The sequence below is a fragment of the Parasteatoda tepidariorum genome, chromosome 5 (genome assembly GCF_982258835.1).
Source record: "Parasteatoda tepidariorum strain Cologne lab strain chromosome 5, Ptep-v5.0, whole genome shotgun sequence".
Taxonomy (NCBI): Eukaryota; Metazoa; Arthropoda; class Arachnida; order Araneae; family Theridiidae; genus Parasteatoda; species Parasteatoda tepidariorum.
This window is the reverse complement of record NC_141759.1, coordinates 20,189,084-20,477,441: the sequence shown is the minus strand read 5'-3', so window position 1 is coordinate 20,477,441 and position 288,358 is coordinate 20,189,084. Positions and strand designations below refer to the sequence as shown.

The 288,358-nt window shown below is 29.9% G+C and overlaps 4 protein-coding genes across 18 annotated transcripts; all 4 read left to right on the top strand.

The window, feature by feature from the left end:
* Positions 1–1,889: 1,889 nt before the first annotated feature.
* LOC107452411 (uncharacterized) lies at positions 1,890–10,077 on the top strand. 4 transcript variants are annotated; one of them, XR_015433633.1, is made up of 4 exons: positions 1,890–2,153; positions 5,879–7,273; positions 7,466–7,759; positions 9,076–10,077. XR_015433633.1 is itself a non-coding variant. In XM_021144817.4 (2 exons), the coding sequence occupies exon 2, from the start codon at positions 5,932–5,934 to the stop codon at positions 7,051–7,053; it is 1,122 nt and encodes a 373-aa protein (XP_021000476.2). In that variant the 5' UTR covers positions 1,890–2,153; positions 5,879–5,931; the 3' UTR covers positions 7,054–10,077. The 4 variants fall into 4 exon arrangements, 1 of the variants encoding a protein (XP_021000476.2); XR_015433632.1 differs by having other exon boundaries at positions 7,466–10,077; XR_015433631.1 differs by having other exon boundaries at positions 5,879–7,759.
* A 14,590-nt stretch (positions 10,078–24,667) lies between these two features.
* Positions 24,668–49,739, top strand: LOC107453025 (uncharacterized). Its single transcript, XM_043057216.3, has 6 exons — positions 24,668–25,058; positions 29,738–29,790; positions 33,998–34,102; positions 37,736–37,783; positions 46,780–46,836; positions 49,194–49,739. Exons 1-6 carry the CDS (start codon positions 24,923–24,925, stop codon positions 49,242–49,244), a joined length of 450 nt encoding a protein of 149 aa, XP_042913150.2. The 5' UTR covers positions 24,668–24,922; the 3' UTR covers positions 49,245–49,739.
* Positions 49,740–75,471: 25,732 nt separating this feature from the next.
* Positions 75,472–79,942, top strand: LOC147808653 (uncharacterized). Its single transcript, XM_087162659.1, has 3 exons — positions 75,472–75,758; positions 77,762–77,814; positions 79,829–79,942. Exons 1-3 carry the CDS (start codon positions 75,623–75,625, stop codon positions 79,940–79,942), a joined length of 303 nt encoding a protein of 100 aa, XP_087018785.1. The 5' UTR covers positions 75,472–75,622.
* Positions 79,943–132,800: 52,858 nt separating this feature from the next.
* On the top strand, positions 132,801–283,807 carry LOC107453029 (epidermal growth factor receptor kinase substrate 8). 12 transcript variants are annotated; one of them, XM_087163500.1, is made up of 21 exons: positions 132,801–133,177; positions 229,212–229,281; positions 233,977–234,071; positions 238,357–238,437; positions 240,705–240,832; positions 243,769–243,939; positions 245,856–245,911; positions 250,020–250,159; positions 251,046–251,188; positions 252,600–252,726; positions 253,882–253,970; positions 256,296–256,531; positions 257,994–258,144; positions 260,015–260,205; positions 262,003–262,252; positions 263,730–263,891; positions 265,243–265,369; positions 278,861–278,923; positions 279,767–279,947; positions 280,955–281,090; positions 283,564–283,807. In XM_087163500.1, the coding sequence occupies exons 2-21, from the start codon at positions 229,229–229,231 to the stop codon at positions 283,702–283,704; spliced, it is 2,721 nt and encodes a 906-aa protein (XP_087019626.1). In that variant the 5' UTR covers positions 132,801–133,177; positions 229,212–229,228; the 3' UTR covers positions 283,705–283,807. The 12 variants fall into 12 exon arrangements, with proteins under 12 accessions (XP_087019626.1, XP_087019621.1, XP_087019627.1 ...); XM_087163495.1 differs by having other exon boundaries at positions 260,015–260,220; XM_087163499.1 differs by having other exon boundaries at positions 132,817–133,177; positions 238,357–238,443.
* The last annotated feature ends 4,551 nt before the right edge of the window (positions 283,808–288,358 follow it).

Sequence of the window (288,358 nt, the reverse complement as noted above, 5' to 3'; positions counted from 1 at the left end):
ACAGACAGTTTAACAGGATCAGAGCCGGATAAAGCGTACACGGGGCCCTAGACCATTCAAAATTTTGGGGCCCTTAGATTAAATTTTTTTTCTCGTATATTTTTTATTTATTCAAACATATAATGTATTTATATATCTTTTCATTTAAGAAAGAACATTTAAAATAAAAATAAATAATAATAAATTAAATTTTATTAAGTAATAAATAAATATGATTAACATTATATAAAAAATTATCGTATTTTATTAATATATACCTGAAATTGATTTTTTTAAAAAAAAAATCATTATTTTTCTTAATTTCTTAAAATTTATTTTCAATAAATCCATTTTCAGGGGGCCCCTACTAATTGGGGGCTCCAGACTATGACCTAGTCTGGCCTAATGGGTAATCCGGCACTGGACAAGATACACACATTTTACACTTTGACATAATTTTAAAATCACAGCACTTTCAGGTCACTACTTCCGATTTCACGCCTAAGCTTGAAAAAGCGTGCCATTCATTATTATTATTGTACTTTGTAGTGTTTAAAATATGACGCATCATTTAAATTTCAACGAAGCAAATTAATTCGGACTCCATAAGCATGCTAAGATGCTATCTAAAAGAATAACCTACGGTGCTATTTTACGCTAATTATAGCTAAACACGGGATAACACTCAAAACATGTTAAACCTTACAGTTTATTTATGCTGTAATTTTAAATTTCGCAAATTTGGTTTAGGCTCACGATCTGTTAGAATTTAAAAATTGCAGAAAACTCTTATGATTTAAGAATTTTGATGACGTTAATTTAAACACAAATCACAATAATAAGACTTCCTTGAATACCAAGCCTCTTCTAGAGCCCCTGAATTAGACTTCTCACATCGTCTAGTAGTCTCATATCGCATAACATAAGCGGAGGTACGTGGTTTCCAGTAGATCACTGAAGTCAAGTATTTCTGGCTGTGGTCAGTGTGCAAGTGGGTGACCACTTTGATAATTCTGTGAAGGGACAGAGGGTGTACAGCATTGATCCTCGTTAAACTGTTCTACCGTAAAGTGCTCGACTTCGCACACAAGCTGTCGGGGAACCGAAGCGGTGGTGCCATTCCCCCTGCACAGGATCAAAATTGTGAAGCCATGTCTTCGGATCATCCTTAGGGATGCTGCCCAGACTATCGCCTATAGCCCATTGTACTGTCATGATCCCAGACCGTCGTCAGTAGCCCATTTCTAGGGACACGTAAATAAATTACAACAACTATAAATTACTAACACAAATTTTCACTTTAAGCTCATCAGAATTACTCATTAATATTAATATGTTATGAAATGCCCCCAATTTTTCCCCTTCGTAAAATAAAAAATAAGTAAATAAATAAAATAGAATAAAAAAAGCTATAGCAAGCAGTAGCAGTTTTTGATGCACCTGATTCACTCACGCGAGCGCAACCGAATGCATTAGTAGTTTCACCTTATTTTTCCTTTCACACTGAATGACATTTTTTGTATGCAACCAAAATACTGATTGGCGAGTTTTTCGCTGATCAATGTTTTTGATCCCTCCTTTTCTTATTCACAAAAGGAAAATATCGCATCCATTGAAAATGATTCCTTACAAAACATTCTCAGGCTGAGATGATTTTATTTTATCTAAATAATAATATGATAAATAATTCTATTTAGTTGCTCAGGCACAATTATGTCATTAATTCCACTCAATAACGTTCAGTATCACCAAAAATCTTGGCGACCACATATTTACGAAGTTAATTAACGTTAAATGATCCCCGCACCTACGAAATGAGAAATCATTCGCAAGGCAGTGCAAATTAAAATTTTGTAATAATATTAAAATGAGTAGACTTACCGAAATAAGCAACCTTTGATTAAACAGAAATAGGCAACCTACAGCTTTTAATCTCATTGCGCTACTGTTTATACTTTTCTTTACTTGTGATATGATTATGATATAAATAACTTCGATTCGAACTAATAATTCTCACTTATGTAACTTTTTACTAACATTGTTTTTACCTATTACTTTTTACTGATTAATTTGCAACGATACTTACCCTTGTGTTAGTTCAAAAAAATCATCTGAAGTAAAGTTTTAATTTGTTTCCGTAATGTAGTTTCGGGTATGAAAGTATCATTACATAGGTAAGTGCAAGTTACGTAAGTTCTAGAAAGTACAAGTTCTGAAGTGGAATACGGTTAGATTGCAAGCTTATTCTAAAATATATAGATCAAACATTATTCATTACAATGCAATTAAATTGCATGATAAATTACAATTGCATTAGGCAATATTTAGGTACTTTGTTTATTTTAGTGTATAAGATAGTATATTTAGTACTGTATTCTTTACACGGGTATACAAATATTTGTTTTTATTTTGTGATTAACAGATCACCTTACTTCCAAAAATTGTATACCTGTAGTTGACGTAATTATTTTGAAACGCTGTTTAAAGGTAAATAATATTCCCTTTGTGTGACATTTATCTTAATTATTAATGTACTAAGGTCAAGAAAACTGAGATGAGCACAGTAGGCCTTGCCCCACTATGGGCTGTCACACCTCTGAATTTAGTTTAGTTTAAGTATTTTTTTTAATGTTATTAATTACATTGACACTCATCAGGATTCTTCAACTGGAAACTTCCGTAAAATTTGTAGCAATTTGTTTTCAGACTATCAAAGCATCGATCCCCGTAGAACATTTATTTTATTATTTTTCGATCACACCAATGAAATGAAACGGAGAAAAACAATATGGAAAAATAAAATAAATTTACAAAACATGCAAGAAATTGTAAATATCTTTACTTGAAACAAATTTTTCTGTGGACTTAAATGTTTTTTTTCTTCTTTTTAACACTTTAAAAACTTGGCATTTATTTTGGAGGAAGAGTTTTTGTTCGGTATCTTGCTAATGGATAAATACTGATTTTTCTTGCTTGTTATTATTTGATACTTGATTATCTTTTTTCTTTAATCTATATTTTGCAAGATTTATCTTCTGTTTCACAACTAATAAATACGTTCTAGAAAATTTTGACCATCCTGACTGCCATTTATGCAAAAAATCCAAATGCCAGATGACCATCCAAATGCCAGATATGCAAAAAATCCAAATACTTAATTGTAAAAAGTCTTGATTTTTTATATTTTATTTTCTAGCTATGTCTTGTTTAAGACCAAATAATCAGTACATATAGAGAATTCATAGTGCAAAAGGAGAAAAAACTAATAATAATTTTTCATAAAAATGATTAAACATAAGAGAAAAACTGGCAGGGAAAAATATAATCAAATACAAGCGAGGAGCATATTAATAAAATGTCATTTTGATATTTGCTCTTACTTAATTAAGGCCAAAAGTTTTAGCTTTCCATATTTGTCTATTTCATGGGAAAATGAAGTATCAGAATAACAACATCGATAGTTAAAAGTTTTTTAAAATGTTTGATTTTAGATAAAAAATTAAATGAATCATTATAGTTTCAAGGTTATTCCAAGGTTATTAGTGGAAGAATAAAATACTAAAAAATTAGTGTATTTTTTTACTCTAAATTTTATAAATGTTTTTCTGTTAAAATTTTTTTATAACTTTTCTTAAGCTATGAATAGGAAATTTCAACATTTTTCTGAGTTTCAATTCAATTTGTGCTGAGGATTATTGTGTTAAAGATGTTTTTCTGTAAAATATAATATGTGCTTTAAGTTTAAAATTTGATGACATTTTCTTCAACTTTTTTAAATGTTTAACAAATAACCTTGGGGAGTTTTGTTTGTTGATAAATACTTAGCTATATTAAAGAAGGATGTTCCTGTTTACTAGTGTTTTTATTGACATTTCTCAAGCTACAAATACCACAAAGCTTTTGAGGAGGATTTATTGAGTGTTTCATGGAACAAAAACATTCACAAGGATATAACATTTGTTTTTAGAATTTTTTTTTGTAGTAGGATTGAAAAATTTAAAAAATAAAGACTGGTTTTATGTGTCAACCATTGAAAGTGATACTGTTGAAGTACTGTTTTAATGGAAATCTAACTCGATTAATGTTGGTCTTTCTAGACAAGGAAGACAAAAACAAATTTTATTGTTCTCTCTAACTATTAATTTGTTCCCTGAAACTATTTTTGATCCATAAATATTCAAATTTTTATTTCCTAAATAAATTAGCTAAATTATGAATGAATACAAATATGATTTATAAACTTTGCCTTTTCATTTTATAGAAAGGATTCAAAGCTTCTGAGATTTGTTTACAAATTTTACTTCATAGCTCTGAATTAAATTAATATTAGAGCTTTTGTAACAAATATTTTTTCTATAGTTAAATAGTCTTATTGTTTTTTATAAAAAATATTCATACAGCATTCCGACTACATAAAAGCTGAATTTCCTTTTTAAAAATAGAGAATTTTTAAAAATTCTTAATTTTTTGTCCTCTCTGCAATAATATTTCTCTAATTTTTAAAGACGAATTTATAAGAAAATTCTCATTAACTAATTTTGCCACTTTTCTATTTCACTGGTGCAAGTAATTTAGGATATTTAATCTAATTAAAAAAAAAAAAAATTTCATTTAAAAACAAGCAAAAAACCGCTGCATTTATTTGCATTCAGTAACTTTGAATTGGCGACGTATCGTATGCACCAGTGAAATAGAAAAGTACCATAATTTTTACATTGATCTTACTTACTAAGGAAAACCTGAAAAATGTTTTAAGAATAATCTTAACTTTTTATTTAAAAACAAAATTAAACAGCAAATAAAATGTCCCTTTCACAATATTTCACTTACCATAAGTCCCCTCCGCAAAAAATTAAAAATTTTTTTAAAATTACTTACCAATTAAAATAATGTTTAGAGTTTTGTGATGAACTTTTTTTTTTATTAGTCAAATAGTCAATATAAAATGTGGCACTTCAAACAATACAAAGAACATTCAAATTTTATAAGAGCAGAAATCCCATTTGAGATATAGATTTTGAAAAATACTCAATTTTGCTGTTCTCTCCCCAACAATACTTTTCTATTTTTTAAAAAAATAAAATTTATGAAAGATTTCAAATTGACTGCTTTTATATATTGATCTTACTAAGAAGTTTGAAGAAAAATGTTTTGAAAAGTTAATTTTTCTTTTAAATTTTGCGTAAAATAGTAAAAAAATTCTCAAAATGCATGTGTGCAGCATCTTACTTATTGTAGAATTGCCTTACACACAAGAAATCAAAAGATAAGTAAAAGACTAACTGACGGCTTTGAAAAAAGCTGAAATAGCAAAGTTGAAAGAAAAAAAAAAGCAATTAAAATTTTTTTCTAAAACAAATCCTAGAAGCTGAAAATTTCCTTTTTTAATACAATTTTATAAGAAACTGACGATAAAGGAAAACATACTTATAATTTATTTATTGAAAATTTTATTATAAAATGTGGTGATAAAAATGTTAATGACTATAAAAAAAAAGGAACAATTGCTCTTAACTATGATAATCTGATTTTTTCATGTTACTGTGTTTTCAAAAATAAATAAATAAAGTGAAAAAAAAAGCTTTTCAGTAGTTTTCTTAAAGTATACTGCTCCTTAATAAAAATGCCGAAAATTTCTATATGAAAAAAGGCTGTTATCCATTTTCTGGCACAGGTAATAAAGTTTCAAATGAAAAACAGTAAATGAAATTTTTTTTTGTTCTATTTTTTTAAAAATTTGAATAAATAGAAAATATAATATCTGAAATACCGGTGTATAATATCTCAATTTCTTTTTAATTGCTCAAGATTGACACATTGCAGTTTGATTGCATATGTGAACATGTTATTGCGCTTTTACTTTTGTATATTCATTTATTTAAATTTTTTGTTTTCATAGGTAGAAATTAAGGTTCCTTTTTGCTGCAAAAGGTTGTATTCCAGTTTCATAATATGAATGTAAAGAAAGTATATGGCAGGACTTCATTCACAAATGATGGATCATTCAAGAATAGTGAGGAACATTTCGATGGAAGTCAATGTGATAAATTATCTGATGAACTTTTAAATGAAAATTCTGTCACTAAAACTAACCAAAATAATGTTTGTGATATTTGTTGTAAAACCTTCACGCAAAGATATAGTCTCAAAAAGCACCTACTTACACACATTAAAGAAAATTGCATTTGTGAAATTTGTAATAAAGTCTTTAAAAATAAAAGAATACTCCAAGGACATTTACTCCTCCATAAAAATGGATTTTTTAAATGTGAAATTTGTGATAAAAGTTTTCCATATCAGGGTAGCCTAAAATTGCATCTACGATGTCACTCAAACGAAAGGAACTATTTGTGTGAAATATGCAAAAAGTCTTTTAAACAAGAAGCTCATCTACAAAGACATTATTTAACCCATACAAAGGAGAGACCCATTACTTGTGAAATTTGTAACAAAGGGTTTACTCACAGAGGGTCCCTTAATCGCCATCTCTTTACTCACACACAGTTTCCCTCTTCGGATGTCGAAACTCACACTTGTGAACTTTGCCGTAGAAATTTTCCAAAAAGATACCTTCTCAATGCGCATATGATTCGTCATACTGATGATAGACCTCATGTCTGTGAATTGTGTAATAAGAGTTTTAAGGAAAAGTCTGCACTTGGAAAACACTTAAAAGCGCATAAAGGGGAGAGATACAAGAGAAGTGAGAAATCCGTCACTTGTGGAATTTGCCACAAGACACTTCTTTCTTCTTTAAAGATTCACATGAGGAGTCACTTCAATGAGAGATGTTATGTTTGCAATGTATGCAATAAATCATTTTTGCAGTTGGGACATCTGCAGACACATGTAGCTACTCATTCCGATGAAAGACCATTCTCTTGTGGAATATGTGAGAAGCGATTTACTCGAAAATCACACATGAAAAAGCACCTTCATTCGCATACAAATTCTAATGCTAAAACTGTAAAGACTGATGAAAATATTGTTTGCGTAGAAAGTAATCAGTGTGATAATCAGGACACTTCTATAGATTGTGCAATGCAGTATATGGACACTCTTTTTGCGAAGTAGAAGTCGACCATTCTCGGTGAAGAGAAAAAAAGCTACATAAGTGCGAAACCAGATTTAGAATATGCCTGTAGAAAAGCTTTTTAAGTGTAGAGCAGGATTCAAAATTTGCCTGTAAAAAGCTGCATCAGCGTATAACAAGGCGCGGAATGTGCCTGCAAAAGAGCTGCGCTAGAGTGCAGCAGGATCCAGAATGTGTCCGCAAAAAAGCTACATTAGATTGGTAGGTTAGTGGATACTACTAAGCTAGTGTAGAGCAAGTGTCTAGAATATGCCTGTAATAAAACTTTATAAGGGTAGAGCAGGATCCAAAATGCGCCCCTAAAGAGCTGTATCAGTGTATAACAGGGTGCTGAATGTGCCTGCACTAGAGTGAAGCAGAATCCAGAATGTGCCTGCAAAAGAGCTACATTAGGTGGCAAGGTTGGTGGATACTACAAAGCTAGTGTAGGACAAGTGTCCAGAATGTGCCTGTAAAAAATGCAGGTTGTCAAAAAGTGTTTAAGACAAAGATGGCAGATTTCTATGACAATGGAAAAAACTCTGAAAAAACACTAAAAAAAAAAAAAAAAGGTTTATTTTAACCCAGTTTGAAGAAATAGAAGAAACTCTTTTTCCAATCAAATATTTAAACAGTTTAAAATTGAAATCTAGTGTGAACAATCATAATTATTTTCAATCTATTTAATGGGTTTCTTTCAGAGGGATCGTAAATATCATGATATTTTCGAAAATATCAAAAATATCCGATATTTTGATATATATCCGATATTTTGATATATATCCGATATTTTGATATATATCCGATATTTTGATATATATTCAAATTTTTGTTTTATATTTAGTATCTTCAAAATAAATTAACTTTTTTGTTAGGAATTGTTTTGCAAACATTATATACACATATCATTTTATATAAATTCTAAATTCCTAATGTTAATTGTAATTAATAAATCTATAATTTTTATAAAATAAAACATTAGAAATTTTTTTTAAATAAAAAAGGTTCTCTGAAACGAAATCTTTTGTAATCACCAAAATACAAAACATTTTTATTTTACTTTTACTAAGTTTTAAAACGCATTTTTTCTTTATTTCTTGTTAAAATATTTGAACATAAAAGTAAGTTTTTCTGCCTTTTCAGTCCCTAATCTATTCTGCAACTTGGACTGAATAAATCCAAAGCTAGAGAATGTTCTCTCTAACTCAGTTGTGGAAGGAGCGGCAGTTACTAGTTGTTAAAGAAGATTTGTTATTCTGACTTTTAATGGTTCCTCTAACTTGATAGTTTCCCACCAAACTGTGGGTTTCACATTGAGAAAGTCATCTTCGAACTTGAAGCCTGCAAAGGGGCGGCTCTTTTTGACCAAAAAATTCATAGCCATAGGTAAAATATTTTTGTCAACAGAACGAAGGAAATTAAAAGCTCTTTGTGTTTGCTTGTCATTTAGTTTTTTTCCACAATATCTATGGCATATTAGCAGCTAAATGAGCAGGGTTTAATACCATTACTTCTCTTTCTGTGAACTTTTTCATTGCGTCTTTTTTTTCACATGCTTCTAATTTCTCCTTTAGTTTGCACCAGATTTCAACACATTGTGCTATTGTGCATTTATTTGCTTGAACTGCATCTAAAGCATTTACAATTGGTTCTAAAATGCTTATATAATCAGAGTAATTTACCATTAAATCATATACTAAATTAGCTACCTTGGCCACTTACTCATCATAGGAGGGGTTTATTTCCTTCTAGAAAAGTGGGGGAATGAGAACAGGTTCAGTCTAAGAATGAATTTTTAGTAGGGGGTAAGTGGGAGCAGGTGCAATCTAAAACAGGATTTTTTATAGGAAGTAAAGATAGTTAGAATGGTAGCATGAGTTTGTGTAGTGATTAAAAGAAATCTAGAAATAACGTGGGGGATATTTTAGAAATTTTGCTGAAAATATCATGATATTTATTTCAAAATAAATATCGGATATATATCTTGATATATATCATGATATATATCCATTGATATATATCAGCGAACCCAAATTAAGGTTGATAAGAAGACCATCTGTGATATGCATACCAATGAGAATTTATTGAACAATGAATGTAAATATTTAGATGTTCTGCTTATTTATTATTGACTTAATCCCAAATCTAAAGAGTAAATTTTCAAAAAAAAAAGGATTGCCTTAATGTTTTAATATTTACAGATTTGTGACAAAATAATCTGAATACTTTTAATATGATTTTATGTAAACACTACAAATTTATTAACTATGAAAACACTACTAATTTTTAGCTACTCATGTTTTGGAAGATTTTACTTGGAAAAAACGTCGGCAAAATTTGAAACATTGTGTTTGAATGTTTTTAGAAATGGTGTCCTTTTTATCCATGCAAAATTTGTGTTGACCAAAATGAACATAGGGAGTTTAAATCTCCTTTCCCTTTCTAATTCCATAATAATTCTAAAAGCATTTTTTTTACATAAAAAGTCACAATCCTATAGAGTGATCTCTAAGTTGTTGGTATTAAAGCTAGAAAAAGTAATTTGTTTCCTCTGACCATTTTGGTAGATCAGAACTTTGCATGGGAATAAAAGACATCTATTCTAAAAGCTTCAAGAATGATCTTTCAATTTTTTTACCTTATAAGATCTTCCTAAACATATGCTGCTAAAAGAAAGATTGTTTGCATGGAGTTAGTATATAAGTGTTTTTATTATTTTTTCATCTATCTGTATATAAAACTCTATTGTTACCAACATAATTTAGATTTAAATTGGAATTTTCTATTAACTAATGTTTAACTTTTTAAAATATGTTAAAGGGCAAAAATATTCTATAGAAATGTTAATCTTTCGATTGCAATCTAATCTTGCACTATCAATTTGATTTGTAACGTAATAAATTTTCTAAAAGGTAATACTTTTCTTTTGAAAATGCGTAAAATCTGTATTTTAATTAATTTTTTCTGTAATTTTGTAGTGAACCTTCTGCATTTTAAAAAATAAAGATTGGCAGGTGTGTAACTTTTACTAAGCCATTTGTCCATAGTTGCTGAATGATGTAGTTTGATTTCTTCATAGATTTTACATGATATTAATTTCATAAGCAAGAAGAAGTACACACTTTGGGGGTTACATTACACCTGTAAGATCTCTACAAAATAATCTTTTTTTCTTCTTTATTGTCAGTAAAATTTAAAGGGAAAGTCTATGATACACTCTTCCTGAGTGAAGAGTAAGAGAAATGGCAAGAATTGGGCAAAATCAAGAAAATTTAAATCATAATTCTAGCTGACATAAGGTTTTTATCCACGAATTCTCAAATAAAAAATATGCACACTTTCTTATTGTGTTTCCAAAACAACATGCCTGATGCAATATTTTTATCCTGTTATGCAGCCTAAAATGTTTTGTGATTTTTACTTAAAAGCCTCTGAAACCTCAAAATAAGAATATATTCTAGTTCAATCTCACAAAATCTATGAATAAAAATTTTTGTCAGATATAAAAGTTTTCTGTTATACTAGGTGTCATTTCGTTGTTCCAAACAATTAAATCTTTTCATTTCTTTGTATATTATTTTCAGGGTATCTGCGCACCTGGAAAGTCATGAGAAATCATGGAAAGTCATGAATTTCGGTATCGAACAGAGTATCGAATTCGGTATTGAAGCATATACATCTAGGTTCAGTCATAGGGGTCCTGTCCCCCCCCCCCCCAAATTGAAAAAATATATAAATAATATTTTTTTAATAGTTTACGGAAGAAAATATTTTAAAAATTATTTAAGGGGCATATCAGGGTGTAAATGATTTTAATCAAATGATTAATATCATGATTTAAATCAAATGATTTTTTTAAAAAAATCACTGATTTTAATAAAAAAAAAACATTTTTGTGTATAGTCTTGAACATTTTTTGTATATTTTTCTAAGTTTCAAACATAAACAAGTAAGTAGACTGTTCTATATATTTCTCAGATCTCACTCATATAATTCAACATTTCTACTTTCAACGTGACTCATTTGCTTTTAAAAACAGTTTACATATTATATTTATAGTTCATTGAACAGTTTACATATGATTGCGCTGGTGCGCTGGAATTCTATGTGTGATTCATTAGAAAGCTACGTCAAGAATTGGTCAACTTTCATGCAAGTTTGTGAGGATAATAGGGATGATATCGACACCAATATCAGGTCAAAAGTCATGAATATGGCAATTAAAAGAAATGCAGAAGATATGCTTTTAATGTTAAAACCCATTTCTGTAGCATTAGATAAAATGCAAAAAGATAATTGTAGTTTATCAAATGTTGTCAACATCTGGAAAAATTTAAAGGAAACTCTGAAAGATTCTAATAATAATTGCTGCAAAAATTTTTTTACTAAACGATATGAACAAGCGTTAACACCAGCTCATTTCCTAGCTTACCTCTTGGATCCTAATTCTGAAGTACAATGTTTAACACTAAATGAAAAAGATCAAGCTGTAAACTTTGTTAAAGAAAAGTATGGAGAAACCTCCTTATTAAGTATTTTGCTAAAATTCATTGTACGCTCTCCTCTGTTTAATGGAACTTTGTTTGATAAAGAATCTCTAGAATCTTTAAACATCTTGGAATGGTGGAAATCAATTGCGCTTCTAAAGAACTGTGTAGATCAAAAAGAGTTTGATGCAATACAGTTGTTATGTACTGCAAAAGGAACAACTGCAGGGATAGAGAGGATGTTTTCCACTTTTGGACTTGTACATACTAAACTACGGAATCAATTGGGTGTAGAAAAGGCAGCTAAATTAGTCCTTATGTTTAAATCTTTAAATAAAACTAATTAAATGATTGTTTAAATAATTTGATATTGTTCTTGATTTGTAGTTTGAAATCACTTAGTTATTGTTTATTTCTTATTTCACCTTTTGCTTTTAAATTATTAAGAAATATTTTGTTGATAATGGTTAGTAATGTTTATTTCCAATGTATACCATAAGTAACAATAGTAATACAATACAACTTTAAATCTATGGTACACAAAATTGATTATATTCCATAGAATTGAAATTATAAAAAAATCATGATTAAAATCAAAAAAATCCGATTTTTTTGATTTTTTAAAAAAAATCATGATTTTTATACACCCTGGGGCATATACATCTAGGTAGGTTGGAAATATCGATTTTTTTCCATCTAATTATGTTCTTCACTGTTTCAAGAATCATAATCCAAAAGATTAAAACGAAATTCGCATTACATTTATTATTTTAAATACTTGAATTATTTATGTATTGTTCATTATGAAAAAATTTAATGAGAAGACTAGCATTAAAAACCCCAGATTTTTTATTTATTTATTTTTTTCAAAAAAAGTATAATTTTTTTTATTATAAAAAAATTAATTGTGGTGGGGGGATCTGAGTCTATGACCCCCTCCCCCAGGAAAAATGTCTGGATCCGCCCCTGGTTGCAGTCAGAGTGCATTGAAAGCTTGCGGAATTCTTATCGACCTGCCATCGCTGGGATTCAAACCCGGCTCACCTCATAGGAATTCAAACTCTCTATCCCCTGAGCATCCATGGCTTCTATTGAGGTAAGCAAATATGACGTTAAGAGTTAAAATTCGTCGGGTTAAATTTTACGCCTGAAAGCTTGAAAAAGCACGCCATCCAATTTTATTATGTTCGTATAATATAACGCTGCATATTAATTTAAATGTAAACAGAGATCAAGCAACTAATGAATTCGGAAGACTCGGCCAAGCATGTTATGATGCTACCCAAAAAATAACAAAAGGTGATATTTTACTGAAATATAGCCAAATAATAATGACCAAATTGAGAAAATAAGTGTAGCCAAAATTGAGATGTTAAATTTGTCTTAGACTCAGAACCTGTTACAATTTATGGATTACAGAAGACTCTTATGAATGGTAAAATCACGCGTAGATTTAAACCCAAATCACAATAATAATACTTCTTTAAATACTAAGCCTTTTGATACATTACCTCGTAAGCATAACATAAGCGGAAGGATACACTGGAAGTTTTTTAATTTTCTTCCGTTTTAGGAAGCTTGTTATTGTTTACATTCAGTCAACAATCCATTGGGCACAATTAGGTCAATATTTCGGGGTGGTATACTCTCGAGTTGAAGATCCCTTCGGCCCTCTTCGGGAGTATTCATGCATAAAATTGGTGCAAGGTGTTATCCGTTACATTTATCTGACAAGGGAAACTAGGGAAGTGTGACTCGCCAATTTTGAAATAAACTAGTGGGATGTATGCCTTATGAGGAATAATTTTAGGGGGAAACATTCGTTTCGGCCCATAGAAGGTCCTATGAGAGATAAAAAATAATTCAATATATAGAAAAATCGGTATTTTATTACTTGTTGTAGTTCATTTACGTCGTACTAGAGCTGCCCAATGGGCTATTGGCGACGGTCTGGGAAACATCCCTGAGGATGATCCGAAGACATGCCATCACAATTTTGATCCTCTGCAGAGGGGATGGCACCCCCGCTTCGGTAGCCCTACGGCCTGCACGCGAAGTCGAGCATTTTATTACTTCAATGCAGACTATTAGTTATAGTAATTGTCTAATACTCCAATTAATTTGTAACTATTTATTAATATCCAATTATTTGTAACTGGTTAATTAATTACTTTTCTAATTAATAAACTAATTAGCAAATTTATTAATTAATTTTTAATTAATTAATTTATTTATTTGAAATTACATACTCCAATTAATTTAGAATTTTTTTTTTTTTTTAAATTTTAAAAAGTTTGATGTCAATTTTTTTTTTTTAAAATGAACCTAACAGGTTTTTCTGAAAAACTACAGATATATAAAATTTTCGAAATCAATTTTGACAATAAATATGCATTATATAGTACGTGAAAGTACCACAAAATTAATTGGAGTATGAGATAATTACAATGACCAATAGTTTGCATTGAAGTAATAAAATACCAATTTTTCTATATATTGAATTATTTTTTATTTCTCACAGGACCTTCTATGGGCCGAAACGAATGCTACTCCCTAAAATTATTCCTCATAAGGCATACATCCCACTAGTTTATTTCAAAATTGGCGAGTCACACTTCCCTTGTGAGAGAATCGCGTCTGAGTGTGTAAAAATCGTAATTGGATTGTGACATTTAGCACTAAGAATGAGTTCTTGCCGAAGATTAGATGGGAGTCTGCAAGAGTGCTACTTATTATTAGAACGGTTGAAACAGATAGCACTCAGTTTGTACCTGAATACAATTAAGAAGAATTAGCAATGAAGAAGTTTCTGAAACCTAGCTTATTTGGAGACAGTCACAGATTATAATTTATAAATTTTATTTTATATATTAAAAGACTTTTATAATTTTACTGGTATATTTTTAAAGTCAAAGTATATTAATATTAAGATTTTTTTTTTCTTTGAATATTTTAATAGTTTTATTCCAAGAACGGGTGGTAAAGTGTTCCATACATAAATTTTTATGCTTTTTTAAAACGAATTTCGTATCGATGTTAGCATTGATATCCAATGTATACCGAGCTGTTTTTTTTGTTTTTGTTTTTAAAAACTAGGGATGTATCTTGAATACTACATAATGTATAACTAAATATATCATGAAAAGTAACGCCTACTTTCATCGCATAAGCTCATATATTCGAAAAGTTTATTTATCTAAGCACTAATACACTATTTCTTTTTTCTATTGTATGAATTTTTTGAACGGATCTTCGATAATTTCGCTTCGTTGATTTCTAATTTGCAATCGATTTCCCCTCTCGTACCAGCTATAGTGTTTACGCAAATCAATAATGCATTCTTAACTAGTATTTTTTTAAAAATTAACTCAAATACTGGATCCTAGTTTTTTTTGTTTGCTCCGTAGGGAATGGTAAAAAAGTGATAAATGATACATTCCAGTTTATGAAGTGATACAATAAGTTCGTATGTTTTTTCTAATATATTCTGGTTTCTTCCAAGATAATGATAACGGTAAGTTTTCACTTACCTTTTTCGACAGACCGCCGTGTTTTCTTTCTGTGTATAGATATGATGATGAGAATGATGTATTACCATATATGGCAACGTTACTTATAAAAAGTAACGAGTAAAAGTACAAGTATTTTTAAAAAAAGTAACGAGTAAAAAGTAAAAAGTTCTTTTTTTAAAAAGTAACGAGTAAAAAGTACAAGTAAAAGTACAAGTACTGAACAAAAAAAGTAACGATTTAAAAGTAAATTCTAGGAAACCGAAAATTCTAAGTAACCTAAAATTTTATTGAATAATATTCTTATGTTCTTTAATGTTTTTGCAAAATTGTTGTTATTTATTTAATTATTTTTAATTTTGAAAGTTATGAACATTAATTTATTTTTAAATTCGGAATATTATAATATAATTTTATAATATAATCGTATAATATAATTTTTAAATCAACGTATAATATATTTTTTTACGGATTTGCATGAAAAAGAAATTTTATCTATTGATTTTAATTTTTAGTTTATCATTTTTATTTATTTAAATTACCATTGATTTAAAATTGTTTGACTCTATAGAAACGCGTTTTAAAAGCACAAACATAAACAAAGCAAACACAGGGTTTCAGATAGCTTTGTGATCTTTGAGCTAGTAAAAAATAATTGAATGTGCAGTATAAGTTGAAACAGAACAGTCTACAGTTTTATTGCTAACAATGGCTAATGCTGAAGTCATCCGAGAAAATCATTTTCCGAACATTTCTGCCTAACGTAATAATTAAAATTTGTAAACTAATTTTAGTGTCAGCGGCTAAATTAATACCTTCGAGTTTTCAAGAGTTAAAATAGTAATTATAATAGTTTTCTATTGCACAAATAGTTCTGAAGTTCTTAGAGATTTGACTGGGCGTTGTTTGATAAGGTCGGGCATAAACATAATTTTAGTAATAAATGTACTAGGTAAAAATGTATTTAGTAAAAAATGGGATTAATGTATTATTAGGGAGTTCAAAAAGAAAATTAAAAAACTTAATAACAAAATACAACATTTTTTTATTTACAATGTATTAAATAAAAGCATAAAACTTGAAAATGAATGAAAATAACTTGCTAATTAATATTTTCCTTCATTTTGCAAAATAATTGCATTTCGAAAGTGGTGTCACTGAGACTGCTGCGAGAATTTCTCAGAACGTGCTTATCCACGCTGAATAAGTGCTCCACGGGAGGTCAAGATATTTAAACTCGAAGTTAGCTGTGAGTGCATATATATTGCACATTAATTTTATAAATTAAAAAAACATAATAATTTTCTTTAATTAAATTTTTTTTTTAGAAAGCTTACCGAGTTTTAGAAAAAAGTAACGATTTCATTCGACATTTCCGTTACAAATACTTGCACTTTTTCCCTAAAAAAGTAACGAAAGTACAAGTAAAAGTACTAAATTTAAAAAGTAACGAAGTACAAGTAAAAGTACGTACTTTTTACTTGTACCGGCGGTACAAGTAACGAAAGTAAAAGTACTGCCATATATGTGTATTACTGACATCTTATGAAACATTTATTATTTCTTATCTACAATGTACAATAGGTGATTAATATACGAATGAAACGAAACAAGAATTTCGTTAACTATAAAGGTAATGAGAGTTTAGAATAACAGTTTATGATAACAGTTTAATGCGGCAAGCCACATCTTAATCTTTATTCCGACTTCCAACAAACTTGAAAGTTCTTAGGGAAAAAAATAAATCTTTCTCCACGCTCAGTTTTTTAGAATCAGAGCTTCAAACCTTCTCCCACCTTAAGCTTCGGAAATGCATGACGAAATTCAACAAAGTCCCAGCCATACTTTTACCATCAATTTGATCAGTATATGATGCTCCTGATTCTTTAAGATAGTGTAAGAACATAGCTGATGTTAATGTTACCAGATCTTCTGAGATGTACGTAAGTAGTAGTGAATTTATGATGTATTCAACATCACAAATAAGTGTGTTGAGTTCTTCAAAGAGAAGATTTGCTTTTCCAAGGATTTTTCGTAAAATTGATTTTAGCATTCCAATCATTCTTTCAAAACTACCATTCCACCAGGGCACAGATTGAACTTCCGAAGTCTACTGATTTGAGATAGTCAGCAGCTCGTGTCAGATTTGTATCGTTGTCAGAGAAAGCTGTTGCTGGTCTTCCTCGTCCTGCTATGAACCTTTTAAAGGCCACGAGAAAACTATTTGTAGAAAGTGAAGTAACTAATTCGATATGAATGGTTCGGAAAACCACGCATGACCGCACAGAACCACTCCCACCCTCTTTGAATGAATTGAGCTGTCTTCAAAATTTTCTGAGATTCAGAAATAAAGTTGTGCAAAATAATATCTATCTGCAATACTCAGGTTAAGCAGTTATCAACATAAAATGATTCTTATAATTCAACTGCGGTTTCCAGAATGGATTTTGGGGCTTTCTTCAAATGGTACCACAAAGTGGTTCCCAACATTTACGGAATGCTAGTCAAGCCTAACACCACTCTTCCGTGTTATCAAATTTTGATTTTTGAAGTATCTCCGTTTTCACATCACATCATAGAAATCTTGCAGTAAAAAACATCATGAGACAAATCCATGCAAACAATAAATTGAAACAAATAGATAAAAAGAACAGAATCTGTTCAATTGTTCAAAATTTAAAAAAAAAAGTTTCAAGTAAAAAATTGTTATTAAATTTTACTTAAATTCAGACATAAATTTAACAAATAAATAATTATTTATTATCAATATTATTTTGAAAATCAGTTGAAACAATCTAATATATATAATTCTCTTACGTGACTTCCAAATTTTGGCTGTATTTCTTTTCTGCCGGTGGCAACGTTTGCTTTGTTTTAGAAAATCGACCAATGATTACCGCTAAAAATGTCACATGCCAAATCTAGCTGAGGTGGCTCAACATATAGTGCTTTTAAAAACGGAAACTGAAAAAACCAGAGAGCAACAGCTGCGGCAATCTCATACTATTAAGCTGGGCAGAAGTGAGTAGTCTTTGTCGATAGATCTCTATCGTAGTATTTTGTCGAAAGCGCTTTTTTTCACGAATTTATATATTACGAATTTATTTGACGATTTTTGATTTATATCACGAATTATACTATAGCACATTTCTAATAGGTTTAACGAATTACATGTCATTTATTTGAATTCAAATTTATTTTAATGACTTAGTATTTACTAAAAAGATGTAATATTTTTAAAAAAAAGTTTTTATGTGGATTTGAATGATTGTTTTGAATTCTTAGAATTTTATGTATTTGCAAAGTACCTAAGTTAGTAGCGGGCGAAGCGAGCTTGGTTTGCGAAGCAAACCATATAAGATTGCGCAGCAATTTTCGGGGGTTGGCGAGCGTCAGCGAGCAGGGGGAACAGCCCACTAGTTAGTATATAATACAATTTTCTATTCACAGATGTTATTAACTTGAGATACAATCAAACATTTACGTCGAATGAAGATATAATCAAAAATAAGAAGACAAATCAGGAGTATTAAGAAAGAAATTTAAGCTTTAAGTTTTTTTATTTCACTTTTGGAAATTCTTTTAAAAGGAATAAGATAACAAGATGATATCTCATAAATTATCAATACGTTACTTTATCAAAAAGAACACAGTAAGATAACGTTAGAAAGATTTTTTCCATTTTTTTTCTGCATGCAAAAAAAAGTATATCGAAAACTCATTTCTTTGCTATAAACTAGCTCCTAAAAAGAAGTTTTTTAACCTAATAAATTTTTTTTCTACATAGTAAAATGCTTTCGATCAAATAAATGTGTTAAATTTCATGCACATAGTATACTTGAAGTTGCGTTTTATATTTCCCCAATAATTGCACAAAATACAATTATCATAAAAATTTTATCAAAAGAGAGTGTACTGAAATTAATTCACTATATTTGCTAAACACATGAAGACTGTGTGCCTTCGTTTGAAAAAAATAAAAACACATAAAAAAGGATTTTTGAACAAACATTGAAGTAGTGTTGAACAAAATAGTAATGTAGTATCATATCAGACTTAAAATATATTAAACAGTGAACTTCATTGGAGCATTCACTCAATGAAGTATTCATTGGAGAACTTAATGAAGTATTCATTAGATTCTCTTTAACACATTTATCTTTATAATTTTCAGCAAATTTTTCGAGAAATGCTTCGACTTAGTTATCTAAATGTAATATATATTAGATATATACGCACTTTTTTTACGTCATACTAGAGCTTCAGTTTGAGCTATTGGTGCCAGTCTGGGAAACATCCCTGAGGATGATCCGAAGACATGCCATCGCAATTTTGATTCTCTGCAGAGGGCATGCGGGGACCGATCAAGACAAATTCAGGCCCAAGTCCCACCAAATTTTCCGGGTCCCTTACAAAATATTTTGAAATTAAATTTCTGAAGAATAGTTCTAATAATAAAAAAGAATCGATTGATCTGCATGATTCAGGAGAAACATTCTAAGAAATTTTGAAAACAGACAAATGTAGATTATTTTTGTAAGATAAAGTTTACGTATCTGTATATTAAAGCAAAATATAAAACAGCAAAACAATGTTGTGCCAAAATAAAAATAGTTTGGTGACCATAAACAATTGAAATCAGTGATCATTGCTAAAAGTCACTGATTAACTGGATTGTTTTTTTATTGTAAGCTGTAATTATTTTTTTATTTAGTACTTAAACCAACACAAAGCTAGCTGACTTTTCATTAGATTTAACGATAAGTTCAGCATGCATGCTAAGATATTTAGGTTATTAATTATAATTTTTATTAAAAAACACGCGCAAAAATATCCAAAAGTGCCAAAATTATATCTACTCATGGAAAATTAAAAACGACGCCCGGTGGCTGAGCGGTAGCGCTTCGCACTGTCATGCCACAGGTCCCTGGTTCGATTCTGAAGCAGGGCAAGGTTGACTCAGCCTTTCATCCCTTCAGTGGGTCGATAAATGAGTACCAAGCATGCTTGGGAACTAAACACTGGGGGTTCCGCGTTTGGCTGACCACCTGACCGTATCATCTGCTCCTGCACACCAGAGCCCAAGGTCAAGAAAACTGAGATGGGCACAGTAGGCCTTGGCCCTCTATGGGCTGTCGTGCCACTGAGTTTAGTTTAGAAAATTAAAAACACATTTAATTAACAATTTATTTAAATCTAACACTTTAAAAAAAATTAAAATTCATATTCAGCGCATTCACTTAAACCATTGACGTAATGAAGTGACCAATTCAAAAATAGTAAAATAAAAAAAATAGTAATATTGCGGACTTTTTAACTAATTTTTGAGGTACCCCAGAAAGTGTTTGCCCTAGGCCCGTGCCAATTGGGCCTAGGCGATGATCAGGCCCTGAGGGGATGGCTCCCCTGCTTTGGTAGCCCGACGACCTGCGTGCAAAGTCGAGCACTTTACTGTAGAACAGTTTAACGAGTATCGACACCGCGCACCCTCGATCACAGTGGTCACTTACCTGCTCACTGACCACAACCATTGATGTTTGATTTCGGCTTGGCATAAAAACCATTTTTTTGGTTTAATTTTCGTGTCAGTTTTGTAACTTTTTACTTCAGAATTACGATTCCGCAGATGAAAATACCTCGTGGATCACTCAATGTTAAGTCTACGGGAAAATGTTTGTATCGTTTTGTTTTTGGCATATTTGGCACAAATCGGTAAATTTAAATATGGAGTTAGATCTCAGGAACTGTAATACATACAAAATATACAAGAGCAATAATTTATAATATCATTTTATAATGTTATGTTTTTTATTTTTCAATAAGTGGAGTTGCATGAAATAAAACATAAGGAAAATATGCTCCTAAAAATAATTTCTAATGGAAAAATAATAATAATAATAAGATTTTTTTCTATTCAATTGTATTAAATCTTTTATAATAAAAACACGGAGCACTGTTTAAATAGCTGCTATCATTGTTAGGAACAGCGTGATATATCGAGACAATACTTGAGAATGGTTATTAATACTTTATAATCTATAACGAAGGAGTTATATTTTCTCTACATTTTTCAACTAGGAAATAATGATAGGAAAATATCTGCATATATTTATGAAGATTCTTTTCAAAAGATGGTTTTTAGCAAATAGACTTTAATCTTTATTTCGTAAAACATGCATTTTAATTTTTTTTAAATATAGTAAAAAAATTTATTTTGAAATAAAAATGAGTATTTTATGATGGTTTTTAAATTCTGATTTTTCTCGTCGAAGTACGCTTTTTTTCATAGTATAATGTTTTTTTTCCTATTAAAGCTAAAAAATTTTAACTTTCCATATATTTTTTCTGTGTATTTTCACTTTTAGTTTTCTTAACTAAACGGTTCTTTAAAATGTAAATTTACAAATTTATCAAAATTTCAAGTTGGTATCGCGAAAGTATATTAAATTACACTGATGAAACACGAGGACTATATCTTACAGAATGTTTAAAACTACGTGTAGATTTTGATTTTGAAAACTACACATCTGCGTGTTGATTTATATTTTAAAAATAATTTAAATCTTTTAGCGTTTTTAATTCAGAGTATACAAATAAAATCGTAAAAAAAATTCGTTTTTGAAGCAAGTATTACCTAAAAATACTTGCGGTACATTACTTGAAGGATCGAAATAAAACCATTAATTGTATTAGTTTTATACCTTTATTTAACCTTTAATTATATTATAAACCTTTAATTATATCAAAAACCTTTAATTATATTATATACCTTTAATTATATTAGTTATTAAATAAAACCTTTAATTATAAATTGTATAATAAAACCTTCTTAGAAACAACATTGCAGTCATTTTGGCAGTAATACAAAATCAACAAAAAAATAATAATTTTCATTTAATTAGGCTACGGAGTTAAACTTTGATAGTCGTAAACTCACAATTGGGTCGGCTCTGTTATAAAACAAAATCTTGCTTAAAAATCTTACTTTAGTTTAAAATATTAATTATTTATTTTTATATAAAAGTGAAAAATCTGTCCGCTTGTCAGAATGGTCCGGAAACACCAGAAAGAAAACACCACTTTTTATAATGCTTTTTTCTGCAGTTTGAAATTATTAATTGGTTGGTTTATTAGCAATTGGACGAGTAGTTCGCTGGTAATATTGAAAATACGAAAATCTATTGCTCTAATAATCCATTTCTACATTCCATTCGCACTTCGTTTTTTCTCGCTTGTTTGCTTTCGTATTCCTGTTTAGGCAGAGGGGTGCGATTGTTCTTGTTTTCACCTGTAGCGCCATCTATAGTCAAGAACTTGACTTCTGCCACACCGTACGTCGCACTCGTTTATGATGCGGACCCATTCATACAGTGATTCATTCATCCACAGATCGTAATTTTGACCTGAATCAGAGAACGATCAATCTCCAATCCAGTACCCCCAGAGGTTTTGATTCGTTATGGGAGCATGGAGGACTTTGCGACTCGATCATTTGCTACACGGGTCATCAGTCACCATTTACTACACGGAGAGTTTTCGGCGGCGAGGTTCGAACCGATGAACTCTCGTTTTTTTCTTACTGATAGCTAATAATTTTAGACCATTTTATATTATATTTCATTCCTCTGCGTTAAATTATTCACATGCAATATTGAAAAAAAAATGTATCTCTCATTATTTCGAGGTGTGTTGCCATCAAAACAGTTTCGTAACAAATTGTTCTTTTTTTAAATTTAACAGATAAAAGAGGCAGACAAAATTATGGGGGAAATCCAATACTAACTTAAAGCTTACTAAGCTTATAGTTTACGTACTGAAGTAAATATGTGAGATATAGAAACAAATAAGCAGACAAACATAAGTTATAAAAGCACTCTTATTAAAGTTTACAATCTTGGCATATGTTTTGCTTTAAACATATTATGATTTCTGGATAAAAAAAAAATACTCCTCGATAGTTACATCCATAAAATTTTAAACAATGCCCCAAAATACCAAAAACCTGAATATGCAAACATGTATAAGCTAAAAATTAAAACCAAGGTCACTTTTACAGCAAGAGTTTATACGTATATTTCTTCATTCTTGAATACATGCTTTTAAATCTCGAAATAGTTGAAATTGAACTAATTTTGAGGCTATTTATCACCGCTATCATGCCAATTGTTTATCAGCAATAAAACATCTAGAGAAAGGAAGATCTATCTAAGCTCTTCCTTTTTTTTTTTTAGAAAGGTTTAGTTATAAAACAATTAACTTATAATTGTGAAAAGAATGAAATGAATGCCTATGCTCGGATTGAATATTTTTGTGAGAAAAAATAAGTTGGAATTCGTTAGTTTGCTGAATAAATATCTATAAGCATCAATATCTACTTTTTAAATTGATATCACTAACTAAAAGTAAGACCTAAGGTATTTTTTTCTTTTCCCCCCCGCAGTTTTGAGTTCTCGAGCATGCGCGGTCTATCCATATAAGAAAAGAAAGGTATATTTTTACGTGACGTGCTGTCAAGTTGCAATTATAGTATTGGCAGAATTTATAAGGGATTTTTGGCTTGCAATCGAAACAATCTTACATTATCCCCTATACCCTATCCAGGGGTTTCTCTCCTGCTATTACGAGGGGGATCGCAACCACACGGGTATGGATGAATTTTGCGCACCATCTTAATTTCTATTCCCCATGGAAAATGCTTCTTTAATACTATGATGGTTGACCGCCAAGAGAAGTTAGATTCTCATGAACCAACAATCCATGATGATTCGTGAGAGTCCATGATGGTTCCAACTATACATTTCCATGGTGATTTAATGAGAATTCTTTCTGGTTCTCTGGAATTTGAACCATCATAAATCAGTTCAAAGTCCTACATTAGAATGACGGTTGTTCATGATCATTCAAGCATTTCATTACTACTATACTATGAAAATTCGTGATGATCCATAATGGTACAATAATGTATTTCCATGATGGCTTAATAGAAATTCTTGTTGATTTAGCAGGAATATACCATCAAAACCATTTGATTTTTTTTATGTTGGCTCATCGTAAATCAGACCGAATTCGTACATTGGGGTGATGGTTACCATTAAGATTATGTTGGTAAATCAATAGAAAACCATCTAAAAGTTTGACTTTGCTATATATATACTACAATATGTATTGTCGCTTCATCAACAATTTAAACTGCTGTTTTATCACAGTAAAATATTATAAAAACTAATAAGAAAAATTATTTAATTTTATAACTGGAGTGTGGCCAATTTTTTTCTTCTTGATCTTGCCACTTAAGTAAAGCCAACTAATTTTTTTCACAAATTAATAAAAACGAATGAAACACAAAAAATATATTCATATTTCATAACTTTATAATTTTCTTTTCCTTCCATCAGGATAAAAACCACAATAAAAAAAATATTTAGCAATGCATGTACAAGGAACAATATTGTTTCCATAAAAAAAAGCTTGAAAATGAATGCGTGTGTTGTATTGTAATGAATTGCAAAAAATGAAGTAAATTAAAAAAAAATTCCTTATCTGTAATAAAACTTTTAATATAAAAATAAACTATAATACATTTTGTTTCAGTTGTAATCAAAAAGATATCTCAATAGTACAATTGTTCTTTTTTTGAGATTTTTCTTTGAAATCCAAAGTTCGAAACAAAGAATAGGGAAATAGAGATCCGCATCCAACGAATTTTCAATTGTTTTTAACAAAACTTACCTATTCAACCCACAAAATGTATTCTGAGCACGTTTTATTGTTTAAACAGCTAATTTTTACATATTTAAAGCTACTTCAATTGAGTTGAGTACTAAAAACTGAGTATTGATATTAAAATAAGGCAGTAAATAATCATTGTTGTTAAGATGAAAACTACTTTAATATTAACTGTTGTTGTTTTGACTATTGTAAGTGGTTTTAACATATCTTCAGGTTCAGAAGACCCGGCTAAGGCAGAACACTTTCATTCCTGTCATAGATGGATTAAATGCAGTGCAGAGGGTGAGAATATTTTTATGTTTAAATCTGAAACGCAATTATTATTGCACCTTTAATTATAACTATATCTAATTAACAACTGTAATTATTGCAGCTTTTCAGTATAAGGCATTTTCAGAAAAAATGCTATTTTACTAAGTAACTATTCATTAAGAATTATGTAAAGGAGAGTCGGGTATCCCCGCCCACTTAAGGAGTATTGCTTATATTTCTGTATAATATTGAGTAATAATCAACATTTTTGTTTGTTTCAATTGTTTTATCTTCTAATCAAATAATGCAAAAAGAATAAACTAAAAGAAGAATAGTTAAACTTAAAAAATAGAAATTTAAAAAATTTGTCTACTGTATTCAACATATTTTCAAAACTATTGTTTACCATGTTACCAGCTGCATAAATACTTGAAACTGTGAAAATAATCTTTTTTTAATATAACAATTAATGTCCGATGGCCCATTGACTTGAAAAAATATTCTATACATATGATATTGACTGTGGGCGGGGGTACCCGACACTCCCCTACATATATGGATTTAATGAAATTTCCTTCCTTTATAACTTTCAGCTAGTTTAATGTTTCTCAATTTTTTCTGAAATTTCCTAACTTAATTATCAAAATGCAGTAGGATTATAATCGGTTACACATTTCTGTTCTTCTTTTGTCATGTCTTCTCAAGTTTGTGGACACAAATTGGATGTAAACACTAAAGTGCTCCCTTATTGGTTCGCCAACTGCTTTCATCATCTTTGTCTTCCTAGGAAACATTGATTGTTTTAGTAAGACACAGATTAGGCTCAGGTGATAAAGCGTTCGCCTTTCAATGAGGTGAATTAGGTTCAAATCCCAGCCATGGCTGGTCGATATTAATTCCGTTCCCGTCTCGCACCGGCCATAGAACCGTCGTAAAATATCCTCAGTGGTAAACAGATAATGGGCTAGTGTTCAGTTGCCGTTTGGCTAACCGTGGGAGATTTTCGTTGTTCTTCCTCTCCAGGTTCAGCAAAAGGGTTAGTTCCATCAAAAAGTTCGCCATGAAGACAAATTTCTCTCATTACTTGATCCAGGAGTTCCCCTGTTTTCTGGATTGGGTTCAGAATTACAAGGCTAAGGAGTTTAACATTAGTAGTCGTGAACCCAAAATGGGGCCGGTAGTTCAACGACAGTTATAAAACTACTAACAAAATAATAAAACTACTTAATTGTATAAACTTCTAAGAAAATATATATTTTTTATGTTTAACTCTTATGTTTGCTTAATTTGATCAGTTTAAAAATTATTAGATAATTAGTATTTCTCTTTTTAACAATAGCTTGTAATATTATGCTTAAAAAATATGCTTTGTTTGATTATACATATCAACACGTATGGGAATGCTGTTTTGAAAAGTAACAAGTAAAAATTTAAACAAGTTAACTAGTAAGCTACAAGTAATCTAGTACGAAAAAAAAACGATTTTTAAATGAATTTAAGGAGAAAACTTCACAATAATATAAACTTTAATTAAAAAACATTTTAAGCAACATTATTTAGTGATTAATGAAAAAAAATATCCATTATTAAATTTGCAAAAACATTTCGCATTTCATCTGAAGTGTCATTTAGTTTGTTTTAGGAACATGTTGTGCAATGTTCAGTTAATGTTAAATTAAAGCAACATAAGACAATATCATATTTGATATAAAACTATCTTTTTACAGCAATACAAACAATTTTATGTTTTCCGTGTCATTATTAGTGCTTATACTTGCTTTAAATACCTCATTATCTTATGAATGGGATGCTTTGAACTTTAAGTAGTTCATGGCTTTCATTTGTTTCCGGCATATTATTGTCAGGTATATCTTGATGCACTTTCGTTCCCGCATTTAAATGCCGTTTTTAAAAATAAAGTACTTTTGACTTTTTGAATGAGAAAGAAAACTAAGTATAACTCGTTTATTTTCAGTTCAGATTTCCTATATACATAAAACTTTTAGCAACAGTTATCACAAACTCTTGAGAGACAACCGGTACTTTCAAGAAAAATTGCTAGGGATATATATATATATATATATATATATATATATATATATATATATATATATATATATATATATATATATATATATATATATATATATATATATATATATATATATATATATATATATATATGAAGACAAGTTTTAGAGCGCTCAAAACATGTTGACTTTTACTATCTAAAATGAAATTTTTTCTTATCAAGTATCTTTCCACTTCACTTTCTGTTATAGTTCAAAATGAAGAATAAAGCAAAGAGAAATTAAAAACATATGAAAAAAGGGGGAAATAATAAGTAATAAGTAAAAAAAAAATACCAAACAACAGTTTAAAAAAAAAAATGCGAAAAATTTTTATTTATAAAACCTGAAGAAAAGATATAATCTTTTCATCAGCCCACACGATTATATCCGTAAAACAGAGTGCTTTCTGATATTGTATCAATCGTGTGGGCTGATGAAAAGATTATATCTTTTTTTCCGGTTTTTTAAATAAAATTTTATCCCTTTTTTTTTTACCTTCTTTTTTTTCTTAAACTGGTTTTTTTTTTACTTATTACTTATTATTTCTCACTTTTTTCATATGTCTTTAATTTCTCTTTGTTTTATTCTTCATTTTGAACTTATCTACTGGGTTCTGTTTACTTGCTGCTTAAGCGCAATAAATGAAAATTATTTTTTTCTTAACTTTCTTCGTGTTTTCTTGTATTTATATATATATATATATATATATATATATATATATATATATATATATATATATATATATATATATATATATATATATATATATATATACTTAATGAAGTTGATTAAGGTAAAGTTAGAGGAGGGATATGGCAGACTATAGTTTGTCTAAGCTAAGAACTCCTCCGGCCACAAAGGCCCGTAGGAGGAGTCTAGTGCTAGGGAGGAGTCTGGTGCTCTGAGGCCGTTTGGTGCTATGGAAACAAGAATGGCGCATTTTAGAGAGGGTAGCTTCACTCTAGGACTAACACAATAGACTGAAGAAAGAGATTCCCTTTCTCACACCGACCCGAGCCGAAACTACTCCAAAACAGTGACCCCGCACCCCAACTTGAAATAGTCATACCTCGTTACCATAGTCACCGCCACGGGTCCAGACAAATGTCTGGATGAGTTCCTATTTTTAAAGTTAAACCGGAGAACTTGATTGTTCAGAAATTAGTTACATTTTCTTGTGGCAAACTCTGAATTGCATTTCACTAGACAAGAAAAAGAGCTACTATATTGGCGTGACGTTATTCATACATTCGATGCAGATATTTATAGCTTTTTATTACACTACGAAAAATAATTTTTAGTTCAGATTAATATACATTTACTAAAAATTCATACCCGATTAAACTATCAGGATTTAGTCCACTAGTTATTCTGTTTCGCTTCGATAACTTCTGGCGTCAGCGTAAGACCGGACACTACCTTAGTCTTGCCCCCCCCCCCTGGTGTGTGTCTTCGTTTGACAGATTCAGGTCAGTGGAAGAAAATAACTACAGAACATTAAATTAAATCCATAATGTTTTTAAATTGTCGTAAAAAATAAAAATGTATGCTACATTTTCACTGAAATTCTAATATACGTAAATTTCTGAAAGATTTATCTCTAAAAGTTAACTCTCATGCACCTTATCTCTACCTCACTAGAAGAGTAAGAAAGGGCGATTCTGTTTTTTTTTGGAAGAAAAAGTCATTGATAAAAAAGTAATACATATATGACTTTCACAGATGATATATTGTACACAATTAAATATATATAATGTGACATTTTTTAGGTCGAGCTGTTTGACTCCAGCTGGACGTCGGATTTCATTTACCTAGTTTTACTATACTTTCTCCATCTTACATTATGTTTGCATGTGTATAAAAAGATCTTCGCGAAGGCAAATTGGGGCGCATCCACTAATTTCGTGGATGCGCACGTGTATGTAAGGGCATCACAAATTAAACTTTTGATGCGGTTAGATTTTTTTATTATATTCATAGGTAATGAAAAATTATTATATTATAGGAGACTAAATATTTTTGTTTGAACCTTTTCGAAAAAAAAAATTTGGGATTAAAAACTAAAGATTTTTTTTAACATTTACATTGATGTTATTTCTACTCTTTCCCCCCCCCCAAAAAAAAAACGAAAGTAATATTACTGAATTTAAAAATGTAACGAACTACAGTTACAGTGTACGGACTTTTTTAAATTTACTCGTGTCCATTTCTACCGAAAATAAAAGTGATATTCTATTAACTCACCAACCATCCACGAAGGAACTTTCTTTCTGATTTTAGTTAAATTCTGACCATTCTGATTCTACTTCAATTCTGATCGCTCTGATTCTTGTGAAATTTCTTCGGCTATAAATTAGAAAAATAAAAAGAGAATAAATAATTTAGCTAATGCAGTTCTGTAACTGCCAAAAGTTTAGCTAAGTCACCTGAACTTTAGCTAAACTTTTGTTATCCCCTGAATTTATTTCCAATAAGCCTAACGTAAGGAAGAAACTCTTATTTAAGTATAAATTTTAACAACGAATATCCTAATCTTTTGTAAGTATTTTTTTATTCTATTTAATATTGAACATTAGAAAGTGGTTTATTTTTAAAAATGACATTTATTTTTCTTAACTGAAAGCAATTTAATTGCAGATAAAGCCGCACTTGATGAGTTTAATGCCTGCTTAAATCAGATACCAGCAGAGGTAAGATTATTTTTTTAAAAGTTGTTTGAGTATAAAAACAAATTTAGAGAAATTTACAACTTTTTATGTCTTGAATCTTAATATTTTAAGGTTCCCTTGGTAAATTCGAACTTGTTGACGTATTTAAAAAATTGTAACTCATCTCAATGCAAACATTATATTTCACAACCAGAAAATTTAATTCATAGCTCATACTCAGGTAGCACCGTTACCAAATTGCAACAATCTCAGTGATTTGAGACGGGGAGATTTGAGTCATTTGAGACGGGGATATACCACAGTATCGTCTCGCGCAAGGATCCAGTTCAGACAAGAATCTGTCAAATGGTGATCCTGTTGAAACTTGAATGGGTCACAGTTTTCACATTGACATCCTGTTGAGACGTGAATGTGTCACAGTTTTCTCACTGACATCCTGTTGAGACGTGAATCGTCACAGTTTTCACACTGACATCCTGTTGAGACGTGAATCTGTCGCAGTTTTCACACTGACATCCTGTTGAGACGTGAATATGTCCTGTTTTCGTCGCAGGATGAAATACCTGCGACAATTAAAGGTCTCATTGTAGTCTCATGTTTAACATCTTGTCATAGATCTTTGGCATCGTTGAAACTATACGAAGAAAGAATAAAATCGAAAGTTTGTTGTACAAACAAACATTGAAATTGTTGGCAAATCAGTTATGAAGAACTTCTGATCTTGATGTAAAAAACAAAAAACAAAAACAGGTTATCTAAGCAGCCCTGCCCTGAATGTTAGAAGCCTGACTTCCGCTTAAGCAAGATTTACTTAAACGTTGCAATGCTTTCCTATTTTTCACCTTTTTCCTTATCTTTTACTTTTATGTCACGATGGGAATTGCAGTAAAGGGGTTTTATAAAATTCATTTTATTTAATTGTATTTTTTACTGCCCGCTTTTTTTTTAAATATCACATGTCCAGTTAGCCCAAACAAGGGGAGGCAACCCAGTAGGAACATTTGCTCGGGGGCCCTGCTACGGCAATAATATTTTTTAAAAAGAGACAGATTTTATCGAGATTGTTGTAATAAAATTAACGTAAAACTTATTGACAATTACATTCAAATTTTGTCTTCAAAATAACAATAATCTTAATAATGAAATAAATTTCTTTAAATTAAACAAGGGGTATATTCACATTTAATGGCTCTTTTTCTGAGACTTTGAATACTAGAAAATAGAGAAATTGTACGGATATAATTTTTTTCTTCGTAGTTATATAGAGAGGATATCGGAACTACGAAGGAAAAAAAATATTTCAGTACAATAGAGCCATTAAATGTGAATATACCCTTTCTTTAATTTAAATAAATTTATTTCATTATTCTTAAGATTATTGTTATTTGAAGAAAAATTTTGAATGTAATTTTCTTCTGTTTTTAAAATAGGTGACAATAGGCAAAAGTCACATTAAGTAGTCCATGAGACTTTCATGTGTTATCGCATGATAAGATGACATCAAAGTCTCATCATGACCTCTTTGGAGTAATTTAGAAAGGTAACATTTGTGATTATGATTGCTTTTACCGTTTCTAACTTTAATTTTATGTGACTGTGACAGTCTGTGCAATCTCGGTGTTGAAAATAATCATGCAGAAACAAAGTCTTAGATCGGAAAACTCTAGCTTATACAACGCGCGGGAAAAAGAAGAGAAAAAAAAACTCCACCCTGAATAACTTTTGTTCTAATGATCGGATCTTCACGAATTAGAAATAATTTAAAATGGTTCGAGGAAGAGACCTCAAATATGCTAACCAATTAGTTACGAAATCAGACACAAAAATATCCTTCTTCAAAATAAGCATTCCTGTTATTTCCATGGATCCGGGTTTCTGATCTCAAAAGTATAGGGGACAGCTGCAATCTGGGAAATGTGGCTAAATAGTTCTTTCAAGAGCGCAATCTTAAGTTTTGATCCCTTGTACAGAGAGCAACGTGGAAGCACAAATGAAAATACATAAACTGACATATAATAGTTTCAGTTGTATAAGCAAAAAACTTCCTCAGAGTCTAAATACAGAGAAAGATTTTACACAATGAGGAAGATCCTTGATTATGGAACTGAAACTATTCCGTTTCAATTTATGCACTTTCGTTTATGTTTTATTCACGTTTTTTTATTCTTATATTGAATTTATTTATTCTTAAACTTTCGCCTTATACTTTTAAATTAATTTATTCTTATACTTTCGCAATATCTCCTTGATTTCTTAAGGGACGCAAAAAATTGTTACAAACAATAATAAAATTCGTTTATTCAAAGATAATTCTGTGCAAAATAAAATTTCTCGTAAATATCTATTATTTTTTTAATTTTCTTTTAATAATGCTCAAAATTTTTTTGAAGTAATGCAACTTTTTAGTAGAAAAAAGTAGTTTTATGCTTCAAAACGGAAAATTTGAACGAAATCATTTGAATAGTTACTGAGAAAAGGAACTTTAAAATTGGACTTCTCAACAACTATTCGACCAATTCCTGTCAAATTTCGGTTTTTGACATAAAAAATTACATTCTTAAAAATGATTTAAAATTTTTTATGAATTCAAATTTGTTTCAACGATTATTATATAAAGTAATAAATATAAATAATCATTAAGAATATTTTTTTGAATGGAAGGAAACGAATTCCATAATTGTGTTCAAATTTCTTTTGATTCGCTTAAAACATTTTCGAGATATGTGGAAATACACAAATATTAAAATTAACATCGAGGGAATTTCCTGACTAAACGATATTCAAGCCATTTCCCAGTTTGTGCATACCCCCCCTATTTCGGGGATCAAGATTCCGTTTTTGTGTCTGATTTCGTAACTTACAATATCGTCTGTTCCAACTAATCAACATTTTTTTAAGCCTTCCCTTCGAACTATTCAGATTGATCTGTTGTACCTGAAGATCTGATAATTAGATCAAAAACTATTCAGGGTGATTCATTTATTTTTGTGCAATATACAGAATAAAAAAAAGGAAAGCAATTGAATTATTTTTGATGAAATGATTAAATTTTGTTTACAATTTATGTTTTGACGAGTTGCAATCTGAAAAATTAGGAAACCATATTTTAGTAAAGACAATGGTCATATTTTGTTATATCTCTAAAGCATTTAAACTAATAAATATTTTTGAGCGTTGTAATATGTCTTTTTTTCTATATAAAGATAAAATTTGTCAAAGAAAATCTGAATTGCAAGGCAGGTAGATTTTTCAAAATTTAGCAAATTTAAGAGACAAATTTTAAAATTAGAGCTAAATAGGTGATTTGTTCAGAAATGTAACTTTAAGAATACATTTTTTTAAAATTTATAACTCAAAACCTACGAGACCAGTTTCGTTGACCCAAACTGTGTAACCAAAATATTTGCTTTCTGATATCTAAAATTACGCAAATACATTTTATTTAATTGTAAAATTAAAAAGTAAAATTAAAATTTGTAAATCTGACTATTAAATTTTTTTCGCTATTTTAAAGGAAAATAATAAAACAATAAAAAATTAATAAAAATTGTTTTTGCGGGGAAAATTTCATTTGGAGAAGGATTCTTATTATTGTGAACAAATATGTTTTGATTCGTTTGAGTTCCCGAGGAGACAAAGAGAATTACGTAAAATCGTCGCTTTGAAACTAAACCGTTGTAACTCAAAAAAAAATCGAAAAATGAGATTTTTGGATCATTTTGCGTGAAAAAAGTCAACTTTTTAGAAAAACAACCTGTTATCTTTATAGTTCCATAAAGTTAATTTAGAGAGCAGATAAATCGTCATCGCATTGCCGCGATTAGCATTAGCGCGGAAAGTTTGAAATCGCTCTGCTGAAAAACTTGCTTTTTTGAGTTACCACGGTTTAGTTTCAAAGCGACGAAATGTGAAATTGACAAGTAGTAGTTATAACATTTATATGCACTTTACAAACCAAACTAATGGGGCCATTTTTTCCAAATCCTAATACAAGATAAAGAAAATAATGTTTATTAATAAAAAAATTCTCTTGCCTAACTTCGTAATTTAATTAACACTATTCGAATACCAATGAAAAAATCTTCATATAATCCATCTCAAAGTTACTATTGTTTTTTAGAATGTTAAAAACTACTAACATGTAAATTAGTAAGGGTGACTATCTTTTTTCTTCCGGTTTACTGTACTATTAACTGATAATTTAGAGTTTAACCATAATTTTTTATAGAAAATGAAGAAGTTTGTAAAGATTTTGGCAGATTTCGCCAAAGAAAAATGGTCAGACTTAGAGGCAGCATATAATAATTACTGTGCCTGGGATGAAGTACGACAGGTATGGTAAAAAAATGTCATATTTACTACAATTCATAGATTTTATTATAACCAAATCTCCTACACTGTAAAAAATACCTAATAAAATTACGGCAAAAAGAACTGGTAGTTTTAGAGCATCATCCGTAAAATCCATTTTACTGAAAAATCCATCTTTGCTGTAAAATATTATATTGTAATATGTATTTTAATTACAGTGATTTAATGATTTTATTTCATCCGTGGCTAAAATTATGTGCAAAACAGGCAATTCATTGTCGCAAAATATTTTATATCATTTTTGAAAAAATTTCCCGTTCATTTGAACTCGCTTCTCGCTTTTTTGATTTCATTTCATGTTTTTTTCTATTTTTTCTTTATATTTTATTTTCTGTTTTTACGTAATATTCAACAAATAAAATAGAACCAAATCAACAAATAAAAAATTACAACAAATAAAATAGAACCTATTGTGTTCTATTTTATTTGTTGTAATTTTTTTGTAAAATTTTTTGAGTGCTCCTCACGCTATTGTAATGATATATTTTGCTTTGGTTATATTGATACAATATTAGAAAGCACTCTTTTTTGCGGATATAATCGTGTGAGCCGATGAAGAGATTATATCCTATATTTTCCGGATTTTTTAAAATTTTTGTCCTTTTTTTTTATCTTCCGGTTTCTTGTTATTTTTATTTTATTATTATTTTTCTTTTTTTCCCTTCTTTCATCAAAATAAAGATAAAACAAAGGAAAATTACAGACATATCAAAAAAGGGGGAAAAAGAAAAATAGTAATAAGAATAAAAATTATAAGAAACTGGAAAATAATAATAATAATAATAAAAATCCGAAAAAAAGGATAATTTTTTTTTAAAAAATCCGGAAAATAAAAAATATAATCTTTTCATCAGCCCACACGATTATATCCGCAAAAAAGAGTGCTTTCTAATATTGTATCAATATATAGCCAAAGCAAAATATATCAATACAATAGTGTGAGGAGCACTCAAAAAATTTTTACAAAAATTACAACAAACAAATAAAATAGAACACAATAAGTGAAAAATAACGCGTAATAACAGAAAATAAAATATAAAGAAAAAACAGAATAAAACATAAAATATAATCTATAAAGCGAGCAATGAATTCAAATGAACTTACATGAACCGGAAACTTTTCAAGAATGATTTAAAATATTTTTGTAACAAGATTGCCTGATTGCAAAATATGAAAACAAAAGCGCAAATGGAGCGTAACAAGAGGAGTCTTGTTTAAAAGTGCGTTCTTACTGCATTACTGAAGTGCGTTTGATTTGTTAAATACCAAGGATTGGCCCCCGAAAATGGATGTGCGTGAAGCTTATTGTTTTTCTTAATTTTCTTCGTGTTTTTTTTTGTATTTATTCTGCTTTATATATACTATATATACATACTATATATAATTGAAACGAAAATAGAACATATTAAGTAAAAATTTTACGAAATAAAACATATTAAGCAAAAAATAGAAAATAAAGTATAAAAAAATGCTAAATGAAATATAAAATGTAATCTATTCAGCGAGTAGCGATTTCAGATGCACTTGCACATTCCATAATCTTTCAAGAATGATTTAAAATATTTTCGTAATAAGTTTGCCAGAAAACGTCCCAGACAAAAATTATCGTTGTAAAATTTTGTGAGAAATAGATATGATGAATCTCCCAAGTTCCGTATTTCTAACATATCAGAAAATGTTTTTATTTTTGTAAAACAATTTCTAACTTCTAAAGAAAATATTTTTACTTTTTGTTAAAAATTTGCTAGTTTTGTAAAACTTCTTAACAAATTTTTTAGTTTTTAGAAAATATTTTATTATTGACGGAAACTTTGTAATATTTCGGAAAATATTTTTATTTTTGTAAAAAATAATATCTACTTTCTAAGAAAAAAATTTTATTTTTGTAAAAATTTTCTAGTTTTTCAAATTTTTTTTTTTATATTTTTGTAATAATTTTCAAGTTTTTCAGAAAATTCGATATATTTTTCTGAATTTTTTTATATTAATTATTAAGGATGTATTTTTTATTGAATAGGTTAATTATGGGTAATATTGAGTAGGTTAATAATAATTTCAGTCATTTATATCAACTATATTTATATTAAAAAATAACTAAAATGAAGAATTATTAATAATATTTTCTTTCTAACATTTTAGGTATAGATGACACCATCAGAATATATATAAAATGATTACATTTATTTTATTAAAACCTTAAGTTTTCCTCTGATCTCTGTACATTCACAGGATACTGGTTATCGAAACTAACCCACTATTTGTCGTCGGACTAAGCGTAGGAGGTTTTCGCGGATTTCCTTTTCATATAACATGGGTACTCACAAAGTCCTCTTCGAAGACATGTATTGCTTCAAGATCTAGGAGTTCCCTTGTCTTCTGCGTTCAAAAATGACAAGACTACATTGATAGCCGTAAATCTGAACGACGGTGATAAAATAAAATTAACAATTGTATATTTAATTGATAAATATCTAATCTTATAAAATAATACACATTTAATTCTAATACTTTTAATATTCACAGTAGACATACTTGATAAATAAAATTTTTATTTTAATATTGAATCAATTAATTTAAAATGCATTAATTAATATTGATTAGGTTAATAATAAATACAGTCATTTATATCAACTATATTTATAAAAGATAACTAAAATGAAGAGTTATTAATATATTCTCTTTCTAACATTTAAGTATAGATGGCGCCATTAGAGTAAAAGCATGTGCATGATATCATTTATTTATTATGTAATAAAAGATGACGTGATTACTTCATAATATATGATTTCTTCCAAATAGCAAAGCTAATAAGTATTGCCATCCTAAACAAGTAGAATAATATTAATAAATGTTGCTACCCTCAAAAAAGTAATAAATGAAAATAATATAAAGAAACGAAACTGTATTAAAAACAGAAACCGAAAATAAAGCTACTGGTGGGCAGAAATAAGCACACGGGCGGAAATAAACACATGGGCAGAAATAAGCTCACGACAGAAATAAGCAACTTCCGGTTTGTTGGTGGACATAAGTTAGCACCTTCTGGTTTCCAGGCGGGCAGAAATAAACACCCCTTGATTTTCCATGATGACGCCACTTCCGCCCCTTAGATCTCGCGGTATTCTACTCACGATTACAAGTAATTGATTACTGTAATCGACTGTGTAATCTTGATTACAGCTGTAATCAAAATTGTAATCACGATTACTGGTATTTGATTACTGTAATTGTTTGTTGTAATCACGATTACAGCTGTAATCAAAATTATGTTGAATTGTAATCATGATTACAAGTAATTGATTACCGTAATCGAAAATGTAATCGATTACATTTTTGGCCAGCTCCGATAGATATATTCTAGAGTGCTCCAAACATGTTAACTTTTCCTATCTAAAATTAAGTTTTTTTCTTATCAAGTATCTTTTCACTTCACTTTCTTCATATATTCATTTAATATTGTGCGATTATTATAAAGCTCACATAACATATTTTAAATGTTTATCTTGAACGTATTGTGAATGCTAATCGTTGAATACATTTTTGAAAATAATATTATTCTTCAACAATTTACCTTAAGTGTTTTTCTCTTTTTAAGAATGAATATTTTGTGGAAGTTCAACGGCTCGTTTTAGAGGAGTACTCAGTGAGTATTTATAATATTTAATTTTGTATGTTTAAATACTATTCTGAGAAGGTCTATGTTAAGTGTGGAAAAAATGAAATGTTCATGTCATGACCATTAGATTTCAAGATATTCATCTTAAGCAACAGATTTTGTTAGATATGTAACCAGTGTAGCAAAAGGATCTACATCAATTGAAATATTTATTAAAAAAAGAGATGCAATTTATTTTCTTTCCCTGATTTATGTTGTTGTAAAAACGTTTATGGGTCTTTGAAATGCTGCAAAGGATATAAGCATGAAAATGAGGGAAGAATAAGCGGAATATATGATAGTGAGCACTGAAATACACGGAGTGTAAATCCATAAAATTGAAAATCGTATTTTTGAAGAATATGTAGTTTCTCTACCATTACAAAAATACAATTCCAATTCAATAGCATATAAGACATGTTAACTCGATTCTGTGTCCGGGTACCTTTTCATAATTAAAGGTTGACCGTGTTGATAGTTACTCTCCCCACAAGTTCACACAATTTAAGTAACTGGTGGTAGATGATAAAACAAAAAAAGAAATCAAGAGCACATTTTTGCTGCCAGTAGGACCAACTAATCAATTATTTAGGACTGATGAGACAACTATAGTTTAAATTCATCTAAAAGTGCTCAAGTAAATTTTTACAAAACTTTGATAAAAACAATTTAATATATGGTTGCGGGACAATCAAAGAATTTAAGAAAAACCTTATTTTTAAAAAAAAAGGTTCTTCGATCAATTACTGAAATCTTTAAAAAGATAACATTTGGAGAAGTATATACAACCATAAAATATACAAAATAAGTATGAACAACTTAACATGATAAGAGTTAAGACAAACAGGATCAGATGACTGATCCTGTTTGATGATGACTGATGATCAGATCACATTTGTCGACTTGAATATCTAGATACAAAAAATTGTCATTTTCAAAAATTGAGGATGCAAAAAATGAGGTAGATCACCTAAAAAGCAGCTGGACAGCGTGGAAAAGGATTTGAGAACGTCAGATGTTAACAGGGGGAGAAACTTGAAGTAAATCATACTACCTGAGGGAAGTAATATATATATATATATATATATATATATATATATATATATATATATATATATATATATATATATATATATATATATATATATATATATATATATATATATACATAACGTCGTTGCCGAGTGGAAGGATTAAAACAGGTCATAGGTCGGGAAGGAGGGTACAAAATCAAGGAGGGTTTATTAATTATTAGACAAGAGAGATTATTAATTATTAGTCATGAGAGTGAGTAAAAGTGTACATGAAAAGTTGCGCTCCTTGGTTATATGTTAGGGAAAATCCTGCAAAGTAAAATCCGTAAAATGTCTTAATTTAGGGAAAGAGGGAAATCTTAGTAGTTGCTATTGGTTTATGAAATAGATCGAACGTTTCCCACACAGAGCAAAGGGAAAATTGTCCTGCTCTTAATTCCATGCATAGTTGAGCCAAAAATAGATTTAAGAACAGGATGTGGCTTTTAAAAGTGTGAGAAAGTATTTCGTTTAGAATAATTAATTAGTAATAAAGTAGGAGTTGTTTTATAACAAAGAAACTAACATAAAAAGAATAATTGAAGCTTTTTATGTTACATCCCCCTTCGCCAAAATGTTTAGTTACAAACCAAAAATTTTAAAAAATTTTCCATTTTCAAAATCTTCCCTCTGATTGAAGCACTTTTAAGATAATCAAATTTGTAATTTTAACAATATATAATAGTAATTTGAATTATAAAACATTTTCATATGTTTTCATGGTAAAAATTTTAACACAATTAAAAATCTGTAGTAGCATCATCAGCAAATTTAAAATTTTCATTTTCAACAGTTTTTTTTTTCTGAATTAACAGCTTTTTCAATTTCAAAAGTATTTTGTTTAAAGATCACAACACAGCTTTTTCATTATAAGAATTCTTCATAATAACAAAATTTAAGTTAATTCTTCAATCATGATAAAAAAATTTATAAACATCTTTTAAAAATGTTGTCAGTAAAACACAAAATACAAAAAGCAGTTTTACAGGAAAAATTTCAATCTGAAATTAGACTTGAGTATTGTTTACCTTGTTTGAAAATAAAATAAAAAATGACGCAGCAGTTGTTATTGTCAAGTCCAAGATTTCGGTATTGTCTTCATTTCACTTTATTTATTATTTACCTTACATATTTATCACTTTAATAGCTAAATATCCGAAAAAAAAAATTCTTTTTATTTTATTTTTTCTATGCCCAAAATTTGCCTTCTGTAACATTTTTTCTTTTCTTTTCTTTTTCTTTCTTATTTTCCTTTCTACTTTCTTTTCTTTCTACTTTCTTTATATTTATTTATTTGTACTTTTATTTTCTTTCTTGGTATTTTTATTGCAATTATTAACCCGGATTTCAGGAAATATGTAAAGACAAATTGCTTTTATAATCAGAAAAGGTGATCAGTCTTCTCAGATTTTGCATTACAACCTGTTTAACACAATCGTTAATTGAAATCCAAAACAAACTTTCAAATTCAATATGGTATTAAGGTAAATCAGTTTTCAATTTTTGACTGATCTAGCTATTTTCGTTATTTTTAATCTGAAATGCAAGTTTGGTTAATTTGCAAATTACCTTTAATTTCTTTTTTAATTATTTATATCTTTCTTTCTTTTTTTTTTTTTTTGGACATAATTTTTTTTTCAAAAATTTTAATTCGGACATTTATTAAAGTAATTTTTTTACTGAGATCTCAATTGGTAATTTAATTTGTCACAATTGTTAGGGAATTCAAATATTTTCATTTCTATTTTAAACGTGTTTTTGAAGTGTATTTGGTTACTAAATTTTTCAATTTGTGTTTGATCATTTTCCTATCTGTATGCTGGAATTAAAGTTCAGAAATAAAGAAACGATTTGTTTATGGAAATTACTGAGCTAGAACAGAGCTTTGAACTAATTACCAACGTTGGACTAAAGCATTAATGTCTGATTGCACTTCAATTTAAATTCTAACAACAAGTATTTTATTCATTTTTCCAAACTATTTAAATTAGTTTTAACATTCCCTGATTTAATCTTTGCCACACCGTAATTGCATTCATATATTAAAACTTAATTTCAATAATTATTGCTGTTGCATTACGAAGAGAAAAATATTTAAATAGCATTTTCATCTTAAACCCTAATCACTGTAAAACAAAAATATAATTTCTACTAACCAAAAAATCATAGAAGCTGTAACACATAAAACAATATGAAAATAATTTCTCGAAACATTTCTTATGACAATCAATTCACTAAAAATAAAAATTTCAAGAAAAAAAAATTTCAACAGTAAATACGATTGATGTATAAAAAATAATTTTTCAATTGAAACATCAAGAATGAGAAAAAAAAATTAAAATAATAATAAAAATTCAAGAAATTGTTTTATGAGAATTGTAAAAAAAAAATAAACTCAAAGGATACGTGAAAAAGTTCGAATTAGTCCAAGATATTTTGAAAACCACAACATCAGAGATGAGACTGCGTTGAAATTCCGTGAACTAAATTCCAAAAACAAAGACGAGAGCTGCTAGGGAAAAAATTTGTTTCTTCGTTAAGATGAATAGTAAATTAACATTGAATGGAGAAATTGAAGCTTATTTTTCTTTGAGTTCTGAGTAGGTGGGAGAGGAATGTCAAACATCTAAGGAGACCATCGTAAACCATTCCGGGGTGTGAAAACAATTCATCGACGATAAAATCCAGCTCAGCACTTAAGAGTGGCAAAATCAACGCTTTCTCCAAGGGATAGGGTTTCAATAAAAACATTTTAATTATCAGGAGTTCGATGCAGTTTTTCTTTTTAATCCAAGGAAGGAAATTGAAGCTCAGCTTTCTAGTAGTCTCAGGAACGTAGACAAAACATGCAGCATAGACATCATGAGTTGTAGAAAAATTTGACTACATATTTACCAACTGTTCATTTGAATAAATGATTTGAAGTTATTCCATATTTTTGATGTACCCTCTTCCGAAATTGATTTATTTAATTTCAAATGAGATATTAAGTATCTTTAATGTAGCGTACGAACTGTACCCCTTCCCGACCGTTCAATCCTGTCGACTTATAACGTCGTTGCCGAGTGGAAGGATTAAAACAGGTCATAGGTCGGGAAGGAGGGTACAAAATTTATTTATTAATTATTAGACAAGAGCAGTCATGAGAGTGAGTAAAAGTGTACATGAAAAGTTGCGCTCCTTGGTTATATGTTAGGGAAAATCTTGCAAAGTAAAATCCGTAAAATGTCTTAATTTAGGGAAAGAGGGAAATCTTAGTAGTTGCTATTGGTTTATGAAATAGATCGAACGTTTCCCACACAGAGCAAAGGGAAAATTGTCCTGCTCTTAATTCCATGCATAGTTGAGCCAAAAATAGATTTAAGAACAGGATGTGGCTTTTAAAAGTGTGAGAAAGTATTTCGTTTAGAATAATTAATTAGTAATAAAGTAGGAGTTGTTTTATAACAAAGAAACTAACATAAAAAGAATAATTGAAGCTTTTTATGTTACATATATATATATATATATATATATATATATATATATATATATATATATATATATATATATATATATATATATATATATATATATATATATTTATATATATATACAGTGGTGGCCAAAAGTGTGGACACTTTTTGAAAGTTTCATGTTTTTCAACTTTGTGTGCTTGTAGAATATATTAATTTTCACTTAAATTATCGTTTATATATCAAATTGAAGGTAATTTAATGTAAAATTTAATAATAAATACAGTATTACAATATCTGTATTACAAAAAAAGTTATGCAATTAATAGTAAGATCTGTTTTAGATTTGCATTTTTTTAAAGTGATACACAATCAATACTTAGTAGGATAATCCTTAATTTTTAAGACAGCTTCACAGCGTCTGTTCATCGAGTGAACGAGTGTTTGGAGTTCATCTTTCGTAATCACGTGGTGCCAAGTATCAATTATAGCTTCACTTAGTTGTCTTTTATTGGATGGACGTTTTGTTCGTACAAGAATTTTCAAACGTCGCCACAAATTTTCAATTGGATTGAGATCAGGGCTGTTTCCTGGCCATGGTAATATATCTATGCCTTTATTTTGAAAGCATGCTTTGCATACTTCTGCTGTGTGGAATGGAGCTGAATCCTGCTGAAAAATGAATGGTTCGTTGTTGGGGATGAGATCCCTGATGGAAGGTATCAATTTTGGTTTCAGGACAGTTTCGATGTATTTTTTGGCATTCAGGATGCCAAATCAGGCCGAAAAAAGTGCACAAGTGCTACTACCGATAAAAAAATTAAATGGCTATGCCTTCAAGATAGAAAAATATCATCAGATGCCATTAGATGTGAAATGAATGCAGCTGGTATTGCAGTAAGTTCAAGAACAATAAGAAGAAACTTATCAGGATTTGGACTACAAGCTAGAATTCCAAGGAAAAAATCATATTTAAATCAAACGCAACGCGAAAAACGAGTTAAGTCGGCAAAAGAACACATTAAATGGTCAGAAAATCAACGAAAGCAAGTAATCTGGAGTGATGAGAGTAAAATATCGCTCTTTGGAAGTGATGGTAGAAAATACGTGAGACGTAGAGCAGGTGAAGCGCTTCATCCTGATTGCATTGAAGCAACTACTAAAAATCCAACAAATGTCATGATTTGGGCATGTATATCTGCAGATGGTGTGGGCCGAATTCAAGTGATTGATATAGCATCCTGAATGCCAAAAAATACATCGAAACCTGCCCTGAAACCAAAATTGATACCTTCCATCAGGGATCTCTTCTCCAACAACGCACCATTTATTTTTCAGCAGGATTCAGCTCCATGCCACACAGCAAAAGTATGCAAAGTATGCTTTCAAAATAAAAGCATAGATATATTACCATGGCCAGGAAACAGCCCTGATCTCAATCCAATTGAAAATTTGTGGCGACGTTTGAAAATTCTTGTACGAAAAAAACGTCCATCCAATAAAAGTGAAGCTATAACTGATTCTTGGCACCATGTGATTACGAAAGATGAACTCCCAACACTCGTTCACTCGATGAAAAGACGCTGTGAAGCTGTCTTAAAAATTAAGGGTTATCCTACTAAGTATTGATTGTGTAAGTATCACTTAAAATAATGCAAATCTAAGATAGATCTTACTATTAATTGCATAACTTTTTTTGTAATACAGATATTGTAATACTGTATTTATTATTAAATTCTACATTGAATTGCCTTCAATCTGATATATAAACGTTTGTATTTAAGCGAAAATTAATATATTCTACAAGCACGCAAAGTTGTAAAACATAAAACTTTCAAAAAGTGTCCACACTTTTGGCAACTACTGTATATATATATATATATATATATATATATATATATATATATATATATATATATATATATATATATATATATATATATATATATATATATATATATATATATATATATATATATATATATATATATATATATATATATATATATATATATATATATATATATATATATATATATTACAAACTGAACAAGAAACAAGAACAAATTAAGCAAGAAAAGAGAAGAAGAGAAAATATAAAAAATTTTTAGTAGAAAGATAAAGGTTTTCTTCAGGGCGCATTCCTTTACTATGGTAAATGAGATATTTCCAAAAAAGAATAATTATTACGCTTTATATTGCATCGATATAGCTAGAAAACTAAAATACTTTTGAAAATGAGTTTGAGGTGAAAAGAAAGAAGGCATAGAACTAACTTATCTACTCAAACTAAATGCTAACAAAAATTTGCAAAAAAGAGAACAATAATAAATAGTGTTATAGCTTAAATCGCACGAAATCATTTTAAAAATACATTTGGTAGAAAAAAATATGAAATAAATTACATTTCAGTGCCAAAATCTATGGGGAAAAAAAACACTTTAATAAAAGTTTTTTGGAAAACTTAAGTAACAAAGCCTTTAATAAGAAAAATAAATATTTAATTCAAAATAAAGAAATTTAAATTAATTAAAAATTTAAAACTAAATTGCAAAAAAACAACTTTAAGATGGGTAATTGTTGTAGCGTTTAAATAACAGACGTAGCTTAGAAATAAAACTATTTAACCTTTTAATCGGTATTTCATCTCTCATAGGGTGACTGTTTATAAATCAGAGCCTGCATACATGGATAGAAAGCAGTTTATAGAATTTATCCTTCATTCATACATTCTTTCATAGCAGTAAAGTCTACACGTATTACCTGCCTTCGGCTGGCTGTTCATAAATCAGAGTCCATTCCAAAATATTACATTGTTCAATGTATGTTATTTTAAACGTTTTTTAAAAGTTTTCAGAAAAAAAACTGGAATAGAAGAAGATATATATAATAGATATATATATATATTTATATATCCCGCTATATATATATTTATATACCGCAGTCAAACCCCGCTATAGTGAACCTTCAAGGGACCGAAATTTCGGTTCACTATAACCGGGAGTTCACTATAATCGTTACGCAGGCAATTTAACTAATATTTCCCATTCTCCTCCTTTTTATAACACATTATTCAAATAAATGATTGAAAAATATTATGTAGTTGCTAAAAATGTGTTATTTTTCATTACTGTTCGTCTTGCGTGCAAACAAAATTAGTAATTTTTAGCTGATGAGCAATCCTCAAAATGGAAACAGTTCCTGACTCTCCGATAATTTTTCTTGAATTTCTGTTATTCCGCTTTTTAAATCTGTCTAACCTGCCATTCGAGCACATAAAAGTAGTCTCATAAAATCGCTCAGCAAATTCATCCACATTTGTCCAGATACTGGAAGATTACGGCTTCTTCGAATGGTGAACAACTTCAGTAATGCTTCTTCAACATCCTTTTGATCTGCTTTTCTCAACTTTTTTCTGCCATCTAAATTGTTTTCATGAGCAGAAATTACTAATTGCCTGTTTTTCCATATATATTACAAACTGCAGATTTGGATAATTTATATTCCCTGCAAATATCAACTTGATTGCATACATTTTCAATTGTTCTGATTATGTCCATTTTATCATCAATGGAGAACGTTTTACGTTTACTGGTCGCCATAGTTAAATTTGAGACACTTGTTTGCATACTTTTTTTTTAACTGAACAGAGAGCAAAAAGGAGTTAAAATGAGGGCCTTATAAACACATATTAAAGTCCTACCCTTTGACAAAAAATGAATAATTACTCATTCCCTCTGACAGAAAAAGCATATTGATCCCACTGACACCTTACAGGTGCATCATCTGCCTGGGGCCCTACCATGAACTACTTGGAATGGAACGAAGATTCCCGCCTGAAACGAGAAGCCTGGGTTGGAAACATTTGCTTGGTTTGTTTAGGAATTGGAAAGTGAAATAAAAGAAGCAAACAAGAAAAAATGCTTATCGCTACATTCCCATCTATAGATGGTTTTAAACATTGGTATGTATATTTACCAATGTAGTATGTGTATTGAAGTAGAAATTTCAAAATTATTGCAAAAAAACGAAGAAAAAAATCAGTCCAAGACAGAAAAAAGTTCATTACATCCAACTTCCTCACTTTTTTGGTTCACTATATCCACAAAAATTAACATTATACGCGTATAGCAAGTCACGGGACCGAACATTTCGTTCACTATATCCGGGAGTCCACTATTAACCGTGTTCACTATAGCGAGGTTTGACTATATATGCAAACTGTTGGACAAAGTAAACAGGTTAGTTAATTAGTTAAACCGCATAGTGTTAACCTCGTCCGGTAAGTTTTTGGTTTTCCATAAAAATAAATATTTTTTTTAACTTAACTGATGATAAATATGTTTACATATTCAGAAAGTGATGTTTTCTGATATTTTTATCTTAATGAATTATTTGTATTTATGATATTTTAACGAAATATATTTTTTCTCTAAAGACAATTGTACATTTTTAGGAGACATGTGCTGATATTTTCCAAATTGCTTCATGCACAAAAATGACCCAGTCGACTGTAAGTATAACTTGGTGTTTTAACTAATTTAATATTTTTGCGCTGTATTTATTTATAGACTTATTATTTATAACCTTATAATTTTACGCAGTAATTTTTAAAATTATTAACAAATCTATTATTTGTTTAAGGAACAGCTATCTGAAAATTGCTAACTAAATTATGATTCTTAACATCTTTAGGAGAAAAAAGCTCTTCCTCTGATCTGTAAACTCAAGAGTTTATGCGTACTATAGAGTACGTACGTAAATATCTGATAAGAGATGTAATTCAAAAGTGCAATATTGAGATTCTATCCAAGTGTTCTAGTGTCGATAGAGTAAGAAAGGCTGATTTTATATATAACGTTGTACAGGTAACCTGTAAGAATGGTGTTATTACACAAGTGGGATTATGGTCAAACTTCAATTGCAATATGTTAGTCTATTTCATACGAATGTTAGAATTTTTTATGCGAATATTTCCCTATTTTATAAGTTCTTAAGAAAGTTTTTGGTTCTATTCCGTTTATAGAGGAGGTAAAAAAATTATCAAACAGCTATAGTCGCTCTATACACATTTTTTAAAACCTTATCTTAATCTGTTTTATATACACAAATATATATTTAATATCCAATCGGAAACACTTGGGTGTTGAGGGTAAAAGATAGTAGAAATTAAACTTACTATTGATAAGTAAGTTTATTTCTAAATGTTCGAAATAAACTTAAAAATAAAGAAATAAACAGTTCAGAAAAACCCCGTCTTTTTTTCTGAGCTTAAGACTTTTTTAAGATTTCCCTTCTGAAACATTTTCCTCTTTTTTCCTGATTCCAGAAGCCTTTCGAAGCTAAGATTTCTGACTCACAGTTCTTCTTACTCGAATTTTGTTCCTTCAAATTCGTAGTCTGGTAAAACCTATAGCATTCGAACCTTTAGACCGTTTTAGGCCAAGTTTAGAAATTTTATAAAATGTGGTATTATTTTCTTTTGAAATATGCTAGAATTACATACATTAAGAAGCAAAAAAAAAGTTTCATTTATAGAAAAAAAAATTATATTTGAAATATGAAATGATGACCATACACACCATGGACTAAATCATTGAAAAAATCATTTAGTTTAACATTACTTTTTTATGAAGTTTGTTTTAATTTTATTTTATTTGCAGAACTTGCAACTTTAATCCATCATAAAAATTTATCTTTTATCTCAAATGGATAAATTATGTTTAGACCTAAGAAACTAAAATAAAATAAAATATTTATTGAAATGTAGTGTTTATTCATTCATTTGACTAAAAATAGGTAGCTATTACATCTTAATACTTGGAATCCATATGAAACTTATCTATCTCTTCTGTGTTTTTAAATGCAAATTAAATCAAAAGTATTTATCTTTACCATTTAAACACGGATATTTAATTGGTTTTCTTTATACTAATATAAAGATTTACTACTTGAACTTGCCAAAATAAATGTCCTAAGAACGTGGTACAATAGGGTAAGTCGAGTAATATTATTTCAGAGATACCAACTTGCTCCGGACAGCAAGTATATATTTTAAAGTGGTAGTTTATCAATTGTGATTCCTGGTTTAATAAATTCAATTTAGTAGATTTTAATCCACCACTATTTCTAAATAATTCGTAGGTTTATATAATTCACCACTTTTTAGTACTTATGTCATACTATACCTTTTAAAAAGCAAGCAAAAATAGTCAAATATTTGCCAATATTTACTTGGTAGTTATTTACCGTTTTTTAAATTATTTTGGCATGTCCGGAGCAGTTGGCAACTCTGTTAATTTAAGTTTTATAAAGTGGGTAGGTTCTTCATTCACGTCGCACTAGAGCTGCACAATGCGCTATTGTCGACGGTCTGAGAAACATCCTTGAGGATGATTCGAAGACAAGTCATCGTAATTTTGATCCTCTGCAGCGGGGATGGTTCACCTGCATTGGGAGCCCGAAGACCAGCCTGCTAAGTTGACCACTTTACGGTAGAACAGTGTAACGAGGACCAATACGCGCATCCTCGCTCCCTACGCAGCCTGATAAAAATTGGTCAGTCATTCGCCTACTGACCATAGACAATGATGCTTGACTTTAGTGTTCTTTTGGGAACCGTGTCATTACGATCAGTTCATAGCTAATTATGTGTATAAAATAAAATTTCACAATAATAATTACTTTGACCCATTTACATAGTAATTCAAATATTAATATGCACTTTGTTATATTTCTTCTAAAAATAATTAAAAATACAAAAAACTATTAAAAGAAGATAAAATGATCGTTGTAAAAAAGTAGTAAACTTGACAGTAAAGTAGTAAATTTCCTTTATAATTTTCACACTTGTGCTATTTTTTGTTTTAGGGATGTTTTGTAGATCTATTCAACAAAGTTCACGCTGAAAGAAAATGCTGACGTCTCAAATACTAACATCGAACTAAGATGTTGCTGAGTTATGTAAACCTTGGCCTTCATCAGTTCTACTATTAAAATGCAACTATTTACTTTCGATCTGTATTTACTTACAACTATTTACTTTCGGGAAAAAAATACAATATCAATAAATTTAAGCAACAAATACTTCAGTTTTATGTAAATTTAAGATTCTCCTATAAAGTGCGTTTGCTTAAGAATAACGAACTAAGGCAAAGTAACGAAGAACACTGCAAAAAATGGAAATGATAATGTATTAACAATTTTACAAAGTCAATTTAATAACTTCATTAATTTTATACAATATTCAATGTATTCATTTTTTAAAGTATCGTTAGGTATATAATTTAATAATCCCACTTACCTACAGTGTTTAAAAGATTTTGTTTAATAAACCAAACAATAGAATTGATTCAGTTATAAAATTTATGCATTGTGATAAAAAGTAATTAGTCATTTACAACCACGATTATAATATAAACAAGATCACTCGAAATTATGATTTCCTAATGTAATAGAATATTATGATTACTTGCATTCATGATTACTTTCATTCTTGATTACTAATTAGACGAGGATAGAACTACTCGTCGATTATTACTTGATTAGAAACTTCCTTCGCTACAGAAATAAACAAATATGAAATAACATTTGACATAATTCAAGAGCTTCAAAAATAGGCTTCCACTTTCAAGACATGTCGACAGTTATTTCTTATTTGTTTTTTACCGACATTACTTTTTGTTTTTTATTTCAAATCATTTTTGTTTCTTTACTTTCACGTCTGGCAAGTCTTGAAAACGGGTGCCCATTTTATAAGCGCTTCAAACATGTCGACTGTGATTTCACATTTGTTTATTTCTGAAGCAAATGAAGTTTTCAAGAAGGTAATATTTTATTGTTTCAGACTCTAAGGACTCTTTATCTAATACTAATTTTTATTTATTCATTAATGTTTTATTATAATTATTTTATTAAACTTGTCAATTAGTTGACTTGTTAAATTATGATTAAATGTAATCATGATTACTTGTGCTCGTATGGTATGCTTACATGCAATAGTGGTTACACGATGATAATGAATGTAATCATGATAGTCACTATTAAAGGTAATCATAGATTTTTTATTTGCAGTTTTTTTTCTCCTGGTGATTACAAATAATCATAACCTCTCGTAAGGAGAATATTAAGATTTCTTTTTTTTCGCAATAAACTTGAACCATATAAAAAATGGTCAAATGAATGAAAAATTTTGTGATATCAATATAAATTTGTTAACACCAATATGATATCACATTGAAAATGCTGATATTTGTTGAAATCAATACTGATGTCAACACTACAATGATGACTCCACCATTGATATCAGCACTTGTCAATACAACAGTAATGACATCAGAGTTGAGATCAACACTTTTGTCAACTTGCTAACTTAGATGTCAATATGCTACTATTGAGATCAACAAATCATAATCACACCAACACTGTGTTCATATAAACTAAAATGAGAATAACATTGAAGTTTTGGCGGCTATGCAGATGCCCAATTGCTTATAATTTTTACTGTGATATACCCCTAAAAATTAAGATATACACAATTACAATAATAACTGTTAAAAAAAATTTAAATTTTCTAATTTTAAAAACTGACAATCTAAATTTCCCTAATGAAAAAATTAAAATTTTCGTTACTTTAATAAAAATATTTAAAACTGAAACACAAATTTATGTTATTTTATGCATTTTGGCAAAAATATACTTTAAATTATATATTTCATCAGAAAATTACTTTCACGTCAAAAAAAATATATTATATATATATATATATATATATATATATATATATATATATATATAGTATTGTAAAAAAAATACAAAAAGGACAAAAAGAAGAAAAACAACGAAAGAAGAAAATTAAGAAATAAGTTTTGCTTACTGCGCATAAGCTGAAGTAAATCGAACGCATGAACTAAGTTTAAAATGTAGAGAAAACATGAAAAAAAATACAGAACAATGAAAAAATGCGCAGCCCATTAGTTTATAATATTTTCGTAACAAGATTGCCAGATTATAATTGTTGAACTTTTAAATATGGAATTATGCAATAGTTAAAATTTTGAACTTAGTAATTTGAATAATAACATTGTCATAAAATTTTTTTTAGCTCTATATAAGATGTAAAAAATTAAAATTAGCAATATAGAATTTCCTTACTTAATTATCAGTCCTAATTTAATTTCATAAAATTCCTATAAAATTTAGAACAATCACATGTGGATCTAATACTTGCCTAACTAAACATGACACCATTTTCTCCAACTACTTAAATAAAATTATTAACAATATTATTAAATAAGGTTATCTTGTATTATCACTAATAATCAACCGTTTTTAGAATTCATTGAACACAATAAATTTAATTCCATTGCAATAAAAATTAAAAAACTTTTACAAAATTAAAAAACTTGGCGACTTTTGATTTCCAGGATCTTTTCAATAGCCTTCCTCTTTCTACACTCCTCAAAAGTGAAATTGCAACACCAAGAAATAATGCACGTAGCGTCATGCAAATTTCAGGAGCGATACTAGTGAGATGGATATGCAAATGATTAAAAAAACAGACTAATAAAATCATTATAAAGCAATTTTTTCATTATCTAATGTGGCCCCCTCGGGCAGCTATACAGACCTCAATCCGGCGAGGCATGCTATCAATGACTCCATTGATGGATGCCTGAGGTAACCTTTGCCAAGCCACATCCACTGCTGTGCGCAGATCATCGATGGTTTGCGCCATTGGTCCTCTGTTCATGCCACGTTCAATGAGATCCCATAGGTGTTCTATGGGATTCAGATCTGGAGAGGCTGCCGGCCAGGGAAGGATGTCAAATCCAGTCAGGCTGACAAGAGTTCGCCGTGCGACATGCGGCCTGGCATTGTCTTGCTGGAATACCGTGTTGGGTGCGCCCTGCAACAAGGGCAGAACAATGGGATACACAACTTGTGTGACGTAGCGGTCCGCTGTCAAACTGCCGTGAATGTGTACCAGGGGCGTTCTGCGATCAAACATTATGCCACCCCAAACCATGATGCCCGGTGTAGGACCGTTGTGACGCTCGGCGTAATGGGCTGGTTCGTAGCGTTCTCCGGGTCGCCGCCATACCCGTCGACGGCGGTCACTTCTCCACATACAGAAACGAGATTCATCCGTGAACAATACCCGATGCCATTGGATGGTCCAGGTACGGTGACGATGACACCACGCCAGGCGTCTAGCCCTGTGTAAAGCGGTCAACGGTACCCCTGTTGCTGGTACCCGTGCACGTAACTGTACCTCATGCAATCTGTTGCGTATGGTTTAGGTGGACACAGATCCACCTGCTCCTGAAGGCAACCGGCTTCGGATGGCACGTGCCGTGGAGAAAGGGTCTCGAACAGTCAACTGGCGAATACGCCGGTCTGTGCGCTCTGACGTGCACCTGTGCGCACCACTTCCTCTTCGGCGTGCACGTAGACCTTCCTGAATCCATCGTGTGACACAACGTTGGATGGTACTCACGTTGTGCCCAACACAAGTTGCTATTGCACGCAGCGACAAACAAAGTTCATGGAGTTCGATAATACGGTCACGTTCCCCGGTCGTAACTGATGGTATTGAGCTCGCCGACGTCTCAGAGGCATTTTCGACGCTTTTTCGAAACTCCCAAATGCTACGCAAAAGCTCAGATGCCGTTTATGAGAAGGGAAAGTTGTTGGCTTTTATAGCCCGAATATGCGTACCACATGATCAGATGCGTGCGCAAATTTAATCATTTGCATATCCATCTCACTACTATCGCTCCTGAAATTTGCATGACGCTGCTTGCATTATTTCTTGGTGTTGCAATTTCACTTTTGAGGAGTGTAAATTAAAGGAATTACTACTTAATTTTTGAATTATTACTATGATTTTAAAAATATCCTCAATTGAGATTTTGATTATTGGGAAATTCTAATAAATTTTTGCCTCTTTAATAATTATCATTACAATGGAAAAAATATTTTTCTTCAAATTGATGGAATACCACAAGGATCTAATTTTTCATCTCTCTTACCTAACTTACTTTTGTATTATTATGAACAAAAATTATACTCTAAATATTAGGCGAGTGCCAGACCGGATACCCAACGTGCAGGGGTTATCGATACGAAACAAGACTATTTTACTTATCGATTTAAAGCATTATTATTTAGTGGGGTATGAATATGTCAATATGGTAGATCCTTCTTTTCGACCAATAAAGTAGAATTAGACGTTCGCAGCTAAAAAATTAAAAATAAAGAAATAATATTTTAGCTAAAATTGACTTACCCGGGGTTACCCCACTACACTCTGTCGAATATATTTCCCTAGCAGGGATAAAGTAAGAAAATTTAACGTAAGGAAATATTTCATAAATCACGTTATCTTCGTACGCTTAAAAATTTTCGCTCAGAGCGTGATTTTTTGCACAAAACTAAATCGAAGAGCCATTACATTATGACCACCCTTCATCTATAACAATGGGCTCGACCAGGTCATCATGGGTTCTCGCCCAGAAACAATGTTTTCATGGGGGACCCATAATCCTCATAGAATAATCCCTGACGTCTGTAGGCTACTTGAACATAGTTGCAGACCAGGTTCACCCATTCATGGCAACAGTTTTTCTTGCGGGGGATGGTGTTTACCTACAGGATAATGCACCATGTCATAAGGGTCGAATCGTCATGGATTGGCTCGAGGAACATTTCAGTGACTTTCAAGTCATGTCTTGGCCCCCAAATTCACCTGACCTTAATCCAATAGAGCATTTGTGTTCCTACTTGGAAAACCAAATTCGTGCTGCCACGCAACCCCCTCGCAATGTGAGGGAATTGCAGGACCAGTTGGTGAGCGCTTGGTACCAGATACCTCATGCTACCTATCAGCACCTTGTGGAATCAATGCCACTGCGGATGCTAGCAGTTTTGAGGGCTAAAGGTGGTTCTACATGTTATAAGCAGGATGGTCATAATGTAATAGCTCTTCGGTGTATATTCTTTTTTTAATATTTGTTTTTAGAAATAGTTGTTACTAAAAGTTATAGTGATAAGGAGAGCTATAGCATCTATATTAGCATTAATAATTAATAGCATAACTGAAACCTTGTGCCTGCGATAAAGCTTCGGTTCAGCTTAATTTGTCTCATCCAATTATTTTAGTACAAAATGATAAAATTAATTCTTTTTCTTTTTCTGGAAAGTGAGCTCTTCAGTTTCATGGGAGGCTATCTTGGACTTTGGCTGAGAATCAGCATATTTTGTATTTGTGATTTCTTTGACTCAATAGTAATATTGTTTTGCTATTTTTTTAAACTTACGAAGCATTAGCTGCGAAATAAAACATAGCTATAGTAATATTCTATGTCTAATCATGACGTTGAATTTTATATGTTACTGTGAATGGCAGAAATTAGTGGTTGTTGACTTTTACCGGTGAATGTTGACAATCATATAGTCTCTTTGGTAAATGTCCGAAATATATACTAGATCTCATGAAGTGCCACTGCCCGGTATGCAGCAGAGTTGGCCAAAAATGTAATCGATTACATTTTTTGATTACAGTAATCAATTACTTGTAATCATGATTACAATTTTCAAAAATTTTGATTACAGCTGTAATCATGATTACAATATTGATTACAGTAATCAATTACTTGTAATCGTGATTACAAAGTTTGATTACAGCTGTAATCATGATTACATAGTCGATTACAGTAATCAATTACTTGTAATCATGATTACAATTTTCAAAAAATTTTGATTACAGCTGTAATCATGATTACAGTTTTGATTACAGTAATCAATTACTTGTAATCATGATTCCAAGTAATTGCGATTACAAGTAATCACAACAAAAATGATTACAAGTAATTATGATTACAAGTAATCAAAATATATGATTACATGTAATTTGATTACATGTAATCATGATTACATGTAATCTAATTACACGATTACAAGACTATTGTATTCTTATAAATGATTATATTTTACAGTAGATAGTAGAATGTATTTTATAAAGATACATTTTGCACGTATTAACATGTACTGCATTTTGTACGTATTTGTATACGTACAAGTGAATGTAACTGAAATGTATGACATATGATTTTATCTAGTGCATATGTTCAGACATTTTAGTATCACACACATGTACATACACTGTACATGTATACATGTACATTTATACACAATGAATATATGCATTTTATGCAAATATTTGTGTATGTAAAATGTATATCTATGTTCATGTACGCATGTATATACAAGTACTTGTGTTTGTACGAACATACATACATTGTCTGTACAATGCGTGTCCCATGCATGTATGTGCAATTTATTTATGAACAGTACAATATATGTATGCATGTACAATATAGGTATATCTGTAGGATGTACAATATATGTATGTATACAGGTACATGATATGCATGTCCAGTGTATTTATGTACATGTACATAATATGTTCATGCTCAATGTAAGTATCCAAATATGCATAATACATTTGTGAACTATTGTACGTACATTGGGCGTATTCATATTTCACATATATTCATACATGCATTCGACATGCATAACGTACGTACACACATTTGAGATGCATATATTGTACAGATGTATATACATATAGCGTACAGATGTACATACATATAGCGTACAGATGTATATTCATATAATGTACATATGATGAAATGAACATATAATGTTCATATAATGTACATATGTGTGTACATATACAGTACGTATGTGCATAAATATATTGGGCATAATTCTTTCGTACAAATTTTACATGTGTACATGCATGCTATCCCTATCTATGCATATGGTGCAATGTATATATGTACAATGAATGTATCCACACATGTACAATACACGTATGTTCCATGTATGCATATCCATATGTACTATATATGCACGTACAATACATGAATGTATGTACATACATTGTACATGCGTACATACATTACACGTATACATATGTGCATTACATTTATGTCTAAATATGTGTACAATGCAATAAATAAAATGCATGTAAGTTAACTTTTAATGACTCAAGCAAGTTAAATGACAAAATCAAACGATATTTAAATTTAGTTTTCAGCTTTAATTGTTCTATATCATTTTGAAATTCTCTGAATAAAAAATTATTTTCAGGTATTTTCATGAAATGTTTGACAATACAGATTTATTTTTTTTATAACATAATGCATGATTCATAGAAATTTTTTAAATGGTAAGAAAAACGGTAAATTTTATGTGTGGAATTAATATTTAGAAATTCCAAATAAAATTATCGTTTGCTTTCTAAAAAATATGAGGTCGAGTTTCATATACCTTAGAATAATTTAAAAAAAAATTTTAATAACTTTACTCATATAAATTTTTTCAATGTATGCACAATGTATGTGTATATTGTAATTACATATATTTAAATGTACGCACGTATTTGTACATAACTTGTAATTATGTACATGTATACGTTGTATGCACATGCATACATTGTGCATATAACTATTTTTTGTACATCCATGCATTACATGCGCATAAGTATTATCAAAGTATGTAGTTATACAAGTACATACGTAAGTTGTACATAAGTACATACTTTGCGTGCACATATATCGATGTACATATAAATATGCATGTATACATGTACGCATTTTATTTACGCAACTATGTGCATATATTGTACCTTTAAATAACATTTTTACATATTGTATGCAAATACGTACAATTTTATATACAAACGTACATTGTATATACGTGCTATTATTGTAAATTTATACAATATATGCACTTAAGTGCATAAAAGCATGCAAACGCATAAACATTATTTTCATATACGTTCATACATACATTGTCTATGTATACAAAGATACAAAACATTGCCTTTTTGTACAAACTAACATACATGCGTACATGTATCATAAATGCATAATTATATGTACTAAGCATATGCGCATTGCATTAAGTATATTACAATATAATTATGAATATTGTACGTACAAACAACGTTTGTGCATACATTGTATGTATAGGAATCGCAAATTGTACGTTCATGCGTGCGTACATTCTATGTACATAAAAATATGTAAACACATGAATACTTACATAAAAAATTTGACTATAGTATACAATCGTAATAACTTGTAATCGTATAATTTGATTACAAGTAATCACAATTACATGTAATCAAATTACATGTAATCATGATTACATGTAGTCATATATTTTGATTACTTGTAATCATAATTACTTGTAATCGTTTTTGTTGTGATTACTTGTAATCACAATTACTTGTAATCATGATTACAAGTAATTGATTACTGTAATCAAAATTGTAATCATGATTACAGCTGTAATCAAAATTTTTTGAAAGTTGTAATCACGATTACAAGTAATTGATTACTTGTAATCGTGATTACAAGTAATTGATTACTGTAATCAAAATTGTAATCATGATTACAGCTGTAATCAAAATTTTTTGAAAGTTGTAATCATGATTACAAGTAATTGATTACTTGTAATCGTGATTACAAGTAATTGATTACATAGCTGTAATTATCTGTAATCAATTACAGTTGTAATCGATTACTGTAATCAACGGCCAACTCTGGTATGCAGTACATCCATGATTCTTAAAGGCTAATTGCCACTGCCGGGTATATATTAATCTAGCATGCCCTACATCAATGTTTTTAAGGTCTAGTGCTACTGCCCAGTATGATGCATTTAACCAGTACTCTGAACACTGCTGTTTCTCCTAACCTATCGTCAGCAAATATTAAAATATCGAATAAATATAATAATATGAACGAATAAATTTATATCAAATCGGATATAACAAATAATTTCGACATTCACCAAAGCGACGATGTGATTGTTGACATTCACCGATGAAAGTCGACATTCTTTTGATTTTGGTCATTCATGATAACATATACACGGGTTATTACCAAACAATGACTATAATTAAAAAAGGCAACTTGGAAGGATTTACAAGTTTCATCAGAAGTTTTTTTCAAATTATTACACCACGCATTAGCTTCTTATTGAAAAAAAAAACTGATTTAATCTTTAAAATCGTCTTGAAATTGTTGCAAATTTCCAATAAAAATTGTCCGACCCTATATGGTATAAAAACGAGAGTGTGTCCGTATGGATGCTAATAACTCGAGAATGAGAGCAGCGACTTGGATCGAGTTTTGTTTTCGACAGTTTTATGGGATGGTGTATAATAATCACCACTTTCCAGCGTCATGTAGTCTGGAACCAAAATCAAAAATTTCAGTGGGGAAACTAATTGGAACAGATTAAAATTTCTAATTATCTTTGAAATCGCTTAACCGTATGATGCAATGCTTTTGTTACAGATTGCTAACACTTTTTAAATTATTTTGCAATATTTTCTATTTCTGTACGTTGAATTGTTTGCATGCAATATTTGAAAAACATTTTTTCACTATACAAACCTGCGGGCCATGAAAGCATCATTTTTTCAATTTTTTTTGAAAAATATTGAAGCTGACGAAATCGTGAAGAAATTAAAAAAAATAAAATAATAAAAAATAAAATTCGCGATCGCAACGCTCGAGTACGCCGTCTAGCGGGAGCCTGTAAATATCAGACATTAATTTATCACGTTTTCATTTAGTTCCATCAAAATCATTGATTGAATCAGACGCCATTTTTTAGCAGCAAATAAGAAACAAAATTTCCCTAAGGAAAAGGCCGACGATGAAAAAAATCTCCAGAATATTAGTAAATCTTTCAGGAACAGAACACGCCAAACATTTGAAGAAAAATTCCTCTATAATTTTTAATTTCTATTATCAACAAACTTGCAACTGATGACTTCCGATTTCGGATACTGTTACAGATGTGTGTATTAAGGTAAAATGCATTTCTTCTGTCATCAATTCATTACGAATTAAAGTGAAGTCAACATTGCTTTCGTCATTCCAGTGAATAAATATGAATTCAGAACATACAGAATTGTAATAGTTATAGCATATTCTTCTTCGTTATAGAATAGTATATATTTCTGTATCCATATAATTCGGAAAACAACAATAAAAAATTATCCAAGTTACTTGAAATAGTGCCATTTGTGCTGATTCTTAATTAATTTTAATCGTTTTCTTGATAAGTATTTTTTAGTTTTGAAAGAATAAGTTCAACTAGAATTCAGCTATTCTGTTTTTAGCTACATATTCAAATTCATATCAATTATAAAAGTTTGCTGTGTAGTATGTTATCTAAAAGTAATGAAGGGATAAACTATGTATCTTTTATTTGAGAATAAAGTTTTCAAACAAGGAACTTATCATTTTGGAATTCTCCGGGAATTATAAATCAGGTAAGTGCAATGATTTTTACAATAAAAAATTTGCTTGTAAATATTTTTTTTTTCATTTGATGATGGTTCTCTACAGAAAGGTTCTCTACAGAATGGTTCTTTACGTCTGATTAAGAACTATAAGAATAATAAAAAAAGAAACGATATGAAAGTTTTTATTTCAATGTAAAGAATTCCTAAAATCGTTTTTTTATCCTAAGAATTCTTTATTTTCCGTTTTTTAGTTTATAATTTTTTGATAAAAATTGTTCTCAAAATACTTTTTTTGAAAAATTAAATGGTATAATATTATGTGTTTATGTATACTTTGTATATTCCAATGTTTGAAGTAATATGATTCAGAAAAGTATGGAATAAAAATTCGGTATTTACGTATTAACGCCACCGCCGCTACAGATTTGACGGTTTTTAAGTGCCGCCAATCTACACTTAAAATTTTTGCGACAATTCATTAAATAAAACACTTTATTTAAAATCAAAATAGTCAATCGGATTTCGGTGGAAAATGAGCCGATATAGAGTTTAGCATAGATTCAAAACAATCATATCGCCATATGAACTCTGATAAATAAGATTCCAAATGAAATAACATTTCCAAAACGTACGTTTACCAAGATAAAGTTTTATGTTGTGAGAATTGGTACATTTTCGTTTTTTCGGTAAAATATTTCCCTCCTGAAAAAATAAAATTGCATCTTGTTTTGTTTTTGGCAAATCCCAAAGACGAATTATCGTAGCACTAAAAATGGCGACAAAAAAGAATTGTTTTTTTTTTTTGTTTTTGTTTCGTCAGCATTCTTTATTTTACGTTTCTTAGTTTCTAAATAATGATTTTTATTGAAACTTGAAATTTTTTGATAAAAATTGTTGTCAAAAAACTTTGTTTACAAAATTAAATTTCATAAAATTATGAGGCTTATGTATACTTTTTGTTCATTTTAATTTTTGAAGTAATATGATTCTTAAAACTATAGAATGTAAAGTTTAAATGGGCCTTTCATGTTATATCATTAAATTTAGTAATACTATTTCTCGGGCATTAGGTTTTAACTCTTATAAGAATATACATATTTTTTTCTGTTAATGTACAAATATTTTTCCGATGTGTTTTGGATATTCCTTCTCTAATAAAAAGAGATACCATTTTGTTTTCGTTTGCATAAGAAAGAATATCAAGCATTTTTCTTTTTTAAATTTAATTAGCCACAATAAAGAAATAACGTTGCAATGCTACGTGCTACATTAACGACGTCTCCAGAGTAACTGAATGACTGTTCATATAGAAATCGCAGGTATTAGTCTCATACAACAACGCCCCCTATAGTTCGTTGCGATCGCGAATAAGCTCATCGTTTAAATGCTGAAATTAAAACTAGCACTGGGAACAAATACACAGGTTAACACAAGTTATCACAAATTAAAGAAATACTATATTGAACCGTTGCCGGTAGTGTTTAACTTTTCAACTACCGTGACAAAATTTTTTATTTTATTTTATTCAATTAGGCTACGGAGTTGAACTTTAATAGTCGTAAACTCACAATTGGGTCGGCTAGGTTATAAAATAAAATCTTACTTAATAATCTTACTTTGGTTTAAAATATTAATGATTTTTTTTTTTTATGTAAAAGTGAAAAATCTGTCCGCTTGTCAGAATGCATTCCGGAAACTCCAGAAAAAACACCCCTATTTATAATGCTTTTTTCTGCAGTTTGAAATTATTAATTGGTTAGTTTATTAGCTATCGGATGAGTAGCTCGCTGGTATCATTGAAGATATGAATATATTACTCTAATAATCCATTTCTACGTTCCATTCTCACTTCGTTTTTTCTTGCTTGCTTGCTTTCGTATTCCCGTTTAGGCAGAGGGGTGTTAGTGTTCTTGTTTTTTCCAGTAGCGCCATCTATGGCCAAGAACTCGACTTCTGCCACAACATACGTCACACTCGTTTATGATGCGAACCCATTCATACAGCCATTCATTCATCCACAGATCGTAATTTTGACGTGAATCAGAGAACGATCAATCTCCAATCCAGTACCCCCAGAGGTATTGATTTGTTATGGGAACATGGAGGACTTTGCTACTCGACAGATTTAGCGGGCATCAGTCACCATTTACTACACGGAGAGTCTTCGGCGGCGAGGTTCGAACCCATGAACTGTCATTTTTTTCTTACTGATAGCTAATAATTTTGGACCATTTTCTCGTTTGTTTGCTTTCGTATTCCCGTTTAGTCAGAGGGGTGCGAGTGTTCTTGTTTTTTCCAGTAGCGCCATCTATGGCCAAGAACTCGACTTCTGCCACACCATACGACACACTCGTTAATGATGCGAACCCATTCATACAGCCATTCATTCTTCCACAGATCGTAATTTTGACGTGAATCAGAGAACGATCAATCTCCAATCCAGTACCCCCAGAGGTATTGATTTGTTATGGGAACATGGAGGACTTTGCTACTCGACAGATTTAGCGTGCATCCGTCACCATTTACTACACGGAGAGTCTTCGGCGGCGAGGTTCGAACCCATGAACTGTCATTTTTTTCTTACTGATAGCTAATAATTTTGGACCATTTTCTCGTTTGTTTGCTTTCGTATTCCCGTTTAGGCAGAGGGGTGCGAGTGTTCTTGTTTTTTCCAGTAGCGCCATCTATGGCCAAGAACTCGACTTCTGCCACACCATACGTCACACTCGTTTATGATGCGAACCCATTCATACAGCCATTCATTCATCCACAGATCGTAATTTTGACGTGAATCAGAGAACGATCAATCTCCAATCCAGTACCCCCAGAGGTATTGATTTGTTATGGGAACATGGAGGACTTTGCTACTCGACAGATTTAGCTTGCATCAGTCACCATTTACTACACGGAGATTCTTCGGCGGCGAGGTTCGAACCCATGAACTGTCGTTTTTTTCTTACTGATAGCTAATAATTTTGGACCATTTTCTCGTTTGTTTGCTTTCGTATTCCCGTTTAGGCATAGGGGTGCGAGTGTTCTTGTTTTTTAACATAGCGCCATCTATGGCCAAGAACTCGACTTCTGCCACACCATACGTCACACTCGTTTATGATGCGAACCCATTCATACAGCCATTCATTCATCCACAGATCGTAATTTTGACGTGAATCAGAGAACGATCAATCTCCAATCCAGTACCCCCAGAGGTATTGATTTGTTATGGGAACATGGAGGACTTTGCTACTCGACAGATTTAGCGTGCATCCGTCACCATTTACTACACGGAGAGTCTTCGGCGGCGAGGTTCGAACCCATGAACTGTCGTTTTTCTCTTACTGATAGCTAATAATTTTGGACCATTTTCTCGTTTGTTTGCTTTCGTATTCCTGTTTAGGGGCAGAGGGGTGCGATTGTTCTTAATTTCCAATGGCACCATCTATGACTAAGATACATATATCTTCTAAAACAGTATTTAAACATACCAGCCAAAAGGAAATCCAATACTAGCTTAAAGCTTACTAAGCTTATAGTTCATGTACTGAAGTAAATATGTGGGAAATAGAAACAAATACGCAGACAAGCATAAGTTATAAAAGCACTTTTACAATGCTAGTATATGTTACTCTAAACATAATATGATTTCTGGATTTAAAAAAATACCCCGCGATACTTATCTCTGTAAAATTTTAAACACTGTCCCCAAAATACCGTAAAACTGAATATGCAAACATGTATGAACTAAAAATTAAAACCAGTATCACTTTTACAACAAGAGTTTATACATATATTTCTTGATTTTTGAATACATGATTTTGAATCTCGGAAATACAGTCAAACCCCGCTATAGTGAACACGGTTTATAGTGAACTCTCGGATATAGTGAACGAAATGTTCGATCCCGTGCCTTGCTATGAACGTATAATGTTATTTTTAGTGGAAATAGTGAACCAAAAAAGTGAGGAAATTGTATATAATGAACTTTTTTCTGTCTTCAACTGATATCCCTCAGGGCTAAAGATAATAGAAGGGCTGGTTCACTCCTTTGAAGTAGCTCTCGCCGCGCCAAGCCTCCGATTTTCTCTAGTGACGTCACTTTGGCGCAAAGCTCGCACTTTTACTTCAAGAACGGAGCGTTCTGCCTTACTAGCTCTAACTAATATTGGAGCATTTCTTTTTGCGAGATATTCTAAGACATTTGTTATTTCCTATAATGATTTTCCTCAGTTTTTGCAGTGAATTTACAAGAATTTAAATCTATTATCGAAATGCCAGTTTGCGCGATTGCAACTTGAAAATAGTTTGATAGAAAAACAAAGGGAAAAAATATAATTTTCCACGTGTTCCCTAAAGTAAATGAACAACTATGTAAAGAATGGATTCCGAAATGACACAGTCAATATAAAACAGCAATACGTTTATTCTGTCATTAAGAACTTTAATAAAAATTCATTATCTAAATAGAAACCGCCTCGTTACTTCAAAAAGAAAGGCAGGTGAAAAAAATTAAAAAATGGATAAAGTCAAAGAAAATTAAAATGTAAATAAAAAGTATGAATAAAATATATAGTATATAGTTGGAATTCTCCTAATTTCATAACATATTTTTTAATGTAGTTATTCTAAATATTTATGATTTTTTTTAAAAATTATATTCTTTTAAATTTAAATATCTATAAATTGTATCATCGTAAATTTAAATATCTATAAACAATCGAAAAATTTCTAATGTCATTATGAACCTAAATTATTATTTTGTTTCAGTAATTTGCGTTTAAGGTTGATGTTTCCTAGTGATTAAGTATGAACAAATTGCTATTAACGGCATATTTTAAAATCAGGGATTCTAAATTTAACTCAACTTATTGTTATAAAAGAATATGTAGATAAAAAAAGTGTCGATATATGCTTTCATTTTTCTTAATAATTAAAGTTAAAACTGAACTTTTTCAAATAAATTATTTATAGTGTCATTTTCGCCAACTAGTAAAACATTTTTATAAGATTAAAATGGTATTTTGTTTAATATAATGGCCAAGAAAGTTTTTTTAAACTATGTTTATGAACGGAAATAATGTGTTAATTACGTAAAGTTTGAAAGCTAATAACCAGAAAAAGTCTCACTTATTTTTACAAAGAGAAAGATGCAAAGTTATCATAATATCTTTGCTTGCGATCTCCGAGATCTGTGGACACAGTGACGTCATGAGAAGGGAAATCGTAGCTTCAGCTCTAAGAGCGGAGTGAACTAGCCCTTCTATTCTCTTTAGCCCTGGATTTCCCCCCCCCCATTTTTTTGTAATAATTTTGAAATTTCTACTTCAAAATAAATATATATATGTATTTATTTTGATTAAAAATCGGTATATATACCGATTTTTAAAACCATCAATAGAGACTAATTTTATGTGGCTCGAATGGCAGGTTAGACAGGTTTTAAAAGCGGAATAACAGAAATTCACGAAAAATTATCTGAGAGTCGGGAACATACATGGCAGTACTTTTACTTTCGTTACTTGTACCGCCGGTACAAGTAAAAAGTACGTACTTTTACTTGTACTTCGTTACTTTTTAAATTTAGTACTTTTACTTGTACTTTCGTTACTTTTTTAGGGAAAAAGTAAAAGTATTTGTAACGGAAATATCGAATGAAATCGTTACTTTTTTCTAAAACTCGGTAAGCTTTCTTAAAAAAAAAAAAAAAAAAAAAAAAAAAAAAAAAAATGAATGCAATGCTGTGAATGCAATATATATGCATTCACAGCTAACTTCGTTTTTAAATACCTTCTGTTTCAACTTATACTGCACATTCAATTATTTTTTACTAGCTCAAAGATCACAAAGCTATCTGAAACCCCGTGTTTGCTTTGTTTATGTTTGTGTTTTTAAAACGCGTTTCTAAAGAGTAAAACAATTTTAAATCAATGGTAATTTAATTAAACAAAAATAATAAACTAAAAATTAAAGTCAATAGATAAAATTTCTTTTTCGTGCAAATCCATAAAAAGTTTGATATTAAAATTATATTTGATTTTAAAATTATATTATACGATTATATTATAAAACTATATTATAATATTCCTCCGAATTTAAAAATAAATTAATATCCATAACTTTCAAAATTAAAAATAATTAAATAAATAACAACAATTTTGCAAAAACATTAAAGAACATAAGAATATTATTCAGTAAAATTTTAAGTTACTTTGAATTTTCGATTTCCTAAAAATGTACTTTTAAATCGTTACTTTTTTTGTTTAGTACTTGTACTTTTACTTGTACTTTTTACTCGTTACTTTTTAAAATAAGAACTTTTTACTTTTTACTCGTTACTTTTTTTAAAAATACTTGTACTTTTACTCGTTACTTTTTAAAAGTAACGTTGCCTTATATGGTCGGGAAGCGTTTCCATATCTGATGTTGAGGATTGCTCATCAGCTAGAAAATTACTAATTTTTATTTGTATGCAGGACGAAGAGTAATGAAAAATAAGACATTTTTTGCTACTACCTAATATTTTTCAGTCATTTATTTAAATAATGTGTAATAAAAGGGAGGAGTTTAGGAACCATTAGTTAAATTGCCTGCGTAACGGATATAGTGAGCTCCCGGTTATAGTGAACCGAAATTTCGATCCCTTGAAGGTTCACTGTAGTGGGGTTTGACTGTAATTGAAATTCAACTGACTTTGAGGCTATTTATTACCGCTATCATGCCAATTGTTTATCAGCAATAAAACATCTAGAGAAAGGAAGATCTATCTAAGCTCTTCCTTTTTTTTGAGAAAGGTTTAGTTACACACTGTAAAAAATTTAGAGCTATGCTGCGCCAAACATTGGTATTCATTTGCTGGCAACATAAATTTGTGTTCAGTTTTACTATATATTGGTGCTTTCACTAGCTCCAAACAACAAGAGAACGCTGCCCCAAAAATAGGTATTTCCAAAGAACCTAAAAGCAGCGATAGGTTCCACCGAATATCAGTGTTTCGAAGGGAACTAAAAGCCGAGGAGGGTTGCACTATTATTTGGTATTTTTGAAGGAAACTAAAAGTGAGGAAGGTTACATAATTATTAAGTATTTTTAAAGTGTCAAAAAAACAAAGAGAAAGTTAGTGTCATTATTGAATATTTATAAAAAAACGAAAAGATAGTTTAAATCAAATTTATATAAATCAAATTATAATTTAATTATTTAAATCTGTAAAAAATAAAAAGAACTATTTTTAAACTATTTAAAACTATAATATATTTTTGATTTATATGAATTTGACTTAAATTATTTTCTTTTTTTTAAAATAAATATTTAATAATGGTGCTAACTTTTTCTGCTTTTTGGCACTTTAAAAATAATGTATATTCATATAAAATGTATTTATTTCTTCAAGTGGATATATGTAAAATTAAAATTCTTTTTTACATTACATTCATTAAAAAACCAACAGAAGCTTGAGAGTTAATACCACTAATGTTTTAAAGAGAATTTTAATTTTAGACTGATGCAAATTCTCATTACTAAGTATTTTGAAATTAGTACTAAATAAATGAAATTATTACTTTCACAAATAAAAATTTATAAAAAACAGTAGGTAAATATTGGATTGGTCAATCCCAATTAATTAAAATTAAGAAATGTAAAAATAATGACATAACTTGGAAATATTAACAAAAAATATACAGATTCAAATCGATATTCAAACATAATTTACTCATTTACAATCACTTTGATATTTGTATACATAGGCAGAATGTAATAATTTTTATGCAAAATCTTGAAACTTAAATAGATTATACTTTTTACGCATATCACAGCATTCATAAAAAAAATACAAAATATTGGCTCAAAAATATGATAGATAGTATGTTTTTGTTACAAAGAGAGTGCATTCAATTTAAACTTATTTTTAATTTACAGTAATTTAAAATAAAAATTATGTTAGCATATGCCAGGGGGGTGGGCAACCTGCTGCTCGGGAGCCACATGCGGCTTTTTGAAGGATTATTTGTGGCTCTCGATAAATGTACCCGAGTTACCTTTTCATTTTTGTGCTATTATATTTTAAAAAATTATTATCGTCATCAGTTTTCTAATCAGTATCCACCAAATTACAAATTAAGATCAGATAAACTTGCCTCTTTAAAATCAAATTTAAATGAACAACAGTCAATTTTGATGACCTTTAGCAATCAAGCTAATAATGGGGCTGAAGTCAGTTTTGTTATTGCCTGGAATATTGCTCACGCAAAACACCCGTATGGAGAGGGAGAGTTTATTAAAAAAAAACTTGAAAGATGTACTTAAAGTTTTAGATCCAAATAATGCAGCATTGTACCAAGTTGTTTCGCAAACTCCTATCTCGAGACACGCAACGACGCATAACTGCATTGCAGAACGACGCATAACTGCAATTAATACATCTCTTGAATATAATTTGTTTGTTTGTTTGTTTGTTTGTTTGTTTGTTTGTTCATTTACGTCGCACTAGAGCTGCACAATGGGCTATTGGCGACGGTCTGCGAAACATCCCTGAGGATGATCCGAAGACATGCCATCACAATTTTGATCCTCGGCAGAGGGGATGGCACCTCCGCTTCGGTAGCCCGACGACCTGCACGCGAAGTCGAGCACTTTACGGTAGAACAGTTTAACGAGGACCAATATCGCACACCCTCGATCCCTACGCAGGCTGATCCAAGTGGTCACCCACCCGCACACTGACCGTAGTCAGTGATGCTTGACTTCGGTGATCTGCTGGGAACCGTGTCTTAACGATCAGTCCACTGCGGGACTGAATATAATTTAAAAAATGATTTGGAGAACTGAATTGCATTCAGCTTAGCCCTTGACGAATCGGCAGATATCTCAGATCTTCCGCAATTGGCAGTTTTCATGCGTTTTATTTCACCAGACTTCCTTGTTGAAGAAGAACTATTAGATTTAGTAGCACTTCAAGATTCAACCCGCTGTGTCAATATGAAAAATGCATTCGAATCCATAATGAAAACTTTTGATGTGCTTCTTAATAAACTTCTGAGCATTGCAACTGATGGAGCTCCGGCAGTGCTGCGTAAAAAAATCGGTCTTATTGGGCATTCAAGGGATGATTCTCAAATTCCACAATTCATACCGATTCACTGCATAATTCACTGAGAATATCTCGTACAAAAATGCTTAAAATATCCTGATGTTATGAAAACAGTGTTGCACATTGTAAATTATATTCGCACCAATGCAAAAAATCATCGACAATTCAAAAATCTTCTTAAAGAATTAAAGGACGAAGAACTTCCAAATGACATTAATTTCTTTTGCATTGTTAGATGGTTATCTAGCTACAACATATTGAATCGCTTTGTAGATTTGTTTGATCCGATAACTGCATTTCTAAAAGAAAAGGAAATAACCCATTCAAAATTAGACGATGACGAGGGGTTACAAGATGTCATTGAACATTTGCAAACACTGAATTTACAATTGCAGGAGAAACATAAAATAATATCTGATCTCTCACAGTCTGTATTTAGTTTTCAAACTAAATTACAACTTTTTCAAAAGGACTTTAAGATAAAACATTTTGTCACTTTCCTCGAATTAAAGAAATTTGTTCCAATATTAAACAAGAAAAACTCAACTAGTATATATAAAAGCTAGAAGAAATATTGACGAAATTCCAAAATAGATTTCAAAACTTGAAATATTACGTAATTCGAAATTAAAATAATTCAAGGTGATTGAAAGGCCATTTGAAATTAACATAATTCAAAGTGAGTTTTCCATTTCCAATATAATTATGACCCAAAAAGCATCTAGGGAATTAGAATTAATAGAAATATCAGAAGATCAAGCCCTACAATTAAAATATAAGTGGACATTGATTACTGAATTTTGGAAATTTGTACCAGAATCGAATTACCAGATGTATCATGAATTAAAAAAGACTGCTTGTCGAATAATTTCAATATTCGGAACAACATACTTATGTGAATCATTTTATACCACTTCAAAATTCACGAAATCCAAACACTGATCAGTTTTAACTAACCAGCATCTCAAAGAATTACTGAGAAATACTTTCACCAATTTTAATTCACCAAATTTTAAAGAATTATCAAGAGAAGTAAAATAAATGTGCTTAATTTTTAATATTTAAATTCAATACACATATTTTGTACTTTTATTTATATGTTTTCAATAAATATAGTTTCAGTAAATAAAAAAAATTAATACCTTTTTTGCGTACCTTTTAAATACGTATGTAATTGCGGAAAAATTTCAAATTTTGAAAAATGACTCGACTATCAAGCGGCTTGGCCATCCCTGGCATATGCCTTAATGTTTACAGTTTTGAGATTTGGGATCATCTAAAAATAATTTTCAATATTTTAATAAGGTACTAAATTTCTTGATATACTTTGCCTTATCTGAATTAAAATTTAAAATATAACTCAATTACTTTTTTACAAACATAATTTACTACTTGATAAAAAGATTAAAATTTCTCTCAGTTTGGAAAAAAATTACAAATTAGTAAATGGTGGTGAGTATTTGAGAAAAAGCAATATTTTATTACGTATTCATTATTATATTCCTTATTATATAGTATTCATTATTATATATTCATTATTATATATTCATTATTACATATTCATTATTATATATTCATTATTATAGATTTTTTTTGGTGCTATTACTTTAACTACATCAAATTTTTCAGTTGATTGCAAAAAACACAACAAAATTTAAAAAGATTACACACAAATAAAACTTTAGAGCCTTTTCACAAAATAATAATTGATTTTTCCAAACATTCATTCACAAACTTCATTCTCAAAACTTGAAACTATACACATTACTTGTTCGTAAGCTGTTCTTGAAACAAGTACTTTTGAAGTTTGAAAAAATGTTTATAACCTTCTAGAATTCTGGTAATTTCGGTGGAATTAATATTTTTATTACAGGCTTTGCAATGGTTATAACAATATTTTTCCTAAGCCTCTTTCTTGATTAAAAGCATTGAAGTTGTAGGTGCCATTGTGCTAATGGAAGAAGAGTAAAATTAATGTAATTTATGCCAATAAAATGCATAAGAATTGAAATAATTTCACAGAAGAAACACAATTTGAGTCCTTACATATTTGAAACATAGAAAAATTAATCAAAGCAAGTCATATTTCAATTACTATTTTGAAAATACAATATTAAAAAAAATTGAGACATTGTCGTTCTTATGTAAAAAAATGTTTATGGGAATGTGTATTGTAAATGTATTTTTATCTTAAGACTCTTTTCACCCACAAAGATCCTAAAAAGGAAAGTTCTAATATTTTAAAATATCGTTTCTTTTGTTGTTAAAATGCGCCAAAGCACCCGAGTAGAAATTCTCCGCATGAGAATTTTTGAACTGAATTTCATGCAGGGCGACCTCGCAAAAAATTCGTAGAAGGAACTGTCAACTGTTAAAATATTAAATGAACAAAATGATCATCACTCGTTTAGTTCAAAGAGTTCCTGTTGAGTCTAAGAGGGTGGGATATGGCTGCTGATAAACATACAAGCAGTATTCATGTGGATGGTTCTCAAACTTCACATGTTTGAGAAGATTAACTTATCAACTAAATTTCTTTTGTTTCATAGGAGCAAATATATTTCAGGATGGAAAAAATTACTTTTATAATTAAAATAAAACTTGAAAAAAATTATTAAAAAAAAACAAAAACAACTGCAAATCTTTTACAGAACACATATGCTATTTTTCATGATTAATTATAACATTAGATTTGATGTTTATGTTGTCATTTCCCTTTCTCACAAAACGCAAATGTGGGCCAAATTAATAGACATAAATCTACAATAATAATAATAATTCATGGAAAAATAAGTATCGAAAGCAAAGTATCTATAAGCATCTAAGCATTTTTTTAAAATTTAGATTTAATAAAAAATATATTTATTAATCTTTCACATACGATATTTTGTTTCATTTAAAAATTTTTTTCACTCAGTTAAAAAATATTAATCAGAAAATCTATTTTTTAAAAAAAATATAATAAGAAATCAGCTTATTTCTAAATGCTTTAAAACAAATCTTGTTCTGGTCAGTATTTTGTTCAAAATTTCAGTAAGATTCCTGGTGAATTTAAAAAAAAAAAAATTGCGCTTTGTTCTCTTTAACGCCAATATTGGCCACTTTTTTTTCCTACCTCGAGCACCGAAGAGAAACCCAGTTTCCAAGACAACGGTAGCCTTTCTCTCAAGAGCTAACTTGAAATTTGAATGGAAGTATAATTCGCTTTGAAAATTTCACAACAAAGGCATTTAGGAATGCATAGACAAAAATTCGTGTAATTATGTGACATTACAAACTAAAATGAACCATATAGAACATGAAAATCAAAACGGGTATTGATAAAAAGTTTTAATCCTAACAGAAAGTACATGGGATTTTTTTTTCTGTTCCGTAGAATGCCATTAAAACACGAACCTAAAAAATTAAATTTGGAGGAAAGCTATGCTTCTTAAAATTGCCGTATTTACCGTTTATTTGTCACTTGTATTGCACTTTCTGTGCTCATAAAAATGATGTATCTCGTTATTTACTGAAAAAGAGCTAATATAGATTTTAAAATATTTAGTTATTCATACAATGATTATAGTTTACTAGTAGAAATTTGAAACTAACTTTTTCAGAACAGATAACAAAATTTTTAAAGATTATAAAAAGGAATGAACTGTAATTAATGCAAATAAATAAGAAAATTTTACTTACCTGCAAAAGAAATAGAAAATTTTAAAGACAACTTGCGTGAGATGATAGCGAGCTTCAACAACAAAATCGTCCATCAGTCAACAGTTACAAAATAAGTTATTGGTCGCAGTTAAAAACTTGTGCCTCTCATAGTACGAAAGTTGGGTGCAATCGATTGCACCAGTAACGTATTTTTCGATCATATTTACAAATTTATGGCCCAACCTAAATAAAATTTTTTTCATTCAACCAATTTATGGTGCAATTAGAAACTTTGCACCAAGTATTGGTTAAACATTTACCCAGATTTTTTACACTGTAGAACATTTAACTTATAACTCTGTAAAAGTTCTAGAAAAGAATGAAATGAATGTATATGATTGGAATGAATATTTTGTTGGACAAAATAGTTAGTTTGGAATTTGTTAGTTTGTTGAATAAATATCTATAAGCATCAATATCTGCTTTTTAAATTGATGTAACTAACTAAAAGAAAGATTTAATTTTTTTTTCTCCCGCAGTTGTGAGTTCTTGAGCATGCGCAGTCTATCCAAATAAAAAAAAGAAGGGTATATTTTTACTTGATGTGCTGTATTTATAGTATTGGCAGAATTTATAAGTGATTATTGGCTTGCAATCGAAACAATCTTACATTAGCCTTTATACCCTACCCAGGGGTTTCTCCCCGGCCATAACGAGGGGGGCGGGTCGCAACCGTTGGTGACACGATGAATTTTGCATGGAATCTTAACTTCTATCCACTTCTATTCTATCAAGCCTAATTCGAATCATTTTAATATTGTCAGCATAATATAAGGATAGTCAATAGAGGCAACTACTTTTCAAAAAAAAAAAAAAAAAAGGGATAATCGAACATTTGTAGAGTACCGAGAACTTTTCTTGTCGTTAATACGCTTTTCTGGTGTAAATAAATTGGTGTTTATATACAATGTTTAAATAATAGTTGCAATAAAATTTTGGTGTGAGTATACAATGAAATTTCTTGAAAGTGTAAGAGAGTAGTTAATATATATGTATCGCCGTTGCAAGAACAATTTAAACTGCTATTTAATCGCAGTAAAATATTGTGCAAAAATTGAGAAAATTTCAAAGTATATAAGCATTTATATCAAAACTAGTGGGCTGCACCCCTTGCTCGCTAACGCTCGCCAACCCCCGAAAATTGCTACGCAATCTTATATGGTGTGCTTCGCAAATTTGAATTCAAATAAATGTCATGTAATTCGTTAAACCTATTAGAAATGTGCTATAGTATAAAATCTTAAGATAAAATTTCAGAAACTGATATCTCTTTAAAAAGGTTAAAATTTTGGCAGTAATTAAGTCTATTAAAAATTGAAATACGTGAATTGCAATCGAAAAACCTGCATAAACAAATAAATTCTAGTAAAACAAATAAATTCGCGATATAAATAAAAAATCGTCAAATAAATTCGTAATATATAAATTCGTGAAAAAAAGCGCTTTCGACAAAATACTAAAATAGAGATCTATCGACAAAGACTACTCACTTCTGCCTAGCTTATGCTCTCTCTGGTTATTTCAGTTTCCGTTTTTAAAAGCGCTATATGTTGAACCATCTCAGCTAGATTTGGCATGTGACATTTTTAGCGACAATCATTGGTCGATTTTCTAGCCTTGCCATTCGGGGAGTTGTAATGAGACTTTTTTTTGTCGCCGTGTATGAGAAATATATATATAGATAATATCAAAATAAATTATAATAATATTCTGATAAAAAAACAGTTCAATTGTAACAGTAGATTTTAGTATGTATAGCTATAGTAGATTTATCACCAATGAAGCATATGGTGAAAGGGAAGAGTTATGTACGCTCTTCCTCTTACGGAAAAGTTCAGAATAAAAACATTTTCCTTCAATACTTTATTAACATACCTTAATCAGGTGTTTCTCTCCGACTATTACGAAGGGGATCGCAATCACACGAGTCAGGATGAATTTTGCATAGCATCTTAATTTCTATTCCCCGTGGAAAATGCTTCTTTAATACTATGATGGTTGACCACCAAGAGAAGTTTGATTCTCATGAACCAGCAATCCATGATAGTCCATGATGGTTCCAACTATAGATTTCCATGAAGTGTTTAATGAGAATTCTTGCTGGTTCTCAGGAATTTGAACCATCATAAATCAGTCCGAAGTTCTACATTGGAATGGTGGTTGTTCATGATCATTCCAGCATTTCATCACTACTATACTATGGAAATTCGCGATGATCCATAATGGTACAATAATGCACTTCCATGATGGCTTAATAGAAATTCTTGTTGATTTATCAGGAATATACCATCAAAACTATTTCTCTTTTTTATGCTGGACCATCATAAATCAGAACGAATTCCTACATTGGGGTGATGGTTACCATCAAGATTATGTTGGTCCATCAATAGAAAACCATCATAAAGTTTGTATGCGTACTACAATATGTATTGCCGCTTCATCAACAATTTAAACTACTGGTCCATCGTACTAAAATATTATGAAAATTTATTAATTTCATAAATGAAGTTTGACGAAATTTTTTCTACTTCATCCTGCCACTTAAGTGAACTCAACTAGTTCTTTTTTCCACAAAATAATAAAAACGAATGAAACCCAAAAAATATAGTCATGTTTCATAACATTATAATTTTCGTTTCCTTCCAGAATTATTCTTTTTTTCAATACGAAAAAAAATAAACATAACAAACTATTTCGTCCCTTAAACAGAAGAAAAAGGAAAACAGGATAAAAACCACAATAGAAAGAATATTTAGCAATGCATGTATTAAGAACAATGCTGTTTCCGTTTAAAAAAAGCTTGAAAAATAATGTGTGTATTGTATTTAAAAAGTATTTCTTTATCTGTAATAAAACTTTTAATAGCAAAATAAGTTATAATACATTTTGTTTCAGTTGTTATCAAAAAGATATCTCAATAGTAATATTGTTCCCTTTTTTCACATTTTTCTTTGTAATCCAAAGTTCAAAACAAAGAATAGGGAAATAGAGCTCTGCATCAAACGAATTTTCTATTGTTTTTAACAAAATTTACCTATTCAACCCACAAAATGTATTCTGATCACGTTTTACTGTTTAAACAGCTAATTTTTACATATTTAAAGCTACTTCAACTGAGTTGAGTATTGATAGCTGAGTATCGATATTAAAGCAAAGCAGTAAATAATCACTCTTGTTAAGATGAAAAGTAATTTAATATTAACTGTTGCTGTTTTGACTATTGTAAGTGGTTATAACATGTCTACAGGTTCAGAAGACCCGGCTATGGTAGAACACTTTCAACCTTGTCATAGATGGATTAAATGCAGTGCAGAGGGTGAGAATATTTTCATGTTTAAATCTTAAACGCAATTATTATTGCATCTTTAATTATAGCTGAATTTAATTAGCAAATGTAATTATTGCAGCTTTTCAGTATAAGGGATTTTCAGAAGAAAAAAATACTGTTTTCCTAAGTAACTATTCATTAAGAAGTACATATATCGATTTAATAAAATTTCCCTTCTTTATAACTTTCAGCAAGTTAAGTGCTTCTTAATTTTTTCTGAAATTTCCTAACTTAATTATCAAAATGCAATAGGATTATATTCGGGAACACATTTCTGTTCTTCTCTTGTCATGTCTTCTAAAGCTAGTGGACACAAATTGGATGTAAACACCAAAGTGCTCCCTTATTGGATCGCCAACTGCTTTCATCATCTTTGTCTTCCTAGGTGAAACGTCTTTTTTTTCCAAGAAAGACTAATTGTTTTAATAAGACACAGATCAGACTCAGGAGGAGTCTGGAGTCTGGTGCTCTGAGGCCATCTGGCGCTACGGAAGGAAGAATGGCGCATTTTAGGGAGGCTAGCTCCTCTTCACACTAGGACTAATACAATAGACTGAAGAAAGAGATTACCTTTCTCCCACCGACCCGAGCCGAAACCATTCCGAAGCAGTGACCCCGCACCCCTACTTGAAATACTCATACCTCGTTACCATGGTTAACGCCACGGGTCCAGACGAATGCCTGGATGAGTTCCTATTTTTAAAGTTAAACCGGATAACTTGATTGTTCAGAAAGTGGTTACATTTTCTAGTGGCAAACTCTAAATTGCACTTCACTTGGCAAGAAAAAGAACTATTATATTGGCGTGACGTTATTGATACATTCATGGCGTCGGTGTAGATATTTATTGTTTCTTATTATGTTTAGAAAAATTATTTTTAGTTCTGATTATTATACATTTACTAAAGATTCATACCCGATTAAACTATTAGGATTTAGTCCACCAGTTATTCTGTTTAGCTTCGATAACTCCTGCCGTCAGCGTAAGACCGGACACTACCTTAGTCTTGGCCCGCCCCCTTTGATGCGCGTCTTCGCTTGACACACGAAACATTCAGGTCAGCGGAAGAAAATAACTACATAACATTAAATTAAATCCATAATGTTTTTAAATTGTCGTAAAATATAAAAATGTATGCTACACTTTCACTGAAATTCTAGAATACCTAAATTTCTTCTAGGATTTATCTCTAGAAGCTAACTCTCATGCACCCTATCTCTTCCCCACTAGAAGAGTAAGAAAGGGTAATTCTGCTTTCTTTGTAGAAAAAAAAGTCATTGATCAAAAAGTAATACATATATGACATTTAAAGAATAATATATTGTGCACAACCTAATAGATATCTTAGTTAAATCTGACATTAGTTATATTTATTTAAAATTATGTTCATAGGAAATGAAACAATATTAAATTATAAAAGACCAATTATTTTTGTTTGATCATTATCGGAAAAAAAATTAGGATTAAAAACTAAAGACTTTTTTGACATTTACATTGTTATTTTTACTCTTTTTTCCCAAAAAGAAGGAAAGTAATATTATTGAATTTAAAAATGCAATGGACTGCAGTTACAGTATGCAGACTTTTTTAAATTTAATCGTATCCACTTCTAACGAAAATAAAAGTGATATTCTATTTACTCACCAACCATCCCCAAGAAAACCTTCTTTCTGATTCTACTTCAATTCTGATAGCTCTGATTCTTGTGTAATTTCTTCGGTTACAAATAAAAAAAGAATTAATATTTTAGCCAATGCAGTTCGGTAACTGCCAAAAGCTTAGCTAACTCACCTGAACTTTAGTTATGACCTGAATTTTTCTCTAATAAGCCTAACCTAAACAACAACTATTATTAAAATATCAGTTTTAGCAACGAATATCTTAATCTTAAGTAAGTCTTTTTTTATTCTATGTAATATTGAACATCAGAAAGTGGTTTATTTTTAAAAATAACATTTTTTTTCCTTAACGGAAAACAATTTAATTGCAGATAAAGCCGCACTTGATGAGTTTAATGCTTGCTTAAATCAGGTACCAGCAGAGGTAAGATTATTTTTTTATGTTGTTTGAGTATAAAAACAAATTTAAAGAAATTTACACCTTTTTATTTCTTGAATCTTAATATTTTGAAATTCCCTTAGTAAATTCGAACTTGTTGACGCATTTAAAAAATTGTAACTCATATCAATGCAAACATTATATTTCACAACTACAAAATTTTATTTCATAGCTCATACTCAGCTAGCACCGTCACTATATTGCAACAAAAATGCGTGACATATTTGAGACGGGGATATGCCACAGTTTCGTCTCGAGCAAGGATCCTGTTCAGACAAGAATCTGTCACATAGTGATCCTGTTGAAACTTGAATAGGTCACAGTTTTCACATTGACATCCTGTTGAGACGTGAATATGTCATAGTTTTCACATTGACATACTGTTGGGACGTGAATCTGTCACAGTTTTCACACTGGCATCCTGTTGAGACGTGAATATGTCACAGTTTTCCCACTGACGTCCTGTTGAGACGTGAATATGTCACAGTTTTCGTCCCAGGATGAAATACCTGCGACAATTAAAGGTCTCATTGTGGTCTCATGTTGACATCTAGGTGACGTTAAAGTGCGAAGTCAACAAAAAAGAACATTCTTAAAACGATTTGAATTTTTTTATAAATTCGCATTTGTTTCAAAGATTATTATATATAATAATAAATATAAGTAATTATTAAAAATTACTTTTCAAATGGAAAGAAGCTAACTCCTTAATTGTGTTTAAATTTTTTTGATTCGTTTAAAACATTTTCGAGATATGTGGAAATACACAAATATTAAAATTAAAATTGAAGGGTCAAAACTTTGGGCCATTTTCCTGATTAAACGATATTCAACCCATTTTCCAGTTTTGGATACCCTTATTTTAGAGATCAAGATTCCGTTTTTGTGTCTGATTTAGTAACTTACACTCTCGTTTGTTCGAAATAATCAAAATTTTTTACGCTCATCCCTTCGAATTATTCAGATTGATCTGTTGTACTTGAAGATCTGATAATTAGATCAAAAATTATTCAGGGTAATTAATTTATTTCTTGCGCAATATACAGAATAAAAAAAGGGAAGAAATTGAATTATTTTTGATGAAATGATTAAAGATTATTTACAATTTATGTTTTGACGAGTTGCAATCTGATAAATTAGGTCACTATATTTTAGTGAAGACAATGGTAAAAATTCTTTCCTATTTTGCTTTATCTCTAAAACATTTAACCTAATAAATATTCTTGAATAATGTAATATAATATAATAATAAAGATAAAATTTGTCAAAAAAAAAAATCTAAATTGCAAAGCAGGCAAATTTTTTCTAAAATTTAGCAATTTTAAGAAACAAATTTCAAAATTAGAGCTGAATCGGTGATATGTTCAGAAATGTAACACTAAAAATGCATTTTTAAAAAAAAAAAATTATAACTCAAAACCTATTTCGTTGATACTTTGACCAAAACTTTGCAAACCACTACTTTGCTTATTGTGATTTAGAATTTCGTATATTAAAGTAGAAGTAAAATTTGGAAATCTGCTTATTAAATTTTTTTCGCTCTTCTAATGGAAAATAATTAAACAATAAAATTTTTTATAAAAGTTGCATTTAAGAGAAAAAAAGTATAAGTTATTTCATTTGGAGAAGGATTCTTTTTATTGTGAACAAATGTAATTTGATTCGCTTAAATTATATGTTTCCAACATGTAGTGCTGACAACATTTATACGCGCTTTACAAACCAAACTAATGGGAACATATTTTGCAGATCTAAATACATTGAAAAAGAAAATGATGTTTATTAACAAAAAGAATTCTTTTGCCTAATTTCGTAATTTAATTAACACTATTCGAATACCAATGAAACAATCTTCATATAATCCATCTCAAAGTTACTACTAGTTTTTAGAATGAAAAAAACTACTAACATGTAAATTAGTAAGGATGATTATCTTTTTTCTTCCTGTTTACTGTACTATTAACTGATGATTTAGAGCTTAACCATATTTGTTTTTAAGAAAATGAAAAAGTTTATAAAGATGTTGGCAGCTTTCGCCAAAGAAGAATGGTCAGACTTAGATGAAGCATATAATGATTACTGCGACTGGGATGAAGTACGACAGGTATGGTAAAAAAGTGTCATATTTACAACAATTCATAAATTTTATTGTAACCAAAACACCTACACTGTAAAAAAATACCAAATAAAATTACGGTAAAAAGAACCAGTAGTTGTAGAGCATCATCCGTTAAATCCATTTTTGCTGTAAAATATTACATTGCAATTATGTATTTAATTAGAGAGATTTAATGATTTTATTGAAATTATCACAGTGAAAATTACAGTATACTAGATTTTTTGATCTGGAACATGTTCTGGTAATAATCGATTTTTACTTTTTACGGTGAAAAATACCGGCAGACTGAGTGCCGGTACTTTTTACCGTCATTTGATCAGGAATTTTTAACAGTGTCGGTAATACAACGATTACTATTGGCATTGCATTAATTACAGGAGTTTGCTTAAAGTTTTGATAACATCATAAACATAACATCTAGAGCTTTCATTCAGAGTTAAATTTCATACCACATTTCTGTTTCACTATCTTTAGCAATCATACTCATTCATCTAACATTTTTATTATATCGAGAACGTAACAATTTGAAAAGCGTTCAACTCCATGTCAATTTAAGAAACTTACTGAAAAAAGAAATTCGAATCAAGTTTAGGTAAAAATTATAATGACTCAGAGTGCCGATACTTTTCTAAGTTGAAATCCATTTATACCCAAAAATAATTCAGAACAAAATTCTGATGCACCGTACCGTTCATTATACTCAGGCTTTTATATACTTTCTTCAACAAAGATAACCGGCAAGCTGCTGCAGCACGGTGCCCAAAATGCTGTTTCGAAAGAAGATTAGTCAAAATGTATATAAGCATCATTTGATTTGAATTGATACATATGTATACAAAATCTTTCAACCCCGGAACAAGTCTAGAAATTACTTCCTCCATCAAATTAATTGAAGAAAACAAAGGAAATTATTGCAAGTTCCACATTGTCCTAAGAAATCCAAGTGGATAGTAATTTAAGAGTTGATTAGTTATTTCAATCTGAAATGAAATAACTTGTTTAGTTAGAAATTAATAATTATAACGGTTCTTTTCATTTTCATAAATGAGTTTTAAAAGAAAAATATTTGAAAAATGCAGAAAGACTTTAAAATTTTAATCCAGTTGTGGCGATTCTATATATATATATATACAGAGAGAGAGAGAAAGAGAGAGAAAGAGAGAGAGAGAGAGAGAGAGAGAGAGAGAGAGACGGAGAGAGAGAGAGAGAGAGAAAGAGAGAGAGAAAGAGAGAGAGAAAGAGAGAGAGAAAGAGAGAGAGAATATGTATATATAAATATTTAAAAGATGGAAACCAAAATAAAGAAAAGATATAATCTTGTCATCAGCTCAACCGATCTTCAAAAATGAGTACTTTCTAACATTGTTTTAACGTATGCAAAGCGAAATTCCTGCAAAGCAAAATATATCAATACAGTTGTGTACAGGGACACCATATAATTGAAACGGAAATAAAACATATAAAGTAAAAATATAAAAATTTGCGAAATAATACATATTAAGCAAAAAATAGAAAATAAAATATAGAAAAATATTGAATAAAATATAAAATATGATCTATAAATCGAGTAGCGATTTCAGATGAACTTACACATTCCATAATCTTTCAAGAATGATTTAAAATATTTTCGTTATAAGTTTGGAAGATTACAAAATATGAAATGAGAAGCGTAAATAGAAGTTAGAAGCATACATAGTGGATTCTTTTATGGTGTGTTATAACTGCCGTACTGAAGCGCGTTTGACTAGTTAGTTACTTTGGATTGAAATTAAAATGGATGTGCATGTGCAAGGTAATAATTTCATACAGGATAATTTAAAATTTATTATTATTAAGAATGATATTAAATAATACAATTTCAATAATTTTAGAAAATTATATATTTTTTTCAATTTTAAGGAAACTATTACTTGCCCAATTTGCGCAGATTCCAATAAAAAATAAATTTAGACAAAACAAAAATATAAATTAAGTTAACAAAGAAGCTTTTTGTAAATGTTTTAATAATAATTTAAAATTAACTCAATAATTCCATATAGAACTTAATTACATTAGTTGGGCATCGATTGATTTTTTTTATCAAATTTTGAAAGAATTTTCTATTTGTTTTTGGATAAATAAAAATTTCTATAGATTCTTTTAATTCTATACATTTGATTAAAAATGGTATTTAAATAAATCGTTTTAGAAACATTAGAGTTCCAAATAATTACTTTATTTATCTAAGAAATTAAAATCATTTCTGTTATCGTATAAATCAACAATGCAGATATTTTTTTTTAATATCAAAAAATTAAAATTAATATTATCATCATGATCACGTAACAAAATTATTTCCTCGAGGTAAATATTATTTAACAAAATTACTTGAAAATTAAAGATAATTAAAACGAGAAGTGAAAAATTAGATCCTTGATCTTTTCATAATTTTGGTTTCCGGCTATATATATATATATATATATATATATATATATATGAAGACAAGTTTTAGAGCGCTCAACACATGTTGACTTCTGCTATCTAAAATGAAGTTTTTTCTTAGCAAGTATCTTTCCACTTCACTTTCTTGATATATTCATTTAATGTTGTGCAATTATTGTAGAGCTCGCATTACATATTTGGAATGTTTATCTTGAACATATTGTGAATGCTGATCGTTGAATACATTTTTGAAAATGATATTATTCTTCAACAATTTACCTAAAGTATTTTTCTCTTTTTAAGAATGAATATTTTGTGGAAGTTATACGGCTCTTTGTAGAGGAGTACTCAGTGAGTATTTATAATATATAATTTTGCATGTTTAAATACTATTTTGAGAAGATGGTTAAGTGCGAAAAAAAAGAAATACGTAGAAATCAAAATTAGGGCATTTGATAATTGGTTTTTATAAGATCATAGACTAAACGTGACCATTAGATTTCAAGATATTCATCTTGAGCAACAGATTATATTGGATATGTAACCAATGCAGTAAAAGTATCTACATAAATTGAAATATTTATTAAAAAAAGAGATGCAATTTATTTTCTTTCCCTGATTTATGTTTGCTGAAGACATGAATTTTTTCTTCCAAAGAATTGTTGCAGTTCTTACATTTTAAGCTCTTTCACTCTATTTCTGAATTATCAATAGGTAAAAAAAATACTTGTTATATAGATTGTATTTTGCATAAAAAGTGCACTTAAATTTATAGGAATATAAAGACAAGGCAACTATTTAGAAAAGGTGAGAATGATAAATCCAAACAAGTTGGATAATTCATTGAAATACCTATTTCCAAACTCACTAGGAAAGTTTTCACAGTAAGATAAAGAGAGGTAGGAAAACAAACAGATGGTAGCTCTGTTTGAAAATGCAATAATGCGTAATGAAAGACCCCTAATTGAATCATACAGTTGATTCCTGAAAAAAATAAAGGATTATGGAGTTGATGTGAACCATTCTTTTTTGTAAATTTCAAAGGATTCTACAATTGTATTTCCAGGAATAGAATTATTGAGGCCAAGTTTGAACTTGATATTTCGTCCAAACTTGTGAATCTTATCAGAATGACAAAGTGTTAAGCGTAGGGTTAAACTCATATCCAATGAATCAGAGGCAATGAATCAGAGAGAGAGAGAGAGGTCTTTGACAGGAAGACTTCCTATCAAGTATTTTATTTAAAATAACTGGAAGAAATTCAGGAATTATCCTCAAAGGCCCCACTATATAAAAATCTGCACCATTATTAGCGAATGCAATTCTTATTAGCAATTCACCAGCATATAAGACATGCTAACTCGATTCTATGTCGGGATACTTTTTCATAAATGAAGATGGACCGTGTCGATAGCCACTCTCTCCACAAGTTCACACAATTTAAGTAACTGGTGATAGATGATAATAAAATTGAAATCAGGAGCAGATGTTTGATGGCAGTAGAACCAATTAACCGACTATTTAGGGCGGATGAAACAACTATAGTTCTAATTCATCTAAAACCAATTGAAGATTTTGTCTTCTCCCTTAAGAATTATGAAACATATAAGTTCCACGATCTTATTATTAACTTTTCTTTCATTAGTTTACATTTCAAAATTCTTTGTTTCGATCTTATAAAAGCCAAAATGAGCAAAATTTTGCCTAATAATAAGAAAAGTTTAGATAACTTATATTTCGTTATTAACTTTCAAAATCCTATTTTTGATAAGATCAAATTTCACAACATTTTTGAAAATTTTAAAGCTTTATTTCCATTAAAAGATTTTAACATAATTAAAAGTTTTAAATATAACAAATCTCTTGGTAGAACCATCTTTAACTAAGCAAAAATTTAGGGAGTAATAATATATCCGATTATGAATGTCACTGTGAGGAGGATAAATATTTTGATTTTGTTGATAAACATCATAAACATATTATCACTGGTAATTTAAATATTATAGAAAACTTGGAACTTAGGAATTTAATGATAAAAGGCACAAAATTTAGACCCATTTACCATATATCAATCAATAAGATTCTAAAATACTTTCTTAATGATCTCAATAGTTTTTGTTTAAAGATATCAAATAGATTCTCTTTACCTTTAGGTATGCTAACAGAATGGAAATGGGGAGTTTATTATTACATTAAAAACTTTATTTTCAATAATAAGGATGATTTAAATAAGAATAACAATTCAACAAATTTTTCTAATATTGTTCAATCAATTAAGCAACTTCAAAAAAATTTTGTAATTACTCCCATAGACAAAGCTAACAATAATTATGCTATATTCTGTAAAAAATTCTATGTTGAACTTTTAAATACGGAATTAAAAAATAGTAAAAATTTTGAACTTAGTAATTTCAATAATAATATTGCCATTAAAAAAATTTTAGCTTTTTGCAAGAGATTAAAATTTAAAATTAGCAATATACAATTTCCTTACTTAATTATCAGTCCTAAATTTCATAAAATTCCAGTTAAATTTAGAACTATTACATGTGGGTCTAATACTTATTTAACTAAACCTGGCACCATTTTCTCTAACTACTTAAATAAGATTATTAACTATATTACTAAAGAAGGTTTCTCTTGGATAATCACTAATAATCAACCGATTTTAGATTTCATTAAACATAATAAAATTAATTCTATTGCGACTTTTGATTTCCAGGATCTTTTCAATAGCATTCCCCTTTCTAAACTAAAAGATGTCCTTTTGAATTATTACCATGATTTTAAAAATATCCTTTGTTGCGATTTTGATTATTGGGAAATTCTGATTAATTTTTGTCTTTTTAGTAATTATCTTTACAATGGAAGGGATATCTTTCTTCAAATTAATGGAATACCACAGGGATCTAATTATTCATCTCTCTTAGCTAACTTATTTTTGCATTATTATGAAAAAAATTATACTCTGAGTATTAAATTTGTTTTCAGATATATTGATGACTTAATTATCTTTAATTTCCAAGATTTTACTGTTTTATTGAGTGATATATACCCTGAGGAATTAATCTTACTTCGTAATCATAATGATAATATTAATTTCAATGTTTTGGATTTGGGTATTATGAAAGTTGAAAATATCTGCTTTGATTTATACGATAAAAGAAATGATTTTAATTTTAATATTAATAAACTAGTTACTTGGAATTCTAATGTTTCTAGGAGCATCTATTTAAATACCACTTTTAATGAAATGAACAGAATTAAAAGAATATGTAGTAATATTTATTTATCCAAAAAACAAATCGATAAACTCTTTCAAAATCTGATAAAAAACAATGGATACCCAACTAATGTAATAAAATTTTATATAAAATCATTGAATTAATCGTATATTTTGGTGGATATATTTTTGTTAATTTTTATGATTTTCCCATGTGCAAATCCATTTCAGGCCAAAATTCATTGCCAAAATTATTTACTAAATAATTTCTTTGTTAATTTATATAATTTTTCCATGTGCAAATCCATTTCGGGCAAATCCGTGGTTAGAATTATTTACCAAAAATTCCTTTACTAAATAATTTCCTTTGTTAATCTATACAGTTTTTCCATGTGCAAATCCATTTCGGGCAAATCCGTGGATAAAATTGTTTGCTAAAAATTTCTTTATTAATTTATACAATTTTCCATGTGCAAATCCATTTCGGGCAAATCCGTGGCTAAAATTATGTACTAAAATTTTTTCTTTGTTAATCTTTCCATGTGCAAATCCATTTCGGGAAAATCCGTGGTTAGAATTATTTACTAAAAATTCCTTTGCTAAATAATTTCCCTTGTTAATCTATACAGTTTTTCCATGTGCAAATCCATTTCGGGCAAATCCGTGGATAAAATTGTTTGCTAAAAATTTCTTTATTAATTTATACAATTTCCATGTGCAAATCCATTTCGGGCAAATCCGTGGTTAAAATTATCTGCTAAAATTTTTTCTTTGTTAATTTTTCCATGTGCAAATCCATTTCGGGCAAATCCGTGTTAAAATTATCTATTAAAATTCTTTCTTTGATAATTTAAATAATTTTTCTATGTGCTAATCCATATCGTGCAAATCCGCGGCGAAAATTATTTGCAAAGCAGGCAATTTATGTTTCTCTTTTCTATTTTATATTTTTTCTTAAATAAACATCTATCTCCTAAAACTATTTATGATCAATTTTTAAAATTATCCAGTATAATACTACCTTGCGCACATCCATTTCGGGACCATCCTTGGTAACTAACAAATCAAAACTCAGAATAACAAATCACTTCAGCAGTGCAGTAAGAACGACACTTTAAAACCCTCTTGTTACACTCAATTTGCGCTTTTGCTTTCATCGTTTGTTTTCATATTTTGTAATCTGGCAATCTTTCTGAGAAAACATTTTTAAATCATTTTTGAAAAATATCCGTCCATGTAAGTTGTTATGATTTTGCTACTCGCTTTATAGTCCCCCCTTTTTAATGTTTTTTCTTTTTATTTTATTTTATTATCTGTTTTTACATGTTATTTTTACTTTTTATGTTCTATTTTTATGTAGTTATTTTATAAAAAGAATTTTTGAGTGCTCCTCACACTATTGTATTAATATATTTTGCTTTGGCTTTATTGATACAATATCAGAAAGCACTCTGTTTTGCGGATATAATCGTGTGGGCTGAAGAAAGATTATATCTTTTTTTTCCGGCTTTTTTTCCGGTTTTTTAATTAAAATTTCCTTTTTTTTTTTAAAATAATATGTTGTTTGTTATTTTTTTTACTTATTATTTCCCACCCCCTTTTTTTCATATGTCTATAATTTTTCTTTGTTTTATTCTTCATTTTGAACTTATCTAATGAGTGCTGTTTACTTGCAGCTTAAGCGCAATGATACTTATTGTTTTTCTTAACTTTCTTAGTGTTTTCTTGTATTTATTTATTATATATATATATATATATATATATATATATATATATATATATATATATATATATATATATATATATATATATATATATATATATATATATATATATATATATATATATATATATATATATACAGTCAAACCCCGCTATAGTGAGCACGGCTTATAGTGAACTCCCGGATATAGTGAACGAAATGTTCTGTCCCGTGCCTTTCTATACACGTATAATGTTATTTTTAGTGGATATAGTGAACCCAAAAAGTGAGGAAGTTGGATATAACGAACTTTTTTCTGTCTTCGAATGATTCCCCCCCCCCCCATTTTCTTTGTAATAATTTTGAAATTTCTACTTCAAAATAAGTACATATACCGATTTTTAAAACCATCTATAGAAACTACTTTTATGTGCTCGAATGGCAGGTTAGACAGGTTTAAAAAGCAGAATTACAGAAATTCAGGAAAAATTATCTGAGAGTCGGGAAGTGTTTCCATATCTAATGTTGAGGATTGCTCATCAGCTAAAGATTACTAATTTTTATTTGTACACAAGACGAAGAGTGATGAAAAATAACACATTTTTTGCTACTACATAGTATTTGTCAGTCATTTATATGAATATAATGTAATAAAAGGGAGGAGTTTGGGAACCATTAGTGAAATTGTCTGCGCAACGGATATAGAGAACTCCCGGTTATAGTGAACCGAAATTTCGGTCCCTTGAAGGTTCATTATAGCGGGGTTTGACTGTATATATATATATATATATATATATATATATATATATATATATATATATATATATATATATATATATATATATATATATATATATATATATATATATATATATATATATAATATATATAATAAATACCGAAAATTCCTTTACTAAATAATTTCCCTTGTTAATCTATACAGTTTTTCCATGTGCAAATCCATTTCGGGCAAATCCGTGGATAAAATTGTTTGCTTAAAATTTCTTTATTAATTTATACAATTTTCCATGTGCAAATCCATTTCGGGCAAATCCGTGTTAAAATTATCTATTAAAATTCTTTCCTTGATAATTTAAATAATTTTTCTATGTGCTAATCCATATCGTGCAAATCCGCGGCTAAAATTATTTGCAAAGCAGGCAATTTATGTTTCTCTTTTCTATTTTATATTTTTCTTAAATAAACATCTATCTTCTAAAACTATTTATGATCAATTTTTAAAATTATCCAGTATAATATTACCTTGCGCACATCCATTTCGGGACCATCCTTGGTAACTAACAAATCAAAACTCAGAATAACAAATCACTTCAGCAGTGCAGTAAGAACAACACTTTAAAACCCTCTTGTTACACTCAGTTTGCGCTTTTGCTTTCATCTTTTGTTTTCATATTTTGTAATCTGGCAATCTTTCTGCGAAAACATTTTTAAATCATTCTTGAAAAATATCTGTCCATGTAAGTTGTTATGATTTTGCTACTCGCTTTATAGTCCCCCCTTTTTAATGTTTTTTCTTTTTATTTTATTTTATTATCTGTTTTTACATGTTATATTTACTTTTTATGATCTATTTTTGTAGTTATTTTATAAAAAAAATTTTGAGTGCTCCTCACACTATTGTATTAATATATTTTGCTTTGGCTTTATTGATACAATATCAGAAAGCACTCTGTTTTGCGGATATAATCGTGGATTATATCTTTTTTTTTCCGGCTTTTTTTCAGGTTTTTTAACTAAAATTTCATATATATATATATATATATATATATTTTTTTTTAATAATATGTTTTTTGTTATTTTTTTACTTATTATTATTTCCCACCCCCTTTTTTTCATATGTCTATAATTTTTCTTTGTTTTATTCTTCATTTTGAACTTATATATATATATATATTATATATATATATATTATATATATATATATATATATATATATATATATATATATATATATATATATATATATATATATATATATACAAGCTCACCGGACAATTATCACCCTTAGAGAAAGCATGAAAAAGATCATTTAATAAAGTGCAACACCACCTTTAGATTTGATAACCGCTTGGATTCGGTTAGGAAGTGAGCCCACAAGGTTTTGCGAGTATGTCGAATCCAGTTTAAGCCCCTCGTTGAGGATTTGATCGAGCAAATTCACCAAATTGTGAGAATGCTGATTTTGGCGCTTTACCCGTTGTTCCAACATGTCGCACAAATTTTCAAAGGATTTCAAGTCAGGTGATTTTGGTGGCCAGCCGAGATGTAATTGAGTGTCTGAGTGTTCATAAAACCAGTCACATATACTTCCAGCCCCATGAACTGTGCTGTTGTCATATTGAAAAATAGGGGTATCAACAACACACTTTACATGAAGAGGGTGACTGAAAGGCAACTCCTAATTGTCCAGAACTTTCAAATAAACATATTGGATCATGTTAGTGGCCCCCTCAGTTAGGAGCCCAATCCATAATAAGAAAAACACTCCCAAGTCATGTCAGACCCACCTCGGGCTTGAACCTATGCTTGCACATAGTCAGGATGAAATGCTTCATCTGGTCTGCGTTGCACTTGCGGACGTGCTTCTTTTGAATAAATGCAAAAATGAGATTCTTCAGACCATATTACATTCCGCCAGTTAGCAACTGCCCATGTTCGGTGCTTTCTAGCCCACTGAAGTCGCGCAGCTTTATGTGCAAGTGCGAGCAATGGCCTCTTACGAGGTGTTCGACTTCATATGTTCATTGCATGCAGCTCCATTCGCAATTTTTTTCTCACTAAAAGACTGGTATGGAACTTCATTTAGTAACTGAAGTAATTCCTGTTCAGTTTGGAAGCGATTTTGATTGAAAAGTCGTGAAACGCGTCTCCGGTCACTTTCATGCAGGATTTTTTTCCAACCACAATTCTGACGGCGTCTTTCGTGATCACGTATATTACACCACTGCTTGTAGACACGTTGAACAGTCAGCTTTGAAACTCCAACAAATCCAGCTATTTTTATTCACCATATGACCATTGGCACGGCCAAACACAATTGCCCCTTTTTATCACTCAATCACATCTTTACTCTTACCCATATTTGTACACAATTTCCGCTTCAAACAAAAATATCTCACTGATAGCTACTTGTCTTTGATCAGGTTGAAGCAGTGTGCATGCAGTTGAGCACGTCACTTGACCACTGCGTCATCTAACTAAGCCTAAGGATTCATCGGTGTTTGCGCACTAGGGTGACTTATTTTTTGTCCGGTGAGCTTATATATATATAGCATGATAAAAAATACAAAAAGGACAAAAATAAGAAGAAAAAAACGAAGAAAAACAATAAGTTTTATTTACTGCGCATAAGCTGCAAGTAAATAGAACTCATAAAATAAGTTCAAAATGTAGAGAAAAAATGAAAAAAAATACAGAAAAATGAAAAAACAAAAAAAGAAAAATAATAAAAATAAAAATTAAAAAATCCGGAAAATAAAGGGAAAAAAAATAAAAATCCGGAAAATAAAACATAATCTCTTCATCAGCCCACACGATTATATTCGTAAAAAGGAGTGCTTTCTAATATTGTATCAATACAGCCAAAGCAAAATGTATCAATACAATAGTGTGAGGAGCACTCAAACAATTTACAACAGATAAAATCTAACACATTAAGTAAAAATATCACGCAAAAACAGAAAATAAAATGTAAAGAAAAAAACAGAATAAAACATAAAACGAAAAATAAAAAGCGATTAGCGAATTCAAATGAACTCAGTTTTAGTCAGTTTTCAAGAATGATTTAAAATATTTTCGAAACAAGATTGCCAGATTACAACTGTTAAACTTTAAATACGGAATTAAATAATAGTAAAAATTTAAAACTTAGTAATTTGAATTAATATTGTCATTAAAAAAAATAGTTTATATAAGAGGTTAAAAATTAAAATTAGCAATATAGAATTTCCCAACTTAATTATCTGTCCAAAATTAATTTCATAAAATTCCTATAAAATTTAGAACAATCACATGTGGGTTTAATACTTGCCTAACTAAACCTGACACTATTTTATCTAACTAATTAAATAAAATTATTAACAATTTTAGAAAGAAGGTTTCTCTTGGATTATCACTAATAATCAATCGATTTAAGAATTTATTAAACACAATAAAATTAATTCTATTGCAAAAAAAAAAATTTAAAAAACTTTTAGAAATTAAAAAACTTCGATTTTTGATTTCCGGGATCTTTTCAATAAAATTCCTAAAAGATGTCTTTTTGAATTATTAGTACTATGATTTTAAAAAATATCCTTAATTGAGATTTTGGTTATTGGGAAATTATAATTTATTTTTGTCTTTTTAATAATTATCTTTACAATGGAAGTGATATTTTTCTTCAAATTGATGGAATACCACAAGGATCTAATTTTTCATCTCATTTAGCTAACTTATTTTTGCTTTATAATGAAAAAATTATACTCTTAATATTAAATTTGTTTTTAGATTTATTGATGATTTAATTATCTTTCATTTTCAAGATTACGCTATTTTATTAAATAATATTTACCCTGAGGCATTAATATTGCTTCGTAATCATGATGATAATATTAATTTCAATTTTTGGGATTTGGGTATTATGAAAGAAGAAAAATATCTGCTTTGTTGATTTATACGATAACAGAAATGATTTTAATTTTAATATAAAGAAACTAATTATTTGAAATTCCAATGTTTCGAGGAACATCTGTTTAAATACTATTTTTATTCAAATGAATAGAATTAAAAGAATATGTAGTAATGCTTATTTATCCATATTAATATTAAGCCAATTTTTTTTCAAGCCAGTAACAATGATGATCCTTATAATAAACATAACCAAATTCAGGTAAATTAAAATAAGTCTAAACAAATGCAGGCATTAAAATAAGTCTAAGTAAATTCAGGTTCATGTTATTTTATTTCACTATCGGTGCAAAACAGACGACCCAATTCTCAGTTAACGACTACCAATGTTCCAATCAGTAACCTTGTAAATTTGACCCAACCCAGAAGACAAGGGGACTTTTGTAACAAGTATTAAAAATTAGTCCTCGTTAAGTACTTTTTTCGATGAAACCTACCCATATTTGAGTAACATGGAGAAGGAAACCACGAAAACTTCCTACGGTAAGCCGATGGCCAGGGGATTCTAACCCATGATCCATCTACCACGGAAGATATTTTATGCCGTAAGCTGGCATTTTAGAAACGTTAACGGCAAAAGGCAAATACAATGGGGTCCGTTTTCGTTGCTTTTGAGGCATTATCGGAAGCGGCGGTGTAACTCGTCACTTATATAGGCCCGAAAAATGAAAGAGTTATTTGGCCTTTTGCACCTAATTGGCTACAGGACCTTCATTGTATACCATTAATTAATTGTAAGGTTACAATAAATTGATTGATTAATAATGAATAAGTGGTAAAAAAAAAAAAATTCTTATTAACTCGACAATTTGGAAAAAGATAGGAGAAGAACAGAATCTATAAAATATTCAGCATATTATGATTAAAAAAATGCACTTTTATTATTCTTAAAAATTTTCAGATATTTTACATATAATATTAAGAAATTGGAATCGTATTAATTGGCTATAACTTAAATATGAATTCCGGAATTGCTTATTGAATATTTTTAGAAAATAATTCTATTGAAAATTCGATTAAAAATAAATATTTTAAAATTTATTAATATTTTAAAATAAATATTTATAAAAATTCTTTCAGTTTTTTTCTTCTGAAAATCATTTCTCGAAGTATAATATTTAACTCCGCATAAATTCTCCTCTTTGAAGAAAATATTTTTGATAAAATTGAATGCTAATTCCCTTAAAAAGAAAACGATAATAACACTTATAACTAGAACAATTCGTATATTCATTGAAAAAGTTTTATTGTTCACTATAAAATGTTGTTAATTTGTTGTATTAAATATGTATTTAAAAATAAAGACTTCTTTTCCTTATAAAATAAAAGATATATTTATATTTAATGTTGTTTCATGATTTCAAAAAAATTATTATTTTTATAAATGATGGTAAAAACATGTACTTATAGAAATTTCATATATTAGCAGGCAAAAAGCAAAAGATCCATTCTTGTTTGTATTACGGCATATATATATATATATATATATATATATATATATATATATATATATATATATATATATATATATATATATATATATATATATATATATATATATATATATATATATATATATTATATATATATATATATATATATATATATATATATATATATATATATATATATATATATATATATATATATATATATATATATATATATATATATATATATATATATATATATATATATGTACATATATCTTGAGTTTAAAGTAAGAAGTTTTTATGAAATATACTTTTTTATTTTATTAATTTGCAATTTAAGTATGCGTAATAGTGTATGTTAAAATAGAACATTTTTAATTTGTATAAATTGTTTTAATCTGTTTTAATTTTTAACATTGGTATTATTTTATTCCCTTACTTTTTAAAAACCGGATTCAAATATTTCAAAGGGTTTTAAGAATTTTGAATTAATTAAACGTGTTCAAATTTTTTCAATGGATACAACTATAGTCTAGTCTAATAAACTCAATAATTTTTTTAAATTTAATTTTAAAATATAAGTCAAATTTCAAAATATTTGTCAAATTACAATAAATCTGATGAAATGATTTTTTTATTTTAAATTTTAATATACTAGATTGTGAATTAAAAAAAAAATTATACTTTCAAAATGCTCAATTTATTTTTCATCTCAAAAAATTTCGTTTCAAAAATATTTTTTCATGTAGCATCACATTTATTTCTAAAATACTTTTTTTTTCCCCAAAAAAAGAAGAGGAAAAAAAAAACTGTTTTAAATGCCATATAGAGAGGGCGCTGTTTATTATTTTAGACATGTTTTCAAAACCTTCCGATAGATGGCAGGGAAATCGCTTTCTCGATAAGAACCACATAAGCAAAGATAAATTTCTTTTAAAATATTATGGCAAAACAACAATATGAAAGAAAATGAAAATCCCTTTCTATAAAATAGCATGGCTTAGTGGTGGTTAATAAAATTAAATTCGGCTAACTAGAGCACTTTTTATGTCTTTTTCTTCACTTATCGATGATTGAATACTATCAATAATACACTAAAAAACTACCTATTTTATATTTAATATGTTGCTTTCTTGAAATTTAATGTTATTTTTATAAGATAATATATGCAAAAAAAAAAAAATTCGTGTTATCAATTATTTAAGTATTAAGTATTTTTATTCTTTGCGAGAGGAAAGTTTTTATTTTTTTATCCATAAGGTGGAAAAATACTTATATAGCATGGCTTAGTGGTGGTTAATAAAATTAAATTCGGCTAACTAGAGCACTTTTTTATGTCTTTTTCTTCACTTATCGATGATTGAATGCTATCAATAATACACTAAAAAACTACCTATTTTATATTTAATATGTTGCTTTCTTGAAATTTAATGTTATTTTTATAAGATAATATATGCAAAAAAAAAAAAATTCGTGTTATCAATTATTTAAGTATTAAGTATTTTTATTCTTTGCGAGAGGAAAGTTTTTATTTTTTTATCCATAAGGTGGAAAAATACTTATATAGCATGGCTTAGTGGTGGTTAATAAAATTAAATTCGGCTAACTAGAGCACTTTTTATGTCTTTTTCTTCACTTATCGATGATTGAATACTATCAATAATACACTAAAAAACTACCTATTTTATATTTAATATGTTGCTTTCTTGAAATTTAATGTTATTTTTATAAGATAATATATGCAAAAAAAAAAATTCGTGTTATCAATTATTTAAGTATTAAGTATTTTTATTCTTTGCGAGAGGAAAGTTTTTATTTTTTTATCCATAAGGTGGAAAAATACTTATATAGCATGGCTTAGTGGTGGTAATAAAATTAAATTCGGCTAACTAGAGCACTTTTTATGTCTTTTTCTTCACTTATCGATGATTGAATACTATCAATAATACACTAAAAAACTACCTATTTTATATTTAATATGTTGCTTTCTTGAAATTTAATGTTATTTTTATAAGATAATATATGCAAAAAAAAAAATTCGTGTTATCAATTATTTAAGTATTAAGTATTTTTATTCTTTGCGAGAGGAAAGTTTTTATTTTTTTATCCATAAGGTGGAAAAATACTTATATAGCATGGCTTAGTGGTGGTTAATAAAATTAAATTCGGCTAACTAGAGCACTTTTTATGTCTTTTTCTTCACTTATCGATGATTGAATACTATCAATAATACACTAAAAAACTACCTATTTTATATTTAATATGTTGCTTTCTTGAAATTTAATGTTTTTTTTATAAGATAATATATGCAAAAAAAAAAATTCGTGTTATCAATTATTTAAGTATTAAGTATTTTTATTCTTTGCGAGAGGAAAGTTTTTATTTTTTTATCCATAAGGTGGAAAAATACTTATATAGCATGGCTTAGTGGTGGTTAATAAAATTAAATTCGGCTAACTAGAGCACTTTTTATGTCTTTTTCTTCACTTATCGATGATTGAATACTATCAATAATACACTAAAAAACTACCTATTTTATATTTAATATGTTGCTTTCTTGAAATTTAATGTTATTTTTATAAGATAATATATGCAAAAAAAAAATTCGTGTTACTCGAATTATTAAGTATTAAGTAGTTTTATTCTTTGCGAGAGGAAAGTTTTTATTTTTTTATCCATAAGGTGGAAAAATACTTATATAGCATGGCTTAGTGGTGGTTAATAAAATTAAATACGGCTAACTAGAGCACTTTTATGTCTTTTTCTTCACTTATCGATGATTGAATACTATCAATAATACACTAAAAAAACTACCTATTTTATATTTAATATGTTGCTTTTCTTGAAATTTAATGTTATTTTTATAAGATAAAATATGCAAAAAAAAAAATTCGTGCGTGTTATCAATTATTTAAGTATTAAGTATTTTTATTCTTTGCGAGAGGAAAGTTTTTATTTTTTTATCCATAAGGTGGAAAAATACTTATATAGCATGGCTTAGTGGTGGTTAATAAAATTAAATTCGGCTAACTAGAGCACTTTTTATGTCTTTTTCTTCACTTATCGATGATTGAATACTATCAATAATACACTAAAAAACTACCTATTTTATATTTAATATGTTGCTTTCTTGAAATTTAATGTTATTTTTATAAGATAATATATGCAAAAAAAAAATTCGTGTTATCAATTATTTAAGTATTAAGTATTTTTATTCTTTGCGAGAGGAAAGTTTTTATTTTTTTATCCATAAGGTGGAAAAATACTTATATAGCATGGCTTAGTGGTGGTTAATAAAATTAAATTCGGCTAACTAGAGCACTTTTTATGTCTTTTTCTTCACTTATCGATGATTGAATACTATCAATAATACACTAAAAAACTACCTATTTTATATTTAATATGTTGCTTTCTTGAAATTTAATGTTATTTTTATAAGATAATATATGCAAAAAAAAAAATTCGTGTTATCAATTATTTAAGTATTAAGTATTTTTATTCTTTGCGAGAGGAAAGTTTTTATTTTTTTATCCATAAGGTGGAAAAATACTTATATAGCATGGCTTAGTGGTGGTTAATAAAATTAAATTCGGCTAACTAGAGCACTTTTTATGTCTTTTTCTTCACTTATCGATGATTGAATACTATCAATAATACACTAAAAAACTACCTATTTTATATTTAATATGTTGCTTTCTTGAAATTTAATGTTATTTTTATAAGATAATATATGCAAAAAAAAAATTCGTGTTATCAATTATTTAAGTATTAAGTATTTTTATTCTTTGCGAGAGGAAAGTTTTATTTTTTTATCCATAAGGTGGAAAAATACTTATATAGCATGGCTTAGTGGTGGTTAATAAAATTAAATTCGGCTAACTAGAGCACTTTTTATGTCTTTTTCTTCACTTATCGATGATTGAATACTATCAATAATACACTAAAATACTACCTATTTTATATTTAATATGTTGCTTTCTTGAAATTTAATGTTATTTTTATAAGATAATATATGCAAAAAAAATTTCGTGTTATCAATTATTTAAGTATTAAGTATTTTTATTCTTTGCGAGAGGAAAGTTTTTATTTTTTTATCCATAAGGTGGAAAAATACTTATATAGCATGGCTTAGTGGTGGTTAATAAAATTAAATTCGGCTAACTAGAGCACTTTTTATGTCTTTTTCTTCACTTATCGATGATTGAATACTATCAATAATACACTAAAAAACTACCTATTTTATATTTAATATGTTGCTTTCTTGAAATTTAATGTTATTTTTATAAGATAATATATGCAAAAAAAAAATTCGTGTTATCAATTATTTAAGTATTAAGTATTTTTATTCTTTGCGAGAGGAAAGTTTTTATTTTTTTATCCATAAGGTGGAAAAATACTTATAGCATGGCTTAGTGGTGGTTAATAAAATTAAATTCGGCTAACTAGAGCACTTTTTATGTCTTTTTCTTCACTTATCGATGATTGAATACTATCAATAATACACTAAAAAACTACCTATTTTATATTTAATATGTTGCTTTCTTGAAATTTAATGTTATTTTTATAAGATAATATATGCAAAAAAAAAAAAATTCGTGTTATCAATTATTTAAGTATTAAGTATTTTTATTCTTTGCGAGAGGAAAGTTTTTATTTTTTTATCCATAAGGTGGAAAAATACTTATATAGCATGGCTTAGTGGTGGTTAATAAAATTAAATTCGGCTAACTAGAGCACTTTTTATGTCTTTTTCTTCACTTATCGATGATTGAATACTATCAATAATACACTAAAAAACTACCTATTTTATATTTAATATGTTGCTTTCTTGAAATTTAATGTTATTTTTATAAGATAATATATGCAAAAAAAAAATTCGTGTTATCAATTATTTAAGTATTAAGTATTTTTATTCTTTGCGAGAGGAAAGTTTTTATTTTTTTATCCATAAGGTGGAAAAATACTTATATAGCATGGCTTAGTGGTGGTTAATAAAATTAAATTCGGCTAACTAGAGCACTTTTATGTCTTTTTCTTCACTTATCGATGATTGAATACTATCAATAATACACTAAAAAACTACCTATTTTATATTTAATATGTTGCTTTCTTGAAATTTAATGTTATTTTTATAAGATAATATATGCAAAAAAAAAAAAATTCGTGTTATCAATTATTTAAGTATTAAGTATTTTTATTCTTTGCGAGAGGAAAGTTTTTATTTTTTTATCCATAAGGTGGAAAAATACTTATATAGCATGGCTTAGTGGTGGTTAATAAAATTAAATTCGGCTAACTAGAGCACTTTTTATGTCTTTTTCTTCACTTATCGATGATTGAATACTATCAATAATACACTAAAAAACTACCTATTTTATATTTAATATGTTGCTTTCTTGAAATTTAATGTTATTTTTATAAGATAATGTATGCAAAAAAAAAATTCGTGTTATCAATTATTTAAGTATTAAGTATTTTTATTCTTTGCGAGAGGAAAGTTTTTATTTTTTTATCCATAAGGTGGAAAAATACTTATATAGCATGGCTTAGTGGTGGTTAATAAAATTAAATTCGGCTAACTAGAGCACTTTTTATGTCTTTTTCTTCACTTATCGATGATTGAATACTATCAATAATACACTAAAAAACTACCTATTTTATATTTAATATGTTGCTTTCTTGAAATTTAATGTTATTTTTATAAGATAATATATGCAAAAAAAAAATTCGTGTTATCAATTATTTAAGTATTAAGTATTTTTATTCTTTGCGAGAGGAAAGTTTTTATTTTTTTATCCATAAGGTGGAAAAATACTTATATAGCATGGCTTAGTGGTGGTTAATAAAATTAAATTCGGCTAACTAGAGCACTTTTTATGTCTTTTTCTTCACTTATCGATGATTGAATACTATCAATAATACACTAAAAAACTACCTATTTTATATTTAATATGTTGCTTTCTTGAAATTTAATGTTATTTTTATAAGATAATATATGCAAAAAAAAAAATTCGTGTTATCAATTATTTAAGTATTAAGTATTTTTATTCTTTGCGAGAGGAAAGTTTTTATTTTTTTATCCATAAGGTGGAAAAATACTTATATAGCATGGCTTAGTGGTGGTTAATAAAATTAAATTCGGCTAACTAGAGCACTTTTTATGTCTTTTTCTTCACTTATCGATGATTGAATACTATCAATAATACACTAAAAAACTACCTATTTTATATTTAATATGTTGCTTTCTTGAAATTTAATGTTATTTTTATAAGATAATATATGCAAAAAAAAAATTCGTGTTATCAATTATTTAAGTATTAAGTATTTTTATTCTTTGCGAGAGGAAAGTTTTTATTTTTTTATCCATAAGGTGGAAAAATACTTATATAGCATGGCTTAGTGGTGGTTAATAAAATTAAATTCGGCTAACTAGAGCACTTTTTATGTCTTTTTCTTCACTTATCGATGATTGAATACTATCAATAATACACTAAAAAACTACCTATTTTATATTTAATATGTTGCTTTCTTGAAATTTAATGTTATTTTTATAAGATAATATATGCAAAAAAAAAAATTCGTGTAATCAATTATTTAAGTATTAAGTATTTTTATTCTTTGCGAGTGGAAAGTTTTTATTTTTTTATCCATAAGGTGGAAAAATACTTATTGAGCTCTAAAATCAAGAATTGCGAAAATTCGTACTTTTTTTCTTTTTTAACTATAGAGTTGTGTAAGGAAGAGGAAAGTTATGATTTATGGGGAGAACAAAGCCACTACGACACTATGTTATCCACTATGACAAATCTTGCATTAACAAATTAAAATGTTATAGAACAAATAAATAAAGTTTTATTTTAATCAAAAAAAATTTATTTAAAAAAATTAACAGTGGAAAATAATTTTTAAAGCTTTTAACTTTTATGAAGAAAGCTTTTTGTATGAGTTCTAATTCAAACAAAAATTACTTATAAATGAATGTTGTTTTTCTTATGGTATTTAATATTTATCTGGTGAAAGATTGAGTGTAACGTATGAAAGCATCAAAAAATGACCTGCGTGTTAACTAAATCTTTCGATTATATTGAGATAAATATAGTTATTTGAGTAAATCTATTTTCTTTTTTATAATATTCTATTTTTTATTGTACTATTCTTTTTAAAATGAATTTCTTAAAAAACTGAACTCAATAACTCGAAAAGAAATCGATGACAAAAATAATATAATTTCAAAATCAATTACTTAATTTATGGTGAGCTTCTCAAAAATTCCTGAGAAGAAATATAATAATTGTACCAATGATAATTATATTTTTTTAACAAACCTTAAGTTGTACTGAAAATACTGTTATGTTAAACTGTTATGTCTTACATGATAATTCTGTTTCCCCCATGATGTTTTGACGATTTTTTCGTCTGCGCTCCTCTTTTTTCTTTTTTTCATTTACAGTAAAATTTTCACTAACGTTTTCTTGACTTATCACTAATTTAAGTAAAATTCTGTTTTATGAAAAACTTAACTAAAATATATTGATACACTCTTAAAACTCAATAGCAGACCATTTATTACACCGCCGTAACCAAGGGGTAGAATATAGAGGGAACTTAAACACCTTCCGAAATGAAAATAATTAAAAATAATAATTTCCATTGTAAAATAAGAATATCTATAAAAATATATTTTTTTCATATAGATTAATAAATTTAAATGAAAGATATTTGTCAAAAATTTAAATAAATCTGTTTGCATTTCTTACTTAGGACTTAGGTCCGGAGAATTTGAAGTATATTTCAAATATGGGTGCAAAATGTAGCTATACTGCACAAACTTAAATTAAATAAACCCTCAGAAAACAGATTTTAAAATTGAAAGAGTTAATTATTCTCTGTCAGTATTTAAAAAAAAACAGTTCAATCATTACTATAAAAATAATCTTAAATACTTATGTGAGAACGTTGTTTTACAATATATTTTCCTTTTATTGATTAAAAAGATTTTTCATAACCTCTTCAGGCAGAAGTTAAGACACTGTTAATAAATTATAAAAGAAAGCAGGAAAATTAATGGTAATAAAATTGCTAAGTCTTCAAACGCAACTTCATAAATTAGTATAACTTAAATCTTTTCCATCTTGACATAAATGCATTAAAAGTTGAATCTTTTGGTATTCATGCATTTAAATTTTAATTTTTAGTATCTTTACTTTGATGAGTCAACTCAGATACTTCTAAACTGGATTTCCTATTTTAAATTAGCAAAAATATTCTTTCTATAATGCATTTTTATTTAATTTTTATATGGAAAATATAATATATGGAAAAATTCATAAACAGCGGGGGAAAAACTACTAAATTTTTGAGCCAAATCCTGAAAGAAATAATAATTACTACAATACGTTTCTCTCTAAATTAAAAAGCCCTAAGGAGACAAGCTATTTTTGGGTGTTTAACGTAATTTTACATTTTGCTTTGCTGTTCAAAAAGTCTAAGATTTCGAAGCTTCAAATTACGTAGGATCAACGGTGGTGGCTCAGGGGATAGAACGCTCGCCTCCCAGTGAGTTGACCCAGGTTCGAATCCTAATAATTGCTGGTTGATATGAATTCCGTAACGCTGCTGTCATAAAATATTCTAAATAGTTGACGTATCATGAATTAGAGTCCCTTCTTCGTCTCGCTAACCGTGAGAGGTTTTCGTGGTTTTGCTCACCATGCCATAAAAATGCGGGTTAGTTCCATGAAAAAGTTCTCCAGAAAGGAAATTTTCTCTCTATACCTTGTTTAGGAGTTCTCTCGTTTTTTGGATTAGATTCAAAATTACAAGGATACGAAGTTGAACTTTGATAGTCGAAAATTCAAATTTGGGTCGGTTGTTCAACGACAGTTATAAAATAAATTTGCGAAGGATTGTAGAAAAATTCGCAGGGAGTGGCGATATTGAAAAATGATTATTGGTTTGAGAATTATTAACTGCAAAATTTGGTGTAAAAAATACCATATGGGCCGCTCTGAATGCAAATACTAAGTTGAAATTTGAAGCGCTGAAAAGGCTAGTTTCATTTATGAACTTAACACTGGCATTCAAATATATTTGAAAATTAATTGTAATTTTATTATTGCGTTATATGCAGTTTTTTTTCTCTTTTTCTAAGTTAGATTTTGTTTTACAGCACAAAAATGATTTTTTATTTGAAATTATGACGAGTTGTAAAGAAAATACAGAGAAAATTTAGATTTCGATAGTTAGGTTGAAAATTATTAACTGTTAAAATGAAAGAAAATATTACGTTTGGTCGATTTGTTTGCTAGAAAAGAAAATTTGATCAAAACTATCAAAATATTGTATGACTTACCTTATTTCAGGCTCTATGGGAACACCAAAAAGCTCACTAATTTTTATCGAAGAGGTTAGTTAGGTAATGTTTTCAGTTAAAATAACAATAAAATTAGACTTTATAATATGAGTTGAAATTCTACAAATGTGGTAAATTTCGGTAATTTTACCATGATAGTTTAGAGCGTGGTATAAAAACCATTTATTCAGAACAATTTACTATTCAGTTTTGTATTTTTTACTAAATGTGACGTTATAAGAGCTATAATTTTGAAAACTAGAATATCCGGTAAACTGTTACCATTTAAACAGAAAAATTACCAAATAAATTGTTTAAATACAGTATATATTTTGGTGTTATTACCAGAGTTATAGTTTTGTTTAGGAGAAAAGTCACTATCATAGAAGGCGGTAATTTAAGCAAACTTTTTCTCCGTGTAGTCCGCTGAAAGGTAACTTTGTTAAAATTTGATTTGCTATATGGGCGGATTTATGTGTAATTTTAACAGGAACTTTGTTTTGAAATTTTGGTTTGCTTAACAGGAATTTTGTTTTGAAATTCCAATTTGCATGAAAGCTATTGCAAATTTAAATGCCCATTTGTAATATCTTTCATCAAGTTTTCTTTTGCTTTAAATATTGAATATTTATCAATTGTTATAGAATTTTTTTTTTCTTCAGGAGATCTTTAATTCACAAAAACGCGCTGAAGTTGTTGTCAATCAAAGGTAGCGAAAGAGAGAGAGAGAGAGATTTGTATGTTGCCTGATATCACACTTAAAATTTATAGAGACATTTTTAAAAACTATAAACTTAATAAATAACGATAAAAACTGTTCCCTGTTTAAACTTTAATACGTTTCGTTAACGAGTAAAACTACTTCTCATTATTTTTTCTTATTGAGTTACACAATCTGTATTCCTTACGTTAAATATTTTTTTCACGTATAGATAAGTATTTTTCAAATTTATTAAATCCTCAATTTCATTACGAATAAGTAAAGAAAAAATGGATGATGAATGATAAGCAATTACGGGGGTTTGTGAGCGGAGTAAAAAAAAGGGCAAAACATTGTAGTTTTTATTTTTTATTTTTGCATAAATGGAAGGATTTTTAAACAGAAAATGGAAAGGGGTAGTATTTAACTATGCATTGAATAAAATTTTTAAAGTTTCAAATGATGAAATAAAAAATAATAACTCTCCTACAAGTTATTGCAAAATTAAAACTGTTATTACTTTAAAACATTTCTATGCATATTTAAAAACCGTGTGCAAGCTAATAATGCATTTCTAAAATCAATGTTGATGCCTTAAACGTAAATAAAATAAAGTTTTTAAGTTAAAGTATTGTTAAAAAAAGTTTTATGTTAAGTAATTTAAAAATCGTGAATTTTAACGATATAGAAAAAATAAACCTGCATAGCTAAATAGAATTTTATCGTAATATCATCCGTATAAACATCATCCATAAGAAAAATAAAAGAACATCATTATCCTATTGAAGACAGTTAAAAGAAGTAAGAATTTAGTTGGAAAGTGGAGCAATCTCTAATTCTTGTATCCAAGACAATGAATTTATTGCAGTTGGTATTTAGGCTTTTATATTTTTGTGATGATTAGCTTTCAACCAAAAATATAATTATTATTCTATAGTGTAAATGAATGAAATAAAATAACCCAGTCTTCATTCATTCAAAAAAAGAAGACAAATGTAATAAGTTTTTCTAACATGGGAAGTAATTTATAAATACTTTTAGAAGGAAACATATATTTTTTTATAAACTTATAATGTGAAATGCTAATATTATATTTTACACAGTCAGTTTGCTAATGTGATTAAATTTACTCAATTAATTCAGTTTTCATCTGAGAAGTTTTGGCTATTTTGTCAGCAATCACAAAATTCACCTCCGAGTTTCTCGATTATGTTATTTTATCATACAGTAAATCCTCTACCACTGCCCTCATCTCGGCTATCCATAAATTCCCTCATAGCATCCTCCTCTTACAAAATAAGATCGTTTCAGCAAGTGCAACTGCGAAATCTCTAACGATCACCTGGATACCAGTACACGTTGGCCCCCCCCCCAACGAAACTGCGGATAGACTGGCCAAACAAGCCACCAATGCTCCTCGAGCCATTCCATTTATCTCTCCCAAAGATTTGTCATTATTCAGAATGTTTAGACTCAAACAACGATCTCAATAACTTCTGGATCAACTCGAAAAACCACAAACGCTTCCCCTTTGGCCACCCAGTTAACAAAACTTCTCTCAATCAATCCCTAAACCGAAAATACAAAACTTTAATCTCGCGTCTCCGAAGTAACACAATCCAATTAAATGCAATACATGCAAAGATAGGACTCGTGGACTCAGAATCTGCAAACCACCGATTGTCAGTCCCCAGAATCTGTAAACCACCTCCTCTTTGAGTGCTGTAGGTTCAAACCTCATGGACAAGCACTGCGCGCCTCAATCGGGGTATTCCCAATTTCCTCTCATCGTCTACTTAGTTATGACCAACACGAAAATCTATTAAGAACTTAATGTTCTTTTTGAGTTTAACCGGATGATTCTAGCTCCCAACCTACAAATCTCAAATTAATACAACAACAAATTTTAATTTCATTGGTGTTAGCCTCTCTGATCACTTAGGGAAAAGAGTGTTCCGGTTAAGAGTTTCCTTCTGCTGAATGCGTGTCTCTCCAAAAGTGTTGGAGCCATCAAATTTTGATTTCTCGGAAAAATGCACACTTTGCTTCGAATTAGTATATTCACTTATTCTTTATCCTCAATTCAACCTCTCCGAAAGCGTAGTGGAACTACAAAATTCTGTACTTTGATTTCCCGGAAGACTGCAAATTCTGCATTGAATTAGTTTAATTCTTCCATGAACATCATGTACTTTTACTTTTCAACATCATCAACTCAACTCACTATCTTTCAACTGAACTTCTCCTTCCAGCACAGAGGATAAAAGCGAAGAGCAAAGGTCCTCTTATTCTCCCAACTTTACCCCTTACACCACCGAGGATAAAAGCGATGAGCAAAGATCCTCTTATTCATCAAACCCCTTACACCACTGGGGATAAAAGCGAAGAGCAAAGATCCTCTTATCCACCAAACCTCTTACAGCACAGAGGATAAGAGTGATGATCAAAGATTGTCTTCCTCACTTACCCCAAGAAAAAAAAGAATCAAGCATGAATGCAAAAATTTTGCTACCATATTAAATGCAAAAATTAAATCGCCTGGAAAAGTTTTTCAGGTAGGGAATACGTTAAAACATGTACAGTTTTCGAAATATAGTTACCACATTAAAATAATTTCCAGGTTAAAATATAACATCTCTGAAAAAGTAAAATCTATTAACCCTTTGGGTGCATTTGACGAAAGACTCGTCATGCATTCATTGCCAATAAATAAAAAGTGGTGACTAAAATACTTTGCTGTCAGTCTATTTCAGAAAGAAATAATGCACCGATAACTACCACTCCTTATAAATGACAAAGCATTTAGTGAAGGTGTCAGGTTATATTTGGTAACTATTTAACAATAAAAAAAACTTTTTTAATCAAAAACTTACTATCAGTTTTTTAATTTGGTTATTTCCTCTTTTGTTCGGATTTTAAATAAATAGGAACCAAAGGGTTAAAGACTATATTGCGCTAATTTATACGTTTATTTTATTCAAGAGTTGGGGTGATAACATAAACTTAAATTTAAAAAACAAAGTTAATAGAAAGGACGCGTTTGGCAACCTCAGTAAATTGCATGTATCAAAACCGTGCGGAAAGTTTTTTGGTAGTATTGAAATTCCTTTACAAATTTATATTTTTATTTTGACACTACGATTATTGCTTAGCGAGATCAATATAAAACCGGTTATCTTTTTTTGAACATTAAAGTGAAAGTCAAAATAAAAGATTACTAAATATAGAGAACAAAAAAAAAGAAAAGGTTTCTCTTCAAAACCATTTTTCTGTCTAAAAGTATGCGATCACGACTCCGTAACCATCAGTGGTGCGCTGACCTAGATGACCAAACGATTTTAATGAAAAGCGAAGGGAAAAATGGCAACATAATTTTTGTTATTTTTGAAAGTGACTTCATTGTGCAAGTTCGAATCGGCAACAGTGAGTCATTGAAACATGTAGAGGGCTTCTTTTGTGATGGAATTAGTGAAATATAGAATTGTTTGAAAGGAGAAAAGAGAGTATTTCGACTGTGACCGCTATAAATACGTAGAAGAATGATTCTTTTAGAAACCTTGACCATGGAGAATATTATATTCAAACTACACTCCCTCCTTATCCTTCTGTCATCACAAGATCGATGTTCAGAACTGAGCGATAAATTTGGCAAACAGGAGTTGGACCAGGGGTGAAAGCGAGACGGAAAAGAGGAAAGGCTGGTAGGCCTTTTCAGTTATAGCTAGTTTTTGGGAGGAGTTTTCTGATTCTTTTAAAAAAAACTATTCAGCAATATCTACTTCATCTTGTAAAAGAAGTAGTTTTAGATATATGCTAAAATTATAAAAGAAATCTTGATAGTTACAGATATTTTATTTTTTCGAAAAAAATGCTGGAATGAAATGTCTTGCTATATAAGAGCTTTCAGCCATGAGTTGGGCGAAAAGATGAAAACACTTCCATACCTGCATACCTGCCAACTTTTACACATTTGGAGTAAAATATTATTTTTATATTTAAAGTGGTAGTAAATATATACTATTTTTTCGTTTATAAAATTAATTTTAAAGGGATTTGTATTACCACTATTCTTAAAAAAATCAAGCATATATATTAATATGTATTACTATTATGGTTGGTAGCTAAAGCTCCTTGATATACAACGTATTTTTTTGCATTCAATTGAATTTTTATTTCCATTTTATTACCACTGGCAAAAATTATAATGGAAGGGATTTAAAGTTGGCAGGTACGTACCTGCCAACTTTTAATCCTTTCCATCATGATTTTTCCCAGCGGTATTAAAAAGGAATTAAATTTTAACTTGCAAGCAAAAAAATATGTTTTATTTGAAAAATTTTCAGTTGACAACCATGAAAGTTATACATATTAATATATATGCTAAATTTTTTTAAGAATGCTGGTGATGGAAATCAGTTAAAATTCAAGTTTATAAAATAAGAAATAGTATATATTTACTACCACTTTAAATATAAAAATAACATTTTACGCCAAATGCGTAAAATTTGGCAGGTGTGCATTTCTACTAAAAAAAAAATACTTACATACATTATTACTTAAAATAACTTACAGACTAAAAGTATGTAAACAATCTTTCTTTCAGCAAAAAATAGACGTGAAAATAAGCACTTGCCACGAAGCAAGTCCATGGGTGAAAGCGAGACGGAAAAGGCGATAGTAAAACAATTTCAGTTTTAACGTGCTTTCGTAAATTGAAAATCTATTCACTGCTTTAAGCAATTTAACAACATCCACTTTTTCGTTGCCATGGAAGCAATTTTATATATATATATACTATAGTTGTAAAAAAATATCGGTAGTTGCAGAAATTTAATGCTTCTCGAAAAAAATGCAAGAATTAAATTCGTACCAGTTTTTGCTTTTTTTCATCTTGCTATGTCTAAGCTTTCCGTCCTAGACAAGTCGTCAATCATCGATATTTAAAATCAGTGTATCATCGTATCATATGTGAATCTTCATCAGAATATCAACCATAGTCTAGAACAGATTAAAAAAAACAGCTCCAACAAAACCAAAGATCTGAACTTTCATTTGAACACTAAAAAACTCTTAAAATTTATCTTAATAAATATAAAAACTGATGATAAAAAATTGATAAGAAATATTGTAATTTTGTAAACTTCAACCTCCAATTTTAAATTTATTATGCAATGTATTTTTTATTCTTACATAGCTACCACAAGGTCGCTAAACCCACTATGTTTTTAAACCAACATATTTTATATTTTCATGATGTATGGGATATGGGCAGCTGCGCTGCCCAGGAGCCCAGTTTTTGATAAATAAAGCAAAATAAGTCGTCAAATTTACTTCATTTGCATTCCACCACCTCATCGAAGCACCACAAAGATCAAGCTAAAGATGAATGGGAAAAGGGCTGCAAGTGGCTATTAAGTTAAATTTAAATTTCTAGGCCTAGCAGAAAATGCTTTGGAAGATTTTACATGACAAACCTGTTCGCACAGTTTGAAAGGTTTTGCATAAAGCTTTTAGAAATGGTGTCCCTTTCAACCATGCAAAATTTACATCTACCAAAGAAAGCATAGGAAGTAAACAGCTTCTTTCTTATTTCAATATCACTATAACTGAACGAAAAACATTCCAACATAAATGTTGCAACCTATGGAATGGTTAGATCTATAGAATGGCTGGTATTATAGTTAGGAACAAGTTTTTAAATTTTTTTTCCTTATTTTGGTCGATCCATATTTTGCGTCCTTAAAAATGACACTTTTAAAAGTTTTCAGCCTAACCTTTCTAGATGTGTCAATACAGACCTGCCAACTTTTAATCCCTTCCATTATCATTTTTCCCAGTGGCATTAAAATGGAATTAAAACTTCAATTTTAAGCAAACAAATGCGTTGTATTTGAAAAAAATTAAGTTGACAACCACGATAGTAACGCATATTAATATATAAGCTTAATTTTTGTAAGAATAGTGGTGATCAAAATCATTTAAAAATTAAATTTATAAAAGAAAAAGTAGTATATATTTACTACCACTTTAAATATAAAAATAAAATCTCCCGCAAAATCCGGGAGAATTGGCAGGTATGCAATAGTTTGGTTCTGTAAAATCTTCCAAAATGTGAAAAGAAAGAATGCTTACATATTAGAGAAGTGTTGCCATAACTTTGTTCCATAACCTTCTAAAGTGCGTAAAATAAAAAACAGACAATAAGCCTGAATAACTTTGATCTTTTCGGATCATGTTCTAGGACTCAATCTTAATAGTTCAAGGGAGACATCTCGAATATGCTAATTAATTAGCACAGACAATATTTTATGTTACGAAAACAAACACAAAAACGTACTTTCTCTGAATAAACATGGTGATTTCTTTTCTTTTCTTTCTTTCCTTTTATTTATTTTGTCGTTGTTGTTGACGTATTTGGATTTCTGATCCCCAAAAATACAGGGTGTGTCGCAATGTGGAAAATATGGTCCCCATAGTTTCCGTTTTTGCGTATTTCGTCGTATCTTCAGCACCCTTTAAGCGAATTTAAAAAAAATTTGCACATATATATAAAATTTGTTTGTTTAACGATAATCCCATGCTCCAAAAAGCTTTCAATATAGATTATTAATTTTTTATCATTTTATTTAATAATAGTCGAAAAAACTTTATAAAAATTAGGTACACTGGTTCTTACGTGATTTTAAATGATTTAAGTTTACATGACAAAATACAAAAATTGAGCTAAATCGATCGAATAGTTCCTGAGAAATTTAATTTTAAATATAAGACTTTTTTAAAATTGTTAATTTTGCCATGTAAAATTACATTCTTTAAAATGACATAAAAAATGTATACCTTACAATTCAAATTTATTTTGTTCTTTATTAATTTAAAATTTATTGTCAATGAGCAATAAAAAATAATAAATATTTGCTAACACTTATTTTTCGCATAGAATTATCTTAGGACACATCAAATTTATAATTGTGTGCAAACATTTTTCAATTTGATATTAAAATTTTTTCGAGATATGGCAAAATACGTAAAAAAGTAAAATTAGCATTAGGGGTTCAACCTTTAAATCGCTCTCCTGACTAAACGATGGGGACCAAATTTCCCAGATTGCGACAAACCCTCAGTCTCAGGGGATAGAGAGTTCGAATTCCATTGAGGCGAACCGGGTTCGAATTCCAGTCGATACGAATTCCGCATCCGACTTGCACCGACCACATCGCTGACGTAAAATATCCTTAATGGTAATCAGATGATGGGTTAGAGTCCCCTTGCCGTCAGCCTAACCGTGGGTGGTTCTCGTGGTCTTCCTCTCCATGTAACGTAAATGCGGGTTAGCTCCATCAAAAAGTTCTCCACAGAGGCAAATTTCTCCCAATGCTCGATCCAAGAGTTCCCTTGTCTTCTGGGTTGGATTCAAAATTACTTGGCTACAGAGTTGAACATTGGTAGTCGTAAACCTATAAAATTGGGTCGGCTGCTCAACGACGGTTTTAAAATAAAATATAAAACCCTCTATATTTTGAAGGTCAAAAATACGAATCAGTTCAAAGAATAGTAGGTTTACTCAGAAAAAGTACATTTTCTTGAAAATATCGATTCGTCAGCACTAATTAATTAGCATGAGGTCACCCTCTCGAACCATTAAGACTGAGTCCTAGAAAGTTAAAATCGGATCATTAGATCAAAAGTTATTCAGTGTGATCTGCTTATTTTATGCGCAGTGTGCATTTAAACATTGAAATGTTAATGGCTTTATCTAAAACACAGATAGAAAATGAATAATTGGATTTTAAATGCTTGAATTTTTTAAACTATAGACACACATTATAATAAGAGATACATGACACGAAGGCCGGCAGGAAGAACCCTAATCGGCACTATGAGGCGAAACCAATTTTTCTAATAGTCCGACATCTGTCCGAAAAAAGAGCTTTAAATTAATTTTATAATAATATAATTTACCAGAAAGCAAAAATACACAGTTGATTTTTTAAACAAATGATGATCAACTACATAAACCAATTTATGTCCATAAAAGCTGGTTTTGAAAGCTCCAAAATTCAAGGTTTTAGAATTTTAAGGAGGAAGCATTCGATTGAAATTGCAAAAATAAAAATTAACGTGAATGTCAGAAGTATTTATTTACATCACCTAAGAAATTGCAAAACAGAATTTACATGTTTTTATTTTTATTTTATAACCATCGTTGAACAGCCGACCCAATTTTATGGGTTTACAACTACCAATGTTCAACTCTGCAGCCTTGTCATTTTGAACCCAATCCAGAAGACAAGGGAACTCTTGGATCAAGTATTGGGAGAAATTAGCCTTCGTGGAGGACTTTCTAATGGAACTAACTTGCATTTGCGTTACATGGAGAGGAAGACCACGAGAACACCTCCCACTGTTAGCCCGACGGCAGGAGGACTCTAACCTATGATCCGTCTACCACTGAGGATATTTCACGTCAGCACTGTGGTCGGTGTAAGCCGGATGCGGGATTCGTATCGACTTGCATCGCCGGGATCAAACCCGGTTCACCTCATGGAAAGGCGAATGCTCTGTCCCCTGAGCCATCGCTGCTCGCTTAAAATTAGTTTGCATCTTGTTAGTTAATTCTATATGATTGAATAAAATAAATTTTGGAAATTAGGTTTGTCAATAACCATTTTCCCCGAAATTCCTCCTCAATCTCATCTTTTTCAATCAAATCCCCCAAAATTTCTCATCTTTTTCTATAAAATGGCGTCATCTATAGTTTTTTCCAACAGCGGAAGTGACAGATACAAGTCATTGCATCTTTGGAAATTTTTTACCGAAAGCATTTTTCTTAAATAAAATTTTTAAAAAAACTCTCTAATGCTTTTATTTTTAAATCACTTTCATTTTTTCCGGGTTATTTTTCTATAATTAATGCATTACCTGTCTGAGTTACACAGTGGTAGCAAAATATCTTGAAGGTATTAGCCTATTTAGTAGACGGGTACGTGAAAATTCTACTTTCTCGAAAAGTAGTCAAAAGTGAGAAAGTGGGGTCTTGAACGTGATGGAATTCGTATGACCGAATTTTTTTGTTCGAATCATCTTCAAGCCCTTCAGCGGTATTTTTCATTAAGATTTTGTTCCTTTCAGGAAGAAGAGCCTAAAAGCTTTTTTTTCTTCCTTTTAAAACAATAACAGAAGTTTACACACATTTTGTAAATCTGGACATCAATTACCTTTTTTCAAAAGAATGCGTTAAGATGAATAATAGCTTTTATACTGTTTCCTTCTAAAATAGGGTATTTTATAAGCTTTCTCAATCTGTAGATAAAAAGGCCAGGTATTTAACTAAAAAAGCTTTTGACTTCGCTGGAAGTCTTACAGCTGAGCCATTACCTTCGGTAACTGAAATCCTTTCGGGTTTTCTTATAGGTGCTCCGAACTAACCACTGTACAAGTAAATCAGTTTACTCAATAACTATTCAATAGAAGATATAGTTAAAACAAGAATGTGATAGCAGGTACATACTTGCCAACTTGTACGGTCGCCGAAAAAGATTTTACAAAGTGGTAGTAAAACATCAGTTAACCCTCCTACCAAACTGGTTTTCAACATTTTTAGTTGTATGGACAACCAATTTTGCGAAAAGAAATTTGAGACCCACTAACTACTAAACATATAAGTTAAACATTTAACCCCTTGGGGACGGGTGATTCAGAAAAGCATTCGTACAAAATCAGAATCAAGTTGTAATTAAATAAAAAGCGGTAACTTAAATGTACTCGTTGCTAATTTGACAGACTTACTTTGCTTTTTCTTTAATTATTGTTAGTTTAATCATATATATAATCAATGTTAGTTCAAAGTATAACTAAATAGTTTTATTTTGAACAAAGTAATGGTGAATTAAATAAATCAAACAATTATAACTCCGCCCACAAATAAACTGCTAAAGAATTACTTTGATTACCAGTTTTATCTTTTTATCCTGATTGATACAGTTTCATGTTGTCACGTATTTGTGACAGTCGGCGCGAAAGGGTTAATGGTAAATAGGGACCTATTCTGCTGTGCAGTAGAAAAATCATCGTAAGCGACAAGAAAATTAAAATTGAGATTTTTTACATGTTTGGTATTTTTGTTTGATAAGCTACAAATTCCTAAAAAGACTGCGCGCGTATTTTGTAAACTGAGAACTATCTTTGAAGGAATAATTTATAAGAAAATCAACGTAAGCACAAAAAAGGTGATATTTGCTATTTTTTCTTTTTGTTAGTACTAGCCAACCCATAACAGCTCTCTGATCGTAAAGAAAGAATTAATAAATAGAGGCCACAGTGTAATGCTAATTGTTAATGCTGATGTACCAGCAACAGCTTTTTGACATTAAAGAACAAATATATTTACGAGGGCGATATTGTTCTGGTAAATATTAATATTGATAAAACAGCAACTATTGTCCGACAATAAAGAACACATTTATGATGGCCATGTTGTCCAAGTAAATGTAATTAATTACTGATGAATCTGTAACAATAGTCCGACAGTAAATAAAATGTTTATGATGGTCGTATTGTCCATGCAAATGTAATTATTGATGAAACAGCAACAAATGAGAGACAGTAAGAAACATATTTTTGAAACTTGTGTTGTCTTGGTAAATAATATTATTGATCAACCAGCAAAAACTATCCAGAGGTAACGAACTATTAGATGGCCATATTGTCTACGTAAATGTAACTACTGATAAACCAGCAATAATTGTTAGACAGTAACGAACATATTTGCGATGGTCGTATTGTTCATACAAATGTAGAGATGCCACCTTGCTCTGCTTTGCAAAAAAATATTTTCTTTCGTTAACTAAATTTAAAATATTTTTAATTTAGTGTTTTTCAGTTACAGTAATTTTTCCAAATTATATATAAGAAATTCAAAGTATCAAATCAAATGCATCTTTAATGCAGTTACCACATGGTGACACTTTTAAAAAGTGGGCGTAATTATCCTTATTCCGCGAATTTTGCTGTTTAATTCGATACCAATTTATTAAAACTTTTACATTAAACGGAGCAGCTGTCGCAACTGTAATTATTAATGAACCAGCAGTAATTGCTAGACAGTACGAAACATGTTTAAGAAACCTGTGTTATCTATACTGGTATTATTAATACTGATCAACGAGCAAAAACTATCCAGAAGTAACGAGCTGTTAAATATTTATGGTGGCTGTATTGTCCATGTAAATGTAATTAATAATGATCCATCAATAATTGCTAAATGGTTAGAAACATATTTATGAAACTTGTATTATTCGGGTAAATATTAATACTGATCGACCAGCAAAAACTATCCAGAAGTAACGAACTGTTAAATATTTATTATAGCCGTATTGTCCATGTAAATGTAATTACTGATGAACTATTAATAATTGCTCGCTGGACAGAAAATATTTATGAAACTTGAATTGTCCTGTTAAATATTTAATATTGATCAACCAGCAAAAACTATCCAGCAGTAACGAACTGTTAAATATTTATTATGGCCGTACTGTCCATACAAATGTAACTACTGATGAACCATCAATAATTGCTCGCTGGACAGAAACATATTTATGAAACCTGAATTACCCTGGTAAATATTAATATTGATCAACCAGCAAAAACTATCCAGAAGTAATGAGCTGTTAAATATTTATTATGGCGCGGCTGGATGGCGCAGTTGGTTTGTCGTCGGCCTTCTGAGTCCAAGTCTGCGGCTTCAATCCCCGGCCCAGAGACCGAATTTTCGGGATGCAGAAAATCCTCATCGGCCATGTCGTATGATTATGCGGCATGTAAAAGATCCCTGGAGTGCTTTATTGGCTCTTGGCATTTCCGGCAAAATTAAATTCCTAGTGCACTTTAGCGTCAAAATAGAGTCTCGGTGCTGCCATCTAGTGTGGCAGAAACTAGACTTCCAAATTTACATGACCAACGGTATCTCACCCATTGTGGTGTCCTGAAAGAGTGGATACCACCTCTGGAGAACGCACTAGGTTTGCTCATCGGGAAGACCGATTGTGCAGCTCATTAGAAATAAAAAAAAATAAAAAAATATTTATTATGGCCGTACTGTCCATGTAAATGTAATTACTGATGAACCATCAATAATTTGCAGGACAGAAACAGATTTATGAAACCTGAATTGTCCTTGTAAATATTAATATTGATCAACCAGCAAGAACTATCCAGAAGTAATGAACTATTAAAGATATTTATGACGGTTGTATTGTCCACGCTATTGTGATTACTGATGAACCAGCAACAATTGCCCGACGCTAAAGAACATATTTATGGAGGTCATGTTGTCTCGGTAAATGTTGATACTAACAAACCAACAACAAATTAAAACTTTTTACGTAATCATGTTTTCTAACTTTTTTGTCATTTCTCAAGATGTTTATTCGATTATCAGCTAATGGTGAAAGATAAAGTTGCCAACAACAAATAATTTCGCAAAAAAAGAACATACTTGAACGACCTGACCGTTCTTCACCTTAGTCGGAATGATCAAACAACGAACGAACGAACATATATTTTCTTTTTCCGTCACGATCTTATATCGAACATCATGCATTTGAATGAGTTTTATTTGCATCGTGATGTCAACGAATCGTTTGGAAATTTGCTTAAGAAAAGAAATTAAGAACTTATGAAGTGAAATGAATAGAAGGCGTGTGTTGACTGTTGGGATTAATCAGTAGCTAAAGACATTCTTTAGTACCGCATTCCACATCACGTGTTCTCTTCATTTCACTTCAAGCATCAATGGAAAATATTTTCTTTTCGGCTATTTCTATTCAAAATAGTTAAGAGATCGTTTTGTTTATCATCTTTTGTTACTTTGTGTCTGAAAAAGAATCAAAAGATTGTTTGAAATAGCAAGGTTTATTAGTAACAATAACGTCCTTTTCAAAGAAAGTTTTAAAAAATTTTATTCTTTTTTATTTGCCTTTCGTGACCTCCACGCACGTAAAAGTCACAAAATAGTAGTTAAGTCTTTAATATAATAATAAAACGTTACAAAATAAAGTAATACATGAATTAATAACGCATTAATCGTCAAAATTCTCATTTTATATTGTGTGTTTCGTTTCAAAAAGAAAAGAAAAAAGTAACTTAATTATGTAAATTTTTTATGTTTATTTCGGTAAGAAATATACGTTCACGATTAAAAATATTTGTAGTTCATGCTTGTTAACTTCACTCTCTTTTCGCCGGATATATTTCTCAAGCATTTGAGGTGGCAGTAAATTTTATGCTTTACAATTTATTTTTAATTTTATAAATTTAATTTAGAATAATTTTGACTACCACTGGATATAAAAAATCAAAACAAATCATAAAACCAGATTTGCACGTGGGGTAGTTATAGTTCGATCTGAAATCGTTCATTTGTTACAATAGAAATTATTGCTTTAACGTAAATGTTAATTTTATAACGAAACTTCATTACAAAGTATCACGTAAATGAATTTTTCAACGAATTATTAATCACGTTGAATATAAAATAAAATATTTCGGAAAATACAGAAGAATTGACAACTATGAATAACGTATATATACCCTTTTACGTTTCTTGTTTTTGTGAAATCTTTCTTAATCAACTGAAACAGAGATTCCACAATAGAACTAGGACTTAAGTTGAAAACTTTAACTATTTATTTATCTAATTTTTTACCTGTTTAAATATAGTAGAGGAAATATTATTTGAGTTAAAATTGATGAAAAAATTATTGAATTATTAACTGCTATTCTTTAGATTTCCAGATTAAAAAATTTTTATAGTGGTTGCGAAAAAATGATTTTTCAATTGTAAGTAGGATTATTTAAATTTAAAAAATTAATATTATTAAAAAAAAATTTATTTTTAAAAAAATTAATATTTTTAAAAAAAAATTAATATTTTCAAAAAGAAATTAATATTTTTTAAAAAAATAATATTTTTAAAAAAAATATCTTCATTAACTGAACAAACGACCCTTTCTACTCCAATAAAATTTTTTTTATTTATCATTGTTACAGCCACTGACAAATAAAAGAACTTTTTTTTTCTCCAGAAATGTGGAATAAAAGGCAGCAAACAATAAATATTGGATGATGTTTTTTTTCCTTTCATAAATTCTAATGTAATAGTGCTTTATTGTAATGTGTTTATTGAGGGGTTTGCCTCGCTGCACTTACCATACATTGCAGTTCAAAAACAGAAAGTGACGAAAGAGTTAGATCGAATAGGGATATACGTAACAGTATAAAACGCAGGCCTGCCATCAACACCGTTTTTTCGAAAAAAATATTTTATAGGTTGGTAGACTTTTAAAAACCAAAGCTTTTAGAATTTTCGGTAATTTTGCCAACATTTTTAAAACCTCACCACGAAGAGAGCTGTAACAAAGCAGTGTTTCATATAAATTTTTGATTCCTTCACATGTAGTCGTGGTGTGGAAAACAATTTTAAATGAGAGTTTTAAAACAACGAAGAATACATTAAAACATGCACTTAGCTATTACTTTTCTTTCCTTTCCTCCAAGCCCTGATCATGTACCTAGGTTATGAAAACCCTTAACCATATAGCCCAGGACTTGGCCACTACTTAGCTAATACTAGAAGAAAATTTTCCATAAAGCTATAGGATCCTGCCAGGTATAGGATAGCTGGAAGAATTGCCTACTATTTACACTTTTTGTGAAATATTTTATAGGTTGGTACACATTTAAAAACCAAATATTTTAGGCTGGAACATAGTGGCGTTTCATATGAACTTTAAAATATTTCACATGTAGGATATTAATCAAAATAAATCACATAAATCAAAATTTCAAAGGAAATTTACAAAATATAAGAATCACACTTGAAAACATAAGAGCTGTAAATGATACAGCGGAAAATGAAAATAAAAGAATGTAGTTTATCAATATTTACAAAACTGGTGGTGGATTTACAATAGTGGTGGATTAAAATCTACTAAATTGAATTTAGTAAACCAAGAATCACAATTGATAAACTACCACTTTAAAATATTAATTTGCTGTCCGGAGCAAATTGGCATCTCTGTAATTCTTAAATTAATGTTAAATTTAAGCATTATTCAGTAGTCTTGAAAAATCACCACTAATTTATTTTTTCCAGGTCGTATATTGGCGGTTATTTGCATGCACTTGTCCATCCAAGTAGCCCCATAAGTTTTCTGTAAGATTAGAATCAGGACTACAGCTGGCCAGCTTCGGACTCCTTATGAAACCAATTTTTAGTTGATTGGAAAGCATGGCAAGGGGCATGTCTGCCGGAAATTTCCTGTCTGATCCTAGAAAGTAAGATGCGGACTGAAACGTTTAAGGTGTTGGTAAAGTAGTTGATGATAACAACTAGAGTCCAGTTTTTTCAAAATTCAGTGCACATCGTATTGACCATCATATGCAAAAGATCGTGAGGTCTTCCAAGACCCAAGACTCAACACACAAAATCCTTCTTAAATGCATTTGTTTTGATATTAAATTTCATTCTCTTTTTTGGGTACAGTTGAGAAACTTTGATTAGATTATAAATTTTAATGTTAATAATAAACAGCTAAAAAATTAATTATTTATGTCCTATACTTAAGCGAATGATAATAAACATCGTTATGGTTTTAACAAATGGTCTTTTTTTATTGACAATAAAAGGAGGTAAAAAAAAAAAATCAACTCGCTGCTCCGACCAGTGCTCGCTCCACTCAGGAACCCCCACGATTGCTTCTTACTCATCATTACCATTGTACAAATTTCCCTCAAAAGTAAATATCTAAAAAAATTGCAATAATTTTTGAACAAATTTGAAATATGAAAAAAAAAATATCTATATGCTCATAAATAAAAATAGCTTCAGTTCAGAATTGAATTGAATTGAATGTAGGGTTTAGTGGCGCAAGGTCCAGATGAGGACATGCTGCGCCAAACAATACGATAAAATCATTTAAAAACCTAAGTGCATACAGAATTTAATTGTAACACAATTATAATTGATAAAATAGTACTAGTAGGTGATTAAGACAAGATAATCTAATTAAAATCAGATAAAAGGTATGAATAAAATCAGATAAAAAGTATGAATACAGTGTAAAACGCACGAAGTGAGTAAAATGTTCAAAGGTGGTAAGATATTTACAAGAGTGTATAAAACAGTAGATCATACCAGCCAACTCTTCCGGATTTTCCGGAAGATTTTATTTTCATATTTAAAGTGGTAGTAAATATATACTATTTTTTCTTTTATAAACATAATTTTTAAATAATTTTGATCACCACTATTCTAGCAAAAATTAAGCACATATATAAATATGCGTTACTATCATGGTTGTCAACTTAAGTTTTTTCAAATGCTAAGTATTTGTTTGCTTAAAATTGAAGTTTTAATTTCATTTTAATACCACTGGGGAAAATGATAATGGAAGGGATTAAAAGTTGGCAGGTATGGTAGATGCGTTAAAACTTTTATATGCAGTTAAAAATGCCAACAACACGCAAAAATGCAAAAATGTTAAGATGGTGAATGGATGGCTTCAGTTCAGAAAGTCAAAGTTCAACTCGTGTTGAATTTCAGCAGGTTGTAGGTAGTCTCTCATGATATTTTTTACAACAAGTTCAATATATATATATATATATATATATATATATATATATATATATATATATATATATATATATATATATATATATATATATATATATATATATATATATATATATGTATATATATATATATAGTAAAGATAATTTTTTTTGAAACTATTAATCGAATCTTAATTTTTTTCCGTCGTGTAAATTTTTTATACACCCTCAAATTTCAACTTTTTAAGTTACATAGTTTTTGAACGGCAAATTAAAAGATAGTGTGGAATTAGACGCACTAATCGGCAGCTTTAGTGCCTGTTCTTTTTCTAATTTAGATATTGTTTAGTTTAAATAATTGATTTCTGTTCCTCGTAATCAATTATTGTTAACGTTCAAATAATTGCACGAAAAAAACCGATTCATTTTAAAATATGTCATACCTTCTCATCTATCAGTGTTAAAATAAAGGAAGAAAAACTAAGGGATGGGATATAAAAATAGAAAAACATCCGGTAAGCAGAATTTTCAAGATCACGTTCTTTTGCCTGCATTCACCCATCTTTGCCCACATCTTTATTTATTCCAATAATAGACAACATCGACAGCAAAGTATTTTTTAGCTATTAAATCAGATTTCAAAATTTTTATTTCTTGAGGTTATTTTATTGTTAAAACATTGAAGTTAATACTATTTCCATGAAATAGGAAAATTATAGATTTTCCGGAATCTTATTAATATTATTAATTAAAAATTTCTATAATTTTGTTAATATCAAGGAATAAAGTAAATATGGGTTTCAGTATTTAAATGATTTAATTGATGTTATTTCCAAGAAACGGGATGATAATAATTTTTTAAATAATTTTATCACTATTGTTAAATAAATAAAATTAGTTTTGTTACATTTCAATAATTTTTTTATGTTAAAAATAAAATACATATAGGTTTCATATTTGACATTAATTTGTTAATACTATTTTAAAAGAAACAAAATAATTTAAAGTATTTTTTAGTTTTCATCTTCTTATAAAAATTTTCTATAATTTTGTTAGTTTCAAGAAATAAAATAAATATAGGTTTCAGAATTTACATTATTTTGTTGATGTTTTTTCCACGAAATGGGATTATTATACATTTTCCGTTATTTCGTTACTATTGTTAATTGAATGAAATTAATTTTGTTACGCCAATTGCAATAATTTTGTTAATATAAAAAAATAAAATTCATGCATATTTCAAAAATTTAAATTATTTTGTTAGTATTTTTTCAAGGAAACAAATTAATTTAAAATATTCCTTAGTTTTCTTATTCTTATGAAAAAGTTAGATAATTTTGTTAATATCAAGCAATGAAATAAAAATAACATTTACATTTAGACGATATTATTTCCGACGGTAAGAATAATTATAATTTTTTTTATAATTTTAATACTATTGTTTATTTAATAAAATTAATTTTGTTGCGTAAATTTCAATGCATTTTTTAATATTAAAAAAATAAAATACGTATAATTTCACAATTTACATCTTTTTGTTTGTATTATTTCAGAGAAACAAAATAATTTAAAATAATCTATAGTTTTCTTTTTATAATTTAAAAATTTCTCTACGGATCTTAGAATACGGATACATTACCAAATTTATGTTATGTTCTAGCATATTTGTTTCCGGTTAATGATATTGACAAAATTATTTGTTATTATTATATACAAGGTTAATACAGATTCCAATCTGTAATTGCACAGGGCTGCCAACTTTTTCCACTTTTTGGGAGAAAAAAACAAATTTCTAGTAAAAGCTAAGTTTATATTTTAAAGTATAAATTTTAGTTTTATGAATTTAAAGTCATTTTTCGCATAATTATATAAAAATTACTTAAAAGATCATATTAAACGCTATTTCATTCCTGTTCTGCCGGGGCCCTATTGCCCGAGCAGTATCCCCAGCCAAACGTTGTGCAAAGCGTGGAGGTAGCGGGTTAGAATCCCGCTGTTACCCTGCACGCATCTTCGTGCTGTCCTTCTTTTCGACTAAGGTTTATAAGCCTAAGTTGAGCACACAAGCCTGCAAATATATGTGATTCCAGAAAAGCAATCAATCCAACTCGCTCGTAGTAAAGCTTTAAAAATGTTGGCAAAATTACCGAAGTTTCTGAAACCTTTATTTTTCAGTTGTTTATCACTCTATAAAATATTTTTCAAAATGCGTAATAGTTGGCAACCCGGCATACATAATGTCCATTATTATTGCTACGAAGAAATATGATAATTATAGATTTTAATTTTCAATAATTTTATTCATATTATTAAATAAAAAAAAGTTAATTTTTGATTTGAAATTTTTTGTAATATTCATTAAAATCATCATCAAAAAATGAAGAAATTAAAGATTTCTAGTTTCCTATTAGTTGGAAAAGAGATAAGACAGGTTTTTAATTATAAGTAATGCGTATAAAAAATTTTAAAAAAAACTATTTCAATTCGTTTAAAAAGCTCTGGAGATTTGGTGAAATACGCAAAAAGTAGAATTAACATTAAAGGTTCTAACTTTGGACCGCTATCTTGACCTAACTATGAGGACCTTATTTCCTTGATTGTGGCTATACCCCTTATATTGTGAGGGTCAGAAATCATAATCTGTCGAAAAAAAGGTATGTATATTCAGAGAAAATGTGTTTTTTTTATCTGATATTTTAATTTAAAATATCACCTGTGTTAATTAATTAGCATATTTGAGGTCACTCACTCGAACCATGATTGAATCCTTCTTAGAACATAAAGATCAGATCATTAGATTAAAAGTTTTTCAAGGTGATCCGTTTTTCCCCTTTTTTGCCCACTATACATTCATACAAAAAAAGTATTGAACTACAAATATCATTTTCAAAAAAAATTGTAGCTCTCGGATCAAAACTAATTTCGTATTTGAAATCCTCACTTGAAAATTAGGCAAGGACCAAAGCTAGTTAACCTTAACAGTTCGATGGCGGAGTTTCCTAGATAAATCCGGAGAAAAACACAATATTAGTTCTGAAAATTTAAAGATTAACTATATAACGGTGAGCAACTTAAACTTATACTGCATATTTTTCTATAGAATTTTTTTAAAACTTTAATGAAGAGTTTTCTACTGAATCCGTTATTGGGGGTGATATCCTGCTATAGTAAATTAATTGTAAGAATGTTACAATATCGTAATACAAGAAATCTAATTTTGTAGAATGTTTAGAAAATTTTAATGTAATTTGTACCATGATGAACGACATAAAAATACCTTATTATTCTAGGGAGTATTTTTATCTTAGAGTTTTTTGAAGAGATTGTTTTTGAGGATGATTTCATGATAAAATAATATTATTTTTGGAATATTACTAAATCAGAGCAAAAAGCTAAATTAGTCCAGAAAATTTCCAATAAAATGTATAATGGTGAACTACCTAAAATTAAATTTATGCTACACATTATTCAATAAAATTTATTTTTACTTTCATGAAGATATTTCTGCAGAGTTAGTTATTGGGGATGATATCATGATCTATTTAATTTTTCTCAGACTGTCACTAAATCGGAATACAATAAATTTTATTCTGTCAAATGTCTCGTAATTTATCAAGTTATATTATGATAAAATGTGTTATACTAATTATCAAAATATTAATAAACCGGAAATTTATAAATTTAAGTGTGTAAAATATACAATAATTTATCAACTTATATTATGAGGAACTATAATACATTAATTGTCAGAATACTACTAAGTCGGAATACAATAAATTTAACTTTGTAAAATACGTAGTAATTTATCAGGATATACACTCTATAACAAAAAAATCGACACACCAAGAAGGAGTTGTCCGATTGAAACGAAAATTGGTGGATAAGAAGACAATGTACTGAATAGTAAATGATTAAAATTTCAGAACAATTGAATAATTTATTGCAGCTGCAGCGTTACAGTAACAAGTTCAATAAGGTGTTGACCCGCCTCTAGCCTGGATACAAGCTGCCACACGGCGTGGCATAGACGGATAAAACTCACGGATGGTCTCCTGCGGTATTTCCTGCCTAATTTGATCCAATTGTCGAACGAGGTCATCAGCATTCCGTGCCAGATGCAATCGCTTTCCCATCATATCCTAGACATGCTCGATGGGAGAGAGATCTGGTGATCTGGCAGGCCAAGGAAGAGTTTGACAAGCTTGCAGACAGTTCATAGCAACACGTGCCGTATGTGGTCTGGCATTGTCCTGCCGAAAAACCAGCCCAGGGTGCTGCAAAAGGAACGGTAGCAAAACAGGTCTTAGGATGTCGTCGACGTACCGCTGTGCAGTAAGTGTACCTCTAATGACGACCAAAGGGGTCCGGCTGTCAAAGGAAATGGCACCCCAGACCATAATGCCTTGTTGAGGGCCGGTGTGGAGTGCAATAGGGAAGGCAGGATCCCCCCTCTGCCCTGTGCGTCTCCAAACACGTCTTCGATGATCGTCAGGACACAGTTGGAAGCGGGATTCGTCGCTAAAGACTATACGTCCCCAGTCGGCATCATTCCAGCCTGATCGAGCCAAAACATTCATGCATACGAAATTTCAAAGCAATCGGATGATTGCTTCTCGGTGCGTCGATTTTTTTGTTATAGAGTGTATTATAGTGAGATATAATATAGTTAGTGTCAAAATCTTACTTAAACCGGAATTTTATAAATCTAAATCTGTAATATATGTAATAATTTATGAAGTTATATATTATGAACTTTATTATAAGAAAATATAAAATATTAATTGTCTGAATACTCGATCAGAATCGGAATACAATAAATTTAATTCTGTGAAATGTGTAGTAATTTACCAAGGTATATTATGGTAAAATATAATATAGTTAGTGTCAGAATATTACTAAATCCGAATTTTATAAATTTAAGTCTGTAAAATATCGAACAATTTATGAAGTAATATTATGGTGAACGACCTAAAATAAGTTTTTTATTGCATATTATTCTATAGAATAAATTTTAATTTAGAGCTTCTTAAAGTGATAGTTAAGATGGATGATATCATGACAAAATAAACAGTTGAGATAATAAAATACCCATACAGTTTAAAAACATTTTAAGCTGAACACATAAAAAGTTTTGAAATGGGATGTAGATGTGCAACCGTAAATATACTAAATCTCTTCTTCCTAAAAAATGGCAGACGACAGATGCGTATGTAAAAACATTCTTTTTTCTGTCTGAAGTAATTTTTTGTGTTTTTGAACAAAGGAATGCGAAAGGAATAAGCTATGCTCGAAAAAGAAAGGCGATGTGAATTGAACAAACAAGCATGCCGTAAAAAATTATAAATTATCTATTATTATCTGAAGAGAGTAAATAAAAGTTACGCAAAAAAAGTAACAGCACATTTTCATTCTTGTATTTATTTGGCTGGAGGAGGGGGGGATAACGCCAAGTAACGCATGCGCACTGGAGTATACCTGCTGCTTCTTATGAGAGAGTCAATCAGCTGTAGCGAAGGGTTACCAAGATGAATTTTTATCTCGCCAATATCTCTCATAAAATGATTTGCTTTTTATCTTTTGCTTGTAATCTATTAACAAATTATTGTTATTAATAGGCTTTGGAAAGTCACATGATATGGGAATTCATAGAAACAAAAGAACAAAAATATTTTAGTATGTCTCTTTAAAAAACATAAAATAAACGTTTAAAATTGTCTGTATTTTTAATTTAATTAATTTCTAATTTCTGCATTAAGATCTATAAGTTAATAAAAAATGGAATTTAAATAAAATTAAGTTTTAAACAAATTCCGCTTTCGTTAGGAGACTAAAAAAAATAAAAAAAACAGTTTTATTTCTGTTTAACAAACAGAACAGCAAAAAAGGTGGAAAATTTTATTTGGTGGTATAAGTTTATTGCGAAAAAGTTTGGGTTTCAAGTTTCTTTGCTTTATGCGCGACAAAAATTAATTTTCTCCTATCTTTTAAGGTTAGTTCGAAATATAAATTTAATTTTTTTTTGTGCAATTGCAGTTTTTAAAATTTTGATGCCAAAAAGTGATCGAATAATCGAGATGCGATTAATTCTTTTTGTAATGGTAAGGAAGCAAATGAAACTGGTATTGTTATCCAACACAGAGCTCATTTGAAATTTGCATACTCTATCTAGTTGTAAAGTGGTCAAAATTTTTATTAAAGATAAATTCTTCATTCCATGTATAGAGATGAAAGCGAGTTCAATAAAAAATTGCAAGATAAATTTAAAATATTCCAAAACGCTAATTGAGGTAAAACGCATACAATCATTTAAATATTAACATAAATCCAATTTTTACGCATTTTGCGCAATTTGATATAGAAAGATAGTTTATGTTTTCTCTTAGGTCGTCTTGAAAGTTCGTGCCGATTTTCGATGGGCAGCTCTCCCAAAAGTGAGTCAAAGATATTAAAGTGGTAGCAAACTAGTCAATTTGAATTATTTTGTAACCACTTCAATTTAGATAATATTCATCTAGCGAATCGAGTTGGCTCAAGGGATTGAGCGTTCGCCTTCCAACGAGTTGAACCGAGTTCGAATCCCAGCCATGGTTGGTCGATACACTCGTATCGGTCATGGTGCTGACGTGAAATATCCTCAGTGGTAGATGGATCATTGGGTAAAGTCCCCTTGTCTCAAGGTTTTCGCAGTTTTGCTCTTCATATAACGCAAATGCGGGTAAGTTTCATCAAACTACGAAGACAAATTTCTCCCAATACTTGATCCAAGAGTTCCCTTGTCTTCTGGATTGGGTTCAAAATTACAAGGCTACGTAGTTGAACATTTTAAATCGAGAATATTCTTTTGGTTTGGTTTGGTCGGTGAAGTTGGGAGCCTGATATCAAAAATGGCCCTTTTCCCATTCGTCTTGTAGTAGACATCCGTGAAGTATTAAAAGAAACTGATTAGGATCTAGATCTGGCTGGAAACACAAATGGCACAATATAAAGTAGAATAGAGAAAATAACATGAAAATACAATTACATTTATATACAAAATTACACAGTAAAATAGAAGTTAGTTACAAAACATTAAGAAGTGAGAAAGCAAAAGGAACATGTATACAAGTTAAATAAGATCAAAATATTTACAAATAATAAATTACAATAAAGATTACCTTTGTTAACCCCTTAACGCACAGATGTTTTGAAGAAAAAAATGGCCATTAAAATATATTTTTTTATGTAAAAACACACACTTAAGAACATAGTCTTTTCTTTTGGTGGACAATTTTGATATATTGTACTTAAGTTCCATTTAAAAGGCTATATTTTGAATAAATAACAGTTACAGCTTACAATTCTATGTAAATGATAAATATCAATAAAGTGATTTTTTTCTTAGCTTTCACATTGTTATTTTCAATTCTCGATTATATTCGAGTGTGAAAAATTATAGCAGCATAAAATACAGCGCCCCTCTAATTATCTCGAGTGTGCACAGTTTGGACTGTTTAGCGAGCTCGAATTAACTCGAGCGCACAAGTAAGGACACTCTGTTAAAGTAGTGTTCTTCTGTTAAAGTAGTAAAGAATATTTATCTAGTTAGAATGTTAAAAATGATAAATGTCTCAGTGCGCTTAAAAAACAGTTCAACGTATATTATATAATCGTTAAAAATGTTGGTAGTGCGTTTTTCCGTAAAATTTATAATAGGACCATTTTCCTTTGCTTGATTAGTAAATTTAAAATAGGACAATTTGCCATTGCTTATCATTTACATTATTCGTACTTAGTTCGCGAAATTTATAATAGGAACACTTGCCGTCGCTTTCTTCGTAAAATTAATACGACATTTTGCCATTGCTTGGTTCGTAAAATTTGTACTAAGAACTTTTTGCCATTGATTGGTTCATGAAATGTAGAATAGAACGATGTGCAATAGCTTGGTTCGTAAAATTTATAGTCGGACTCTTTGCCATTGCTTTCGTCGTAAAATTAATACGACATTTTGCCATTGCTTGGTTCGTAAAATTTGTAGTAGGAACTCTTTGCCTTTGATTGGTTCATAAAATGTAGAATAGGACCATATGCAATAGCTTGGTTCGTAAAATTTATGATAGGACTCTTTGCCACTGCTTGCTTAGTAAATAATAGGACCATTTGCCATTGCTTAGTTTGTAAAATTTATATATAGGACCTTTTGTCTTTGCTTGATTCGTAAAATTTATAATAGGACTCCTCGCGATTGCTTGTTCCGCGTAAAATTTGTAAAAAAGACAATTTGCCTGCTTTCGACGTGTGTACACGTTCCCTGTAGATTATTCTACTCTCTATGAAAGAATTCGAAAATTGAGGTCCACACTTAACTGATAAAAGTTTTGGATAATGCTTTGTAGGAGATTGATTGCTTTTAAAAGCCGCTACAAATCGAAACCCGGCAAAATGTTTTTGAGAGCAGTTTTAAATAAAACAATGAAAAATCTATAATTATTAAAAATTATTGACTAAACGAACGAAAAAGACCTTTGATTTGTTTAAAAAATGACCAAAATATTGCAAAATAAGCAAAAGGTGAAACTAACATAAGTTCCCACTGCTACACTGTTCGTTTCACAGATTGCGTCAGTAACCCAAAGTTGTTGAAAAGATAAAATTATTAAAAAAAAGGTACGTTAATGCGTTTGATTCTGTATTTTAATAGTTTGTACCAATTAATTAGCATATTTGAAGTCATTCCTTTCAAACAAATGTGCTTAGCGTTGTTTTAACCCGTTTTGTCCCGTATTTATATATTGAAATGATACAAAAAGTGGTTTTATGGAAAAAGTGGTATAATGTATTATCGAGATTAATTGTTTTTTCTACTGTTAGGGCATTCAAAAAGTCTTTGATAGATCAAAAAGTACTTGCTCCTTATAATTCTAGATCTAATCAGAAATAACTAAATCATTGTGGTATCTGAGAATCTTTTAATTCACCCAGATAAATGAAAATGCAGAAAAAAGTTTCCCACCACAATGAATGTTTTTGAAAAAAGGAACTGTTCTAAATATATGAAGCTGGGCGTTAACCGGTTAAAGTGACAGTTCCTCTTCTAAAAATGAAAGAGGTTGCCAACATAGCGGTTAATTATGATTCATATCGAAGTAGGCCTGCCAACTTTCTACGCTCTTTGGAAAAATTTGTTTTAGTGGTAGCTAAATTTATGCTTTGATTATTATTCTTTCTTTTATAAATTTGATTTTAAATTATTTTTCACATCACTACTTGTAAATGATTCGAAAGCTTATACAAAAACTATTTTGTTTTTAACTCCGTTGTGGGGTGCCTTCTAAAATGTTAATAATATTACTAAAAGTTTGTATGTAGTGTTTAATTGTCTACCACACAATAAAATATTTTGCAAATAGCGTAGTAGTTGGCAGCCCTGTTGAAGAAACAAGTTAATCTTCTCTACCATGTAATTTAAAAAAAAACTTATATTAGATCTGATCGTAAAGCATATAGCTACTACGCTATATCAAAATATTCTATTGAGTGTATACAATCAAAATTAATTTTTTCTGAGTTTCGGCTAATTTTACGAACAATTTAAAAGTTTCGACAGCGAGAGAACTGGTCAAAAGTATTTTTCGGAATCTAATTTTGAATCATTCTCATGCAGTGGTATGGAGAATAATTTTAAATCAAATTGATTCAGATAAACTAACATTTCTGGACAGCGGGAAAACATTTTTCAGCCGTAGTCTTTTAAAGTATGATTCTTGGTATAGTAAATTCTATTTATAGGGTTTCCACTGACCACTACTTTTAAATAACTCAATGGCTTATGTTATATTCCACTTTGTCATATTTAAACAGGGGCCTCCTGGCCGAGCGCTGTCTCCCGCTCAACTCCTTGTTAAGCGTGGAGGTGGCGGATTCGAATCCTGCCGTAACCCTGAATGTATTCTTCATGATGTCTTTCTCTGAGTTGTGCTATCTGTCCTTCTACTTGACAAATGCTTATAAATCTTAATTCAGCACACAAGCCTGCAAATGTATGTTGTACCAATAAAACATACTTAAGCAAATTGAGCCTTGTATAAAGTCAACAAAATTAGCCGAAAATCTGCAAATTTTAGTTTGTGGTTCTTTACCGGTTTTATTAAAATATTTTGTCGAATTCGTAGCAGTTGGCATCTCTGTTGTCTGACCAAATAATCATGCTTAAAAACATTGACTATACCACTAGAAGAAGTTTTCCCACAAAACGCTGAAATCCATTACAGTGTTGTAGCAAGTAAGAATTATTAACATGGCATAAGTAAATATGTATAGTGCACAAAAACGTAAGTGAATACACTGAATAAATTTTAATCGAATTTTCACTGTATATGTACCACTGTAAACCGTTTCCTGGTATATGCTCCGAGCAAAAATTTTGTCAAAGTGACAAAATAACTATCATCACTTCTTCGAGGAAACGAATTTCATCAAAGTATTTCGCCATTAAATTTAAAAAAAAAAAAAAAAAAAAAAAAAAAAAAAAAAAAAAAAAAAAAAATTGTGCCTACATGGATCTAACTTCTTTAATAATTACTTTAACGTCTCCACTGTACGCATTTTTATTCAACCGAGGCAGTACTGAATGTTAAAAGCTTTACATCTAAATAATTAGTAATTACTGTATTTTTCTTAGATCTCTCAGACTCACTGTTCCGCTATAGCATGAATTTCCCTCATACATTGTGCTGCCTGTACTTCAATTTGACAAGGACTTATAAGCCGTTCTTTGTATTGAGCTCACAAACCTGTGCATTTATGTGTTTCAAGAAATAAATATATAATGAACACTTCATATACAATTTAAGAAGAAATTAATTGCAGAACCCAAAAAAGGGAACTGATGCTATTTTTCTTATCAGCATCTGTTAAAAAAATAAATTGATACCGAGAGCAATTAAACTTAAAATTTACATAACAATCCACCGTCCCGTGAGGACAAATAGCGGAGAGACTTGGACTTGGACACAAAAAGATATAAATTAGTTACCAAATTTTGATAGAAAAATTTCTGGCCCAGCATAGCCAATTAAAAGCTACTATAGAATAAGAACTAACGATGAGCTGGAAGCTCTTGTCAAGCATAGAAAAGCTGCAAAATTCATCAAAGAACAGAGGCTTTCATGGATTGATTACCTTGAGAGATCACCAGACAATCAAGTGGTAAAGATCTTGCATTGGAAGCTCATATGCTATAGGCCAGGAGGCAGACCAAAGAAAGTGTGGATGGATGAAAAACTTTAAAAATCTCCAAGTTGAAGATCAAAATCAAGGACAGAGCTGTCAGGAGAAAAATTGTGCGGTTGACTGAGGCCCACCCTGGGATGTAGTGCCATTAAAGAAGAAGAGAATACATAAATATATTTAGTTGACTCAGGTATTATTAACTATTGAGTTTAGTCTTGTAAATTTCAGTTGAGATTTTCATTTTTTTTAAGCGCTGAGAGAGACTCACGGGTGCAAAATGTTATGAATTACAGTAGAAAGAATTTCCTAAAATTTAAGCTAGTTCGATCAACAACTCTTACAAACATAATTACCAAAATAATACAAATTAGTTGTTCGAATTTTTTTTCCTCTATGGAAAACACTTCTTTTGGCGGAACACCCCGGCTTTATAAATTGCGTATACTATGAAAATTGTAAACGTTTTAACTGATAAGAAAAAGAAAAAACTTTCTTTTTAGAATATAAAGTTTTCGTTGAAATCAATGCTAAAAAAACTGTTATGAACGTTAAAAATGTTTTCCTTTTATTTTTTGGAAAAAAATTTATTTATGAACGAATTTAGTTAATTTATTTTGATTCAAAAAGCGCAATGGGAAATACAAATAATTTTTTTTTTTTCTAAATGCTTGCCCTTTCCGTAACTTATTCAGTACATTATAATCAGAAAGATTATAAATATATATATATTTTTTAAAAATATTACTATTAATTGTACATTTTTTTTTCTAAAAATTATTTGGAATTATTTAAAGTAAAATACCGGTAAAAAATTATGATAAACTGTAATTGTTTATTGCCATTTTACTTTAAATTATTTCATAAAGGCAACCTAAATATTTAAGAAATAATGGATTATTCATTGGATCTAAACATTATTACAGATTTTAAAAATATAAAAAAATAAAAAGATATTAATAAATAAATGAGATAAAAGTCTTTTCTCTCGGAAGCTTTTTAGCACTTTTACGGAACCCTAGGGTTCCGTAGAACACCATGTTTATTTTGCGACCCTAAGAAAAACATTCCATCCTGAGCTTCCAATGTAACAGATATGCTTTTGAATTTCAAATCACAAATATTTACAAATAATTTAAATTCTATGGTGAATAACTAAACAATAGTCTATTATTTAATTTTTACAATTAAACTAAAAAGAGCTTTTTCTTCTTTATTTTGTAGTTAAGCTTTTTCAATTGTTTTCCGAATGTTTAACCTAATTAAACAACAGACATTTTATCACTTAAGATATTTCTATCACAAAATAAACTGATTTCATTCATTTAGTTTTAGAAACTAATTAACAAGAACACTAGACATGGAAATACAGACATAATCACACGAGCGTGCGCTAATTCAATTATGTATTGCTCGGTAATACTTCCTTCACAAAATATTGGCGATAAAAAAAGTTTTTTCTTACCTGTCTGGCAACCCTATTCATTTCTTCGGCTTCTTTTACACTACCTGCGCCACCGCTTTTTTCATCTACCGTTAAGCATACCGACACAATCATTACAGCTTCTTCCGGAATACATTACACCCTATTTGTGTTGCTGTTTTTTTCTTTTAAAAAATTACTACAGTTTTGTGTTCGCAAAATTCAAACTAAAGAGTGACTTAGTATTGATGGTAATAAATATGTAAACTATATTGGATGTTAATGTGTGATTTGTTTTGATAGAAAAAAAAAAGGAATCCGTTCGTAATGTGCTGAAAAGTGCCGTGTAAACAGTTTCGGGACATTTTGTGTGTGCTTTTCACGATCAACATACGGATAGATACTTTCTCTTGTTATGGTGTTTTCAAATATTTTCTGTGCGGATCAGACCTCACAGCTATTTTATAAAGGTAAAGATTATTTTATATTCTTTTAAGCTTTATTTAAAATAATATTTAAAAAGAATTTATAGAAATTCTTGAATTCTTTGAGCAATAATATGATCAAAGAAAACTCAATCTCATTTATTTGTTGCAATTATATTTCCATGCGACAACTCTGCCCTTATTAAGAAATTTCTTGCAAATTAGGGGTGTTGTTTTTAAATTTAAAAAAAATTTATAGTATATATTTGAATAGATTTGTTTTGATTTTGTTCAAAAGCCGCTACTTTCCCTAAACCCATTAAAATCACTTGGTAAGGAAACTTGTCAGGAAAATATAAAAACTGTTGACGCAATTATTTCATTCTTAATTTTATCTTGGAGATATACATGTCTGCCAACTTTTTACGCTTTTTGGGAAGATTTCTTTTTGTGGTAACTAAGTTAATGTTTTAATGTATGATCATTTATTTTGTAAATTTGTTTTTAAAATTATTTTCCACATCACTACATTTAATGATTTAAAATGTATTGTAAAGCACGACTTTTTTGTTGCTCTCGCCAGGTGTTGATTTTAAAATGCCCTCAAAAATTCTCTTCCCCACCCTATGGATATTTTTCAGAAAGCGTAGTAGCTGGCAGCTCTAGATATCGAACTTGTCTATTGATCGTGATATTTTGGGAAAATAATGCTTCAAATTCAAACTATAATTATACTTTAGAAAATACATAAAAACTAACGTATACCTAATCAGGGCTGCGTACATTCTTTGCCTTTTATTAAAATTTCTTCTAGTGGTCACAAAGTTTGACTTCTTTTCCGCACCACTAAATTTATTCCATCACTTTGTATCAACTATCTTGTGGTGAAGATTTTAAAATGTTCTGAAAGCTTATATTTGTAATTCCAAAAGCTTATTATTATTTTATTTTTATATGTCCACGGCTCTGTAATATATTATGCTAAAAGCGTAGTAGTTGGTAGCTGGCATAATTGAAACATTAATGAGCTGTCACTCTTTTAATTATAGCTTATTTCATACTTTTGCAATATAAACTGGGCTGCAGAGTGACAACGACTATTGACAAATTGATTGCGAACTGACAATTGATTGAAATTGTACCTTGTTTTGTAGTTTATTCACAAGCCCATTTTTGTACCTTTTATTTGTGCTGCATCCACGCTGTTTTGCTTTGATCATAAGTTCATAAGCTTTTTCATTAGTTCATAAGCCTCTCATCATTTGGATGAACTCGAAATAATTTAGCGCATTTAAAGCGAGGTGAAAGCTAAAAAAGTATTTTAAAAGTCATGCTCGCGATTTTTGTGTACACCGCTTATTTTATCTGGATTTGTGACCTCTCTTATTTTATTACTAATAAACTACATATTTTTATGATCTTTTTGACCTAATATTACGCTTTTTTTGCGTCAAGATTTCTTCACGATTTTTCTTACTCCCCTTAAATTTTTCCATATTTTATTTAGCAATAGAATATATTATTCGTGATTTTTATATTTTAAAGAGATTGTAATTTACATTTTACAGAGATTGCGGTTTCATTTGTGATTTATATATTACAGAGATTGTGGTTTAACTTGTGATTTATACTTTACAGAAATGGTGGTATCATTTGTGAATTATATTTTACAGACTTTGTACATTGTTTCTGAAAATAATAGAACGATAGTAAACTTGCCCTAATTGTTTTAAGTCAGAGGCCACGGCCGAGAAAAATTAAACAAAAGTAACGATTGATGTTTCATAAGCCTGTTGGGAAATTTTAAGAAGTTGATTTTCCCCTTAGTTTTATGATATAGATAGAGGAAACTATACGAATTAATTGGGGTAATCTAGATATATTTTCTCAGAATTGAATATTGGTAGATTTGTTTCTTCAATATAGAACCTACATTGGCTAAATAATGGATACAACATATCGAGTGAATCAGAAAATTTTATATTGGACCGATATTGGTTGCAAAATGACCGTAAAATATCGAGTAAATCGGAAAATTCTATATAGGTCCAATATCGGAAGAATAAAGGACTTTTGAACACTTACTGAGCCAAAATTCATGAATCTTGACCTGATGAGGGACCAAGTTATTTTACTACTAAATATTTCACCTTTGCTAGAAACAATATTTCGCCCAAAACTGAAATTTTGTTGGATATGTTTGAGTTTACTTGCAATTTTTAAGTGTAACTTATATTTTCCCAACGTGGGCCCTACAACCCCCCCCCTGCAGGGGGGGTATACTTTCAAGGGGCGTGGGAGCTTGCATAAATGAAATCATATAATACTTATATTTTCTTTTACGATATAAGAGAAAATAATATTTTATAATTTAAGTATTTTATTTGAACTGCAAACCATAAGTTAGTGAAACAATAAATGTATTTTTATGCAAACGTTTAAAAAATTTTACATATGAGTCAGTTTCATTAATGTTTTTTTTCACTCTTTAACCAATGTCATTCTCATGAAAAAAATGTTATAAATACATTAAGGATTTAGTACATTTCGCATAATTTACAGGCATGGTTAGAGAAAATATAAATAAAACTTTACAAAATGAGTCATACCAAAAATAATAATAAAGTATAAAATGTGTAAAAACAATTATTATTGATTTAGTAATATTTTTTTGCCCGACAATGAGCAGGTTTGTATGCACCTAGGAAAATTAATAACTGGTGTCAATATAGTTGTATGAAAAACTTAAAATTTCTTAATGTCAGCTTCCACTATCCAAATTATCTTATATATGCCACTTTCTAATATATATACTTAGAGAAAATAAAATAGTCTGGTAACGACAAACATAATATGAAAAGTTATATTAGTTTTACTACCACTTTTTAATTTTTTTCCAAGTGCATAAGTTTTGGAAATATTTGTTTCGCTAAATGTAGGTTTCTTAAATGCTCTCTACTATTTTCAACTTCTTTTCTTTGTAACTACCTCTTTATCCTTTAATAAAAAACTTTTAAATAGATCCAGATATGTTAATTAAAATTATTGACTTACATTTTACTATGGTAGCATAGATGGCAACTTGATCCGGACAGCGAATAATTATTCTCGAGTGGTAGATTATTAATTGAGGTTCTTGGTTTAATAAATTAAATTTGTTAGGTTTTTGTCCACCATCATTTCTAAGTAATTCGATGGCTTATATCATTCGCCACTTTGTTATGGTTACACCCTTTAAAAAGTAAATAAAATTTGTAAAATATTTGCAAATTTAGTTTGTAACTTTTCTACCGTTTTTTAAATTATTTTGGTATGTCCATAGCAGTTGGCATCTCTGTAGTAGGTTAAATAGCCAAATTTCTACAAAACGAAGCATAAAAGCGAAATGCTGGTGCTACCAATTTTTTTAAAAAAAAGCAAACATTTCTTATTTTTCTTTAAATGAAATATTCAAATTAATTCTGTAAACAAGCTTCTTGCATAACAATGAATGTCATAGTAATAAAATATTGCGCATTTTTAGAATATCTCTATTTATTCAATTCTCTGCAAATAGAATGATTTATTTTAATGTAATACATTTGCTTATAGAAAATGAATTTTACATTTATAATTAATTCTCTCTGTAATTTCTCTAAAAATTTGTTTTTCAAAGATAGCAAGAATTTCAAATATATGATATATTCAATCTTATTTGAATTTAATCACTATACTTTAAAACCAATCTCCTCATAGAGATACGGCATTCTAGAATTTTGAATGCGCATAAATTGAGCCATGATGATGTCAGTGTCTCATCTTTGGGTGCAAAATTGAGCCATCGGTATGTCCATCTATATGACAGGCATTTATCTATCATTTTCTCTCTCAATCGGGAATGACGCTCAGTAAGTGCAACCATGCAATCATCTTTTTGAATTATGGTTCCATTGTTACGGAATGTCAGTGTGTGAGTAGAATTGCCATTCGTGAAATTCCAAACATTTGTCACATGTCCAAAATTTATCATTTGATTGCGTTTTCCCTATACTAATTCCCTTAGTATATAAATTTGTTTTTGTAAATATAAATTACATAAAAAAATACCGATTTACTTTAATTTAAATTGGTAGTATAATATATGTTTTTTTTTTAAAAATTATTTAATAGTTAGATTTTTAAATAAAAAAATTTTGCTGCCACGATGAAAATCTAAATAAAATAAATAATACGCTCAAATCCATCGGGTTAGAGTTTGAAAATGAGTTATCTACAAAGATGTCAACTGCTCCGGTTTCGACAAAAAAATTTCAAAAGCAGCAGAGAAATACGAAATAAAATTTGCAGTTCTCCGGATAATTTTGCTAACTTTTTCAAAGTTTCAACACAGCTGCAGTGTATGAAAGTGGCGTATTACACAAACTTTTGAATTATTTAGAAGTAGTGGTGAGTAAAAATCTTATAAATCGAATTTACTAATCTAAGAATTACTACCACTTGAAATATTTATTCTTGTCCGGAACAAGTTGGAATCTCTGTATCTCAGGTGTTAATGAAATTTCAAGACTTGAAATTGGAAGACTTACAATGAAATTTCAAGACTTGTTAGACGAAAGTAAATGTTAATATTTTTATCTTTGTTTAACACAGTTGATTTATAATGATTTTGACAACCTCCACTCGCAAATGATTTAAAATGATGCCTAAAAGTCCGAAAACGATGAATATAATATCTATCTAAAAATTGCCTTATATTTTGGGAATTTTTTTTTTATTGATAACTAAATTTATATTTAAATGTAATATTCTTCCTTTTTTTCAATGCCCACCCGTGTTGACATTCGTCAATTCAGGCGAATTAGGGCAGATTTGTTGGCCACTCTTTCAGGGTCCCCCTAATATGGTGCAGACAGTTAGTCTAGTTAGAAAATGAAAGAACAACCATGCCTTTTGTCCAAAATTTGAACCCAAACCCTTCCTGATGTAAGGTCAGTTCCCTGACTTCTACATAGTCAGATCGACAATGTAAATTTGATTTAAAGCTAACTGCCTTATCATTATAAAGATTGAAAAAATTCATATAGAAAGTCATTTTTTTCCAATTCTCTCGTTGTGAGGCTTTTAACATTTTGGCGAAATTATCAAAAGTTATGATAGCTTTAGTTTGTAGTAATCTACCACTCCAAAAAGTATATTTTGTAAAGTTCAAGGCGCAATTTTGCATCAAGGCGTAGGAGTTACCACAACGGCTGCTGCTAACCATAACGAATGCTGGCAAACAGTAAATATATCATGATGGAAGGTATAGGGGTCGCTTCGCTGTCCAGGTGCCCGCTTAAAATTGCAAGACTAGGAAGGCGTAGGCAACCTTGATAAAAATATTAAATCATTCCTCAGCTAAACGAATTCCTGCTTAATTAATTTCTAATGAAAAATGAAATGTAAAATAAACCTCCTGCCGTAAAATTAAATTCCCCAGAAAGTGTTTAAAAAAAAGCCCCTATGGTGCAGATAAGCTAAATTATTCCGTTTTGTGAGCAAATAAGAGTTATGAAAAATATGTAAATGAATTTTCCTATATTTCGATCTACTCATCTCGTAGTGCGAATTTAAAGCGTTATAAAAATCATCCGATTTCAGCAAAATTTAGTTTTCTATTGTTTACTACTTTATAATTATCGTATAAAGAGCGGAATAGTGAACACTCCTGCAAGTATGATAAGTAATCGAAAATCGATCAAATATTCTATTAAAAATTATAAAAAAAAGTATCAAAGGTATATTTTAGGTTACATTTCATAATTCTCATATCTAGACAAATATATGACCGGCAAAACTATGCACTCCTTTCATAATTCTATTATCAGCTCAGGAAAATCTGCGCACTTATTTCTTAATTTTTATACATTAACCCTTTCGCGCCGACTGTCACAAATACGTGACAGCAAAAAACCGTATCAATCAGATTAAGAAGATAAAACTGGTAATCAAAGTATTTCTTTAGCAGTTTATTTGTAGGCGGAGTTATAATTTTTTGATTTATTTAATTCACCATTACTTTGTTCAAAATAAAACTATTTAGTTATACTTTGAATTAACATTGATTATATATATGATTAAACTAACAATAATTAAAATAAAAGCAAAGTAAGTCTGTCAAATTAGTAACGACTACATTTAAGTTACCGTTTTTTATTTAATTGCAACTTGATTCTGATTTTGTACGAATGCTTTTCTGAATCACCCGTCCCCAAGGGGTTAATAGCTGTGCGTAGCTACTGTTTTCTTACAAAAGATTTTCTTTTTCTTTTTAAATTGATAACGGTACATACACCTGTTTTTAACTTTGTCAAAAAAAGTTGGTTCATAATTATTTCTATCGCCAATGCACATATATATATTGTATAAAAATATAAGTCCTTAAAATTACTAAATTAAGACGATTCCTACGAGCAGAAGCAAAATGAATTGTTGTATCGCTACCACTACAAAGAATCCTAACTAAAGAGTATAAAAAACAGCAGTTATATTTGTAAGATAATTTACTGTGTATGTACACAGTAAATTATCTTACAAATATAACTGCTGTTTTTTATTTCCGCTGTTTTTTTCCGCTGTTCCCCTGCCTGTGTTATATCTTATCATTAAAACAATATTTTTATAATTAAGATTTCGGATAAGTTCAATGGAAGAATTTCTGACATTGACCTTCACTCTCTCTCAACTAATACTGTATGACATCTTTACCATCACCACCCGTAGATATAACACGATGCAAAAATTTCTATCTGCAGCTGTTGCCAACCCAAGAAACATAATTAGCGGAAAAAAATTCTTAGGCGTTGTTGTTATTCCCGCATTTCTTTCATTTTCGAAATCCTGTTTCTACATTTAATTAGGGACGACCTGCAGAGTACTCCACACCCACGCATGCGCAGAATGTCACCTAAAATTTGTAAAAAGAAAATTAAAGACATTTTCACCTTATGTCAAAGAGGTTAATTGTTGAAAGGAGTGAAAAAATGAGTTGAATGTTCGAAGAAGGTAATGGAATTAATGAGAGGGTGTCAAAAAAATTCTTTCCTGAGTTGTGCTCGTGGAATTAGGGTTCATGCTCAACCGATTCCCGTTTGCAAACATTCGAAATTCTAAAACAAACTGAGTCATTGGAATGTTGAGTTTCAGGGTTGTTAAAACTGCATTGTAAAAGGAAATGCTTAGTCGTAAATTCAATCAAAATAATCTTCGATGGCGAGAAATAACATGATTAGATCATCGACTACTACGAACATTTATTTATATATTTGACACCTAGTATTAAAAATTTGTTTAAAGTATTTAAAAAATTCAAAAATAATTCTTTTAAAAAAACTTGTCGTATATTTGATTTGTTATGCGTATTTGTCTAATATAAATAATCATGTTTTTTATTTCACGAAAAAGATAGTAAATTTCTTAATTTTCGGTGCACGAAAAGATTAAAAATGTTATGGCAAAATATTTCAGCAGTAATTAGTTAATGTAAAATAATTGTACTGAAAGAAATATTTACATAGAATGGATAAATACGATATTATTAAAAAACAGCTGTTATAAACTGTTTTGATAAAAATATTTAATGTTATTATTATAAATGTAAGTTGTCGTGAGTCATTTGGTTGAGATAATAAATTAATGCCAAAAGTCTAATGTTTCTAGCAACAGTTTAGAAAAATAAAGGCTGTAACAGTGTTATTTCCGTATTATCATGCTATAAAAACATTAATATAACTCAATTTGCGTACTTTATTTTAAAGATGTATTTTTAAATCTTCGAAATCGAATTAGAAGTATTTAAATGTTTTAGACTAGCGCAATAAATATTTAATTTAAAGAGGAAATTTATATAGGTGTAAAAAATAATCCGAGAATAATTTCGGAATTTGCAAATGAAAGATATAATTAAGCATTTTTCAGTAATTTTAAAAAATCTCACATTACCGCTCACGTTCAGGTTGTGGGATTAAATTAACAATTTACAGTGGATCAGGGGGCTAAATTAAGGTATCAGCTATGAACAAAAAATATAAAATTCCTTTGATTGCCAATGCATGGGACCACTATTCTTCATTCGGTCACCTTAAGTGTTAGTCTATTTTTTTTGTTTTTGTCTCAATTGCTCAACTTATATGGAAAAATATTTGTGGTAAAAAGATTTCACATTTTCCTTTTGCTCAGCTGTATAAAACTATTCGAAAATAATAAACTGTTTTGAATATAGACTATAGATAATCTACAATCCAACAAAAATATTTTCTTTTTTTTAACTACATATCAATCACTTTTTTACGAAGTCAAGCAAACCATAGAAACTTTTCGTTGTTTACTTTTCAAAGCAATTCAAAAGTGTGAGTGCTCCAGAAGATTGGATCTAAGCAATATGTTGCGAAGTAGGCTGGGTTCAAAATTAAGAATCTATGAAACTAATTCTAGTTAGTAGCAATCTGATATATATCTGCTGAAGAAATATTATTTTTTACATTTCTCTGATTGGTTTTGATTATAGACTGCAGATAATCTGCAATCAAACAAAAATATTTTCTTTTTATAACTGCATATCAGTCACTTTTTTACGTAGTCAAGCTAACCATACAAATCTTTCGTTGTTTACTCTTCAAAGCAATTCAAAAGTGTGAGTGCTCCAGAAGATGGAATCTAAGCAATATCTTGCGAAGTAGGCTGGGTTCAAAATTAAGAAGCAATGAAACTAATTCCAGCTAGTATCAATCCGATATAAATCTGCTTTTCAACGCTGAAGAAATATTATTTTTTACATTTTTCTTATTGGTTTTGATTATAGACTATAGATAATCTGCAATCAAACAAAAATATTTTCTTTTTATAACTACATATCAATCATTTTGATTCCGCGTATGATACGCATGCATTGCCATCGATTTCGCGTATCATTCGACTGCCGGTCTTATCTACAAGAAGGTGTATAAAGATTAAGTACAGTTGTGTAATGAATAACCTCGCACAACATTTTTAGGCTGATGAACAGTTCCTTCACGCACTTATGAGCATTCGAAGAGAATTTCACCCTTTAGGCGTAAAAGCCCAATATTTCCGCATTGTTGTCTACAACAGCGAAACCGGCCGACGGGCGAGAATCTGCTGAGAGAGAGAAAAAAAAAAACTTTTTCTTTTAAAGAAAATCGAAATTGTAAGAGTGAAAATAAAATATAAAAAAAGTTAAATAATTTCATACGCGATGAGGGCTCGCTTTTGAAGTCAGAAGAATTTGGCCGAAACGAGTTCGAATCGTGAATATTTGTAAGCAGGTTACTCAATAACTTTCTGAAAGTGTTTAATAATGGCATGCTGTTCAAAAGGAAGAAGAATTTTCACTCTTTTTTTTCGTGTGTGTGACCATTTTGATCAAAATAACTTAAACATTTTTAGAGATACCAACTTGAAACGCTTCTAAAGAAACCTTTTCCAAGTGGTAACCAAATTTATGGTTCCGGGTATGATTTTCAGTTTATTTACTTAACGTAATTTTATCAACCACGACGTAAAAATGATTCAAACAAATACATGCCATGAGACTCGGCGTTGGTTGCAGGGATGATACGGGAGACTAAAAATGTAGAAGTGCTAGAAACTCGATTCATATTTGTTTTTTTTTTAATTATTATTTTTATTTTTTATTATTATTTTTATTTTTTATTACCTCTTTAATTACTGTATCGTTAGCCGCGATGGCTCAGGGGATAGAGCGTTCAACTTCCAATGAGGTGAATCGGGTTCGAATCCCTGTCGATTCAAATTCCGCGTCCGGCTTGCACCGTTCACAGTGCTGATGTAAAATATCCTCAGTGGTAGACGGATCATGGGTTGGAGTCCCCTTGCTGCCAGGCTTACCGTGGGAGGTTCTCGTGGTCTTCCTCTCCGTGTAACGCAAATGCGGGTAAACTCTCTCAAAAAGTCCACCACAAAGGAAAATTTCTCTCAATACTCGATCCAGGAGTTCCCGTGTCCTCTGGATTGGGTTCAAAATTACAAGACTCTAGTCGTAAACCCATAAAATTGGGTCGGCTGTTCAACGACGGTTATAATATGAAATGAAATTCCTCTATCGTATCTACAACTAAGACTAACATTTCAAATTTTTAATATTTAATACAAAAACATGCTTTGCAGTCACTTTCAAAAGTGAATTGAAAAACAAATATGCTAGAAAAAGTTGCCAATTTCATTATCTTTTAATAAAATGTTGAATTTTATTAGACACCACTTTTTGCATTCACCTGAGTCAACCCTGCAGTTATTTTGTGATAAAGCTTTGCGTAAGCGAAAACAAACAATATTCTACATAATTTAGATTTCAATCAGTACCACTATATATAATATTTAGTGGAAAGAGGAGCTTTTGACATCCTTGATTTTTTGTCAACAACCAAAGCAAAATAATATTTTTTCTCTCTACTACTATATTTGAAATGGTATATGCGTAAATAGTTTAGTTATTATTATCAGATAAAGGTGTGATGGCAGTAACTTATCACAGTGATTTAATTTCGTCATGTAATTTTATAGTTTGAAACATTGGTTATCATATGTTTTAATTATATTGATCTTATAAAGGAGCCTTTTCGTTGAACAGCTCTTTTGATTAGGTACAGCTCAAAATGTGCGTAACAGAAAAATGGAAAAACTTGAAGTGGCGTTCCATAAATTTGATATAACTTATAAAGCGCCTTTCAAAAAGTTGATACTGCTCAGAAAACGCGTTTCAAAAATTTATATAGCTTAAAAAGCGCGTTTCAAAGATTTTATTCGCTTGTATAGCATAGTAACTCTTATATATAGTGGGTGTTGTTATCTTTATTCTACAAGTTTATTATTTTACTCGCTACCAATTTATTAAAATTTTTCCAAAAAACTGAGAAATCGGCATCCCTGCAGTCATCTCATGGTGAGATTTTTTAACGAATTGGCGAAATTATCCCTTACTCTACAAGTTACATTTTTTAATTCGCTATTTATTAAAACTTTCGCAGAAAGCGGAACAGTAGCATCCTTGTAAGCAGTGTAGACACGAATTTTCTATGCATCCAAAATAATTATTAAGAATTAAATATCCAAGTTACCGTCTTTACTGTTTTTAAAAGTAGACATCGTCCCAAAATAGAAAACATGGCGTTTAATGAGTTGAATATTAATGCTAACCAAACATTTTAGTTTCTTTTTGTCAAGCGCGTGTTCTCACCAAACATCACTGAGATATGCCTGATAAATTTCGTTCTTTATGATTAACGCATTCTACCGGTTCAGAACAGAAGGTTCACACTGAACAACTCTATTGTTGCTTTTATTTGTTTTGACAACTTAATAGTTAACTTCGAAGATTATTTGAACTCAGCCTCAATGACTTGCCATAATCAGATCAGCTAAGTTAACTTTAAGAACTGGAAATGGTGAGAAAGTTAGGATATTAGTAGAAGATTCGACAAATTTTGTTTTCATTAAAAATATGCTCATGGTATTTCTATTCATCTATATTACCGTAACAAAACAATTGCAATATTTTTTCAATGCATTATTGATTGCATTTTTCATTAACATATAATTTTGAATCTTTAGTTTTAATGTTTTGGTTTGATTTTTGGATTCCTTTGGTTAGTTTTATAGTTGTGTTATTTATCCGGGAAAGCTGAAAGTCTGATTGCAATAACATTTCATTTTTTGTGTTTCTTTCTGTAGAAGTAATCTATTAGCGACAGAGTTGCCACGATGCAAAATATACTAACAATGTTTAAAATTTTACTTAGAAAAAATGAACAGTTGTTTTTATATGAATGATTTGAAATATAAATTAAAGTGGTACGAATGATTGAATAATTAATGTGATTATAGATAAATAACAATGAATTGTGTTTTTATCATTTTATCTTTATACTCAACCACGACATCTCTGCATGACTATTGAAACATGTTAACAACTAACGCGTGTAGTAAATATTTATTTTCACTGTTGATAAGTAGTGGTAGTCATGGTTAATTTTATTTCTTTCGAGGAATAGGTAAACATAAAATATTCTTGCTACTAGTTTTTGTTAAGCTTTACGGATAAGAAACAACAATGTTTATTATTTATTAAAAAAATAAAAATACGTGAAATTCTAAAGTAATAACACCTAACTTATGCAAAGAAAAAAAGAATGAGCAAAGGTTTCAAAAATATATTATTTGTTTTGTTGTAAAAGAATAATTCATCGGTACTTGATAAATTGTTTTCAAAATATTTATTTTTATTTAACAAATAAAAGCATTTCTGAAAACATTTTGCACATACTATGAAAAAAAGCATATAATTAAAAATAACATTATCTAGTCTTTTGAAATTATTTTATCATGACAATAGGTAATCTGTAAACAAATATTCATGAAAAAAGAAATAAATACTTCATCACTCTTTCACGCGTGGTACATTTTTTTATTTTATTTATTTATTTCTGGTTTATCGCTGTATATAAGCCTTTTTATACCCGACCACAAAGAGTGGTCTCTGTATGAAGAAAATCTATATAAAAAATTTGTGGTACATACTTATTTATTCCAATTTGACAATTCTGTTTTTTTCTTGAAAAAAAAAGAAGCGCGTTTTGACACTGATACAATTATTCATATTATTAATACATTGCGGTGGACAAAACTAACTTGTCTTTACAAAATAAATCCCAATTACAGAAATGCCAAGAGAGACAAAAAATGCAAAAAGGGGTAGAAACTCGATTAATTTTTATTTATCTTTTATCGCTTTCATTAATCAATTGTAACTATCACTGAGCCTTACATTTTAAATCATTCTCATTTTAAAGAAGAACATTCCTTGTTTGCAATCTCAATAGTAAACTGAAAAAAATTGACTAATTTTAGTTTCTTTGAGTTTTAGCTGTCACTCCATTTTGCATTTTTAGCCGCCCGTGGCAACCCAGCAATTATGAAACACCTGCACTACCAACTTTTACTCTTTCTAGAGAACTTTATATCCTTTTAAAAAGGACGCTAGATACAAATGGGCTAAAAGACCTAACTTATGCTAGATAGATGCAAGTGACGTAGTGTGGGTATCTCAATTCTGATTGGTTGTTAAAACATGGCACTTCCTTACATTAGCAACTGTTCTTTCCGTTCCATTTCGAGTAAGTTAAGCCTGTCAGGTATCAATTCTCTTAAGTAACATTTTTTTCTATGTTCATACATAAAGATTTCAATAGCATAAACAAACTAATTATACATGGAAGTTGCCATCGGGTATACAAAACAAAAATGTATTACGATTACGATAAAAAACGTAAACAAATAATAAATCTAAGTTAATTAAAATACGCAGACGAGAATGAATTATATTTCAACAAATTCGATGAGCGACACGAGGCTGTATTTAATTAACTTCACATTAACTAACATTCTAACTTATGTGGAGAAACTTAGCTCAACTTCAACACGCCATTTTGTTTAGAAACGATCAGCTGGCACTGACGTCATAGGTCACACATGTGGGTAGCCGTTATCTTCTTCTTCTTCTAGGAGTGCAAGTACCCAATTATTGTTTGAAGTCTTTAAATATTTTAATACAGGGCTGTCAACTTTTTCCACTTTTCTAAAAATTTATTCTAGTCTTTATGTTTTAATGTATTATTTTTATTCATTTAAACTTATTTACCACACACATATATATACAGAGATGCCAACTTGCTCCGTTTTGCAAAATATCCGTTTTGCATGTTCTAGCTGTAACGAAATTTAAGTTATTTTTAGTTTAGTTTTTTTAACTTCAATTATTTTTTTCCACCAAAAATCAATTTTTATAAAAAATTGTAAGAATTATATAACATGCAACCTAAAGGCATTATTTATTTGGTTACTGTTTTTTAAAGTAGGCGTAACTATGCTTATTTTAGAAGTTATACTATTTAATTCGCTACCACTTTATTAAACTTTTTCTAGAGAGCGGAGCTGTTGGCATCCCTGTATCATACCTGCCAACTCTTCCGGATTTTCCGGAAGATTTTATTTTCAAATTTAAAGTGTTAGCAATATTCAGGTTATTCCAATTAACTTTTTGAATTATAATGATAACTATTAACCCTTTCGCGCCGACTGTCACAAATACGTGACAGCAAAAAACCGTATCAATCAGGGTAAGAAGATAAAACTGGTAATCAAAGTATTTCTTTAGCAGTTTATTTGTGGGCGGAGTTATAATTTTTTGATTTATTTAATTCACCATTATTTTGTTCAAAATAAAACTATTTAGTTATACTTTTAATTAACATTGATTATATATATGATTAAACTAACAATAATTAAAATAAAAGCAAAGTAAGTCTGTCAAATTAGTAACGACTACATTTAAGTTACCGTTTTTTATTTAATTGCAACTTGATTCTGATTTTGTACGAATGCTTTTCTGAATCACCCGTCCCCAAGGGGTTAATGAGTTTGACCACCACTACATATATATAATTATAATAAATATATGAAAGCATAATAGGGATCAAATTATAAATATATTTTTGAGTCAGATTGCATACCTACCAACTCTTCCGGATTTTCCGCAAGATTTTATTTTCATATTTAAAGTGGTAGTAATTATATACTATTTTTTCTTTTATAAACTAAATTTTTGAATGATTTTGATCACCACTATTCTTACAAAAATTAAGCACATATATTAATATGCGTTACTACCATGGTTGTCAACTTAAGTTTTCTCAAATACAACGTATTTGTTTGCTTAAAATTGAAGTTTTATTTCCATTTTAATACGACTGGGAAAAATGATAATGGAAGGGATTAAAAGTTGGCAGGTATGAGATTGTTTTTCGTTTATTGTTTTACAACCACTCTGAAAATCCATTCTCGGAAAGAGTGAAAGTTGGCAGGTATGCTGTATATAAATTACCCTTTCGGGACTGGCGAGTTATAAATGTTTTCGTAAAGTATCAGAATGGTAAAAAAAAAAAAAGCAGTATCTTAAGTTTGATCATAGCTACTTAGTATGATTTTTTATTTATTTTTTAATCTAACACATTCACTCCATGGGTGTTAAAAGTGTAACTATACAATTTTTTATTCAAACTAAGTAGTGGTGAATTAAATAAAGCGAACTATCATTAACCCGCCAACAAATAAACTGCTATAAAAATAGTTTTTCTACCAGTTTTAACTTTTCTTACCCTAATTATCGCCACTCTGAGAATGCTTATAAGACTCGCCCGTCTCGCAGAGGTTAAAAGTTCATATGCAACGTCACTTTATTCGAGATCCTGTGGAGAAAATGTTGGCGAAATTACCAAAAAATTTGCGACTTTTAGTTGTGAAAGATCTACCACTCTAAAAATATTTTTCAAAAATAGTTGTAATTGTCTAACTTGTAAATGCAACTAGCATATTTTGATTATAGTACCACTTTAAATATTAAGTGAAATATATTTTATTTTTGAAATACTTAAATTGCAGTGTCTTGTTTTCTATTGCTTGAACTATTCAATTAAGTGCAAAATATGAAATGCACGGGAGTAAAAAAAGATGTAATTAGGTTTGGGGATATTTTAGCTTCTTTAAGTGTCGTTTCTTAGTCTTTTCTATCGGCAACTAATTTGTAGCTAATATGCTTCAATTTGAAAGGTATATGTTAAGTGACAGTAACAAAGTATTTTAATTATCTATCGGTGCATAATTTTCGCTGGATGCTGATCAACTTAAGCATTTAAGGATGGTTGCTGTTTCCTTTGCAGTGCATATGTTACCTTTAAAGCGTATATAATTCAGTAATTTCATAGAATAACTAGGTATTTCCAGAAATAAACTAGACAAATCGGTTAAAGTATGTAATAGATAAAAATTTATAACTTCACTTAGTTATTCTATTAAATAACTAGTTATTCTACGAAATAGCTAAGGATAGACCGCTAAAAAGAATAAATAAACAATTTCAAAGTTATTTTATAAATTAATTGATCATAATTAGCTACAAATCTCCCGAAAAATACATTTTATCCCTGTTGCGGATGATTAATTGGTAAATAATAAGGAAAAGCTGATGATATAATTTATTATTGCTCTTATTAATGACTATGTCACCTTCAAAGCAGCTATAAGCGGTTCAAAACTGACAAAAAGCAGCTGGAACCAGTTCAAAGAACTTTTGAGTGCCGTTCTTCATTCTTTAACGACCAAGTAATCGTTATTTTACAGAATCCTATTTAAATCGTAGAATTCAATAATTTTATATATTTTAATTGACTTGTCCAGTAATTTCATGAAATACCTGGTTATTCTAGGAAATAACTGATTTCACATTTTAACGGAAACACATACTTTAAAATACAATGTTTCTGAGTATATATCGATCGTCAAAACCACCATTATCTCCAGATCTCAACTCCAACGACTTATTTCTGTGAAGCTACCTTAAAGACAAAGTCTATGCAAATAATCTCAAAGCCGTAGATGAACTTGAAATTGTTTTTCATAAGCTTATCGAAATGGATCTATAGGTATTATAGATCTACAAAAGATATATAGATCTGTAGATGTTTGTAGATAGATCTTCTACCTGAGAGTTTTTTACTTCTTTAAAAAATAGTTTTAATAAATTGTTGCGAAATGTAAATTGAAAAATTAATTGCACAAATCCGAGTTTGATTCTTATGCATTTGTATATGCGTAATTTTTTCAATTGCAATGGTGGTTTAAATGATTATTAATTGAATTTATGATTCCAAAAAGGAACGAGAAAAGCTAAAGTTTGGCTATCAATTAAATTCTTCCTGAAACAGTTAAACATCGTTAAAATAATATCAGTCAGGCATGTGCAACCGTACATACTAAGTAAAGAGACGTACTTTATTTTTTTGTTGTTAAAAGCATAGTTGCATACCTGCCAACACTTCTGGATTTTCCTAAAGATTTTATTTTTATATTTAAAGTGGTGGTAAATATATACTATTTTTTTCTTTTATAAACTTAATTTTTAAATGATTTTGATCACCACTATTCTTACAAAAATTAAGCACATATATTAATATGCGTCACTATCATTGTTGTCAACTTAAGGTTTCTCAAATACAACGTATTTTTTTGCTTAAAATTGAAGTTTTAATTCCATTTTAATACCACTGGGAAAAATTATAATGGAAAGGATTAAAAGTTGGCAGGTATGTAGTAGTTGCTAAACAAAATTGGTTTTACATGACTCGGTGGCTCAGGGGATAGAGAGCTCTTTCTCCAAATGAAATGACCCCGGTTCGAATACAAGCGGTGGGGCGATTTCTAGAACCGGTTCGCATTGCCGACATTGCAAACCTAAACAATCCTCTGTGGTAGACGGATCACGGGTTAAAATTCCCTTGCCGTCGGGCTAACCGTGGGGGTTAAAATGGTTTTCCTCTATATACAATACAAATGCGGGTTAGTTTCATTAAAAAGCCCTCCACGACGATAAATTTCTCCCACTATTTGATCTATGAGTTTCCTTGTCTTCCAGATTGGGTTCAAAATTTTAAGGCAACGGAGTAAAGCATTGGTAGTCGTAAACTCAGAATTGGGTCGTTGAGTTGGTTGTTTAACGATGGTTATAAAATAAAAGCATAAAAAAACGTTAGTTTTATATATGTAACGTTAGCTCAGGAGATAGAGCGTTCGTCTCACAATGAAGTGACCACAGTTCGAATCTCAGCAGTGGCTGGTTGATACGAATTCTGCTTAAGGCTCGCATTACCACAATGCAGACGAAAAATATCTTCAGTGGTCTATGAATCATGGGTTAGAATCCCCTTACCGTCAGACTAACCGTGGTTTTTCTGTGGTTTTCATCGCTATGTAATGCAAATGTGGGTTAGTTCCATTTAAATGTCCTCCAGAAGGCTAGTCAATTCCAATGTTTGATACAGGAGTTCTCTTGTCTTTTGGGTTGAGTTCAAAATTGCCAGATAAGAGCACAGGAAAGAGTTGTGTAACGCAAATGTGGGTTAGTTCCATTAAAATGTCCTCCACGAAGGCTAGTTAGTTCCAAGGTTTGATAAAGGAGTTCTCTTGTCTCTCGGGTTGGGTTCAAAATTGCCAGATAGGAGCACAGGAAAGGGCTAATTATAGCAATCCGGGAGAAGTGGTAGTTATCAGATTTGTAAGTATATGCGTATAGATTCAACAGTTGTATGGGCGAAACATCAGTTAGTTTTGCAGAACTTTGCTATTCCTCAACGCCATATCAGATGACAAGCATATAGCGTACATAACATGTCATAAACTAAGTCCGAACAATTGCAGTTATTAAAATTTGTATAAAATATTTTAACATTACCTTTTTTAAAACTTCTCTTTTTTATTTTACACAGCTCAATTGTTGCTCCTATGTACAAACTCTATGAAATAAAATAATTTTTTTAATTAAAAAATACATTTCACAGTGGTTGAAACTTTATTGAGGCTTATTGGAATAGCTCTAAGTTCAACACCTCAAAGTTAAATTTTTTTAATCTGTTATCAAGCTGTGCTATAACTCCGCTATACGGAAATATTCGCTATTTTTTTTTGCGCAATCCTTATTAAAACAGGTATCTGAAGAATGGTTATTTAAACATAGACCCGTAGACGTAACGGTTGAGATGGGCGCTATTTTCTCATGTGTGACTAAACTCTTGCCGGAAGAAAGGAAAAGACTGCTTTCTTTCATTGTTTCTTTCAAACCAGATTGCTTTGGTCGAAGAAAGTTAGTCGTACTACGAGGCTTTAACTTATTGCTTCACAGCTAGTTTGATAAATCTCTCCTTTGGATAGTGGAATAACACTTTTAGTGGAATTAAAGAACAGATCCTTCTTTGAAAGCTATAATTAGAGAGAGTGATTGTAGCACCCCGAGTGTTTCGCTTAAAATTTAAAATTGTCTGAGAAATTACGAAGGAAACAAATGGAAGTTTTCACGAATCAGCGCAGTAATAACAGTTATATTATAATTGTCATTGAAGAGTAGACACAATTTTTAATTTACGACTAACATTGTTCAATTCCAAAGCCTAGTAGTTTAGAACCCGATCCAGAAAACAAGAGAACTCCTGGATCAAGTATCGGGAGATATTTGCCTTCATGGAGAACTTCTTGAATTAACCCGCATTTGCGGTACACAAGCGACAAAAAGCACCTTCCTGGTTAGCTTGACGGCAAGGGGACACTCAAACCCACGATCTGTCTATCACGGAGGGTATTCTACGTCAGAACTGTGGTTGGTGCGGTATTCGTTTCGATCAGTCGTCGATGAAATTCGAACCCTGTTACCTCATTGGGAGATGAGCGCTATATTTCTAAGAGTCACCACTACTCCTATGGCATACATTTTATTTTATAACCGTCATTGAACGGAACAAAATGTTTAGAAAAAATGGTAGAGATCCTCCAACTAAAATTTGCAGATTTTCGTTTAATTTTGCCATATTTTTAAAAGGCTCAACACTGCTTAATTTTTGGGGGGGTTTCGATGAGGAAGAGGATCTTTGCTCTGCGATTTTATCCATTGAGTTCGATCGAAAGTGAGGCTTAATTTATAACAAAGTGACATGTCGCATCCTCTAGTCGATCTATAAGCCGCCAATTATCCAATCACCTCCTTATGCCTAAAGCCAAAAGTTTTATTCGCTCTAGTGCAAATTAGACAGATGAAGTCAGATGCCCGCTTCACGGGCAGGCACTTCGCAAAACAACATATCAAGTTTATTAATGAATGATGCTAGCTCAAATATCTTTAAATTTAACTTTCAAATCAAAAACGTAAAAATAAATAAATAAAAATGTCATTATCTATTCTAATATAAATATTGGATTGTGAGGTGAACCGGGATTCGATCCAATGAGGTGAACCGGGGTTCGATCTAATGAGGTGAACCGGGGTTCGATCAAATGAGGTGAACCGGGGTTCGATCCAATGAGGTGAACCGGGGTTCGATCCAATGAGGTGAACCGGGGCTCGATCCAATGAGGTGAACCGGGATTCGATCCAATGAGGTGAACCGGGGTTCGATCTAATGAGGTGAACCGGGGTTCGATCAAATGAGGTGAACCGGGGTTCGATCCAATGAGGTGAACCGGGGTTCGATCCAATGAGGTGAACCGGGATTCGATCCAATGCGGTGAACCGGGGCTCGATCCAATGAGGTGAACCGGGATTCGATCCAATGAGGTGAACCGGGATTCGATCCAATGAGGTGAACCGGGATTCGATCCAATGAGGTGAACCGGGGTTCGATCATGGCGATGGCTGGTCTATACGAACTCCGCATCCGGCTTGCACCGACCACAGTGCTGACCTGAAATATCCTCAGTGATAGACGGATTATAGGTTAATGTCCCCTTGCCATCAGGCTAACCGTGAAAGGTTCTGGTGGTATTCCTCTCCATGTAACGCAAATGCTGTTTAGTTCCATCAAAAAAATCCTCCCCGAAGGCAAATTTCTCCCAATACTTGATCCAGGAGTTCCCTTGTCTTCTGGATTGGGTTCAAAATTACAAGGCTACGGAGTTGAACACTAGTAGTCGTAAACCCAAAAATTGGGTCGGCTGTTCAACGACGGTTATAAAATAAAAAACAAACTATATCGGATAATTAAGTTATTATAAATAATACATAATGATTACTAAAAATTTACATCTTTCTTATTAAAGAAAACTATATAAAATATGGACTTACACATTAAACCAAGAACTTTTAATTCTAATTAATCCATATCATTTATTTCTAATTAATCCATATCATACTGATTAATCTTAATTATACAGCTGTATTTCTTGCATGGCAGGTTTATAATTTGGCCCTATGTACAATGTCTATAGGGTAACGAGAGAAATGTTTAAATTAAAATTAAATACGCATTGTATACAATTCCATATTTCCAACTTTACCAGTTTTCCAACAGGTTAAATGACTTTTACATATCTAATTGAAACATTCTAAAGTTTGAAAAAATTTAAAAAAAAACTCTTATCTGAAATAAATTGATTGTTTCCTTATCTATTGCTATTTTCTACTTAAAATGTCATCTAGAAAACACCACCCCCATTCTCAGGTTGTAGATATCAAACATGTGATTGATAGTGGGATAAACTAGATCTCGTTTTCGTTTAAAAAGAACTTTTCGTTTAAATGAAAATGTAAAGAGGAAGACATTGAGCATCTCATAAATTGACTGATCGCCGTTGGCAACACTAGTTATAAATATCACAGTATATCTTTCGCTTGCTTCGTTTCCTCTAGAAGTCAATCCTCTTCTTAAAGAAACCTTTAGGGGACAGATTTAGTTTTGTTTATTTTTTTTTGTTTTGCTGTAAAGCTTAATTTAGATACCATTTGGACGTTGTTTATTCTTTGTTTTAACTGTCGGAAAATTGACATTTATGAGGAAGTCAATTTTTAAAAACACGCAGTTTGTTTGAATATAATGAAATAGGGTCATTTGGCATACACATTTACGAGGTTAATGTTTGTAATTGCAATGTTTGGTAAGAAAGATATATGTATTTAAATGAGGAATTTATGCAGTTTATTTAAAATTCAGTTCGAAAATTGCTACCAATTTAAAATTTAAATCTTGTAAATTATGTATTTTTATTCCTGCGTTACTTATTTAATAATTGGATTTCCTGTGTTTCCTTAGCATTTAATATTAGATATGTTAATGTGTTTTTAGAACTAAATCACTAATCTGTATTAGATTACAAACGAACTCCTATTTATCGAATCTCGCGATTTATAGAATTTTAAGATGTAGATTTATAGGAAACAATGAATAGTGGCTCTAACGCAGAAGACGATGATAATGTATCTCCAGTGAAAACTGTTGCTTTTTCTGATGCTTTTTACTGTCTGGAAAAATTAAAAGTTACCAAGATGTAAATGAAGGAGTAGTTTCTTTTCTTCATGACGTCGAAAAAGATTTTTTTAAAGTAAGAAATCAAGGAAATAAGCAAATTCATCCGTTCTTAATAAGCAAAAAAAATAAGCAAATTCATTCAAATTCATCCGTGCGTAATCATTCGCTGTATATTAAGTCCCTGAGGGTAAAATTTTCTATTTATTTTGTATATTTGCTTATTAGAGATGTTCGATTATTTCATAAGGTTAGTCAATTTTTTCTTCTCATTTTACCCCCGACATTACGAATTATTCCCGATTTAGCAAATAATATTTACGGTCTCTATGAATTCGCTAAATCAGAGTCCGACTGTATATTCAATGCAATTCAAACATTGCTTGAATATTAAATTAAAGTTTATATATAGATATATTTATAATTTTAAATGTTTGACGTAATTTTAAATATTTCATATTAGATATAGATTTAAATGTAGGACTTATGAGGCGATTAGCAGTTATTTTATGAACGTTTTAATGCTATGTTTGCTGATGTTCCTTCATTAAAAATATTTGTGGCTAAATTTTTAAAATAAAAAAAACTACCTTATCAACATTATCTTTGATCGCTACAAGAAAACAGACAATTTAACGAATTTAGCTAGTCACAAATGTCTCAAATATTGCTTATATATTTTGTTACATTTTGAAGAATTATATTTTATAATCGTCGTTGAACAGCCGACTCAACTTAGGGTTTACGGCCACTAATGTTCAACTCCGTAGCCTTGCATTTTTAAACCCAATCCAGAGGACAATGGAACTCCTGGATCACCTTCCTGGATGACTTTTTGTGTGTAGTCGTACCAACCAGCCATCGCTGGGATTCGAGCCCGGTTCACCTCATTAGAAGGTGAGTGCTCTATCCCCTGACTCACCATGCCTTTTATTAACGAAATCTGGTAAGAATGTTTTTCAAATTTCTTTCGCCAAGAAAAATAAAAAAAAGCCTCAGTTTGAATGTAAAATCAAATCTTAAATAATCAAATCTTTAACCCCTTGGGGACGGGTGATTCAGAAAAGCATTCGTACAAAATCAGAATCAAGTTGTAATTAAATAAAAAACGGTAACTTAAATGTAGTCTTTTCTAATTTGACAGACTTACTTTGCTTTTACTTTAATTATTGTTAGTTTAATCATATATATAATCAATGTTAATTCAAAGTATAATTAAATAGTTTTATTTTGAACAAAGTAATGGTGAATTAAATAAATCAAACAATTATATCTCCGCCCACAAATAAACTGCTAAACAATTACTTTGATCACCAGTTTAATCTTTTTACCCTGATTGATACGGTTTTGTGCTGTCACGTATTTGTGACAGTCGACGCGAAAGGGTTAAATCTAATAACTAATCAAATTTTAAACTATAAATGCTATCTAGCTGAGAAGGATCAACTGGACTTTAACACGTTCACGCCGGGGTGACCCACCGGTGGGTCACGCTAGATCGTCTCATCTTGGCAGCGCACCGGAGTAAAAACTGGTAACAATAAATTTCATTTTTTAGTTTTTTTCCGGGAATAATAAAAATCCATAGCTACCAATTGTTTTTAACGGATGCAATTTTTATATTGAATTGCTTCTTCGCCGTGATAAATTTCTTTACAGTGAATTGTTATTGTTGAGAATAGATTAACTCCTCCCGAATATTATCTAATATTGAAATAGTTCTTCTACCAGTATTACACTTTTCCCGGCGTAAACGTGTTAAAACAGGATTATCTCATCTTGATAAAAATCCTTAAAAATAAAAGGAGCTTTCCGGTTTCCTTTGGAAATTTTTATAGCCAAAATAATGCCATGTGAAGTAGTTCTCTTCTAGGTTAAAAAATGAGTTGCAATACGAAAAATTGGTTACTAGTTAGTTACAGAAAAAAAAATTACTTTTAGAATTCTAAGATTTTGAAGCTTTATTTTCATATTTATCTAAAACGCAGTTTAGAAATGGGATTTAACCTAACAGTTATAAACTCACTGTGCTGTTATAAACTCATGGCAATTAAAGAAACTGTATATTAATTGCCACCACTATATTATTTATATTATTATAGAAAACATCTCATTTCATGTGATAACTGTACTTAGGAAAAACAACCAAATAGTTAGAAGTTTGATTTAAGAAATTTTTTTGGGTCAACTTGAGTTTTGAGCTATTATGTTGTAGAGAAAATTTCAAAAAACGAAAAAAAATATTTTCCTTAGGAATTTCAAAAAATATGTCAATGTGTGGTGGTGAAAGGGATACAGCGTTCGCCTCCCAATGAAATGTCCCTGGTTCGAATCCCAGTGGTGGCTGTTTGATACGAATTCCACTCCCGGCTCGCACTAACACCAGTGCCGGCGCAAAATAACCATAGAGGTAGACGGAGGATCCTTATCATCGGACTGACCATGAGAAGGTTTCGTTTTTTCTCTCTTCGTGTAACGCAAATGCTGACCAGTTCCATCAAAAAGTGTTCCACAAAGGCTGGTCTGTCCCAATGCTTGATCCATGAGCTCCATTGTCTTCTCGGTAGGGTTCAAAATTACAAGGCTGGGCATTTGATCATTGGTAAACGTAAACTCAAAATTGAGTCAGCTGTTTAACGCTGGTATAAAATAAAATAAAAATATTTTTTATTGAGTTTTTTATGTCTTGTGTATATTAATTTTTATTGTTACAATTAACTTCAATAAATAATTTCTAATGGTGTTAAAAATGTATAGAATTATCGAGGTTTGTCTCCTTTTCCTTCCTATTATTATTAAATTTTTCTAAGAATTTACCGAAGTTCTTACCTAATTTTTCTAAAGCGTTTTAAATTTATAAGTTGGGGAATTTTAGGAAACATGTATGTAAAAATGTATCAAAGAATTAAAAAAATGTTGATAATGAACTTTTAAATAAGAATTGAAAGTTGGATAAAAAAACTAGTAGCACACCAGAAATTCCAATGCTAAATGAGTAGCTAGCATCACTTTTTTCGCATTATTCAACTCTTAGCTAATGTTGTGCACCTCAAGAAACTTTCGCTACAGGAAACCCTTGCTTATATCATACTTCTTATGTTCTCGTAAACTATCTATTTTTGAAATTTGTGTCAATGAGAACTTTTGCTGAGAATGTTTTAATCAAGAACACTGAATTTTTCCACTGATTTGACAGAAAAGTAATTTTCATAAGATTTGTGTTGGGTTCTTTCTTTGATTGTTGTGCTGTTGTTATATTATACACTTTTCAAAAACCCCAGTTTACATGATTCAAATAAAAAATAAATTTAAATTATTAAAAAAAATATTATTATTTATTCAAATACCAAGGATATAGCCACTGAGCCATGAACCGTAGTCTAACTTCCTAATACTTTAAAACAGTTGAAGTAAAAGAGTTTTATAAAATGAGTTCGTCAGTACCTCATATTTAACAGTAAAATATTAGAATTGTGTATGAAACGAATTCATTGATACATATGAGCTGTGAATACTTTTTGCAGAAAAATTTTAAAAGCAGGAAAATTTTTAACTTCTGAGTTAATAATGTCATTGTGTTCGTACAGTTTTAATTGTTAAAGTTGGGCCGTGATAGCTCAGGGGATAGAGCGTTCGCCTTACAATGAGGTGAACCGAGTTCAAATCACAGCGATCGACGGTCGATACCAATGACGCATCCGGCTTGCACCAACCACAGTACTGACTTAAAATATCCCCAGTGGTAGAAGGATCATGGGTTAGAGTCCCCTTGCCGTCATGGTAACTGGGAGAGGTTTTCCCGGTTTTCCTCTACGTGTAACGCAAATACTAATTAATTTCATTTAAAAGTTCTCCACAAAGGCAAATTTCTCCCAATATTTGATCCGGAAGATCCCTTGTCTTCTTGATTGGGTTCAAAATTACAAGGCTGCGAAGTTGAACATTAGTAGTCATAAACCCAATAAATTGCGTCGGCTGTTCAACGACGGTTATAAAATAAAGTCGCTGAAGTTAAATAAAATATATGTTAAGTTAAGAAGCTAAATACGTTTCAGTTAAAATGAAAAATTAAATTCCTTATAAGTTTTCATTATATCTCAATTTATTGAAATATTTGCAGCAATCACTGTTTTGTGAAAGTAATAATTGCATTTATTTAATATATGAATGTTCCCCCGTAATATTTTCAGCGGAAGTGTCCACGAACAATGGACACAATCACTGTCCCATTTTCCTTGTCTCCATGATTGGACCCTTTTGTTGCATCGATTCTGCGAGGGAGTTTTCACTGATACACAATCGGAAGTGTATTCGTCTGTTATATTGTCTCTCTGGGTCAGGAAAAGTGTCTGTTTAGCAGAAAAAGTGGAAGGACTTCTTTTTATTCTTCTTAATTTAATTTTGTTTCTTTTGGTTCCATGATCACATTGAGTGAGAAAATCGTCACAATTCAACGGGAAGATACTCGAGTCGAACTTGTTAACAGTGGATAAGTTCCCTGACTTCGAGTTTTCGGAGCTAATTCTGAGATATCTTGTCACTGCCGTTCGAAAACAGAAAAAAGTTTACTTGGCTTCAATATTAAAAGAAGAATAAAGCTCTGCCATCCTTCTCTTTTTGTTACAAACAAAACATGGGAGAAATTCTTTTTATTCTTCATAATTTAATTTTGTTTTAGACTTCATGCTCACGCATATTAAGAAAATCGTCACAATTCAACGGGAAGATACTCGAGTCGAACTTGTTAACAGTGGATAAGTTCCGTGACTTCGAGTTTTCGGAGCTAATTCTGAGATATCTTGTCACTGTCGTTCGAAAACAGAAAAAAGTTTACTTAAGTTCAATATTAAAAGAAGAATAAAGCTCTGCCATCCTTCTCTTTTTGTTGTAAACAAAACATGGGAGAAATTCTTTTTATTCTTCATAATTTAATTTTGTTTTAGACTTCATGCTCACGCATATTAAGAAAATCGTCACAATTCAACGGGAAGATACTCGAGTCGAACTTGTTAGCAGTGGATGAGTTCTCTGACTTCGAGTTTTCGGAGCTAATTCTGAGATATCTTGTCACTGCCGTTTGAAAACAGAAAAAAAAAGTTTACTTGGTTTTAATATTAAAAGAAGAATAAAGCTCTGCCATCCTTCACTTTTTGTTACAAACAAAACATGGGAGAAATTCTTTTTATTCTTCATAATTTAATTTTGTTTCAGACTTCATGCTCACGCATATTAAGAAAATCGTCGCAATTCAACGGGAAAATACTCGATTTAGCTTGTTAACAGTGGTTAACTTCTCTGACTTAACAGTTTTCGGAGCTAATTCTCAAATATCTTGTCACTGCCGTTCGAAAACAGAAAAAAAAAAGTTTACTTGGTTTTAATATTAAAAGAAGAATAAAGCTCTGCCATCCTTCACTTTTTGTTACAAACAAAGAATGGTAGAAATTCTTTTTATTCTTCTTAATTTAATTTTGTTTTTGACTCCAAGCTCACACAGATTAAGAAAATCGTCAGTTCAGCGGGAAAATACTCGAGTGAACTTGTTAACACTGGATAAGTTCTCTGACATAACAGTTTTCGGAGCTAATTCTAAGATATCTTGTCACTGCCGTTCGAAAACAGAAAAAAAAGTTTATTTTGTTTTAATATTAAAAGAATTATTAAAGCTCTGCCATCATTCTCTTTTTTGTTGCGAACAAAAAATGGTAGAAATTCGTTTTATTTTTCATAATTTAATTTTGTTTTTGACTTCATGCTCACACATATTAAGAAAATCGTCACAATTCAACGGAAAATACTCGAGTGAACTTGTTAACAGTGAATAAGTTCTCTGACATAACAGTTTTCGGAGCTAATTCTGAGATATCTTGTCCCTGCTGTTCAAATACAGAAAAAAAGTTTACTTGATTTTAATATTAAAGGAATGGAATCTTTCATTCTCTTTTTGTTACAAACAAAAAAATTGAATTAAAATATTTTGAAAACAAAATTTTAATGCGAAATATTTCCCAACGCTAAACCGGCAGTATTTTTTACTGTAATTTTTTCATTAAAATAAAAATTCCTGTATTATACATTTACAAAATGAAAATTTGATTGGTATCTTCGAAAGCAAAACAATCAAACCATATTCAATAAAAATGCTTCGAAATTTTTTAAAAATTGGGAATTGTATTTTATTTTTTAAGATTTTGGCCTTTTTCATTGTAGTTTGTGTTCCTGATAGAATTAATTAAAATATTTATAAAAGAATAATTATTAAGTAAAGAATCATAATGTCACGTGAGAACTATAAACTGGGTCATTCGGACAGTCGACCGTCAAAGGATTGTTTACTTTTCATAAATTGAAGAAATTTGAAAGAGCTTCTAAAATTCCTTATCGTTTTTTTGAAGCTCTTTAGCCAAGAAAAAATAAGTTTTTATGTAAGTGCTTTGACTTGATGCAAAGTTTTAAACTATGTATACAATATTAAACTAATATGTAATCATAAACTATTTATACATATATATATATTATTAAACTTATGTATATTATTAAACTAATGTATAAACATCAAGAATTATGTGGACTTCAGTTTGGGCAAAAATAAATATTTTAAAAACTTTTATAATAATCGCCAATTCGGTAAAAATTTCCTCCTAGGTGAAAATTGACAAAACCAAGTAATAATTCTTAATTTTTACAAATTTTTATGAGCCTGAAAAATGCAGCTCCGTAGTGACAATTCAAATATTAAAAAATTACACCGCAAGCACTTTTTCTTTTTCACAAAACTCTGTTTTTTTCTTCCATGTTGACGTTTTGCATCATTTTCTGAATTAGTATAGAAAGCACTGACTGAAAATAGTTCTAAATTTCACCTTAAAGTTATAAATAACTGTTGTTAACTCGCAGCAGTTATGAAAATAGGATTTGTGATGTAGGAGAATTTGAAAAACAGCTTTAACATAAAGGATTTGAACAGAAATAATAATGATTCTTTAGAAATTGCGATATTTAAGCATAGAAACATAATTTATTCAGTAAATATTTTTGAAATTGGTTGTATTAATAATTTTAATCTACATAGCAATGGCAATCATGAAGCATAAATTGGCTGCATTAATAATTTTAATCTACATAGTAATGACTATCATGAAACGTAAATTGGTAGCATAATTTATGTTTAACGTAGCAATTCATTTTTATGTAGGGCAAATAAAATAAAAATTAAATCATATTTTAACCGACTCAGTATTAATAGTGAAGGGAACAGAATTGGCGAAATTTTAATTAATGATATTTACTTTAGAACCATGTTAGGCTTAATGACATCACGCGTTCAAGTTTTTTTTCAACTACTTCTAGAATAGTTATTAAATATAAGATAAAAATTCGTTTATCAGAATAAAACATCACATAGAACGAGGGAACAGTACTGATGAATAACAAAAATATTTTTATTTTTAAGGGTGCATAAATATTTGACTATAATTCAGGATAAAATATAGAATATTGACTATATATATAATTGAAAACTTATTTTATTTCAGAATTAAAAAAAGTTAGATTTGTTCGTCAGAAATTGTGATTTTATTCAATATGTGGCCATCTAGTGGTCAATTTAAAAATATTTATAGTAAGCTACAATAATTACAAATAAACTTAAATATAGTATTTACTGATGATTTGTGAAAATAGTAAATAAGCCTCACGGAAAATATAGGATATTTTTCTAGTAACCTCAATGTTTAGCTTCAAAAATATGTACAACATATATATAATATGCTTTGTTAATACACTGGAAATTGACAGTGACAGGAATAAAGGAAAGAAGTGACCTTTTACGAGATTGAAAGTGACCAAAGTGAGTAGTGACCTCACTATTAAAAAATGAATGCCCAAATATCATTATTCTTTCTATGTTTATGATGAAATCATTTCCTGGTATATGCTCCAAGCAAAAATTTATTCAATGTGACGTCATTCTACTTTTTTCATTCTATTATTGTTCATTCACGTCATTCTATTTTTTTTCCTTAAAAAGAAAAGAAAGAAAAGGAAACTCGTTGTACCTAAAATACTAAAGTTTATAATTATCAGTTCATGGTGGGTTCTCTATCTATGTCCCCCCAACTACACCCCATAAGAACAGAGAGATAAAATTACAACCATGTCAGAAGAGAGATTCGAACCCGGGACCTTCCCGGTGTGAAGCTAACTCCTTAACCACCATATATCTCGCCAGCTTATTTAGTCACGTTATTTTCGATCACGTAGTTTTCTTTCTAGTTAACAATTAGTTACTAACTAGAATAATTTCATGCCCGTGAGATTTCAAATTTTGAAAGTTTGCATTTCACCTCAGAGCGAGTGATTTTGTGACGAAATGATTCTCGATATTAACGAAATACAGTCTAATGATTGTTGAATCGTCAAATCTGAGTGTTTTATTTCTGAAAATGCAATTGAGCTTGCTGTAATATTATTTAAGGTATCATAAATTTAACGCTTTTAAAAAGTTTAAAGTATTTTAACTGTTTTTTTAAAAAAAAAATATTTGTAAGAAAAACCAATTGAATGAAAGCGAAGGACACAAACTTCACACTTTTTGGAGAATAGACCATAAAACTTCATGTCTCCATTTCTTTTTTCTTTTTTTTTATTATTTTTTTTTCAGGAAATATTTTTACTTTAATTTTGAAGTCTTGCATTTAGAAATACAAAAACATTAAAAAAAATGTTTTATAAATAATTTAATGAAAAGTCTCTCTCAGGTAGATTGCATGTATTTTTTAAATTGTGTTTGTCTATGTTTTATTGTGTGGTTCTATTTACAGTCTTTAACCTTTATGACAATCATGAAAATGGTGCAAACTTTCATTATGTAGGAACACTACAGCTTTTTTTGTAACTACTTTTATGGTGTAGTTTTTTAATATTAGGAAGTTTCTGCAACGATGCATTGTACGGGCTCAGAAACAAAAGAAAAATATGAAAAAAATTATTTTAAATAATTTCCATTCCTGTCAATAAAATGTATAAATTAAAGACAATTTTGTAAAAAAATTTTTTTATTTTTTTCTATGTTTCGAAACTTTGTCCTTTTCTTTGTTTAGTCAGTTTAGTCTTTTCTTTTTAGACAAAATTAATAAATCAACATATATATATATATATATATATATATATATATATATATATATATATATATATATATATATATATATATATATATATATATATATATATATATATATATATATATATATATATATATATATATATATATATATATATATATATATATATATATATATATATATATATATATATATATATATATATTATATATATATATATATATTAAAAATAAACAATGAATCCTTTTAATCATTAATTCTATAATTAATAAAGTTTTTGACCTAATACCGTCGTTTAACTATTATGTCAAAGTTTGACCTCAAAAGAATTATATGAAAATTTGGATTAAAAATATTAAAAAACTTATTCTCTTTTAAGAACTTTTATAATTTGTTCTATTTTTTTTTTCAAACATTAAATTATCTTCTCATTATCTCAAAATGAATTCTTTTTAAAGTCAATGTACGGAATCAGCAACATTCTACAAAAATAAGAAGAAAGAAAAAAAAATGAAGGAAATAATACTCTTAACTCAAAACTAAAACATTAATTCATTCTAAAATATTTTAATATAATCAATGCAAAGGTCAAATGTCTTATTAATATTTGATAACAACCAGAGTCTAAAAAAAAAAAAACAATGAGGTCATTTTAAAGAAATGAATTTATTTGAATAATTAACATGAACCGGTTTATTCATTTTCCAGACCAAGAACCATAACATATTTTCTAAAGCAAATGACTCTTTCATAAAAAAGACGTTTTGGATTTTATTTTAAACGATGTATTTAAAATATCTCAAATATTTAAATAGTTTCAAAAAGGGTTATACACAAGTAAAGAGCTTAGTTTAAATTTGGCTCAAAAATTTGGTAATTTAAAAATTTCCATTACCAGAAACCGTACGGAGTGAAATTTAGCTAGTTTCGAGTATTAATATATTTGCCATCCAAATAACACTTCAGCTGCACTAAATAAAATCAGGGAATCTCAATCCCTGTGTTAACGATAAATATCCTCAGTGGTATACGTATCATGGGTAAGAGTCCCCTAGCCGTCAGACTAACTATGAAAAGTTTTATTGGTTTTCCACTCTATGTAACACAAATGCGGGTTAGTTACATCAAAAAGTCCTCCATGAGGACAAGTTTATCCCAATGCTTGTTCCAGAAGTTCCTTTGTCTTCTGAGTTGGATTTAAAATGACAAGGCTATGGAGTTTAACACTGACTGTCTTAAATCTACGAAAATGAAGGTGTACACCAGTTGGTGTACACCCACTCGCTTTCCAACGAGGCGACTCGTATTTGAATTCGGATGATAGCTTGTCGATTTCGAAGCATTTCTTTGTCAAACGAGTGCTCTAGCCCTTGAACCATTCAGGTGTCACCCAGGTGAACCATCCACCCAACTGCTCCTGGTTCGCAGTGCTCACAGTATAGATGTAAAAATATTCCCAATGTTAAACAAATCATTTGTCAGAATCCTTTTACCGTCGGGCTAACCATAAAATGTTTTCCTCTGTATATGCCGGCTATTTTTTATCAAAAGTCTTTAAAGCAAGTAAGTAAGCTCCGATTCTGTATGCAAGAGTTCTTTACTTTTTTGGGGGAAAATCTAAATTACATGGTTGAGCATTAATATCCGTTAAAGATCAAAAAATATTTTAAGTTTTTTTTTTAATTTCGAAAGAATACTGTATGCAACCTTCTGCTCAAAGCATGCAAATTTACAAAAACGATAAAAAATCTTGCGAAAAGACTTTTGGTGTTACCCATCTCTATTTTAGAATAACTACTGATTTAATATTTTGATAAAAATATTCATTGTTCTTCACTCTGATCCGGTTACGAGGTAAAAGTAAATTACAAATTCTTTCCTTCATTTTGAAGGTCTAAGTTTTAATTTTTTCCGCAATATACGTTATGTTAGATACTCATGAGAAATATTTTAAAGTAATAGATATATTGCGCTGTTGACCTTTATAGAAACAAAAAAAATAGTTTTTCCAATAACAATGGTAAAGAATTTTAAAAGATGGTTGTTAGAAGTTTTTCTCGTTTCAAATGAGAGCCAATCGTCCTTGGTTAATGCGTTGTCATTGTGTACGTGTATTGATTTTTCTGATGAGCAATTTTAGTTTTTTATATTTAATGATTATGTTTAATGATTTAAAAAGTTCATATACTTTAGTAATAATACAACAAAAACTTTAAAAAAAATCTTGATTATGAATTAAGTATTTCGGAACCATGAGAAAAACTTATTCTAAAAACTTTAAATTTTCATTAATTTTTATTATATGTAATTCAATTAATTTTAGTTTTGTGTTTCTTCCAAAAAACTTGACTTACATTGTAATTAATTCGGCGGACCCAATTTTGAGATTCCGACTACCAATGTTCAACTCCGTAGCCTTGTAATTTTGAACGCAATCCAGAAGACAAGGGAACTCCTGGATATAGTATTGGAGAAATTCGTCTTCGTGGAGGACTGTTTTGATGGAACTAACCCGCATTTCCGTTACATGGAGAGGAAAACCAAGAAATCCTCTTTCGGTTATCCTGATGCCAAGGGCACTCTAACCCATGATCTGTCTACCACTGAAGATATTTTTCGACAGTGCTGTGGTCGATGCGAGCCAGGTGCGAAATTCATATCGACCACTTATCACTGAGAATCGTACACAGGTGGCCTCATTGGGAGGCAAGCGCTATATCCCTTGAGCCTCAACGGTTCTGACTAACAATGTACAGTCAGTGATAATTTTTTTATTTAAATTTTCCTGCAAATTAAATAGGAAATAATAATTCGAAAACCGTAAATAAATCATACGCTCTCCAGTTCGGTTTTGTGAATAAAGCGCTTGCCTTCTAATCACACGGCCCTGCTTCGAATATATATCGGCAAATATATTTTCAGATACGAATACTTCTTTTAGCTGGAACTACTGATTTAAAAAATTAAGAATCATGGGTTAGAGTCCCCTGGACTTCATGAGAGGTTTTCATATCAGTGTAATTTTCCCTCGGTTAAAAAGTCCTCCACGTTCGGTACAAATATTTGATCGAGGTGTTCCTTTGCCTTCTGGGAATGGAGGCTACGGAGTTGAACTATAATAGGTAAAGATTAAGATCGGCTGTTTAATATCAAGATTTTAAAAAAACTATACATTGATCTATAGTACTATCAATAGATTTAATTGGGTAGAAAAATTATGCTTATATTATTAAATGAAAAGTGGTTTTGACAGGTAGTTTTGCGAAAATCTGAAACAATTAATAAAGAAAATATTTTAAATTTAAGTGTTTGACAAATAGAATTTATTTATAGAACTTTATTTTCTTTTTTTACTGTCACTTAATCCTTTGCACTCCGATGTCACCCCCTGAGGCACCATAAGGAGTCACCACTCTAAAATTAAAAATATTATACCTTTGTAATTAGTAGCTACAATATTTTAAAATTTATATAAAAATACTGAATTGTGTTTAATAATCTCATATTAACTATACAAGCTTAGCTCAAGTTATATCTCATATTTTTACATTATATCACCCTACTGCATATAACTACACAGTCAGAACTCAATGATCCATGTGAATATTTTTTCACTCGAAACACCACTAAGTTCAAGCTAAAGATTAAGTGGAAAATGACAAGAGGTATCAGGCAGCGCCCAGCGCTTCCTTCAACTAAAAGCATCCACACGATTTCTTACAGGTAGTCGGATCAGACCACTATGAAAACAAACTAGTGTACGAAAGAGCCATTTAATACAAAATCTAGTAAAAATAAGAAAGTGGTAGCAAATGTATGTCTAACAATTTGCCTAATTTAAGAATATGGTTGGTCTGTCTTATTCACCTATCAAGCACTACAGATTCAATTCTCAAATATATATGATAAATTTCTCTCAATTACTTTTAATATAGTATTTGGGTTCATGCGCATAACTGTTTCACTTTTTAAATAGACTGCGCAGACTACTTATAAAATACAGTGTGGAGGCTTTCTAATGTAGGAAGTAATGCCGCTGGTGCCCAGTTATTTAATACAATTAAATAAATACTATTTGAACACGCTCACCACGGGGTGACCCACCAGTGGGTCACGCTAGATTCTCTCATCTTGGTGGAGCATCGGAGTAAAAACTGGTAACAAATAAATTTCATTTTTTAGTTTTTTTCCGGGAATAATAAAAATCCATAGCTACCAATTGTTTTCAACGGATGCAATTTTTATATTGAATTGCTTCTTCGCCGTGATAAATTTCCTTACAGTGAATTGTTACTGTTGAGAATAGATTAACTCCTACCGAATATTGTCTAATATTGAAATAGTTCTTCTACCAGTATTTTCACTTTTCCAGTAGCAGTATTTTTACTTTTCCCGGCGTGAACGTGTTAAATGATTTACTGCTTATATTAGTTCAAACGGAATTTTAAAGTACTCGAAGTGCAAAGAATTTAATCGTTTTCGAGTAAAACAGTGAAGGCTGAAAAATAAAATTGCAGACTTTGTAACGAAACAACAATAAACTACAAAAAAGAAAAATCGAAAAAAATTCTTTTAAAAGAAGTATCAAACTTTTTTGTTATATGAATACAAGGGATTGATCTTCATGGTACCGAACATCATTCTTCATGCATGGTAAACAAACCCAATTCGTATAATTTTATAAACAACAACATGATATTTTTTTTATCATGTTTACGCTCCTTTAGAAATATTTAAACAGTAAAAAAAATCAGATAAGTATGATCTTATTTGGCATTATTTACTCGTTCATTAGCGAAGGAAGAAAAAAATTAATTCACGTCGTGTAGTCCAGATTTCATTGCCTGAAGATATTTACTAATTGCGCCGTTTCTGAAGCGGAGAATGTCTTAAAATAATTTTCCTTTCCAAGAAAAGGAGGATTTAAATTGGCAGCTAACACCCAATTCTATTTAATCAACATTTGAGATTAGTCGTGTTTCAATGAAATAGTGGTTTTTAATGTCATTCAGAAAATAAAAGTTTATCATTTTGGAAATTGAATCCTGAAAAGAAAAATGCCGAAATTAAATTAATTTTTCTGCTCTGATAAATTTCAGGTTTTAATCTTCGAAATGTCTCCAGGTGCATATTATCATCCGAATAATGAGCAACTCAACTTTCTTAATTTGAATATTTATATTGGAAGATGTTGCAATGTCTTTTTTTAGGGAAAAAGAAGATTGTTTTTTCTTCGATGGTCTGATTTTTTTGATGTCGTTAACACGTTGAATGCTATGGGGGTCACCGGCACTGAGTTTGTCCGTAGCGCCACTGGGGTCACCGGTGAACGACGAAGTCAAGATTATTAGAAACAAATAATTCGAGTAAATTTTTAATTTTTTTAAATTATTACCGTTACTAAAATGGTTTGAAGAAATGAATGCAATATAGAACACACAAAAATAGTTCTATTTATATACACAGAGATCCCAACTTGCTCCGGACAGCGAATAAATATTTTCAAGTGATAGTTTATTAATTGTGATTCTTGGTATAATAAACTCAATTTAGTAGATTTGTATCCACCACTATTTCTAAACAATTCGTAGGCTTATATAATTCACCACTTTCATACCTGCCAACTCACAGCAATGATCCGCCCAATACTTACCTATGCCTCACCTGCCTGGACAACGATACCTCAACATCTACTGAAGAAGTTAAACCAATGCCAAAACAAGATCCTTAGAAAAATAACCTGTGCAAGATTGTTCATCCGGAATACCAATATACATGCAGACCTAAAAATACCAACTCTATCACAGCATATATACAAGCTAAACGCAGATTTTTTCGATAAAGCCATAGAATGTAAAACAGCAAATTTTAATGAAATCTTAAAATTTGAAAATTATATCAAAGATAAAAACTACAGACCAATAGCTGCACATTTCACCTCCGACGCCTCATATCATAACTATCAAAACAAATAATTTCATCAACCTTTCTGAAAATAACGTTTACTCATGCTGATACAATTCTGAACAACTCCAAAATCAAACAAACACAGTTTAGAGCAAGCTGCTCAATTTATTTTTGATTCCTTTTTAGTTATTCAAGCAAAGAGCTTGAAACATTCATAAAAGCAACTCCATTGCCTGCTTACCTCATTGCTCAACCAAAACTGTTCAAAAATTCCAGATGAATGGGATAGGGGCCGCTTCGCGGCCCAGGTGCCCAGTAAAATCTAAACACTAGGACTAGGACTACCTGCCAACTCTTCCGGATTTTCCGAAAGATTTTATTTCCATATTTAAAGTGGTAGTATTACTCAGGTTATTCCAATTAACTTTTTGAATTATAATGATAATTATAAATGAGTATGTCCACCACTACATATAAATAATTACAATAAATATATGGAAGCATAATAATCCTTGCGCAAGCGAATGTCGTCGGGATCAAAATATAAATATATTTATGAGGCAGATTGATTTTCGTTTATTGTTTTACAACCACTCTGAAAATCCATTTTCGGAAAGAGTGAAAGTTGGCAGGTATGCACTATATTTAGATTTGTCTTGCCGATATTCAGATTTGTCATGGCAAATACCTTTTAAAAAATTAGCAAAATCTGTTGATATTTTCAAATTTAGTTAGGAGTTATTTACCGTTTGGTCAGACGGGCAAGAAATGTAAAATGAGTGTGGCATTCAACGTGTTAAGTGCTCGAGAATTAACTCATTTACTCTTTCGATAAATAATCTTTTTAAAAGTTTAAATTTGAATGTAATTAAAATCTTTAATACAGTGCTCAAAATAATAAACAGACTACTCTGAATAACTTATGATCTGATCATCGTGTTCGATCTTAATGGTTCCAATTGATGACCTCAAATATACTAAATAATTAATGCAGCTGTTATTTTAAGTTACAAAATACCACACAAAAATTAACTTTCTCTGAATAAACATACCTTTTTTATCGACGGTTTCTGATTTATAAAACAGAGGGTTTAGCCGAAATCTGAAAAAAAAAATGGTCCTGATAGTTTGGTCAGTAGTGCATTCCAAAGTGTAAACCCCTTAATGATATTATAATTTATTTATTTTTTTCCCGCCTTTTTCGTCATATCTCCTGAACATTAACATTAAATTTTGCACACCCATCGTAAAATTCGTTAATCCGCGAAGAATACTTAGTAAATTTTTATTATTTTATTTAATAATAGTCAAATAAATTTTGAATTGTAAGGTCTGCAATTTTTTATAACATTGTAAAGAATATAAATTTGTATGGCATAATACAAAATTTGAGTGAAATCGGTCGAATAGTTTTTGAAAAATCGAATTTAAACAAAAAGTCGTATTAATTAAGTGCACAAATTTAAAACATAAGAAATAATTTAGAATCAACGCGGAATGATTCACACTTGGTAACTATAATTTTTCTTAATATTAATCACTTTATGTAAACAAATATTCTCAAATTCTTAGAGAAAATGATTCACACATAATTATTTGATTTCTATTACATTTAAAATAACAGACCTGCCAACTCTGCTGCTTTTAGCAGGAGTCTCCTGCTTTTGCCTCAAATCTTTCCCCTCAGGCCTTCAGGGTGTTTTCTCCTGCTTTTTTCTATTTAGTGCACGATAAAGGGGAAAAAAACAACAATTTGTGCAATTTCCTTCCCAACTTGTGCTTCACATCATGCTGGGCATTTATTTAGAAAAATTTTCCCCTATAGCAACATCACTTAAAATTACAGTGAGTGTGAACCAAAACAGCAGCCATAATCGATGAAATGGCAAAATTGGAGATATCTTGGACACCATTAGGCAGATTGTTTTTTCACTTTCTATAGACGGCAGTTTTTTTTTAAATAATGCTAAATCAGCAACATCTGCAGTTTTAAAACAGTAGCAGTTAAATATATATATATATATATATATATATAAATATATATATATATATATATATATATATATATATATATATATATATATATATATATATATATATATATATATATATATATATATATATATATATATATATATATATATATATATATATATATATATATATATATATATATATATATATGCATTTATAAAGTACTGTATTCCTCCTCATTGACATATTTTGTTAATTTTGAACCTCTTCCTAAATTTTAAAAAATCAACAGATGTGTTTTAATGTAATTCTATAGAACCTTATATTTTATAGTAAGAACACATATCTTTATTAGTCAGTGTCAGAATCTTGTTGTGGTCTATTTTATGTAATGTAAATAATGTATTTTGAAATAAACTTCTTGTAGGAAGTGTGAATCAGGTTTAATTTTCAATATTGCGCTATGTCGTGATACAGAAAGGGTCTCCTGCTTTTTTATTTTCTAAGGTTGGCATGTCTGAAATAAATATTTACAAATATCTTGAAAAAAGATTCACACATATTGTTATCTATATAATTTCTTTAAAATTAAAATATTGACCAGTTAATTTAAACATTTATCAAATTTCTTTTTGAAGTTAAATTATAGGAATTTATAAGTTATAGGAAACTGGTTTAAACCTATCCCGTGCAGTGTAGCCAAGCTGGCAACTCTACTATGTTACAAACCACTAGAAATGCAATACTAATAACCTTTAAACGTTTAGCAACCACTATTCTTTAAGCAACAAGCATGTCGCTTCACTTAGAATTTATTGTCAGAAATCGGAGTAGCTAATAAGTTGCCGGTGACTAAAATTTTCTATTGAAATTTGTTGTTTCACAAAGAGTTAAAACAGAAACTGCATCGAACATTAACTGAATATTTTGACTAATTTATAGCAAAATTGAATTTTGAAAGTTTTTATTTCGTGACCAATATACAGTTAAACTTATTTGTTAAGTTTTCAAAATTTGATGAAATTTTTATAAAAAAAGTCTTTTTTATATCATACTCTCATTTAAATTCGATAACTCACCTATTTTATGTTAGGCAATCGAAAAATTTAAATATTATGATCTGAATATAAAGATAATTGATACAAGTTTGGCAATCAAGGAACTATAGTAATACGGTTTGAACGTCAATATTATCGAAAAAAACGCAGTCGAAGTTAAAATATTATGGTTTGAATGCTAAGATTATTATAACAAGCGCAGCAGTCAAAGATTTAAAATATTATGATCTGAATATTAAATCACTAGAACAAGCGTGGCAGTCAAAGATTTAAAATATTATAGTCTGAATGCTAAGATCACTATAACAAACGCGACACTCAAATATATAAAATATTATGGTATGAATGCTAAGATCACTATAACAAATGCGACACTCAAATATTTAAAATATTATGGTATGAATGCTAAGATCACTATAACAAACGCGACACTCAAATATTTAAAATATTATGGTCTCAATGTTAAGATCACTAAAACAAGCGTGGCAGTCAAAGATTTAAAATATTATGATCAGAATGCAAAAGACCTCTAAAACAAACGCGACACCGAGAGATTTAAAATATTGTGATCTGATTGTAAAGAGCATTGAAGCAGTCAAATAGTTAAACTAATAATAATGGTATAAACTAAAATAATTGTATTACTTCTGAATAAGTGACATGTAGAATAGGTGTTTGAGAATGAGCAAGGAAACTTCTTGGTATTACGAAATCAATTAATTTAATCTTATCAACAGAACGTGCTGTTTTTTAAACGCGACACATACCCATATTAGGATATGGCAACAATTAAAGCCGCATCACATGCGCAACGTTTACAAAAGCGTTGCGAATTTGAAATTTATAACCACGGAACTAAAACTGTTCAGTAAAAAGAATTCCTGATATTTGTTTAATTTCTCCAACACGTCCCGCGATTTCTGAGCACGTTTCAACGTCTGTAACAGAGAAGGCAACAGCAAAAAACTAGAACAATGATCTAGCACGTGCAAAGCGTTGCGGTTGCTAATTGCATCGGATTGTTTCACTAATCGAGGAGACAATAGATTCGCAATCTTTTGTCTTGGGTGTGTACCGTTAACAAGATGTATGCCGTTATCCTTGAATGTAGAATGTTTGGTGGCTATCGAAGGTTCGTAAATGATTCATCATAATGGTGTCAATATCCCTTGTTTTTAACGCAGTGTTACTTAGAATCACGGATTCTTATCGATATTATTGTCCGATTCAATCTTCTGATTTAAAAAAAAAACATTCTCCATGTTTATTGATTTAATGAAGAAATGGGATTTCTTTTCTTTCGGCATTGAATCAACAAACATCGATAAATCAATAAACATGGACTACGCTGAAGAACAATTTTTTTTTCTTCTGTTGCATGAGAATTTTGAGCGGATCTCAGATATTTTTGTCTCGCTGATTTCAAATATGCAATTGACTTTCGTTAACAAGCTATTATGCCATTGAATAATATACTCCTATTCTGGAATTTTTCCAGAAATTCAATCATCTCATTTAAAAAAGAAGAAAAATTCTCTGTTTATTGCTTAAAAGTAGGAAAAGGAATTGTTCCATTTAATTACACTTGAAATTTTTTTTAAAAAATTTTTTTGTCTTATGAGATTTTTTAATGAATCATAGATATATTCACCTCGCTGTCTTCAAATCTGCAATTTATTTTTCTCTACATCCTACAGTTATTATATATTCCTGCCCAGAATTTATTAAAACTCACTCGACTTAATACTAATTCATGAAACGTTCAGACAAAAAACGGAATAAATTAAAAACATCATTAAAAAAAACTGTAGCTTTCGGAACAAAACTTTCAGATTTCAAAACTCCACACCTGAATTAAGTTAGTGCTTGTTTGAATGCAGCAAGAAATTTTGTTTCCCAGTGCTATTTATTTCTTGATTTACAATACATATCAACCTGGCATCAGAATTAATACGGCACTTTTTTTTGCCTCGTAGACAAGGATTAGTAACCACAAATATCTAATCATAGGATCTAAAGGATAGGATCTCATATTAATATGAGAGAAATGAGGCAGCCTTTTTATTGACCTAGTGAAGCAAAAAAAATCAAGTGATGTTTGTTGCTGTGAAATCTCGGTTTTCTTATTAATTAAAGCTGGAAAAACTTAGTTGTCAACTTCCTCCTCTTTCTGAAAAAATTTATTCTAGTAGTTTAATACTTTATTTTTAATTTAAGGAATTTTAAGAAAACAAACTTTGATCACCACTAGAAACATATAAAAAATATTATACTACTCTTTTTCCGAAACTTCTTTCAGATTTAATTAATTAAATTTTAGTGTATAGTACTCTGCCAGTTTAGTTCGAGATTAATAATTAAATATTTATTTTATATTATATAAAATAAAATAAATTTTAAATCTTATAATTATTAATTGTTCATAAGATTATTAATTATAATTATTAATTGATAAATAATAATTATAATTAATATTTTTTGTTTATAAAATAAATTATTAGTTATAATTATTATTTATTTTATATAAATTAAAAAATTTATTTATTTGTTTAATTTTTGCAGCTAATTAAACTCAAAATCGACAATAGTAATAATTTGATATTGAGTTTAAAATTAATAAGTTTCGAAATCCTTTATGGAAACTAATCAAAATATTTTTAAATTCTATTGCTATGAAATTACTGTAATGTAATTCCATGATTATGCATATTAAGATTCAATAGCAGTTAAATAAAAATAATTTTAAAACTTGATTTTGACGTTGTAACAGGTAATTAGCAATGTGTGAAGAAAGCATTTAAATTATTGTTATGAATTTATTTAAAGTATTTTTTTTATTGCATGTAAATACCTACATGAAATTAATAATATTTTTTTCTTTTATTGCAGGTGAGTTATGATGCTTAACATTGATGCTCAAGTTTATAAAAATGGTATTCAATACAATTTATACTTTAGTATTTAATTAAGTGATCTTCACTTTTTTTGCAAATACCCATATTTGTAAATAAAGATTTTTTGAAAAAAAAATATATAGATTATGAGCTGCTATGGTTCAGGGTATAAAGCTCTCGTCTTCGACAGAGAATAGCCAGTCGAAACCTGACGATGGCTGATCGATACGACTCCACGCTGATCACAGCAACCTAAAATATCCTCAGTGGTAGGCAGATCATGTGGCATGCGAATCCTCATGCAGTTATGTTAACCGTGGGAGGTTTTTGAGGCTTTCCTTTCCGTAAGATAAATAGATATTAGTATCCATCAGAAAGTCAGCAACGAAAGCTAGTTTGGTTTAATGCTTGATCCAGGAGTTCCCTAGTCATCTGGATTAGGTCCAAAATTGCTAGGTAACGGAGTTAAACACTGATTGTAGTAAACCCGAAATCGTATCGGCTGCTTGTTGTCGGTTATGAAATAAAGTATAGACTACGACCTAAAAAATGAATAGGTGGAAGGTAAACTTTCTCTTTGCTAATTAAAAATGATGAAATCAAGCTTCCACTCGAGCATTACCTTCCTTAGAATTTAATTTCTTTTTAAATATTTCGTTTAAATTTAAAATTATTTTTGCTATAATTTCGTTGGAATGAATTATGACAACTTTATTTACTCATATTTTTGCAACCGCATTAAGAAATTTTCCAGATCGGAGCAATCCTAGTTACCGGATCTAGTCCATTCGTGACTATTTTCCTTAGTGAACACGCGACTATATTTAGGGATTAAGCTTAGGAAAAATTTAGAAATTAAATTTTTTTTCCCTTTCTCCGAGTTAAATATGCTGTTTGTAAATTTCATTATCCATAATAAAATAATAAATACAGATTCAGATTACTTCTTTTATGGTGATCTTAAATAGTTAACCCTTTCGCGCCGACTGTCACAAATACGTGACAGCAAAAAACCGTATCAATCAGGGTAAGAAGATAAAACTGGTAATCAAAGTATTTCTTTAGCAGTTTATTTGTGGGCGGAGTTATAAATTTTCGATTTATTTAATTCACCATTACTTTGTTCGAAATAAAACTATTTAGTTATACTTTGAATAAACATTGATTATATATATGATCAAACTAACAATAATTAAAATAAAAGCAAAGTAAGTCTGTAAAATTAGTAACGACTACATTTAAGTTACCGTTTTTTATTTAATTGCAACTTGATTCTGATTTTGTACGAATGCTTTTCTGAATCACCCGTCCCCAAGGGGTTAAACTTGCAGAATAAGGATAATTACGCCCATTTTTTAACATCGTCACCACAAGTTTCTTCATATCTTTGATATGTAGTGGCTATTGATATGTAGCGTATTACTTAAAAGGATCAATTTTTATCTTTTTCCTCATGCGTAAGAACCCTGAAGTAGATATTGACCTATTGATTTTTAACAAATAAAATACATTGAAACATTCTAGGAATGTAGCTATAACAATTTTAAGAATATCTTAATTTTCTCTGTATATTGACCATCGCGGTATATTGTTAAAAATTGTAAGGGTTTGTGACGAAGAACAGAAAAATGAGACTCCAAGTTCAAAACAATTATAGAAAACGAATCCAACGGTCGAATATACAAATTTGATGTGTATTTATATCTTTAATCAGAGATGTACTTGTTCTGTTTGTGGTCACGGTCATTTGTTTTGTTGGTCAAAAGAATTTTGTTTACAAATTTTCTCTGTAACCTTAAACCGGTATGGCATGAGAAATATATGTATGATTCAAATTTAACCAAATCTTTCCACAATTTTGAAAACGTAAGATTTTTTACTGTTGTAAACTTACGTTGAGGAAAAAGTGTTGAGGCGTATATTTAGACTTAATTGATATTTTGTGCTAGCTTCCACAACTTTTAAAAATATCACAATCAAATTACTCTTGATAAAAACATAAATTTTTATATTATGAATATAAAGGGCACCAACTACTGCACATTTCGCAAAATATCTTACAGCATACCTGCCAATTTTTAATCCTTTCCATTATAATTTTTCCCAGTGGTATTAAAATGGAATTAAAACTTCAATTTTAAGCAAATGTATTACGTTGTATTTGAGAAAACTTAAGTTGACTACCACGATAGTAACGCATATTTATATATGTGCTTAATTTTTGTAAGAATAGTGGTGATCAAAATCATTTAAAAATTAAAATTATAAAAGAAAAAATAGTATATATTTTCTACCACTTTAAATATAAAAATAAAATCTTCCGGAAAATCCGGAAGAGTTGGCAGGTATGTTACAGAGTGGTAGGATATTAAAAAAATTAAATCATTCTGAATTTTCGAAAGTTTTAATAACATTTTAGAAATCTTACCATAAGAAAGTTAAAACAAAGTGGAGTTTCATTTAAACTTTAGAATCATTTGCATGTAGTAGTGTGGAAAATACATTTGAGCAAATTTAGTAAACAAAGAATAGTGCATTTACCCCTTGGGGACGGGCGATTCAGAAAAGCATTCGCACAAAATCAGGATGCAATTAAATTAAAAACGGTAACTTAAATGTAGTCGTTGCTAATTTGACAGACCTACTTTGCTTTTACTTTAATTATTGTTAGTTTAATCATATATATAATCAATGTTAATTCAAAGTATAACTAAATAATTTTATTTTGAACAAAGTAATGGTGAATTAAATAAATCAAACAATTATAACCCCACCCACAAATAAACTGCTAAAGAACTCTACTTTGGTTACCAGTTTCATCTTTTTCCCTGATTGATACGGTTTTATGCTGGCACGTATTTATGACAGTCGGAGCGAAAGGGTTAAAGCATAAACTCAGCAACCACTACATGAATTTTTTTCAAAAATCGCATAAAGTTGATAGACTTCAATACATCATCAGAGATGCCAACTGCTCCGGACACGCCAAAATAATTAAAAAAAACGGTAAATAACTAAAAAGTAAATTTTGCAAATATTTGCTATTTTTGCTTTTTTTTTAAAAGGTATTACATGACATAACTACCATGAAGTGGTGAATTATATAAGCCTACGAATTATTCAGAAATAGTGGTGGATAAAGATCTACTAAATTGAATTTAATTAACCAAGAATCATAATTGATAAACTACCACTTTAAAATGTATATTAGCTGTCCGGAGCAAGTTGGCATCTCTGCATCATGGAGATTACTAATGTCTTCTTTCTCCAATATAAAGTTTAAGAAGAAAATAATTTAGTTATCGCGGAAGGAGTCACATCGACCATGTCAACCTTCATCTATGACAAGAAGCCACAACATAGAATTGAGTTAACGTTACTTATAGTGAATTAGAATTGCATTTTTGTAGTGGTAGACACACTACAGTACTCCCACACCAGATCTATATATGCGTTAGAATTCGATGAACGGATAACACTAGTTGATTCTTTGCTGTTTTGTAAGAAGCCGGGAGAGCTGTATCAAGATCATCGTACTTTTAAATGCTGATCGGGAGAGCTGTATTAGGTTCACGGTCGTGGTCGCTCCTGTGCTGCCATTAGCAGTTGAGTGTACGTTGTATGTGATCGAAACTGAGTAGCAACAGAGAGAAGAGGCATCACCTCCTGCGTCAGAAAGCTTCCACACGGTTTCTTATAAGTAGTCTGAGCTATTAAAAAAGTGAACGAGTTGTGCGCATGAAACCAAATTATATTTTAAAAGTAATTGAGAGAAAGTTCTTATGTATATTTGAGAATGGAATCTTTCGTGGTTGAGAAGTAAATATTCAAAACCAATTTATATTCATAAAATGAATAAAAAATTTGACGTATATTTGATATCACTTTCTTATTTTTACTAGATTTTCTATTAAATGGCTCTTTTTTGAAGTGGTTTACCTTTATAAGGGGTCTGATCGGACTACCTATAAGAAACCGCGTGGAGGCATTCAGTTATAGGAGACGTTGACTCAATTCTTTATCTATACTATGTATTTAACATGTTTTGTAATAACATTTAATGTCTGGGTATCGTTCGAATGTTACGCAAGCAGCGATACCAACTTACTCCGGACAGCAGATAAATATTTTCGATTGGTAATCTTTTAATGTATGATTTTTGGTTTGGTAAATTAGATTTATGAGGTGTTTACTCACCGCTACTTCTAAATAATTAAAATGCAATACGCAATTTTGCTGCGTATAAACTTCGCTGAGCGTTTTAAAAAGTCAGTAAAATTAACATGTTGAATGCCACGCTAATTTTACATGGCTTGCCCGTCTGGCCAAACGGTAACTAACTACAAATTAAATTTGCAAATATTAGACCGAATTTGCTAGTTTTTTAAAAGGTTTCGCATGACATGTAAGAAAATAGTGATGAATTATATAAACCTACTAATTGTTTAGAATTACTGGTGGATAAAAATCTATTAAATTGAATTTAGTAGACCAAGAATCACAATTAATAAACAACCACTTGAAAATATTTATTCGCTGTCCGGAGAGAGTTGGCATCGCTGTGTATAAAAATAAAATTATTTTTGCGTGTTCCATATTGCATTAATTTCTTCAAACCATATCATCAACGATAATCATATAAAAAAAATTAAAAGCATTAAAAATTTACTCGAATTATCTGTTTCTAATAACCTTGGCTTCGCCGGTCACCGGTGACCCCCGTTGCGCTACGAACAAACTCAGCGCCGGTCACCGGTGACCCCCATGGCATTCAACGTGTTAACCAGCTACTCCGCTTTCTGCAAAACTTTTAATAAATTGATAGCAAATTAAGTAGTTATAATCGTAGGATAACGATAAATACGCTTGCTCCTTAAAAAAATCCCCACGAGACAACTACAAAAAAGTTTCAATTTATAGTTCATATGATACTTTGTTATATAGTGGTGGAAATATGACTCAAAATAAACTGATATTTCGTTACCGTTCGAAAATATCTTTTTAAAAAACGGATCAAGTTGGCGCATCTGTAATAGTATGATTTTCTATCCTCTGCTTAAAGGAAGGGATGCGTCCCAGCCAATGATAAGAAGCAAAAAAAATGAAAATTGGTGGACGCGAGTAATTAATTAGTTATTTTTAGAATAGTGTTTTGACAGGTAGGGGTCGGAGAGTAAAAAGGCTACTAGGCTGAATCGGATGTTTTTATTTTTCAAGTAACATCAGATTGTCATTCATGCCGAAACAGCGGAATCTAATAAAAATATGAGATTGAGTACCTGGGCAATGAGGCCACCTCCGTACAAATATCGTGTAATATTTATTGAATCAATGCCTGTGAGATTAAAATAAGTTGGTAAGTTAAATTCGAAGTTAGTAGTTAATTGAAAAAGGTAAAGAAGGAGGAAAGGACAGCACGAAACAGATAACGAATAAAACATAAAAAATAGGTAATTAGTAGGTTAAAGGCGTCACAAATAATTTTCATTTTTTATTTTAAATTAGTTAATTAATAAAAAAGTTAGTAAGTTATTAAATTGGGAGAAGATGAGATCACGCAGTAGTCCGGTAGGGAGGATGACACCCCAAGCAGGTGGAAAAGGTAGCCATGGTGTACATTGGATTGAGCAGGTGATAGTCGGGCTTTTTAAAACATTCCGTCCTGTTCCTGTTGTTTTAATTTTACTGGGCACCCCGGTCGCGAAGCGCCCCCTATCCCATTCATCGTGGAACTTAAGCATTATTTTGGTTGAAAATTGAGATAAGCAGGCAGTGGGGTTGCTTTCGTGAATGCTTTAGGTGCTTTGATTGAATAACTAAAGAGGAATCAAAAATAAATTGAGCAGCTTACTCTAAACTATGTTTGTTTAAAGTTGTTCCGAGTTGTATCAGCATGAGGAAACGTTATTTTCAGAAGGGTTGATGCAGTTATTTGTTTTGATTGTTATAATATCAGAGATGCAAACTTGCTCCGGACAGCAAATATGTATTTTAAAGTGGTAGTTTATCAATTGTGATTCTTGGTTTAATAAATTCAATTTAGTAGATTTTTATCCACCACCATTTCAAAATAATTAATAGGCTTATATAATTCACCACTTTACCGTGCTTTGTCATGCTATGCCTTTTAAAAAACAAGCAAAAATTGTCAAATATTTGCACAATTTACTTTGTAGTAATTTACCGTTTGTCCGGAGCAGTTGGCATCTCTGTAATATGAGGCGTCGGAGGTGCAGCTATTGGTCTGTAGTTTATATCTTTGCTATAATTTTCAAATTTAAAGATTTCATTAAAATTTGCTATTTTATAAAACATCAAATTTCATGAATTTATGCACATATTTATTCATTTGAAGTGGTGGCTATAATCAAATAAATTCTTATATTTAAATCTAAGTTTCCAAAAATAAAATAAAATAAAATATTTACAATCACTTCCTGAAAATCCAAAAGAATTGACAGCTACGATCTCATTGAAATTAGCAAATTATAATAAAATAACAAACATACTGCAAGAACTTTCATTTTTTTTTCTTCATTCAAGTATCATTATTGAACTATTCATCTTAAAATCGAATATATCATTTCTACCATTATCTACATTCTGACCCGTTTTTTGACACATGCTAAAACTCTCTCCGAATTTCGCACCTGTAGATCTCGAACCCCTGGGGGTGCGTAGTTCGAGAAAAGAAAAAAAAGAAGCGAAATTGGCGCGAAAGGAAAACAGGAACTTCCCACGATCCATTGCGAGCAGCCATCATTCAATGACCGCAATTATGAAAGAGAATGTTATTCGCTGGAAGGTAGTAGTGGCGGAATTTATGAGTCTGTCAGTTCTTTTTGTTGTTTGTAGTTGGCGGTAGATCCATTGACCGACTGGTCAGAAGGGCAAAACACATCAAAATGATAATAACACATCCACACGCACAGACACCATCCTTCTAAAAGAAATCCTCCCACTATATGAACCATTTCAATTCATGGAAGGAAAAAGCTCAGTAAAAAAGTATCATGTTCTCTGTTTGAGGTTACACATTCATTATCTCATTTCAATATTGTTTAACATGCGGTTAAAAATAAATGGGTTCGTAATGTAATATATTCAGTGTAAGACTTATGCATCATCTGATCTGAATATATGAATGTTATTTCATTTATCTTGTTAGAAATCGTATTTAATCATTTTAAGTTTAAATTGTTGCAATGATTCTACTCTCTCGTCTTGGCTTTTTAAGATCATGGCTGTTTGCGTGTGAGTCGAAAAAATTATTATAGAATAATATTGATAAAATAAATATTAATAATAATGTTGCTAATTTATAAATAACAATACAAATTTAAAAAAAATAATAATAGAATTCATAAATTAATTATTAGAATTTATGAATTAATTATAAGAATTTATAAAATAATTATAAGAATTTATAAATTAATTATAAGAATTAACAAATAAATTATATTAGGATAATAGACAATTAATAATAATAGTGGAATTGATAAACTGAATTATAATATTATACTACTATTATTTTTGATTAATAATAATAATGATGCTGATAAAATTATATTCATAATAATGTTGTTAATTAATAATAAATAAAATAAAAATAATAATTGAATTTCTAAATTAATTAATAATATTAGGATTGATAAATTCAGTAATTAACTAATTAAAATAGTAGAATTGATCAGTCAAATAATAATAAGCATAAAAAGACTAACAAAATTTTTAACTTTTCGCTTTTACTTTAAATTTAATGAGAAATTGATTGAAACTCTTTAATAAAAAATTTATAGATTTAGCTTTTATTATCAAAAATGTATCTGGGACTAACTTCAAAAAGATACGGTGATGGCCGTAAAATTAATGTAATGGACCATAAAGTTGCACTTGAGCAGTGGCACATTATCCATGGCAGAGTAGCCTACAAGTGAGCCGCCGACATCTTGATCATGGGCTTTGGGTACTTGAAGCCAAAACTGTTAAGTTTCATTTCAAATATTGACTCTAGGACAAAGAGTGTCAAAAATCCTAATAAAATTTATTTTTTTAAGTTTTAACTATTATTTATTTTTGTTTAATTTTCTTATAATTTTGAAAGCTATATAGTGATTTTCTTTGTAAGAAAAAATAGTTTTAAAATTATTTTTTACTGCATCTCATATTGGTTACTTTTTTCATTTGTATATTTAGTAGTCAGTAAGCCTTAATTTTACTGTCTGCTCAGCTAAAAAGATTGGGAAAAACTATTCTAGAATCTGAAAAATATTTCATCTTCCATTGTCGGAGCAAATTCCATTGTCTTTCAGTGATACAAATTACTTTCTTACGTCACCATGTCGTAACTTTAAAAATATTGACTTATAATTTAATTGGTCGTTAACTAAGCCTAGTTTTGTTTACACTTTATCTCTAAACAATAACTTTATATGCATCTCCAATAAGGAAATCAATTAGTTTCAAAACCTTGTACATAATGAATAAAAAAGCTATCGCGATCGAATGATATGCTGAATGTTAATGGTGCACTAACCCAATTTAAAGTTTTTAATGATTTCCTGAGCAAGTGTTATTTAACATAATCTTTGAAATATTACTTTTCGTTCTCTGAGCATTTTCATGTACGTGATCTGCTAGTAAACACATGAAATCGCTGTTTGTAATGGAAACCTGTTATTAATTAGCGTTTTCTACCAAACGTTTGACTTCATTTTCCTCATTTTGGGTTCTTAAACTCTAAATGTCTAAATCTATTTCCCATTATTATTCGTATTATTCCAATTCTAAATTGTTATCCAATTCATGCATTAATCGGACGGGTAATAAATATGGAATTCGTTAATAAATCGTTTCATTTGACAAACTAAAAAAAAAAAAATTTAGTTTCTTTTTTCCTTTAGTTATAATAATAATCATTATAGAAAGCAATAATAGAGTTTTACTAAATTACCTTTGTAGATCAAAATTATTGTTTGCACAGATGTCATAAAAAATGCTTGACTTAAATATGTGATTAACCCATCTATGCCTTGAGTCCTTTTAAATAAACAGTTATTTTTTTCAAAAAGTAAAGAGAGGTTGCCCGATTGGCTCATTATTAGTTTTTATTTCGCAGAAACAAAACAGTTTCATGTACTGTAAAAAAATTAATAATATAAAATTTTATTCTTGGATTTAAAACCGAAGCACCTTTATAAAGCAAAATTAATCGAGAACAAAAGAAATATCCAGTTTATATAAAATATGTATATTTCTTTTAATTGTCTTTTTCTTTTAGTTGAATAGAAGATTATATATATATATATATATATATATATATATATATATATATATATATATATATATATATATATATATATATATATTCAATTATACCAATAAAATATTGAAATATGATTGATGTTACGATGTTATCGTACTGCTGTTATCGTATATTGAATGTACCGTCACCAAGTTTATTAATTTCGATTTTCAATTATACCAATAAAAATATTGAAATATAATGATGCAATATTACTTCTGCCGTAATCGTACATTGAGGATACCATCACCAGATTTATCTAGGTAGATTTTCAATTATTAAATTAAAAGTATTGAAATATGATTGATGTTACGATGTTATCGTACTGCTGTTATCGTATATTGAATGTACCATCACCAAGTTTATTAATATAGATTTTCAATTATACAAATATATACTATATATATATATATAATAAAATACAATTGATGTTGCGATATAAACTTCCCGCAATTGTATCTTCAGCATCCCACCAAATTTAATATTTAGAAACAGTAATGATAGAAGTATAATAAAAAAAAACCCCGAAGATTCCGAGATTTGATTATAAGATGAGAGAAGTGAGGTTCTATTCAATAAACCAGTGTTATTTGTGCCAGAAACGTCACGATTCTTTGTACTCCCACGCCTCAATTTAGTTGAATTCCTTGGATCATCACGCAAACAAGTTTGTTTTTGGTGTAGTTCATCTTCCATTCAAATATTCATGCAATATTCACAAACACGTCTATTCAAATCGCGTAAACCACTTTGGAATTAATGTTTTAGTAGAGGTGATTTTCTGTGTCACATTCAAATCGCCAAATTTGGCGCGAAAATTAGCATATAGATGAATTATTTTGGAAAATGTTCATATCCAAATAAATTTTTTTGCTGTTTGTTTGTTTATTTTTAGTTTTTCCCTTAAGCGTATCCATCATTTTATTCTGCTTTGTATTCCTTTGACCTACATTAGACTTGCAAATCTAACCGTTATGATATTTCACGTAATATTTCACAATGCTAATTAGTTAAATTTAGAATTTTAAATACAGTGTTTTCTTTTATTGTGTTATTTTTTAATAACCGACATTTGACTTCCAAATCATATTCCATACTATATATCACAATTCGCATTCAAAACATTTTTTAATATAGCATTGTATTTTGATTTTATATTTTTATTTATTGCTATTCATTAACTGGTTGACCTTAATTTAAAAAAATAAAATGGTTTATCAAGTTGTTAAAAATTTAAAGGTATCAATGTCACTTAAATTGTAGAAATTAATTTGGGCATTTTTAACATTTACATACATTTTATTTAGTTACAAATATATTTTGACAGTTAGAAATTAATGTGAAAATAGTTCATTCAACAAACGCTCTTGACCACTTTTATATATATATATATATATATATATATATATATATATATATATATATAAGCTAACAAATTGAGAAAATATGGGAAAAAATACAAAATAATGACAAGAGAAAAAAATTATTAGCAATAATATTTTAAAAGAATTTAAAAGATCATAATTTTTAATACCTTTAAAAAAAAAAAAAAAAAAAAAAAAAACAGGATTTACTCATTTTGAATTGGTTTTTAGCAGGAGTCAAATTATTATTGCTGCTGAAGTCCGAAAATATATATATATATATATATATATATATATATATATATATATATATATATATATATATATATATATATATATATATATATATATATATATATATATATATATATGATTGCGTCACTGCTGAATTTATCTGATTTAGGTTTCAAAATCTAATTATTTTAATATTTCAAGGAATATTTCATAGCATTATTACAAAATTTAGATTTTTAAATACATCTTTTTGCTCATTTTAATTGTTATTTTTTCTTCATCACATGCTGGTCTTTTAATTTTTTATGACACTTATTAAGGCTGCCAACTTTCCAAGCTTTTTGGAAACAATTTTTCCAGTTTTATTTAAGTTCATGTTTTATTACCACCACTTTGTTCCAGCTCTCTAGTGGCGAGGCTTTTACAACTTTGGCAAAATTATCCACAATTCTGAAAGCTTTAGTTTTCAACTGTCAACCACTCAATAAAAATTAGCTACAATAGGACCGGGACATCCTGGTTGGCAGGACGTTGAGTTCGTGAGAATGTGGGCTTGAATCGCACTTGTCGAAGAATTCCCGTATTAAATAGTGACTGGTGCACGTTAAATTTGTGTGTGTCACAAAACCCTCCTAGTTCCTATAGCAAATCAATACCTCTGGGGGGGTACTGAATTAGAGATAGATTGTTCTCTGGCTCTGGTCAAAAATACGATCTATGGATAAATCAATGGAGTATGTTTGGGTTCACCTGGACTAAACGGACTATGACGTGTGTGTGGCTGAAGTCGTATTCTTGGCCATCGATGGTGCCTTTGAGAAAACAAGAAACACTACCTTGAAAATTCTCTTAATTTCAAGCAGGCTTACTGGTATTTTTAAGTGAAATGAGTAATAACAACAACAGATTTTATATATAACATTTTATTTATATTTAATTTATCAATATACCTTTTTTCATTTATCTAGTATTAGGCTTCCAAATCTTATTTTAATAATTTTGATGTTTATATAAAATTTTCTAATACCAATACACAATTTCAGATTTTTATTTATATGATTTTGATATTTAGTTTGTTTTGCATTTATTCATATGTTACTATGGTTTTTAATCAAATAATTAGGAATTTTTATGCAAAATTAACGATTGAGTCATATTTAAAAAAATGAAATATCAATGGACCTGATGTTGAGTGGCAGAGAAAGAATTGTTATATTTAATTTATTTATGTATTGCCTGCATATAAATTAATTTCATGTCCATGCATTGTCATGAAAATTCTTGTATTATTTCAATTAATAGAAAAGCTTAATCAATTAAATATAATCTAATTTGAAAATAATCTGATAGGACTAGTTAATTTTATTCTGTATTTATTTATATATAACCGCGTTACATGTTACAAATCAATCTCATGTCTATGCAGTGCAGATGTTAAATTCCTATATTTTCTTCTCATGAAATTGTAAACAAAGAGTGGAAGCCTATTTCATTGAAATTCGGTGCTTTTTAATTAACTGCAAAAATTAAAAAGGGTGAAAACAAACACCTTTTAGAAAACGTGTGTAACGAAGGCAACTGCAGATATGGGTGGCGATTATAAAAAGACCTTGCGTAGATGTGTATCAGTATAATAAAGTGTCGGTTTCCGATTTATAAACAAGGTAACAATTACACCTGAAATTATTCGAATTAGAATAAACACTGAGCGAAGGTCATCCAGAATTTTTGCGGAATACCTATCCTCCATCCTGAAAGAGAAATTGCGCAATTAACTGATTGGTCATTCATAACACGCTTGCCCAAGTAATGAGTTGCGCATGTTACCTCTGCAAGTCAGTTTTTTTTTATTTATTGTGTTTATTATACAGCATACAGCAAAAATGCATTAAGTAGTTGAAGGCTGACGTCGAAGGAATTCTATCTATGATTGGAAAATATTTTTCGAGTTAATGGCATGCCAGCTTCTGGATCACTTTTTCATTCAGTCTTCGATGACAGCTTGCGTTATGCAGTGCAAGGACTTCAATTTTTTTTTTCTCTATTCAGTTTCTAACGCTATTTATTTTCGCAAGTCAAATACAATTCTGATTTATGTGTTTTTAAAATTTGATTGGAACAAAATGGTTTAACCTAATAGATGCCTGGTAACTTTTATTCTTCTCGAGGAAGATTTTTCACATTTTTCTAGACTGGCAATTAAAATAAAACTGTAATAAGCTGAATTTTTTTTTTTTTAATTTTTCCTGAGCTTAACACACCATAGTAAGAGTGTATATATATATATATATATATATATATATATATATATATATATATATATATATATATATATATATATATATATACTAAACTCAGCGGCACGACAGCCCACAGAGGGCCAAGGCCTACTGTGCCCATCTCAGTTTTCGTGACCTTTGGGCTCTGGGGTGCAGGAGCAGACGTTCCAGTTAGGTGGTCAGCCGAACGCGAATCCCCCAGTGTTTAGCTCCCAAGCATGCTTGGTACTCATTTATCGACCCACTGAAGGGATGAAAGGCTGAGTCAGCCTTGCCCGGCCGAGGATCGAACCAGGGACCTGTGGCACGACAGCGCGAAGCACTACCGCTCAGCCACCGGGCGTCATATATATATATATATATATATATATATATATATATATATATATATATATATATATATATATATATATATATATATATATATATATATATATATATATATATATATATATATATATATATATATATATATATATATATATATATATATATATATATATATATATATATATATATATATATATATATATATATATATATATATATATATATATATATATTACTGTACGTTGACTAGCGTACGAGAAAATTAAAAAAGCAATCTTTCTAAAAAAACATTCGACAGCTCATCGTTTTACATTTCCAATATATTTATTATTATTCTTTAAATTATTTCTGTTAGAGAATGTCTGATAAGAATAAAATCACAGAATATATATAACGGAAGAAGGTGAAGAAGTGAGTTTTCAAATAACCTTTTAGAAACTTTGCAACTAGCTTTCCAGTTTTCCGTTCGATCTAGTCTGCTTAATTTTATTTATTTAAATGCTATTAATATTTATGACATTACTACAGTTGAAAAGCTGAGAAGATCTAGACACGAAACAGTTAATTAAGTAGTTAAACATATTTTTTTTTTCTCCAGAAAATGATGACCTAATTAAACTATTTTTTATTATAATATATATTTCAATTTAATCTTTTGTAAATATGAATTTTTTATTATGTTTCGACGGGAGAGTAATATTTAGAGTAGTAGCAAAGTTTATATATTACCATTTTGTTTTTAGATTAATAAATCTGGTTTTGAATGATTTTTTTTTTGTACATATACGTTTAAACAAATTATTTTTTAATGATTTGTTTACGTTTTTTTTTAATGATGATCGAAATAATTTTGAATTGTAAGACGTAAAAATTTTTTTGCAAAGATAATTTCATCCAAAAAATTACTCTTAGTAGATTTATTTATTTTTTAATAATGATCGATTTTATATATTTTTTAATAATGATCGATATTTATTCATTTTTTAGTAATGATCGAAGACATTTTAATTGTTAGACATGTAATTTTTGCATCATTTTAAACAATATAATTTTACATGGTGAAATACAAAATTTGAGCAAAATCTGTTGATAAGTTCCAGAGGAAATGAATTTAAAAAAATTCGATTATTTAAAATTTGGTTTCGCAGGAACTATTCGATCAAATTGTGAATTTCGTCATGTAAAATTATATTATTTGAAATGATGCAAAAATTACATGTCTGACAATTAAAATTTTATCGATCATTACTAAAAAATAAATAAATATCGATCATTATTAAAAAATAAATAAATAAAAATTAAAAATTTAAAAATAAATAAATCTACTAATAGTAATTTTTTGAATGAAATTATCTTTGAATAAGCGAATTTTACAATTGGGAGCAAAAATTTTTCAATTCGCTTAAAAAGTTTTTGAGGTATAGAGAAACACGCAAAATTAACATTAGGGGATCAAAACTTTGGAGAGCTCTCCTGACCAAACTCTTAGGACCATATTTCACAGATTTTGACTACCTCCAATACCTTGGAGGTCAAAAATCCAAATCCGTCGAAAAAAATTATGTTTATGCAGAGAAAGTACCTTTTGTACCTGATTTTGTAGCTTAAAGTATCATCTGCACTTATTAACAATATATTTGAAGTCAACCTCTCGAGCCATTAAAGGCCTGGTTTCTTAGGACAGGACGCCGTCAGCTGGAAATCAGCGCTAACCTCTGATTGGTCAATTTGTGAGTTTGATTGTATACGTCATCGAACGCTCATCTTGAACTACAATTGCAGTCCAACTCAACAGCAGTTGGATTACAACGTGACGTTAAACATAGAAGCAATGGCGGACAACATCCAACAGCACATTGAAATCAGCCAAGATTTTGATTTTGACATTAAACATAGCTTCTTCATTAAACATAGCACTCTTCATTTAGCTAAGCTATAATATGTTTTTTCTTGGACAAAGTCATTATTTGTTCTCTAAAACACTGGTCGACAATAACAAAATCAATACAAATTCAACATAAATATTTGTTTACGTTATTAACGCATGCGCAATGAGAGATAATGTCTGCGTTGGACCGACTGCTCACGCTGAGTTAACAAAAAAGTATTTTTTTGGCGTCAGCTCTACGTCAACTTTCCGCTGATGCCCAGATAAGGCGCTTGTCCTAAGAAACCAGACCTTTAGATTGAGTTCCAGAAAGTGAAGATCAGATCATTAGATCAATCTGGCTGGTCCATTTTTTATTTTGCGCACTGTACCTTTGATAACATTTTGAAGTCAATGGCGGTAAACCCTAAAAACGACCAGCCTTCATTAACGACTGTGGAACAAAAAGTGATCGCTTTGGATTGGTTTTACAGTAATATTCAGACACGCAGAAACTTAATTTTGAATTGAAAGTCTCAAATTCTTCTGTCTATGTAAGACCTGTTAGTTGGGTCACTTTGATTAGCCACCTTGACCCTCTTATGACTCTCGGAGGACACTCCACAAAATCATAATTTCTCTCGGAAAGAATGTAGCCCAACAAACAACTGGTTCCTAAACTAGCACACACATCACTCACTAAATATTTTCCTCAGAGAGAAAAAAATAACGAATTGACCATTTACGTAATTAGAGAATATATGTTTTTAAATGAAGGCAGTTATTTCTCGAACGGAATCAATTTCAATGATTGAGAAGTAAAATAAATAATAACTGTTTCAGTGAATGATAGATGATGGAGATCTGAGATAATTTTGTGAGTGAGGTTTTGTTTTTATAACTATTTTATTATTTATTTAACTTTACAGAAACGAAATAATTTTATTTTTTGGCATATATTAGTAATCAGCGATTCCCAAATGGTAGAATTCTCAAGTTCCGTAAAAAAGATAAACAGGTTCCGAGCGATAAAACTTTTTTTGAAGCTTTTTTTTATCAATTTGTAACCTGTTATATTTAGATTACAGGTTTTATATTACATTACCAATTAATAGTTCATTATTTACTTATTATTTTGGTTACATTTATAATATTATTTAAAATAAATCACCAATGAAAAAGAAAATTTTTGTTTTTGGAAAAAAACAGAAAAACAAATATATAATTTTTCGAACAACATTAAATAAACTATGAAAATCACATGCATTTATAAAATACTTTCCTTATCGCTTTTCAAACCAAAATAAAATAGATTGTTATTAAAGAAATATGTTTTCCTACTAGCATTTTTCAACTTTTTTAGCAGTTCTTTCTAGTTTTCATTTCAAGAAAATCATGTTTCGATTTATTTATTTCATTTTCTGCATATGTTCATGCACGAAAAACAAATTATTAACAAGTCTAGATTCAGTACCAAGACTGTGATTATAACTATTCAGATTCAAAACCTAATTTAAGATTGTTAATGATAAAAGGCCATAAAAGTGCCGTTTTTCTTATTAAATATTTTCAAAATAACGAATTATTTAATTACTTTAGTTATAAAGTAGAGGTTCCGTGGAGAAAAAAATTGAGAAACTCTGATATATATAGAGATGATATATACCAAAATAATTTAAAAAACGGTAAATATCTATAAATTAAAATTTGAAGATATTTGGATAAGTTTATTTACATTTTAAAAGGTTTAACGTAACTTTAATTTAACAAAGTAGCAAATTGTTTAAGCCTTCTAATTATTTAGAAATACTGGTGGATAAAATCAGAATAAATCGAATTTTTTAAACCAAGATTCATAATTGATAAGCTACCACTTGAAAATATTTATCCGCTGTCCGGAGCAAGTTGGCATCTCTATGTATATATACTTGTATCGGGATCTAAGTCAACTATTAATATTTCTTTTCTTTAAAGTTAAAGTGGTAGGTAACAAAAAGAAATATCCACTAGATCTGAAAAAATATCGACTACCACTTTTACTTCGCTGCTATTATTTAGATAATATTTTTCAGGGTAAATGGTGATGGGTTAACCAGTAGTGGATGCATGTCTGAAGCGTAAAAAGGTGTAAAAAACGAGAGAAGTAATTAAAAAAGGTCAAAATTAGCTGAAATTTCTTACTTCGGTTTATCATTAACACATTGCATGCGGGAAACTTATCCAAAAAATTTATTAGATTCGTTAGAGATTAAAATTTCTTTTAACAATTACTCATTCAATTACCTGCGAAATTTTCTCTGATAATTGTATACATGTATACTGTCGTGCAGTTGAAAAAACAACGTAAGAGCTTAAATAGAATATCAAAAAACTGATAAAAAAAAATGAATTTTTTTTTTCAATATGTAGCTTACCATATAAAAATGCTAAATATATAAAAATCTCAATTTTGAATTTCTGGTCGCTAATATGGAAATTACGGCAGTATACAGCTATGATATTCTCGAAAAAGGTAAAAATGTATTTATATAAACAGAAACTGAGTAACAAAAATAAATTTTTATTTTAGAATATTTAAGCTTCACTTGGATTTTATTCTCACTAAAACAACAGTCTACTTATCTTACATTGAAAATCAAAACACACAACTGTTTAAAGATCATTGTTTTTATGTTTTATCGCTTATTGTTCATTTCAACCATTGTGTTGTCAAAATTAACGCTAATTGTTTTTCTTTCTTTTATTTTGCTGATTGAAATCAATTCTGTAGACGTATAGTTATTTATATGTCTTCTGAGAAACACATGTTTAACTATGAGATTTTGTAATATTATTTCGTTTAAATACGTAAGAGGTATTTAAGTTAAAGGACTAAGGCTTCTAATTTATAAAATATCACATTTTATTCTACATAATGAAAACGCAATGTATAACTCATAAAAATAAAGCATTTAACTGTTATAATGCTACATTTAGTTCATTTAAATGCTGTGTAGTTACTATGCAGTTACTACAAATGCTATATTTGGCATTTAAAAACACGTAACCAAGTTTATAAAAATGTTGTGTTTAATGAGTGCTAATATAATATTAAGTTGATAAAAAATGCTGAATCTAGTTACGAGTTTAGTATTTATCTAATACAAATAGAAGAGTATTTTTTAATTTTATATATTATAATCTGCGTTTAAGAGCTGACCCAATTCTGAGTTAGAGACCATCAATGTTCAACACTGTAACTTTGTAATTTTAAACGTAACCCATAAGACAAAACTCCTGGGAGCCGTGATGGCTCAGGGGAAAGAGCACTTGCCTTCAATGAAGTGACCCGGGTTTGAATCCCAGCGATGGCTGGTCGATACGATTTCCTCACCCGGCTCGCACTGACCACTGTGCTGACATTAAATATTCTCAGTGGTAGGCGGATCATGTGTTAAACTCCCCTTGCGGCCAGGCTAACCATGAGTGGTTTACGCGGTCATCCTCTTCATGTAATGCAAATACTGTTTAATTCCATTAAAAACCCACCGAGAAGGCAAATTTCTCCCAATACTTAATCCCGAAATTCTCTTGTCGTCTGGGTTGGGTTCAAAATTAGAAGGCTACGGAAAAAAACAGTGGTAGTCTTAAACTCAAAATTGGATTGGCTGTTCAACTTCGGTTAAAAAATAAAATAAAATAAAGTCCTAGATTAAGCATTGGGGCAAACTGGTCTTCGCAAAGGACTTTAGAATGGAACTAATCCGCATTTACGTTACATGGACAGAAACCACGAAATCCTCCTTTGGTTAGCCTGATTCGCCAGCATTGTTAGCTCGATGTGAGCCGGGAGCAGAATTCGTATCAACTAAGGCTCCTATACTATCAGAGCTGACCTATCAAGCAATATTGGAGCAAACAAGTTCCCAAGTTAACGTTATGTCAGTATTAGTTATGTTATTACAGAAATGCCAAGTGTGCCGGACAACCCAAAATAATTTTTAAAAAACGGTAAATAACTACAAAGTAAATTTTGAAAAGAGTAGACAATATTTGCTTGCTTTTAAAAATGTAAAGCATGTTATAAATACTATAAAGTGGTGAATTATATAAGCCTACGCATTGTTGAGAAATAGTGGTGGATTAAAATCTACTAAATCGAACTTATTAAACCAAGATTTACAATTAATAAACTACCTCTTGAAAATATTTATTCGCTGTGCTTATGATAGCTCTTTGCTCCAACAATAATTGATGAGTCGGCCTGTCAAATTCAGGGGCTCTAGTATCAACCAGTCACTTTGAGATTTCAACATGGCTCACATCATTGGAAGGTTAACGCTCTGTCCTTTGAGCCACAACATTTCTAAACTAACTCTGTGTTAACAATTCTTCTTTTAGAAGCAAATGTTTTAGAAGATTTTGCCCGGCAGAACTTAAACAATCTGAATAAGTTGCTTGAAGCTTTTAGAAATGACTGTATTATATCCATGCAAAATTCGGATCAACCAAAATGAATGTAGGAAGTTAAAAGTTTTATTCCATTAATAATACCATTATAATTTTAATGGCACTTTTTATAAATTTAACAGCTCTATGGATTAAAAAAATTTGCACACCAACTACTACGTTTTCTGCTGAGTGCTTGTATCATTGTTGCTTACTCTGTGAACAAGCCACTTTCAGTGGATCCGGTCCCACGTCGATATCCACGGAAACGAGTTGGCTGACACTCTTGCAAAGAAGGGACTAGACCATCCAGTCCCCTCCACCTCAGAGCATACATACCTTGAACTTTTCGCAAGGCAAAAGGCCCAGAACAAACAGAAATGGCTTCTTCCTCCTATTCACTACTGGTATAAAGCAAAAAGACCAGGACTCTCTCTATCTCTTCCTGGTGACAGGCAGACCAACAACAACAAGCTTTTAAAAACCTAAGATTGCAGAAGTTTTGACATTTTGAGCGCTATCACCACGTTAAACATGTTCTAAGTGGCATTGCATTTGAACTTTTAAGTCATTTATTTGTAGTGGTGTTGAACATAAGTTTAAATGAATAAAGTATAGTACACAAAAACATAAACTTAGCTACCACCAGAATAAATTTTTACAAAAAGTGAATTGCATTGGCATTGCTGATTATTTAACTTAAGCCTTTATTATTTCTAATTATTGTTTTTTTGTTTCCTTCGTAAGATTATATATAGATTTAAAAAACTTTCAATGTAATTTTCATCTAATTTTCTTCTTCTTTTTATTGCAGGTGAGTAATGCTGATATTCAATTTGATTCTTCATCGCTCAAATTTATAAAAGAAGAAAAGGTATTCCGCATATTTTATGAATTTTCATAAATTTGTCACATCAATTTGACTGTTTTTCTCTGAGCGGTTGATTAAGTCTTTAATAGCAATTTTTCCACTTTTTCTGGAAAATTTTGGGTTACATTAAATATTTAGATCGCACTCCATAAAATAATGTGTTTAAATTGTTTACATGTCGATGTGTTTACCGGGGTTTTAATAACGCAGTACTTATTGTCGGGGCTAAAATTTTAATCTTATTTCTTAAACTAAGAATTCGAGCGTAACTGTTTTTATAAGCGTCGTTGAACAGTCGACCCAATTTAGGTTTAAGACCATCTATTTTTAGCTTCAAAAAATAAAAGGATTCTGTAAATTCAAAGAATTCAGTCCATAACTATTTATCACTTATTTAGAACTTAAACAGATTTTATTTACATAGAGTTAAATGTTTCCATTATTTTGATATACCTCTGTATGTCCTCCGTTACACAAAAGTTTAAATCAAAACATTGTGTCGATATTTTTTTAATTGATTTTTCTTAAAAGAATTCAACATTTGATCAGAAATTATTTTTAAAGGATGTTAATTGTGGTATCTGATTTGTTGAAAAAATATTTTTGTATAATATAAACTTCCTGAAATAACTAAAATAGAGTTTTAAAATAAATCAAGATTATTGGAGTGAATCTATTTTAGATTTTTCATGAAAAGAAATGAATAAAAAGTTTTTTTAACAAATTGTATCCCAGTTAATTCATGCAACTGTTTCATCTATGAAATTAATCTGTTTGTAATTATTTTCTGTTTTTAAACTACTTTCGAGGCAACATTCTTCGCATTTCTTAACTGCGACTGTTCAGCAACATATAAAAATATAACTCTAGATATAAACACCATTTTCTTGTTATCAGTTTCTATCGGTTTATAAAGCATTTAAAATAAGATCAGAGTGATTAAATAACGATTTGTTTTGAAAAAACATATGCGATTCACAAGCCTGCGAAATTGTTTTGTAAAATACAGGAGAAGTTATTGTTGATTTATATGTTGTTTGATGTGACCTTCATTTTCTACCATCTCGTCAGGATTTTTTGTAAAATAGATATCTATGTTTTTAGTAAAATCCTATTTGGAAAGGAATTCACTCAAACAATTGTGCATGTACTACCTGACAACTGTTCTTCTTTATTCATTTTGATCCATTTGAATTGAATCTCGTAAAGGTAAACTAATTTTGGAGCAACCGGCTAATTTTTTTTGGTAGAAATGAATGAAAAATACTGTTGCCAGATCGTACAAGTCACTTCTGGTCGAGAGAAAAAACAATAAGTTCCATAAATTTACTTTTCGTATTTATTGTTTATTATTTCGCATTATTTCTATTGTTATTAGCATACCATAATATCATACAATGTTGTAACTTGAAAGTTCTAGCTTTTCACAACATAAAAACAGTGTAAAAAGTAAAAATTTAGAAGCAATTATATTTTAAATTTTGTTATCATTTGTGAACTATACCAAAAAAAAAGTTGATACTTAGCCATCTTAAAAAGGAGCGGAAAATTTTTAAAGTTATACCAAAATTGAAAAAAAAAGCATACTATTTGTTCTTACCAGGGTTCGAAAATTATATTGCCCATTATTTCCGTGAAATTCAGTTAAAATAATTAACATTATATCATTCAGTTATAACATTATGTAAAAAAATTATACTACACAAACTAAATCTTGACTATACTTGAATATATATACAAACTATATTTGAACTAAATCTTGTTTCTATTTCTTTTAGTACATACATAACTTATTTTATAGTTGAAAGAAATATTTAAGTCATTCCCGTTTTAATAGCTCTTAATCCTTTGGCGCAGAAAGCAAAAATATATTTTAATGTTTTTTTAATTAAAAAAATTATTTAATAGTTATTGGAAAAAATTTGTTAGATTATCGGAATTAAATTTGTACTGAAATATGAAATTCAAAAAAGTTGAAATTTTTTTTATTCATATTCAAAAATTTATAAATAATTTATTTTGTAAATTGAAGAAATTCTATTGATAAATAACTGTTTCTCTTAAATCTAAATCAATGCAAATAAGTGAAATTTTGAAAAATATGCATTTGGAAATGAGCTGTATTTGGAAGATTTTACCTTTAACACAGAAAGCGACATCAGTATTTCATGCTGTATTTCTAAACCATCAATTATTTAAATGATAAATGTAATATTTCTTTTACTTATTAATCAATACAAAATACCTAAATTAAAAGAAAATAATGAAAAATATGAAAATATGTTCCATGAAAATCCTGCATCAAAGAGTTAATATACCATGGTAAACTTACTTATTAAAAGTGGTAAAACTCGATTCTTTTTTATCTAGTAAAATTATTGAATTTTTTTCTTAAATCACTCTCAAACCTGAAAATATTTAAATACACCTTTTTCAAGAAGTCGATGGCCTGTTAAAGATTAAAAATATTATCATCAGCCAAAGTATCGAAATAACGAAATACGTAAAAATTTTTATCTAAGCATTTATGTAGTAAATAAATGTGTTTTTATAAATCTTTCGAACAATATGCATTATGACGAAAAATGGATGTATTTTTTGTCTCAATTAAGTCAAATATTTGAATCTACTAACAGATAGTTTTTTTAAAAATTATTATTGCACGGGTGACTTAAGAAACGGAAATTACCTTGAAATGATGTTACATTTTCAAAGTAATTGTCTTTAACATATTTTAACTACCTTAACTAATGACATCTCCACGCTTCTTTGTCTTCAAAACTTCTTTTTTAACAATCATTCCACTATTTTTAGCTTTGGTTCAAGTTTTTGTCTAGGCAACAATCCTTATTTAATTACTTTGAAAAAGGAGAAGCTAAAAATATTTTCCAATTATAGGCGTATTCCTAAAATTAAATTACATGGTCTGAATGATTTAAACGTAATACCATCAGTGTATTCATGTCCAAAGATTGAGAAACGAATACGTTTTCACTCATAAAAAAAAAAGCAATAAAGAAAAAGCAATAAAGAAAGTGAAATTTTGTATGAAAAATTCTTCAGCTTATGTCAAAAAATGATGATAATAAAATGATGAATTCCAGACCACGAAGTAATGATTTTTCAAAAATTATGTTGATACTTTGCACTTGTTGAGAGTTTTATGTGGAACATTTCCCTCACCTGAAAACGAACGAACTCTCACTCTGTTTACGAGATTGACAAACGTTTTAGGACAATAAATCCAGGTTCTTCGCAATTTTTAATCTTTAAAAGATTTTGAAATTTCCGTGGGGAACTACAATTTCACAACCCAATGCGGTTCATCCCAGACGAGCCCGATGCGGTTCAGGTCAGGAAATCCATTGGACATTTTTTTCCTTTGAGCACCTTCAATTTCAAGTTATTCCTTGACCAGCACATCTTTAAATTTACATTGAGAACTTCCTCAGCAGCCGTTTTGGTGCTATGTAAATGACAGTCATCTTAACACGTTCACGCCGGGAAAAGTGAAAATACTGGTACGGGAAAAGAGAGAATACTGGTAGAAGAACTATTTCAATATTAGATAATATTCGGGAGGAGTTAATCTATTCTCAACAATAACAATTCACTGTGAGGAAATTGATCACGGCTGGATGCTGGATATTGGGGTTATCTCGGCGTTTGGCGCGAAGCGCCACTTACCGATTCATCGATTCTGTTTTGTCGTATTCCAGGAGGTCCTAAATATCTTTGAAGTTGTAACAACAAATCAAGTCCTTAAAGAAGCAAATCTTTAGTTTTGAAGTGAAAATCACCTTTGGAATGGGGAGATCCCCTTGAGTAGAGTTGTATGATAAAGCTAATAGTATTTTGATAGTATGCAGTCTGAGCATACTTCATCACGGCGATGAAGCAATTCAATATAAAAATTGCATCCGTTAAAAACAATTGGTAGTTATAGATTTTTGTTATTCCCGGAAAAAAACTAAAAATTGAAATTTATTGCTACCAGTTTTTACTCCGGTGCGCTGCCAAGGTGAGACAATCTAGCGTGACCTACCGGTGGGTCAACCCGGCGTGAACGTGTTAAGTTACCTTTCCCGAAAGAAACACTATAGCAGTGAAAGTAATTTTTATCTACTTTTAACTTTTGAGAAATAAAGCATTCGTGACTACTACTAAAACTAGCAGTTATTTATGCTAACTTACAAAATTTATTAGTATATAAGAATACTTTTGGTTATAATGGAGTAAAAACAGTGGTAGTAAAGAAATAGTCACTTCACCAAAAAAATAATAAAAATAAAATATTCTTATTACCAGTTTTATTTTTTTCTGAACTAGGAAAGTTCTGTTGTCTTAACAAGGTAGACTAGTCAATTTAGTATAAACAGGGATGCCACAGACGACTAAATATGTAAAAAGTGGTAGAAGCTGAATTCACTTTTATTTATTTAGTAACTCTTTAATTATTCAATCGCAACTACCAATATAATTTATGCTTCAAATTATTCATATTTTAAAAAAAAAAAAAAAAAAAAAAAAATAGCGTACTTTACATTCAATTTTAACCCATTTTGTCCCGAAGTTATATACTGAAATGATACAAAAAAAGGTTTCATGGAAAAAGTGGTATATGTTATCGAAATTAACTGGTTTTTCTACTATTAGAGCATTCAAAAAGTCTTTGATAGATCTAAAAGTACTTGCTCCTTATAATTCTAGATCTAATCGGAAATAACTAAATCATTATCGTATCTGAGAATCTTTCAATTCACCCAGATAAATGAAAATACTGAAAAAAGTTTCCGATCACAATGAATGTCTTTGAAAAAAGGAACTGTCCTAAATATATGACGCAGGGCGTTAACCGGTTAAACTGAAAAAAATTTGAATAAAAGTTGCTGAGTTTAATCTCTTTTAATAAAATATAGAATTTTATTAGTTACCACTTTTTGCATTTTTAATCTCCCTTGGCAAACCTGTTAAAAAAAACAGCTGACTTTAATTCAGGGATGTGCAACTTGAATGTATATTTCTCTAACGCAGATAAACTTTTCGGATTTCTTTTTTATACAAATATTAACATTCAGCAAACATTGAATAATTTATAAGGTAAAGTGAGAATTCATGTTTTGCAGCTGCGTTAACACATTTTATAGGGTTTTGCTGAGCCAATACGAAGAATAACGCAGCTGGAATAATTTTTTTTTTTTTGTATTGCAGCTGATCAATAAGTATAAAACAATAAATATTTTTTAATTTTATATTCTAGTAAATTGCAATTTAAAAGATTCGTAGTATTTCGAATCTTTTAGGGGCTATGTGTAAAATTTGTCTGCGATCACCATTAAAACTTTCAAGGGCAGAATAATGTTCCAAATTAGGCCAAGAGTTTTGCTATGTAAAGCCTTTGAAATCGTTTGCAGCTGTAAGAATTATTGTTTTAATACAGTTAGCATTTTTTATTTTATTTTATAACCGTCATTGAATAGTCGACCCAATTTTGGGTTTACAACTACTAATGTTCAACTCCGCATCCTTGCAATTTTGAACCCAATCCAGAAGACAATGGAACTCCTGCATCAAGTGTTGGGAGAAATTTGCCTTCATGGAGAACTTTTTGATGGAACTAATCCACATTTGCGTTAAATGGAGAGAAAAACCACGAAAAACTTTCATGGCTAACGTCAGAACTGTGGTCGATGCGAGCTGAGTGTGGATTTCAACTCGACCAGCTATCGCTAGGACCGAACCCGGGTCACCTCTTTGGGAGGCGAGTTCTCTATCCCTTGAGTCACCACGGTTCATATAATTATTATAGAAATGCTTCCAATCCTTGAATGTTAGTTGTCTAATAACAAGCATTTTGAGCTACTAAAATTTTTTTTCAAGCGCGCATTTGAAGTTATGTTCATTTTCTTTTAGAATGCGTTCATTTTCTTTGTAGCAAACGCGCATTTCGAGAAGTGTTTATGGCGTAACTACCGCTACAAATATTAAGTACCAAATCACTAGTATACAACATATTTATCGGATTCTATTATTGCCACCACAATGTTGCATAACATAAAATGTTTTCAAACAATGTAAATTATTTCATGATGAATGGGTTTGGGGCAGGCACCCAGCTTGATTTAAATAAAGAAGAAGAAAAAGGATTCCATTAAAAGGTACCATTAGATGATATCAATTTAATATGTCTTATATGCTACTCATTTGGTATTTAATATTTGTAGTGGTAGATACTCCACATGTCCATGTAAGAGAAATTTGAACTTCTTTTAATAATAACAAGTTCTCCAACCTTAAACTCCTACAGCTTGTTTAAATTATTTAAATTATATTCCTCTTACATACTACAATCTGTAATTTCAAAAACCATTAGTTCCAAATATTTATTCACAATTTGAATGTATTTACGACACGATTAAAATAAACTGCAGAAAATTTTCGTGAAGGTAACAATTTTAAAACTTTGTCAGCATAATTGTTTATTATTGAAAAATATTTTGTTAATATTATGTGGGTCAACGCATAAATGAATACAAATTACTGAGATTTTAAATATGAAGAAAAAGAATATTCAAATACAAACTGTAAACATACATTTTGATGAAGATCTTGAATTAATTTAAAACTAATAACGATGTGTTTGCGTAAATCATATGCACATAGTGATTAAATATCAATTATGTTTGTTGGAGTAATTAACATATTCAAAATTAAATGCACTTCAAATGTACATTGAAATAAATAAATTTAAGATTGGTTTATATAAAAATAATTAAGGTTTGGTCAGACTTGATGCTACTAAGCCTTGTTTATATTATTTTCAGTGCGTGGACATATTTTCTATTCCTAATATTCATTAAAGATTTTTATTTTTAAAATTATTATATAGAACTTCCTTCAGAATTAAAGGTTAATTACAGCTAATTGTATATTTCTCGAATTTAATTAAAGTTAATGAAGTTCATGCGACATAATTATTGAATTTTGTATCTATCATTTGTTGCCTTTTCTAATCCATACTCTAAAATATGTAAATTTGTTCAAAAGTAAAACACTCATGGGAATTTTAATTATAGCTAGTAAATAATAATCATTGAATTCGAGGTCTGCAGAAATCAAAGTTTTCCTTTCACAGTTCCTTTAATTGAAAAACCTTCAATGATGCTCGTTTTGTGCATATAATTTTTCAAAATTCTCCAACGTTTAAACAGCATTTGTATAAAATTTCATCTCGTTTAAATAAATCTCTTCTTTCCTTCATTTATACACCGGTGTAAAAAGTGATTTTTTTTCCCCTTCTTATGCTGAATGTTATTAAAAAATAATGGTTATTTTTAAAACGTTACAAAACAGAAATTTCAAGCTAATTATTATTATTTTTTTTAAGAATTGTACTTTTTAGTGTTATTACTTTTGAATGGTGATATCCATCAAGGGTTATTTTTCCAAAAACACATGCATAACTTCCGAGTTCCAAACTTCCGAAAATTTAGAAACTCGAAAATATTTCTTCTATGAGAAATCGTAAGAACTGATTGAAGAAACTGAAACAGATGAACTTTAGATTGTTGATTATGTCGTTTTGAATCGAATGGGAAAAATTAAAAGAAATTTTAAGAGAAATTGTAAGAACTGATTGAGGAAATTGAAACAGATTGTTTTCAGGTTGTTGATTATGTCATTTTGAATCGAATGGAAAAAATTAAAAGAAATTTTACGAGAAATTATAAGAAATGATTGAAGAAATTGAAGCAGATGAACTTCGGGTTGTTAATTATGACGTTTTGAATCGAATAGGAAAAATTAAAGGAAATTTTACGAGAAATTGTAAGAACTGATTGATGAAATTGAAACAGATTGTTTTCAGGTTGTTGATTATGTCATTTTGAATCGAATGGGAAAAATTAAAAGAAATTTTACGAGAAATTATAAGAACTGATTGAAGAAATTGAAACAGATGAACTTCGGGTTGTTGATTATGACGTTTTGAATCGAATAGGAAAAATTAAAGGATATTTAGATACCCAAAATTATTTCGTCTGGGGAAAAAATTAATACTGGTTGAAAAAACTGAAGCTTTTAAACTACAGATTATAATTACGTCTTTATAAATCGAAAAAAAAATATTGAATTAAATTTAAATTCTCGGAAATATTTTGTGTAGGAGAAATTTATTGAAAAAGTTGAAACTGTAGAAAAACAGATTGTTAATTTCTTCCTTTTTAATCAAATTAAAAAAAAGATTGAAGAAAATTTAGAAGAGTGGTGGCATTTCTTTTAGGAGAAACTGTAGAAACTGATTGCAGAAATTAATACTTCAGTCATACAGATTATTGATTACGCCCTTCTAAATAAAATAAGAGAAAAAATTAATAACTTTTTGATGCTCAGAAATATTATATGTATTTGAAACTGCACGAGTCGAACGAGAAAAAAAATGGGGAGTAATTAAATAAAATTCCAATGCCTGGAAATCATGTTTTATAACCGTCGTTGAACAGCCGATCCAATTTTTGGGCTAATGTTCAACTCCGTAGCCTTGTAATTTTGAACCCAATCCAGAAGACAAGGGAACTCCTGGGTCTAATATTGGGAGAAATTTGCCTTCATGGAGGACTTTTTGAAGGAACTAACCCGCATTTGCCTTCCATGGAGAGGAAAACTAGGAGAACCTCCCACGGTTAGCCTGACGACAGAGGGGCTCTAACCCATGATCCGTCTACCTCTGAGGATATTTCACGTCAGCACAGTGGTCGGTGCATGGAAATAATGTTTGAAAAATTGCAGAAATTGATTGAAGAAATTGTAGATCATGATTATGTCATTCTGAATCAAATGTTCTGTTTGAGAAACATTCAATGCCCTGAAGCATTTTATGTATGAAAAACAGAGAAAATTGATTGAAGAAATTGGAAAGGCTGATTGCTGATTATGTCCTTCTGAATTGAATGGTTTGAAAAATAAAGTGCCTGAAACATTTTATCTATAAATATCGAGAAGTTGCAGAAATTGATAGAGAAAATTGAAACTGCAAGTTTACAGATTGCTAGTTATGAATTGCGTTGAGAAAACTTGCAAAAAAGTTTATTCTTGGAAAATTTTTAGTCTGAGAAAGTGAAAATAAGTAATAGATGATTTTGCACAGGTCACTTAAGACTTATTGATAGTTACAATTGACATTTAAACTGCTTTTCTGAATAATTTGTGTCAAAAGTGCATTATGTTTCGATGGTCCATTGTGTTGCTGCAAGACATCGTTCGTATAGTCAATGCTTTCTTAAAGATAACAAAACGGTACCATTTCACACCTCATTTATTTTGTCGATGGAGTGAACTAGAAAAAATGATTTTATGTAGTAATTGTAAGACAAGATTCTTTAATGATAATCGATTCACGCTCACGATTTGTGAAGAAAGCAAAAATAGAGTATTTATTACGTTACGATGAGTGTCGATTGTTAAAAAAGACGTCGAATTGAATTTTAGACTAAATGGATTCAAAATGATCCATAGTTTTGAAAAATCTAAGCTCCGATTGTAAGAAAATTTTATCATGACATTTTAGGGAATTCGTGAAAATATTTTGAACTGTGTAATTGAGTTTATTTTCTGTATTAAAAAATAAAAGAAAAAGATGGAAAATGGTTGTATGATGTATTTGTTAGACGAAGTTCCATAATGATTCAAGAATTTACGAGATGTGGAGAAAGCAAGGAAAAAGTAATCATTACGTTACAATGTGTGTGCTGATTATTGAAAAAGACGTCGAATTGAATTTAAAGCTAAATGGATTCAAAATTATCCATGGATTTGGAAAATCTAAGTGCAATTTATCAGAAAGTCTTGTGACATTTTAGTGAATTTGTGAAATTATTTTAACTTGTGTACTTGAGTGTATTTTTTGCATAATTAAAAGAAAAAGATGAAAAATGATTTTATGTTGTATTTGTAAGACGAAGTTCCATAATGATTCAAGAATTGATAAGATGTGGAGAAAGCAAAGAAAAAGTAATCATTACGTAACGATGTGTGTGCTGATTATTGAAAAGGACGTCGAATTAAATTTAAAGCTAAATGTATTCAAAATGAGCCACGAGTTTGAAAAATCTAAGTGCAATTTTTAAGAAAGCCTTGTGACATTTCAGTGAATTTGTGAAATTATTTTAAAACTTTGTATTTGAGTGTATTTTCTGTATTAAAAACCTCTAGTCCATTAAAATTGTCCATGTGGCTACATATTTACAAAATAATATGTTTATTCAAATTGGTCTGACCGAAATTAGACTTATTAAATTAGTAATTAGATTTTCCGTTGGCATTTTATTTAATTAATTTTGTATAAATAACTGAAACTTGAAATAAATTATTTTCCAGACATAAACGTAATTACAGGTTAATAAAAAAATTTTACTCCCAGAACTATTGATGACCCTAGGGTTCCACAGAACAATTTTTGGGAACCACTGGAATAAATATTCTTCGTGCAAAATTTTGTTATACTAAATTAGTGTACAGCTAAAACTCGAGAAAATTATTAGTTTTTATAGAAAATTTAATCCCTAGTTAATAGTATTGAGATGCTCTTAAAAAATTTTAAAAAAAGTTCCATAAGTAAATTTAAGAAATCAAAATAGCGTGCAATAAGGTAAATAAAGATTATCAATTACTTCATTTGATAAGTTCGAAACTAAAGTAACTAATTCCACGATAATCTAATGATGACTTCAAAGAAAAATAAAACGTAAATAAGCATGATGGTACGTGCCTATTCCTGACTCGTGCATTCGAATGTAAGAATGATTAATTTTTATGTCAGTATAACACTCCACACCAGCAAACGATTTAGTAATGATCTAATAAGGGGTTTGAAAGTTCAACGATCTTTTAGGCATGTAATAAATTACAGTATGCAGATGATTATTCACGTTTTGTAATCAGATTTATAACGCTACCTGTCAGAATGTTTAACCTTTTATGCTTTGAAAATATTATCAGGTCTTGTATTTTCATTATAAGCGTCGTTATTCGTACGACTACTGAAACGTGACAAGCGAAGCGACTGATTTTACTGCTGAGACAGTTAATTATAGCTTAAGGAAGAATGAATTATGAAAAAAAAAGTTAAAACCTTTCAAACATATACCTTAAAAAAAGGCTTTCTCTTGGGGAAAATAAGATAAAAAAATATTTATTTTGAATGCCTTAATCTTTATTTTTTTGCGCATATAATAATCTATTTTTAACACTGTTGAAACAACCACTTCATCAAATGAAGTATTTATTATAAAAGTTTCAAAACTCTCGAGAGTTTGTGCATATATTTGATATTATGTCTTAATTACAAACTTTTTGAATATTATGAAGGTAAAAGTGACAGTCAGAAAGTAGACAAGATTAATTAAACGCTGGTAAATCTGGTATAAAGAGTATTTTAATTTATACATACAGCGCAATAAATAAATACGAAAAGGATAAAAAGAAATATGAGAAAAATTAAGAAAATTAATCAGTTTTAATTACTGCGCATAAGCTGAAAGTATATAGAACTCAAAAAATAAGTTCAAAATATAGAGAAAACATGAAAAAAATTACGGAATAATGAAAAGAAAAGAAGAAAAATTAATAGAATAAAATAACATTAAAAAAATATAAATAAAAATCCGGGGGGGGGGAATATATATAATCTTTTCATTAGTTCACACGATTATATCGACAAAAAAGAGTGCTTTCTAATAATGTATCAATATAACCAAAGAAAAACATATCAATACTATAGTGTGAGGAGCACTGTTAAATTAGTATTTCACTTTTAAACCTAATCCACATTTTGCTTCACGCTGGTTGATTTTTTTAGCGATGTCGACACATTTAAAGAATAATTTTTATCTTAAGATTATTGTTCTTCATTCAGAAATATCGCATTCAATTATACCAAAAGATGTGTCTTGAGAAAGACTTTTGGTTTTTCCCATTAATAGTTTTCTACTTTATATTATTTTATTTTTAGATTATTTTATTATAAATATTTTGCTATAAATATTAATTTTGTATAAAAAGGCTTTTTGTATTAAAAAGGCTTACAGTGAGCTGAGATAAAGCAACATTAAAAATGTGCCTAGCATTATAACAAGTATGATTTTTTTTAACAAACTATCAGCTTGATTCTAGTTCAAACTCCTATGTCCTCTGCTTGCTTTCCATAAAGTGGATAACATTAATTTTCTACTTGAACTCTTTAAACAAAAAAAAAATTATAAATTATTTAATAAAATAAAATAATTATCCTTCTTTTTTTGAACTCAATAAAACAAAGAAACACCTCAAGGCGAAAAATTTTGCATTAACCCAAAATTTCGAGAAAGTTCATTCTTTAAAATCATTTGAACTGAATTGTACGAACAATAAATCATTTTAACTGTTTGCATTTTTTTCTTCCTGGCGATGTAACTGTATCTATTTCGTAATTCGTTTTGGCAACACTGAAACGACACGAGCTCTTAAGCCTTGACACAACGTAATGTCATCAGATGACTTTGGAGAAATTGTTGTGGCCAGAAGGTCCATGCAAAGGAAATGTTTAGTCGTGACAACTACTGAATTGGAAGGTGGATTGTATTGTCTAGATTTTAATGGAACTCTTTAATTATTACGAAATGTTACTAAAAGGCTTTTTGCCTCTGAAATAAATGAAACTTTATTTCAAGGTGAAAATTTAGAGGTTGTTGGCGTTAATTGTTGAGTTTTTTATGAATAATATTTTTTGAGTAATGTTTAAATACTCTTAACGGTGAGTTGCAATAACTTTTATTTAAAATGCGTTACTAATTACAAGGATAGGATCTTTATAAATGACTGTAAAAAATTTTTTGGATTTGGCAATTTTTTAAAATTTAAATTGGAAATGGTTAGATTAAATACGCGATAACAGAGTGGAATGATTTAAGACTAAGATGATTTATTAAAGATGATGTACCTAACATAGTAAACATTTGAACATTTATTTTAAATATACTGCTCAGAGCCACGATGGCTCAAGGGGTAGAGCGCACGCCTTCCAATGAGGTGAATACGAATTCCGCATCCGGTTTGCACCGACCACAGTGCTGACGTAAAATATCCTCAGTGATCGACGGATCATGGATTAGAGTCCTAACAGTGGGAGGTTCTCATGGTCTTCCTCTCCATGTAACGCAAATGTGGGTTAGTTCCATCAAAAATTCCTCCACGAAGGCAAATTTCTCCCAATACTTGATCCAGGCTACTAACAAAACATCGTTTTAATTTTTAAAAAATATCAAAAACTCGATTGCAAAATAATCTTTGATAAATTAAATAGAAGCCAAGTATGAGTTTCTTTATACATGTCATTTTAACATCCATTAACTGCAGCATGCATATAGTATTTTATTCTAAATACCCCAGTGATGACTATAGACAGCGTATTTTACTTTACGTAGTTGCTCTATTATCATGCTACTGACAAAGCGTGGTTTTGTGTTTAAAAATATAAAAATCAATAGTAAAATAATCCTTGTTAAGTTAAATTGAAGCCAAGTACAATCTACTTTAAATATGTTATTTTGAGCAAAATCCTTCAAAAATCTATTATTCGGTTTTTGAGATATTAAAAAAATTAGTTTTATTAAATAATAGGCAAAAAAAAAACGTGTTTAAATCAGAGTTTTTCTTCACGAGTTTCAAGATAATGAGTTCGTATAGGTTTATACATCAATATGTAGTTCTCGTTGACAAAGTTGCTTTTTTCTCGCAGTGGAATGTTTCAATGTTTTCAAAACTTCAAAAAGTTCTTTGCTCACCAGTTTTTGTTTTATTGTTATTACAAATTTTTAGATACTTTTCAACGTGTCTTGTTTAATACTAAATCCATTTTATCAACTCAATATCTTAATTTAACTTTTTAATAATTGAACAAGCATAATTGAAGCAGGATTTTTTGAAGAAATTTTCGCTGACAAAATAAAAATTTAATGCCTAGTTACGTTAGATTTTTATGCTGTTATCATAACCACTTAAATTTATTAAAATCCTTATAAATAACTCATTTGGGAGAAAAATTAATTGAAAAAATTAAAATTCGTTCTCCGGGATCTTTTTAATTACCAACAATTAAAAGACCATACTTTTAGCTATAGCTTTACAACGAATTAAACTAGTGAAATTTTAAACTAATAATATTTTAAACTAATGAAACTAAGACTTCGTTCACAGACTTCTATTAATGCTGTCAATATTCTGTTGAAATTTGAAAATGGTGGAATAAAAATTGCTTTTTTTTTTTCTCCTGTGTCCACTCAACTGTTAACACTCTCAAATTATTTTATACTAAACGTCGCATTGTTAACAAGATAGCGTATCTAACTTTGCGTAGTCGTTTTATTATCGTGCTACTGACAAAACATGGTTTTAAGTAGTAAAAATAACAAACTTGATAGCAAAATAATCCCAGTTAAATTGCACCGAAATCAAGTATGATCTATTTTGTACACGAATTTTCCCTTGAATGTCTAAAGAAACCTTTAATGCTCCTAATCGCCCAACGACCCCGTTCAAATCAACACAAAAGCAGATCTGAAATGTGAATTAGATGAATAACTCAATTCAAAATCACCGTTAACCCTTTCGCGCCGACTGTCACAAATACGTGACAGCATAAATCCGTATCAATCAGGGTAAAAAGATAAAACTGGTAACCAAAGTAGTTCTTTAACAGTTTATTTGTAGGCGGAGTTATAATTTCTTGATTTATTTAATGCACCATTAATTTGTTCAAAATAAAACTATTTAGTTATATTTTGAATTAACATTGATTATATATATGATTAAACTAACAATAATTAAAGTAAAAGCAAAGTAAGTATGTAAAATTAGAAACGACTACATTTGAGTTACCGTTTTTTATTTAAATACAACTTGATTCTGATTTTGTGCGAATGCTTTTATGAATCACCCGTCCCCAAGGGGTTAAGGCTCTTTTTTGCCCGAAGCTAAGTGGAAAACTCTCACAATCGGGCCATCAAAAGCGAAGATTAAAATGGCGCTGCTTTTATTCGCTGTTTCCCAACCCTTTCTCCCTACTTTTCCTTTTAGAGAGAAGAAAAAAAAAAGATACTGTGTCATTTATTACCTTTATTATCGAACACGAGAACTGTCTGTACCACTTTTTTGAAGAACATATCTCATTATCTTCAATGTATCTTTAAATTCTAGACGTGAATATACAGATATATATATAAAAAAAAGAACGTTCTCTATTTCAAATTCGAAAGCGTTAACTGATGTCGGCCTCCTTATACCATTTCCACGGTATCTCGGGTGCTAATTGGCCCACATTTTGGAATGTGTTTTTAATTTCCTCTGCATACAGTATCTATTCTGTTTTCTCTTTGTTAAAAAAACGTGTAATGAACTTTCTTATCAGCTTTTGCCATTTTTGCCCGCTCATAATCTCTAACGAACACTGTATGGAAGATATGGATTGAGATATAAAAACATATATGAGCGAGTTATCTTTGATGCGTTGTCTCTTTTGTCGCTCCGAAAATGATAAATGTTTATTTTGTATTAATTATTTACATCATGAATATTGCGTGAATTAAGTTTGAAACACCATGTGTATTGTCCGATATCTGATAATCTTGATTAAAATCGATTCTTAGGCTTCTCTTTCCAATGATGATTCACGCCGATTCATTCCCGATGGTCAACCGATTCTTGCAACATACATGATTAGCGCCGTATTTTTTTCTTTTCCTTTTTTTAATAATGCGCTCCGATTTTACCAATGATCAACTGATTCACGCAATATTCACATGATTTACATTATGAATATTGCGCGAATTAAGTCTGAAACATCATGTGCACTGCGTTATTTGACCGATATCATATTCATGAACTTGATTAGAAATATATATATATAGATATATTTTTTTTGATGATAATTCACACCAACTCAACTGAGAATTCAATCACGATAATCAGCCGATTCACGCCATATTCATGATTTGTGAAATATTTATTTTTCAAATGATGATGCTCGTCGATTCAATCGATGACAAACTAATTTTCACAATATTCAATGATTTACATAATTGATTTCACGAAAATCGGTTGTAATTTAACGTTTTCACGCCGGGAAACGTGAAAATACTGGTACGGGAAAAGAGAAAATACTGGTAGAAGAACTATTTCAATATTAGATAATATTCGGGAGGAGTTAATCTATTTTCAACAATAACAATTCACTGTAAAGAAAATTATCACGACGAAGCAATTCAATATAAGAATTGCATCCGTTAAAAACAATTGGTAGTTATAAATTTTTATTATTCCCGGAAAAAAACTAAAAAATGAAATTTATTTGTTACCAGTTTTTACTCCGGTGCTCCACCAAGATGAGAAAATCCAGCGTGACCCACCGGTGGGTCACCCCGGCGTGAACATGTTAAATATGAATCATAATTTGTACAATTCACTCGATAAAGTACATAAACTTGGTTGAAATCGAATCTTGAATTACTGCATTTGTTTTTACAATAACATATTCATTAAAGTGGCTAAATTTTCCTATTTTTACAAACAAAACAAGTTGTGAAATTTAAGAAAATTTTGAAACTATTCTTTGGCATATAGTTTTTTGCACTTAAGTTTAGTGTTTCGTTAAAAATTTCGTAAAATCTACTAATATATTATGAAATTAATGTTACAAAATCACGAAATTACATTATTTTTCTTTCTTTAAGAATAAATAATAACATTATGGAGATACCTAGGGAGTAGTTATGACAGCTGACAGAGAAAATGAGAAGCTTTGAGTCTATGAATCACCAAAATAAAGTTTCTAAAATTCACTTCAGCCTTCTTTTTTTTTTTATTCATAAATTTTCAAAGGTTTCGTAGTAAGGGGAGTCAACTGTCACTTAAACTAGTGACGCACACCCTTAAGAAGGTAACAAAAAACGAAAGTGTTTTTATTCCGCCATCAACAAAACCCACACTCGCATTATGCCTTTTTACAACGCTTTTATAAATGATCTGTGGGTGTTCATTATACTATTTTCAAGATGCGTCTTTAAATTTTTTCTTCTTTTTCGAATCTATTGTGAAAGACGTTGGCGAACAAGGTCTTAAACGAACATACGCATAATTGCAGAAAAATTTTTTGAGAGTAAGCTTTTGCAAATCCTCAGTTGAGAATCGTATTGGGAAAAAAAGTGTTTCTGGGAAGTTGAAGTTTTTGGGTGAGTGCGTGATTCATTACTTTTTAGAAGGTAAGATCTTCTGTTTATTTGGGTTTTCTTACCAAATATTTTTGTAATAATTTTACGTTTTATTTCTTTTTAGCATACAAAATGCTCCCCAAATACTGCAATAAGTATATATTTTTAGAATCCTTTACAAAAATGTCATAATAGGTATAAAAATCATGAATTAAACCATTTAGGGAGCTGCACTGTGGGCCAGAAGACCATGATCTTAGGCCAAAAATCAAAAATTAAATTTTCAACTAAAATATGTGTAGGCAGTTTTAATATAGCCCAAATTAAGTATTCATAATCATTCCAAACATTATAATTTACTTTTTGGACCGACGAGAGTACAATGTAGTGAAAAATATGTTTAAAAAAAATTTTTTTTTAATGTAACTTTTAAATTTTTATTTCAGAAATATATATAGGAATTTCACCTTACTGTTACATTTTTATCAGAGTAATTAGTCTGAAAGTATAGTACAATTTTTCAATTTGTTGGATTAGTTAATACTATTGACAAACGTATAGTTTATATCTTATCATTTGACATTTTACAATGTTTGAATGACTTTCGAAACTTAGTTCCAAAAAGTTCCAGGAGGTAATTAGCTAAACTTTTTTTTGTTGTCTTCTTTGATGTTTCTTCTTTCGAAAAAACCTGCCCCATTTTACCCGTATTGCAAAGGTGGGCTAAATATACCGAAACACGAAAATTATGTTTTTTTTTCTTGTTTCCGCGTTTTTTTGTAATATTACTTTGGAAATATAATTTGCTTTTCATTTTTAATATAAAATTACGGAAATTATTATATTTTCATAGCTAAGCTATATTTAATTACTCACCCGCACTATAGAATTTTTTTTTTTTTTTTTTTTTTTTTTTTTTTTTGCTCGCCATATTTCAGCTCCCATTTTGCGTTTTTGGGTATTTTTAGTGTATTTCAAAATTTCAACTATGAATTCAATTTATCTGCACATAAAAAACCCTAAATGAAAACCCCCCAAATTTTGAAACAAATTTTAACGAAATACGAATTTGGCCACGAAATCTTGGAGGATGGCCCACTGTGGGCTCTTTGTTTACAGAAAAATATTTTAAATGGGTAGTAAAATCACTTACTCTCCTGTTTATTTTCGCAAGGAGCAAATATCCGTGAGTACCAAGGCTTATTATCAGTTGTTTTCCAACGCAAGGATCAGTCTTGTATACACGGTATAACTTTCAATATGTTTAGGTAGCAAATCATTCTTTATTTTAATGGAAAACAAGCTTAGTATGAAATGGTTTTACTATTAGGTTTTTTAAATAAATGTTTCCAGGAAACTGGAGCTGTAAGACATTACTTGATTACAAACTTCATTCACTTCATGAATGTATAAATTGGAAATAACAGTCGGCATGTTTCAAGCGCTCAAAAACAAGCGCCCGTTTTTAAAACTTGCCAGACGTGAATGAGAAGAAACGAAAGTGATTTGGAATAAAAACGGAAAGTTGCAAACGAAAGAAGGAAAAATAAAAGGGAGAAACAAGACTAGAACTGAAAAAAACATTAACCGATAGTGAAAAATGAAAACAGAGCATGAAAAACTACAGTGGCCGAAAGAGGCAAATCAGGGCAAGAATGCATTTCCACACCTTATATATGGAGAGACGGAAAGGAACTAACGTCATTTACAAGGGAACGACCCTTCATATGAATAAAACAAGATTTCAGAACATCAAAATGACTTAATTAAAGTAAAAATTAATTTTACATTGTCAAAAGTGAATTTATGGCCAAGATTCCAACAATGTGCATCAATTAATTTGATTTTTATACATTTATTTATTTATTTATTTATTTTTTGTAATTTTTTGATTTTTTTATTTTTGAACATTTTTATAATTTTGATCCCTTATGTTTTTATCATTTTATAATATTGAACTGATGTTTTCACGATATGATATACTTTTCGGTACAGTTGCAGAACTTTTTGCCTTTTCAAGCAACTTAAACCAAAATATTAGAATTTTTTCTGAGTTTCAAGTAGCTTAAAACTAAGCTCCGGAACTTTCTACTTTTTTAAGCAATTTAAAACAAAGTTTTGGCATTTACTGCAGTTTCAAGTAGCTTAAAATAAAGTTCCGGAACTTTCGACTAACACAAGCATTTTAAAACAAACTTTCGGAGCTCTCTGCTGTTTCAAGCATCGTAAAACAAAGTTTTTTGAAATTTTTGTCGTTTTAAGTAACTTAAAAGAAAGTTTCGGAACTTTCTGCTGTCTCAGGCCACTTGGAACAAAGTTTTGGAATTTTCTGCTGTCTCAGGCCACTTGGAACAAAGTTTTGAAATTTTCTGCTGTCTCAGGCAATTTGGAACAAAGTTTTGGAATTTTCTGCTATCTCACCTAATTTAGAATAAAGATGAGGAACTTTTTTTCTGATCCAAACAACTTTTAAAAAAATGTGTCGGACCTTTCGGCTATTTCAGGCAATTTAATGCGAAGTTTTGGATCTTCTCGCTATTTAAAGCAACTTAAAACTAAGTTTCAGGTTTAATCCCCAACGGACGTCCGATCTCGAAAAAAAAATGTTTTTAAAATGAGACCGGCGATGTTACGATATCAAAATGGTCTTTCCAAACAAGAGCACGTGAAAATTGCACTGGTCGTTTCTTTTTTACTTTACTCTCGACCTTCGACAGGTCAGCTGGAACGACCAGCTGTCCCTCTCTCCGATTCTATGAGGGTAGTTGCGGGATTTAATTCTCCTCACTCGTGATGTTTTTCTCTCTTGGAAGATGGCGCAATCGTTTTTACATAATAGGAAATTGCTTTATGAGAATACAACTTACAGAATACATATTCAACTCCATTCGTTTTGACTATATTTCAGATAAAAATGTCCTTGTTCATGGTTGTTTTATTTGGAATAAAGTTTGTCAGACATTTATGCAAAAAATATTGTTACAATGCTTAGCTAGTATATATAAAACTAACTCTGTTTTAAATGTATGTAAGTGGAGTTTAAATAACTTTCTTTCTCTCAATTATTTAAACTTGATTATGTGAAATTTGCATTTTCATTACAAAACACGAATAATCAGACGTTTTTAAATTGTAGCAGATTATAAATTTGATTTTGAATTAATTTGAGTCGTTTCAGAAAAAAACAAGACATCTTTTCATATTTATTACTTTATATCAGGTAAAAAAATTTGTGTTATTTATACAATATTGAATATACAGGCGGTGAACAAAATTATGGCAACAGTTCTGTATTAACACAACGTTAACAATTTTTGCAACTGTTGGAAGATTTTAGATTGGAACATTATTGGCAAAATTTGAAAAGGGGTTGTATTGTTAGGTTAGGGTACGATTTATTGGGATTTTATTCACAATTTCTTCGAAATAATTTTCAGGCGTATGTGATACCCAACTTTGTTACAGTTAAGGAGTGTAGAGCCTTCAAAAAAGTTGGCAGAATTTCTGATAAATATGCAAATTTTCGCCTGTAGTTCACAAGCGTTTTTAAAATATTTTGTCAAATACGGAGCAGTTAGCATCTCTGTACTAACTCTAAGGAAACAATCTCTCTTTTCGCAGTAAATTTTCTGCAATATTTTACATGACAAAACTGTTTGCACAACTTGAGAGATAATGCAAGAAGCGTTTAGAAATGATGTCATTTTCACCCATGTGAAATTCGGACCAGCCGAAATGAGGAAAATTAAGTTAATAACATTTTTCCGAGTATAAAACCAACAAAATTGAAATTATTTTATCGGATTGCAATTTCTGTTTCAGAATGCTTTTTTGTTTATAATAGTATTGAAAAAAAAACAGAAAGAAACTTTTAGCGCTCATTTTTGGTCGATGCAAATTTAAATTATTCTATCGGATTGCAATTTCTGTTTCAGAATGATTTTTCGTTTATAATAGTATTGAAAAAAAGAAAGAAACTTTTAGCGCTCATTTTTGGTCGATGCAAATTTAAATTATTCTACCGGATTGCAATTTCTGTTTCAGAATGCTTTTTTGTTTATAATAGTATTGAAAAAAAGAAAGAAACTTTTAGCGCTCATTTTTGGTCGATGTAAATTTAAATTATTCTATCGGATTGCAATTTCTGTTTCAGAATGCTTTTTTGTTTATAATGGTATTGAAAAAAAGAAACTTTTAACGCTCATTTTTGGTCGATGCAAATTTTGCACGAAAAAAAGGACACTATTTCTAAAAGCATCAAGCATGAACTTTAAATTGTGCTAACAGCTTTGCCATGAGGAATCTTCCAAAACACATGCTGCTAAACGAAAAATTGTTTACACAGAGTTAGTAGAAGTGTTACGTACTTTTAGAGTTAGTATAGAAGTTTTGTAGAAGTATTTATAATTGTGTCCAACCCCTGTATATTAATACGAAATTTCATGTTCTACCTTTTCTGTAAGTTCTCTTTCACCATAAATTTACCAATCTGAATCTGAATTTTTTTTTTTACACTTAGATGTTTCGCAATCACTTTATTTAACGATATATACTAATTGTGCATATTAATAATATATTTAACGTTATATGCTAATTGTGCAAACAGTAGGGTTTTTTTTTTTCTTCTTCTTGTAAACTCTTGATCGTTGCGTCCATTTTACTTTTAACTAAAAAAAGAACCTCTTGTTCAGAAGGTTACATATGCATTTATCTGGAATAAAAATATTTAGTGGGACATTGTACTAGAAACATAAATTTTCATTTTAAAATATTAGAAACATTTGTCCAATAAAAATTAAAATAAAAGTTTATGACGTTGAAATATTCAAAAAACTTTTTCCTCAATGGTGCATAGAAATAATGACTGTGTTAACAGAAATGATAAAAATGAAATTTATTTTTTTAAATTATTATATTTTGAGTTTTAACAAACTCCACCAGAACCATTACTAGGGAATACTAGCATACAGAATATAGGGAATACTTGAATACAATACAGGTACGTACTAGAATAATAAGAAATACTAGCTGGACTTGAACTCCTACTTTACACTAGCTATGGAAAATTACTGCTAGATTATATTATAATTTTTACTTATTAATTTATTATTTTCATTTAAAAAATTTTTTAATGAAATATTAGTTTTGTTAAATAAATTTAAATAAAACTGCATGTGGTCGACGCATAGTTTACTATCTTAATAATGTAACAAAGTTTTTCGCATTAAAAAGAAAGTTACAAATCACATCTATGAAGAAAGCAGGTAACCTCGAAATTTGAATTCCTGCAGTGATAGAATTAATAAGCAAGCAAATGAATACGTTTGAATGTATAAGGTAATAAATGAACAAGCGTAGAGTAAGTCTTCATGTTTAATTAACAAGACCAAAAAATAAGTAAGTAAAAATAAATAAATAAATAAAAAGACGGCGGTTGGTTGTTGGATAGTTTTTCTGCTTTAACTTTTTGACGCAGATGGTACACTGGGGTCTTTTCTATATGTAATTTTTTTCTGATGATCTAATTGCAAGCAAAAATATATTTTGGTATTTTTTAATAATAAAATTTAGTCTAATATTTACTTTAAAAAAATGTTAGATTTTCGGAATTATACTTGTACTAAAATATATATTGTTTAAAAAAATATTCATTCATGTTCAAAAATTTATTAATAATTGATTTTGTTAATTAAAGAAATTCCAATGATGAATAACTGTTATGCATTAAAGTATTTTTTCTTATTTGCATGTTATAATAGTTAACGCTGTTTGTAAAATATTTCTCTCAATGGCAACGAAAGCTTCCAAAACATTTTCTGCTAAAGGAAAAATTATTTACCCAGAACTTGTATAGAAGTGTTTCCCAAATTTGTACAACCCCTGTAAGTATTTACAAATCGAATAAAATTACATGTTTCGATGAATTTTCGATGGTGAATTCCGATATTCATGAATATTTTATAATATTTGAAAAGTACTTTATTTCACTCATGTTTCTTATAATTTTTCTTCATTTTTAAAATGATGTTTCTCATATTTTGAGAAATACTTCGAAAGTATTGCCTATCACATTGCATGCAAGCAACGTTTCCAAAAAAATGTATTGCAACTGTTTTTATAGGCGTAGCGTCGAGGGGGCACAGGGAGAGCACTTGCCTCCTCAATAAATTTTTAAGATTGCGGAATTTTTTCAGGTTGTTACTTTTAAAAAATACCAAAAATTCCATTTCTAATTTAATAAAAAAATAAAAACTTTTACCTAGTTAATTAATAATTTAACGAAATAATTCTACGTTAATCACTTTTGCCGTATGTGGTTTTTTAAAAACCATGTAATGAATTTTTTTTAATATTACTAAACGAATTTTATGAAGAAATTTATAATTATTTGTATAGCTCATAATTGTACTTACTAGTTAATTAGTTTAATTTATGCACAATATATTTTGCTTTAATTACAATTATTTTCCATTATTATCTAATAATTTTTAAAGACACCGTTTACTCTTTGTAACTGTCAAAAGATTTTAGCTTCGTTTTAAGTTATTTTTGTTATAAAGCATTAAAAAACTTTCAGCTTCTTTGAAACTTATTTTTCTTATTTAATTATGAATTATAAACCCAAAAAATCTTTGGTTTAGATTACAAATTTTTTGGCAAATCCTAATAAAATACTTTGGTTTATTATTTGTATAATTTTTAACCAATAAGTTCCATTTCATACGAAATTTCCTGTTTTTCATTATAATGTAACGTTTTAAATGTAACGTACCAATTTTCGGTATATTTCAGTAGATTTTGTTTTAAACTATTTTATCCTAATACCACATAACTTTAAAATGTGGCCTTATGCAACTCGTTCTGCAACTAAAAGCCAATGCACGGTTTAATATTGGTAGTTCGATCAGACCAACATGAAGGTAAACCAGTTTACAAAAGAGCTATTTAATACAAAATCTAGTAAAAAACTATAAATTAAATGATTGTCATCTTTAGTTAGAATCGTAAATGACTATGCATTAGTCTTTTGTTGCTGTCAATTGTCTTGAAATGTTCATTACCCTAATTTTTTCACGGACGTCAAGCAGACAGCTCAGACTGTCGTTGACTTTGCATGCCCCAGATAAAAACTAATTATCTGTCTTTTTTGAAAAATGACATTAAAAAGAAAAGTTAATAAAAGTATCAAATCTTTTTTTCCTCTTTATTTTATGACTAAATAAAATATTTAATCCAAATCTATAATTTCTTAAAAGAAAGTGTTCCTTATCTTTTCCTTATTGAAAGTAGTTACTAATCGTGTAATAATGTAGATATTGATCGTAATAATGTATCTAGATTAAAAACTTCCTTTGAAAAGTAAAAGGAAGACCTTCAAAGTTAGATTTTATGGCGTGAATTAATTTCACTTGCACCTTTACACCTTTTGATTTTTTTCTCAGTTGGATTTATTGATATTCAAGCATCGCACTTTCTCCTTAGATATTTATTTTGAAAGATTTAAAAGATACGCAGTTTTGGGTTTATTCTGTGATTCTAATATTTTTTTAACTTATCACAATTTATTCTTTTAAATTTTAAAATATTCTCAGTTTATTAGTTTAAATTCAACATCTGAAAATTGTAATGTAAGTATAAAATATTCTTTGAAATTTAAGATGTCTTTTATTTTAACGTATATTGTTTTTTAAAAAATTTAATTTAGTATACAGGACATCCAATTTTCTATGCACTGTGTAAAATTTTATTCTAGTAATGGTTTTTATTATGCTTTAATGTATTATTTTTTATTCATTTAAACTTATTTTGAGCGCCACTACATATAAATGATTTAAAAGTTCATATGCATCCATTTTGTTCCAGCTCCTTCGTGAAGGGGGGGACACGGGACCTTGAAATCATAAAATTTTCAAAAAAAATTTTTTTTGTTAAAAATATAAAGATAGTCAGCCTGAATCACGTGTTGTTCAAATTTTTTCGATACGATGATTTTTTATGATTTTATAGCTATTTTTCTGAAAAGTGGGCGTGGCACTTTTGACGTTCCATAAGCTGTCTGTTTGTTTACATTGTAGTTATCAAGCTTATTTTGATTTTTTTTTTTATGTTCAAATCAATATTTCTATAAAATATTTTTTAATTAGTATAGCATATAAATTAATTAATTAATATAGCATTAATAAATTAATTAATTAATATAGCATTAGTATATAAATTTTCTAGCATGTTATCGAAATTCTGCAATATGCTTTTCCTATGTCAATGTCAATAATTTTTTTATTTATCTGGTATCAAATATATTATTTGTTTTATTAAAATTATAGAGAATAATGTTTTTAGTGTAATTTTTATGCACACAAAAATAATCTTTTTCCTTTGTTTCAAGGTTACATATGACATATTGATATGATGCATAACGAACAATATTTTTATGTAAAAATCGTTTGTATTGGTAAAAATTTAGCACTTATTATATTAAGAATACATCGGAAGTTCTTTTTATATTTTAAGCATGATATTATAGCTATTACAGTGAGTTTTAGATAATTTACACAAAAAAAGTAGTTTTTCTCCGTTAACTTTTTTTGCATAATTTACATCTATAATTTGTCCCTTGTGTCTGAATAATTGAAAATTTTGCCTGAAAATTTTTCATATGCTTCATATGACTGTTATAAAGACAATGTAGCATTGTTTTCACGAAATATTAATTATAAAAATTTTTATACAACTTTAACTGTAGGAGGAAATGAAAATTTTCGAAAAAAACGCGTCGGAACTAAAAAAATTTTTTTTCTCAAAACCTGTTGAAGTGAAACAATAACTGATGCTAGAGAGTCTTTATATCATCATTATCTATCTATAGAAAAAATTTTAAATTATTTGGATGAAATTTCAGACACAAGGGACAATTTTTGTATTTTTTAAAATTTACATATTTTATTAAATTTTTAAAAAAATTTTGACCAAAATTTTTTTTACTTGGCCTATTTCCTAAAATATGCTAAAAAATAAATAAATTATGTTCATAATAGTAAAATTAAATTAAAAAACAAGTTTTCATAAATTTTCATTTGAAAGGTCCCGTGTCCCCTTTTAAAATATTGACAAAATTATCAAAAACTCTGAAAGTTTTGGTTTTTAAATGTCTACGACTCCATAAAATATTTTTTCAAAAACTATAGTAGTTGGCTGAGATGTTTATAGCACACCTTCTCATATTTGAGATTTGTGCAAAATACCTTTTTCCAGTGAAAGTAAACATATCCAGGATTTTTTAATATAAATATTTTTTTATGTCGCTGATTTTTTATATTTCATTTAAATTATTTGTATGTTGTGATAAAAAAATTTTTTTTAACTTTAATTTATTAAAACAATTACTTTGCTACCACTAGAAAAAAGTATTTTCAGTAGCTCCGGAAATTCTGGAGATGATTAGAGGTTAAATGAAGAGTATGATATTTTTGTACCTCATAAAAAATATGTACAAATGCTCTTAAACTTTCAAATATTTTTTGTAATTTATACTTGTGAAATTTAGTTTTTTTTTTTCCGAAGAAAAAAGAAAACTTGCATTTGTAAATTTATCTATAACTGAATAGAACTAATAAAACTGAAAATATTAGGCTTTAATATTAAAAGTTTTTGGTCTATTTTGAACAAAAAATCAATGCATTAGTTTGTAGCATAGTTTATTATAAATATTTAAAAAAATTACATTTGGTAAAATAATAAAATTAAAAAAATACATCAAGTAACTAATATACACATATTCAAAATTTCAAGGAATAGAAATAAGTTTATATAATAAGTTTATAACTGCTCTAATTGATTTTGAAATATATCTGTTTTAATGTTTGAAAAAACACAAAAAATGTTATTATTTTGAATTTATAGTTATTTTCAGTTCAGTAAATTTGATTTTAAATCTTATTTACACGCAATATATCAAACGAACATACAAAACCTGCTGTAAAAGGCACTTTTAATGTTGTCATCTCGGTCTATGAGATTTGACTAAAATGTACTTTATTCGAAAAGTTTTATTTTTAAATTCGTTACCAATTGATAAAAATTTTGTAGGAAGTGCTGCAGTGGACATCTCAGCTTCTACTCTATGATAAAATAACTTCGTCTGAGATTTTTTGTCTACCCTGAATAAATAAAATTCGTCCAATTTTATGGAAAATAAATTCCTTTTACATTACAGAATTATACCTAAGTATTTCATGAGGATTTGGTCTTTCTATCTGTATAGAAGCATCAGGTATTAAGACTACAAAATGAAAAATATTAATAAAAATAATTAAGTTTAATATAATAATTAATTAGGGTAATATAAAAATATGACCAGGGCAATATAATAAAATAAATCATGTTTGTATGTAATATAAGTACTGGCGTAAAAATTTTATTACATGTATTATTTTTAACGAAATGAGTTCAATTTTTGAAACAGACATTTTGTTTAAATTATAGAATCGTAGCTAAATTTTCACATGCACAGTCAACCATTCTTCCTGCACAAAAGTCAAAGTTACTCAATAAACACATTATATATTATTTCGCAAAAACATTCGAAAGCTTTTGTTTAGAACAGAAACACATTTAGTTGATGTAAAAGATGACCTTACTGACTCTTGTACAGAATGCCTAGTATCTATAACTGGACCGGAAAATAACAGGTAGAAACAAAAACAATAACAGGTATTTAATAGATCTTCTTTGGTGGTAGCAAGTAGAATGCTTGTCACCCAGAAATTTTTAGTTTTTTTTAGTCTTGTTGATAGGTTGATCACAAGGTCGTCCTGATCTTTCAACCTTGAAATCTACCTTTGGGAGAGTCATAGTGGTTGGGGGGAAATCACCATCTTCCTTGTCTAACAGGAATTCCTTCTTCTACCTTGTCCCCACTACACTGCTTACATGCGATGTTGTAAATAAACTTTATTTTTTTTTCAAATCACGTGGGCTTTTCACGGATGATATTGAAATATGATGGGGATGTTTACTTTGCGAGCATGATAGTTTGAATGAAGGTTAGTCGAAACTTCTTTGCCAAGGAAAACATTAAAAAGCAGCCGCAGTTAATGTTCCGAAAATTTTTGGCGAAATTTTTCCACCAGAATGAATAGCCTCAAAATTTCCAATTCAGATTCTGATTTTTTGTATTATTTATGAACTCAGACAATTGCAACATTTTTTTTTTTTTGAGCATTTAAAGATTATGTCACAAGCAGTTTTATTTTCATATTGGCTTACCCTCTAACATTCGATACCTTTTCCAAAATATTGTTGCTTGGTGACAGTGAAATGAGACAGAAACTCTTAAACGAAGGCAAAAATTTACAAAGCTTTTTCTTTCTAAAAGAACTTAACCATCTGTCTTTTTAACCATTTATATATCTAGTTCAATCATTTATATGTAGTGATAGAGAAAATTCTTTTCTTTAAAAAGAAATAATATAATATAATATAATATAATATAATATAATATAATATAATATAATATAATATAAAAGATAAACAAGCATGATAAGGGAACAAATATTTATAAGCCTGTTAAAAATGTTTAAAAACTGCCTGGTTGCTCATATTTTTTTAAAGAATTTATGAGAACGTAGAATTATCAATTCCTCTAAAGTAATTACTAAATCCATGAATTACTAATTCCTCTAAGAATGAATTAAAATCATAACTCCATAAATTCTCAATTCTCGCCTTCACATTCGAGTAGTGGTGAAAGATATCAAATATTAATTCCATTGCAATTCTGAGCACCAAATAATAGCACTTAACTTATCTTAAAACAAGAAAGTGCTTTGATATAAAAACATTGTTAATCTCAGCATAGGAATTGATAGTTTTAAAATTAATTATAAATAAAGTTTATTTTTTCCCTAAAAGGTAGTTATAAAATATTAGTTTAGAAGTACAATTAGATAAATGGTTCAGGTTAAAATTACGAACTGTTAATGTATGAAAGGGACCACCCTGTAAAAAAGAACAGTGACGTGTGTGTGTGGCTGAAGTCATATTTTTGGCCATAGATTGAGCAAATGAAAAAAGAGAATAGCACCCTCTGCCTTAAATTCGCTTGGTTTAATCAAGTATGCTTGCTGGTATTCGGTGTGCGGCACTAGAAACAACAACAACACAGTTTGTTTTTGTGCTTTTGGAAAGAGTTCTTCCTGAATTTTGAAACTTAAATAAAATATTATTTATGAAGCTTTTAATATTATATAAGTAACTGAATTTGTTTATTACTGAAGTATTAAAAAAAATATTCTGATAACTACTCAATTAATTTAATTGTTATTATTATTTTACTAAAATACGTTTAGTTTCAGTTAAATCATATGGTAAATTTTACAGAAACGAAGAAATTAGGGGTTTTTTTTAGCGAAAGTATAGTATTTTAAACCCATATAGTCTGTTTACGAAAATTGTCCGCAAAATATGACAAATATTATTTTAGTTCGCGGGCCACAAAAAAAAGCTTCGGGGCCGCCAGTTGGAAACCACTGCTCTATCACAATATTAATATTCCAATAGTACAAGTCATTCCTAAGAAATATAATTTAACATTGAAACAGCTGAATACTGTGTTTGGAGGTCTAAATCCTGCTGACCCAAAGTCGAAGGTATATCGACACTGGCTCTGCCCATTGTTTGGGACGACAGACAATAGACCACCACCCCATTGGAATGTGTATTGTTATTACTTTTTAGCTGCGTCATGACCTTGAATGCCATCGCGTCATACTCTCTGTGGGATAAAAAAAGGGTGTTCCCAACTCTTCAAACCACAGTTAACAAAAGGAATTGCACCTTCCTCATTTACAACTAAGCAACTTTTTTTATTTTATTTATAAAGATTGTATTAATACAATAAATCATTTCTGATACAAATCACTTAACTAAAATAGAAATTTGAATGATGAGGAATTTCATTATAATAGTATACGACATTAATTTAAAAGAAACAGTTTTCTTTATATTTAACAATAGTGTCCATTAAAAATAACAATCGTTCTAAGAAACAGGTGTTAATCAATCAATTTATACAATCGTTTTTCAATATAGCTTTATCTAATTATAAATTTATACAATCATTAATATTAATGTAGTTCATTTTATAAATTCAAAACAAATGATTAATGTGTCAATAATATTGATTTGTAGTTACATATGGCTTTATTGGAAAAATTAATCCATATACAATGTTCAGCTTTAAGTGGACATAAACAAGGAGTAAAAAGGATCAAAATTACATTAACAAACAAAGAAAACACATGACAAACGCATATTAACACAAAAAGAACAAAAAGATAAAATTAAGGTAAGAAAAAATATATATACAGGGTGTTTATAAAGTCCCGGAGCCATTTTGATGTTTAATAACTCATAAAATAATAAAGACAGATTAAAATTAATAACATAAATGGTTAGATAGACTCAAAAAGTTTCATGACCCTTGTCAATGAACTTCCACGTGTGCCCCCTTTGTCACAGGGAGAATATCAATTCGATAGTCAATTTCACACCAGGCAGCGGCAAGCACATCGGCATCCACAGAGGCTATTGCGGTTTTCTACAGTGCATAATGTTCTCCGACGAAGCATCCTTTCATGTTTCTGGCATTAATCGCCATAATGTGCGCATATGGGGATCTGAAAAACCCCATGAATACCGTGAGACACAAAGGGATTCCCCAAAGGTTAATGTGTGGTGTGGACTAATGCACGACCGAGTCATTGGACCTTTCTTTTTTACAGAAAGACAGTTGTATACTTAGACATGCTGGAAAACTTCGTATATAATATTAATATAATCGCTATTATAATTAAAAAAAAGTTGTATTAAGTATTCAATACGAATTAATTGCAATAAGTAATAGTAATAATCTTCAAAAGCAATATCATAATATTTTAAGAATTGTTTAAAAAATATAATTGCAACAATTGATCATAATATTTTAAAAATTTTGTTTAAAATTATCTTCACAAAATATGCTTAGTAGAAATGTTAAATATTACAGTTTACATCATTAATATCTAATTGTTTTTAATTAAATTTCCTAAAGAGTTTATTTTTAGTTCTTATGTATTAATGGTATTATGTATTTATGGTAGTTCTTATGTGTTAATTTTTTATTAAACAATTCGAAATATTGACCACCATTTAAGATAAATATGAATATAATTGTTGTATACAATGCCATTTAATATGGTAGTAATTTTGAAGCAAATAGCTTTATATTTTAAGAAGTATGTAATATTTATGAATTGGGTAGTCAGGCTAGAAACATGGTAACAGAGAATGGTTTATAATGCCAATATAAAGATTAAACGCTTGTTTCAATTTTGTACATTTAATAATAAGGAAGAAATAAATATGATAATCGTAAAATAATCCATATATTTTTTTCTTTTTTTGTAGAAGCATAGTTAAATTGTATTCAGTAAGGAAAAAGAAATATTTTGCTGAAGTGAAAAAAGAAAATAATTTTTTTCTGTATTGAAAAAAAAAAAAAAAAAAAAAAACGTGTCTATACAAAAAAAATGACAGCATTTAACAATGTCAATTTTATTCATAAAAGTCTCATTTAGAGATAAAGATATTCAACAAAAAATATGAAATAATAATAAAAAAATGGTAGCAAATTTGCTGTTTATATTATTAAGTAGTTCATCGTTTTATTAACCCCCCGTTTTATTCACCACCAGTTTTATTTTGAAAACAAAATCAGAGATTTACTTTTTTCCTTATTTAGCGCGAAACTGAATAATTTTGCCCTCGGCACCACTTTTTAAGAATTTTAAAAAGCTATTAATATTAGAATTTTTAAATTTACATTATGTTCTGCATTTTATTTATACAGGAGACAAGGTTCGTAAATCTCGACTTGATTACTGTTTTAAGCATTTATTCTATTAACGTTGATCACCTTTAACATACCTGCCAACTCTCCCGGATTTTGCGGGAGATTTTATTTTCATATTTAAAGTGGTAGTAAATATATACTATTTTTTCTTTTATAAATTTAATTTTAAATGATTTTGATCACCACTATTCTTACAAAAATTAAGCTTATATATTAATATGCGTTACTATTATGGTATCCAATTTAATTTTTTTCAAATACAACGTATTTGTTTGCTTAAAATTGAAGTTTTAATTCCATTTTAATACCACTGGGAAAAATGATAATGGAAGGGATTAAAAGTTGGCAGGTCTGCCTTTATTGTTTTGTATAGAATTTTAATACGTAATTTCTTCATATAATAATTAGTTTGGTGTTTTTTTTCCTCCAGGTTAATAAAGAAACGTCATGCCAGGAGTGACGAATGGTCCGAAATGGATAAATAAGGACAATCACTTGAGGTAGGTTTATGTAATTTTTTCAAATTTATTAGATTTATTTCCTAGAAAAAACACTTGTTTGATGATGTTTTTGTTACAATATTCATTTCATTTAGTAATAAATGATGTAGTTCATGGTCTTTTATAGATAAACAGCGGTAAGCAATAGTTAGTAGTGACAAAGAAGTGAAAGGTAGGGCTAAATTTCTAATTTAATGCATGATTGCTCTTTTCGGGAAAATATATACTAGTGGTAGCTAAATTTATGATTCTTTATTTTGTAGATTTGATTGGAAGTTATAATATACACCACGACATATTGCTGATTCAAAATTTGATATTAAATACTGCTCTGTGCAATGCAGCCTTAAAAATGTTGGAAAATAGCAAAAATTCCGAACGTTTTAGTTTTTAATTGCTTACTACTCTATATAATTTTTTTCAAAATAGCATAGTACTTGGTAGCTCTGTAAATGTTATAAGGATTATTATTTTCGCCAAGGCTGTCAAAGTTCTATGCTTTTTTCCTGTAGTGTTAACTAAGTAAATGTCTTAGTGTGCGATGTGTTATTTTCCGATTCACACTGCATGAGAATGTTTCAAAAGTTCTTATAAAAAGTCACTTTCTTCTAGCTCTTGAGACTTTTAAAATGTTGTAAAAATTATGAAAGCTTTAGTCTTTGATTAACAATCGTTCTATGATATATTCTGCAATAAGCGTAGTAGTTGGTCCTGTCCTGATTTCAGCCTTCTGTAATATCCAGAGAATTTCAGTTGATATCAAGAGAGTGGAAAAAAATGATTCCCTTCTACCAGTAAAAAGTTATAAACGTTAAAGAAATATTTAATCCGTTACCAATATTTTAAGGAAGGAATAGTATTTGCGTAATATAGTATTTTAAGAACTTAGTTTAACATTATGTGGTGGTATTGTCCTTCCATTTCCTATTATTTTTGACGTATCATTTTGTTTGCTACGTCTTGTGTGCATACGTGTGCGGGCAATAACAAAGATTGTCCGCAAAAAGAGATATAAAAGCAAACGGCCTTAAGGGTTTAGGAAATAAATTGCTTTTATCAATTTCGATCGATCAAAATATATCTATAAATTTTTCGACGTCGTAACTAAAGAAATAACTTGCCCAGTTTTCAGAAAAAAATTTATGAAATGGTAGCAAAACCTCTGAATTTAATGAATGAATTTAAGCTTCGTAAAATGATTTTAAGCTATTTTCCTCACCATAATGTATAAATAATTCAAAAGTTCATATGAAATGCTGTTCTGGTTGATATGTCTTCTCTTGATGAGCCTTTTAAGATAATTGATAATAGACCAAAAGGTAAATAAATTCAATAATTGTATGCTTTGTAGTAGTAGTTTTAACAGCGTTACACTGGAGCTCCATAATGGGCTATTGGCGACGGTCTGGAAACATCCCTGTGGATGATCCAAAGACACACCATCGCAACTTTGCTCCTTTTCAGAGAGGATGGCTCCTCCGTTTCGGTAGCTCGACGAGGTGCGCACTATGTTGACATTTTCAGGCAGAACAGTTTCACGAGGTTCAATACTGCACACCCTTGGTCCCTTCGCATTATGATCAAAGTAGTCACCCACCAGCGGACTGACCACAGCCAGTGATGCCTCACTTCCGGTGATCTGCTCGGAACCGTGTCTTAATGATCAGTTCACTGCGGGACTATTGTATGTTTTTGTCTTTAATTCTTTACCCCTTTAAAAATCTTTTGCTGAAATGAGAACGAAGCAAGTGATATTTTCAGGGATATTTATTCATCAGAGAAAATAACATTAAGTGGTCGCATAAATATGGACATAAATAATGTAACAGAATTGTTTTTGCTTTGACATGACTAATCATCATTAGTTTTGAGTATGTTTGCAAGATAATTTTTATTTCTAGTTAGGTGTAGGTAAGTAAAAAGAGGCAAAGAATTATTTTTTTTCTACGACTTTTTTATTTCAATTTAGTAACCATTCAAAAAACTGGTACTTTTACACTCTTCATCAACTAAGACAAACAATTATAACGTGAAATTATAATTAACAAAACAAATATTGTGTTGCATTTATACTGGTAATTTGTAAAATCTGAAATCAGATTTACTTGGAAAGCACGATTCACAAATCAAGATGAAAAGGAAAAAGGACCATCGGGGCCCTAAAAGCCCTGAGAAATAATATGACTATGACTATGGACATGCATAAGTCGACCGCTAAATTTTCTGTCCTGTAAAGATTTAAGGACGAATGGACTCTTTATTTTTTTATTGTTTCTTATTTTTCCTATTTTTTCAGTACATCTCTATGAGAATTTTTTCTAACGAGATTATTTCATTTTAAAGTAGTGCATTTTAAAGTACTAAATTATTAAATTCAAATTTTATTAAATTTTATAATTTACTACCACGATTAAATATTTTATGGATGTACCATTTTGTGTAGGGCAACATAATGATATTCATTAAGCTGTAATTTGAAGAAAAAGAGGAAATTTTAAGAGCCGCAATTACTTTCTCATAAGAGGAGAAAGGTTAGCATCATATATTGAACCACTGTATATATCTTATCAAAGGTAGATGAATTAAGATTTCTTCACTTCATCTTCGAAACAATGGTTTATTTGAAGTTATCATTTACTTTTTATGATAAGAAAATGGAAATGTTTAAAACTTTGACTGCTGAAAGTACTTTTATCTTCAAATCAAATATTATCACTCCCCACACAGATTGAGCCGAACTGATTTTTCAACTGAAGTGAATCACATAGGGTTGGCGAAAAATAAATACAAACGTTACGCTGGATTTTACATATAGCGTGGAAGTCAGTAAAGCATTATTTTATCTCACTGTTTTTTGAAAAAGAAAAAAAAAAAACATTTTTATCTAAAGTTCTTTTTTTTTTTTTTTAAGTTCAAATATTGTGCAAATGAAATACATCGCAACTGAGTATAGGCGTTTTTATTTATTTATTTATTTATTTGCTATAGCTATAGAAATTAATGATTGCTGACACCCAAAACAATGTAATACGGGAAGAAAATATTCAATCACCGTATTTTTTGCAGAAATAAATTAGATATTTCAACAAAACTTATCTGAAAATAAAAAATATGAAATGCGCATTTAAAATAATTCATTTCTACGTCTTACGCAGAGAGAAGACTCGTGATATCAATAAATAATACTGGAAAAAATTTCTTTTTTGTTTACCGTTACATAAGATATTTTTTTAACGGATTTCGGTTATATTAACGTCACTGATTTCAAATCTGTAATTGTTTTCTTAATATTAGCCTCCACTATCGAATTAAAATATCATACCCGCCTCCTTCGGATCGATATATATTTACTATTATAAAATAAACTATTCTGGTAACTACAAACATAGTAATATAAAAAAAGATTATATTAATATTACTACTACCACGTTTTAGTTTTTCCTGATGCAATGAAACCTGGGATCGCCCCAAAAAATTAAATTGTAGCAAATTTTGGCTTAATTGATTTTGACCATCGCGATCTTTAACTAATTAGCAGATGTACATAAAATACCTGATAAATGATGATGTTGTGATGTTTTATGTAATAATATAGGCTTAAATACGGATCTTTATATATATATATATAACCGTCGTTAAACAGCAGGTCCAATTTTTCAATTTTTGGGCTTACGACTGCTAATGTTCAACTCCGTACCCTTGTAATTTTGAACCCTATCCAGTAGACAAGGAAACTCCTGGATTAGTACCCCCAGAGGTATAGATTTGTAATGGGGACATGGAGGACTTTGTGACCCGACAGATTTAACTTGCATAAGTCACCATTTACTACACGGGAAGTCTTCGGCCGGCGGGGATCGAATCCACGACCTCTTGGACATTGGCCCAGTGCCCTAACAACCAGGCTGTTCCGGTCCAAATACAGATGTTGTCTACCCTTTTATTAGGAATTTAAATTTGCTGACAATTTGCCTTGCAGAGAAACCGACTGTTCCACATAAGATCACCAAAATTAAAGACTTACATGAGCTGTAATAGAACTGCTATTACGGGTACAAATATTACCTCATTAAAAACTTCGTTAACTTCAGAAATATATAAATAGGAAATAACAGTCGACATGTTTCAAGCTCTCAAATTAGGAGCCAATTTTCAAGACTAGCCAGACGTGATTGCGAAAGAAACAAAAGTGATTTAAAATAACAGAAATAAAGTTGCCAAAGATGGAAAAAAATGATTTATAGGAATAAAGAAAGATTCTATGGTATCAAGATGAGCTTATGTGACTGGGGTGGAAATAATTTAGTCACTGTCGAAATTGAATTTATACGCAAGATCCCAACAATGTGCAAAAAATAATGTAATATTCTTATTTGGCTTGAGTTAAAACGCACCATCGATATATTACCGTACATTTATAGATATCTTATGTATAAGTAGTGGTGGTCAAATTAATTTTAGATTCAATTTATAAATAAAAGAAATAAATAGAAAGCATAAATTTCACATCTCTTTTAGCAAAAAAATAAAATTTTAAGCAAAATGCGTAAAAGTTGGCGGACATGCAAATGTATTCAGACGTAATTATTCATGATAATTTGATAATTACTTTAAAGCAGAGGTACTCTGAAATTACATTTGTATACAGATCTCTAATCATACAAATTTTCTGATACTTATTGTATTTATTTGCAGTGATTCTGATTCTTTTTCTCACGGAATGGCACCACAAAGGCATCACGAAGTCAAAAGTAATTCTGGTTCTCAATATTCAAATGGATACAACACAGGTAATCATGGTTTTGTTTACTAGATAAAATATTTAAATTCAAATACTAGAATACTTAATTTATATTTTAAAAGTAATATAATTGTAAACTGATGAAGAAATTATATCTGTTCTGGTGTTATCAAAAAATAATTATTGCTTACTCCTGTATTCAAACTTTTGTATTTAAAGAAAAGTATTACAAACTAGTGGTCTGCGCCCCCTTCTCGCTAACACTCGCCAACCCCAGAAAATTGTTACGCAATCTTATATGGTTTGCTTCGCAAACCATGCTCGCTTCGCTCGCTGCTAACTTAGGTACATTGCAAATTCACAAAATTCTAAGAATTCAAAACAATCAATCAAATCCATATAAAAACATTTTTTTAAAAAAAAATTACATCTTTTTAGTAAATACTAAGTCATTAAAATAAATTTGAATTCAAATAAATGATATGTAATTCGTTAAACCTATTAGAAATGTGCTATAGTGTAATTCGTGATAAAAATCAAAAATCATCAAATAAATTCGTAATATATAAATTCGTGAAAAAAAGCGCTTTCGACAAAATACTAAAATAGAGATCTATCGACAAAGACTACTCACTTCTGCCTAGTTTAATAGTATGAGATTGCCGCAGCTGATGCTCTCTGGTTATTTCAGTTTCCGTTTTTAAAAGCGCTATTTGTTGAGCATGTAACATTTTTAGCGGCAATCATTGGTCGATCCGCCGTGTAAGAGAAATAGTAACGTAAACAAAACAAAGCAAACGTTGCCACCGGCGGAAAAGAAATGCAGCCAAAATTTGGGAGCCACGTAAGATAATTATATATATTAGATTTTTAAGGAAACTAAATCAAATTAATTATTTTTATCTATCATAAGTCACTTAATGGACCTAGGAACGTTTAGAAAAACGTGACATTTGAAAAGAATGCTTTTACCCTAGCATAAATACGGAAGGAAATCAAAATATTTTGATAATTTTTATGGTTATAACCACTAAATTTTGAAAAAATATTCTGGTTTTCTGCATAAATTACCCCTCCTAACCCTGTCTCAGGGCTGCCAAAGGTTTCCCAAAGTATTTAAAGCGATAGAAAATACATAAAATGTGTTTTCTGCTTTTTTAACATTTACCATATAATGTTCATAATCTCCATTAATAACTCGGTAATCAAATGCGTGTATAGAAATTGGACATCTATAGAGTTAGGGCCGTGTTGGATCAGGGGATAGAGTGTTTTCCATCAAATGAGGTAACCCAGATTCGAATCCTAATGGTGAAATCGAATTCTGTTCTCTGTCCACAGTGCTGACGTAAAATATTCTCACTGGTAGACGAATCATTGATTAAAATTCACTTGCCGCCTGATAAACCATGGGAGGTTTTCGTGGTTTTCCTCTAAATGTAACGCAAATGCGGGTTACTTCCATCAAAAAATCCTCCACGAAGGCTAGTTTGTCTTATTGCTTAATCCAGGAGTTCCCTTGTCTCCTGGTTGGGCTTAAAATTACAAGGCTACGGAGCTGAACATTGATAGTCGTTGACTTTGTTTTCTAAAGGCAGGCACTGAACTTGTCGTTCTTCGCCATCGAAGGTGCCAGAAGTGTTGCTTATTTTGGCTTGCCTTGTGAGCACCTTGTGACCAAAATCACGAAGGAGAGCAACATTACCCACGCTACACTGTCACAGATGCAAGTTCATTGGATGGGCCAAATTCACAACAGAGGACAACACGCACAGAGAAACATTCATGCCCTGTGCAGGATTCGAACCTGCAGCCATTGGCTTCGCAGTCAGACACGCTAACCGCTCGTCCACCAGGCCTTGCTGATAGTTGCAAACTGCGAATTAGGTCTGCAGTCCAACACTAGTTATAAATTTTAAAAAAAATTTATTCGGTAAAATTTAATTAAGCTGAAATTGCTGCTACTTTAAGGGAAGCCCCACTTCCTTAAATATGTAGTTTCTTACTAGATGGTATCAAATATTAAATGTTTAGTTTTCTTACTAGTTAGTGTTTTTTGTATTAAAGATTTGAGCCGGCATTATTTCGAATCTATACATAAGTTGTAGTTCTTACACAGATCTGAAGAGGTAGCTGAAACGTTAGAAATGTAGCAGCTGAAATGAAACAATATACTACCCTTTTAAAAGTTTAAAAGACAGTAGATTTGCTTTTATGAATAGATTATGAAGTTAAAAGCAATATCATAAATACATAACTAAAATGTTTAATATTTTATGAAAATATGTGTCAAAATATATATTCAGTAGCAGTCAGTAATAGTCAAAATATATATTCAGTAAATATTTTGAAGTTAAGAGAGCGCTAAATCGTGGGAGAAACTTTTCATGGTCAATTTGTTTTTTTTTTAAATTCTTTTTTAGAAAATTTAGTTTTGTGAAAATTGAGTTTACGTAAGCCTAGAGTAAAACATGAAGTTATATACGCATAAAAAATGTATTCAAATATCAAACTGCAAGCAAATTACTTCAGCATAAAATTACCTCTGAGTAATTCTGTTCGCTTTTCGATATTTTGAAAGCATTTATTCAACATTTGGAGCTTCATAACATTAAATTACTTACGTAGATGAAAGAGAGTTTTACATGAATAGTTCTCCCCTCGTATAGAGTCCTTTTAAATCCCACAGCGTAATCCTAAGTAATCCTGCCATAATTCGTTTGCAGTTTGACTTTTTTAAAACGTTTTCCTGTATTTGAATATTCATGATTTACTCTACCTTATGCAAACCCACTGACCCGGAATCCCGCATTCCCTTTTTCTGAGTTCAATTTCAACACATTGAATTTGAAATGTCTCACGTTGATAAAATAGAATTGGATATAAAGTGTTATTCCTTGATAAAACGTCCTCTTAAGGGTGTTTTTCAAAGGCTCCGTCGTTATATGAAATGATGTTTTTTTGCGAATAATATGCAATTTTTATGACTGCTGTGAGTTGGCCAACTGTTACTCATGACTGTGAGGTCAATTTAGCCAATCTAAAGCCAGCGCTGTCTACTCTTATTTTGAAAGCGGCACGAAACGTGAATGTGGAGAAAAGACATAGTTTTGTGAAAAGCGTTTGTGACCTAACTTTTTAAGATTTGAAAACTTACTTCAATGCTGAATTACCTGGGCTCATAAAAATTTGCGATAACTGAGAATAAGGCAGAAATTTTGATGATTTTCATTGTAGGTGGGAATATGTCACCAAATTGGCGATTTTTAACACGTTGAATGCCGCGCTAATTTTACATGGCTTGCCCGTCTAGCCAAACGGCAAATAAGCAGAGATACCAACTGCTCCGGACACGCCAAAATAATTAAAATAACGGTAAATAGCTACAAACTAAATTTTGCAAATATTTGACTATTTTTGCTTGCTTTTTAAAAGGTTATACATGATATATCTACTATAAAGTGATGAATTATGTAAGCCTGTGAATTATTTAGAAATAGTAGTGGATAAAAATCTAATAAATTGAATTTATTAAACCAAGAATCACAATTGATAAACTACCACTTGAAAATATTTATTCGCTGTCCGGAGCAAGTTGGCATCTCTGTGTATATAAATAAAACTATTTTTGTGTGTTCTATATTGAATTAATTTCTTCAAACCATTTTAGTAACGATAATATTAAAAAAAAGAAAAAATTACTCGATTTATGTGTTTCTCATAATCTTGGCTTCGCCGGTCACCGGTGACCCCTATGGCATTCAACGTGTTAAAAAAAGTTTAATAACTCTTAAAGTATAGTAGTTATTTGTCTGTTTTGAAGCCCAGATAACTCTTCACAGCAAGATTAGATAGATAGGAACTTAAACTATGGCTTTTTTTATTTTCCTTGGCTATAGAGCTACGTTTTACTCATAAAAACTTGATTGCTTTTAAATGTTGTTTTGAACCGAACAGTCTATAAATTTTTTCTAGATATATCTACTAAAATTGTTTAATCGGCAAGTGAATTCCGACAAAAGCTATGCAGAACCAAATAACCTTTAATGACCTTGATTACAATGTGTGCATCCATATAAATCGCATCCATGTTTGTAGGAAAACGCACCAATGAATTCATTTTCGAATCGCAGGAAGTCACCCTTTCGGTGCCCTTTGCAATGGTATAGGTGTGGCACCATAGCTTTTTAATCAGATGCCAAGTATTGCACAAGAGAAGTGCGTGAACCGTGCATCCTAAACATCGCTGCATTGAAATTAATTTTCATAAAATAAGTTTACTATGTTTCAGAGAGTGGTTTAGTAACGTGCCTGACTTACTTTCACAATTTCAGATCCAAGCAGTGATCCGGGTGAAAATTATCCAACCTATCTTTTGGAGCATTTGGCGACATTCTCTGTTGGTTCTCAATATGGTGAGCGTATGTTTGTTTTCATGGATTTTTTCTTAAATTTATTGTAATCATGCTTTACCTTTGCACCTCTGAAACCCAGTCATTTTAATATTTTCTGTTTTAAATTATTTTAGAGTGTAACATTTAGTAACAACTACTTTCGTAGCAGTTAACTACACTTGGAAAAAAAAGTGTGCAGTATTACTAGAAAATCTCAAGGAAACTAGGAATTTATAAGCTTTCCTAGCATTGTTACTGAATTAAATTTAGTAAACATATGTATGATAGTAAGTTCAATGCAATAACATTGCTAGAGAAGATTGCGAAATCCCAATAAACATACTTTGTTGACTAAGTTCAAAGTAGTGACGTTTATAGAAAGTTTATGAAATCCTAGTTTCCTAGAAATTTTTTAGTAATATTCCACTCACATTTTTTCAGTGTAGTTACTAGTGTAATTGTTTAGAAAAATTTCTTAGTAGCAACAATATTTATAGTTTAATATTATGATTAATGGCTTACTCTGGTTACTTGGCTCACAAACATTATCTCATGTTTACTTAGTGAAATATTATGCTTAAAGGTTTATTCTGGTTATTTGACGTACAAACATTATCTCGTATTTACTTAGTAAAATGTTATGCTTAATGGTTTATTCTGGTTATTTGGTTTAAGAACATTATCACGTATTTAGTTAGTGAAAGATGATATTTTGCTTCAATTAGCAGTTTGCAAAATTTTGTTTGACAGAATTCGCGTTTACCTTTGAAATATTGAAGAAAAAAATTATCATTGAAATTTAAGATTTTAGTCATGCATACTTTTCGCTACTGTACCACACAGTGATACATTCGAAATGAAAAATTATACTTTATCATTTACTTGAGAAATATATATACTGTCAAACCCCGCTATGGTGAACTCCTGGATATAGTTAACAAAACGTTCACTCCCGTGCCTTGTTATATACATATAATGTTATTTTTTGTGGATATAGTGAACCAAAAAAAAAGAGAGAGAGAGGAAGTTGGATATTATGAACTGCCTTCGACTGATTTTTTTCTTAATTTTCTGATAATTTTGAAATTTCTACCCAAAATACATACATCGATTTTTAAAATCATCTATAAAGTGGAGTGTAGCCGTAAACATTTTTTCTTGTTTGCTTGTTTTATGTCAATTTCCCCTCCCTAAATAAAGGCCGTCCCTAAATTTTTTGTACACAAGACGAAGAATAATAAAAAATCAAATTTAACTCGTCTTTCTTTTTACTACATATTGTTTTTTAGTCATTTTTGTATTTCATTTTATTGGTTATTTAGTTAAATAATGTGTAATAAAAGGGAGAGGGGTTCAGAACTATTAGTTAAAATTGTTTGCTGTATTAAGAAAGTGAACTCCCGGTTATAGTGTACCAAAATTTCGGTCCCTTGAAGGCTCACTATAGCGGGGTTTAACTATGTACACATATATAAAAGAAAAAGTGAATGTAGCATTCAATAGTGTTTAGTAATGTAACGTTCATTTCTAGTACTTTGCATAAAGTTTTAAAAAAAGTGAACCCATACCAAGAAAAATGGCGTTGAAAAAGAAGTTTAAACCTATTTTTGTTTTGTTTCGGTTCAGTATTTGTAATGACAGAAAAGTTGTGATTTTCTTCCAAAAATCGTTAATGGTAAGGGTTAGATTAATTTTGCGATTATTTCACAAGGCTCACATCGTCATAATAGCAGCCAATGAAATATTCTGATTGCTTAAAAAGATTCCTCAAAACATATCTGACTATTTTTGATCTTTTCTAGGAATGATTTTAAAAAAAAATACTAAGACTACAAAAGGAAAATTTTATTTCTCGTTATCTAGTTAATGTTCTGATACTCTAATGAAGGATACTGCTTACCTATATACATTTAATATATTTATAGGTAATGGTAATTGAAATAATTTTAATATAAATTTATGAAACCAAAAATGAATCCTTATCACTCCAAGCTTACCTCTCACAGTTACTTTTAAATTACCTACGAATTTAAATGCTACATTTTTTTTAAGTCTTAATGCTTAGTGTCCTCTATAATTAGTGGTTTTTAGGTACTATATGACTTGAGTGCAGACAATAATGTTTCGAATTGTAAGCTTCGAAAAACAATTTTAATTAAAGTATTAAATTATCCGATCCAATACACAATTAAAGTATTAATTATCTTTGAAATTGAGTGCAACCTCATCTCTACGTTTTTATACATTTATCTCTCAAAATAAGAAGTATTTTTATGGCTCACTTTCAGGCATATCCACGCCAAAGGATGGACTTCGTAGATTGTTGCAGATGGAGAAATCCAGTGGCATATGGACTCAGAAAATGCAGATGAGATTGGAAAAGAAATGGGTAGTCATTATTGACAATGAAAATGGCGTAAGTAACTGTGCTGAGGAACTGTTTTTTCTTCTTTCACCTAAATTCATGATAGATAACCAGTCCAGTAAAAAGTTGACTGATTTTAAAATCTAGGAAGCAAATGATAGAGAAAAGAAACAAGCAGCACATATTTGCGAAAGCTGTAAAAAATTTATTATTAAATTTTGGAATTTAGTCACAAAAATTATCAATTGAGGACCCTATCCGCAGTATAATGTTTTTCAAAAAAATATAGATGCCATGGAACAGTGATATAAATTGTGTTGTTTCAGCAACCAGAATCATAAGGTGTTCAACTTAATAATTCGCTATGACCGCCTCCTTTCTTTTTTCAACGTTAAAACTGATCCCCCTGGTAATCGATGGCTTGCGGCGCCATTCGTTGGGAACTTTTGCAACTGAATGCCAAAATTTCGGTGTAAAATATTTGCAACTTTTACAATAGACATACCGTTTGTTTCATTCGTCTATCACCCTTTGTTTCCGAATTGTTTAATTTTGAGATCAGGCAGTCATCTGCTGGACACTCAATACATAATAATTGAGACAAATTAAGTGGTTAAACTTGAACTGACCATCTTTATAGGCTACTAACTCCGATTCTACTGAACCAGCTCAAATAAAACATCAAATAAATTACCTAAAATGGACCTAAATTATATAATAAATTACCATTTCAGTTGCAAAACATCCAAATATAATCTTCTTTTAAGTGTGCTTTATTTGAATTTGTGATGAACATTGACGATTTAGATCTCTATTTTTCACTTTAAAGAAAGCATTTGATTTTTTATACCAGTCTTGTGCCAATCCAAATGAATTTCTTATGTTGCCTTTGTTATGTTATTTTGTTATTTTTTTATATGATTTCATGCATTTTTTTTTGTTTTCTATTATTACAGTGTTTAACAATATATGACGTCTTATGATGAGCAAAATAATTTATGATTTTAATACCCCCCCCCCTTTTTTTTTAAATTTCTATTTTAAATTTATTGTATTACTTTTCTTTGTCGCCTGGACAGGATTTTCCTCTTGACGACGAATATATATTCTTTGTATTTATGTGTTTTTAATAAAGTTGTATTTGTTTGTTTGAAAAAAAAATATGCGTTAATTTGATAATGGGACCTAGATTTCCATAGAAAACACTGTTACGAGTTTAGCCTTCAGATGGCGCTATAAAGCAGTAATAAGAACGATAATAGCTCAAAACTTAGAGCGGAACTACTGCGTGGTTTCAGTGCATACTTTGTTAGTCATCAATATGCATATGCTAATATATGTGATTATAAACAATATTAGACATTTCAGAAAGAAAAAAATTTCAAAGACTATTTTCAGTGATAACTCGTTTTATTTCTCTTTTTCATTTTTTTAAAAAAAATTAGAAATTTTTAAGTTACAATATCAAAGTTAGAAAAATATTTAACTTGAATATTTCGGAATTAAAAAGAAAAAGGAATTCTTATTGAGGGGCAATCATATTGGTTGTTAAAATTTCCTTCTACCTGTTATATTTAACAACGATATGATTAACAAAACGCATTTTTTTCGTGCTCATGTCATTGCTAGCATTAATTTATTTATATATTTTATTTATTTATATATTTTTATTTTATTTATATATTTTTTTCATTTTATTCATTTCCTTACTTTATGACATTTCTTCACAATTTAATTTAAATTTCGTGTGGCATCTTTTTCGTATGCATGTTTATTATTCAATAAATATATGTAATGCAACTTTAATATGTTAAACACAAATAAACTAAGATGAAATAAAATTAAAAAATATACTAATTCTAATGATACTATATAGTTAAGTAAAATAAATGCAAACGCTATAATGTGTCCTAATTAAAAATAAATAAATCGACAGTTTTTTAAAATATATTGCAGGAAAATTAACATGGTTTTAAGAAAGAAAGAAGTTTAAGAAATTTTTTCTACTGAAAATATTTAAAGCTCATAGTCTTATTTAGGATATTCAGTAATAATACTAAAGAGTGTAGCATTAATGTGTGTCTTTGGCTTCCAATGATATTACAATTAAAAAATTTTGGAAATCTGAATAATTCTGCATTAATCACCGTCATTGAGTTTCGATGATTTTGAGTATATTTCTGAGTATATTCAGGATATTTCTGTTATCAATTTTTGAAGTGCGTAATATAATTGGGACACCTAGTACTAATACAAATGAGTGTAGTATTAAAATAGGTCATTGAGTTCCAATGATATCTCTTATAAAATTTTTGAAAGCCTGAATGAACCTGCATTAATCACTGTCATTCGGTTCCAATGATATTTTTGATATAAATTTATTTTAAATTATAAATTTTTGAAGGAGCCCATAATAAAATTTAGGATACCTAGTACGAATAAAAATGAATATAGAATTATTAAGCGTCATTGAGTTCCAATGATATTCCTGTTAAAAATGTTTGGAAACTTGAATGACCCGGCTTTTATCATTGTCATTTAGTTCCAATGATATTTCTGTTATAAATTTTTAAAGAAGCCCATAATAAAATTTAGGATATCTAATACTAATACAAATGAGTGTGGTATTAATAAGAGTCATTGAATTCCAATGTTATTCCTGTTGAAGATGTTTGGAAACCTAAATGACCCTTCATTAATCACTGTCATTCAGTTCCAAAGGTTTTTAAGCTCCAATGAGATATTTCTGTTATAATCTCCTGAAGTCCATGATATAATTTAAGATACCGATTACTAATACAAATGAGTGTAGTATCAATAAGAGTCATTGAGTTCCAATGATATCCCTGTTAAAAAAAATTCGAATACCCATAGTTTAATTTAGGGGTCATAGTGCTTATATTAATGAATGTAACATTAATGTGTGCCATTGTATTGCAAATGATATTGCTAAATTTTCCAGGATGTAAAAAGCTTTTTAATTTTAGGATGTGGTGGAGAGATTCCCTATGAGCTTGATTAGTGAGCCGACTTCTTACACGAGTAACGATCCCAGAGAACTTTACAACAACATTGTTGTGTTTATCGTAAAAGACGATCCTAAAAACAAAAATCAAAACCCTCCAGAAATGCACATATTTCAATGTGCGAGGGTGTCTGTAAGTATTTTACATCAATGTTTATTATAGTATGAATCTATTGGAGTATTTGATTTCTAGATTGCATGTGAAAGAATTATCGTAAATTCCGTTCTTAAATAACAACAAGGGTAACAACAAAATAATCTTCATACATTTTTTTCATGCTTATCGGGTTGAAATTCTCCAAGAAAATGAATAAGCTCACTTTGCTATGTTTGTTATTCTATTTACTTATTATCATTTATTTTAAGTTTGTTATTCGTACTGTATATGAAATTAATAAATTCATCAACAATATTTTGTTCCGAGTAAAAAATGCGCTGCACGGACAAGATACCTTTTCATTTATAATTTATTTTTCCGATTTAGGTAAAATATATTGTCATTCTCAAATTATCGTTATTACTAATGACAAAATATCTTGCCATCTATGAATTGTCTTCGACATTGAGGACAAGATATTTCGATATTTAAAACCTTTTTTTTTTATCCTGGAGGACAAAATATTTCGTCCTTCTTGAATTTCCTTAGCTGCAGACAAGATAAATCTATCGACATTCATTAACTTACTTTGTTGTGAACAAGATAAATTGTCATTCATGAATTTTTTTCTGAGGACAAGATAGTTCGTGCCTTTCATGGATTTTCTTTATCCAAAACATTTTTTTTTCATACTTTGTTGCTTAAATTAAGATCCTTCGATATTTATGAATTTTCTTTGTTTCTGAAGATCTCGTAATTTATAAATTTTACTGATCGACGAGGATAAGACGTCTGACCCTTCATTAATTTTCTACGTTTGTGACTACGAAGATATTGCATCATACGCAAATTTCTTCTGCCGCTTAGGGCAAGGCATCTCACCCTTCAGGATTTTTTTTCCTTTGTTTCTAAAGAAGAGATATCTTGTAATTCATAAATTTTACCGATCGACGAAGAAAAGATGTCTGAAACTTCATTAATTTTCCACGTTTCTGAGGACGAAGATATTGCATCATACGCAAATTTCTTCTGTCACTTAGTGCAAGACATCTCACCCTTCAGGATATTTCTACTTTTCTGAGGACAAAGATATTGCATCATACGCAAATTTCTTCTTCCGCTTAGGGCAAGATATCTTACCGTTCAGGAATTTTCTGCGTTTCTGAGGACGAAGACACTGCATTACACGCAAATTTCTCTTGTCGCTTAGGGCAAGACATCTCACCCTTCAGGAATTTTCTGCGTTCTTGAGGACAAGATACGTAAATTTCTTCTGTCGTAATTTCTAAACGTAATACGTAGACGTCATACGTAAATTTCTTCTGCCTCTGAAAGCAAGATGCGTTATTATTAATTTCTTATAGCTATGGTGAGTTAGATAGTGTAATCTTTCATAAATGCTGGCTCAATACTGAACACAAGTTAATTGATTTCGTATAATATTTTTTTGAGACAAAGTCCTTAAACAATTCCAAAAATGAGGATTCCTTTTAAAAAATAATGTTAGTTATTGCCTCAACACAAAAACAAATAACTTTAGTAGAGTGGGATACTTTTATATTTTCGTAGCGTGCGTAGAAAACTCCAATGTAAATATCTTTCAGCCATAAAAAAGTTATTCGAAAATAAAGTGTTTTATCCGAAGATCAAACACACTGTACAAATTGAAATTACGACGATAACTATAAAAATTTCGTAACTCGGCTCGTAGCTGTAGTAACTCGGAAAACAATTTATTTTTAACCAATCCATTTGTGTTTATGCTCTTGCAACTGACTATCATCCAATTTATTTCTGACATCGATATGTATCTTTTATGTTAATTCCTATTATATCAGTGCGTCCATATGCATCGTAATATATTTTTAAAATAGTGATTGCATGGCTGTAACTTCTTAAATAAATGTTTGCGAAAAAAGATGCAAAATAATTCATATTGTTTTTCTACACAGGCCCAAGAAGTAGTAAACGAAATGAAGATGTTTATTAGTGGTAAATGGAAACCAAGGTAAGCTGTTTTTTTATATTGCTCTGAAGTTCGACTTACTTGAAGAAGTTTTAATGCTCTTTCGGCATAAATATATACTCATATCTGCCAACTTTTAATCGCTTCCATTATGATTTTTCCCAGTGGTATCAAAATGGAATTTAAATTTCAATTTTACGCAAAAGAAAACGTTGTATTTGGAAAAGCTTAAACTGACAACTACGGCAGCAACGCGTATAAATATACATGCTTAATTTTTTTAAGAATAGTGGTGATCAAAATGCTTTAAATATTAAGTTTATAAAGGAAAAAATAATATATATTTACTACCACTTTAAATATAAAAATAAAATTTTATGCCAAATGCGTAAAAGTTGGCAGGTATGTATACTGCATACCTGCCAACTTTTAATCCTTTCCATTATCATTTTTCCCAGTGGTATTAAAATGGAATTAAAACTTCAATTTTAAGCAAACAAATACGTTGTATTTGGAAAAGCTTAAACTGACAACTACGGCAGTAACGCATATTAATATATGTGCTTAATTTTTGTAAGAATAGTGGTGAACAAAAGCATTTAAAAATTAAGTTTATAAAAGGAAAAATAGTATATATTTACTACCACTTTAAATATAAAAATAAAATCTTCTGCAAAATCCGGAAGAGATAGCAGGTATGATACTGGGTTTCAGCAGTCCTTGAAAATTTGTAAGTAGTGGTAGTAAATATAAGTTAAAGCTAGGAATTTAATTTATTTTGATATTCATACTTGCCAACTCTTCCGGATTTTCCGGAAGATTTTATTTTCATATTTAAAGTGGTAGCAATACTCAGGTTATTCCAATTAACTTTTTGAATTATAGTTATAAATGAGTTTGACCAGCACTACATATAAATAATTACAATAAATATATGAAACCATAATAATCCTTGCGTAAGCGAATTTCAACGAGATCAAAATATAAATATATTTTTGAGTCAGATTGTTTTTCGTTTATTGTTTTACAACCACTCTGAAAATCCATTCTCGGAAAGAGTGAAAGTTGGCAGGTATGATATATTACTTTAACATAAAGTCGTTTAGCAAACCGGAATTCGCATGCATATATACTTTCTTTGGAAAACATTTTTTAGTGGTAGTTACACGGAAATTAAAACATCGACATTAGTTTTATTTTCGTCACCACTTTTTAAAAATTTTGAGGCTCGCTGGAACCCTGTATATAACAAATAACATTTTTCAGTGAACAATAAACCATTTTTATACTGGTGTGACTTTGGGATAACGATATTTTTTTTTGTGAATTATAAGCTATTTTCATAATTGTGACTTTAAAATAACACTTTTTAGCAAATGATAAGCTACTATTGTGACTTTGAAACAAGATTTTTTCATACAAAACATACCATTTTTAAAAATGTTATGAATTTTAAATAACGCTTTTTAGAGAATAACATACAATTTTTAAAACTGTGGTGATCATGAAATAACGAGATTTGTTGAATAATATGCTATTTTTTATAAATAATGCAATTTTAAAACGCTTTTTAGATGTTAATATATTAGTTTTATATTTGTTATGACTTTAAAATAATGCTTTTTCGGGAATTACGTACTATTTTTATAATTGTTATGGCTTTTAAATTACGCTTTTTAGAGAATTACTATACTAGTACTATCACTACTATACTATATACACATACTATTTTTATAGCTGTGGTGATTTTGAAAAACTCTTATCAATGTATAATACGCTATTTTTTGCTATTTTTATATACTATGCTATTGAATAACTGCTGCTATTTAAAAACGTTTTTTAGTGATTTATATATTATTTTTATAATTACACAGTGATTTCGAAATAACATTTCTTGCTGATTTTATAACTTGTGTAATGTGCTGATTTTACAACTTGTATTTGAAAATAACGATTTTTAGTAAAAACTATACTATTTTTATTGCTACAGGGATATTGACAACATTAAGTGTATGCATTTAAGCACTTTTCATTATTAAATGAAAAAAGGCTTAACTAGTCAACATGAAAAATAACCTGAATTTTGAAGAAAAAAAATTAAAATCTTGTGATTTTTTTGAATAAAATCGTCTTTGAAACTCATTTAATCAATGTAAGTAAGAGTTATTTTAATTAAATCAAATTTATCTAAGAACAGAAAGACAGTTTAAATGCAATATTATAATTTAATTAATAAATCACTCTATTGCTCCAATGAAAAAAAATATCGAAATAACACTTTTCAAATAAAATATTAAAAAAAAATATATATATATATATATATATATATATATATATATATATATATATATATATATATATATATATATATATATAAAATCTTATGAACAAATTAATGACACTGCAAACAATTAACATGGAGACTAAAACTTATTTTTCATCATACAAAGATAATATAAAAACTGTTTAATGGAGTAATTCCTTAACCCTTTCGCGCCGACTGTCACAAATACGTGACAGCAAAAAACCGTATCAATCAGGGTAAGAAGATAAAACTGGTAATCAAAGTATTTCTTTAGCAGTTTATTTGTGGGCGGAGTTATAATTTTTTGATTTATTTAATTCACCATTACTTTGTTCAAAATAAAACTATTTAGTTATACTTTGAATTAACATTGATTATATATATGATTAAACTAACAATAATTAAAATAAAAGCAAAGTAAGTCTGTCAAATTAGTAACGACTACATTTAAGTTACCGTTTTTTATTTAATTGCAACTTGATTCTGATTTTGTACGAATGCTTTTCTGAATCACCCGTCCCCAAGGGGTTAAAGAATTTCATTTTGAAAGAAAAACTGTGAGGCACTTTAAAAAAAAAGTTTTTATCTATTTTTTTCCTGATTTGTGATTGATTTTTGAAAAAAAAAATTTTGCATTTATAACTAAAAAAATGCAAAGAAAATTTAGATTTTTAGGTTTGATTAACTGTGCATAAACTGCAAGTACATAGAATCCATAATCTGAGAAGAAAAGAAAACGAGAAACAAACACAAAAAAAAAAAAAGTAAAGAGAAAAAAAGATTTAAATTAGAAACGAATAAAAGATATTAAAAAAATTGATGAAATTATTCCAAAAAACTAAAAATTAGGAAACTTAAAAACGGAAAGATATTGAATCATCATTAACTGACACGATCTTATTGGCAAAATAGTGTTTTTCTGTTATTGTATTAATATAACCAAAACAAAATGTATCAATGAAATAGTGTGAGAATGATTCTTTAACAACATTTAATCATGTAAAATTATCATAAAAATTCAAGAAAAACTCAAAACAAAATATAAAAAAGAACGCATAAAAGAAAGGGAAAAATAAGGAAAAACCTCAAACTAACTTTCTGCAAACAATTTTCCTTTGAGCAGCAAATGTTTTGGAGAGATTTTACATAGCAAAACTGGGAGTTTAATTTGAATGATTATGCTTGAAACATGTAGAAATGGTGTCCTTTTCCCTCATACCAAATTTATATTGACCAAAATCAGCGTAAGAAGTAGAAATTTCTTTTTAATAATACTATAATTCTAAAACCATTCTAATATAAATATCGCAATCCTATAGCATGATTTCAGAAGTGATGTATTAAAGCTAAAAATGAATTATTAACTTCCCTTCCTCATATTGGCTGATCTGAATTTCGCATAGTTAAAAATGATTTCATTTATAAAAGCTTCAAGAATGACTCCTCAACTAGTGTGAAGAGTTTTGCCATGAAAAATCTTCCAAAACAATTGGTACTAAAAGAAAGATTGTTATATTGAGTTAGAATTAAAGTGTTCCCATATATATATATATATATATATATATATATATATATATATATATATATATATATATATATATATATATATTTAGCCTCATTCAAAAAAATAATAGAGCCCGAAAATTAATCAGTGCTGCCCTCTGTTGACAGCTGAAAGAAACTGAATGTGCACCAACAAAAAAATAAGATAGAAATGAGTTATTCTAGCGTGAAAATGAGGCCAACTTAATTTTTCAACTAATGATTAACTATTAAAATATGGTTTTTATTTTGCTTGAACGATGTTTTTTTCCTTTTTGTTATAATATGTTTTTTAATTTTCAGTCCTAAAGAAAACGGACGCCATTTACCTCCTCCTCCATTGAGTCCACCTCCTGAACCCCCAGTGAATGGAGTAAGTGTTAGAGAACAAGTCAATTTGTTCAATGCTGTAGCTGCGGCTGCAGCTTCACCACCTAAAGGAGGTATGTTGTTTGTTGTTAATTTTTAGAAATTGTTGCTTTTTAATGTTAAAAATTCCTTGCTCTTCAACTTCCTTGCTCTTTACCAGCCATCATTTCCCCTTTATGAACTAAATAATTCTACTCTTTATAACAATTACAAATTAGTAGTGGAGTTCGCCGACAGATGACACTACTAACTGAGGAACACTAAAAAATTATGCTTTTAGAGAGACTCGCGTGCAGTATCAATGTCATGCAGTATGAAGCAAACTCACGTTCTTGAAAATAGCTCAGTCAGCAGTCCATCTGCAAACAACGGATTTTATAGTTTCTCGAATCAGCAGCGTTATCTGTTGATTTGCTTTGTAATTAATTTTTAAATTTAGAGAGGAAAAAATTCTATTTTTCTTCGCAATATGCAGCAATAGTACATTACCAACTGATTCCATTTTTCTTTAATTGATATTTAAAATTTGACGGATGGTTTCAATATTTATTGGTCATTTCTTAAAATACTTTGTTGTAGAGAAAAAATTATTTTTCTTCATACTAAAAGGATAATTCGCGTTTATTTATGTTTTTTCTTGAACTCTTATAAAGCAGCTTAGTTTTATACTTCGATGAGAGATGGTATAAATTTTGAACTCTTATAAGGTAAGCTTAGTTTTATATTTTTAATGAGTGTGGTGATAAATTTTGAACTCTTATAAAGTAGCTCAGTTTTATATTTTAATGAGTGAGGAGATCAATTTTGAACTCTTATTAGGTAGAGGAAGGAGATAAACTTTGAACTCAAGGTATTAATTATTCGACCATTGGAAAAAGCATACACTTTTATAGCTTCATACGTTTGAGCCAGCACACAGTACGATTTATGTACTCAATAATATGTTTAATTTTTTTTCAGATGGTATGATACAGCGCGTTTCATCGTCTGGATATTCAAAACCTGAAAATATGCATTCCAGAGTTGATCGGGACAATAGTTTTGGGCGAGATTCCAACGACGAGACAAGTTCCACGAGTAGCGAGAAATACGAACGAGATGTTGTAAGTAGTATATTATGTCTCTCTTTATGAACGCAATTTTTCTATTTATGAAAAACTATTTAAATTTTTGTACACCCTTTATTTTGTTCATTGCAATGTATTCCATTGAAATTCCATTGAAACTTGCCACTAATTTTTAAAATTACTATAACTACAAAATGAACATTATAATCAAATCTAGAATAATTTCAACTCCTGTTAACTCCATTGGGTTTGGATTATTATTTAAAACTAAAGTTGCTTTTTCCAAAAAAAAAACAAAAAAAACTTTATTTACTACAATTAATTCATAATATAAATAATATTTATGTTGCAATTCAATAATAATGCAAATATATAAAACCACTTTGAAGCAGAATTTTTCTTATAATTTTTTTTCTGTAAATGGGTTTTAATGCAGGAATGCGACAACGGACTGTTTAAATCTGAAGCACTCAGAAATTTTGCCATCATCTTAAAAGTCTCACCACTAGAGGTCTGGATTTATTTATTTATGGGCACAATATATATTTGCAGGCTTATGTGCTGAATTAAGGCTTATTAACTTTTGTCAAGTAGAAGGACAGCAGGAAGATACATCCAGGGTAGCAGCGAGATTCGAGCCCCCTATCTTTACACTACACTTAGAATTTGGCAGTCGATACTCAGCGAGGGAGGTCCCTCGAGATCTGAAACTAAGTGGCACTTCTTGAATCATTTAGACGTAGTGATGTGGAAAATAACTTTAAATCAGATTTACAAAACAAAAACTTTACATTGAAACACAGTCACCACAAGAACAAATTTTCTAAAGATCGTGGAATGTTGGTCCTCTATATACATACCTGTTTTTTGAAGGACCTGGCACTTTGCCGAATCAGCTTATCAGGAGCTGTGATGATATGAACTAGTTTTAATATTAAACTTTCTTATGGACAAACAAGCTTACATAAGTTTATTTCATGTTTTACCTCTCATCACAACAAAAAATGGTAATTTATTATTAAATAAATATGTAACATTAATAAAATGATAGGGTATATTTACGCACTTCTAACAAATTTTACCGCTCCATGCTGGATATACTCTCAGGCCATAAGGGAAAAAACTTATATTAGTAGGGGGAAGATCCTCATTGTTAAAGTTAGACATGACGCAGCGAATCATGTAATTACAAATTATTTAATTTATATAATAAAATATTGCTTAAATGAAGTGGTGTTTAAAAAGTTTATACAAATAAAAAAATTTTACTTGTATTCTATTATATAATATATTTTCTCGACTTTTCTTGCTACACTCTGTTGTTAAATAAATACTATTATTAATATAATTTTACATTCTAATAATTTTTTTATTGTAATTAGAAAATTTTTCATATCACTTGATGATATTTAACATTTTTTTTACTGTATAATTATTTTGATTCCAGGCTATTTTAAATCACTGTTTCGATGATATTGAGAGATTTATCGCGAGACTTCAACATTCCGCAGCTGCTTTCAAAGAATTAGAGCGTCGCCAAAAGAGCAGAAAGAACAAGAAAAAAGATATGGGAGGTGAGCTATGTTTTTTAATATATATATATATATATATATATATATATATATATATATATATATATATATATATATATATATATATATATATATATATATATATATATATATATATATATATATATATATATATATATAGCACGAAAATTAAATATTTATTTTTTAAAAAAAAATTAAGGAATAAAATAAGAGTTTCTGTTCGCCTGTATGTCTCTTTTATGACTCCAAACCCGTCATTGATGAGATCCTTAAATTTGGAATGCGTGTGCAAGGGGTAATTTTAAACCTAATTCCTAAAAAATAGTTTAAAATTTTTTATTCCTCCGATAAAAAAGGATGTATAAAAACGAATTTTTGTCATAGTATTCACATTTGGTTTTGTTAAAATTTATATTTTAGACGAATTTTTTCAAATATTTGAACTATGACTTAAATGACGTTTTCTCGCTTGCTTCTCATTTTAAAAAGAAATAAGTTTCAAAGGAAGTTATTTGCTTCACAAAGCCGAAAATGTTTGGCGTTAATCTTTTTCGTAACAAACATCTACCATTTCCGAAAATTCACCCGATTTCTTTCGAAACTTATGAGTATTTCATTCCTTATTTTTGGGTTTAAAATTTTTTTAATTGATTTTGAGTTGAAAGTTTCAATCTTTTTAAAATTATTTTTGTATGCAAATTGCTTGAAATGATTCTAAAAATGTTTGGGATTATTAGATAACTCCTTAGTCTTGTATTTTTCAACTCAATCCAGAAGACAATAGAATTCCTAGATCAAGTATTTTGAAAAATTTGCCTTCGTGGAGGACTTTTTGATGGATCTAACGCACATTTGCGTTATATGTAGAGGAAAACCACGAGAATCTTGTTCGGTTAGCCTGACGGCAAGGGAACTCTAACCCATGATCCATCTACCTCTGAGGTTACTTTTACGTCAGCATTGTGGTTGAGTCGAGCCGGGTGCGAAATTCGTATCGACTAATCATCGCTGTGGGATTCTAACCCGGTTCGACTCATTGGAAGGCGAACTCTCTATCCCCTGAGTCACCACGACTTAATCACTTTTAATCACTTTTCACACACTCACTAAGGTAATCACTTTCTTGTAGGAATTTTATTCATTTCAAAAAACTGTATGTCAATATTTTTTTTCTAGATGGAATGCTGAGTATTCGAGCTAAACCACCCTCAGAAAAAGAATTTGTGGACATTCTTCAAAAGTTCAAGTTGTCCTTTAATCTTTTGGTAATTTATTTTCCATCAAAAAAGAAATTTTTTCTATTATTTGCTTCTAATGCTTCTTTTTTAAGTCCATACTTCACATTCGCACACTTCTGCAATTTTCAATTCCTCTGCAATTTTCAATGTTTTCATGATGAAATTACTGCACAGGAAAGAATATTTTGCTCAGTTAAGTAAATAGAGATGAACTATTATTGTAATAAAGTTAAATTTAAAATTTGTTAATTTGAGTGGAGTAAAAAACGAAAAGAATTTGCTGCCAAATGTTACCGTTAGTGATAGTTAATGTACAGAAGTTGATACCTGTGTCACAAAAATAAAGGAAAAAATCAATTGAAATAAACAAAAGGTTTTATCCTGTTAAAAAAAGAAAAAAAAAGAAAGAAAAAAAAAAGAAACTAGATCTATTGGGGTAGAAGAAAATTAGGGAAACACTTCTATATTAACGCTATGCAAATGATGGTACAAATGTTTTGAAAGATTTTACAAGGCAAAATTGTTGCAGAATTAGAATTCATGAAATTTCTAGAAATGATGCCTTTCATACCCTTACAAAATTTGCATTTATAACCAGAACGAAGGATGTTAAAATCTTTTTTTTTTCTTTTACAATATCACCATTATTAAAAAAGCCTTCTAATATCAATATTGCAATCCTAAAAAAATAATTTATAAATTGTTGGAATCGAAGCTAAAAAGAAATTTTAAACTTCCTCAAACCGAAAATCTAAACATTGAATACTTGCTCTATTAAATTGCAAGTAGAAGGTTAATCCTTTAAGAAACAGCATATTTCTATTGAAAAATTTAGTCAGACCGGACATTATGAAATAGGTACTTTATCAAAGTACATACTTAGTGAAGCGACAAACTTTAGATCTTCATTGTAAATGAATTATTGTTGATAAGCGTTTGAAAACAATTTGTCTTGCATTTCTAGTGGTTTGTAACTTAAGTTGATTTAGAGTTGCCAAACTGGCTGCACCAGGCCTGCCAACATTATAGGCTTTTTGAAAAAATTTCTTCTAGCGGTAGCCAAGTTTATATTTTAACGTATAATTCTGTCTTTTATAAATTCGATTTGAAACCATTTTTCCCACCATTTGTAAATGATTTGAAGAAAACTTATAAAAATCCACTTTTTTCCGTTACTCTCGTGGTAAGGCTTTTAAAATTACCATAAATTCCGCGAACTTTAATTTTTAATTGTCCACCACTCGCTAATATATTTTGGAAAAAGCGTAGTACTCGTCAGTCCTGCTAGACAGCAACAGAAAGGGTCAATGCGAACTTAAGATGTACATTATTTTCTTATTATGCTAATTTTTTTTAAATCCATTAAGAACCTTATGAGTACCTAAGAAATTTTTTTATCTTTTCCAATCGATTGCCTAAAGGCTGTTTTTCCCCGAAAGCTCCCTTATAATATGAAATGATACTTTTTTTCGAATAATATGCTATTTTTATAACAGCTGTTAGTTATAAAAATAACTGTTACTCATCACTGTAAGGTCAAGTTTAGCTTATCTAAAGCCAGCTCTGTCTACGCTTATTTTGAAAATGGCACAAAACGTTAATATGGAGAAAAAACTACAGTTTTGTGAAAAGGACAAGCTTTCGAGGTCTAATTTTTTAATATTTAAAATCTTACTCCAATGCTGCATTACCTGGGCTCATAAAAGTTTAGAAAAACAGAGAGTAAGGCAGTGATTTTGGAAAATTTTCCTCTAGGACAGGGTTCCCACGGTCCTTGAGAATTTTAAAAAGTGGTAATAAAAATAAAAGAAATTTTGACATTTTTATTTCTGTGTAGCCACCACTAAAAATTGTTTTCTAAAAAATATATATATATGCACAAAAATTTCAGCACTTTACGATAAAAAAGTTTATTAAAATAAAAATTTATATTGTAGCTCCACCCTAAATTTGCTACCACTTTTTAAATTTTTCAAGGACCGCGGGAACCCTGTAGGAGGAAAAATGTAGCCAATTTAGCAATTTTTAAAAAAGTTTAATAACTTTTAAAATATTTAAGTTATTTGTCTGTTTTAAAGCCATGGTATATAGCCCTTTACGACAAGATTATATAATCATCGCATTGCTTCAAGTGTTAGGCACTTAAACTATAACTTTTTTTTATTTTCTTTGGTGACAGAGCCTCAAAAAGCAGCTTTAACTCAATCAAGTTCCGAGTTTATATAAAAGAACCGGACAGAGCATCAGGGTTTAGAAGAAAAAATGTATTTATAAATCTAGTGTGATATGTTTCCTCTCGACTGAATTTTAGTTTATCATTCGTAAAGTGAATTCCTTATTGTTCTGTTTCAGGCTAAACTTAAGAGTCATATTCACGATCCAAATGCCCCTGAGTTAGTACATTTTCTTTTCACACCTCTGGCACTGATTGTAGATGCAGCTAAAGAATCCAATTACAGTACAACACTAGCTTCCAGAATTGTGGCACCTTTGCTTACCCGAGATGCCCTCGAGCTTCTGATGAACTGCTGTACTTCCAAAGAGAGTGACTTGTGGCACAGTTTGGGAGAATCCTGGATAACGCCAAGGTATTAAATACAGGGTTATATTTAAAAATAAATAAAAGAACAAATAAGGTTGTGCTTGAAAGAAATTGATCAATGAGAATTAGTTTAATGAGAATAGCTACAATGTGGTTAAATTATTACGTTTATGAACTAAATCAGCATCTCCTAAATGGTGTTGTTCCAAGGAACCCCAGAGTTCCGTGAAAGGGTAAAAGGGACTTACTCTTTTTTGCCTCACAGTAATGATATTCCAAATTTCTATTTGTAATTAGATCCAATTAAAAATCTATTATTTATTCAAGTTTAGGTACCTTAGAGTTCCGTGAAAGGGGTTCCATGATTAAGAAATTTTTTACGTCACATTAATGATTTTTGAAGTCTCAATTTGCAATTAAATGTAATTAAAAATCTAGTATTTATTTAAGGTTCGGTACACTAGGGTTCCGTTAAAGGGGTTCCGGAAGTAAGAACTTGTTTTTACTTAACAGTAATGAGTTTCGAAATCTCTATTTGTAATTAGATCTAATTAAACATCTATTATTTTTTAAAGATTTCGTTTCCCTTTATGAAATTAAATTGCCGATGAAAAATAAATGGAATTTTTTTTTAATTATTATTTTTATTTTTATTCTTCTTTGAATAACTTAGGAAAAGGATGCATTTATGAAAAACTGCATTGGTATTTCCCCATCTTACATTTCAAATAAAAATAAAATAGCTGATTTTGTTAATAAAAAAAATATGTTTCCTTTAGTAAGCATTTTCAAAAATATAGCAGTTCTTTAAGTTTCCCTTTCAACGAAAATCATAGTTTGGCATATTTCTTTCGTTTTCACTTTATGTATTTACAGCAAATGCAAATTTAAAGCAAAATTACATACCGCACCAGGAGTGCGAATTAAACTGTCCGATATAAAACCCAATGTCGCTAAGACTGCTAATGAACAAAACTATGAAAAAAATTCCATTCCTCTTATTAAATATTTTTTTAAATGAAATAGTCTTTTATTAGTTAATACGCACACAACTGTTTTTGTATACTTCCTAATATATTGTTTACATATACTTTATTATTTACAAAGTCGGTGTTCCACACAAAGAAGTTTAATCATTTAGGGTTTCATAGCCGTAAAAATTTGGATACCTCTGAATTAAACCTTTATTCTTGGTATAAAATCTACTTACTTTCCTATACCTTCATTCAATATAGTTTTGTTACAAAAAATTCTTCTTTTAAAAAAAGAACTGTTGAAGCTTAATATTAATCATTTCTAAAAGCATTACTTTTATTACATTATAAATAACAATATCTTCTGCCACTTTGTCTCATTCTCTTAAATATGATAATCATTTATCATATCATTCTCTTAATTAAGTTTCACTCTCTAAAATATGATATTATGAAAAAAATAGATTACGATAACAAATTGCAATATATTTATCGCACTAAATGATTTTAACAAACCGTTCGTTTTCATTACAGAGAGCATTGGGAAGGATATGAAGGCAGCTACAATCCAGTGTTTTCTGATGGTTGGGCACCAGAGAATCCATTCGCGGAAGAAAAAGTGGAATCAGTCGCTTCATTCGCTCATAAATCTAAACGCGAGGATGGACATCGAAGCCATGATGAAGTAATATTAGTTTTCTTGCATCAGTAATTAATAAGTTAGTATCTAAATAAATAGTAAAACTTGTAGAATAAGAATACTTACGCCTACTGTCTAAAAGTAACATCACGAGATAACTGCCAGAGAACTCAATCAAAATAAAATCCCAACTACGCTGGCAGATGCAAAAATGCTTTTGCAAAGTCAAGACTATTCCCCCCCCTTAAAAATCAGGGCCCACGATCAACTAACTAATCTTGACATAGACAGGAAGACAGCCACTACTCTCATCAGACTAAGAACAAAACATCATAATAACATGAAAATCTCTGCAGATGGGACTAGAAAATATCAAAACTGTGGCAACTGTCTTAATGTGGAACTCACACCATATCATGTTCTTAACTGCCCTGTAGTCGCTGCAGGCCCTCACCTGTTAAACTACCCAACAGAAGAAGATTTATATCCATTTAATGCCATAGAGATAGCAAAGACTATTCAAGCACACCATGAGATATGATTCAATAGAGGATACGACGCCAACCAACCAACGAGATAACTAAAACTGCAATAAAGCTGCATTTCATATGATACTTTGAATTTTTGATAAGTAGCAGTGGAAAAATGACTTAAAATGAAACTTACTGAACTAAAAATAACTTGAATTTCGTTACCACAGACAAATATCTTTTTATAAAGCGGAGCAAGTTCTCATTTCTGTTTTCAGATAATAAAACGAATCTCAAAGTAAAAAATAAAACTTTTTGCTGGGTAAGTATTTTACTTAAGCAAAATAACCCATAAAAGGATAACGGTGACGATATTTTGCAGAGGGATATAGATTGGTAACTCAACTATCCCCACCTCAAAATTTACTTTAATAAAAAAGACATTCAGATTTTCCATAGTATATTAAGAATAAATACATTTTTACTATGATCAGAAATTATGAGACTGCAATATTTTCAAACAAAAATGGCAACCACAACTCGAAAATGTTAAAATAGTATAAGCTGAAATGATCCACAATGAAATCTTTTGTGGTTTAAAACCCTTGACCGTTGAAATTCTTTTCTAAATTTTTCTTACCTTAAATTTCACTTTTGTTTCACATTTAAAAAATTTCTGTGTTTTTTCAAAATTTTTGTTACCTTTTTGATTCCGTATTTCAGAAACAGTTTGAAAATTAGGATATTTTTATGTCTCACGCAGAGCATTATACCTACTCTTCTCTATTGGGCAAAAATAGCGAATCGCAAACTTATTCTTTCCTAAATACTTGTGTAATACTTAAGCAGCCCCTACATATAGTTTATACGCAATTTATCTTTTTTATAACCGTCGTTACCTCTATTCAGAGTTTACGACTATCAATGTTCAACTCAGCAGCCTTGTAATTTTGAATCCAATCCAGAAGACAAGGGAACTCCTGGATCAGGAATTGGGAGAAATTTGCCATCGCGGAGGACTTTTTGATGGAGCTAACCCACATTTACGTTACATGGAGAGGAAAATTACAAAAACCCCATACTGTTAGCCAGACGGCAAGAGGACTCCATGATCCATTAACTACTAAGGATATTTTGCGTCAGCACTGTGATTGATGCGAGTCAAGTGCGAAATTCGTATCAACCAGCCATTGCTGATGGATAGCAACAACATCATCTTACGAGCGCTCGAGGCTTCACACAATTTTTTTCATCTAACTCACCTGTATGAACCATAATAAACTAAATTCAGCTTTTCTTTATAGAAAAAATATTACTTTTGATTAAAAATATAATTTGTAGTAAAATTAATTGATATCTTATTTTAAAACGTTGCAGAGGGGTCATTCAATTATAAAATGCTTCCTACGTGTCAGATTGTAATAGGCATGTGTATTTTTTTCCAGGTGGATATGCGTCATCAGGACTTCCGGGTGCCTTCTCGTCAAGATCGGGATAGTCGATACGGAAGTGACTATTACTTCAATGAGCACAGAGACAAAGAGAGACCCGTTTCTCCAATGATATCTTCAGAAGTCCCTCATTCGAGTTTTGAAAATAGATATTACGATAATACGCCTACAGAATTGCCCAGAAGGCATGTTTTTGACAGGTATCTATTTAGACTAAAGCAAAAAACAGAGTGAATAAAGCACAAATTAAAGTACATAAAAGTACTCAAGTGAAAGCACATTTATATGTAAACAAGGCTCCTTAACAAAGTATATAAATAATGTACTTTCATTATTGCTTTATTGGCTTTGTTTTTTGTTTTAGTCTACATAGTGCAAATTTTTTTCCCTTTCATTTGTTAGGTATTCATTCTTTCTATTTTGTAAAAAGGTTTTTAAAATATAGAAGCGTTGCGTAATTGCTTACAACTGCCGCTTAAAACTACATTATTTGAAGATTTTGCTGTCATTAAACTAAAGTTTTAAAGTATCAGGAAAACATATTTTCTTATTTAACAGCGTTTTTGAAATTTCTTTCTTCAAGGACAATAAAAAAAAGCCACTGTTTAAATGCTTTTACACTTGAGACAAACATATAATTTTAAACTAATTATACCATCTCGTTGTAAAGTCACTATCACTTATCACGATATCACAAACCCTTCAAACATGATGCATATAATTCGCTTATACCATCTTGTCATAAAGTCACTATAACTTATCACTATTTTATCTTAAACCCCACAAACATGATACATATAATTTGCTTGCACCATCTTGTCATAAAGTTACTCTAACTTATCACTATTTTATCTTAAACCCTACAAACATGATACATATAATTCGCTTATACCATCTTGTCATAAAGTCACTTTAACTTATCACTGTCTCAAACCCTACAAACATGATAGTTATAATTGAATCGTTACATAACTTATAAAACGCAACATTCGTCCCCCCAAAGATTACTATGCAATTTTTATGGTTCCCTTTCAAACCATCTTTGCTTACCCCAAAGTTAAACCCCATTCGAAATACGTTTTAACGTAGAATCTTGATTATTTAAATCCTTTATTAAAAACTTTCAAAATAACTCCTGTTCAAAAAATTTAAATTTTTAATCCAGTAGTTGAAATAAAAAGGATTGAATTTACATAAATAACATGCGATGGAAAAACTTGGATAATCAAAACAATAATTATGCTTTTTAAAATGACATACATGACGGTATGTTTCTTATGCATTCTTTCAACGTTAAGTCTTTCATAACTGTCATCATTGCTTTCTTCTGCTCATCGAGCACGCTTTTTTAATATACTTAAAAAGCGAAGCAGAATGTCTAATGCACATTTTTCAGGGGAGTATAATAGCAATGCAATAAAATTATTATTAAACCTGCATAATTATAACATATGATGGCTCACACACTTGATATTTCAATTCTTTGTTGCCAATGCGGAAATGAAATGAGGACCTTCGTATTTGCCTTGTAAAAGAAATACATATATAAACAGAGATGCCAACTTGCTCCTGACAGCAAATATATATTTTAAAGTGGTAGTTTATCAATTGTGATTCTTGGTTTAATAAATTCAATTTAGTAGATTTTTATCCACCACTATTTCTAAATAATTCGTAGGCTTATATAATTCACCACTTTATGGTACTTATTTCATGCTTCTATATATATATAGGTAATTCTTTATGGTACTTATACTATTTAAAAAGCAAGCAAAAGTAGTCAAATATTTGCAAAATTTACTGTGTAGTTATTTACCGTTTTTTTTTTTTTAAAATTATTTTGGCATGTCTGGAGCAGTTGGCTTCTCTGTATAGATTATTATCGTATTTAAATTAAAATAATACACAAATTATAATAATACATAAATTCTAGTCACTATATCCATTATTTAGTTTTATCATTTTTTTAAAAATAATTCCAGGAATGGTGCTGCAACTCCACTTTCTGATCGAGAAATGCACGATATGCGTGATCGTGATGTGCGATCGGACTTCAGTGCCGATTCGATCGATCACGCTGTTGCATCAGATCCACAGATACAGTTCGAGAGGCACCAGAAACAGTTCTTGGAAGACCTCGTTGCAAAGGGGGCTCACGTGGTTCAAGTGATGTACCCGAGGACCGCAAACAATGACAAAGAGTTAACTGTCATCAGAGGAGAATTCCTGGAGGTAAAAATAATAATTTCTATGTTATAGTAAATATTCAACATTTGCAACAATGCAGAAATAAACTCTTTTTTTAATTAAAAAAACTAATTTTGAAGAGATAGAATTATGCTGTCGAAGGCAGCGAATAACCTAAAGCCATGAAGGGTTGAATGCAGGCTGTGACAGTCAAAAAAAGACGCGGTAAAATCATGTTGGCGAACGAAGTGGGCAGTTATAGTATAAATGCATTTTCAATAACAGTAATAACAGAGCTTTTCACGACATTACGTTCTCATAAATTTACAGTAGTAAGAGTAGTAGAAAGGGAGATAAATGTTCATCAATTTTATCAGCGTAAATTGTTTTGAATTATATTCATAATACAGTCGGACTTCTATTGAACGAACTTCCATTTTGCGAATTTCTCTACTTTGCGATTTTTTAGAGAAACCAAGAACATTTTGGAAATTTCTTTGCAAAATAACTTCCAAATAGCGAAGTGAATTTTCCATTTATTTTGATTTTTCTGTTTCCTTGAGATCCACTTTCCCAAAATATTTCAGAACATTTCTGACTTGTTAACGTATTTTATGGAGGGAATGGCCTTAAATTGATTTTCGAAGCCACTTAATTTTTTGAGAAAGCGGTGAAATCCCTTTCGATTGTTGTTTGCATTTCAAACGAAAAACTCGTACAAAATAAACGAATTTTATCAGTAGCAATTAAATTTAAGACGTTCACGCCGTGTGTTGAGCCTGAAAGCGGGACGGAAAAGAGAAAATACTGGTAGAAGAACTATTTCAATATTAGATAATATTCGGGAAGAGTTAATCTATTCTCAACAATAACAATTCACTGTAAGGAAATTTATCACGGCGAAGAAGCAATTCGATATAAAACTTGCATCCGTTAAAAACAATTGGTAGTTATGGATTTTTATTATTCCCGGAAAAAAACTAAAAGATTAAATTTATTTGTTACCAATTCTTACTCCGGTGCGCCGCCAAGATGAGACAATCTAGCGTGATCCATCGGTGGGTCAACCCGGCGTGATCGCGTTAAGAACGTATGTGGTAATGTATATTTAAGATTACTTTTATAATAAATGCAGCTATAATATTATACAGAAACTTAGCTTTTTTTTTTTAATTGAAAATGTATGTAGCATGATAGTGTAACACTGGATAATGTCTTGCTCTATTTTTGCTTGCCCATGCAGATTTATTTTATGGTTAAGATTTATTAAATAAATGGTAGATACTAGTCCACAAGATAAAGGTGTATTCATTGCTATTTTAATTATGCCTATTGTTTATGAATTTAAAACCTGCTTTGTGTTGTTTAGTATTTCAAAAGGTGATTTTCTATTTATCGAATTTTCTATATAGTGAACTTATTATCGGGATTTAGAGACTTCGTTAAATAGAGGTCCGACTGCATATATGTATTGCCTAAAATTTCACATTGTTAAAATTTTTTTATTTTTCTTTTAAACCAGGTGCTGGATGACAGTCGTAAATGGTGGAAGGCCAAAAATTCGAGAGGACAAGTGGCTCATGTCCCGCACACAATAGTTGGACGTGTTAACGAGGAAGAAGCTTTTCACAATCCAACCTATGCCGCTAGATCAGTTGGTTCAAAAGACACATTTTACTCACCAGTAAGATTCTTTTTTAATTATTTTATATGAGCAAAAATGGCACATATAGCGTGAGGCCTCCTTGGCTGAGTTATCGGTCAAAGCGGCTGTAGCGTGGATGTAGCGGATTCGAATAACACCGTAACTTCCGTAGCAGCAAAGTTATTTTGACCCCAGTTGGATTCAAAATTGGCTCAATATGGGTCCTATGGAAACATGAAGCGAAGGACTAATATTGGGTAACTTGGTGCAGACTTTTGTGATATTGGTCCTAGAATGGTTTTCAGTATTGGAACAAAATTCAATTCTGTCTAGGATCAATATTGTAAAATATAGGCACCCCAATATTGGTCCCCAAATAGAAGTAAATCGTGATCCATTTATTGAAAACACCTCTGCAAAAACTTTAATAGATTGATGGCAAATTATTGAAGTAAACTTGCAGGCCTGCCAACTTCTACGTTTTTTGAAAAATATTTTATAGAGTGGTAGACATTTAAAATAACCAAAGCTTTCAGAATTTTTGTTAATTTTGCCAACGTTTTAAAAGCCTCACCACCGAAGAGCTGGAACAAAATAGCGTAGAACTTTTAAATAATTTACATGTAATGGTAAGGAAAATAAGTACAAATGAATAAAAAATAATACATTAAAACATAAACTCATATATAGTTCGTTCACCAGGAGTTGGCGCTTGGCTCCATCTTCTTGGACGCAGAGTTCATTTCAGAGCGGGAATAAGAGGAGAAACACCTCCGCCCTTGAAAATGAGACAACTCTTAATGCGCACCAAAAGCAAACAATGAATTCTTTTTCAGTCACTTACTTCGCTTTATCATCTGCTATTATACCTTTCAACAGCAGCAAAATGTCTCAAAAAGACAAACTATTCACTCAAAAGATACCATCAAATTTATGAAATATTTAATGTTTAAAAAAATGCACATAAAGATTGCGAAATGAATATTTTTGTCATACGATTCCCAAATAGTAACCTTGTTCAGGATTGTTCACATCCTTCTCCCAAAAATGGCGAAATAGTATCGTCGGATACCACGTGATGAAGGCGGAGCAAAATGTCAACTCCTGGTGAACGAACTATACCACTATAAGGAATTTTAACAAAAATGCGTAGAAAGTTGGCAGCCCTAAACTTGTAAAATAAGGTTAACTACTCTTTAAAAAGTGTCACCACGAAATAACTGCAATAAAGTTGCATTTCATACGATACCTTGAATTTTTCATGTGTAGTGATTGAAAAATTACTTGAAATGAAAAATAGTATGATTGATATATTAAGATATTTCGTTTAAATAATTTTACTTGCTTTTGTTTAGTTAGTTATCTTACTAAAGTAAACTTATTTTCACAGAGTGAATCGAGTGTTCCAAAACCAGCCAGCGAAAATGGCCACAAAGAATCAAGTCCCCCTCACAGACCTATCCCCATTCAGCCTGCTCCTGCTGATTGGGTTAGAAGAGAACGCCAAGGCAAGAAAGGTGAATTTCGATACTTTTAGAATGCTCAATATAGCCTTTTAGAACAAATGCTCCTCCCTTATTCCAAGAACTATACTATCCCATCCTTCACTCTGCCAATATAGACGACAGATTCGAAACGAAAAAAAAATCCTTTGGCTTGCAATTTATAGATGCAGTATCCTACGAAGAAAAAAAAACTATGGCTTATACCTGATGAATGACACTCCCTGTGTTATAGTTATTGAATGCTTACTAGACTTCTGTTGATGCTGTGTCCTTTATTGTAGGAAGAATGATCTTGTTTTGATACAGAGTTAGCTACTGTGTCCTTTATTGTTAGACTTAACTTACTTTGTTTATTTTGATTTACCTCAACTATAGATAGTTTGCGTTACATGTGGTGATCAGTCACATATTAACGAATTTTTGGGTCACTTGTTAACTTTGGGAAAATGGCGACGGGCATTTCGTGTGTTGGAAAACTTGTTTCTTGTATATAAACAGCTGTTAAGAGAAATGAGACGATCAGAGGCGCTAGAATAAACACAAAGCGTTGAGTCTCATTGCTTGAGCAGAGTACGTTCGTGTAATTATGTGAATTATATATGTAAATACTACTTTAAAAAGAACAAAATGCAATGAGAGTTGTGGAATTCAGAGTTGACTGCATTGCCATTAATACTCTTATGTGTATCATCTTTAATTATTGTTTATCTGTCTTATGTTTAACTGTAATAGCAGTAATGAATGCTATTTAGTTTTGAGTATGAAAATATATTGTTTATGAGAATGACGATTTTCATAACGGAATCAAAACTTCTGATGCGGCACTCGATCATCGGTATTTTTATAGTAGAGAGATACAATATACCACACGTTCGCGTTCGTATATTCCGCACAGTTCTGTTGCTACAAAACAATCTCATTTCTTTATACAGTTTAAAAAGAACATGAGGCTTACTAAGTGAAAATCCTTAATCTCTCTATTATTTATATCAATATATAGATCAATATCGATCTTTAACCCTTTCGCGCCGACTGTCACAAATACGTGACAGCAAAAAACTGTATCAATCAGGGTAAGAAGATAAAACTGGTAATCAAAGTATTTCTTTAGCAGTTTATTTGTGGGCGGAGTTATAATTTTTTGATTTATTTAATTCACCATTACTTTGTTCAAATTAAAACTATTTAGTTATACTTTGAATTAACATTGATTATATATATGATTAAACTAACAATAATTAAAATAAAAGCAAAGTAAGTCTGTCAAATTAGTAACGGCTACATTTAAGTTACCGTTTTTTATTTATTTGCAACTTGATTCTGAATTTGTACGAATGCTTTTCTGAATCACCCGTCCCCAAGGGGTTAAGTATCGATATTTTTATTAACATCACCAAAACGTTATATTTTCCACACATATTGAGTACACCATGCCTTACGATAAATATCGAGCTTAAAAAAATTCTCAATAATAGTAATATCTCGATTACTTTTGATAACGATAATATTCAAATATGTTACTATCGGAATTGTTAGTGTCAACGATATTTATCAAGTGCGATTCAACAGACAACGGTTGAACTCACTAGCCTAGGGTTTTTTTTAATAATGACTGACTCATTGACTTTTTTATATTATGACTAATAAATATTTTTAAGGAAATACATTTTCTTCTATTGCTTTTGAAGTTATGTTAAATGTAAATTAATCAAATAAAAATTATAGCGATATATAGTGAAATATCAATAATTTTTTGCGAATATAATGCGATATTAAAATTGGATGACGCCCACCCCTAGTGTTAATCATTGCTCATTAATATATATTATTTTATTGGAGTGAAAGATTTGTTTATGTTTTTTTAAAAATCATTTTATTAAAATATTTTTATAAATAAAAAAGAAATGCTATTTTTATATTATTTTAAGCATTTTTGAAACTGTTTTTAGAGTATAACGACAATTTTACTTCAATTCATGCATACCGTACAGGTGTTGCAACTAAATATTTTATTAAAAATTAAGAACAACTTCGTGTTCTGCACATTGAATTGCACTTTTAAATGTTTTGTTTCACAGGTGCTACATTGTACACAAATAGCTGCCAACACTTTGCTTTTTTGGAAAAAGTATTATTATTTTTTATATTTGAAGTGGTATTTATGTTTGGATGTTTTATTCTCTGTTTTTTAATTTTTAATAAAAATTATGAGAGGTCTGATGGCAGGGTTTCCTCAGACCTTAAAGTTTTTTTTTAATAGAGGTATTATATTTACGTTATTTCTGGAAGGAATTTATTTACTTTAGAGATCTAAAAGTGTAGTTTAATACTAGTAAACGTAGAACGGAAGTTTCTCTTTTTTAAGAAATTGTAAGTAGTGGTGGTCACTAATATATTTAGATTGCATCGTTTCTCTTTTCTCATTTTCACTTTTTAAAATTTGTTAGACCCGTGGCAACCCTATAATAGCCGATAGATTCGAATTTCAAATAATAATGAATACCTAGAACTTGCGTTTCAAGGTTACATAATTTTCCCATTCTCCACACTTTCTCCCTCTACGTTATCATGGTACCGGGTAATATTTTTTCTTCCCTAAGCCTGTAATTACGTAGGGAAACAACAAGACTCGCCGAAACTATGGTGACAGAGAGGGGAAAAGTGAGGAGAATGGGAGATGTCTGGATGCCTATTTTATTAACAAAGAGTGTAACGCAATACATCTATTATGCAATATACATCTATAATGCAATATATATTTAAAATGAAATATGCATCTAAAATGCAATATATCTACTGAAAGAGTATAAAGCAACTGTTCATACAACAGATTCAAGTATTTAACACTCCAGTAAGTCAGTAACTCATCGCTACCTCCAGATAATACATTCTTCAAAAAGTGCAAATGTTGGTAGCTATGCATGTATGTATTCTTTATAAGCGATAATTATTATCTCCAAAGCACGCATATTACAATTCAGTTTAAAAACGTGCATTGATGGAACATAATTCGATAGAGATTTTGTTATTTACTCTTGTTCTTTATGTATATATTTTAACCAAATTGCTTGTATATATTACTTTTGATTTAAAGTAATCCGTTCTGAATCCTAATAAACATAGATTAATGTTGTCCTAATGTTATTTGCAAGCTTAGTCAACAAACTTGTAATTGTATATATTTATTCACTTGTTAGATTATGTAGAAATTTTAGGATTTTTTTTTTTTTAAAAAAGCTAGATTGTTTTTTTTTACTCAACATTTCATAGATATTTTATTTCTACTTAAAAATTTATAATATTTTTCTTGTTTAAATATGTGCGTAAATTTCTTGAACAGGAATTTGTATTTTCTTATAAGATTGTGTTTTGTATATGTAAATAGTGCAACTCGTTTACTCAGGAGAAATGCTTTACCTAGATATATTATATTCTTGTTGCTTTTTATATGTTTATAATATTCCATCAATTCTCAGAATAAAGAGATATTTTGTAATCTGCATCTTAGACTTACTAATATTTCTTTTGTTTTACATGTTGCAATCATTTCTCTATGTCTGCCAACTTTTTTTTATCTTAATATCGATAAAACTATACATATTCATACCTGCCAACTTTTACGCATTTGCATACCTGCCAACTTTTACGCATTCGGCTTAAAATTTTAATTCTATATTTAAAGTGGTAGTAAAATGTAAGCTTTCAATATATTCCTTGCATTTATAAACTTAATTTATAATCTTTCTGGCCACCACTATTTTTAAATAAATTTAAGCATATATTTAATATGTAATATTACTGTAGTAGTTCACATAAGTTATTCCGAAATACAGCATAAGTTTCTGTCTAAATTTGCAATTTAAATTCCATTTTAATACCACTGGGAAAAATCATCCTCGAAAGGATTAAAAGTTGGCAGGTATGCATTTGGCGTAAAATTTTATTTTTATATTTAAAGTGGTAGAAAATCTATACTATTTTTCTCTTTTATAAACTTAATTTTTACATGATTTTAATCATCACTATTCTTAAGAAAATTAAGCATATATATTAATATGTGTTACTATAATGATTGTCAGCTTAAGCTTTCTCAAATACTACGTATTTTTTTTGCTTAAAATTGAAATTTAATTCAATTTTAATACCACTGGGAAAAACCATAATGGAAGAGATTAAAAGTTGGCAGGCATGCATATTCATACCTGCCAACTTTTAATCCTTTCAAGGATGATTTTCCCCAGTGGTAGTAAAATGGAATTTAAATTACAATTTTAGGCAAAATACGCAGTATTTTGGAGTGGTTTAAGTGGACTTTTTCGATAGTATTGCATATTTATATATACAATTAATTTTTTTGAAATTAGTGGTGGATTAAAAAAATAATAAATTATGTTTATAAATGCAAGAATGTATAGAAAGCATACATTTTACTACCACTTTAAATGTAGAAATAAAATTTTACGCCAAATGCGTAAAAGTTGGCAGGTTTGCATATTATTTAATTTTTTCAATTTATTCCATTTTAATTTCTGGTCTAGACGTATCAATTTTAAATTCTATTTTAAACGTCTCGTGCTTGGCAATCAGGTAAAAAAGAAAATTATTATTACGCTTGAATGTAAGACAGAAGAAAAATACTCGAGTTGCTTTTGAGATTTTGCGGAAAATTGGGTACTTACAACTCGGGAAGAAGACGAGCGCTGATATGCAGACCCAGAACCTCAGCGTCAGCTGATCGTACGCAAACAAGATGGCGGGTTAAGGGATCTGATCTAGTTTCAACAACTTTTTTTCTTAAATATTAATATAAAATTAAAAAAAATAGTTTTATGTATAAAAACTTACAAAAATAGCAAAACATTATTATTGTTGTTATTATTTTTAAATGGCCATTTTTAGGTAAAAATAAGAGTTTTTTTTGCATATAAGCTAAACACAGTAAAACAAATTCTATTGTTTAAAACCAAAAATACTTTGTGGATTTTATTTAGAAGGTTGTGTTTAGAACTGTGTTTTGAACTATTTCCTTCTTTTTTAAGTGTATGTACTTCTGAGTTACGGATCTATGTTGTTAAAAAAGTAAATTTTTAAAAGCGAGAAGAAAAAAAATCTGACCTTGAGATAAACGCATTTAAAGACTACGACTAGGCATTTAAAGACTACGACTAGGCATTTAAAGACTAAGTTAGTCTACCCATTGGAATCACTTTGCAAAACTGCTATAACTTTGCAAATAATTGTAGTACGAAGAAGAGTAAAGAATTTTTTGAAAGCTAAGGGTACAGGGATTCTTAATAAATAATAAACTCATTTTCGAAAGTTTTTCTCAAAATCATGTTTTTGCAAATGCTGTAACACACCCTATAGCATACCTGCCAACTTTTAATCCCTTCCATTATCATTTTTCCCAGTGGTATTAAAATGGAATTAAAACTTCAATTTTAAGCAAACAAATACGTTGCATATGAGCAAACTTAAATTGGCAACCATGATAGTAACGCACATTAATATATGTGCTTAGTTTTTGTAAGAATAGTGGTGATCAGAATCATTTAAAAAATAAGTTTATAAAAGAAAAAATAGTATATATTTACTACCACTTTAAATATGAAAACAAAATCTTCCGGAAAATCCGGAAGAGTTGGCAGGTATGCAGTCGAACTAACTTCATACCCCTCAACTTTCTTCATATAAGTTAGAATGTTAATTAATGTGAAGTTCATTAAATGCAACGCCGTATTGCTTAGAATATAATTGTTTCTCGTCTACTTTTTTTACTTATCGTAGATTTATCATTTGTTTGCGCATTTTATTGTAACTGTAATATGTTTTTGTTTTGTGTCCCAGCATCTTCGATGCATAATTAGTGTGTTTATGTTCTATATAGCTGCTAGATTGTCTTTGTGTTAAGTAAGAAATGTATAGTGAAAGAATTTATATGTTAGTGAAAGAAAATAGAATGTGTCACTTAAGAGAATTTATCCTTGACGAGCTTGGCTTACTCGAAATACAATGGAAAGAATAGTTGCTAACGTAAATCATTGCCACGTTTCCAGCAACCAATCTGGATCGGGATACTCACACCACACCACGTTACTTGCAGGTATCTCATAGTAAAATCTAAAATTAAATTAGTGAAACTCCGAAGAAATTTCATCTGATTATAAATTTTTTTACTCGTGGCAGTATGCGAAGCAATGACCTTGAGACACATGGAATTTTGCGAATTAGCGAAAGCTTGTAAATGTGAAAGATAACATTTTCTTGCTAGAAGACAGAAGAAATAAATATATATATTTTAAGATCAGCATAAAAGTGTCCAGAAAAAAACTTAAACCGGAACTTAATGCTGCATACGATGCATACTCTTATAGAGTCGAGGTAAGAGATTACTCAGAATCACGACAATTTCTTTCCCCTTTTCCCAATAGAAGAGAGAAATAACTCAGGATCACGATCATTTCTTTCCCCTGTTCCCGATAAAGGTGAGAAATAACTCAGGATCACGACAATTTCTTTCCCCTTTTCCCAATAGAAGAGAGAAATAACTCAGGATCACGATCATTTCTTTCCCCTGTTCCCGATAAAGGTGAGAAATAACTCAGGATCACGACAATTTCTTTCCCCTTTTCCCAATAGAAGAGAGAAATAACTCAGGATCACGATCATTTCTTTCCCCTGTTCCCGATAGAGGTGAGAAATTACTCAGGATCAAGATCAGTTCTTTCCCCCTTTCCAAATTGGGATGAAAGATTATCGTAAATAAGATTGCACTCCATGCGACGTTCAACAGGGAAAGCTATTCGTGATGGAGGAAAGTTGTGGTATACATTGATGCGTCAGGATCAAGGCAACGATTGATTTCCTGCCCCAAAAAAGCACTATTAATTCAACACAATAATGCAGTACTCCAATGAAACTACGGATTGTAATAAAAAATAAACCATCTGGCCTTCTGAACTAGCAAGTGATCCTTTTCCATGATAATGACTGCTCACACGTCCTCTTTTACACCCAGACGACATTACAAAATTTCAGTTGGGAATTTTTTGAACATCCACCGTACAGTCCAGATTTGTTATCCTATAATTTTCACATCTCTCGGCCTCTCGAGAAATTATTACGAAGGACACGGCTCCATTTTAACGACGAAGTGAAAGAAGCTGTGCAGGACATCCTCCGAAAACAACCACAACCTTTCTACAGCAAAGGCATAGACCATGGGACCTGCGTCACGACAAATCATGGCGATTTCTTTTGATTTCCAATAAGAATATTTTCTTATTCAACCTGTCCACTTTTCATTTCAGCATTATTCATAGTAGCCCTATTGTAAGAAATCATTGTTTAAATGAATGTATTACTAAATAAGAAATAAATAATATTCAAATAATATGATAAAATTAAAACGCATAATTTAAAGAAAAGAGAATGTCACATAAAATACAGATGACTATTTAAATATAGATAACTATTTAAAATATGGGCGTTTCCTAATAAAAAAAATGATTATAATAAGGAATAACTCTTTCATTCAGAGGCCGATTCGAATGAAGTAGAGCTTGAAAAACTGCAATTTGGCGATATAATCTCACAATGGTGAACCATTTAATAACACAGGCCTGCGATGAAAAAAATACAAGGGGTCTGATAGCTGAACTTAATGTATTTTTTGGTGCTGAAATGGAAAATAATAATGAAAAATGTCCAGCACATCACGTTTTTTAGAAAAATTCAATTTTATTGGAATTTTTATGAACATTTACCATAAAAAAATTTTCATTTTTGAATTTCTTCCTTTTTTGATGGACCAGCATTCTACTTTGGTCAAATCTACAAAAGTACCCCTCTATCACTACTTCCTGTCACCGTTCCTCTCTCTGTAACAATCTCTCTCTACCAATAGCGTCGCGAGAATCCTTATCTATGTCAGCTGACCTCTCAGAAGCACTAGCAAGCGTTATAGGGAGACATTTTAAAGTTTGCTTTTTTCTGTGCGTTTCGTGAAACATGGCTTTGAGTTCAAGACATTGTGAAAATTTCCCAGATGACTTTTGTTATACATGCAGTGAATATAGTGTAGTTAAAAATCGTATGAGGAGCATTACAGACTATGTAAGACAACTTTATCTCGCTTATTTTGACTAGAAACTCGGAGATCAGGACAAATCTTGGCACCTCATAAAGTTTGTGTGCAGTGTCTCAATGATCTACGCTTATGGCATCAAGGAAAGAAGACTGCTTTATGATTTGGAATTCCTATGACGAGGAGAGAGCCCCAAAATCACTTTGATGATTGTTATTTTTGTTCCTGCCATGTTCGTGGGTATAACCGAAAAAATCAAAGACTAAACCTGGCTCTCGTCCTGAACAAAATAAAATATATCGACCACAGTTTGAGCATTTGCGGTGATTTGAAAGTTATCTCCATGCTTCTTGATTAAGAAGAGGGATTTATAAAGTACCCATGTTTCATTTCGTCAGTGGGACAGCCGTGACAAGACTGAACATTGCGTCAAAAAAGAATGGCCGAAAAGACAAAATCTTGACCCAGGCACCAAGAACGTTATTCGAAACAACTTAGTTGGTCCGAAAAAAATATTGTTGCTTCCGCTACATATAAAATTAGGTGTAATGAAGCAGTCTGTCAAGGCTGTTCCAAAAGATAGCAATTGTTTCAAATACCTGTGCAAAAAGTTTCCAGGTATTTTCCAAGCTAAGTTGAAAGAAGGAATATTTGTTAGTCCAGATATCCGCAAACTCATGAAGGATAAAGAATTCGAGACTAACATGACAGAAACGGAAAAAGAAGTTTGGGTTGCTTTTAAAGATGTCGTCAGTAAATTTCTGGGTAACTACAAGGATCCTGATTATAAGGAAATTGTAATGAAAATGCTGGACAAATTTAAAACGTTGGGTTGCTCCATGAGTGTAAAAATGCATTTCCTTCACTCACATGTGAACTTTTTCCCTGAAAATTTAGAAGCAGTTAGCGAAGAACAAGGGGACAGGTTCCATCAAGATATCAGAGATATTTAGCATAAATATCAAGGAAGATGGGACAAGAACATGTTCACTAACTACTGTTGGATGATAGCTCGGGATAAACCTGAGATTAAGCATGAAAGGAGATCATCAAAAATAAGTTTCAGAGGAAAATGAGTATATACATAAATAGAAACTTTTCTCTTTTGTTTTTTGCTTGTTTTGCTTTTTGTTTCAAACGTTCATATACACATACACAATATTTGTTATTCTTGGTTAATCGTCAATTTTACGTAATTTATCTCAATAAGAACAAATTAAAATGGTATGTTGGTGATTTTCTTCTAGAAACTGATGTAAAAAGTTACACAAAGAACTTATTGTTTTTCTCTTGACCAGAGGTGACTTCTGCTGTCTGGTAACAGTATTTTTTATTCATTTTATCCTATAAAATATCAGTTGATAGCTCAAAAATCAATTTTCTTTCACAAGATTAAATTTTACATAGATCAAAATGAATGAAGAGAAGAGTTACCGGATAGTACATGCAAAATTATTTGAGAGAAATCCTTTCCAAATAGGATTTTAGTAAAAACATTAATATCGATTTTATAAAAAATCCTGATGTGATTGGGGAAAATGAAGGTCATTTTCAAAATCAGCACATCAAATAACATATAAATCAACAATAACTTCTCTTGTATTTTTCAAAAAGTTCAATTTCGCAGGCTTGTGTAATTATTCGATTATAAATTTTTCATAATTAATTTTAACCTCTTTTTTGCAAAGAAATGGCAGGAAAAATGAGTTTAAAGTTTAAAATAATATGAAAATTCCCATTGTATATACAAAAAAAAATTGTACCTCTCAATTCATCATTGACAAAATAATTATATTAAATCCTTATTTTCGGTCAAGGGGTTTATTACTTTCTACAGAAGAATTGTTTTAAGTTAATGAATCATTCGAAAGGTATGAACAAAAAATGAATCATATTTAAATAACATTAAAACAACTAAACTTTAACCCTTTCGAAAGTCGTGGGAAGTATACTTACCACCACTTTTAATTTAAGTTTCCATTTGTTAATAACTTCAGCTCTCTTGAAGTGCGTTTGAATAAGTTTGGTAACCATTTGTTAGTTTAAAACAAACGGATAAAGTTATAAAATGCATAATTCCTTTTGAAGTTTGTAGCGTTTATAAAATTTATTTTATAAATAACGAAAAATAAAAGTCAATACGTTTCTAATAGTTCCTATTTATTTTTTTTTTCTTCTTATATCAATTAACAAATTCAATTCCAAAAATACTTTAATTTACCTTTACTAAAAATAAATGACCCATTAAAGGGTTAAGCAGTTAAATTGGTTAATTTATAAAAACTAACTCTTTTTTGGGGGAGGGGGATGGAAATCCGAATCCAATAAAAAAAATATATCTTTCTTCAGAATAAGAGGTCAAAATACACATTTTCTGGCTCGGTTACCATTAAATCATATTTATATTTTAGGATATTTGTTTGAGATATTGCCAAAGCACTTTACAGAATGATAATTCGACTTTTAGGGAAAGTCCACCCTAAATTCAAAAATTACGGGAGTGATCCGACTTTTTTTAATTGTGTGGTTTACATTTAAATAAATAAGTGAATAATATATTTGTTGATTTTTTTTCTGAGCTCAGGCTATTATTACTGAAATAAATAAAATAAAATAAAGCTTTTATTTCGTATGACGAAAATTGAAAAGTTTGTTCTGATTTCTATAAGGCAGTGGTCTCCAACCCCCAGGCCAGACTTTTTCTGAACCATTACTGTTCTTTTAGTATAAATGTTAGAATGGGTTTCTTATTATTTCCTCAAAGATACAGGCCTATCAGCTTATTAACTAGGTTAGGTAGTAAGCTGATAGTTCTATAGTTTTCAAATAATGATGAATCTTTCGCTGGTTTAGGGAATAGTATTAGTGCTGAATCCTTGCAAGAATCTGGATAAAAATTGTTTTTTAGACACATTCGCTATAGATGACAATAATTGCATTTATCTTACTTTCTAGGGAGTGTCTGAGATAATTTAAAATGAATGTGAAATGGTTTAACTTATTAAGTGGTGGACATTTTTTTTACTTCCTATTTTTTCTTATAACGAAGCATGATTCACGAAGAAAACATAACACTACTTTTATCTTAAATCTATGCTTAGAATGCACATTCAATACAAAGTAATTCCGTAACAGAATTCGCCCCTTTATATTGAATTGACAACATGACGGTTGAGAACGAGATTAATAGCTTCAAGTTGGACAAAATTATTTAAACTATTCAACACTAACTCTATATAAGCCATCGTTCTTTTAGCAATAAATGATCTGGACAATTTTGAATGGCAATTTCTTGGCAAATTTGGAAAGGTCTTGCATGAAGTCATGTTTGCAAAAGCCAAAATCGACTGAGGGCGTTTACCAAGTTCTCAGTAATACCCTTTGTTCTAGTTTTAATTCCAGAAATTATAAAATCATTCTAAAGGAGTGGAACATTTTTATGAGAATGCTTTGTTGACTATTTTCGTATTGAAAAATAAAGCTTTTAACAACCCTAGCTTTTTTTGTTGATGTTAGTCAACAAAATATATATATATATATATATATATATATATATATATATATATATATATATATATATATATATATATATATATATATATATATATAATGAAAAAGCAAATGTTGTAGCTTACAATCCTAAAATCCTAAGTAAATGATAAATATTAGTAAAAGGATTTTTTTTCCTAGCTTTCATAGGTTTATTTTGATTTCATGATTATATGTATTCGAGTATGAAAATTACAGCTATATGAAACACGACAGTGCTCTAATGATAGTGAATGTGCTCATTTTGGTCTGTCTAGTGCACTCGAATCGACTCCAGCGAGCACGTTAAGGGGTTAAACTATGGAATACGATAAGTAATTTTAAACCTTTACACTCAAGGTTCATTCAACACTTAAAGAAAATACACAATCACGAAGAATTTCCAAGATAATACCCACAGTTTGCACAATCACCATAAAACACATAAAAGTCATTTAATTAGTGGGACAGTTGGAAATGATGCGAATCACAGTAAGCTGTCACGAAGCGTTACTTACCGATTTGTCGAAATTGTTCCGACAATTAATAAGGAAATTGTGGTAGATAGTAATAAGCAGGAGGAAGAGGGGATGACAGGTACCAAAATGGTAAGTCTAATACCACTTAACATATGGTTAAAAAATATGATGAAAATGCTAGTAAAATAAGCATAAATAGGTGTGATAATAAAAGAAAATATTTACAAAACTATATACATAGTTACGAAAATAATCGAGTTACATGAGTCTCTTATGACTTAACAAATAATACAACAGGTAAGTTGGAAATTAAACTAACAATTATGTCTGCTGCTCTGACAATGTAAGAGCCAAGACGTCCTGGTTCTCATCCCTCGTTCCTGGGTTTATCATCACTCTGAACTTTTCAATTGGTCGATCCCTTGTGGATTGAACCATTAACACGTTCACGCCTGGAAAAGTGAAAATACTGGTACGGGAAAAGAGAAAATACTGGTAGAATACTGGATTTTTATTATTCCCGAAAAAAAATCAAAAATGAAATTTATTGTTACCAGTTTTTACTCCGGAGCGCTGCCAAGATGAGATAATCTAGCGTGACCCACCGGTGGGTCACCCCGTCGTGAACGTGTTAAATTCAGGGATATCAACTGCTCCGGATTCGGCATAATATTTTCAATAACGGTAGAGAACTACAAACTGAAATTTCCAGATTTTCGGTTAATCTTGACAACTTTTTAAAAGGTCAATATGGTTTACCGGTAACAAAGTGGCATATCACATAAGCATTTGAAAAACTTAGAAGTAGTGGTGAGTAAAAACCCTTTAAATCCAATTTACAAAACCAAGAATCACGAATTAAAAGACTATCACACTAAAATATTCATCCGCTGACCGGAGCAAATAAGATGGAGAGAGTCTTTAGCTGCGAGTACGAAAGGGGGGAACTTAGAAATGCTAACGACGACAACAGGGACAATCTTTAGTCGTGAAGATGTGGTTTTGAAAGGAAAGAACAAAGCAATCTTTTCGAAGGCATAAAGAGCAGTCTTTCGCTGGGAGCTCAGAAAAAAGAGCAAGGAAATGCTGACGAAGACAGCAGGGACAATCTTTAGCCACAAAACTGTGATTTTTTTTTGGGGGGGGGGAGGACCAAGCAACGTATTTGAAGGCATGAAGAACAATCTTTAGCTGTGAAGTTGCGAGTTCAGAAAGAAGAGGTAAGAAATGCTGACGAAGACAACAGGGGCATACGGACATGGGAGGGAGAACAATTGCTTCTCGATGATTAAGCAGGAAAATTGGTATAAAACTGTGTAAAATAAGTCGAAATATTTGTCAGATTAATAATTATTATTGTTGAATGCAACCTTTAAATTTAAAGTAAAATTCTTTCTTCCATTTTATTAGATTCGACAACTTCACTTTCTGATTCTTCATCAATTGATATACCAAGTCTAAGGAAAAACGAAGGTATTTAAACTGTTAATCTTGCATTATTTATATATAGCTTAAGAAGCTTGAGCTAGTTCATTTTATCCCTTTCCCAATGACATTTTGCAAGTGCAATATTTAAAATTGATGTAAAACTATCCATATAAGCAACGGCACAGTTACCAATTTTCACTTAATTTGTAGAAGTAGGTAGGTACTATAATTGCGTCGCACTAGAACTGCACAATGGGCTATTAGCGACGGTCTGGGAAACATATCAGCGGATGATCCAAATACATGCCATCGCAATTTTGATCTTCTGTAGAGGGGTTGGCTCCTCTGCTTTGGAAGCCCGATGACCAGCTCACGAAGTCGAGAACTTTATTGTAGAACAGTTTAACGAGGACCGATATCTCGTACCTTCGATCCCTAAGCAGAGTGATCAAAATTATCACCAACCCGCTTTCTGACTGAAGCCAGTGGTGCTTGACTTCGGTGTTCTACTGAGAATCGTATCTTTACGATGAGTCCACAGCGGAACATTAAAATTTGCATAAAATCCATACGATTTGCGACCAATTTAGTTTTAAAAATATTGCAGGATATTCCTCTGAAGAGAGTAAGGTTCCTAAATAAATCACTACAGAAAAAATAATAATAATCGTTAAGTTACTCTCAGTCACAACTCACCTACTTTTGTCCATCATAGTCACGTGAGTTTGGTCTACCGAAAAGACCGCTAAGACTGTGAATGGTAGTAGGTCAAACTAACACCTTCACTAAAGTTTGGGTTCTATCAGTTTATATCTCTCAAACATGTAGGTGTAACAACATATCATCAAATTGCATTAAAAAAAATTTTTTTTTACTCAATCATTTCAGTAGACACATCAACAAAAGAAAAAGACATTCTTGCAAATCTCCAAGATCGTTTGCATGAAGAGTTGAAACGCCGAGTCAGTCTGACTCTAGCAAAAAAAGTTCTCGCCGTTGCGTACATAACTCCTGATTCCTCCGCAGAAGAAGTGCAATTTTGGTTGACTAGCAAAGGATTTGCTTCCAGGTTAGTTAAAAGTAACTCACTCAAGTGTTTTGAAATTTAAAAATAGTGATCAAATGAAGCTTTTTTAAAAAAAAGGTGACGAAACTACTTAATTTATTTCTGCTTTTACCAGTAATATTCGAGTTCACAACTAATAATTGAAAAAAAAATTGACATTTGAATAATTCAAACTTGCGTGTACAAAATCTATTGTTTTGGTAGTTATGCGTTGAGGAAGTTGCTTAATTTAAACAGAAATTTTAATTACTAATTTAATACCACTCTGTAAAACTTTTTCCAACTTTACAAGCTGCTAATTTTGATACGTTAGCTTATATCTTCTGTTAACATTTAAAGCTCGAGAAAAGTTTTTGAATTTTTATTATTACAATTTTTTACTCAATTTTGTAGGATTAGTATATTATTAAATTTTCACGTATTTTGAAACTGAGTTGAAAAATTTAATTAAAGAAAAATTGCGTTATCGTCTCTCTCGGGAATCCATTTTATTCTTCAATTTTTGTTTGTTTTGTAATTTTTTATTTATCACTCATAGGCAAAAATGGGCGTCGTTTTGGGTTTGAGTCGTGCGCACCTTATTTAGACGTCATCACTCTTTTCGAATGTGTTTAAGAATGATAGTAAACAGTGCGCACGCGTCGTCATAGCATGCGTTGCTATGGCGACCGCTACTGTTTGATCATTTTTTTGGAATTCTTTTTTGCACTTTTAATTTTGTTATGCATTAAGTTGGTGTTTTTATTTTTGAGATATGGGACCAGAGAGATCTCATAAATACTTCTTGAGTTGTTAATAAAAGAGAATTTCATCATTTGAACTATATTTTTGTTTTTATTGTTTTGATTAAGAGTCAGAAGTTCTAACCTACAGTTCAAACTGGATCGTTTTCAATACTAATTCAGGTGAATAAAATTAGACAACGACCATTTTGCCAATTGGTAAAGATTGATACACTCGTCACTAACTTGAATTATTATTATTAAATTTTTTTTTTTTGTCTTTTTCAGGACTCAACAAAAATTCCAGAATGTTCGAGGTGACGAAATATTCTCTCTGGAGAAGAAAGAGATGGAAAAAGAATTGGGTAATGAAGAAGGCCTACGTCTATTCAATCAGATCATTATACAAAAGAACATTTGCGGGGTAAGTAAGATACATCATTAGCAACAATTCGTAAAAAATGCGACCGCGCGCGAGTGCGTAACCCTATAAAAAGACAGAAAAGAATAAAAGAGAGATTAGAATAATAATAAAACTTTTTATTTACCCCGCATAAGATGCAAGAACATAGAACCCATAAAATTTGAATAGAATGGAAATCTATATCATATAAAACGCTAATACGTACGTATGTCTCGTATGTATGAATCAATAAAACCGATTATATTTCTTTTCTCACGCTGGCAACAGTTGTCATTTTTAATTGATTGGATTCGGCGCGCAAGAGCACGTAGTGAGCAACCAGATAACAATAACCAGAGTGAGCATTATCAGGTTGTTCAATTCAGATTCATGCACTAAAAACATGACAATATTTAATTTAAACTCAATTAGGAATTAATTAATTAATTGAAGTGAGAATGCTTTAAAAGGCCGCTGTTGAATTGATATTTTTTCTACTGGGAGCTACCTAAACGTCTAAAAAACGCTTAAGTGTTTGTATTGAATGCATCAAATTTTTTTTATATTTCGCGTTTATTTATGCATTGAATTTTCACTCTTTAAAATGCAGAATATTAGTGAAGCAATATTTGATAATTTATTTTGCTAATATGTTTCTTATTTAGCTAATGTTTTGATTTTTTCACCATGTACAATCTAAATAGCTAATATACTTTTTTAAAAGCCAATAAGAACATTGGTAGAATTCTTCTACATAAGTACAATACTGTGTCTTTGATGATAAAATACTATGTCTTTGATGATAATATATTATGTCTTTGTGCTAGAACATTGGGTTCATTGGCGAGCGAGCGCAGTGAGCCATGGTTCACGGCGTGAACCACATAGGATTGCGTAGCAATTCTCGGGGGTTGGCGAACGTTAGCGAGCAGGGGGCGGAGCCTCCTAGTAATATTTATTACTTAAAGTGATTTTACATTATTTAAATTAATAGAATGAAATTTCGAAAGCAACATTTACAACTAAGCTAAAAAAAAAGAGGGGGATTTTTGGAAAGAAAAGCAGAAAAACATAAGCCGTTTCTCTTTCGTTTTAGGCTTCTAAACAACAAAAAATTCTAAAGTAATGAGACCTACGCTTTTCGAATGGGCGAGAAAGCCTGGTTGTAGGGCATTGGACCAATCTCCAAGGAGTAGTGAGTTTGATCCTCACCGGCCGAAGACTCCCCTAGTAGTAAATGGTGACTGGTGCACGCTAAATCTGATGGGTCACAAAGCCCTCCATGTCCCGGTTAGAAATTATACCTCTAGGGTCAATGAATGGGAGATTGATCATTCTCTGGTTCAGGTCGAAATTACAAACTAAGGATGAATGAATGGATGTATGATTGTGTCCGCCTCATAAAAGGACTGTGATGTGTGTGTGGCTCCAGTCGTATTGTTGGGCATAGATGGTGCCACTGAAAACCAAGGAACATGGTGAGTCTAAAACAAATTTAAGAAAATTAATTACACAACATAAATAAGGTGTATAGTTTGCCTTGTTTTGAGTGTTATCCCTAATTTGTGTAAAATAGCGCCATTTGTTAATCTTTGGGAAGCATCATAGCAAACTTGTGGAATCTTCCGAATTCATTTGTTGTGGGTTTCGATGAAAGTTGAATTTGAAAGAACGCGATAACTTGAAAACGCTACCAGTACAATAATATTGGATGGCGTGCTTTTTTAAGTTTAGGCGGAAAAATCAGTCGGAAACAATAACCTGAAAGTCTTACGATAAATTTTAATCCCTAGCGCCATCTGTGCTTGGCTTTACATGGTCAACCATCCATAAAATTTACCCAGTAGTGCTCACCCATAAAATTTACCCTTATTCCTTGAGGTATGGTGTTCTAGTATGCAATGAAGTTAGCGCGTTCTTAAGCATCGAGAAAATAGGGGATGTTATAGAATCATCCCATTAGATTATCTTTTTAAGAGTGAGAGATGTTTTCACCTCCTACGCAAACTATTTATATAAGCTGAACAGCATCCTCCAAAAATTAAAAAAACTGGTAGTAAGATTTCTAAACGGATATTTGAAAACTTGCTGTTTTGTTATGCAAATTATTTTAAAAATATATTTCTGTTAGAGAATCTCTGCGATGGATTTCTGTTCTACAAAATACTGAATTGGAAAGGTAAAACAATAAGTTTTCAAACATCCGTTCAGAAATTTTACTCTTAGTTTTACTGTCTTAGGAGGAAACTGGTCAGCTTAATTTATGTCATGTAAATCGTCTGCTATGAAAAATTAAATTACTTCGACTTGGATATTACTTAAGATTGGATTAGAATAATTTCATAAAAGATATTAGGACTAATTTTCAGGGTATGCATGACAGTTTTACGTTACGGGAATTTTACGTTTCTTTCTGATTGAATAAAAAAGTAGTAAAACTTAAGATAGACTAATTGAACAAACATTATAATGAACAAGAATATTCTATTTTCAGTTTAAGACTCTTCGATCAAAAGAGCTGAGTTCCGTCCTGGAGGCGAGGAGAAAAAAAATAGATCCCGATGATGACATGAGTGACAGGAGAGATTCAAGCGACAGTGTTGCCACCATATCAGATCCTTCGAACTGGTTCTAAAGAGATATTATTTTAAAATATGAAGAACATGCAAAGGAGATTGTGATTAGGTTATGAAAATTGAAATTGTAATTCTTTGTGGAATAAATAATTAAAAACATTTCATAATATGTTTTAAAAGGGGATAGAACATTCTCTTCCCAATGAGGTTTACCCAAGTAAAAATCTTACAAATGGCAGGTTAGTTCAAAATCAGTTCTGGTCTCATCCCCACCAATCACAGTGCTGAGATAGCCTGGTCGGAAGGACGTAGGTTTCGTAATCGTGAGAGAGGGAGTTCGTATCCAGAAAGAAATTAAATGGTGACCGGTGCACATTAAAAATTAGGGTACAAAGTCCTCAAAGATCCCATAACAAATCAATACCTCTGCCAGCGTAACATATGTTTGCCTACGTTTGATACCTGACATACCTTTGGGAAGCGAACGCTCCATGCCCTGACCCGTAGGCTAAGGGAAAAGGGACTCCCGAAAAGATGAACCGGGTTCAAATCCCGTTGATGGCTGATCGATTCGAATTCGGCACCCAGATTGCCCTTACCACACTACGTAAAATATCCTCAGCGGTAGACTGGTCGAGGGTTAAAATCTCCTTACCATTAAGCCAACCGTGGAAGATTTTCGCGGTTTACCAGTCCATGTACGACAAATGCTGGTTAGTTCCGTCAAAAAAACGTCCCATACAAAGGTTAGTTTGTGCCAATGCTTGATCTAGAAGTTCCTTTGTCTTCTGGGTTGGGTTCAAAATTCTAAGGCTACGGCTATGTACAGTGTCGAGAAAAGCTAACAAAAATAGGTCACCCTGAAGAAATTTTGATCTAATGATCGGATTTTCGCGCTCTAAGACTCAATCTTAATAGTTTGAGAGGGTGATCTCAAATATGCTAATTTATAAGTGTAGACGATATTTTGAAATATGAAATCAGACACAAAAACGTACTTGTTCGTAATAAACATACTTTTCTACGGATTCGGATTTTTGACTCCAAAAATTGCCGCAAACAGCGAAATAGTACGCAATAGCTTGATCAGGAGAGCGATCCGAAGATTGAACCTCATAATGTTAATTTTACTCTTTGCGTATTTCGCCATATCTCGAGAACTTCTTAAGTGAAATGAAAAAATTTCAAACTGAATTATAAAATTCGTTTGACAGAAGATAATTAATTCCAGGTAAAAATAAAAACTTTTTAAAAAAAATTTAAATTTTTTATTTTTTTATTTAAATTTTTGAACTGTTAGGTATGCAATTATTTGCATCACTTTAAAGAATGTAATTCTACATAACAAAATGCAAAATTTGAGTGAAATCGGTCAAATAGCTCCTGAAAAATCAAATTTTAAAAAGCTTTTTTTCTTCTTTTCTCTTTGCTCACTGTAGGGGAGAGGCGGGCACCTTTCAACAGTTTTTGCTAAAGAATTATTTTCGAACTTATATTGCCTTCAAAATCTAAGTTCTAATTTTTATTTACTAAGTTGATATTTGAGGTAACCTCTCAATTTTTTCGAAAGGTCTAAGCCAAAGACAAAATACCTAATTTTACATATTTAGTGAACCATGTATTTTGTTGAAATCTACCCCTCCTGGGGGGCAGTTTTCAACGGGTGATGGGGCACATTTCAAAAATCGAAGAGAACATAACAAGATCATACATTTTGGAAAATTAACTTTCTTCATAAAATAATAATAATAATGAATGAACATATTGGATTGATTTAGGTTTTTCCTACATTATTTTGTTTTTAATAAAATGAAAGTTTACGGAGAATGTCATGAAAAATACAACTCGAGCTGCTCCGCTGCTTAAACTTGGTTGAAGCAGTTTCATTTTAATGTCATTTCTTTCGATACAACTAATATCTTCTTTTTTTGGAAAATGAAGCATTGATTATCATGCACATGGTAATCATGCTTCCTCGCTCTCCAGAAACTACCTGCCCCACCTGACGAGCTCCTAGCTTGGCAACAACATTTGGAGCTAGAACAACTGTTAAAACCTCCAATTTCATCCAAGTTATATATTTGATCAACTGTAAAACAACCAGAAGTAAGAGCTCTCTCATAATTGTTGAAAAATTCTTCAACGTTTTCTTTATTTGTAGCTCTTGCGAAGCTGTTGTTTTCTGGTTTTCTTGAAGTAAGCTGTGAGTAACGCTTCATAAAACCTTTAACCCACTCAAGTCCAGACGTTTCATTTTTGTCCCAGCTACTTGAAATTTTGGAGTTGAAACGCTTTGCGTACTCATAGGCAAGTTGTCGAACTTGTCTGTAAGTTAGACCATAATTGAGAATTGAACATGTAATTATATATTCACAAAGCAGAGTTTCTAGCTGGACGTCAAAAACTTATTGACTTGTGTATTTAGAACTGTAGCATTTGGTGTTAGTCGTACATTGTTTGGCTTCACCAACCAATTATTTGACTTTTTTTTAATGTATAAAATAACGCTGAAAAGTCCATTCCAAATAAGTCTGCTGCTGCTCTTAAAGATGCACCATTTCTGACATCTTCCATTGCTTTTTCAATGTTTTCTTCACTAACTTCTGGTTTCGTGCACTTTTTTCTATATGTTCGCACCATTTTTATAAACTGTAAGAAGGTGAAATGACAGGATTGAGCATTTTATTAAATATGTTACATCGTAACAAACAAACATGCTTCCTTGAACACATTCGCATGTTATTCAAAAAGTTTAGAATAATGATTGATTGATTTGTTCATTTACGTCGCACTAGAGCTGCACAATGGGCTATTGGCGACGGTCTGGGATACATCCCGGAGGATGAATCGAAGACATGCCATCACAATTTCGATCCTCTGCAGAGGAGATGGCACCCCCACTTCGGTAGCCCGACGACCTGCGCGCGAAGTCGAGCACTTTACGGTAGCACAGTTAAACGAGGACCAATACCGCTCACCCTCGGTCCCTACGCAGCCTGATCCAAGTGGTCACCCACCCGCACACTGACCGCAGCCCGTGATGCTTGACTTCGGTGATCTGCGGGGAACCGTGTCTTAACGATCAGTCCACTGCGGGACATAGAATAATGCCTTATAGAAAAAGTTGGGTATTTTAAATGTAACAACCATAATTAATGGGCTTTTCGCAGACTGACGACTTCTGCAACGTGACTATTACTTAACAAAACTCAACAAAAAAATTATTGACTTGACGATTACTTAACAAAAAAATTATAAGCTCGGGGCACCTTTCAACACTGTTGAAATCTGCCCCTGGTACAGACATTTTGGTTAAAGTATTATCAGCCATTTTACAAAAAGACTTTTTATTAATAAATAATACAGTTAGAAGCAGAATTAAATAAACTATCAAATGAATAAATATCACTTACCTTATTAAAAGATTACTGGTAGATAAACAGTTTTAAAATCAAAACTATCTTTTACATTTGGAATGTTAAAACATGTACCGCAGAGTAACACAATAGTGCTAAAAAGAAAGTGCTTAAAACTAAATGTCAACAGTTAAGCATAGTTAAAGCTTATTGTCTGGCACATTGGCCATTCATTAAGCAATATTAGAAGGTAGAAATTCTAGTTGTTGAAGGGTGCCCCATGTTGAAATGTACACCCCTCTCCCCTACATTGATAGCCATAAACTCAGAATTGGATCGAATTTTCAACACCGGTTATAAAATGAAATGAAATCACAGTGTCGACCTAAAATATACTTAATGGTAGACTGAATGGTGGTGAATTAAAATCCTCGTGCTGGTTAACCAAGCGTGAGAGATTTTCGAGGTTTTCCCTCCTTAGTTACGAAAGTGTGCGTACATTAATAATCACAAACTGAAAATACATTGGCTGTAAAATAAAATAAAATATCAAAAAATGATTTAAAAAGTGAAATAATAATTTTTTGGGGACAAATATTTGTACTTTTTGAGTGATGCTTATTAGAAACATATTAAAAAATACAAGTTAAATTGAATCATATTCTAATTTTTTTAATGAAATGCTTAAATCTGACGGAAATTTCGAAATAAATTAATCAAAATTAAAAATCATTTAAGTAAATTCTTATCTATAACTCAAATTTAATTCAAAATATGAATAAAAATTTATTAAGCGTCATTTTAATAATCGTCTGTTTTTAAACCGCATGTTTCAGATACATACCTGCCAACTTTCACTCTTTCCGAGAATGGATTTTCAGAGTGGTTGTAAAACAATAAACGAAAGACAATCTGACTGAAAAATGTATTTATATTTTGATCCTGTTGAAATTCGCTTGCTCATAGATATTGTGCTTTTATATATTTATTGTAATTATTTATATGTAGTGGTGGTCAAACTCATTTATAATTATCATTATAACTCAAAAAATTAATTGGAATGACCTGAGTATTGCTACCACTTTAAATATGAAAATAAAATCTTTCGGAAAATCCTAAAGAGTTGGCAGGTATGCAGATAGATAAAAAAAAAAAAATTTCTTAGAATTCGTGATAAATTTCCATGTAAATTACTGAAACCGGTGTTCTTTCCATCTAGCGAAAATTTTTTCTGTTAAAAGAAGAAACTTCAAACAATTTTTTTTCTTCTTTCTCATAGCTACATAATAAATGAATTGTGAAAAGATATGCATTTAGGAAAATATGCATTAGTACTACATATCGAATAAAAATAACT

Excerpts from the sequence above, each read along its gene's own strand:
- LOC107452411 (XM_021144817.4), top strand. The coding sequence starts at position 5,932 with ATGAATGTAAAGAAAGTATATGGCAGGACTTCATTCACAAATGATGGA.
- LOC107453025 (XM_043057216.3), top strand. The coding sequence starts at position 24,923 with ATGAAAACTACTTTAATATTAACTGTTGTTGTTTTGACTATTGTAAGT. Across the intron at positions 25,059-29,737 it reads GATTAAATGCAGTGCAGAGG|ATAAAGCCGCACTTGATGAG; the intron begins GTGAGAATATTT and ends ATTTAATTGCAG. Across the intron at positions 46,837-49,193 it reads CAAAAATGACCCAGTCGACT|GGATGTTTTGTAGATCTATT; the intron begins GTAAGTATAACT and ends TTTTTGTTTTAG.
- LOC147808653 (XM_087162659.1), top strand. The coding sequence starts at position 75,623 with ATGAAAAGTAATTTAATATTAACTGTTGCTGTTTTGACTATTGTAAGT. Across the intron at positions 75,759-77,761 it reads GATTAAATGCAGTGCAGAGG|ATAAAGCCGCACTTGATGAG; the intron begins GTGAGAATATTT and ends ATTTAATTGCAG. Across the intron at positions 77,815-79,828 it reads TAAATCAGGTACCAGCAGAG|AAAATGAAAAAGTTTATAAA; the intron begins GTAAGATTATTT and ends TTTGTTTTTAAG.
- LOC107453029 (XM_087163491.1), top strand. The coding sequence starts at position 229,229 with ATGCCAGGAGTGACGAATGGTCCGAAATGGATAAATAAGGACAATCAC. Across the intron at positions 238,444-240,704 it reads TGGTTCTCAATATGGTGAGC|GCATATCCACGCCAAAGGAT; the intron begins GTATGTTTGTTT and ends GCTCACTTTCAG. Across the intron at positions 243,940-245,855 it reads TTCAATGTGCGAGGGTGTCT|GCCCAAGAAGTAGTAAACGA; the intron begins GTAAGTATTTTA and ends TTTTCTACACAG.